Consider the following 284,568-nt stretch of genomic DNA (forward strand, 5'->3'; position numbering starts at 1 on the left):
GGCGTGTGTGTCATAAAGGACAATTTCACTTCTTCATTCCTTTTCTTTTTCATTTTTCTCCCCCTCACCCAAGACTTTGTTCCTCCTCCTCCTCCTCTTCCTCCTCTTGCCTGCTGTGTGTGTTGCCAAGGGTAAATCTCCAGGGCAGTGACTCTTCCCAGCTCCTTTGCCTGCAGAGGACACATCACCCATTTCAGGGTTGCTGAGCCAAGGCTGTGTCATCCAGAGCCAGGGAGATCCTGGCTTGCAATGGACAAAAAGTACAGGAATCTCCCCTTTATTTATTTATAATATTTATTTATAAATATTATTTATTTCATTTTATCCTCCCAGCTGTGTCATTTCTCCACCCTGCGTGATGATTTACTCCTTGACCTGTGCTTCAGGCTGCCTTTTCCACCCATGCAGGAAGCATCAGGCACCTTCATAAAACACTGAGCTAGGACAGGTCATCCAACTTCATCCACTGGCAGCTGCATGCAAAAGGCACCAAAAAACTGCATTTCTAAGCCTACATTTTTATTTACATATTTATCGAACTGTTTCTACTGAGGAGAAAATTGTGAGCACTCAGCAGCTCCCACAGCTTTGAACTGCACTGAATTATAGACATTCACATGGCTTCATGTAGGTGTTCTACAGATCCAGGAATACTTTGCATGAAAATACCTAAAATTAAATTGAAAAGGTTACAAGCTGATTAGTATTAAAAGCTTGCACCAATTAGTATGGTACAGCTCTTTCTTTCAAACATGAACTGTGCAGGCTAACTCAGAGTGTTTACTACTTTCAATGCTGAGATTAAGTCCATTATTTCCAGTGCAACAACCTTGTGACACCTCTGAATTTATCTCCAGGACAAAGGTCTTTTCTCATCCCAGTCGTTAACATTTAACTAGGGAGACAATAATCACTCTGGAAGGCACATTGTACATGGACAGGGGTTCCATGGCGTGACTTGCAGGAGGAACTCAGAGTTTGCAGAGTGAGAATGGTGTTTGCAGACTGTAAAAGTGAATAACAACCTTTATTCACATTGACATTCTTTCAGAAAAGAACTGAGTCCTCTGCTTTGCTTCATGGATGGATTTATTACTCCATACCGTGGGGTCAAAATCAAAGCCTGTTTGCCAGATGGGGTTTGCCTGAGGTTTTTAAATTTCATTTTTGAGCCCTGTCTTTTTCAGAGCTCAGCAAAAAGTTCATTTCACCTCCCTGAGTCGTATCAAAATGTGCTCTCTGAATGTGCATTTACCCAGGGCAGTCCTCCTGAAGCTGCAGGCTGGTGCCTCCAAGAGCTGCCTGGAAAATGAGCTTGTCTGTAAACACAGCAGGGCAGATGGAAGTGCCTGGATCAGCTCTGGGTGTGTGGCACACGCTGCCCTTGCTGCCCAGGGCACAGCCACGGATGCTCTGTGATGTGCAACCCCCTTCCTTACTTCCTTGCCCAGAGGAGGAGGAGGAATCACTGCAGGCATTAAAGGAGATCTGCAGCCAAATCCTTTTGTCATTCCTCTTGGGGCATAGCAGGAGAATTTTGATCTGCAGGACAGGGAGCTCATGCTCCAGTCTGCGCTCCCAGCAAGGCCAGTCCCTTTAAAGAGTGACAGGACAAGGGGAAGTGGCTTCAAACCAGAAGAGAGTAGGTTTAGATTAGATATTAGGAAGAAATTCCTCCCTTTGAGGGTGGGCAGGCCCTGGCACAGGGTGCCCAGAGCAGCTGTGGCTGCCCCTGGATCCCTGGCAGTGCCCAAGGCCAGGTTGGACACTGGGGCTTGGAGCAGCCTGGCACAGTGGAACAAGATGATCTTGAAGGTCCCCTCCAACCCAAACCATTCTGGGATTCTGTTTTAGGCTCGGGAAAGGCACTGGGGTCCCTCCTGCTGCAGGGGGTCCATGCAAGGTGCAGCCCCCAGGGCAGGAGGGGCAGGAGCTGAGCCAGAGGGACACAGGACACTGACACCCCTCACCTGGACCTGTGTGTAAAGAATAAAACTGAGGGCTGGGCTGGCTTTAGCCAGGAGCAAAGTGCCAGGCACTGCTGCCAAGTACCAGAACAAGGTCACCTCGACACCAGTTAAATGTCTTCATGCTGATGGTGTGTCTCTCAAGTTGCAACACCACCTTTAACAAAGGTTTGGCAGTTCCATTTGCACACTAATTTGCAGACCAGGTGTGGTCTTTGTGAGGGTCCCCAGGAGAAGGAAAGAGATGAATCTGACTCCATGTTCTCAGAAGGCTGATTATTATATTATATTATATTATATTACACTAAAACTATACTAAACTATAGAGAAAGGATACATCAGGAGGCTTAACAAGAATGATAATGAAACCTCATGACTGATTCCTCTCCAGAGTCCGACACAGCTGGCTGTGATTGGTCATTAAGTAAAAACAATTCACATGCTGGATAAACAATCTCCATATTGCATTCCAAAGCAGCAAAACAAGGAGAAATGAGGATTCTTAGCTTCCCAGAAGAAAATTCTGGGCAAGGGGATTTTTCCAGAAAATATGACAGTGGCAACCAGGCTCATTAACCAAATTCCAGTTAGAGATTCATGGGTGCAGGAGGCCCAGCAGGTGGATTCCAGTGATGGCTGCAGTGTTTACACCAGGCAGACTTTACCTCCTCCTGCCCAAATACAGGTTCATCAGCTGGTATCAGCTCCAGCCATGTCCCTCACTGCCCAAAGCTGAAACCTTTCATCTTCTCCACTATCTCATTTTTCCAGCATTATAGTATTAGCTACTCCAGTCCATTAAGAGCCTCTTTTTAGCCCATCTAAGTGTATTCTCATATGAGGAAAAGCAGCATAATAACAAGGACATTTCTTTTCATGCTGGTACATACTGTTCACAGAGTCCCAGAAGAATATTAATGTCTGTCTTTACCCAGGTGAAAGGGACTAATCATTTGAAAGGACTCCCCATCTTTGAGGGCTGTTTCATTATCCCTTCACAAAACACATTGAAATCTTTCACATGACACCCACATCAGTCTCCCCACTCCCAGCTGCACAACCACTGTTCAAAGAATTGCCAAGGGAGGATCAAAGAAGAAAATTACACAAAATTTTTAGATTTTTTTTTTTATCCTCAAGGAGTTAGCGGGGTGGAGAGGATAATAACCACTTTTGTCAGTGATTACATGGTGCTGGCAGTAAATTTTGCAGCTATCAAAAGCTACTGATCACTTCCAACACCTCTGCCAGGAATATGAATCCATAAGAAATGTACATCAGCCACCCAGCCCTGAGTGGTCCCAGAGGCAGAGCCACCAGAAAGACAAAAATAGCCCCTAAAACCACAATAGCTGAAATGAGCCAGAGCTTACCCTCTCTACAATGAGTCTACCATGAAGTTTTTCCAGTATTTTCTTCCTCTATATCAAGCTGAGATTTACCAGCTGGCAATTTTACAATAATCACAGATGCTAGTGAGGGTCTCTGACGTGAGTCATCCCAAATGGGTTTGGCTCAAGCAGCAACTTTGACCTCAAATCTGAGACTAAATCTCTCAAATCTAAACACTGCTTCTTCAGCCTGGCCCTAACAGCACTTCCACAGTGCTTATCCACATGGGTCCATAAAACTGCCACACTGCACTGGGAGCCTCTCAGTTTAAAATTCATCCATCTTTCTCCAGGGACAGCCACATCCCAGCAGGAGACAGATATCTGCCAGGATAAGATGGGAATGGCTGTCTCCTTTTCCTAGGAGAAGTTAGAGCAGACGCCATTAATTTTATTTCCACTCCTAATCCTGCATGTTACTTCCTCTGGAAGGCCTCATACCGTGGCAGCCCCAAATTGCTGGGCAGGCTGCAGGTGGGAAGTGAAACACAGTTCCTGCCTCAAGGAGCTGACCACATAACCCCAAAAGGGACATTAATGAACTCCAGTGGTGCACTGCAAGCCCTAGGGAGGGTCAGCAGATGATCGCAGTGCTGGTGCTGAATGTTCTGCAGGGACAGCAAGCTTCTCCTCCCTCCTCAATCCTTCTGCAGGTCCTGCTCTGAACCTCTGTGTGAGCACAGTGCTGATCATCTGGGAGAGGAGTCAGGAAAGTCACCAGCATGCAGAACCCAATCAGCAAAACACTAATTATTCCTCCAGAAAGAAGCTGCCAGTGCAAAGCCCTTTGCACTTTTTTTTTGGTTTGGGTGGCTTTTTTTTGTTTGTTTTTGTTGTTGTTGGTTTCGTTTGCATTTTTGTTTGTTTGGGGTTTTTTTGGGTTTGTTTGTTTTTTGTTTGGGTGGGGTTTTGTGTTGTTTTTTGAGTGGGTTTTTTTTGTTTGTTTGGTTGGTTTTTTTGTTTTGTTTTGTTTGTTTGGGTTTGTTTGGGGGTTTTTTGGGGGTTTTTTTGGGTTTTTTTTGGTTTTGGGGTTTTTTTTTTTGCTGAAGTTTCTTGCTTGGCTTATGGCAGGGGCAGTGATGACCACAGCTTGTTTCTCCTGTTGTAGCTCAGGAATGATTTGCTGATTGCACAACTCCTACCCATGGCAGGGTGTGCAGGGACTGATGCAGCTCAGACAGACAGACAGAATCCTGCTTGGAAACTTTACAGAGGGATCTGCTCACTTCCCACAGGAGCTTGGCTGAAACCTCGGCTCCAGGAAGACTTTCCCTTCCTGCCCTAGATCCCTGTGTTCCCCTGAGCTTTCAGCTCCTCTGATGAATTTAAACCAGCATAATTTAGATACGATTTCCTCATGAATTAGTCATTTTATTGGAAGTGGACGAGCTGAGTTGGGAACACCGTGCTCGGCCCAGCTGACTGCAAAGAGCCAATTGAACTCATGGGCACAAAGCAAAGAACACCGGGGTGAGACCAGGCAGCCTCTGCCACCCCAGGAGAGGCTTTTCCTTTACATGGGGTGTACTTTACACACCACACCTGATTTCTCTGGAAATCAGTGCCCAGTGCTGCCAGGGGAGCAGGGCAGAATGTCACCACAGGTCGCTCTCACTTTACCCCCTCACAGGTGAGTACGGGCTGGGTAATTTCGTGCCACCACAGGGGTGGTGCAGGCCTGTCTGCTACAAGAGGAGCAAGGCTGAAAATGAGCAGCTGGTGCTCACGAGGGCTAAATTCCCTTTGTTTGGAGGTTTGGAAGGCCTGACTGAGGCAGAGCAGAGGGGTGTGTGTGGTGTGCTGGGTGTGTGTGAGGTGCTGGGTGTGTGTGAGGTGCTGCAGGCGGACAGGAGCTCTCTCTGTCCGCCGGAGCCCACCCGGAGTGAGGAGGCCGTGGGCAGTGGCTGGGCAGGGTCTGGCAGCTGAGTGCTGCAAACTGGGTGTTCCCCCAGCTCTGGAGCAAAGCCTGAGGGCAGCTTGGCTTCCCTGGCATCTGCTTCTGCAAATGTCCCCCATGGCTTAGAGCTGGCCAGGGTGGGGTCAGCTCCCAGTGACACCACCTGTCCCGCTGCCTCCTGCCCAGGGACAGGAAAACATCACAGAATCACAGTTTGAGTTGGAAAGGATCTTAAAACTCATTTTTTAGATCCCTGTCATGGACAGGGACAGCTTCAGGCTGCTCAGAGCCCCATCCAACCTGGCTTTGAACACTTCCAGGGATGGGGCAGCCACAGCTTCTCTGGGCACCCTGTGCCAGGGCCTCACCACCTCACAGTGCCTCACAGGAAAGAATTTCTTCAGAAAACCCAATCTAACCCCTCCCTCTTTCCCTTTAAACCCATTATCTATTGCCCTATCACTATATTCCCTTTTAGAAAGTCCTGTAAAGATATGGCTACAGTGAGCTAGGGACACAGCCCCACCTCCCCCAGCGAGTGTCCTCAGGCACAGGCAGCCCCCAGGCTGCCAGCTCTCCTGTCTCCCTGGGTTTCTCCCTGCCAGGCTCCCTCCACAGAGCTGCTGCTTCCAAGGGAAGCTGATCAGCAAGGGCACTGGGGAGGGAGATCTCTCACTGCCAGCCTGCTCCCCAGGGCAGCACAAAGGACTGGATGTCCAAGTGGTGAAACACCTTCTCATCCCTGATATCTCGCAGTCAGGAATAAAGGCAGCCACTCTTGCAGAGCTCTTTGCTTACCAGGCAGTGCCATTTCCTGACCCCTTCTTCATCTCATGCCACTTTGATGTGATCTGTATTAAAAAAATAATCCCAATTGATTTGGGTTGGAAGGGACCTTAAAGATCATCTCTTCCCAGCCCCCTGCCATGGGCAGGGACACCTCCCATTACCCCAGGTTGCTCCAAGCCCTGTCCAGCCTGGCCTTGAACACTTCCAGGGTTGAGGCATCCACAACTTCTCTGGGCAACTTGTTCCAGTGCCTCAGCACCTTCACCGGGAGGAATTTCCTCCCTCTATCTACCCATGCCCACAGGGCACATGGGCCTGCCCATGCCTGCAGAAAAAAGAGAAGGCATCTCTCAGGGAGTGATGAGGGATGAGTGTGGGAAAGGGGAGGCAGCTGTAGCTCCTGGAGAGCCCTGTCAGGAGAGCAGCTTCTCTGCTCCTCACCACCGAACCATTTGGTGCAGCCATGCCAGTGACACCTGAAAGCAGGGAGAGCCTCCACTTGTCACTTGTGCCAGTGTGACACGAGGTGCCAGGAGCCAGGCTGAGGCACGGTGTCAGAACATGGATGGTCTGGAAACCCAGGGCACCGGGAATATTTCTCTGCCTGCTCTGGGGTGCCCTGACCCCCAGGGGAGCTCTGACTTTGACCCTCATTCATGGAGAAAGTTTCCTGGACTTCAAGATAGACTAGAATCCACAAAAGTGTGAAACAGATTATAGAGAGTAGTGTAGGTGGAGGAATCGGTAACAGGTACCCTGGCAAGGTGGGATGCAGTGAGGGGAGCTGAGCAGAGAGGACACATCAGAGCAGAGGGGAGAGCTGGGTGAAGGCTTCTCATGGTTACACATCCCTCAGCAAGCTCTGCAGCCTCCTCTCCACCCCTGCCAGTGAAGAGAGCAGCTCTTGCCGTGCCTTGCCTCCCCAAAAAGGGGTGCAGCACAAACCCCAGCCACAGACAGCATCCCTCAGCCTCTGTGGGACAATCCAGATGTCAGGGCAGGGTGGCACGGGGCAGGCAAGGACTGGGACAGGGCATTGCCTCTGTGATGCCAGAAAAGCCACATGTGAGGCCACAGGGCAAGAAGTGTCCTGGGAACCTCCTAAGAACCCCGGCAGCTGTGATTAATTCACACATGGATTTATTTCCCTCCTGCTACCTCCACAACACTGCTGGGTTTCCCAGCAAGCACAACAAAAAGCTGACAGGGTGAAAAGAACCTCTTGCTTTTTGATTTTATCAACTTGTTTCCAGTGCCTTCCTGAATATACCCACTGCTTATTTACGGGAAATGAAAATGCAGCAGCAGCTTTTCTGTGCCTGACACATCCAAACAGGGCTGCTACACCTGAGTGCTCTGAGTGTTCAGGGGTCTCTGCAGCTGCAAAAGTGAAACAGTAGGATTTCCCTCTTTTTATTTTTTTTTTTTTTTTTTTTTTTTTATTGTAGATTGGTGAAACAGGAGGATTTCCCTCTTTTTATTTTTATTTTTTTTTTTTATTGTAGATTGTACCTGTGCTGAAACAAAACAAGGAGTGACTGAAACTTCCTCCTGGCTGCACCATGGAGAGGAGAGAGGGACAGAGCTTGATTTGATATGACTAATTCTGACCAAAAATTTGAAATCTTAATTAGGTGGCTTTACACTGAGCAGAGGGATCACTGTTTTTTTTTTTGGTCGCTTTGGGGTTTTGCTGGTATTTTTTGGCTTTTTAATGAGGGCAGTGGCAACAGAGGGAAAAGGCTTAAAATTCAATTTTATGATGCAATGACCAAAAACAAGCACGTAAAAGCTGCTCTTCTCCCTAAAGAAACTCTCATCGATTCCAGGGAAGCTGAGAAGTACCAGTTGATTTATATTGCTCTTAGTAGAAGTTGCATGACACAGAACAGTTCTGCCTTGTTTACAAAACAGAATTTCCCAGTAAAGTATTCCAGAAATGCAGTACATGCAAATCTTAGAGACAGAGACTAAATACTACAATCATTATTTCCTTGAAGATAAGCTTTCACTTTCAAATTGCTGGTTTATTTGCTGAATATTGTTGGCTTTATAGGCAATGATGAGTTATTACTTCAGGTAAAATTAAATGCATGTAGATAATAATATGAATTCTTCCACAGGCCAGGAAACAGGGAAAAAATCAGAGTAATTTTGCTTTTAATTTGATATAGCTGGTGTGTCACATTCTGCCCTTCTTGAGCTTTGAAATATTAGAAAGCAAAGGAAGCACTGCTATGTGAAATATTGCAGTGATAAAGGGGAAGTGTCAATAGAGACATCCAAGACATCCAGCACTGCAAAAAACTAACCAGAATTTATATGGGATGCTGCCATCTTGACAAGATGCTGATGAGAAAATACAGTAACACAGCTCTTATTTAAAAGCACAAAACACTGGTGGGCTGCAGCACAGCTGTAAAGGCAGTGAATCAAGCTGCAAGCCTGAAAACCTGCACAGATGGAATGCCAAAAATGGATGCTTTAATTGTGTTTTCACGTTGAATATTGTGTTTCATAACTGCCTCCCTCCTGTAGTCACTTTCAGAAAGGATTAACAGCACAGCTACTTGTTTATACTGTGTTTTCTTTAACACAAGGCGTGGAAAACTCAGAAGTGCCAACCTGTGCTGCTCCCTGGACATTTCACAGGACTGAGGTTGTCTCTTTCTCCCACGGAGGGTGAGAAGTGAGGGCCACGTGCTGTATAATTCCTTACCCAAGTACAAATGAAGTGTAAGCCAAAGGGTGATATAAGAGAAAGATACAACACATGGCGAGGATCTCCCTATTTTGTGTTAGAAGGAAGTTTGGGTCCATGAATAGTTGGGTTTTTTTTGTTTGGTGGGGGGTTTCTTACACATATATATATATATACACATATACATATACACACACACACATATATATATAAATAAAAAATACCTATATCCATGTGTATCCATATGTTTTTATCCATATATCCATATAGATATGCATATTTATCTCTCTCTCTATATATATATGGATATTTATCCATATATATTTTATACATATTTATTTTTATATATGTGTGTATATATTTCTATCTGTACATAGATATACATATACACATATATATGTATTATATATATGTTTATTATGTATCTATATGTATGTATTATATATATGTATATATACACATATATTTTAATATATACACACATATAATTTTTATATATATACACACATGTATATAGTAAATAAATAAATATATACACATTCACTATATATATATATATATATATATATATACACTCACATGTGTATTTTATATATATATATAGAGTAGGTCTGGCAGTCCAAAATCAGAATTTCTATGCCAGATAAGACTATTAAATTCTAATTATCCCTATGGCAACATGCAGAAATACTACATCCTGCCTGCAGGTGTAAATGTGATGAATCTCAGACAGGTGAGTAACTGCACAAAGCTTTCCATGGGGAGCTGGAGCCTGGCTGTTGACAGAAGCAGGGGAGGCTCCATGGCTGAGTTCAATTTGCTTCTACCTGTATTTGCTTCATGCCGATTCTCTGGAATTACAGCCTCCACCCAGCTATAAAAGAGTTGTTTGAATTCAATGTTGAATTAAGCAACCAACAGCACCCAACTCCCATTTCCAATGCACTGACTCTAGTAAGTTTTCCAGAAGCTGTTCACGGTCAGGGCTGTAAGTGCTGGTCAGGAAACGAGGGGCAGCCGCTCCTCTGGTTGTTCAGGTCATGCCCATGGGCACATCTACCTGTGCAAACCCATCCATGATCTCTATTAATAGAAAAGGAGAGGGGGAAATAGAATATTGAAAGAAGTATTGTGTGCAGGAGTGGGGGATAACCTGTGCAAATACATTTAAAATCAACATTTAATTATCTTTCCAGCCTCTGCATCCACAGCTATTGACAAATAGTCACATTGTGCTTTCCCTCACCACATTCCCAAGTCATCCTGGTCTGCTTTCACCAGGACTGATGGCAGCAGGGACAAGCAGTAAGTTAAACCCCCAGGGTGTTTCCTCCTCAGATCAGAGCAATCCACACAAAATAGTTCAGCAGAGAAAGCTGAAGCAGATTTTGGAGTACACTGAAATTGGCAGCAACTTTTTATTAGCCTGGAGATAAAGCAACTGCATTGTATTGGGGTTTTTCTTTTTAAATAAAGGAACAGCTTTGTTTACAGTCATTTTTGTTTATAGAACAAGCTTGTTTTCAAAGTTTTCTTAAAAATGTAAGGACTGTTCCAAAGCATAGCTCTGGGCTGCATTTGATTAGGGTTCCTTCCTGCTATGACAGATAAAAGGTCACTCTGCTCAGCTCTGTGCTGTTGAGGGGGGTTTTGGTGAAATCCCAGCAACAGGAGTGGGAAGGTTGTATTTTGGTTTGAAATACTGAGGAAAAGAAACACCTTTCCCCCTGCCTGAATTTTTAAAAGCTCCTTGAATTGTCAGTGCTCTGGAGTTGCACAATCACCACAAAAAGCTCCAGTGCAGTGTGGGGTGAACTTATGTGGCCTACAAATATTCTTGGAATGGTTTGAGGGTTCCCAGTCCTGCTATAAAACTACACCCTCATTGACCCACTCCCTTTTGCCAGGCACACAGACAAGCCTTGGTTCAAGTTCAGAAAATAAACACAAGCAAGTGACTTCAGGTTTAACCACTAGAAATAAATAGTTCAAATACCAGGGAAAGGAGTGTTGTCTTCCTCTCTGCAGCAGTGGTATCCACTCCCTTTTAATGATTTGTGTGTGTTTTCCAGCTAGACAAGGAAGATTGGAAAACATCTAAAAGATGGATTTAGACCATCCAGCAAAGCTTCCTTTCTCTAATCACTTTGCACAGAAACCTTCAAAGCAATGCACAGGCACACGTGGTCTCACAACTGAAGCTCAGGAGCTGCTGTGTGCAGAAAAGGAAACATGAAATGGAATAGGAAAGGAGAACTTGCAGGAAGAAGAACAAAAAGGCTTGAGCCATCTGCCAGATATCACATCTCATGTCACTCCCACACACTGCAATCTGTCATGAGTTCAAGTGTTGGAAGAAAATTTGGGTTTCTTCCAGAAGAGCAGCAGGGTGAGGATCACAGGAGTGCCTGCAGCCAGTGGAGATCATTGTCAAGGTCTATCCTGGGCTGAGGAAAAATATCCCTCAGGAACAGGAATTACCATGGCAGCCTCTGATCCTTTAGAAGTTTAACAATATTGACATGCAGGATCTGCAGCCAGCCACTGAAGGCAGTTACCTGTGTCCTCCTCAGGTTTTCCTCCAGTGAGAAAATGGGTTGGAAGCGACCCAATACAGGCTCCTGCTGCAGATTCAAATTTGTTAAGAAATGCTGGAGTTTGCATGGTGTCTGCAAGCTTCATCATGGGATCCTTCTTTTTCACAGCTAGCAAAAGATCAAGTCAGAACCTTTTCCTCCTGTCCAGTCTGGTTCACAGGCAGTGTGAATACAAGCCTGTTTCTGGTGGTATTTTACAGAATCTGCACACCAGCAAACTCTACTCCTAAATAAAAGCTACACTCTGAGGCTGAGCTCCTTAAGTGCTTCCCCAACTGCTTTCCCTAGACCCTCTCCTCAATTAAATGAACACAAGAACCACCAAGTTTTAAAAGCCAAGCCACCACTGCTACCCAATATCAAAACACTTCGGATGGCAGCTTCTCACCCTTTCCTGAGAACCAAGAAAAATCCTCATCCCAGTGCTGCACCACTGCACTGGCTGTTCCAGGTACAGCTCAAAAGATTTTCACCCCACACCTTCCTTCAGAAGACTGAAATTACAGGGTTTTTCATCCCAGCATGGCATTTATGTGAATGACCAAGAAATGTGCCTCCCTGTTGCTGAGCTCTATTACTGACATTCAGCATCTTCCATGGGAGAAAGGGAGAAGCTGTCAGCAAACCAAGCAGCTGGGCCCCACATCTGCATTTGAATGCAAAAATTCTACATGTCCAGACACTCCAGAGAGAACCACTCACAGTGCACAGGTTAATTCTGAGTACTTTTAATGGACTGTACAGATTTCCACACCTGGTTTTGTGAAGGACATTATATTCCACATGAACATGATACCATCTGGCAGATGAACACATCTTCTGCCCCCCTGATGAAGCAAAAAGTGGCCCCATAAGGCTCTCACTGATAGCTTCTCAAGAAGACGTATCTCTTGGATAATTAAAATGGAAAAGTTCTTGATGAAAAAAGCAGGATGCACTCCAAATTTTGCTCCCAGGCCTCTGGAATGATTTTCACAGACACCAGCAGGATCATATTGCAATGGAAGGAGCTTCCAATAACACAATGTTGACTGACACATTTTACTTTGCAGCATACAAAATTAACTTTTGCACTTCTTCCTACAGAGATGATTCCACAAGTAGGAAGTAATGGATTAGAAGCTCTGCAAAATCCCAACCATATGAACCGAAGTTAAAGGATAAAAACAGAGAAGGCAAAGTCTCAGCTAAAACCTCTCATACCCAGCAAGATTTTTTTCTATACTCCTTTTCCCATACCCAGGTACACTGAGTTAGTTACATTAACTAACAGACTTTTTAAAAAAAGTTTAAAAAAATACCCCAAAACAACCCAAACCAAAAGTAATAAAAACAAAGTTGCATCCACTTTAATCAGTGTGTTTCCACCTGAAAAAGAAAGCCTGAACACAGTAGGCAAAAAGAACATCCTGTTTCAAGGAAAAGACCATCTCCAATATTCATAAAACATGCATCAGAGAGTCACAGGACTGAGCCACTACACTGTATTCTGCTAGAAAGTTTAGCTATGTTGTAAATGCATTATTTGCTGCAAACAGGATATTGTCATATCAGCCTGCCTGAAAACCTGAATACAATTATAAACCAGTCCTTTTGCATAATTCACTTTTCATATAAAAACAGTCCTCAGTTGGATCACTTCCTTTCCTCAAGGCAGAGGTCACAAACTCACAGCAGTCATAGTGATGGCTCTTCAGTCTTCATCTTTTTTTTTGCCTGTCCACTGGAACCATGCTGCAGACCCTGCTTTTTCTTCTTCTGCTGCTGTAACCTTTCCTCCTTCCTCTGCAGGTACTCATCCATGTTGTCAAAGGAGGCCTTGTACAGGTGGCTGTAGTAGCTCCCTGCACCAACAAAACCTGGAGTTGGGCAAAGCAAGAACACAGGTGTTAATTCCCTCAGCGGTCTCATCGATGACTTCCTGGACTGTAATTTTAGATAGTGGCATTCCAATTAATTTACTGTGGCCCTATCCACTTTATCACCCTTCCAATACCTCAAGGGGCTTCAGGAGAGCTGGAGAAGGATTTTCACAAAGGCGTGTAGGGACAGGACAAAGGGGGAATGGCCTTAAGCTGAAGGTGGGCAGATTTAGATTAAATATTGGGAAGAAATTCTTGAATGTGAGGGTGGTGAGGCCCTGGCACAGGGTGCCCAGAGCAGCTGTGGTTGCCCCTGGATCCAAAGAAGTGTCCAAGGCCAGGCTGGACAGGGCTGGCAGCAACCTGGGAAAGTGGAAGGTATCCCTGCCCATGGCAGGGGGATGGAATGAGATCATCTTTAATGTCCCTTCCAACCCAAACCACTCTGTGATTTAATATCAACACTTACACTGTGTAAGCCTGATTTGTGTTGGCAAGCACCTGTTCAGCATTCACCAGCCAGGCACAGCCTCCACTTTTAGGCTAAAAAATTCATACAGAGTCAAGCAGCTCACAGTGAAGCAAAGAGAGGCCACAGCCCTCCTCACACACTGGAAACTTCAGGGCTTCTGTTTTTCACCTGCTGAAGTTGTTCCCTGAGACCTGAGCACTACAAAGGGAGTTGCCACCTAACTGTGCTTAGCTGGATTTTCTCCTGGAGTATTAACTTCAAAGAAGGACAAAGGAGCAGACTTCAAACAGCCGTGTTCTATAGCACACGGATTCCCAAGCATTTGTTCAAATGTTACACCTTCTGTGAATTCAGGGTATTATTCCTCACAGCATCCCCAAGAGTGTAGGTTTAGATGAGTTTAGCAGGGAACTAACTGCTATCCAAAAATCCCTCATCAGATTGTTTCTGTAGAGAACACAGAATGAGACCAGCTGGCTTGGTCCATATTTCTAAAAAAATGTTGGAATGGCACTTGACAAAGCCAGTTATCTCCAGTTCTCATCTTTTCCCACTTATCAAAATCTTTAAAGGACAAATAAAGAGAAATCCAGTAGCTGCTAAGGTCTGGTCCTGAAGCTAAGTGTACTACTCCACAGAAACCCACATACAGCATCCCCCTGTTTCTTGGCAGACAAACAAAGCAAGTTTCCCTTTGTGGCACCCAGCAAAGCTCAAGCTTTCACTTTTGGGGTGTTGCACTCATACAGGCTTTACTGGCCTTTGGCCCTGGAAGAAATTGCATGTTGCCAGTTTGAATAGCCATGCTGCCCTCCACTTGATCAGTCTGCACTAAATCCTTTTCTGGGATCAGTTACAACATAATGCCGAACTGTTTATTGTGTACAAGGGGGAATGGCTTCAAACTGAGAATGGGTTTAGATTCAACATTAGGAAGAAATTCTCCCCTGTGAGGGTAGTGAGGCACTTTGAACAGGTTGCCCAGAGAAGCTGTGGATGCCACATCCCTTGAAATGTTGAAGGCCAGGCTGGATGAGGCTCTGAGCAGCCTGGACTAGTGGAAGGTGTCCCTGCCCACAGCAGGGAGCTGAATTGGGCTGTCTTTAAGGTTCCTTTCAACCCAAACCATCCTAGGATTCTGTGGTACTTCCTGATTGACCATTGCATCCTAAATCCTACAGAAACCTCAGACAGGTGAGAAAAGTTTATAAAAAGGACAATATGCAGGGATTGGGACTGAATACAAACAATGTAATGATCACTTGTTTCAGAAGACATAACTCCCTTTAAAGCACTAATTATGCACTGGAATAAGTGCTCATCAAGTGAGCCTCCCCTTACTAATTAACAATAATGAACCCTGTCATGTGAGCCGTGCTCCTTTCCCAGCTGCAGATGAGCTGGTGACTGAGTTTCCACATGCTAATTATGCCCAGAACCTCTCCCCCTGCCTGCTCTCTCTACTTCTCTGTGCTCATTTCCACTCAGACCTCATCCTCCTAATTATCTGCCTGGCTGTAACTATCAAGTCTGCAATATCTCCATGCAAACATCTCCCTTCCAAAGGAGCACCTGACTTACAAAGACTGCACAACCTTAATTACAATTTAATGACCAACTTAATGACAGCTACCTGCTAAACCATCCAGTACCAGATATTAAGGAGACTTTACACCAAACTGAACATTTCTGCAGCTCTTCCATCTTTATATATGGCCACCATGAACAGACCATAAGAGTGGTGTGAACTGTACCGTGTTTTTTAAGGAAGATTCCAGTCTCCCAACAACACGCAGGATAGAAATTTCTCTGAATTAAGTTTCAATACATAATTGAGATTTTAGCACATGCCACAGCCCTTCTCTACCCTGCAGCCACAACCACTGCTGAAGTTTCAGCTGGGTGTTTTTTATAATACAAAAAATCCTGGAAGCATAGGGTGCTTCTGAATGAGGAAACCAGGAATCATTATTTTTCTGACAGAGTAGGGCAGGAAGCAAAAACAAAATGAGTCAGCCAGACACTAAGCAATGTCATCCGCTGTCCTATCCAGGATCACACCTTCCAGTCACATCAGGCTCCACATCCTGCCCTGCCAAGGTGGACCCAACAGCCCATCTTTACAGCAGAGCTGTTCCATTCCTGACTGTCTCCACTGTACCTGTGATAAAGTCTCACACCAGGCAGGAGACAAGACAACAAACACCAGTCTTTGCTACCACAGCAGTAAGACAGCAGCTCTGCCAGAGGCTGTTTGGATGCATCCCTGTGATAACATGTCTATGGAAAAGTTATAAGGCTGCAATTCACCTCTAAATACCTCCATGATTCTGTGATAACAGAGCCCTCAACACACTTCATTATCTGCACTGACCTCCACACCAGACAGAGTGATGAAACTGAGAAAAGACTGAGTGACTTCAAGAGCCAGCTGAACTGACCTGAACTCCAATCTTGTTCTAAATCTTATGCTTCAGCTGTAAAAACTGCATTTCCTAAACCTTTAGGTCAAATTTCTCACCTTCAAACACTGTCCAGTTGTCTTGAATGTATTTTGACATCTTCTGTAATCCCTTGTCATCAGTTACAGCCTGGGAAAAGAAGGAAGGCTGCATGTTATTTTGGGATTAATAGACAATTTCATGTTCCACAGCATGCTGAAAATGCAGCAGCTCTCAGAAGTGTGAAGTGAAACAAAGCAAGTATAAAACCTCCATGATCTCTTCCAGGCTCCTTTTTCTAGGACTGTTGTTGAAACCTGGCCTGAGATCTCAAATTCTGCTAGGAAAGCTTTGCCATTTGAACAAAGAAATTGATTCCCACTTACTAATCTGTGAGGAAAAGAAATATCTCAGGGAACACATTAGGGTCAAAGAACACACTCAGAAGTTTCATTAAAACCTCTTTACAACCAGACCATAATTAGCTGGGGACTTACAAGGATAACAAATGAGTTTCCAGTTTTTTAATAGGCAATAGAACTTGATAGCACGTAACCCAAATCTGATTCCCTGTTCTCACTGAAAATAAAAGTAATTCCCTTACTGCTCCCAGGATGCCTTGTCCTGCAAAGGATCCCTCAGAGGCAGGCACAAGGAAGGCTGTGTGGGAAGAATTCCTAAGCAAATCCAAAGGGATTTTGTTGGTTTGTGGGTTTTTTTGTTTTTTTTTTTTTTAATCATCAAGTGTAGCCCCCAGAAAGCTGTAGCAATGGTTTAAAGTAGTTAGTGCTGACAAGCACTCTGATCCTGCTGTGCCAGATGGCAGCTTTAGCTAAGAACAGACACACTGGTGTTCACAAGAAGCTCTTGACACCTTTGCATCACACACAGGTGAGAAGAAGAATGAGATATGTATGGCTTTTACTCCATCTCAAGACAGAGAGAAAGGTGCCTTTTTAGTTTTTATGGAACACCAAACTCCACTTCTGTTGTGGCCTCAAGACATTACCAAACACTCAGGATTTTCAGCATTAAGAAAGTACCTTCCACTGTCCATCACATGCTCTGTATGAAAGAAGAGGAGCTTCCTTGTCTTCCTGCAAAATCCACAGGTCTCCCATTTCCTCAAATGCAATGTCCCAGCCTTTGTGTTTCAGAGAGATTTGCTGTTTGTAAAGCAGCTGCTGGGCAGTGGCATCGAGCTGAAAGATGTAGACTGTGGGAATACTTTTGAGAGGAAAAACTTAATTACCATTATTACCAAATCCACCTACAGCCATCACTTGTACAGCAAGCTACAGACACCCACTCTAATTCCAAACAGAGCCAAAGCCAAGTGGTTAGAATGAGCACTTCAAATGCTGTTTGCTTACATGATCTGAGTCAGAAGCTGTAAATACCCAAAGTGCTAAACAGCTTTTCAAGCGTTATGTGAAAGAAAAAGCAGACAGTGCTGCCTCCTCTTTAAAAGAAAGGGTAGTAAATGGAATTTCATAAGGATTACTAAGGACTTTTATGAGGAGTGTTGCACTGTGACACACTGGCCTACAGGGCTGCACTTGATGGTAAATATACAGCTGAGCACCAGCCAAAATAAAACATCCCCTAGCTCTTGTATACATCCCATCCTTGTGTCTCCTCCACAAGGGAAAGGCATCACAAACTCTGAATCATTTGTTTGAATCATGTTTGAATCACAAAAATTAACTGAGCCAGGTAACCCTTGCACTCCCCACTGCACTCAGAGCAAGTCCAGGACACGAAGGCTCCCTGAGAGGCCACAGGCATTCCTGGACATCTGGAGATCCACAGTACCAAGAACTCCAGGCTCAGGGAAAGCCAGGACAGCCAGCAGGGAAAGCTGTTCATGCCTTTGCAGTAGCTGTTATGATTTTAGGCATTATTCCATCAATTCTTACCTGTCACACAGAATGGCAACATAACTACCTTGACAGCAGTAGGTTATTCTTGACACAGTGTATTTCTATTAGGAGTAGAAAAAAAAAACCAACTTGTAAGTTAAGGCCATTTATGGGCAAAAAATTCACATTCCATTTCACTATGAGCCTTTAAAATTTAGCAGATATCTTAATTTACAGCAAGTTAAGCAACATAATTACCTTCTAACTGCAGTCAAGGTTATTTTTGTACCAGTGTTTGCTGTTTTATAAAGTTTTCCACACTTCTCCCTTCCACACTGTCCAGAGATCAAATGTAAGGATTTGAATGAACTACTCTTAGCAAACAAACCAACAGATGAAGGAAAATACACCACCTTCAAACATTCTCTCCTGCAATGCTAATGGCAAAAACATTGACATTAAGCCTGCTCAGGCAGAATATCACCCCAGCAGCTCAGACATTACAAACACAAGCTATTAGCTGCTGTTCTGTTTGTTAAAAAATGAAGATAGTGATGCATAGCTAATATCCCTAATATCCCTGCTGTGCTGCCTCTGTTCCAACCTGAATCTGGGTGAAGCCATCCTGCTCCACAGAAAATTGTTCTGAACAACAAGGAAGGCCTGCCTGAGGCCATTTTCCTCATTAAAAAAAATCTCCAACAAAACAAACACAAAACCAAAAAAACGCCACATCACTTTCTTAATTTAGAAAGTGTTTATCACAGTTTTATCTGGGAGAGAAGCAGCACCTTTGCTGCACAAACCATTCTACTTGAAATATAAAACAACTGATTTGAGGTTTTTGGAGTGGGAAGAACTTGGGAGGAGCAGGGAAACTGTAAAATGATGTCCTGGGGTGCTTTTTCAAAAGTATCTATTATATAATGTGAACAGCAAAACTGCAACAGCAAAAGGCTGGTTCTCAAGTGTATTTTTTTATAAGCAGTGACAACACCAACACTGCTGATGACTAAAACCTTCCAAGTAGAGAAGCAGAGAGTTATTTCCTTTAGGGCAGGCAAAATACATCTTTCTGACACTCTGCTGGCAGAATTCTGATGTATCCTCAAGTATTCATTTTTTAACTTCCACCTTCTTCCCTAACATGCCACAGGTGACTGGACAGAACCTCTGGTTCACTAAGGGTAAATTTGGGAGTTTCCACAGGATTTCACCCTTGCAGCTACCAGCTGATGTATAGGCATTGTCATGGTGCTTGTTTCACAGTTTTGCAATCCATGTAGGAAAGCAAAACAAGCTGTACGTACAGCTTCCAAAAATTCAAGTCTCTAAGTTTAACACCAGCAGCTAACAATTTTGTCAACAGCACATGATGCAACCACTAAGAGAAAAACCAACTGTGGGAAAGAAAATTAATTCATGGTATAACAGAGCTGAAAACATTTTTTTTTTCTCCAGCACATGAGAAAAATTGTGTGATACAGTTTCACAGGGGGAAGCAAGAACAGCATGCACACACTTCTCACCCATCTCAACCACCTGTTTAGACAGAAGAGGAGCACTTAATAAAAAACATAATCAAAAGGACTGGTATGGTTCAGAGCTCCTGGGAACAGACAGGATTGATCTCCTGATACTTTGCAGAAATGTGAAGTTATTAGTCCATATTCAGCACTGGGACCCAGGAGCCCTGCTTCACACAGACATAAAAACATAAAACATGGTTCCAAGTACCAGGCAGGAGGAGTGGGCTGAACCAGAAAGGTTCTCTGCAGCTAATGTGGCTAAATGCTGTTTCTGCAGGATGGAGCCACTTACACCACAGCTTTGGAGCAGAACTGACAGCTCCTATTTACTGTAAGCCATGAGTGGGTTCTTCAGACACTTAAGGGAACAAGCCAAAATAGCTATATATATGTATATGTATATAAAAGCTGAAACCTGTGCTATTTATTTCTAATAACAAAGCTCTGCCTCTCTGCCTGTTGCCTGACAAACATGCAGGGAAGTGCCCACCTACACAGCCAAGAGCTTTGTTAGAGAGACAAAGGGCTCTGTGAACTTGACTTAGGCAGCAGCTCTCTCCTAACCCCACTGGAGGAGGGAAGAGGAGGCTGTTTTGATTCAAAACAGGTTTTATTCACAGCTGGAAAGAGACAAGAAAATGCATCTTCTTTCCAAGTTCTTTCCATGTGTGGGTAAGTTAAAAAAATCAGCAAAATCAATGCAAGACCCAGAGCAGTATCGTGGTCAAGGACAGGGCTATGAAATCAGTTAAGGAAGGGCTACAAGAACATTCTGTGACAAACAGATGTTCACTTAATACTCTCTGAACTCAAGGCAGTATTTATATGACACTGTTATCAGCCTGCCAACACCTTAAAATTAACTTTTGATGTCATCTGTTAGAAGAGGTGACCCTATAAAAAATTAATGTACTGGTGCATTGGGGTAGAATTGTGCAATTCATGTTCTGGACTTTAAACAAGCTTCTGCTGTCAAGAGGATCAGATGAGGTGAAAGCTCTGAAGCAGGAAAATATTTATATAGCACTATGGAATTAAGAGAATTACTCCCATTCTAGTGGGAAAATGAACTGAGGATCTGTAAGCCATCAGCTGAAACCAATGCTACACTGCTCACAGCACTCCTACATTCCCCAAACAGACACATATTCATCATCTGCCAAGCAAAATAAGCCCACATTTTTGTGCTCACATGACCCACCATTACTGATGATTCCATCCTCAATGAGCTGCAAGCTGTGTTTAAAGACTGTGTCCTTAAATTCAGACCATGAATGTCATTCTAGGTTGTGGAGATGATCTGTGACATACCTGGATGCACAGCATGACTAAACACTGTCACCAGATGTCACCTCTGGCATTTCTGGCACTATGATGCCAGCAGAACACAATTCCTTTCACTGCAGAACACCTGTGAGAGTGAGCAGTGTCCAGGATTTCACAGAGACAAGCCACAGGCCACCATGTGGCTTCCAAGAGCACCACCACACGTGGCAGTGGATGGAAAAACTGCAAAGCACTGCAGGAATAATGTTTATTAGTTAATTACTGTGTTCTATTTATTAACCCACAGTTTATGGGCTTTCCCTTTCTGTCTTTGCTTACTCACACTGGCGTAAAGAAGCTAAATGGAGACTCCTCAAGCAAAGGGCACCTCCAATTTCTCCTGAGGCTGTATCAGCATGAAGAATATCTCATGGAAGGGATTTTATGAGGAGACAAGCAAGTATTACTAAATTACGTTTAAAAACATTCTAAGAGAGTTGGAGGGGTTTTCTTAGATCAGTTCCTACCTGCAGCAACAAGTTTTTTGACATTTGTTTATCCAATGCTACATTCAAGGTTTATTATACAGTTCAATATTATTTTTTGATTAACTTGTTTGGAATCAGTGGAATGAGGGTTCAGTGTCAGATCTAGCACTGCTAATTTACTCACAAGCCATCTTAATAATGCTAGGCCAGTCTAAAGAACAAATAGTATTTTTAATATTAATCACAGAATTCCCCACTTCAATTAGTTGCTTACTTGTCCTCAGTGATCCTACAAATCCAGAAAGCAAACTGTTTTAAAATAAACTCATTATTCCCTCTAATCCAAATGCTCAAATCCTACTGCACCCAGAGTATCAGTGGATACCAGTTAGATGGGCTTGTCACCCAATCTTGTACATTTTCCACTTGTCAAAAACCCCAAGAACAGTTTTTTCAAAGATTTCAAGCACTGCTATTGAGCTGAAATGAGGCAAAGACCTTGTGAATGTGTGTGAAAGGTGTGTGGCTCAGGTGTGTTTTCAAGAAGACTCCCAAGTCCAAGGAGCAGGTTAGATTGTCCATATGGATACACCTGAATTCCTGCTAACAGGAACCCAAGAGCCCAACCCTTGGCCAAACCCAAGATATCCAGTATGTAAATGGGACAGCTGTTTGAAAGTGGCTTCCCAGCTGCTGGGAGGTGAAGCACAACACACTTCCACCACCAAAACCACAACACAAAGGAGGGAAGGCAGAATTTTCAATTCAGTTTCTGCCTGGATATGGATTCCACAGTGGATTTGCCTCAAGAGCCCTGCATGGCTTCCCAGTCACCTGACAACTGGGAGGCAGCTGTGGTCTGCAGGGAAAGAAGTGTTTTTAGAGATTCACATGAAAAATCACACACAGCAGGATGGGTGGTGAGATGAACTCAAATAACCCAGCAGATGAGTAGGTGGTTAATTCCATGCATGCAGCAGAGACAAGGAAAATGCTATTTCACTGCTAATTGGTCTTATGGCACATTAAATGACAAGAAAAAAACAAAACTACATTTCAAGCACTACCAGAACAACTGCTCACATCAGGTGAGCATCTCAAATCACAGCAGCACCCCAAACTTCTATGAGACTGCTGGTGTACAGGCTGGAAGCTCAGGAGAGCTCCTGGGGTGCTCAGTTTTTGTGTAGGACTCACACATTTAAATTCTGGACACTGTCCAGCTGCAAGAGAACCTAAAATAAAAAGCCCAGCATTTTGACTCCACAGGGCACTACTGCAGGTCACTGGTTAAAAATATTACAAAGCTCCTTTTTGCTCAGGAAAATTGCAACTTTAACACTTGAAATTCTAAGCATTTCAAAAAAAATGGGTAAATGTTTAGACCTCCCCAGTATCACAGGATGTTTTCTGCCTAGGAGACTACAAAACCTGTGGTTTTGGGAAAAAAAAAATTCAAGTGAAGGCTTTGTCCACTGTGCAGAACTTAAATTTGGGAAGAATTAAAAGCAGCTTCTTTTGATCACTGTTTGGCACAGTTTAGAAATTCACACAAAACACAGGAATGGATTTCAGGGACCGTCTTCCCAAAATCCCAGACTACTGCAACAGTTTTTGTAAGTTCTAAACCCAGTGACAGAAGGGAAAATGCAACCAACACCTTTGGCAGTGCCAAGGATCAGGAGCATGGAAAAGCACTGGCACTCATGGACATACCTGGTCTGGTTTGGTTGCCTGAGGCCCACAGATGGTACTCAGCTGACAGCAGTGCACTTCTTCTCCACTTTTATACTCCCAAAGTCTCAGAGTGGAGTCCTGGACAGATGGAAGTGGACACAAGTCTGTTACTACCAGAACTCAGGCAAAGAGAGGCCACTCCTGGCCTTCAGCTAAACCCTGTTTCCCTGAAGAGCTCCCCACAGAAGCTGCTAAATAGTCACTTACTTAAGACCTCAAATTGCAGATAAAGCATTTTAATTAACATAATTTCCCCCTGCATTCTAAATTATTCAATCATGCTAATTTTAATTCTCCTTTTGAAGTGGAAATTGGGTAGCTGGAGGAGGGCATTTCAAGCCTGTCTCAAACAGCACAGCCATGCATGTGCTCAGCATTTTAATGACAATTCTTCCAGGCTGCCCTTCTCTGCCCCATGCTCTTGTTATCAACCAAATTCTCATTTGATTTAGCAACCTCCTGAAGAGAGACTAAACACCCCTCTGGAACAACAAAGCCAAGGGCATTTGCTAAGAGTGAAATACAGCCATGTGCAGCACTAGCACTAGAGCTGCTTCAATAATTAAGAGGGACAAGAGCCTTAGGGAAGCAAGAACAGCAGCTGAAACCAAATGCTAGGAGTTACTGTGATCTTCACATCTTCACAGGAAACATTATTTGTTTTCTGTGCAGTTTTGGTAGTCCAGGGAACAAAGAATATTGTTTCCCTTCTTTTAGGCCAACTCCATCTCTGTACAGATGTGGCATGGCAGCAGGATGCCATCAGTTCAGGAAAAGGCCTGGGGAGGGAAGGGAGGAACATTCATTTCTACAGTTCTCATTCAAGAAGACAAGGTCTGTGCTCCAGAGCAAGAGTTAATGGCAATTCCACCATCCCAAAGATGCATTTTACTATAAGCACAATAAAAGGTTCTAATGTGATCCAGCAACAGAATGGCTGAACACTGAAGAGAGCCAAGAAAAAGGGGGCAGGAAGAGGAGGGAGGCCATGCTGCAAACCATGAGAGATTATTCCAAGCATCCCAATGAATTTGGCCAAAACACAAGTATAAATAATAATTGAGAAACATAAAACATATAAAAAACGAACACTTTTTGGAAGAAATTGCAATACATACCCCAGAAGCTGACAACAGCAGGTCAGGACAGCTGGGTATTACAAGTATTTTGCTTACAAACCTAAAGGAAAAGCAGTCAAAAGTTGAACTCTCTTGCTTGACATCCTGTTTTTTTTAACAAAGACAGTAAGAGAAAACAGCAGTTTTAAAGAGAACCTTGAAACAAATTGTAAGACTCTCCACATCAAGATAATGAAGAGGAAGAAGAAAATGTCATCAGTAAATATGTACTACACAAACTACTGACTTTCTATTTAATAAAGAACTCCATTTCCCCCTTTGTACTCAGTGAATTCTACTGACTCCCCCCCAGCTGAGAACATTGTAATTTAGATAAAAAAATGCCAATGGAGACAGATTTACTCAGGTAGCACATTCCCCTTTCTCAGATCATGATGCACATTAAAAACATGAATCAACAGATCATTTGAAACACAGCAGTGATGGCTCAGCCTCCAGAGTGCCACATCTCTCCAGACACATTTGGGAGATGATTTAAAAGCAATCTTTAGAGAATTTTAATGTGGCAGTTTACCAGTGCCTACTCTCAGCCAGAAGTTCTGTTTTTCAAAAGTTGGTGATCCTGTTTTGTCTTTGGTGAGCAGTGATGACCTGAACTTTTTGGGATCATTATTATCTCAGAGCTCACCAACCTCAAATACAGTGAGCTGAGCAGAACATGACCTGAATGGGACAGTCTTGCCTTTGAAAACAGGCATAGCTTTAAAGCCATAGAGTGAAAAAATAAAAGGAAGAGATTTGGTCACTGTAATACAAACTTCCAGGACAAAGCAGGCACAACAGATCCAGCAATAATCACCCTGAGTCCCACTGACAGAAGAAAATCCAGGACTGTGAAATGAGACATTATTGTATTTATGTAACACTTTTTTATTAATTTCTAAATTAAATATTGAATTTTTAAATACATTTCAATTAATTTACACTGCTTTTCACTCTGCAACCACTAATGAACACCTTGGACACTTCCAGGGGTGAGGCATTCACAACCTCCCTGGGCAACGTGTGCCAGTGCCTCACCACCCTCAGAGTAAAGAATTTTTTCCTAATATCTAATTTAAACCTAATCTCTGTCAGTTCAAAGCCATTCCCCCTTGTCCTGTCACTCCAAGCTCTTATAGACTCTCTTCACCTTCCTTAAATGTATTTCATACTGCAGTCTCCAGCTGCAGTCTGGTGTCCAGGCAGGCATGTTCTATCCACCCTGGTGACACAGCCAGGTTCTTTTCTATTACCACAGAACCTAACAAGTCTGAGTTCTGCATTGAGATGATATTAATTTAATTAGCATATGTTCAAACCTTGAAAGACCGTTCCTAAGACTTCCCTTCCTAAGACTCAGATAGGCTCCATCCTGAACTAACCATTTCTGGAGCCTCTTGTGACCAGCATGTGGAGGGAGATGATTCTGCTCCTCTGCTCTGCTGAGGCCCCAGAGGAGGCTGTGTCCAGCTCTGGAGTCCTGGCTACAAGGAGGACATGGAGCAGGGCCAGAGGAGGCCACAAAAACAAGCAGAGGGCAGGAGCACCTCTGCTGTGAGGAAAGGCTGAGAGAAGTGGGGGTTGTTCAGCCTGGAGAAGAGAAGGCTCTGGGCAGACCTCACTGCAGCCTTCCAGTTCCTAAAGGGGCTTTATAAAAGAGATGGGGACAGACATTTTTAGAAGGACCTGTTGCAATAGGAGGAGAGATAACAGGTTTAAACTTATTGTAGACTCAGACTAGATATAAGGAAGAAATTTTTTACAATGAGGCTGGTGAAACACAGATTGTCCAGAGAAGTGGTAGAGCCCAATCCCTGGAAACACTCAAGGCCAGCTGGGACAGGGCTCTGAGCAACCTGAATCTTGCTGAATATGTCCCTGCTCATGGCAGGGGGTTGGACTGGATGGCTTTTAAAGGTCTCTTTCCACCCAGGCCATCCCATGATTCTACCACAGACCAAGCTGCTGTTTAATGTGATTTGAGGAGAAGACTTCACCCACTGAGAGTGGATGAAGGTGGCTGTGCAGGGAATGGCTGCACACAGGGGCTCTGGCACACAAGGCACTCACTCTCTGTGTCCCATGCAGTAGGACACAATACTGTAGGGAGCCTTTGTCAAGCTGACTCTGATCTTCTCATCTCTGTCTGCAGTTAGGATATACTGGTCATCAGCACTCAGGGCCTGTTGGCAAAGGGAGAGCTTTAGTGTCCAGCAGTTCAAGGCTTGAAATTCTCCTTAGCTAAGAAAAAAAATTATCTCCTCACCCCAAAAGGCAGATACAAACATGAAGTCACTTTTTTCCACCAACAATGGAAGCATAAATCTTTGTGACAGTAACATTCTCACTCACTAAGACAAGCAATACTGACTTCCAGGTCCAGTGAAAGCCACTGAGTCTCAACAGCTGGAAGTACAGCTGGAAGACTCCATCCTAAAAAGAAACTTAGCACATCAAAGAGCTCAGCTGACATGGCAGAGTGGATGAACTCCCATAGATACTCTGTCACCAAGACTTCTGTGACTGTAACATGAAGACTTTTTCAACACTCATAAGCTTTTTTCCTTACCGAACTCTGCCAACACAAATTCAGTAGGATGAAATCTGGACCAAATTTCATTTATATAATTAAAAAAAAAAATAAAAAGCAAACCACAAATCTGGGACAAGAGCAACAATGAGAGACCCAAGCACAAGCAGGAATGCAGGTTTGTAAATACACACACTTACCACATCCAACAGCAAAGAGACATGACCCAGCTCAAGTTTTCCATCTGCTTTCGGTTCTGTTATTGAGTAAGAATAGACATCACCAGACTTATCTGCAACAAAAATCTTATCCTCTGCAGCTGTGATAACCAGGGATGTGCATCTCCTGTTCACAAACCTGAAAGACAAATGGCACAGCTTGAAGAGCTCTGGATGGCAGCTTCAGCAAGTCTGAAGTTAAACAGACCAAGAGGCTGGGCAAAAAGTTCTCAGATGCAACATTACTGAAATGGCAGCGACGAGAGTAACACTAAGGGGCTGAAATGGCACTTTTGAGTCTAGTAAATGAGTGACTTATGTCCTAGCAAACACCTGGGGTGGGGAGAGGAACAGGAGACCATTAAAAGCTGCATGACTGCATTTTGCTTTGCTATTTTCTCAACTGAGCACCTCACCCAGGCAGCAAGCCAGGATTCTAATGAAGGCTGGTAGACTTCCTAGCACTCTACATCATAAAAACATGAGTTAAACACGTAGAAAAGACAAGGTAGGATTTGTTCTATTACGAGTCCTTTGCAGCAACACTTTTAAAAACTGTGTAGGAACTACTCCAGTTACCACTCTGTACTGCAAATCTCCTTGATGGAGAGCCTTGGAACTCTTTTTCTCCTCATATCCCAAGTCACAGAGCCACAGGCTCCATGTTCCTTGTCCAGACAAAGCTCTGAACTTGAACTCTGAGTTTCCCTCATCATCTGCCACCATCTCATAGTTCCAGCTGCCAGTGTGGCAGGCACCAGCTTTCTCACATCTACCCAGATAAACATAAGGACCACAGATGCCAGAAAACACATCCTGTGTGTTAGCACAGGACTGTGGGCACCAATGATCATAGAAATGGATATTTATATTCACCTACTCTGAAACTGAGTGGCCATATGGAGGTAAGAGGACAATACACCATGCCTCAGGTAAGAAGAGAGAAATTCCCAGACTTTTTAGTGGCTGTTTGAAGGAACACCACAACAACAGGATCACAGGCATCACAGTTCCAAAAAATGTTACTTTGCCAACCGGAAAGTCTTGCTCTAAGTTCACTGTACCACCTGTGATCTCAAGCACAAAGATTCAAAAGTTCCCCTCTGTCTGACACAAGCTGACTACAAAGGCCAGCACTGGCCTCCAGGTGTGAGACCTTTATACAGCTTGCCACAAAACACCAACACAAGTCACATAGCTCAAACTTTGGCATTGTTATCCATGCAGAAAGCCTTCTGCCTGTATTCCCAGTTTCCCAATATGAGGTAATGACATTCCAAAGAATTCCAACTGTGGTCCTAGTTAAACTTTCAGCAGAAACTAAAACACCAAACCATTATCCAGTGGCATGTTACAGGCAAGACACACAAGGCAGGGCAGCAGGGAAGGCAGGACAGAGAATGAACAGAATTGGGCATTTCTGGTTTTATCACAGAACATCCTGAGTTGAAGGGACACATAAGGATCATTGAGTCCAACTCCTGACCCTGCAAAGGACACCCCAACAATGCCACCACATGCCTGAGTGTTGTCCAAACCCTTCTTGAGCTGTGTAAGCCTTGGTGCTGTGACCACTTCCCTGAGGAGCTGTTCCAGTGCTCAACCACTCTGGGTGAAAAACCCTTTCCTAATATCCAAGCTAAATGTCCCCTGGCACAGCTTCATGCCATGACCACTTCCTCACGACAACACTGTTTAACCCCAAGGGTCCATCCTGTATTCTACACACAGAGGCAAGCTACAGAGACCTGAATGAAATGTGAGCCAGGGTCTCACATTTGTCAGAGACCAACAGAAGCAGAGATGTCACAGGCTCAGGTACTTTCTCAGGAAGCCCTTCACAATCCTGGTTTTTCTACAGAGAATTGTCACAAACAGCAGCAGAAAACTTGGAACTGGAGGACCTCTGGTGGACAGCTACAGGCTGTTTCCTCAAGAGGAATGTACTGAAGAAAAGCAGCTGCAGCATCTCTAAAGATGTGCTTTTTGAAAAGATGACAGCTTTTTCAGAGGCTCACAAACTCCCCAAAACTCCTCAAAATCAGAAGGAACAGAGAATGCACTCACTGAACTGCTGGGCATCAGTCTTACAGGTCCAGCCCCAGTGTACCAAGAGTGGGTGGAGTTTAATTCTTAAAGATAAAAAACACTGGGTTTGGGGTAAGGAAATATATTATCCTTCCCTGGACAGTGGAATTAAACATCTGTACTCCCATTCTCGGTGAGGGGAAGACCACACATCAATTCTTGACAAATACTCTGAATTTCCAAAAACATTAAATTTGTTTGAGGGAATGTAAAAAAAAAAAAAAAAAAAAAAAAAAATTGGTAAATTTAGAGACCAGGAGAAAATGGACCAGGATTTAAACATCTGTACTCCCATTCTCGGTGAGGGGAAGACCACACATCAATTCTTGACAAATACTCTGAATTCCCAAAAACATTAAATTTGTTTGAGCGAGGGAATGTAAAAAAAAAAAAAAAAAGGAAGGTAAGTAACAACAAATATCAACATCCCAAATACTCCCATTTTAGAACTCTATATCCATCAGCCATAACTCCATAGCAGCATGCACCTCCAGTTCCTTACCTGACACTAACACATTCCCAGGAAGGCCTCGTGCGGAACAGAATCAGGCGTTTGTTGTCATCTGTCAAGGCAAAATAACCTCCTGATGGGGAGAAGGCAAAAGCCAGGATGTCATCACTTCCTTTATCTGTCCCTTTTCCATCCTGCCTAATAGAGAGAAGGGCACCAACAGTTCACAACCTGATAGATACTAAATTCCCTGAGGAGGTTGTTCCCAAACCACCAGGAGCGTGAGGAACAAAGTAAACCTTTAAATGCTTTTATTTCTCCTTAAAACGTTGAACCAACATGGACATTCATGCAAAGAAACAAACCAAGACAAAGGAAAGTGGCAGGTCTAAGCCTGTATCAAAGCCTGATTAGAAAACAGAAGTTTGTGCCAGCACATCTTGATATAAATTATGAGGAAAACAGTCAAATGTTTCTTGTTTGGCTACAAGTAAAACAATGTCCAGTGGCTAAATCTAAGCTATGAAAAATATTTTTTTTTGTGTGTGTGTGTGTGTGTTTTGAACTCTTATGAGTTACAGAACAGACCTGGAGGAGAGCTTATGTACATGCTTTGTGAGTTTTTTTGGTCCTAGATGTCTAACAAAAAATGCAAGACTTTTCCACAAATGTCTTGACTGACAAGACACAGAATTATTGATTTTGATTTTGCCACTGCTTGTTTTTTTTAGAAAAAAAGAGAAAAAAGGTACACAGTGGAATGAAACTCTGGATGAAACAGAAACAAAAAAATAGATCCATATATATCCACCAGGGTTAGCAAAACCAACCCTTCACCTGCTCAAGGAGTTATTCTGTGGCTTCCTTCTAGTGCCTTCACAGCCACACAAGCTCAGAGATGCACCCTCCAGGAAAAGAGCAGATTTTCTCACCCTTTCTCTCCTAAGGGCTGCTTCTCTGCACTGCTGCAATCGTACACGAAGAGACTCTCATCACTGCAAGGGAAAAACAAACCTAAAATTACTGGCACTACAACAACCAGGAGCTTAACTATGGAGAGTGGCAACTCTTTTCTAAGATTCTCTTATTTTAGTTATTGGGCACAACTGCCCCCCATCTTGAGAACCACCTCTACCCAAGTGGGCCCCCAGAGTGCTACAGATGTAGCAGAAGCTTAAAATTTTGGACTGTGTACATGTGTCAAAAAGGAAATCCTGACCTGCTGGTGAAGTAACCCTGTATTTTGCATAAACTTTATTTCTTTCAGACTCAGCACATCTGTCAGTCACAGAATCACAGGATGGGTCAGGCTGGAAGGGACCACCGTGGGTCCAACCTCCCTGCTCCAGCAGGGTCACCCCAGAGCACAGGGCACAGGATTGTGTCCAGATGGTTCTGGAATATCTCTAGAGAGGGAGACTCCACAGCCTCTCTGGACAATCTGATCCAGTGCTCGGTCACTTAACAATAAAGTTCTTCCTCATACTCAGGTGGAGCTTCCTGGGCATCAGTTTCTGCCCCTTGCCTCTTGTCCCATTGCTGGGCACCATGGAGCAGAGCCTGGCCCACCCCCTGACACCTCCCTTCAGATACTACACAGAACCTCAGAACCACCTGGGTAGGAAAGGACCTCTGGAGATCACCCAGTGACCTCTGGAGATCACCCAGTCCAGGCCCCTGCCCAGGCAAGGTCACCTGGAACAGTGACACAGGAACGTGCCCAGATGGCTCTGGAATGTCACCAGAAAGGGAGACTCCACACCTTCCCTGGCCAGTTGTTCCAGAGCTCTGCCACCTCCATAGGAAGAAATTCTTCCTTCTGCTGAGGTGGAACTTCTTGTGTTTTACTTTATGGCCACTGCTCCTCATCCTGTCACTGGGCAACAGGAGCTGGAAAGAGTCTGGCACCATCCTTTAGGCACCTACCTTGAAGATATTTATGTGCACCTTCCTTAAGGACATAAAATAGACCATATTACACATGCATATATGTGTATGTATAAATATATATATAAAATAATACTGTATACATTCTAGACATTTATACTTTTATGTATAATGTATGTTTTAGGTATAATAATGTGGTTTATGTATAATAATGTAAGTTTTATGTATAATAATGTGGTTTTATGTATAATAATGTATGCTTTCTATAAGTTATTACACATATATACTATGTTATATATATATAACAAATATGTATATATATGTGTGTGTCTATATATATACACATACACACGCAGCGCCAGCGCCGGGCGGGCCCCGGGGCTGCGCCCGCCGCCATCGCCGCCCGCCATGCGCCCGCGCCGCCACGTGCGGGATTGCGTCACCGCGTCCCGCGCTGACGTCACCCCGCACCAGCCCCACCCACCGGGAGGCCGCGGGGGCGCCGTGAGGGCTGCGGGCAAGATGGCGGCGGCCGCGGCGCTGAGGGGCGGCGGGAGGGCGGTGACCCGCGAGGTAAAGGGGCGCCTCCGGGAGATTCCCGCACCCCCTCAGCTGTCGGGATTCCCTCCCGCTCTGTTAACTCTTGTTGTGTTGTGCCGTGCAGGTGTTGCAGCTGGAGGCGCGGGGGCTTTGCACGAAGCCGGTGGGCACCGGGACGGCGCCGCCGCCGCCAAAGAGTAAGAGGGTGGTTTGGCTGTGAGAGGTATCGGGGTGTCAGTAAAGGAATGGGTGAGGAGAGATGGGGAGGGGTCACGCCTCGGAAGAGGCGCTGCATAAGCTGGGAAAAAACAAGGACTGAAAGGTCACCGCCATGTAAAGCGAGGGTGTCTGATAAAATGTACTGCGTAGTAATAAAAGTAAAAGTAAAGGTCTGGTTGCGTGGAATAAATTTATATATATATATATACACACACACATATATACATATATATGAATATAGTTTTATTTGTCACTTCTTTTCTGTTTACCTTCACCTTAATAACATTCAAGGCCAGGCCAGATAGGGCAGTGTCAGACTGTTCAGTGTGTACGAGGGTGAATGGCTTCAAACTGAAAGAAATTAGAGTTAGATCATATATCAGGAAAAAATCTTTACTGCGAGGGTGGTGAGGCCCTGGCACAGGCTGCCCAGAGAAGCTGTGGATGTCCCATCCCTGGAAGTGTTTTTAATGAGGTGTAAAATCTAGTTTTTAACTTAAGATGTTTGCCCTTGTCCTTTGAAATGTTTGGTTTATCAGGGTTAAGAAATAAAAGGACTAGAGAAGGTCTTCTGAGATCCAAATATCCCAAATAGCAGCTGCAGGCAGTGGAGTAAGAAGCTGCCATGGCCCTGTGTGTTAAATTTGGTTATAACGCTTCTTGCCCCATGGATCTGCAAGCCTGAACCTTGGTTTGGATGCTGCCCGGCATCCTGCATTGAGGATATTTAAACCCTTTTACCCCTGACCAAAGTCAAAACAAATTTCAGAGACTGATGTCTTGTTTGTATAAATGGAGGCTCAGTGGTTCAGTGAGGTTTCCTGTCCCAAATTAGAGATCCAGGTGCTGAAACAGGAAAGCTCCATGGAACCATATGTAGGAGCCATCAGACTTGTTGACTGCTGTTGAAAAGATCACTGAAAGAGCAGCTGAGGGCAGACTTCTGCCACCTTCTTAAATGCCAAAGCAAATAAAAACCTGGCTGTTCCATTAAGAAAGCCCTCACTGCATAGATTGAACAGCAAATTGCTTTTTATTATGATTTATCTTTTTGCATGAAGTGTATTTGAGATGCACTTTATTATCAGTTTCTGGATTCACTGTCCTGCAGCTCTGATTTGTGTCAGGAGCCCTCTTAGGCCAGCTGCTCCCCCTGCAAACACTCAGGTTAATTAAGACGTAGAGGATGCAGCTGCCTGTACCAGATTCTGGCTGGAACAGGATGTGCAAATTTTCCTTGCTTTGATAAAATGGTTGTGTTTACATACAGAGTCAGTGATGGGAAATAGACCTGTAATTTCTGCCTGTCACCTCTCTGAGTGTGATCAGCCTTTAAATAAATGCTGGGAATGATGCTGATGTTCCAAGCATCAGGAGGAACACATCTGGGAATGGTGTTTCTGTGACTGATTTGGAGGTGTTGTTCTTTGGGCAAAGTGATGCAGGTACAGATTAGCTGGTGCAAAGTTTGAAATACCATAATTAAAGTGGATCAGTTGTGTTGGATGTTTCAGCTTTTAATCATAAAATCTATCTTTTTCACTTATCCAAACTTAACTGTTTTAAGTATTATTCCAGTAACTAATGGTCAAGTTGAATTTTCCCTGCCTTCTTGATTTCTTAGGATGTTTTAACATTAATACTTCTTCAGGTTTTGCTCCGCTTTCCCTTGTCTATCCTCTCTTTGGCCATTCCTGTGTTAGTTTAACTCTTCTGTGCCTCTCTGAAGAACTCTTCCATCCTGAGTGACGCTTCCTCACGTGTTAGTTTCTCCAGGCTGCTGTTTGGCTGGGTCAGTCTGTGCAGGGAGTCAGACCTCTTCCAAAGGTGGCTGCCCATCCTCCTGCCTCCCCCTGCCCTTCCTTCCCATCCTGCACCTTCCGTCTGGCAGAGAGAAGTATGTGCTTGAAATTATCCAAAATACTACCTGTAAACTTGAAATCTTCTTTTATTGTATTTTGCTATGATAAATCTTTGCATTTCTATCTTAAATACTTTGCTTTTATTTTCATGTGCTTGTCTCTTCTGTGATGTTTTCATTTAGACATTGCTAAAGACTTGCTTCTGTTCAGAACTAATGGTAATAACTCCTTGAATCATACAAGGTATTACCAGACAATACCAGCGAGGGGAAAGTTGTATCTTGTTTATGGGCATATAAAGTAGATCTGGATTTCCAAACTCTGCAGAAAAATCTGCATAATGGGCTGGAAGTCTGTTCAGTTTTGCTGCTGGTTGGAAGTGGTGCAGCTTGTAATGGAGTTGGCTTTGCTACAGCCAGTTTCAGCCTTGGTGAATCTTAATGTGCTCCCAGTCCTCCTTCACCTCCTGTTTTCTGTAACCACAACGGTATTTGCTGTTGCTCAGCCTCCTGAGGATGATGATAAGCATCCAAGGGATATTATGTATTTCCTGAAAGGACCTGAAAATTGCTGCCTTCCCCTTCGACTGTTGGTTCCATGTCTGGAGAGTTTAGCTTAATGCAGGTATCCACAAGGGAGAAGAAGCTGAGACAGAAGCAAAGATGAAGCATCAGGAGATCTTCTAAGGCCTCTTTAACAAAGAGGTCTCAAAGCAGAAATAGGAAGTGAAGCCTGGAGGAGATGAGGTCTTGGGGAAATAGTGTTGAGCTGTGGGGGCACACCTCAGGGGGCAGCTCACAGGGCAGTGAACAAGTAACACTTTCATGGATGGACTCAGGTATCTCTTACTCTGCTGCTTTTCCTTTTGGGAGTCATCCCTCCCCTCTGCTCCCAGGATAACTCTTGCAAGCAGCTGTGGCTTTGTCTCTTTACTGTGTCTCTGCTTGGCTGGCTTGTTCACAGATCAGTGTTGTCTCTGCAGCATTGCTTGAAGAGCTTGGCTGATGAGCCATCCTAATGCCCACCTGAGATAGGGAAGTGTCTGCAGACCTTTTCCAGTGCTGCAGAGTTGAAGCACAGGGAAAACCAGCTCTTGGAGGGGTCTGGCAAAGCGAGGAACATAAGGGGTTATCTCTTGAGTTTTGGCATCGCAGCAGCAAAAACTGTTACGTGCTAGTAGAACTCCAGTTCCTTTGACTTAAAAAAGTCTAAAAACTTTCTGCTTCGCAGTGCCTGTATTTAGCATTATAACTACTTTCAGTTTATTTTTGTAGCAGATTATCTCTGAAAGTTAAAACTGTGTGATTAAGATCAGTAATAGTGATGTTAGATACAATGATGATAATCCTCTTTATGCCGTTTCCTAGATGTAGTGGCACCACAGGGAAGCACCAAGCTGCTTGCCGTGAAGGCACCAGTTGAATTTCGTAAAATGTTGTCTTCTAGCTCTCTCCTGCTGTCTGCAGACAAAGGGGAGAGCATTTCTAGTACCACCCTCAAGGAAGCTGCAAAACCTGCTGAAGACAAGAGGATGCCCACGTCAAGAAAAACTGAGGTTGCATTTCCTCAGCGAGGAGTTGCTTCCTCCCGTGAGGAGGAAAACCTCACCACACCTGCAAGAGGAGGAGGCCTGAGGAAAAAGTTAGCTGAGGAACAGACTTCATCCAGCTCAGAGTCAGATTCTAGCTCAGATTCTGAGGATGAGAATGTTGATGATTCAGAAGTTGTCATTAAAACTAAAGTTGAGTTTCCCAGACGATATCCCATCATTTCTGAGAATATAGCAGTAAAGGCATCACTGCTGACAAAAGAGAAATTGTCCCAGAAATCCCTCAAAGAATATGGAATTAAGAAGCTGCCACGCAAACCAGAAATTGACGTGTCTCCTGTAAAGCAGGTCAAATTTTCTAAAACATCAGTCAGCCAGGAAACATCAAAATCCAAAGCAAGAGACCCCAAAGTAAAATCCCCTCCAAAAGAACAGAAGTTGGTCTTAGAACCACATGTGAAAAGTCTGGACCTCACCAATATCACTCGTAAATCTGATCACGTGGAGGAAAAGTCCACTGGGCCCCAGGTAGCAGCTCTGCAGCTGAAAACCTCAGCAGTGACTCAGGAAGACAAAAAGCAAGATCTGCTATCCGGAGGAGAGAAGGAAAAGATGAAGGAGGCACAGGAGTTGCAAGCAAAAGAAGCAACTGCTCCTAAAGTGGAAGAGACTTCTGGAAGCACAACGTTGGTGATGGGCACCACAGCAAAGGAGAAGACCACGCAGGAAGCAGGAGTCCAGGCTGGAGAAAGCAGCACAATAGAGGGTACAGCTTTAAATTGTTTGAACTGTATTGATTCATGTAGGGTTTGACTTTTTTAAAGGATTTCTACATCTTCTCTGATCTTTGTACTGAGGCTGGCAGAGTGGCAGTGACTTTCTGGAAGATAAATTGTTCACTGCTAATTGTTATAAGCTGTCAGTAATACTCAGTCTCCAGCTATGCTGGGAAAGGAAGTGGTTTCATTTCTCTGTATTTATAGTTTCATAAAACAGTTACTTATAAAATGGAAACAAGATTGTTTCCACTGTGAGTGAAATCATGGGTTTTATATGACAACACTTGTTTTCATTCTTCTCTTTCCTTGGAAGGATTTGGTAGCTGCCATTCTCATGAGTCAAATTTGGTGCCATCTCATTGTTGCTTAATCCCTGCCATCTTTCTGGTTTTGTTTTGGGTTTTTTTTTGGGTTGTTTCGATGCTTTGTTTTTCAAGCTGTCAATGTTTCAGATTTCAGAAGGCTTCGAGAAATCATAGTGTAATGCCAGAAACAGGCCTTGCTGGTTCTGAGACTGGAAGGTTGCAAGCAACTTGTGTGGAAGTAGTGAGTCAGTTTTGTAGAGAGCTGGGGAGGAGACAGTGGTGTGTTTTCAGGAAAGACCATTGTGCATCACGTAATCATCTCCTCAGCTGTGCTTCCCTATCTGACTTACCCTTCTCATTTACTGCCATCCTGTTAATTGATGGTCCTGCTGATCTCATTTTGTGTATCTCAGTAGCAGATGTCTCTCTGTCCTGATCTGTTGAGATTCTGCTTTGCATCTTAGGCAATATAAATCTGCCTTTCTTCAGACCCCTCTTCTCATTGCCACTTTGAATTAAAGAATTTGCCTGCTTGGAAGTCAAAGCAGCATTAATTGTAAGGTTGCTTGAGTATCATTCTTCAGGAAAGACCCTGGGGGCCAAGGGAACAGCAAATTGAACGTGAGCCAGGAATGTGCCCTTGCAGCAAAGGCCACCAAGGGTGACCTGGGAGGAGCAGGCTGAGGGAGCTGCAGCTCCTCCCCTGCTGAGGTGCACAGGGGTGCAGTATTCATTTTGGGGCTCCCCAGTGCAAGGGAGGTATGGTGCTGCTGGACAGAGACCACCAAAGTGCCACTGAAATGATGGAGGGACTAGAGTAACTCTCCTGTGGGAGCTGGGACTGTCCAGCCCAGAAAAGAGAAGGTTTAGACAGGACATTATCCAGGTGTGGAAATAACAGAAGGAGAGTGCAAAGAAGACAGAGGTAAGGCTTTTCAGTGGTGCACAGTGATGGGACAAGAAGCAGTGGGTACAAACTGAAACACAGGGTTTTGCCTGACCATCAGTAAACACTTTTTTTACTGTGAGTGATAGAGCACTGCACAAGTTGCACAGAGAGGTGGTGGGGTCTCCAACCCAACTTGGAGACATTTAAAAGCTGTCTGGACAGGGCCCTGAGCCTCCTGCTCTAGCTGACCCTGCATTTGGCTTTGGACCAGCTGACATACAGAGGTGTCTTCCAAGCTCAGCCATTCTGTGGCTCTGAAGTGCCTGACCAGGTTAAGAGACAAAATAATTGCAATTGTACATCAGCTTCTGGGAGATGGTGCTGAGTAAAAGGTCTGCCTTCTGTTTGAGGGGTTAGTTGGCTCATCATTTCTTCTGTTTCTTTACCTTCTTCCTTGATGGCAGCTCAGATGACTGGAAGTGGCACTCTGTGCTGGACTCAGTCTTGGAGGTCTTTTCCAACCTAAATAATTCTACAATTTACAAACCAAAATGCTGCAGTGTTTGCAAGCGATATTTTGATTTGCTTGGTCCTTCTTGCAGTCAACAGCATAAGCTTTCTTTTAAAAGTAACAAAAATTTCGGGGCTCTTTGTTTTTATCTACAGATGATGCTTTTCTCACCATTCATCCACAGTGGAGTTCTAGATGCTCAAACGTTTTTCTTTCCTGGTGTCTCCATTTGTATCTTGTTCTCTCTTCCTTCTTTGAGAGCAGCCACTGCTTTTCCTTGTTCAGCATTCCCAGCTGACTGTACCACCTGTAACTCCTGTCCTGCCCCTGTGTCCTTATGTCTGCAAACTCTGCAGCAGCCACACAAAAGATGTAAAAAGAATTTTTCTCAATGCAAACCTGGATGTTCAGGTGATGTCATCCCTTTGTAGAGCAGTCAGCAAAAACTGCTGCCTTGAACTGCTGAGTGAGGAGCAAAGTTGTAGCTGGGAACTCAGAAATAGGCCTGTGATTCATTTCATCAGAGCATCCTGAGAAGTGCTTGCTCTTTAGGAGACAAAGCAGAGATGAAGGATGAAGTGTGGGGAGGATGAACTCAGGAATAAATTTTTCCTTTGAGAAGTCAAGTGCAGTGTATTTGGGCAGGAAGAACAAGGCTCCATCTGCTTTCCTTCCTACACATCTGTCTCTGAATTTGGAACAACTGGCTCTTGCAGGTTGAGCTACTCTTGCCTCCCCTTGCCTGTTCCTGGGGCTCTTTGCAGCAAAGAGCATCATCTGCCTTTTCTCGCTGGATCTCATCTCCTGTGAGCTCTGTCAGGAGAACTGAGCAGCAGGCACAGGGATATTTCCTGTCATGTTTTGCTGAAATCATGACTTAGTACCTTGAGTTTTATGAGCAAGCCTTGCTAAATGCTACAGATATTTCTCTTAATCTGATAGCTTCACACTGCAGTAATTATTTCATAAGTAAAGGGAAATCCTGGTCTTCAAGTTCTTGTGTTTTTATTACAGATGGACCTGTTAAAATAAGGGCTTAGTACAGTCTAACCTGAACCACCACATACAAATTTATACAGCAAAGCTTTTCAGTACACTGTCTGTTGTTAAAACTCTGAGTATGCAAGAATAAATTAATACTGGGAGTAAAGTTTTATTTCTTGCAATTTTCTCGGTTGTAAAATCAGCCTGTGTAAGAACCTTTTATGTAAATGATACTGCCTAGATTTGCATAATATTCTAAAAGCATAAGAATTAATGTTGGCTTTAACAGGAAGTAAGGAGTTCTAAATAACTTTATTGGGTTATTCTTTTTTGAAGGATAGCTAATACAAAGGTTAGAAGGTTATATTTAAAAGAAATTTACATCACAGGCTCTTGATAGATTACTGTTTGATATAACCTCATTTGAAATTAAATGGTGGAGATCTTGCTAATTCCATCGCTTCTCCCCATGGCAAAAATTCAATGTGTAAAGCAGCTCTAAGAGCTGTATCTCGTGGTCTGACGGGATGATACATCATTTGTACTGCTCCTTTGCCCCTCCTGGTTTGCTAGGAATGTCACCTACTGTTCTGGCTGGAATGAAAACCAAGGCAAATATGAGAAAGCCAGGAAATGCAGACATATGTCTTCCAGAGATAAATGGAATGTTCTGCCCTGTCCACCCCCAGCATTAGGTGGTGGTTTGGGTTTAAAACCTGTGCTGTACAAGATGCCTTGTGCTGATCCCTGTTCCCCACTGCATGTGCTGCTTTAGGGCCAGACAAGGCACCAGCTGGACTTACTAAACTTCTCCTTTTGTTAAAGTTGCTGACCTTTTTTTCTTTCAAATGTTGACTGGATGAGGGATCTGACAATTTATGAAGGTTGATTCAGTGCTTAAAAACACTGTCCTCTGGTGTGGCATCCTCATAGTCACCAGTTCCTGTTTGTTTTCACAGAGACAGCTCAGCCTGCTCCAGAGGAGTTTGATAATTCCACCTACAAGAACCTGCAGCACCACGAATATCACACGTTCACCTTTCATGATTATGTCGCTGTCCTCGCAAAGTACAGGCAGCCTCAGCCCTCCTCTGGAAGACCATCACCCAGGCACTGAGAGAGCCACACTTACAGCAAACACCCAGGCAGGATGGTGAATTGTTCTGTTTAGCACTGCTGCTTCATCTGTGTAATTGAAATCAGATAATAAATAATAAAGGCATAATAACTTGGGCTTCCTTGCTGTTGGAGTCCCTCACTTCTTGACTTCAATGAGTGAACTGCAAATGAATTATCACTGAATAAAAGTATCTTTTCTACCTCTCTATATATATTATTTGGTGATAGTGTAAAAAAGTCTTTTTGACTTTTCAGTGTCTCCAAACTTTGGATACTGACCATTCTTACAGGACCATGTCAAAGATTCCCATGGGATTCAACTCCTGTGGAGTATGTGCCATGTTTAATTTGGTGTCACTGTACTGCAGCGGGCTGTGCTCCTTGCACACAAACGTGTTCCCAGCTCTGAAGAGGTAATGTTTACTCTGGATTTGGGAGTTAAAATCATTGGCTGGGAGCAGCACAAGAAGTGTTTGTCTCCTGTGGCTAGAGTGAATGTTTTGTGTTAGTGGAGGAATGCAAGTTTATGTAATGTGATTGAAACATCTCAAAACCTCTGCTCTTGTAAAGGGAGAACAGAACATACAACTTTATTTAATCATCTGTTGGGGCTCCAGCAGTAATTGAAATAATTTTAAATGTTAGAGAATCTCAGTGGGCAGTTCCTAATAGACTTTTACTGTGTTGATTAAACTTTCAGGAAAAAATCTATTTCTATGAATAGAAACACTCGAACCATTATTTTTAAATGTGATGAAAATACCATAAGGGTGAAAACAGCTCCTGGTACTAATTGTTGGGAGCTTGTTTAATTTCCCACTTCTTTTTTTCCCCCACACTAAAAGTTAAAATTGCTGTCCAGCCTCAGTCTTGCTCTGCAGAAAATGTGAGCCATGAGGCACTTCTCAATACACGTTATCAGCAGTTACAGTTGGTCTCAGTAAATTTTGTATTTCCATCCTATTAGTAACAGTCTTCTGCCTTCTGGGAAAATCGCCTTGATGGCCGCCAGCTGTTGTGGCTTTAGTTCCATTTTGGCTTCTTGTTCATTTTGGGCTTTTTTGGAGTTAATTGGCCTTTAAGCAGTTCTTGCAATAACTCCAGCATTTTCCATCACCTGTCTGTATTCTTTCAAGCAACAGACCAGGCAAGATCAAAGGGAAAACAGAGTCAGCTTTAGGAGTCTATCTGGATATTGGATGTGAATCCCTGGGTGCAATTAGTAGAGCAGATATTTTATACTGGAACTTGGCAAAAATGTGGTAAGAAGGATCAAGAGGCCTACATCAATTTGCTGTGTAGAATTTTAAGTCAGAAACCCCTGGCAAGCAATTTTATTGTCCTGTAAAAAATAAAGAGCATGTTAGTGACTCCAACTGAAATTTAGAAATCTGTTAATGTATAAATCCACGTGCTGAGGAATAAAGAGCAGAAAGTCACTTGGAGATACCAATGGTCCCATGCACTCTGTACTTGTAAAAGGGAGAGAAATTTGCTAGCATTAAAAACATGAAAGAATCGGGGTCTTCCTTTGAGAGGGGCCCACAGGAGGCCCCAGTAATGCTGCTGTGATTTGTTATTACCTGAGACTCCACGAGGTAACCTGAGCCTCAGAGCTGCACTGGTGCTGAACTGTGCTCTGAGCTGCTCTGGGACTGCAGAAGGAGGCTGCAGATTGTCAGACTCTACACAGTAAAAGTGAAATGTGTATTTACTCAGCCTGCCCACAGTAGCTGTCACTGCTGGCTGTTGGGAGTCAGACTTGCTCACCTCGTGCCCTTTTTATTTCTCAGGAGGGTTGGTGTTCTAAACAGGGACTGGATCAGCCCAGGAGGAGTGAGTTGAGGTCGAAGTGTATCTTGCTTTCGGTCAACTCCCACCCTCTGCTCAGCTACCTTTCTAACTAAGGAGATTCTAATCTGGTTTGGGGATGGGCATTTTGCTACCCTTGTTTCAAGATCACAGCAAAAATTAATGGTGGATGCCTTTTCTATCCATGTAACCCTGCCTTGTTGTCTTCTGGTGATCTTCCTGCATCTCTAAAATGAAGCTGGAAGTCAAATAACCTTGTAACTTTTGTGATGCACATCTTAGGTTTGCCCTGCTCATGAACCAGTCTGCCCTGGGAAGGCAGATTATGCAAGAAAGGCACCAAGAATTTTTCCCACTGTTGTGTTTTCCTGGATTTCAATGAAACAGCCTTCATGTTTTTGTCCCTGGCTATTATCAGATGTTGCTGTGCTTGAGTCATATGCTAACATTTAAATTTAAGCAGGATGTGACACAATATGCTCAAATTCTGTAACGTTAGTAACTTTGTCTTGCTGTGCTAGGCACTTGTCAGATAAGTCAGGGATCTTGTTTGGAAGAATGTGTAATCCAGGATACTAATATAATTCCTGGAAAACCTCAAATGTGAAAGAAATTAAGTCTCAGCTTAGTTACTGTGAAAACCAGCTGTTCAGGCCCAGCACAGACTGCAGAAGTGGGGTTTTCAATGTAAATTGCATTACTGGGAGAGTACAAGAAAATCTGGAAAGTGGAATTCACTTTCCTCATTGAAAGGATGAAGCAACCACTTTCCTTGTCAAAGGGGATGGTTTTTAAACTTTGTCTTGTTTGTTTGTTTGTTTATTTGGTTGGGGTTTTTTTGTTTTTTTTTTTTTTGTTTTTTTGTTTTTTTTTTTGTTTTTGTTTTGTTTTTGTTTTTTAAGTGCAGCTTTGCACAAAATTGCTTTTCATCATTTTCCCACGCTTGGATCTTTCAAAGTAGCTTGGAACCCATCAGGTTCTTGGAACCCATCTGGTTTCAGCCTTTGACAACGCCTAATCCAAGGTCCAGAAGTGGTACTGCAAACACAGCCTGTGGTATTACAGCTTTAGGTATGACAAGTTCAAGACGTTTTTGCTCCTTCTGGGGTTTCCTCCAACGGGAGGATGAGAAAGGGGCAAGGCTGGCTCTAGGTATGACAGGAAAATGGAGGTTCTGAAAGCTTCCATTTTTCCATGTTTAACTGCCTTGGTAGTGGTCTACCACTCCAGTCATGATGAGAACTGAAATCTATAAGGATCTCTTCAAGTAAGAAAACTTTTCACTGAGTGCACTGACAGATCTTCCACAGAACATCCCCAGTGTTCTACAACAGAACACATCCACTGAGCCCTAAAAACCTGCCCCAGTCTTTTCTCTCACCACAAGAGATGCCACTGCTTGTCTGTTCCAAACAGTTGGAATTGCTGGTGGGTCCAGTCAGTGGCTGATGTGCAGTGAGTGAGCAGAAAGCACAGTCCCAGTATCCTGTGTAGCATCATAACATCAGAATTGTGCAGACTGAGCTTGGAAGTCCTGAGATGATCAGTCCTCTGCTCTGCAGCAGCTGCAATTAGATCAGCTTGTCCTGGACCTTGTCCAGTTGAGTTCTGAATATACTCAAGGATGGAGATCCTGCAGGCTCTCTGGTCACCTTCTCCAGCATTTGGACACTCTTGTGATTTAAAAGACAAACAAAAAGCCTTCACCTGTTGTCTAATTGGATTTTTATTTTTTTGTCTCCTGATGCTGATCCTTACTCCACATTTCTGACAAGCCTGGCTTTGTTTTTTCTGCCCTCTCCAAGGAGGTGATTGAAGGTAGAAATCCCCCTTACTGTCCTCTTCAGATCAGGCTACTTCTGTAACACCTGAGTGATAGACTCCATAACCAGAGATCCTCTCAACTCTGAGTAACATTAATTAAACTCTTAGGATTTTAAACAAAATATCCCACCAAGTTTCCAGACCATCCTTCTCCTCTCATGTGGCTCTTTTTAGTGGAATTTTAAATACTTTTTTCTATGATTCTATGATTCTATGATTTCAGAATTTAGATACTATCCTCAGTGTTCAGTTCAGGATCACCCCTAATACAATCTACAAATATTTCTGAGCTCCCCTTTTTTTAATTTTTGCCTACAAACATTCAATTACACTTAGAAATTCATACCCACCTCTGGAAGTCTTGGGTATGTGGCAGTTTTGGGGTAGAATGTATCAATGCATAGTTAGAGACACATGTTTAAGTACATGTATTTATAATGAAATATCCCAAAAACTTTGGCTCGGTGGGTGGAGTCAGTCTCAAAATTTCTCCTGGCCTCTTTACAAACTTCTAACTGCAAAATAGATTGACAGGAACATGTTTCTGTAAATCCATAGCATCACGGAATACAGCCTATATGCATTTTAATTTCTAACACTCACAGAGCCCATGCCACATGTCTTTGTTAAAATCAACACCTAAAATTCTTAGTGGGCTTGTTTTTGTTATTCCAGTCTGAAATGTGGTTCACATGGCAGTGCCCGTTCCCAAACACACACTTCCTAAAAAATAAGCTAATATAGATTATTTATGCTTGCTTTTTTTGGTGTTTGGTTGTGATTTTGCTTCATTTTCTGTTTCTGGTCTGTCCATGATAGTGAGGTGCTCTTGCTATTCCATTTGGCCGTGGGGGTACAACTGGTTTCTAAAATGTGTGACAGCATCTCTCTGGCAGGGGAGAGGGAACGTGCAAGCCATGACATACCTTGTGCTGCACAAATGCTCATGTTGTGCCTCAAAGAAGGGAGCAAGAGTTACTCTTCCCTGGAGGCTTGGAAAGGGACTTGAGAGCACCACCCCTCCACGCTTCCATTGCTCATTTCCAGGTGCTCCTTTTCCAAAAAGCAGCTTCCATGCTTTTTTTTTAATTTAGCTTAAAATCATGCCAGACAAGGCCATTCTGAACTGCATGAATGTTTCCCAAACTCTCCTGGGGTATTTCTAAAAGTGAGCTGCATCCTATAGTTTGAGGACTGGGAGAAATATGAGGGGAGCTGGAAAGAAACTCAGAATATAGAAGGAAAGTGCAGGAACTGAGAGCAAGGATGGTCCTTGTGACTCAGGTGTTGGACTGGATCATTTGTGAGACCTCTGGCTGCCTGGCAAGTTGCATAATTCCTTAGGTTCTCATCCTTACTTTATAGATGAGGAGTTAGTGGTCCCAACTTTCTCTTTGTACATCACATCTATTAAGCAAGTAACCCAGAATAAAAATGAGCAAAACATGGGAAACATTTTTTCATTATAACTTCTGTCTTGGGGGCACACATTGTTTAAGAGCTCTGAGCTAGCTGAGGTTCTCCCAGGAGATGCAGTGCTTATTAACAGCGTGACAAAAATACACTTCAGATAGGCTGGGCAGAAATGCCAGAGATTTTGAAACTGCATTCAGGCAATGGCAAGGCCGTTGAGATACAAAAAAAGCTTTACAACTGTTCCAAATACTTACTAGTGGAAGACTGTTAACAGACAGGAAAAAATGGGGAGGTGTCCAAAACCAGCAATCCACCCTGGTGAGAAATCCAGCTGCTGGGAAGTGGAATGGTGCTGGAATTCATACCAGGTTGTTGTCTCTGGACACCAGTCAATGGACTCCATCTTTTATATCACCCTCCCGTTAGCCATAAGAAATCGGTGTTTTTCAACTCCTTTTCTCTTGGCGGCTGGATGTGGAGAAGGAGCTTTTTCTCTCAAGTCCTTGCTGAAGAACCATTTCAAAGCTGTTGAATCTTGGAGTTAAGGGAACGAACTTCACTACTCTGCCCCACTCCTGCCTCTTGAAGGTCACCATTGGACTGAGAAAAATCAACCATTCTACCCTTCCTGCAACTGCTCAGCTCCTGCTGTTTGGGTTTTACTGCTGGGCCCAGAGCTGCTTATCTTCAGTCTTCCTCCCCTCTGAATAACTTCGGTATTTATCTCTAGAATCAATGGCTGCTTTCTTCTGCACAGTCTTGGAAAACCAGCATCTTTAAAGATCTCCAAAAGGACACTCCATTCCTCCCCGCTCTGCTTCCATCGCTGCAAATTTGAGATGACTATAAAAAAAGAGAACCAAAGAAATAAATAATTGGGGGTTCTTTTCCTTGGTGTTGGCTGCACCTTTACAATTGTGTTTTTTGAGATTTTCCACGTAGCCTCAAGGAATGGGGAAGCTGTTTATTCGGACGTTAGGATTCCAGGTAACAGCTACAAGATTCCAGCTGCTGCTCGGGCCTCAGGCTCCGTGATCCTCACCGATTTATGTGCGCTGATGTTTAGAGATTTGGCAGCACTTCAAGCGAGCGGGTGAAAACAACGTGTTTATTCTAAGCTTTGCTCTTGCCCTTTGACTTGACAGCGGCTGTGCAAGTGGCCTGCCTGCTCCAGGAGCATGGGAAAAGCAGGAGCAGCAGCAGGGAGACAGCTGGCTGGCTGCTGACTTAGAAAGGCATCATTGCGTCACGTCACGCTGGGTAAGTTATCTTTGCCATCAGAAGGGCCAGGATTTTTTTTGTCTTTTTTTTTTTTCCTTTTTAAAAATTTTTGTGGGAGGTAGGTGCTCCACAAATTGATGGTGGGGATTTGGTCGCATCAAGTAAAATGTCCCATCTGCCAGAGGTAAAGTGGGTTTTCATCCTTGAAATGTAATGCTTTTCTAATCCTTAAAAAAAAGAACTTTGCTGGACTCCCTTTGAATCCACTTTAAATGAATGATTTGTAAGCTTATTAGGATTTTAGGATATTAGGGCTTTTCTCATATTTAATGTGTGGATTGTCTGAATGGAAACATTAAAGCCAGCACAAGCAATAAAGATGGATTGCCAGTAAAATAAACAGTTTGGCCTCTGACTGCACAGAGGAAGCAGATCAAGTCAAGAAAACATTTCCTAAAAGTCACTTTTCTAATTGTAAGGCAACCCTAATGTCTGATTCTTACTTAAATCTACACTGTTCTCCGGTTTATTAATCCACACATTTAACTTGGTGTGAAAGTGGAAGTTAATTGACCTTCTGCTTCCAAAGCAATCCAGTGATGGGCACCAAACTGCCACGTGCAATACAGATTAAAAGTGAGTGGAAACAGTAGGGGTGCATTTCTGAGAATCCAAAGAGTTTGCAAATGATACAAATGAACAAACATGAAAGCATATTCTCGTGCATACGGATTGCTGGGAAAATTCTGGCTCTGGATGAACCTCATGGAGAATTTATGGTAACTTCTGCCATGCCAGACTTTTGCCTTGTCTCTTTAAAACTCTTATGGTGAAACTCAGGGAGAGGTACGTCTTGCCCAGTTTGCATTTAGTGTTGTAAAGTGTACATATGCAGAGGACTCAGTGGTAGGAATCACACATGGGGCTGCACTCCTGAAGTCACCCAGCCGGTGAGTGTATTTTACACCTCTTTATGTGGAGCAGGCTCAGCAGGTTGCATGAGGAATGCAATGTCCTGGAGGGCTGACTTCATAATTTGTGGCTGTGGATATATTTCCTTCATGAAACCACATTTATGTTTCTTTATTGTCGTTATTATTTTAAAGGATTTTAACTACTCGCAACTCTAGTGTTTTTATCCATAAGCCTTGCTCCTCTATCTTTGGTATTCTGATTTTTTAGATTTTTTGGATTTCAAGTGACTTGGCTGCGGTGTCGAGGATCAGGTTGCTGGCTGGAGACATCTGGATGGCTCTGAGATCTGTGCATATCATAATCAGATCTCTTCACTATACATTTTGAGTCCATGTTCTCATTCTTCCTCAGCATTTCTCATTGTTTTGTATCCTCTCCGTTTGTATGCGGTCTCATGCAATTATATAAAAATGGTTTCCTTATGCATGGTATGAGTTTTTATAGCTTTGCATTCACTTTCTTTCTTTCTTTCCATCATTTCATGGTTAAATAGGTAGAAAAGTTAGGTAATATGTACACAGGGACTGCTCCACCAGACTGGAGCTCTGAGTATCTCTGTTACCATGTGCTGCAGCCAAAGAAGTTTACAGCATGCAGAGGGAAAAGGTTATTGTTAGTGTAACTGAATAAGTATTAGGGTTAATATATAATGTATAGGTCTATGTAATGGATAGTTTTTATTCATCATAAAATGTTCAAATGACTTGCAGATGTCTGACTGCTGCAGCTGTTGCAGACCTTGTAATGGCATTAGGCTCTGACTCAGAGAGCAGCTCCTTTGCCAAGAGATTCTGGCAGTGGCTGCAGCTGTGATATTCCCATTGAAAAAAGGACTGTCAGCAGTGGAGGTGGTGATACAAAACGGAACAGGAGGATGAGAAAGGGGCAAGGCTGGCTCTAGGTATGACAGGAAAATGGAGGCTCTGAAAGTTTCCATTTTTCCATGTTCAACTGCCTCAGTAGCGTCCTACCACTGCACTGACCAGGGGAGCAGCTGGAATTTATAGTCAACACAGATTCTGGCTGCATGCAGCTTGCGTTACAGTAACTGGAGGGGGAAAAACACAAAACAACAAACCTTTGATAATACAAAACTTTGTTCCCAAGTTTTCAAAAAGAAAGAATGTCCCTAAAAGCAGACAGGATTGAATCTCACTGTGCAAAGGCAGTATTTTGCACAAACTGTGCATCACAGGAGCTCAGCTGCTTGCTGCCTGTGGAGACTGTGGAGTCAGGGAGTATCTTCCTTGGCAGCCAAAGGAATGCCAGCATCCTGAAAAAGCACTGAGGAAGAAAAAAAATCCACTGTTTCATGATTGTTTCCCTGTATCTGTAAAGAAAATAATGAAGACTGACATGCAAAGTAGGCACACGTTTTATATGTGGGATGTTGTACTGGGACAAACACGCTGAGTTTGAAACAGCTTTTTGATTCCTGTGTGACTGGAAAAGCAAAAGCATGACCATTTTTAGAAGAGAATTGGAGAAGGCAGTGCAAAACAAAAGCACAATTTTGACTGGGTTTGGTGATAGTTGTCAGAAAGTAGAACTGAGGGAAGCAAACCCTGGAGGCAGTTGAACTGTAAATCCCTGAAATGGGGAGGGGGCAGAGCCTCTCAATGAAGGATGGATTTCATTGCTGTCTTTTCTGTTAATTTAAACTACTTATGGAGAGCAGGTTTTAGTCATGAAGTGGCCTGCAGTGCTGGCCCTGCTCTATGAACCTGCAAAGCCAGAAGCAGTATTGTTTCTGGCACCTTTTGAAGGGTCTCTGCTGATTCCAGTGTAGTCTCTCTGCCCATGATCAATGCTGTATTTATGACACTAAAGCTATCAAAATATGCTGGGTGACCTAATTGTGGCTTTCCAATAGCTGAAGGGAGCCTGCAAGAGATCTGGAGAGGGACTTTTCACAAGGGTCTGGAGTGACAGGACAAGGGGGAATGGCTTCACACTGACAGACAGGAGGTTTAGACTGGATATTGGGAAGAAATTCTCCCCTGTGAGGGTGCTGAGGCCCTGGCACAGCTGTGGCTGCCCCACCTCTGGAAGTGTTCAAGACCAGATTCAATGGAGCTCTGAGCAACCTGGTCTAGTGGAAGGTGTCCCGGTCCATGGCAGGGGAGTGAAACAAGAGGATCTTTGAGGTCCCTTCCAGCCCACACCATTCTGGGATTCTTTATTTCTTTGAAAATACACAGATTATGAGAAAAGAGATGCAGTCTTCATGAACTTCACTTACTAGATTTAAAAAAGAAAAATCCTACTGATATTACTCCTTACATGAGTAAAAGGGAATGAGTTGCTAACAGCTGCATTGGCTGTTGCCTGGAGCTGTGATCTGGGACCCCAAGAATCCCACCATGTCCCTGAGGGCACTGTCCAAAGGCTTCTTGAGCTCTCTCAGGCTTGGGGCTGCCAAGAGGAGCTCCTTCCAGTGCCCAGCCACTCTCTGGGTGAAAAGCTTTTTCCTGATATCCAATCTAAACCTCCTCCTAAAGAGCATTTTTCTGTTGTTTTCTGTGCTGGTCAATGAATAAATGTTGTGTGTGATGAGGAAGAATCCCAGTGCTGGATGGGCACAGGCCCTGTCCCAGAAGGCCCTACCCGATCCAACCTAAACCTCCCCCTAAAGAGCATTGTTCTGTTGTTTTTTTCTGTGCTGGTCAATGAATAAATGTTGTGTGTGATGAGGAAGAATCCCAGTGCTGGATGGGCACAGGCCCTGTCCCAGAAGGCCCTACCCCTTCTATGGAAGGAGGATTAAGTCTCTCTGCACCTGCTCTGGGAAATAAACAGGAGGCTGCAAACTGAAAAGGGCTGAAAAGTCACTGCCCAGTTTGGTGGTTCACGGGGGAGCTGGGTCTGTAGCTGCAGGCTTTGCAGAGCTTTGGGAGAAGGCCATGCACAAAGCATCTCTGTGCTGCCCATCCCCAGCCCAGGAATGGGCCAGCCTTCCTCAGAAGAAGAAGCAGAGCTTGGCAGGGATTCAAGCCTGGATCCCAGAAGCAGCACTGCCTTGCTGGCAGAGCATTCATTCTCAAGCCCATTTGCCTCCCAGCCCACCAGCTAACCAGGGCACAGTGTGAGGCTGGTATTTCCTTTGCTGCTTCCAGATCCAAAGCTATTTCATGCAGAGCCAGTATGGGGATCTCTGTACCTTACTGCTCTGCAAGGTGTTGACACAGCCTTTCTTTCCTAGAATGCCTTCTTATCAATAAATCTTAGAAAAACTGCCTAGAAAGTCTCTTGTATCTCCTCTTTCTTGAGAGGAAAAGCTGACTTGGGTAATCTGATTCCAGGAGAGACTTATTGGCAGGCAAAAGGACATTGTAGAATTGTAATCTGTTCAAAAATGGGAATAAAGGAATTAATGGAGGAGAAGTCTGCCAGTGGCCATTGAATATGATGGTCTGATTGCAACTTCTGATTCAGAAAGGTGCAAGCTGTGCTGGGGGAGGTTCAGGTTGGACATCAGGAAGAATTTCTTCATGGAAAGGGCTGCCAAGCATTGCAAGGGGCTGCCAGGGAGGTGTTGGAGTCCCCATCCTTGCAGGTGTTCAAGAAACATCTGGATGTTGCACTCAGTGCTTTGCTCTGGCTGACAAGAGCGAGATCCATAAAGGTGGAACTTGATGATCTTGGAGGTCTTTTCCAACCTAAATGCCTGTGTTGTCCTTGTACCCAGATGACAGCAGCCCCTTGTGTTGAGGAAGAGCCTGAAAGCATTAATGGGAATGCTGCCCCAAATGTAACCCACCAGCTGATCCAGAGCCCGGTCCAGAGGCCTGGCTGCTCCAAAGCTCTGGGCTTCAGCCAGATGTGGTGATAGGAATGTGTGTCAGTGTGGATGTGGGCCTGGAGATGTGCAAGTGCTGCAGTGTGAACCATCAGAGATGGGCTTGGCTGCCTCCACCCCAGGGATGGGGGTGCAGGGTAGTTTCCACAAATCCCACCTTGGCAGAGAGGAGAAGGGGAATGTTTGTGGAAGGCTTCTGCCCTTGGCATTTCCTATTTGCTTTTAGCTCCATGCAGACGTCTGTGTGGGGCTCAGCTTTGCTTCTGCTTTGTGCTGGGAGCTCAGTGCCTGGCTAGACAGTTGCACAAGGCAGCAAAGCACCTAATTCTCACTGAAGCCACCTAAACCTCTCAGCCTAATGGCCTTCTGCTCCTTCAGATAGCCCCTTCTTTATTCCTTCCCTATTTGCTCAGCAATCAGATTCTTTCCTCTTCCATCTCCAAAAGCACCAGCTCTGCTGCCCGGCCATCCTCATTCCTGACTACCAACACCTCTCAGTCCTTCAGAGCTCCAAAATGCAGAAACCCATAAAAGCAGCTGGAAGTAAATGAGTAATGGAGAGGGAAGTCACGTCTCTGTGGACTGAAGAAAGTGTTCTGTAGAGCAGTGTTTGAGAACCTTTCATTAGTGCTTCCTGGTCATTTTTTCTGCACTTCACTTTGCTGAATCCAAATCCTGCTCAAGCCGGTGGGAATTGTTCCACCGACTTCTGCAAGAGTTGGATCTAACCCCTGGTCTGAAAAGTAAAACTAGTCTCGCTGGTTTTCTTTTATTTCAGTTGGTTTCACTTTCTGCTGCTCAACTCCCAGAATAACATGAATGCATTCATAGTCCTCCATGGTTACATTCATACAAAATATTCTCTTTTTATGTTTTTTGTAAAATAAAATGTGTATCAGCAGTTCCACCTCTGTCCTTCTGACTCTGTTTTTCAACCCTGTTTTTTTGGCCCCTTCCACCCTCCTGACCTTCTACACAGAGGTAAATAATTTTTTTTTTTTTTTACGTATAGCACATTTTGGAAGAAACTTGGAACAGTAAAATACCCTCAGCTTTCAGCATCATTAAAAACAGACAGTTTGCCCTCAGAAAATAACCTGTTTGTAGTATCTCAAGTGGAAAAAAAATATGCTGGATTGTGAAAGATGTTTGTTCCATCACCATGAAACTCCTTGCACAGTTCCCAGGGCAAGACATGGCACACAGGGAGGTGACAGTGGACTTCTACATCACAGCTCGATCTTCAGCTTTTAAGTGGAAGCTGTGCTTTTATTCCTAAAATAGCCATTTGTTCCAATTAACATCTTTCTGGTAGCAGAAAGGGAGCATTGAGTAGAGTATGGTGCTACAGAATCCAGAGAAGGGAACATTATCTTGCAGAGCTCTGGGGGGTTGTCCTCCAGATCGCCCAAAATTCTTTCCAAGTAACGTGTTAAAATATTGGTAATGCAGTGACTCAACCATATAAACAGATGGAGTGAGTAGTGTGCAGCCAGTGATTCAGCTAATGTACAGCTCTGGAAAATTCAAATTTGATTTAACATGAGAAGAAATATTGAATAAGACATTTCTAATTTTTCCTTTTGTTTGAAGAGGCTTTAAATAGGTTGGTTTTTCTACTGAACAGAGTAGAAAAACATAAGCCCATAGCAGCTGATTGAAAGGATGGCATCCCTGATCCCTGCACAGAAACTCCTTGCAGCAGTGCTGCACTGCAGTGCCAGCTCTTGGTCTGAGCCCAAGTCCTGCTGTGGGACACGAGCTCCTAATTTCTCCAGAGGGAGTGTTCCCAGCCGAGTTACGCAGATCTCCGTGATCTAGTTCAAGCAATGGCATTTATTTAGACTGAGTTAACTCATTAATTTCAGCTTTAAGATCTTAAAAGCTGTATCCACTATAAAGTAAATCACACGTTTTTTCCAGGCTCCTCCTATAGCACGTAAAGTTGTGGCTGCAGATGTGAATGTGCTGTGCCTGCAAACAGGGCACACCAAGACTACTCTTGGGAATGCTCTCCAAACAGCCAGAGGACATCTAAGCTGTTGACATGTCTTACTACATCCTTTTATTTCCTTGGAATGACGAAAGGAGAAACTGGTTTTCTGCAGAGGCCTCCCATCGTCAGGAGATCAACACTTAAAAACTCACCTGGTTTTTATGGAAATCTGGAGGGAAACCCTGTTCTCTTTAGATTATTCCAGTCTTATCACTGCAATTACAGGCTTTATTCCACAAGTTATGAGTACAGATTAGTGCCACCTGCATGGAAGCAGCCTTCACCTCTATGTAAATGTTGCCTTTGAAAGCTTAATTAAGAAAGAGTTGCCACGTACACAGTCAAGAGGCACGAGAAGCGATCTGAACAGGTTAAATGCAGGTGAACGTTATGTTTTGCACACAGTTGTAATATTCATAACTTGGTAATTGCTAAAGGATGTCAGAGTAAGCTTAATTCCTCTAGCAGTTGTATGTAGGATAGAGTTTTGTCCCCCCAACACATTTACACAATCCTACTGTGCCTAAATAGATACTGAAAGTGTATTTAAAAGAAGAGATCTGGGAAAGTGCTTGTCTCATTTGATGAGGCAGGACCTCAATAGTTCAGTGTGTGCAATTATTTGTGCCAGCTGTGAGGAGTGCTCTTATATACTGGGAACTGTTCTGAGTAGTCAGGTAAGGTCCTGACCCCACAAACCTATCTGGGCATGCTTTAAATGATGAGCTATATAATTTCATTTAATATGTACAGTGTGAAGAAGGTAACAGAAGTTAAAGAACCTGAGTGTTATTTGCTTGAATATTATCCAACCCCATTTTTATGTATTTGTAATTTGCTATTACAAAGTATTAAAGTGACATTTCATTCACCCTGGCACGTGGCTTTTGCTTTTTTAGAAAGAAAAGCAGCCCTCTCACCACTGCATTGAAGTGAGTGCACCCATACCAATGGGAGCTCTGAGCACAAAACCTCATCAGCTGTGTAATAATCCTTATAAGATTTGTAGCATGGAGAATTTCCTCAGGAGTGCTGTCTTCCATCCCATGGATTGGATCGTTGTTCTTTTGTAGCACTGATAAGGGACAACACTGTTTGTTTGGACAATCAGAAACAGAAAGAAAAGGCACCTGTACTTTCTGTTTCGTTTTGTTGGGATTTTTTGTTGTTTGCCTTTGGATCACTCATCTCAATTACTTCTTCATTCTTTTTCCCGTGCTGCTCCTTTTCTCCAAGTTTTCAGCTTCTCTCAAGGGTCTTGTAAATTTTAGAGCTTTTCTTAAATCTTCATCTCCTGGAGCCATTTCAGCTGTGATATTTTAAAAATTTAGGTTAAGCTTTAAAAATTAAACCTGCAGAAGCTGTATCAGAGATGACTGAAGACAAATTGAAAAGCAGGGACCTCTTGACAGTGAGTGGGATCAGAGCTTTCAGTGAGCTGGAAGTCACAAGTTTGATCAGGAATGATTTTTAGGTTATTTTCTTGTGGGAATGAGGTTTATGTGGTCATGTCACGTAGGCAGAGGTATATCTGCGGGTGTATCCCTGTTATTTAATAATGTTTGAATCTACTGGCTTACTCCAGACAGAATTAAAGTTGACAGAATAATTTAGTTCCTGTGACTTTCATGAAAATAAGTTGTGGAGCAGGGAGGATGTATCATGTTCTCCCTGAATCATGGAAAATCTGCACAAGAACTTTTGGGCAACAGCATGCACTGGCTAAAGAGAAATCTTAAATAAAACTTTGGAAGAGATTTCAGTTAAAACTTGCATCTTACACCCTGAGGTTAACAAACCACGAGGTACAGATGTGTGGGGAACCAGACTTTCTTCATTCTGATAACAAGCTTTAATTTCAAGGGAGTTAAAACATCTACTGAAATTGCAAAAAGAGTAAGAGGCTGAGGAGAGTAATGGATGGAGTAACTTTAACTACAAAGGCAACCAAAATATGGGATTACTGGGGTGATGGGGAAACAGCAGATGAGGATTTTCCACACCTGTTGTGCATGAGGGGGGAGCTCAGGAATAGAAAGTGGCAGCCAGGAAGGGAAGGAAAAGCAAAGGGAAGCAGGAGGAGAAAGGAAAATTCAAGTTGGGAAAGGCATCAAGAAAGGCTTTGAAGATCACTGGGAGGAGAGCTTAAACAGAAACTAAATTAGTTTTAATTTAATCTGTTCGTTCTCAGAAGAAATCAGTGAACTCCCATCCAAAGAAGTGCAGGCGAGGCAGAAGGAGAACAAAGGGGTTGCAGGGAGAATCAAATTTGAAGAAGAGGCAGGTCTGGACATGGGAAGCAGTTAATTTTAAGCACTGTTTAGTGAATGTGTCACTAATGAATGTGTCAGGGATAATGAGAGCTGAAACTCGTGGAAGAAGCAGCCAACCTGGCCACAGGAACTGCATGAGAGGTGTTGTTACACAGCACAAGAGCGGAAGCCGAGATTCTCTTGTGAATGAGAGAAACTAAGATTTGGTTGGGTTTTGGGGTTTTTTTCCTAATCTTGTTTAAATAAATCATTCCCATTAACAGTGAGCCATGATTTACCCATCTGAGCGCCCTGGATTAGCACAGCTCAGTTCCACCCTCTCTGCTTGCTGTAGAAGTTCCCTCTCTGCTCACAAGGCCGATGTCCATGTGGCTCTGAATGTACAGAGGAAAATGGCAATGGGAAAGGAACCCCTGAGAAGGCTCCAGGCGGTCTGGCAAGGGGATGGAGCAACTGTTTTGTCAGTGGACAAATGGTGGCAGTGTGGACAGGGTGACAAGATTCCTGAAGCAACTGTGTTGGCAGAGCAGGGTCTTGACACAGCAGTGACGCGCAGAGGACTGAGGGCAGACCTGGCTCGCAGGAACATTTAAGTAGCTGTTTCTATTGCCAAAGTATTAGCCAGATCTTTAAAAAGTGGCCTGGCCCACGAAAGTGGTATGTAAAACCAAAAAAAAAAAACCAAAAAAAACCCACCAAAAAAACCCCAAACAACAACAACAACAAAAAAATAGTTGACTTGCTACTGTTAAACCAGGGAGAGAGACATGGACCATGAAAAAATGGAGGGTATTCCCAGTTTAATGGGAACAGGATAATCAAGTAGATTCCCAGTGGTGGCTTTGCAGAGGGACCTGAAAGAAAACTGCTTTGGGTTTAAACTGAGCTTCCTAAAATGAGATTTGCTTTTTATGTGTCACTTTCTTCGTCCCCTTGCAAACCTCTGCTCGCAAAGCCAGCGAGGTGATGTGGGGATGATCTTTCAGAAGCCTTGAGAATGAGGAACAAGGTGGAGATGACAGATCCATCACCTGTGACACGCATGACTCAAAGGCATTCCAGCCCTTTTGCACAGCAGTCACTTTTTAAATATCCCAACAGCAAAACGGCCAAGCCATAGGGCACCCGCCTGAAACCGCGTTCCTGACACTTATATAGGAATGGTTGTGGAAAAGGGGGAATATTTAACAGCGGTAACTCATGGGGGAAGAAGCTGTGACAGCACTGCTTCCTCCCAAGCGGAGTTTCGGTAGGAAAAAACCCGTGTGTGGTCAGCATCTTTACTTCTGGGCACGGCAGGAGCCGAGCAGTGGGCAGGACCCTGAGGGACAGCGCAGGTCCGCCCTCACTCCGGTCCCGCTCTTCGGGGCTTTGGGGAGAACGAGGGTGCGCAGCTTTGGGGCTGGAAGGGTGACAAGGCTCAGCCGGGCAGTTTCACCCCACGCAGGCCGGAGGAGAAGCTCCTGGCACAGCCTGTGAGGAGCCTCCAGCGCGGCTTCTGCACTCGGGACTCCCAGGGGCGACCCCCGCCCGCCCCGGGCGGCTCCCGGGGGCACCCCACAAGGCGCGGGGGCTCGCAGCTCCAACAGCCGAGGCAAGGGACTCCCCCAAGCCCGGGAGCAGCGCCCTGAGGTGACCCCAGGGCGAGCATCCAGCGCTGCCCGAGGGAACGCGGCACGAACCCGCCACAGCGGCCGCCGCCTCTCCCCTCACGGCGGAGCCACTTGGTACCGCCCTCCTCCCCCCACCCCCAGCAGTGGTTTCCCCCCCCCCGCCTCACACACGGCAGGGGCGTGGCCTCACCCTCACGGCTTTCCCCGCCCTTCATCCATATTCATGAGGAAGAGACGGGCGGCCCCAATGCGGAGGGGCGGTGCACCCAAGCCCCGCCCCCGGGCGATGAATATTGATGAGGCGCGCCGTGGCGTCGGGGGCGGCGCGGGCGGTGATTGGCCGGGCGCGGCGGCGCGCGGTGACGCGCGCGGCGGCGGTGCGGGTCCCGATTGCTGCAGCCGCTTGTCAGTGTGACGAAGATTGGCACCCGAGGTAAGCGCTGTCACTCAAACCCCGCTCCAGCCCCGCCGTCCATCACGGCGCGCCCGCCGCCCGGGCACGGCCGCACCGGGGAAGCGGCAGAGCGGCTGGGGAAGGGGCGAGCGGGGCGGCGGCGGCGGCGAGGGGAGAAAGGGGCACCCGCTCTCCGCCGCCGCTCGCACGGACCGGGGGGTTTAAGGGGCGGTGGCGGGCGCGGGGAGGGGAAGGAGGGGAAAAGCGGGGAGGGGTGGGGGGGGGAGCGAAGCGAGGAAGGTTCTGGAACGGCCGCCGTGCGCCCGTTGTGTCCCGGCGGGGGCGCGCGCGGGGAGGGGACGCGGGAGCGCGCGCGGGTCCGCGCGGAGGAGGAGGAAGAGGAGGAGGAGGAAGGAGATGGGGGCGATGGGATGGGGGGGGGAAAGGAGGGAGGGAGGGAAGGAGAGGAGGCGACGCGATGCTTAAAGGGGCAGCGCCGTGCTGGCCGCTCCTCGGAGGCGGCGGGGGGGAAACGGGGGGCGCTCCGGGGGCCGCAGGGCGGGCTGGCACCGCCGCGGCAGCTGCTCCCCGCTTTCCTTCTCTCCCTGCCGTGATCCCGCTCCCCCTGCACACCTGCCCTGGCCCGGGGGGGAGCGCGGGAAGGGCAGGCGGGGATGTGCCCCGCTTTTGCGGGATATTCCCCGTTTTGGGGGATGCTCCCCGCTTTTAGGGGTTGCGCCCCGCTTTGGGGGATGCGCCCCGCTTTGGGGGATGTGCCCCGTTTTGGGGGATATTCCCCGTTTTGGGGGATGTGCCCCGCTTTGGGGATGCTCCCCCCGCCTGCCGCGTTCATAGAAAGCGGAGCCCGGCCGGCGCGGTGTGCGCGGAGCCCGTTTGGGTTTCTCCCTCGTTTCTGTCTCCTTTTCGCCGTGACCCCGCGCTCTCGCGGCTGCCTTGGGAGCGGACACCTTCCCGACAGCCAGGCCGAGGGTTGCCGGGTGTTTACGCGGCCGCAATTAGGAGCTGAGACTTGACACTGCCCAGAGGCCCTGCTGGGGATGTGTGTAAACAATAATAAATCAAGAGCTGGTTTTATCCCCAAGTATTGCCTCAGTGAGCCACATGTCCCAGGTGTCATGGAGCAGCCCATGGCTTTCCTTCGCTCCCACCACGCCGGAGTTGGTCGATTAACAATATGACAATATGAGAAGTTAACACGTTTGTGTGATAATTCTCTGTGTAGCTAATTGCTATTTTTAAAATTATAGTTTATTAAATATTTTCTTTAGTCTTAAATAGTGATATATAGTGTAATTTTAGAGACGGGTCACAGTATTTACTTATTTTTTAATCTACTGCTGCTGAAGTTTTTAGTCCCTTCTTGCAGTTTTGTCTTGAGTAAATGACTGGTGTGGATTAGGGAGAGAGAATCCCAGAATGGTTTGGGTTGGAAGAGACCTAAAAGCTCATCTTGTTCCACCCCTCTGCCATGGGCAGGGACACCTTTCACTGTCCCAGGTTGCTCCAAGCCCCAGTGTCCAACCTGACTTTGGACACTTCCAGGGATGGGGCAGTAAATAATTTATTCCTAATGCAAGACACTATATCTGGTATGAAACCCTTAAAAGTGAATGAATTGGTGGTTTGTTGGCTTTTTTTTTTTTTTTAAAAACATGCACTTAAGAGCTGCCCAGGCAAGATTGATTTTTTTTGTTTTTGCCCCTCTTTGGAATAGGTTGTGTGCATTCCATTTAGTCCCTTCTTGCAGTTTTGTCTTGAGTAAATGACTGGTGTGGATTAGGGAGAGAGAATCCCAGAATGGTTTGGGTTGGAAGAGACCTAAAAGCTCATCTTGTTCCACTCCTCTGCCATGGGCAGGGACACCTTTCACTGTCCCAGGTTGCTCCAAGCCCCAGTGTCCAACCTGACTTTGGACACTTCCAGGGATGGGGCAGTAAATAATTTATTCCTAATGCAAGACACTATATCTGGTATGAAACCCTTAAAAGTGAATGAATTGGTGGTTTGTTGGCTTTTTTTTTTTTTTTAACACTTGCACTTAAGAGCTGCCCAGGCAAGATTGATTTTTTTTGTTTTTGCCCCTCTTTGGAATAGGTTGTGTGCATTCCATTAAGCAGATCCCAGGAGCAGGGAACATGGGCATTATGTTCTGGATGTTGGAAAACACTTGGGCCAAAATCCTGTGGAGGAAAGCAAGATGCTGTAGGTCACTCTCAAAGTACGCTAATATCCAGTTTAATTTTTTAAACTAAAAAAAAAAAAAAAAAAAAAAAAAAGAAGAGGATTTAATTTTTTAAACTAAAAAAAAAAAGTACTTTCTTAGTTTTTACAAAAAAGTGCACACTAATTAGTTCCTAATTTTATTCTTGAGCGTGCTCTTGCACAAAATTTCATTAGTATAGATTGTTTAATGAGGAGAATTGTAACAAGTGTGGCTTAGGATAGCCACATGTCCTGCTGTTCCCCATACTGTGCACACACTCAGGGGTTGTTCCCTGTCCTCTGTGGGGTGTAATCAGTTCGTGGGCTGCCTGTGCTGTGGGGTTACATCCCTGTGGCTCTGTCTGTGTGTCTGTGTGGTTGGAGTGAGATGGCTTCTGCAGCTGGATGGAGCCCTGGTCAGCCCCTGTTAGCTGCATGTGTGAGTTTTATGGATTACACTGAACCAGGAAACAAGGTGTTGTGATTGTATCAGAAATCCATCCTGACGTGTATTTCCAGACTGTGTCATTGCTGCAGTATCAAGCAACAGCAAATGCATTCTGAGTACATTTTCTGTCAAGTAAAATTGCAGATTTATCCCTTTCTGAGTCTGTGTATAATCACACAATAATTACGTTCAAATTTTCAAAAATTTTTGAAGGGAAAAAATCCCCCAAACATTTCACATAATCTATTCAAAATAATTCTCATTATTTTTCTCATGTATGTTCTGTCTTCAGTTTATGAACTGTACAGTATATTTATTTTGACTGTCACCACTTGACATATTTTCTTGTCATCTCATAATTAAAGTGTCCACAGGAAAACTTCAGTGTAGGTTTTACTGTGTTTTCTTTACATAATCTCCAGTTCAGTGGTGAAAGGCAGAGCTCAGGGTGCTGCAGTCACAGGTAAAGTGGGAGCTGTTGTGCTGCACTGAGATTTTGGAGGCTCAGATGATTTCTCATTGATCTCCCCAGTGGATTTTGGCCGTGCTTTTTTTTTTTTTTTAAATCTATGTTTATGTGTTTTACTGGGCTGAAATTTTTTCTTGTTACTGTTTCCCATGTGCTGATAGAAAACCCAAGAATTCTTCACATTTTGATACACTGTTGTTAGGGTAGGTGGGATTTTGTTTTATATTCGGAAATTTCACTTTGGCATGTAGAAAGTCAAGCTGGTATTAAGTACTTACAGCTTTGATTTGTATTCTTAATACAATTTGTAATATTTGGGTTAAATAAAAATAATATTTTAAAGCTAAATCCTTGCAATCTTCCATTATAGGACTGAAAGGAGTTTAGAATGAATGAAATATAAATTTAATTTATTTTAAATGCTTTAGTCTTCTGGAAGCTGTAATTTCTTCTTTCTAAAAGAATTTTGCTTTCCAACTGTATTTTTCTGTGCTGTAAGTGCAGCGCTCTAATAAAGCCCTGATAATTCTGCTTGCTACCACAGCAAGTTTGGGAATGTTCAGGAGCAGTTCAGTTCCCTGGAGAAGAGTGACTCTTTGGTGCAGTGAAACCCTGGGTTAGTGGCCGAGGGTGAATGATCACAGAGCCACCACTGTGGCAGTGGAACTGCCTGTTCTAATGGCCCTGTTAATGTCCTGAGTGGAGCAGTCCAAATTGTATTTCAGAATATTATGTCGTGGTCTGGCAGCCAAATGTTGCCTCTGCAAAACTGGCACATATGTGAAAGCTTACAGTAAAGCAGATTAATATTTTTATTTTGGTCTAAGTAAGACCAAATGCAGGTTTTTTTGTGTGAAATTAAAAATGTTGCAAATGTTACTTCTCTCTCTCTCTTGCAACAGCTGGTTACTTCACTTCTCACTTGTTCAAAGAGTCTGTAAGTTTAAAAATGAGAATTCTCAGAGGGGTTTATTTTGCTGCAGCTCAGTGCTGTACAAAATGTAAAACAACTTACTGCTCTTCTAAGCAAGAGGATTCCAAGAGCAAGGAGAAAAAGTTGCTGATGGAGTTCTTTCATTTGCTTACTTGATGCCAGATGTTGCCAAAATCTTTTACCCAGACCATTTTAGATCTCCCCAAGGGAGTTGAACGGTGAAATATTCACACTTAAGCAGGTTCTTCACTTTGTTCACTGAGGTGGTTTCATGCCAGAACTGTGGAACATGGGATTCATCAGGTAGATCAGGGGTGGGGTGGAAAATAATAAATAAAAACTATGGATTTGGAAATGTCAGTTTTGTTGTTACAGAGCTGTGGCACATTTTTGTGAAGCTGCTGAAGGGCAGTAACTTGGTTCCCCTGCCAGCAAGGAGGGGATCCCACATCATGTATGGCACTGGGAGGCAAACGTTGGTGCTAGAAAGGGAAATAAAATTCAGATCTTGTTCTGGCATGGTTGGTTCTCATCCTTCACAGGAACACATTGTTTGGGGTTTGATGTGGCAGCTGCTCCAGGCCGTGGTGTTCTCATTTTTTAATATCTAAATGTACAAAAGAGGTATTTGCTGTTAAACCTGAGGGCTGTTTAAGTACACAGAGAGTCAAAAGGTGATTTTTGAAAATGGGAGCTGAGTGTGATGATCACAGACTGTCCCTCACCTGCTGTGCCCAGGGATCTGCAGCTCTCTTCTGCAGCTGATGGGAAATTCAAGCAAAAAGTAGAATATGACAGCTTACTTCTGGTATACTGAAAAAGGGATCCATTTCTTTTAAACCTCCAAATTTCAATTTTCATTTTAATAGCGAGGTTTTGGAATTGCCTGTGTTTTTTCTTGATGGCAGAAGAAGCTAGGAAGTGTGGCTATACTTCACATCCTGCTTGGCTTTTTATGAGTTACACAGCAAACAAAGCAAAGGGAAAAGGATATTATCATACTTGCTGAAAAATAAAGTCCAAGCCTTTTATATTCCAAGGAAACGGAGGCAATTAGAGAACAGAAATTGGATCTTTATACGTTTTTGACATGCCTAGAGAACAGAGGAATGAAAATGTGTGTGCTGTGTTGTATGATTTTGTAACTAAAGAACTTCTGGGTCAGTCTGTGATCACTTAATTTATGTTTTCTACCCAATTTTTATGTGGTCTAGGCTATGATAGTAGCAATACCAGAAGGAAGATTACCTGGTTATCTTTATTATTATTATTATTTTGGGGTGTTAATTTCAGTAGCTTAATTCTTAGTCCAACTGAAATTTGCCATGATGAATATGTTTGAGCAGGGTTATTCTGCCAACTTAAAAATGACTCAGCATCTTGAGAATGACTCTAAGTAAATATGTTAATTTATGAGAAAGGCAGGATTCTTCTTACTTAAGAGCATATCAGCAGTTGAGTTGTGGATTTTAGTGTTGTAGAGGGGAAAGGATCATAAGAATTCACATGGAGCATGTTCTTTGAGAACCTTCAACAGACCAAAACCTCTTGGAAAAACTGCTTTATATAGTACTGGGCAAATATTTATTACCTAAATTACCTGAATATTCTGTGAGTGTCTTCCTGTCTGTTGGTCCTTGCATGTCACCTGCCTGGGCAGGCATCACCTGGACCAAGCAGTTCAGCCTGATGCTGCTCACAGCAGTAGGTGATGGGTAAGTTTAATCCTAAATAGTCTTTTTTACCCCAGAACACTTAGGCAGCAGTCATAACTCTTGGGATGATGGAGACTTGTGTTTGGGAGAGGTGGGAAGCAAGAGTGGAGCAGGAAAGGAAGAGTTTTTATTTCATCCTCATTAAAAAAAAAATAAATAACAGTTCATTTTAAGACCTAAACTTAGTAGCAAAACAAAGTTAGTTGTTATTTTACCAAATGTTGGAGTCAGAACATTCTGGGAAGATTCTGGAAAAGTTAGTGATGGATTGGAATTGGATTTCACAGAGGGTTGCAGGACCTGGATTTTCTGTCACTTACAGTTTTTTGTGTGTCACTTTCAGGTCCAGGTTAATGCTTGATTCATTAATGGCGTTGTTATTCCAGAAATCATTAAAGATATAAAAATTAAATAATTGGTAAGGGAACATCCTGATCTTGATGAGTTGTTTAAATGCCAAAAATGTGTAGAAGACATTTTCTTATCCATTCAACATCCAAAGTCCATTTTAAATGCATTTATTATTTAAATAAAAACAACTATTCACCCTTCAACTGTACTTCAGTAGCATCAGGAATTCACCCCTTCATAGAATAATTGGAAACTTTTATGGTTTTATAATAAGAAGGTTGAAAAACATAACATATGCTTACACAAACTGCTCACATTGTAAAGTATTCAATGGCAATAAAGGCAGAGAGACTGGTGGTTATTCTGTGTCTTCCTTATGAAACCACAAAGTATAAACACAAAACAAGATTCATTTCAGTCATAGTTTATTGGGTGCTGATGCAAATCATGATTAAAATTGGATTTCCTGTTGCTTTTGTTTAATTTGCCTGGAAGGAGATGGTTGCATGAGTATCTCCAAAATGAAGACATTTGAGATGTACTCGTGTGTATATTCCAAAGGCTTCAGTGGCAGAGGGATGGATTTGTGTCTGGGACATCAGCAATCCTGTTTATCCATGTGGGGAATGCCAGAGAAATGGTGAGAGTGGTGGAGTTCTCACTTTTTTTTTCCCTTTTCTGTTTATTGAGGGTTTTTTGGTTTTTTTTTTTGTCTTTTTTTTTTTTAATGAAATTTGATTTGAAAAAGTAATTAAATATCAAGTGAGCAGGAGTTGTACAGGATCAGTTCCAGCTGTGGAAGTGCTGATACACATCCTCTGGGATGTAAGGAGTGCTTGGAGTCTTTCCAATGCCACCCTCTTGCCACAGCAGCAAGGCAGATGTGACAGCATCTTCCTGATTTTTGAGTCCAACATGTTATGAAAGCACATTGGGTAAAAACTGAGGGCAAAAACTCCTTCTCTGCCCTGTAACAATAAATATGTGTGAGGATTCTTGATGTGTGTGTGAGGATTCTCATGCTCGACCCATCAAGTCCTTCTGTTTGTGGTCTTAAGAATACAGAAAAAAAGAGGAATCTTCATTTATTATGTGAATATTGGTGGTGGATGAGAGAGTGATGGGAAATATTTTTGCTCCCTCATACCCTAATCCCTCAAGAGTTTTGGAACAATTAAAGAGGGAGGTTTCCTTTCCCCCAGGTTTTTGTTCTTGCCAAAATTGCTGTTTAGTCCCCTAAATTCTTTACTATTACTTTATGGGGCTAATAAAGCAGGGTCAAATTACAGTGTAAATTGGGTAAGGAGAAATGAGATGCTGCAGGAAGTTCCTTGAATTTGAGGATCTTTCCATAGTCAGAAGAATGAGGATTATTTTTCAGAAGATAGGAGAACAACCTGAGGATTCCCTTCCAGAATTCCAAGAGCTACCTGGGGGCAGGATACCTGGCATACATCATTTTATGACAGGATTGGCTAGAATTCCTCATTTTTCTCATCCTTGTTAAGAAGGACTGTGGTAAATTGGGATGACATGGAATCAGGAATGTGGCCCATGATTTTGCACCTTTCCCTAGAAATATGCTGGTGTACACACCAAGGATGTGTGCAGAATCAGGAGCTGGAGTTCTTCATAAGACCAAGATCCCCTCAGTTTTATTTCTGTTGTTGTGCCTGGAGAAATTCCTATGATCTATGCATCCTTAATATTCATTTTATCAGTTAACAGCATATGCAGTTTTAGCTTATAAAGTGGCACATTTTTAATTTTTTTTAATTTGGTACTTGCAAGTAGGAGAATTTATAGAATTAAATGTACCAAAAGCAGAGTTTAAACAAAGAGTGAGTTGCTAAAGGAACACAAACCTTGTAATGAGATGGTTTGGTGTTGGTCATGCTCTGTGACAGTGTGTGGTGGTGCTTGGGAGGTGGCCTGAGGTATGAATGCTTTGGATGAATTGTTAAGGTCTGAGATGGAGGGATATGAAAAGGGGATGCTAGGAAAGATTATCGGGACAACAAAGCAGTAGATACACTGTTGGAGAGGCCTTGCTGAATAAAGTCACTATTACATAGCATCTCTGTTCAAAATCTTACATGTAAAGAAAGGTTGATGGTAGCTTGGAGTGTAGCCTGTGTTTCTGCAGAAATTCAACTTTAGTTGTGGATTTTAATTTATTTTTAATTTTCCATTTCTTAAAGTATAATTTGCATTCATTTTTTTAATGTAATTTCATATTCATCAAGATTAACATATAAATAACTCTATTGCACCACCAAACAATAAAGGGAACAAAGTGACACAAAATAAATCTCATTTTACTGCAACCCAAAATTGGTTTTGTGGCTTTTTAGGGCTTGACTCCCAGGGCAATTGGCAGCATAGCTGTTGGAGAGTAACTGAGTGGCTGCATCTGTGTGATGGAACTCCCTGAGGCTGGTATTATGGTCCTGAGCAGGAACATTGTCTTTCTTAAAAGTATAATATTCTAAATAATGACTGTACTTTTTTAGTACATGAGACAGAGGAAATGGAAACCACCTTGGTGCTTAATGAGGAGAACAGTTTTAATAAACTTGTCTGCATCAACTTCATATTGATTTGTTTGTCTTAATTTCTGTGAATGACTCTACGTGGGCAGGTGAGTGAAGATGGAAGTGAGCTGCAGCAAAGGTGGAATGAATCCTGGATGTTGGCATGTGTGCTCTACTTACTGCTTCATTATTTGAATCAATTATTACTATCATTATTTGAATCTATAAAAACACATGGATCTTAATGTCTGCTCGTATTTGTGCATGTGAATGTCACAGGTCTTTGCTTCCTGTGCTGTGAAATGCAGAATGAGAGGATGACTCAAACGAGGGCTCCTCAGTGCTTGAATGAACAAGTTCCTATTTTACTTTGTAGTTAAAACCTCGGTGCTGATTCACTTTCTGAGAGACAAAGCAAGTTGCCCTTTGTTTTGGTTTCATAGTTAGGTATTTTTATAATGATGGCGTTACTTTCAAGCTTGTCTGCCAGAGGAATTAAAGGAAACAAAAACTGGCAATAGCAAGTCCAGGTTAAGACTCCACAGTGCCTGGGTGTTGTCTCCACCCTGTGACAGGTGTATCTGCTCCCTCTTCCTTCTCCCACTGAAATGTGCAAGAAGACATCGTCATCTGGAAGCTCAGATCTCTCTTGCCTGTTGTGTTTTAGGGTTCAGCAGTATTAGGTGTTGTCCAGTGTCTCTTTGAAGAGAGCAATATCACTGCAACATGCTCTGGCTCCTTCTCAGCCACATCCTTCCCTCTGCAGCATCTTTCACCCAGGCCTGCATTTCTTTAGCACCTCTTTGTTCCTGCTCTGGATATCTCATAAGCTGCCTAGAAATTTGCTTTTTCCAGAGTTTCAGCTGAGGGCTTTGCAGGCAAGCGCTACTTCTTCATACAGTGAATATTTGACTGACCAGATCTGGCAGCAGTGGCCCCATCAGTTCTTGGCTGCAGTTATTTCTGAATGCAGGAGCAGGATTTTCAAGTTTGCAATAGTCCTCCTTATGTCTGAGCAGAGACACAGAATGGATAATTCATCTATTTATCTATCCTGATTTATCTGTCAGTGACCTCTGTTCTGAAGATGCCATGAATAGTGAGAAGTCTTGTATTTGAAAGTAGCCCAGTAAATTGAAGTGAGAATGAGTACCAAAATGCATGGCATTTGAAGAAGGGAGCAAGAGGGTTACACTGTCCTCAGAACAGAATTAAGAAGCTGCAAAAATGAGAGAATCCCATTTTCTGAAGATATAAATCTTTGACAGTTTAAGGAGAAGTGGTAAGAACTTTTAATGTGCCATCTGCTTCTTGAACCTTCAAGACCAGGTGTATCACTTTGGGCTGAAACTCTTTCTTGCTCAGTGTTCAGTCTCTAACCAATGGCTGAAATTTAAACTGCCTTAAAACTCCTCAAGTACCTTCCCTTCCCTGTTTAGAACCAGGTTTCATGAGCCAGAGATGGCATCTAGATTGAGTGGCTCTTGACTTTTTTTTTTCTGTGAACTTGTCTGAAAACCATCACTTCGTGGAAAACAATACGTGCATAAATTTTAATTGATTTAAAGATCAATTCAAACACCAATTTCATCTTGCTTTCAAAAATGTTGGAGTTACTTTCTCTCTAGTTCTTATTGTGAACTTTATCTGTGTGAGAAACAGAGATAATCAGATTCAAGATCTCAGCTGTGTTTTAGCCATCATTTAATTTCTGGTGGCCTCTGTGCAACCTTAGTGTCTGGAACGTCTCCTGAGATGGTTTCTTAATGCTTTTCAGCAGTTGTGTTTTCTGAGTATGTTTTCAGGATCTTTGCTACTGTGCTTTCACAATCCTTACCGCTTTTTAAAAGTAGCTTCACTGTATCAAATGGGTGCTATTAAATGCAATTAAAGTAATTTTAAGTGGTAATTTTTGGAAAGCTTTTTAAAATGGCCAAATAATCCTGTAGCAGAACCTGTCTTCACAGAAGACAGGATCCTAACAATGGCCCATTTCTAGCATCATGCTTTGATTTTACCATGGATTGTATTCAAATTATTATGAAGGAGATTTAAATGGGGGAAAAAATATCTCTCACCTTTCTTGATTTCATGCTTAATTTTCACAGCAGGGGTGAGTTACTTCTATTTGCATTTCAAGGTTCTATTTTTGGGATGTGTCTTGTCTACTCTTGGCAGACAAACACTGAGCCAAGGAGTAAAATATGAAGGTTTAACAGGGAGGGAGTTATTATCCAAATGGAGCCTTCTGCTAGAGGTGTCAACAGAGACAAAGGTGAATGTAGAGAATGAATGGAATAAGATGAGAGAAAGATCAAATAATGTGATAAGAAGTTCAAGCGTGGGATAATGGGTGTGATTAGAGATTATTAACAATGCAAAAATTTGCAAAACGTGCAAAAAAATTCCTGTCTGTTCATTAACACTTGATGAGGGAACCACATAATAAAACAAATTTTTAAAAATTATATTGAGTCTTAGAATGTTTGTTCTAAGGTGTTATTTTCTTCTGACTGTTTCTCTTTTGGTTTTTAGGTTTCTGTCTTCCCCCTTGTACATAAGTGAGATCTCTGTGCTGGAACAAGATAATGTCTTCAACTCATTGAAGGAAAGGGGTGAGCAGCTTTCTCATGGCCAATATTTTATCTTCTTTAGAAAACAGCATGCCCTGGAAATAAATATCATCCTGTATTGTTTTGAAAAGAAAGCCTGTTCTAGTTGCTTTTCATGTGTCAAAGAGAATTGATTTTTGTTTCTTTTTAACTGGCTGTGTGAATGTAAGGATCTAATGTTACATAGCAAGTGCCAGGACTAAAGTTAAATGAGCATGAACAAAGAGCCATGCTGAATCTGCCAGTCATGCATTTCTCTCTGAAGGACTTCAAAGAAACATGTATGAGGGAAAATTAGAAGGAATGATTACTTGTTAACAAGTCTGTTGGGTAGTTCCTTCACAACCCTAAGAGAGTTGGTGGTTCGGTCGTAGCCTGAAGCGTAACTATTTATATCTCTTACAAACATCTGTTGTAGCTTGTATATGTTAAAAATGATACCACTGATCTCCAGCAGCTCACTTGTACCTTCTGTTAACGTTACTGGGTGGTCCCTGTGCCCTTAATTATGAAGGAGTAAGTGGAACAAGCAAGGAGTGGAGTGATGAATGTTAAGTGATCACTTTGTGTGTATGTTTCAGCTCACATTTAATCTCTTCTCTTACATACTCAACTTGCACAAGCTCTCCACATTCTAATTATGATTGCCCCTCTTCATTTAGCTTTCTTTCTGCTTTACATTTTCCTTCGTTCCTCATTTTATAAAAAGCTTCTTTTTTTTTTTTTTTTTTTTTTTCCCTTTGCTTTGTAGACCATGCTCTTTTATGAACTCCCTTTCGCCACAGGTATCAGTGGAGTTTCTGATTGCAGGTCATGCATCAGCTTCCAGTTACATGACCTTAAGTTTTTCCTTGGGTTTTCTACACACTTTACTTTCAAAATAAATAGAATGAGAGTTAGTTCTGTTCTGTGTGAAGCAGACCAGCAGACTCACCCTCAGGTTATTTCTGTTGTTTGTAAGTCTTTGAATATAAAACAAAAACACACTTTTCCCTCTGCTCTCAATTTCTTTCACAGAGAATAATTGGCATTTGGAAAGCTAAGATGTCCAGAAGTCATATATTCTTGGGTTCACCTCAGATACCCAAACACTGTGTCCTGAGGTAGAGTGTGCTGGTTGGGGATGGTCTGTGAGCTGAGAATGGACACCCACGAGTAGGTCAGCCAAGAGCAGGGCTTGTTTGAGTGCACCACAACCGCTTCAGACCACGTCAGCTGCTTTCCATCACAGCCACCTTCAGCAGGGAGAGGCCTGAACCAGCCTGGCTGACTCGGTGTAAAAAGGATCAGAAACCATCCACGTGTTGTGTGAGCTCGGTGGAGGAGCTGTGGAAGTAATTAGCTGTGGCAGTGATGAACATCTGGGAGCCATAGCAGCCCCATCGCTGTCTGCAGCCTGAGCATCTGCTGGGGCTGTGCCTGCTAACCAGCCTGCCTCCCAAATGAGGGCCTGAAACCCAAATCTGTAAATACCTTCTCAGTTACTTTTCTTAAAGTTTAACACAGTTTGTTTCTTGTCTCTGCTGAGCAATGAGGAAATGTTTCTTTTTAGTGAACAGAAGTAATTCCGCAGTTAATTGACTCAGTTTAAGAGTGTGATTAGCTCAATTTGTTCTTCTTGATTTGCAGTGGTTGTCTTCACTAAATCTCATCAGTTCCTATCTTGCCTAATAGCTTAATCTTTTTCTACAGTAATTATAAGTCAGAGGGGAAGCTCTTGTGAGAAATAAAGGAAATACCCATGTAGAATTCTTTCCAGTCATTCCCCTGGGAGAAAATGTGGCAAAAGTCCTTCTAGATGCAATAATCTATGGATCTAGCTCAAAGCTGAGCACCTCCTTTCTTCTTTTGTGTGGCCTGAGGGCCTTCCAGATGTGGAACATCTCTTCATTATGGAAATCTCGAAGGAGGGGTTAGTCCAGCTTGTCTTGTTCTCCAAAAATTCTTGCCATGTCCTACTGTCTTTACCAATTTACATGTATTATCTTTGTGGCCTCCCTCTCCAGGTTTTTCTTCATGCCACAAATATGATCTTACATCCCTCTGAACTCTTAAGACTTTCTTCCTCTTCTACAACTGGTACTTTTATTTTCTCATTTTTGCCTAAGAATTTCATCTTTCTCCCACAGTTAAACAATTTCTTTAGCAGTGTTTTCTGTGGGATTTAGCTTTAAAATAATCATTAAATAGTGTTTGCTCTTTCTTTGTTGATCGTTTCAACTGTTCTGCTTTTATTTTGAGGGTAGTCTGGTCCATGCTTTGGATGTCACAGTCATAAATTAAATGTATGTCTTTTGAGGAGGAAGAAAAGCAGCATTTTCTATGTGCCTGTTCACTCTGTCAATAAAGACAGGCACTTGCATTGGCTGTCAGCTGCCATTTATGAAAGAAAATAAATGTTTAAACATCAGACAAATGCTTACAGGGCTGATGCTTCAGAATGTGTTCCCTTAAAGTATTTTGAGAGGTGTCTCACTGTGGCAAATGCTGATTTAGCTTTTAACATTAAATTATTTGTAACTGCAAAAAAAAATTTAAATCTGAAGTACTTCTATCAGTGAGTGCACTTAGGTTGTTCCCTTTGTATTTTTAATTTTGGTGGAAAAATCAATAGTGTTTTTGGAGTTTCAAAGAAAGAATACTGATGTTCTGTAAAAACAGATATAACCTGGTTTTTAGAGGAAACCGAGCTTACATCATCTTAGTGAACTTCTCTGGTCTTTGAAGCTGTTTAAAAAAAGATTATAAAAATTGCACTCATACTTAGGAATTACACTGAGTGAATTTGATGAAGAGTAAGGCTTGAGGTTTCTCCCAAGGAGTTCAGTTTGTCTCTGTGCCTGAAACTGTTGTCAAAGAAGGGAACCTTGAAATTTGTCCTGTGTTTGCAAAATGAAATACTCACTTGAGACTGTTATAATCTGCAGGGGAAAATATCCAGAAATGTAAAAATTGCTTTTAAAAATGGTCATATGCAGTAGCAATATGCAATAAGGGAAGGACTTAAAATAGTTGAAAAACTTGCAGTGATTGAACACATTGAAAAAAAAAAAATATTCTGTTTCAGATCTTAAAGTGGTGAAAATTTTAAAACTTAGTTCTTCAATACTGACATAAGTGAAAACGAGCAGAAAGCCTGGAATTATTACCTGGATATAATGTTTTTCAAGACATGAGCTCTGACTTCTTTTTTAATATGGATTTTTTTTAACAGTAGCTAAACATTAGAACTCCGATGTGTCAAGGAAAATTGACTTCTGTGTTAATAGTTACTGGGAAGAGCTTAATGAGTTACGTGATTTCAGTTGTAATGGCTGCAGATCTGACAAGAAAATGAAATGTGAAGTAATAATTTGTTGGCTACACTCTATCTGGTGGTGGTGCTTTGCTAATTTATTTTTTTTTTAATTATGGTATGTCTTAATTTAAAAACATTTAACTCATCTGGGCACCAAACTCCAGCTAATGCCTAGAGGGAATAACATGATGCATTTACTTGTGTTTAAATCCTGTTGTAATTAATACTTTACAAAGTATCAAATGTCTCTGAAATTGAGAGTTCTGAATTCCTAGGTCCCTTTTGAAACTTTATAATCACGTGGGCCCAATTGTTTAAAAATTGTTTGATATTGTTCCATTCTTTGTTGAACCTTAAATGACTTGGATGGCAAATTCCTGATGTCGGAAGTGATTTGAGGCTTGGTCTCTCAAAGTAATTTCAGCCCTTTAGAATCTGGGATTCACACCCAAAAGTGAACAGAATATTCCTTAGCATTTTGCATTTGCTTCATCATTTTAAACTATTATTATTTCAGTTACAGTGATGCTCAGTGGGTTGGGAGCCTTTTCAAAACACAGAAACACAAAACTGCCTGTTTCTAGATTTCATTAGAAATCTAGGTAGTATTAGTTCTATTAGGATTAGAATTCTAGTGTAGTATTACCTTAGAATTTCAGCTAACTAGTGCAGAAATGCTAAAGTTCACTTGAGCTTGTGAGTATAAAAAACCTCAGCCTCTTACTAAAAGTTTTACTTTAAAATATAAAGAGACAATGAACTTTTTGCTTATAAAACCTGTTATATTTCCAAACTGAATTTATTTGTTGTTTGAATTGGCATGTGACCATTGTTGTCAATAAACTCTCTGAGAGGTGTGCATAAATCTGAATTTCTGCCTTTTTTCTTCACCCTTTAGAACTGAATTCTAAGTGGCCACGTTTTTAACTGACTATTTTGTTTTTCTTTAAAGACTATTTGTTCACACTTATGATGATTTGACACAATTAATGTCTTAATAACCATGATGGCAACACAGACATTAAGTATAGACAACTATCAAGATGGACAACAGGTAGGTGTGTTTTCATTTCTCTAGGAGCTAAATACACTTAGGAAGAGGGAAAAAAAAATAGTGACTTTGTCCTTAGTGCCTGCTTTGACATTGTTTAAGCTGGAATAATGAAACAGTCAGGTATATATGGTCATGTTTCTTTGTTGTAAAACAGGCTGTGTAGTTTTACACTTCAAGTTGCTAAATTAAAATGCTGTTAATTGGAGGCAATTTGTGAGGTGGCCTCTCCTCTCAAGACCCATTTTTCTGTTACTCTGTGTTAGCCCTAAGCTTTAGCTGCAAGTACTTCTGTCAGCAGATGGCAACAATGGGGAACAGTCAGAAAAAAACCAGCAACTTTCCACATCTCCTATAAAATGGTCATCTGAATGCAGTCAGGTTTTTGATTTTTAGTTTTATTGTTTGTTTCTTTTATTGCAATTCTAATTTCTCTCTCTCCTCTCACCTACTTTACATATTTGACTTTATTCCCCCAGCAAATACCTACCGTCCTGTGGCAGTGAAAGTAAAATATGTTTTTTTCTAAAGAACAGATTGGGGGAGAACTTTTTCTTCCTATTTGTTGTGTATTTCAAGTTCTCAGTGTCCAAGGTAGACAGGTAATTCGGGTGCCTGCTGTTTTTCTAGTTTGGAAATGGCCCACAGGAAAAAACTTACAGTTTTAAGTGAGCTGTTTCCTCCTCCTAGGGCAATAGAACCCTAAATGAACACACTCCCTCCCTTCAAACTCTGCAGATATATGGCCAACATTTATAATCACTTGTCTGAGTCATCCCCTTCTAATTTGCTCCTCCTTCCTGTCATTAGCCAAGAAATTAGTCCATTAGTTACCTTTTTTTTTAAGCATTCTGGCTTGAAAATCATCTCTGCTTGCTGGGGGAGCTCTCTACAAGGCAGGGTGCTCTGTTGGGTGAGAGATGCTGAATTTTCTCAGTTTCTGATTTTTCTAGGAGATGGCTTGGCCCCATTAGGAAATAAATCACAAACCTTTTGGTTCTCCTAGATTGTAAAGAATAGTATACATTTTTCTGCTGGTGTTATGTGGAAATAAATTAAACTCTGTTAAAGTCAGGCTCTCTGATAGTTTCTGGAGCTGTCAGTTCTGGGTGCCTGGAGATCCCTGGAGCAGTGTCTGTCCTCTACCTGAGATAAAAGAGAATTAAGAGAAAATATTGCAGTGGTTTCATGTCTTTGTGGAGATGCTCAAATGGGAGAAGACCAAAGAGTTTGGGCTGAGTGGAGGAAACTGTGACTTTCACAGTTCAGGTTCCTGGAAGACCTTTTAGTCCAAAAGATATTTAGCTGGAGGTGATGGAAAAAACACCTGTAACACCTTCAAAGCACCCTAAAGGTGTGCCCAGCCTCCTAATGCAATTTAGGAGGTGCTCAGGTGAAGCTGTGGCTCTGTGGTGCTTTTCCATGGTATAAATGTGGGTTAAATGGATGTGTAGGAGGAGTTGCTGCTGTTCTCATGTAGTTTGATAGCCCTAAAATACTTGCTTCTTGCAATATGTAAAATGGAGCGCGGAAGGTCATGGGAGGTTATGCTTCTATAATTGAAGGACTGGAGGGACACAGAATATTTCAGATTTTTTAAAGCAAATGTGCATTTTAGTGGACAAAAAAACCTTAGAAGATCCTTTTCTTCAATACCCTTATACAATGCACAGTAAAAAATAAAAAAGAAATATTACGTGCATAAACTTTTCTTTACATTGATTTCATCCTAAAGGATTTTTATGCAGACATTCCCATGAACTTTTTGGAGCAATGTACTGTAGGCTATTCCAAAAACAGCCGCTTCAGAGACAAAATGCTTCAACAATTTACTAATATCTATCATTCCCATTTTAAAGCCAAATGCAAAAACTTGGAAATGACCTTTATCCATCAAAAAGTGTCAGGGATTAAAAGAGGGGTTTTGTTGCTGCTGCAACTTCTTGTGTCACTGCCAAGTCACACCAACCTTCTGGCAATCTAGGAGCCCTTTGCACTGCTCTTTCCTTAGAACACAGCACCCTTATTTTACGTCAGGGCTACAAATTTAACTTTTTTTTTTCCTACAGATGCAAGTGGTAACAGAGTTAAAAACTGAACAAGATCCCAGCTGCTCTGAAACTGATGCCGAAGGGGTGAGTCCTGCCCCCGTGGAATCTCAGACTCCAATGGATGCAGACAAGCAGGCCATTTACAGGTAGTGATGGACTCCTGTTCTGTCTTTTGAAGGGTGAAGGATAGGGTAGAGGATTTGGGGTTTTTAATAAATAAATGATAACTAGCTTAAAGTCAGGTGATCTCTTGGCTCTCTCCATCGTTTATAGGGAAAGAGTGAGACCAACTAGGCTTCACTGTCAGTCATCAGCCAAGGAAAAACCTCCTGAGCTTGTGGGATTTTTCAATTTCAGCAGTTTTAAAGGGTGTTCTAAGGGTGGTTGCCAAATTTAGAAAGCTGCTTTAGCCTTTAAACTGTGGTCACTATTTGTCATATTGTTCTTTTTATTTTTGATACAAGTTTTTACTTTTATTGTAATTAGGTCAATCTTTATTCCTTTTCCTTTAGGGATAACAATCTGTTCCCCAGTAAATAGCTCAAAATGGATTAAATGTTGATGTATGAGCACGCTAATTTGAAATTTTTCAGTGAAAAGTGCTGTGCTAAGCAGTTTGCTCAGTTTTCATGGGGTTAAGTGTTCTTTCACCTTAACTGCTTTATAAAGACAGAATTATTACTGGTTTTCAGGTTAAAAAAAAAAAAAAAAAACCAAAACAACCACCAAAACAGGAAAAAGCCAAACAAAACACCAAAAAAAACCTCAACCTGAGGCAGAAAGATGTATCCATTCATTTATAGACTTGTGCTAACAAAATCTTCTCCTTAGAGCATGATTTCACAGAGGCCTCTGAGCACAGCCTGAATATTCTTCTCAATTTTTTAGAGTTATTTCATGATGTTTAAGTGTGGCCCACATTGAAGAACAAATTAATTTTATCAGGCTTCATTTAAATCTGCATTCATCCTCTTTGTAAATCCTAAATCTCATTTCCAGTGCACTGTATTAATCTGTCTCAGTGCCACTCAATTACAGTGAATTAAACAGTCAGAGCTTTTTTGCTTGCAATTGTTCTCTTTAATTAAATATATACATATTTTACTGCTATATTGGCCTCTGGAGTGGGGTAAATCAAAATGAAAATAAGCATTTATCTTATTTTGCTCTAGCCAATGCTGTTATATGCAGTCTGTTCCAGAACTTGTCACACTCCCATGAGTGACTGTGAGCTTTTCTGAGCTAGATGTCTTAATTTTCACATAAATGAAAATACTTATTCATGTATGTAAACTGTTTTTTATTTTTCTAGGCACCCACTATTTCCCTTGTTAGCACTATTATTTGAAAAATGTGAACAATCTACACAAGGCTCAGAAGGCACAACTTCTGCCAGTTTTGATGTAGATATTGAAAACTTCGTAAGGAAGCAGGAGAAAGAAGGAAAACCCTTTTTCTGTGAAGATTCAGAAACTGATAATTTAGTAAGTATTAGCTGTTCCTTTCATTTCTGAGACAACCATCACATTTGCAGCTTCTTCCTAATTCCTGATCTCAAGTGGTCCTTGTAGTTTCTCCTCACATTTTTCTGCCTGTGAGAGATTCTTCTTTATGTTGATGATTAAAAATATTTTTTTTAAATTTCTTCTGACCTCCTTTTCCCTTTTATCTGTAAATTTACATTGGGCTCTTCACAGTTGTTTCCTATTCTCAGCTGACGTGAGTGTAATAGAGACAAACAGAAACAAATCCTTTCCATAGACAGACTGACTCTGGAAATTAATTTTAGAATGTTGGGTGTTTAACATATTTATCAAAAACATGTAATTGATGTAAATTTTTTTCCAATTTTATTTAAATCATGCCTCAACTAGTTAATGTGAGAGAAGAGCTATTATAAGATGGTCTTAGAAAGTCTTTACCATATATAATTTTTTCTTTCACGTCATTAACTCCTTTAGGCTTTCTAAAAGTCATTCCTGTGATGAAGCTGTGATTTCCCTATTTTGAATATACCTGCCTTCAATATTTTACTCAAAAATGAGAGTTAGCTCTGTTCAGCATGAAGCAGGTCTACTGACTTGTTAAGCCTCAGGTTATTTTCTTCATTTGTAACTCTCTGAATCCAACACAAAATCACTGTTTTCCCATATTTCTCTAATCCATGTTTCTCTAATTTCAGAAGCACATCTGGGGTCTGATAGCTGGAATGTAGGAGCTGTGGCTCAGTGAATGAGGAAAGAGCAGTGCTTGTGGTTTGTCTTGACTTTTGAGCTCTCTTACAATGTCCTCATAGACAAACTGACAAGACAGGGATGAGATAAATGAGCAGTGAGGTGGCTTCAAAAATGGGTGAACCCCTGGGCTCAAGGGGTTCTGGTCAGCAGCATGAAGTCCAGTTGAGGGCTACCCATAAGTGCTGTTCTCCAAGGACTGATTGTGAAACCAGAGCTGTTCAACATTTCCATTGCTGACTGGGGTGATGGGGCAGGCTGAGCCCTCAGCAGGGCTGCAGGTGTTGCAAAACTGGGAGGAGGGGCTGATGCACACATGGCTCTGCCACCATTCAGAGGTACTTCATTTCTTTTGGAGAAGCAGAAAAATGGAAACCTCATGGAATTCAGCAAAGGGAAATACCAAGTCCTTGTCATGGTTTGACGCTGGCGCAATGGCAGTGCCCCCATGAAAATATATTCTCTCTTGTGGCTGCTGTAAGATGTGACCAGAAATAGAGCAAAGCAGGCTCCAGCTTAGGAATAAAGGAAAAAACTTACAATATGTAAAAAGGAACAGACACAGAACTCAGAACGAAAACCTTCCAAAACATTCCTCCTCCTCCCCCCAAATTCCTCCACAGCACAATGAGATAAAACCTTGGATTCTTAATGCAGTTACCACCCCTCAGACTGTCAAATCATAACAGTCCTAATGGGCAAAAAGACAGACTGACTCCTCAGGGCAAGAGGAAATGGGCATGAACTTACTCAGGAAAGGGTGTGAAACACAGGAGGTTCCATTAAACCTTTTTACTGTGAGGGTGATTAAATACTGCAGGCTGCCCAGAGAGTTGTGGAGTCTCCATCCTTGGAGGCAGTCAAACTCAGCTGGACATGACCCTGAGGAACCTGCCCTACCTGACCTTGCTTTGAGCAGGGGGGTTGGATTAAGCCATCTCCAGAGGTCCCTTCCAGCCTCAGCTACTCTGTGGCTTCTGTGAGCCTCCAGAGATTGGTTTCCCAAAGATCCTGCTTGCCTTGGCCTGTTCCCTGTGCTTTTTGGTCATACATAAACACTCTTTCAGATCCAGCTTGCTTTGGTTGTAGCTGGGTCTGGTGTGTTCAAATAGTCCTTCCCATCATTGACCTGTTTATGGTTTCAGTTTGTGGTTCTAGTGACAAAGTCTCTTGGATTATGTGGTGTTCTCCTTTGCTGATGGGCTGCACAAACCTGGCTGGTTTTGCTTGAGGTGGGTGAGGAATTATTTATGTCCTGGATTCCATGGCTGCTGAGGTCAGTAGTGGCTTAAACTGGAACCACATTACAAAATCAAAAATCCTTGGCATTGAACATTGAATCCTGTAGTCATATTGTGAGCTGTGACTTTCTGTTACTGGATACCAAATGAAACCTGAGTGCAGCTTGTCCTCTGCCTGTCCTGGAGGCTGGGAGCTCTGAACAGCTGACGTTTTGACAGCTCTTCATTTGATGTGGGGCAGTCAGCACAAGCTTCTCTTAAGTTGTGAACTGGCTAGCATGGCTTTCAGTCTCTTTTCAGCTTGAAATATTGGTGCTTGCCACAGGGAAGGCTGTAGACAGGCAGTTTTTTTCTGCCTCGTGTCACACATATATATTTATTTTATAAAGAGTCTCTCTTTAGTAGCAAGAAACACTATTGTGCACCTTGGTTTCATCTGCTCATGCTGTCCTTCCCTTTTTAACTCCAATGTTAATTCAACCATTCATCTGAAAGGAGAAGCTGTTAAGACTGATAATTAGACTGGGCTAGAAGGGTGAGCAGTCAAACAAATAAGGTGTAAGTGTTTGCTCAGTAGGATCAACTCGGGCCAGAACTAAACTGAGATGAACTGAGCATCACAACACTAAAGAGCCAAATTCAAATCCTATCTGAGAGTCACAGGCCCATTACAGTAAGGAAATTGGTCAGCTGTTTCATTTTTTTTTCCTTTTACCTCTTTGAGATGTGGCATGTAGAACTCAGTCAGACTGCAGTTTCTGTGACAGGGCTTCAACTGACAGCTCCAAAGCAGCAGAATATAATGCCATGCTCCATGCTCCCTGTGGGCTAATTAAGTAGATAACAGAAATTAGGAAGGGTCACAGATAGTGATTGTAGGGTCACTTACAGTCCTGGCAATGTTCCACATTGTGCACTCACTTGAAGTGCCTTGAATACCCCACAAGAGGAGTTTGGAGTTCATCCAGAGGACCACAGAATGTTAATCTGGGTGGCACAGGCATTAGATCAGTTTGACCAGAAAGGAAGTTCATTAAGAGCAGTGGGTGCTTGTTCCAATTTGAGTAGCTCTTAGTAAGCTATGGTCTAGATTATCTTGTTACTTTGGTATTATAATTCCCATTCTAAATTAATTGGTGGCTTCCTGCTTTAGTATTAAAAAGGATTTCAGCAAGGATTTCTCCAACATCAGCTGGTGATCTTGAATCAGCAGGACAAAGGACCATAGTCAATCCAGGAGAATTGTTACCAGGCCTTTTTTACTTCTGCAGGGTCTTTCCCAGGTTTGGGTGCAATCCAGGGCCACGTGCTCTGGGATGACCCTGTGGTTCTGTACTGCAGATCTCCTGTTTTCAAATCCTGTGTGAAGGAGGTAGAAGCTGAAGTTTGTGCTTGTGTTCTTACAGACTGGAAATGTGCTTTCCTAGAGCTTCAACTTCCTCTGTGTCTTCTTGGAATGTTATTTGCATCCCTTTAGTCCTCTTACCAAGTATCAGTGTCAGATGTGTGTTTGCTGTCAATGACCAGATTTTGGTGGTCTCTGTTGCTGCTTTCTGGAAGTGTGCTCAGCTTATCTACATAACTGGGAGTATCACCTGTAGGAGCTCCACATCCTTTTCCCCTCACCCTTTGCTATCCCTGCCTCATTTTCACAGATAAAACAGATCCTGGAATGAACCAACTGCTCTTTGTTTCCATCAGTCTCCTTTTGTGCACAGGACATCCACAGACTCCTCCATGTCTAAGAAGTTGTTCAGCATGGGTGCTTGCAGAGAGTTTTTTTAGACCTTTCTCAGATTATTTTATGTTTGAAGACATTCAATGCTTAACACTTTTTTGTTGCTCACTGCTAACCCAGGCACTGCAGAAATACCACATTGCCTCAGGGTGGTTCCTGCCTCTCTGTTCAGAGTAAACTCTTCCCACACATGGGTGGATTTTTTAATTTCTCCACATTCATAGGACCATAGGATGGTTTGGGTTGCCCTACAAGCTCAGGTGTCCAACCTCCTGCACAGAGTAGGGTCAGCTGTGAAGTCAGAGCAGGTTACTTATGGCTTTGTCAAGTCTAGACACAATACAAAAGAAGGGGTGTTAAATCTACTCTCCCTTTTGTATTTGAACAGGACACTGCCTTTTTTGAAGACCCCCGAGTTTTTTGTTTCGTTTGGGGTAAGGATTTTTGGTTCAGTACCCTCTTCTCAATTCTCTTGAATTCTTAGTTGTGTCTGGAGCCTGAGTTGTAGAGGTGAAGCCAGCTGATGTCATTTGAATATTGACTGACCAAGCCTTTCTGAAAAGTGTTTTTGCTGTTTTAATGTGCAGAACTGTCCCATAAACCTCTAGTTACTCCTTTTCTAGCTATGTCTCATAGCTGAGGACTCAAAATAGAGGAGTGAGGTTATCAAATCAAAACAAATGAAAACAAAATAGCCTTTCTCCCAGAGTTTGTGTTCTTCCACTGAAAATCTGAATCGCTGCAGGAGGATTTGGGTCAGGGAGGTAGGTAAACTGTGTATGTATATATTTTAATTGGTATCTTTGCAAATGAAGAGTCATTTGAGTGAAATTACTTGTCAGTATATGGAGATTCTTTCATGTATGTTGCCCACATGTGCAGTTGATGTGCTCTGAAATCCTTAAGGAGCCGTGGCTGTGTGTTTTACATCAGCACAGGTGAGCTGGGGATCATGACTGAGGCAGTTTGTGCTGTGTCTGTGCCTTTGCACCTTGAGGCACTGAAGGCAGGACACAGGTACAATGTAGAGCATATTTAGGCTAAAGATAGCCTAAATTTATTAAATTTGGAGACATATTTATATATGAATAGGCTCCTGATCGCAAGAACTGGAAGTTTTTCAATAACTTTTCTTTCTGTAATAGTTTACCTTTACTTACAGCAATTTCAGCAATAGTGCAATGTGTCCCTGCTCATGGCAGGGGTTGGAATGGGATGATCTTTAAGGTCCCTTCCAACCAAAACCATTCTAGGATTGTGTGAATATACACAAATCTCATGGTTACTTCATCTTCGTGCACTTCTCTGAAGAGATACTCCAGTTTTATTGCTACAGCTGAAAAGACTGAATCAGTTATAAAATGTCATTTTTCTGTGGCATATTCTATGCAGTAGCACTGTATGAAATATTACTGCTGCTGTGACCTGTCTAAAAACAATTCTTTGTATTACCTTTGTCCAACTTGAGTTATTTTATCTGGAGTTCTTGATTTTTGTAGTTTTAAGGGAAAAGTGAACTTCTGCTGACATTGAGTTTGGTCCACCTGTGCTGCAAGAGAGTAGGAGCCATATGGCCACAATTAATGTAGCTGTAAATGAATTAATAAGTCCTGGTGACAGGCATGGCATATTTACAAAGTTTTGTTTTCCTCCTAAGCACAGCAGCACAGCTTCCTGCAGGAGCAGTGTGATGGAGAGGGGCCCTGCAGAGACCTGGGTAGTGTTACTGAGTCTGGGTTTGTGGTTAATTTTGACTTAATTCAATTTCCACCTCAAGTATCAACTATCAATTTTAAACTAAGTCTAGGTTGAAGAAAGGACTTTCATTTTTCCTCCAAGCACATGCTGATAAATAAATAGTACAAATTTGGCTAATGTTTAAAAAAACCCAACTCTCTTGACTGAGCAAAAATAAACTACTCTATTATGGTCAAATATTATGTGTCCAAAAGCATATTTTGTTACCTCAGTTCTAGCTGAATGTTTCCAGCACTCAATAATGTGATGTGCAATTTGCTGATTAGTCGCACATGAAGAATTTTCTATTTTAAGCTTTTTGTCTCTGAAACAGAGACAGAACTTCTTGAAACACAAATGACCTTTGTTTTGTGTTAAAATTTAGTTACATTTGCATGCTTTAACTTTGTTATGTTTAAAGGTGCTTAAGCACAGTTTAAAAAGCAACCTGGGCTGGATTAGAAAATCACTGGTTTGTGTCTCAGTGCTGGGTCACTGCACTCAGTGTTTCAAAGGCTTTCAGTGTCATAGGTCAAAAGAGTTACCAGATATTCATTTGGGTCAACTCCCTCAAAAAACAGCTCAGGTGTTTCTGCAGCTCTTTTTTGAAAGATGTAATTTTTTTTTCTTTTTATCCTTGAGAAGAAATTTTTTTAAATTACTTCATTTCTTAATTTTTTTTCATCTTGTTTATTTTAACACACAGTTGTCTACACCGAGTGAGTGTCCTAGAACCTTTTGCTGAAAAAACAGGGAAAATATCTGTCTCAATGAAAGCTAAAATGTCATGATGGAGATGGGAGCACACTCAAAAGTTTTCTTGCCTTGATGTCCTTTGGATGCCTTGAGCAAAGGCATCTTCAGCTGCCAGTTGGCTTCTTGAGTTGGAACTAATAAATAAGTTAGTTTGGAGGGTCTAATTTCTGTTCACTGGATTCAATGCCCTGCCCAGGTAAATAACCCCTCATATAGGACAGATTTTTCCAAATAATTGTAAAGTCAAGCTCTGCACTATGCTTTAAAACTACAGCTGTTCAGTTTCATGAAACTGAAGGATATTTGTCTCAGAGATCCAGCTCAGCACAGAAATGTTGGAGATGGCATGTGGTATTAAAAATAATTACTTTGCTGGTGTGTTGTGTACGTATTTGAATGTCCTGGATTTCCTGCTGCTGTTAGACCATCTGGATTTGGTTTTAGCTTCTGATCTTCTGCCATGACCCTTACAATCACCTAAGCTATTTTCATGCAGTATGTAATACCATTGGTTATCCAGGCTTACAGTGTTTTTCTCACAGTGAGCATGATAAGTATTCTCCTCACATACATATCTCCTGTACTTGGATTTTAGCTTAAACATGGATTATTTTTTAAATTTGGTTTAGTGCTTTGTATTTAATGTTTTGTATTTCAGAATCAGTCTCCTCACGTGAAAGTTCTTACAAGATTTTACCTGAGAGCTGTTCATCTTTGACATACAATCACAGAGGAACTTAAAAGCTGTAGCACTGAAGAACTGTTTGATTACTTTAAGCTTTGTTCTACTGTGTGACTAAATTTGGGACCTCCTTATTCTAATTTTATTGAAAAATAAAAGCTTTCATCCTCCCTAGCAATCTGTGGAACAAATTGATGCTTAATCACAGGAGCATCTTCTTTCTCACTGTATCTCAAACCCTTCTGGTTTCCTTGTGTCAGGGTGGAGCTGAACCTGCTGTTTCTGATTTATAGAGCTCCAGAGAACTGCTGCTGGCCAAGCCTGTCCCAGCCCTGCCTTCCAGACCTTTTCTGGGGATGGGATTGCTTTCCATCACTTCCACTCTTGTGTGGTCTGTGCCCCAGAGGTGTAGGAGGGGTTAAAGACCACATGGACATCCAGGCTCATCCTGTGCCCTGTGACGCCTGAGCTGCTCTGTCTTCCTGAAGTGCACACATGACAAAGATCACTTTGGTGTCCTGTTCTGTTTCTCCTGTGTGCCAGTTTCCTTGTGTTCCTTTCACATTCCAGGATTTAGCAATTAGTACCTCTGCTTTAATTGGGTGATCTTTGTTACTGGAAAGCAGTGTTTGCTTAAATCTTGGGTGATCTTTGTTACTGGAAAGCAATGTTTGCTTAAATCTCACATTAAATATTTTTTTTTTTTTTTACAAACAGTTATTTTGTTTCTGATTTTTTTTTTTCCAATTCTCTCCCTCAGATGGTAAAAGCAATCCAAGTTCTGCGTATCCATCTGCTGGAGCTGGAAAAGGTTAATGAACTCTGCAAGGATTTCTGTAGTCGTTACATTGCCTGCCTGAAGACAAAAATGAATAGTGAAACTCTATTAAGTGGAGAGCCTGGAAGTCCTTATTCACCTGTGCAATCTCAGGTGTGTTTCAAATGCTGTTCAGTGGATTTTTGCTCAGATTGCCTTAGGAAGTTACAGCTATGCTTCTTTTGCTATCAGTTTGCAAACAGAGTTTCTGCAGTTTCCTGTATTCTCTCAAATCAGTTATTAAGAGTAGAAAAAGCTTTTTTTTTTGTTTTTTGGTGCCACTGCCTGACGGACAAATTTGTTGAAATGTGCCAGAGCACAGAGTCAATTTTTTATTATCTGTCTTCCTTTTATGATTTTCTCAGTTCAGCAAGTGGAGATATTCAGAATAGCCTGGATTTGCTATTTAGTTGGAAGGAGGTTAGAAAAAAAGAATAAACAAAGAAAAAAATTTTGCTTGTTAAGGCTTCCTTAGTCTGCCTCCTTCATTAAAACATCGAGATGACTAATATATATTATACACAACCTCTATTCTGGAATAAATAGACAATATCTGATGGATTAAAGTTACAATATTGCATTTTCTGTATTAAATGGATCACAATTAATAGGTTATGGTTGATGTTTTTGCTGTCAGATGCTGCAGTGAGCCCTGCCACCCCAGTACCCACTTGATCCTGAGTCTTAGGGCATGGCCTTTCTCTGAATTACTCATGTATCTGATCCTCTGTATTAAAAAAAGCCACAATGACTTTTTAACTTCACTTTCTGGACTCTTTACATAGGTTTTGATGTCTGGAAGTGTGGAAAGGAGATTATAAAATCAGGCAACAAAAAAGCTTTTAAAAGGTTTTTTTCTGTACATCTCTTACAGTTTGCTGTAGATACATGAGGGACCCATTTTGCATTTGCTATCAAAAGAGATTATTCATACATACTAAGTAAATGTGTAAGAGTTTGCATGTTCAGGGTTGAGTAGAAGCTATCTTGAGCAGAATAAAACATATTGAATATTTAATACATTATGTTCAAATTGAAGGAATTGAAGTAATAACTAAAATTCTAAAGCTTTGATGCTTGTAATAAGAGCATCAAGGATCATTTCATTTGTCCTTTTTCCAAAACTCTTGCCTTTGGAAACTGTTTCTTATTCTTTACATATCTAGAACTAAAATTTCTCAAAATTGTTTCACATCTTTTCTAGCAGTTGCTTTTATGAGGGTTTTCAAAGGTAATGGTTGGTGATAATGAGGAAGTTAATGCAGGTAATGATAAACCCCTAATGAAGTACCTTTCTCTTTGAAGGTAATCCTGTGATTAAACTCCAAAAGTATCTTAGAGCCAAAAATACCCAAAACAAATCACAAAAATACACAAGCATGCCTGATCTCCTTACATGAGAAAAAAAAAAAAAAAGTTGAAAAATAGTAAGTAACTAATTGTTTTATTTAGCATTTCCAAGTATAGGTATGAAGAAAATCCTAACACAAGCATGCCTGATCGCCTTACATGAAAAAAAAAAAAAAAAAAAAAAAAAAAAGTTAAAAAATTGTAAGTAACTAATTGTTTTCTTTTTCTAGCAAATTCCAAGTGCCATTGCAGGCACACTCAGTCCCCAAGGGATCGTGGTGCCAGCATCAGCATTGCAGCAGGGAAATGTAACTATGGCAACAGTAGCAGGTATGACACACAAAAAACAACTGGCACCTTGCTCTTCATCTTGGTTTCCTTTATGGCTGTTGCAAAAACTACACAAATACTCGAAAAAGTGTGTTTTAATACCTGAAAAGTTGTTGTAGTACAGTCAAGTGCTTTACTGGTTTATGAATGTTTGTTTCATTTATATGTTTTCCAAAGATGTCTGTGGGAGTGGCAGTTACATAAATAATATTAAGAGATCTTAATGTGCAACACTACATTTTTAAATTTTCATAGACTGTGGTGTTTGACTTTTTTTTTTTTTTTCCTTTAAAAAGAATTATATTTGACAAAAACATGTATTACCTAAACCATTGCACTTGTTGGTTGCCTCATGCTCCTTGGAGTTTGGAACCACACCTACAAGTCTGTAAAATCCTTGACATCCTTTTTATATGGAAATTACATTTGAGATGAAGTGTTTAGTCTTGCCTCTCAGCAAGGTTTTAAATTAAACCCAGCTGCCCTAAGAACTGGCCACACTGAGGTGTGATTTTGGTGTTGTCACCCTTGTTGGTTGAAGACTTAGCTCAGTTAAAACAACATGAAGAACTGTTTTATAGTCTGATAATCATGGCATTTTCCTTTGAAAATAGATTTAGAATGCCTAAAATACAGGGAAATACAATCAAATTTTGTACAGTTTTTTTGTGAATGGATGAAAATTTCAGTGTGGCAAAGAGCACATCTTGCACGCTGACTAGAAAAGAGTAATTGATATATTATTAAAAGTCTTGTGTGGTGTGCAGTGCTGATGTGTTTAAAGAGAATAATACTTGAAGGGAATTTTCTTCCCCATAATCTGTGTTTCTGTTTTGCTTCCAGGGGGGACAGTGTATCAGCCAGTCACTGTGGTCACTCCACAAGGACAAGTGGTGACACAGGCACTGTCACCTGGGACTATTCGGATCCAGAATTCTCAGGTTTGTTCCATCAGCTCCACAGAATGATGTTCTGTCTGGAAATACATCTCAGTGGGTTTAGGAGTTTTGATTTAAATTTGACACACTGGCAGAAGGAGCTCTGTGTACACACAGAGTAATTAATTGTAAATCGGTGCAGCCACTGCTGTGGGAAGTACAGGTTGTAGGATATGTCATAAGGTCCCCCTTGCCACAATAGCTCATCAGAGTTCCTACCTTTTAATTGTGTTCCTTTACTGATGTCAGAAGAGTTATAGGTACATGAAATCAATTAAAAAAAAAAAAAAAACCCTTAAAAAAAAAAACCAAAAACAAAAAAACGACAAACTAAAATTTTAAAAAAATACCTCTAAACCCAATTAACAACAACAAAAAAAACCGAAACAACACAAAAAACCCCCCCAAAAAAAAACAACAAAAAAAAACCCCAAACACCAATGCTTCCACAACATTTAGCAGCAAAACAGCTAAGTCATAGTAGAATTAAAAAAAAAAAAAAAAAACCTTAAAAAAAAAAAAACAAAAACAAAAAAACTACAAACTAAAATTTTAAAAAAATACCTCTAAACCCAATTAACAACAACAAAAAAACCCGAATCAACACAAAAAAAAACAACCAAAAAAAACCCCAAACACCAATGCAAACCAAAAACCCTTCTGAATTAAATGATTATAACTTTTCTAATCATTGAACTTTGTTTATGGCTGGATAGATAGATTTGAGGTATTGAACTAAGGTGCCACACTGTTTTTGTGGGAAATTTGACTTTTTATTACAATGGCAACCAATAGAACTGTGAAACTATGTATTTCAGAGTTTATCTATTCTGAGAAGCATTTTTCTATAAAACCTTCAAAATATTTAGTTGAGATTCTGGGAGCTCCTCAATTTTGTCTCCTTATACCCTAAAATATAAGGGCCAGCACTCTTTTGTGGGAGGCTCTTAAGAGTTGGATCTGAAGAGTTCAAAGAAACAACTAAAGAAAAAGAAACATGAAAACTAGACCATCTTCTGGTGCAGAAAACCTTGCTAGTTTTCTCTGGAAGTGGTAAACCAAATCTTCCTGGAATCTGGATTTAATTAGAAATGTGAATGAGGAGCTCCCATCTCCACAGCATAAAATCTGTTGGTAATCACTGACTCACTGGTTTCTTTTCCCCCTTATTCTGGCCTTCCACCCAAAAAAGTGTGCACAGAGTGTTCTTTGAATTGGCAGGAGCATATCTGTACTCAGCCATGTCCCCCACTGGAACACAGACAGCTCTGTCCTCACACACCTCTCAGAAAGAAATGTGTAAAATTACTCTCCTGGACTGAAGGGGTTTGGAAAAATTGGGGTTTTTTTACATTTTATGAAAAAAAAAATACTGAGAGAAAATAATGCCTCTGGCCTATAAATAAAAAAGGACTTGACCTTCTGTATACATCTGTCACTACTCTTGATGTTAGCTGGAGTCTCCAAACCCAGCTATGCAAAGGTCACTAATTGAAAATCCTTCTCCAGTGTCTTCTTTTTCAGTGTTTCAGAATGCTGTGGAGGTAGGGAAAAGCACTGTAGAAAAGCTATTGAAAGTTCATTATAAAGCCTCCTTATGCAAGCAGGTTATTTAGAATGTTAGACATTACTTTGGAAATTAAAATGTGCTCCAGATATATATTTGTAGTAATTTGATAGCCTAAACCTTGTTTAAAACTAATTTCCTACATATTGATTGGCTTAAGAAATTGCTCCAATTTGTCTGGAAAACCTGATTTAGAATTATTTTGGTTACAACTGTCTGAAATAGAATCTTATATGACAGCACATAAATTGTGCTGTTTCTTTCTATTTCTGCATAAGCATTTAAGAATGTATTCCCAAACGTTCAGATAACCAACGTGCAAATGATTTGATGAAACCATAGGAAGTGAAAAGCAAAAAGAAAGAAATAGGAATATTTATGAAGCAGTATGAATGTTGTAAAGTGAATTATAGGTTCTGCTGTATGGATCTTAATGCTCTTTGAGAATTTAATGCATTTATTTGGCAGGACCTTTAGCATCTCTTTTTGCAACTGAAACATAATAATTAATTTTTATCCTTCATTTAAGTCTTAAATCAGTAATATTTTACAGCTTCCATAGTTGTTTATGTTTGCACACAGTGAGTATATTCCAGATATTCAAGCCTAATTTCCTTTCATTCCTGCTATAAATGAGTTGTTCATTTATTGATACAGAACTGCCATTACTATGTTAACTGCCTTATTTCTCCTAAAATTAAATGTGCAGCTCCAGTTGCAATTAAACCAAGATCTAGGCATCTTGCATCAAGATGATGGCTCATCAAAAAATAAGAGAGGAGTTCTTCCCAAGCACGCTACAAATGTGATGAGATCTTGGCTTTTTCAGCACATAGGGGTAAGGACTGAGCATGATCAGTTTTTGATGTAGCTCTTTCATGTGGTCTCTTACAATTTCTTTTCATAAATGAGGTGAATTTATTCTGTTGTCAGTTATGGAATCTCAGTTCAACTTTCCCTGGAGTCATTTGGAGTAGTTCCATAGGTCTAATGTTGGTTGACTTTTATTAATATTTTAATAAATATGTTACATTTGTACTGCAGAGTCTCAATAAATGTTGTTACAAGGAGCCTTTCTTCATTTCACTGTGTCGAGAACTTAATGCTCTCTACACCCTGGTTCATGGCACAAGGAAAAGTAATTCCACCTGTATTTTGCAGTGAGAAAAATCTCAAATTTTCTGTCTTTATCTTCTTTCCAATCCTCCTGATGTGTACCAAGCATGTCACTATCTGCTTGTGCTTTCAAATGTCTTCCCTTTGCATGAGTACTTTGAAAGGATAAATGGCTCCCAAGCTATTTCAATGTTGAGTTGATTGATATTTTGCCTTTTACAACTGGTTTGCAGCAGAGAGCTGATCCAGGGAAGCTGTGTGTGCACTTCTTGTGTTACGTGCCCTGTCCTCATCTGCTTAGAGCAGCTTTATTTAACTCAGTGCTCCTTTATTTAACTGAGTGCTCCTCACTTCTCTCATATGACACTGCCCTGGCCAGCAGAACTAATCAGAGCTGCTCACATGCTGTGCTGCCCAGGGATCATGCTCTTTAATAAAGACTGTCAGCCATGAGAAGCTTTTTCTTCTGAATTACACAGCAGCAGCTTCATGGTGCCACAGACACTCTCAAGGATAAAATCAGGTTTTGTGTACTAAAGCACTCTTTGTTGAATTATTTTCATCTATAAAAGTTTGTGATGTTTCTAAGGTTTGTGTTTTAATGAGTCAGGTGGCCTTAATCCACCCTCTTTAATCAGATGTAATAAAGGAGTTCTTATTTTTGATGAAGAGATGGAAAACAAGCTTATGCCTTTTTTGTTTGCTTGTCTGGCCTCTGTAGCATCCATATCCAACAGAGGATGAGAAGAAGCAGATTGCAGCACAAACAAATCTGACACTACTCCAGGTTAACAATTGGTAAGAGCAAAGCCCTTAACTTAATATCTGTCCTTGTCTCCACAAGCTCACAGCTCAGAAATAGTGAGGAGGATAACTTGGACATCTGGAGTTGAACTTAAATATTCTACATATGGTACAAAACATGTATAGAAATACAAGAGCTATGCACTGGCACACAAGCATGTTATTTTTATAAGGTATAATAATACTTATGCCATTTAAATTATATAAGGACTCCAGAAAACATTGCAGCAGTAGGAATTGGGTTCTGTTCCAGTGCTGAGAGAGATGGAAGTACTGTGATCTCTCTTCTGCAAGTGAAGAAATTGAAGTCTAAAGGCATTTAGTGGCCTGGTGGCTGCAGATGTTTAAGAAGTTACTGTTAACAGATTCTGTTCCTGTATCAAAGGGTGCTCTCCTGAGCAGTGATGTCTGAATGGAGAGGCAGTTCCTCAGCTACACCAGTTCATGGTTCAGCAGGTTTTGTCATGTCTTATCTTTCCTGGAGGTGTAAGATAAGACACCTGCCCTGCAGAAGAGAGGAGGGAAGGTGCTGACACGTGTCCTACCCGCCTTGTGGCATCAGTTCCTAAAATTGCTGCAGCAAAGTCCCACTGGGATCTGCCTCAGATTTCAAAGATGACACTGGCTGTGAGGCTGTGGAGGGGTCCAGCGGGGAAATAGCCAAGATAGTGACAGAGCACTGGTTCCAAAAGTGGAACAGGGTGGCTGTGCCTGTGTGACATGTGGCATGGAGCTCTGTGCTGGGATCTGACTGCTGTCTTTGCAGAGCATTCTATTACAACTTAGGAACCTGTCAGCTGCACCTGATTTCCTCCCATTGCAGGTAAATTTGGGACCTGGATGTATTTTGTGGTATTTAGGGACGATGTCTTCAGTCACAACTCCCTGCCATGGCTCACTATGTTGAAGCTGATTCAGTTTCAGTATTTTCTTGTTCACTAGCAGAAAGTGGAAGGGCAGCAATTAGCATGCTAAAGTAAGCAAGTGAAAATCAGAGAACTAAAAGGAACCAGGACAGATGTGACAAATGTGTTTGCTGTCATCCCCTGGATCAGGAGCCAGCCCTTGAAAGCCAGGGAGCCTGTAAAATAAGTAATGCAGAAGCTTAAGGGAGTAAATGAAACCAGACCAAACAAAGCAGGTTAGGCAGGGGCTAGACTTTAGGTGAACCCTAATGAGAGGAGTATCAGCTTTCTGAGCTGGGCTGTCAGCAGGTTTTCTGGTGCTTAGTCTTTAATAAGATCCTGAAGTGTACATCTGTTGTGCTGTCTGGAGAATTTTTCCTTCTGAGGTGGGGGAAAAATGCTGTTAGCTGCAAAATGATAGAAGTGCTTTCTTAGCTAGTTTGCCAAAATTGAAGGGTGCTGGTGTTCTAGGAGTGGTTCTACACTTTAAAAAGAATGTGAAGTTCAGCTGATAGAAGATTTCATGTTCCTAATTTTTTTTCCTGCTGCATACTTTGTGAATGTGAGAGAGAGAGATGGAATTTACAGCCAACTGGTCCTAAGTTCACCTTGCCCTCAATTGTATTTAGGTTTATCAATGCTAGAAGGCGAATTCTTCAGCCAATGCTGGATTCCAGTTGTTCTGAAACTCCAAAAACAAAGAAGAAAACAGCCCAGAACCGACCAGTCCAGAGGTTCTGGCCTGACTCCATTGCCTCAGGAGTTGCTCAGCAGCAATCGAACGAGCTCACGATGTCAGATGGTGAGGAGAGCTGCCTGAACATGGATCATAAAGTTAATTCCTCTCTGACAGGGAAAGGGAGGGTTTGATGACTGTGGTGGGAAGGAAACTTCTGGATATTTCAGTATAGACGTGGTTTTAATCTGGGAAAGTATAACAGAGAAGTGTCACTTTTTCCTCTCTTTAAGTTTCTGTGGTTTAAGCAAGGGTGTTGTATTGGAATTCATGTTGAGAAACTTGCTTTTGTTTCCAAAGTTATGAAATGACAGAATAAAAGATGTAAAACTGAGATGTACAGCTGAGTTCTCTCTGTGTGCACGTCAGGAGTGTCCTGTTGGATGAGCAGCACTGGGCTGCAGCTTCAGCCTCATGGCTGAGCAGCTGCAGTTCCACATCTGCCTCACGTGCTTCCAGCTGAACAATGAGAGGCAGGAAGATGTCATAGAGCCTCCACAGACTTTGACTGAAGTAACTTCCTCGGTGTCAGATCAAACAAAAAGATGTCATTTAAGAAAGATAAACAACTGCTCTAATGCCAGGATCATCCTTTCTGTCCTGCTGCTTGGTGCTTTATTCTTTCCAGTTCGTAACAAATTTTCCTTCAGCCTCTGCTGGATCTGACAACAGCTTTATCCATTGAAGTTACCTTGAATCTGATCACTCCCCTTTTTCTGCAAGGAATTAAGTTGGAACACTTTGCAGAAATGGCCTTGTGGTGACTTGATTGGAGAATTGCTGTAGTGGGTGTCCATAAAACAAATTTAAGATTCACAACACAAAGTTTAAGATTCCTGACCAACCTAATTCTGGCATTTCCTGACATTTAAGTATTTGACAATCTATATATCTTCTATTTTAATGTAGTTCCTTAAATTTCTGTGGTGGGCAACTGTTGATTAGAAACGAATGATTAGAAGCTGTTGATTAGAGACAAGCTCCGTTACACATAAGCAGCAGGCCAGAACGGTGCTGAAGTGCTGTGGTTGTGCTCCTGCAGGTGCTGTCGTGACCATCACAGCCCCAGTGAACATGAATGTAGACAGTCTGCAGTCCTTGTCCTCGGATGGTGCCACCCTGGCTGTGCAGCAGGTGATGATGGCAGGGCAGAGCGAGGACGAGTCCGTGGACAGCGGTGAGGACGACGGCGGAGACCTCTCGACAGCAAACATCAGTGGGCTGGTCCTGGATAACAGCGACTCTCTGCAGTAGGAAGCCAGAGAGCCTGCAGAAAAAACACTTAGGAAAAAGAATGGACTGACTGACTGACTTTTTATAGTTTGCACAGCAAACATTTTACACAAGTTTTATTTCTAATATGTTTTATATGTAGATATAGAAGGGTGCACTTTTTTGTATTTCATAGTAAGCTTAAAGAGTGTTTTTGCAGGTGCAGCAACTTCTTTCAAATGTGTTTTGGTTTGGTTTTTTTTTTGGTTTTTTTTTTTTTTCTTTGTTTATTTTCCTTTCCTTATTTCAGAAAATTATATCTAGTAATATAAAGAACCACGTAAGCACCCCTTTGTTCTCTTAATTGGAAGTGCTGCAGTTTCTGATGAATTATGCAGTTTCAATTAGTGCTGTTATTTAACACAGCTTTTGATGGGCAGGTGATGTAAATTTAAAGCATGTGACACTAGTGTGTGAAACTTGATTATTGAGTTAGATTCATATATTTGAAAGATGCTTCTGCACCTTAAAAACTGCTAGTCTGAGGTGGACAGCAACACACATAAAAAGGAACTGTTGATGTGTGATTCAGTAGAGAATGTATGGCAATTTAAATAAGTTTAGTTTCTCTCATAGTCCGTGAGCCTGTTTATCATTTGCTATAAAAACTCCTATTTTTACCTTGCTGGGGTTATTGGATAAAAAAAAATATTTTTATAAATTCACTAAAAATTGGGATGACAACTGTATTAAGCAGGAGGAAAAAAAAAAAATAATTTCCAGAGGGGAAAAATAAATGTTTAGTATTCCTATTTGGAAGGTCTGAAAATTGACCCAATTTAATAAACAAGCCTACAGTAGCATTCTATGATTCTCAGCTATCCCACAGTGATATACTATATTTGATAATAGCATAAGAAGGGCCCACTGTTTGATGGGATTTTGATATTGTCAAACATTGATTTATATTATGTGTAAACTAATATTCAAATTGCATAACTCTGTATCTAGACTTGTATCTGAAAATATTTGCTAAATGAGTATTCAGGTAAGTAAGTTCAAATACCCACAAGTTTTCCAATTATTAGAGAAATTTAACAGTTTATAGTTTGTACAACTGAATCTAAAAAAATGAAAAGTTGCCTACTATACAGTCATGAATTCTGCTATTTTATTGCATTTGAAATATTTTCCCCTAATACAAAAAGAAAAATATAACATGGATTTATGTAAAATTTCTTCAGATCTGAAGTTTACTACCAGAATATACAGCAGGCTTTGTTAGAGTAGGAAATCCTTGTGTGTCATTTAAAAAACAAAGAGCTGGTGATAAAAACAGCTGGGTTTTGGTTTGGTTTTGTTTTGGGATTTTTTTTTTTTTTGTTGTGGTAACAGTTCATTTCTTTCATTTTCCCAAAGTTTGAAGTCTGTGATTGTCTATTCATGAACACTTGCTTTTGGAACTTTGTATTTCCCTTTGTTGAGTACAAATAAGAGACTCAAGAGCCTCATGCTACGATCAACACCCTCTTTTGTCCCTGTCCATTTGTCACAGTGTTGGCTTAGATCAAAGCCAGAATTTCCTTCTGATTCTGACCAAACCTGGGTGTGTTTCTAACATGACAGGGAGAAAGGTGGTCACCTTTAGAACCTTCAGACACTGTATTTGAACAAAGCCCTTTGGCAGATGCAAATATTTAATTGAATACTTAATTTCTGCTTCTCAGAGCACTCAGGCACATGCTGAGGTCCCCTTGATTTCAGGAGGATGAAGGAATGTGCTGCTGGACATGCTGAAGTGGCTGGAAGCTGGCCATGGCAGATTGTCTTCCAAGGCAAGGTTGAGTTGGTAGGAAGAAAAGCTTCAGGAAGAAATATCAGTGGCATTGCCATACACACATGGAGAATAACAGGAGTTTTCGGTGACTGGGAGTTATTTTTTTGTAAATGGTTTTTACTCAACACAAGAGGTGTTTCTGCTCTGGCTCTCACTGCGTCCTGGCTGAGGATCTTCCTCAGTTCTGGTGCTGTCATGATCTGCTCCACTGGACTGGTGATTTCTAAAGAATTTGTTTTCTTCTGACTTCTCTGCTTTGCCACTAATGTGCCACGTTTGTTAAACAGCACAGTAAATGAATGATGGAAGATGAATTAGGAAGGCTTTGACATATCATGGCTGTCTCAAAGGCTGCTGTCAAATCCAGTTTGACTTTCAAAGACAAACCATGTACAAATCCTGCTCCTTTGGAAGCATTCAGCCTACTGCCCCTACAAAAAATAGCTTCGATTACTGGAACTCAGATTCTGTATTTTTGTTCTTAATTGTTTTTAACTCCAAGAGTGCTGCATTACCCCCACCACTTCCATTAAATAACAGGTTATGTTTGTTGGTTTGTTTGGGGTTTTTATTGGAAACAACCAGGCCTCAGGGTTTGCAAACTTCTGAATGTTTAATTTTCAGAAAAGAAGCCATTTTCTAGGGTTTATTTTATTTTAAATTATGATTTCCCCCACCTTACATGCAGCAGAAGTTCTGTTCTTCCAAAACATGACCTTGTCTTCAGCTACTTTATCAATTCCTGGAGACTGAAGTTGACAGAGTTTACTGTCAAAGGGGAATATGGAATAGTTTCACTGTCAGATTAGAAACATTAAAAAAATATAGGGACTTGAATTCTTAAAACTGAAAAAGCTTCACCAGTGTAAAAGTGCTTAACATGTGAAACTCGAATATTTTCTTTCAGTTCAGTGAGAATTCTGTAATGGGTGTGAACTGCAGGGAAGTGCTTGTTCTTTTCATTATTTAAAAGAAGAAAAAACAAGTAGAGTAGTTTGGGGGTGGTTTTTTTGTTTTTTGGGGTTTTTTTTGGTTTTTTTTTTTTTTTTTTGCGATGTAGGAAAGATTGCTGGTTTCAGCAAAGCTTCACCATTCAGGAAAGGTACACGTTTACATTAGTCAAAAAGTCTTTACAGGGGACCTGACTTTGAGTCTGTGTATAATTCCCCCTGCCCCCAATTAAAGTCATATTCATATGCAATAGAACCAATTTGGTTTTTGAATCAATGTGATTCTTCTGCAAACACAATTATTGAAACTTCTAATTTATTTTTTTTTTCAATCTAACCCAAAACAGGGTTCTCAGTTGAATTTCTTCAATATTCCTGGAACAGGCAAGGCAATTTTCTGGGTTTTTTGTTTTTTTGTTTTTTTGTTTTTTTTTAACTTTGGAAGCATTTCAGCTCAGCAAATCAATTCCAAAAGGATCAGGATAAGTTTCTGAATGACTGTTACAAAGAAATAATCACGTTGGAAAATACTCAGCATCAACTCTGGCTCTGCAGAAGGTTTTCTCCATCTGGATTTTGTGTCTCAGTGGAGTCCTGCTGATCTCAGGGAAGCTCCACACGGATCCATGTCAGGCTGCATTTGCCTTCTCCTGGTACCTGCTCTCTGTCAGGAATCTTTTGGAGATCCAGCTCTACCTTGCCTGCACACCTGAATCTTCTTCCAGTGGAAACCTGGGTGTGGATGAAGGGCTTGGCAGGGCAGGATTTCATGGCAGACTGGGGTGCAACAAATAAATTTATTTTGATGTTCAAGATGCAGCCAGGAGCCAGACCTGAGCGAGGAATTGCAGTTCCCAGTTCCTGTGCTTCCAGAGTAGCTTTAGGTTGATGGATGTTGTTTAGGAATGGGAGCACACGTGGCTCAAACCCAGCTCCTGGCCTGAGGTTGGCTCTGTGGGTCAGGACACAGCTCTGATCCCCACGTGGGCCATTCCCTGGGGAGTTGGACTCGTTGTGGGTCCCTTCCACCTCAGAGTGTTCTGTGAAATAACCCATGGATTTGTTTCTGGAAGAATCACAAGTCCACCTTCCTGACTTTAGGAACTTGGCAGCCCATGGGATAAAACAAAGCCTTTCCACTGATGATAGTTGCACTTAAACAAACAAAAATCTGGAACACCCTGGTGTTTTGAAAAACTGGAACACATGCATTTCATTGTAATTAAAGTTGATTTAACATTTTATTTTCTGAAGCTGAGTCATCTTGGGAGGAAAAAAATGAATAAGTATTTGTCTATGCAAGACACAAATGTCAAAAATGTGTGAATTACCCATTTTTAGGTACTGTATTGTTATTGTCTTTCTGACTTCTGTTCCTTTGAGTAGTCTCTTCAACCCTTCAGCCTTACATTTGGCTTGGAGTTGAACAAGCAAAATGTAGTTTTGAAATCCTGTTGGAAATGTAACTAAACTTCGTTCCCTCATGAAAATCTCGCATGTTAAACAACTAAGTGAAATGTTTTGGTTTCCTAATAATAAATTCAAACTCTCAGCACCTCCTGAACACAGCAGATCCGTGACCATGTGGCTGTGGTGTGCAAACCACCCCACCAGCAGCTGGGTGCCCTTTGCTCCTCACTCTGCAGCAGAGCTGAGGACAAAAGCAGCTTCATTTTGCCAAACTCAAACTCAGAGTGGATTCCTTCCCCCCCCTCCCCTGCCCTTGGCATGCTCAACTCCTTCAAAGACCTTCTGGGTTGTTTAATTTTCTAGTCCTGCAGTGACCTGATGGTCCAGTGCAAAGTGCAGCGAAATTGGCGCTGATGTGCTTTTTGGTGATTGCCCAAATCAGGTAATTTGTTCATTCCCGTCACCTGGAAATACAAAATCCGTTCCTTTTCTGTGACTTAGTTCTTTAGGACCTGCTGAGTGATCACAGTTGGTTTTGCCAGAGAAAAGCAAGGTGTGAGAAGGCAGGGAAATGCCTTTCCAGCCTTGCAGACACCCATAAAGACTCTTGGTTGGTGTTAATAGAACCCAGTGTTTCAGGGGGTGGCAGAAGCCCCCATAACCTGCCCAAGGATTAGCAGCACTGGCTCTGCACAATCGACAATCTTTCAAATATGAACCCTGCAACTTTTCTTTCTTTGGTTGTTAAGGGATTTTGAAGCAACTGATCTATCAAAGGATGAAATTAAAAATGAGAATATGCTTCATGGGTGATTTATTTTTACACTGCTGCTCTCTGTGAACAGAAAAAGCACATTTTGGAAGCAAAGCATTTACATTGCTTTAACAGTATTGTTTGGCTGAAAGACAAATACGTTTTCAGGAAATCTTGAGCATAGTTTCAAACTATTTAACCAGTTCTTGGCCAGGGAAAGTCCTTGGCCCTTGTATTTGTTTGGGGTTTCTTGTTTATGCAAATGAAGAAATGTTTACTAGTTCTTACCAGTGTGGGGATTTTTATTACACTTTTGTAATGCAGGAGCAGCTTGGATGAAAGAAAGAATTAGCAGGTAAATAGACCACAATGTTTGTGACTTTGGGTGGGGTTTTCTTTTTGTTGTTGTTTCAAAATTATTAATTAAAATGGCATGGACATCAAACTTCAAGAAATGGTTCCAAGCATATATGGTAGTGACTTATTTGAAAACACAAATCCCATGTGTTAACTTGTTTAGCCAGATTGTGACACATTTCTAAAATTACCATGTTCTACAAAATCAGAAATCTTGAGGAAATGAGCAGCTCCTTTATTACAAGATTCTTCTCAACTGAGAATCTCAAACTCATTTCATATCCAGCGAGTCCTGCTCAGCAGAGATTCAACCAGACGTGGGTACTCTTGGATTTACTTCTGCTGAGTGCTGGAGCATTATTTATTCCTGATGTCTCTTCCCCAGCATCTGGCATGGTGACACCCACGAGTGCCTCCAGAAGGGAAGAGAGCAGATTTTGGATGATGTTTTGTGATTAGAGGGTTAATCTGTGGATAGATGAGTAGTTTTTGTTCTAGACAAAGAAGTATTTATCATTTCCTTGTCTGGCATTAGAAGGGTGTCTGAGAGTAGTGCCAATAACTCCTGGTGATATAACTGGAAATAATTTTAACTCCACTGCTGCCAGGGAGCAATTTTTTCCTTCATCTGAAATGAATAAACAACCTAACATACAAAAAATCCCCCACCTGTAAAGTTACAAAGGGGAACAGGTTCAGACTGACAGGGAGTAGGGTTAGATTAGATACTAGAAAAGATTCTTCCCTGGGAGGGTGGGCAGGCCCTGGCACAGGGTGCCAGAGCAGCTGTGGCTGCCCCTGGATCCCTGGCAGTGCCCAAGGCCAGGCTGGATGGAGCTCTGAGGAGCCTGGGACAGTGGAAGGTGTCCCTGCCATGGCAGGGAAGTTGGAATTGGATTATCTTTAAGGTCCGTTCCAACCCAAACCATTCTGTGGTTATATTATTATATCAACTAAAATAGGTCCCATACTGAGTATTTTTAGTTGGATGGTTTCAAATTCCCCTGAGAGATAAATCCCCTCTTCAAGAAGCCATTACAGGAATCAGAGGTAAATAGTTGTAAATAACTGGTGAGCTGGTTTGTTTTTGTGGAGCATCAGTTTACAAAGTCCTTTAGTCTGCAGCTTAGGGCTGTTCCTAAATAACTCTCTTTGTAAAACCAGAGTAATATCCTCAAAGCTAAAACAAGGGAAAATAAACTACACACAGTGTGAAAAGAGGATTCTGCAAAATCAACCCAACAACATAGCTGGGACACATTAGGTATTTATTTATTTATCCATATATAAATTCATGCAAGTTCAGAGTGTGTGTGATGTATGTGGGATTACATCTGTCACGTATTTAAAACACAAAATTAAAAATCACCATTTTGATACCCTCCTAAAATCTGAAAGCAATGTGACCTGTGCACGTGAAGTTTGGTTTTTCTCCCTGATGCAACTGAGCTGTGATCTAGGGCTTGTGAAGTAGTCAGGGGAAATCTGTGGGTATTTACCTTCTCTGTTGGATTTTGGTGTCACCACTGGCACAAAGAGGAGCTGAGGCCCTTGGACCTACTCCTGAAAATTAATTTTCATAAACTTGATCCTGAATCCTAAATACAAACTGACGCATACACTAAATATGACTGTGGTGATAAAAATTAATTTAGATAATTTTTTGCTAAGATCCAAGAATTTTTCAAGTTAGATTTTTAGAAGTCTTGAAGAAATATGCAGATCATATGGGCTGGGGACAAGGTGGGGACCAGGCTCAGAGGATTTTTCCAGCCTTAATGGTTTTGTGGTTAAATAACCAGTGCCTGACTTTTCATCTTGAGGATTGTGTGTGTCCCTCCTCCTGCAACATCTCACTGTGAGCTACAAACTATGGACACTTCCCTTAATTTGTTAACATTCATCAAGTTCTGTTTCCTCACGTTTCTGCACAGCTCAGTTCATGGCCCTCTTTGGTCTTTAAGGTTTAGACTCCTTGCTCTCAGCAGAGACTGGCACACAGAAGAGACAAGGGGACTTATTGATATGTGCAATTACAATAATTACAAATTCAATTACTGTGCAGATACTGATTTTTCTAAGATACTTAGAATACACATGGTTCCATGGGCAGGATCCCAATTAAGACCAGGAAGGACAGAGAATATTTCTGTTGTCTTTTTTCTTTAAATACACAAAAGGACTATTTTGCACAGCTGATTCTGATTAAGTTTCTTAACTCAGTACTGTAGCTGGATTGAGACCTGAAAGCTCTTGAAAATTTTATGCATCATCATCAAATGAAACTCAGAATGGAAAAATGCCAAAGGTTTTGAGGAACTGGGTTGGCATTTATTAGGTAATGCCTGTGCTGCTCTCCCAGCTTTCCAGATGCTGCCTGCAAACAATGTTCCTGACTCACTCGTACACACAGGGACACTTTCAGCAGCTCCAGAAACAATAATTTTCCTCTAAGATCCTCCATTCTGCTTTCAAACAACTGGTTTTGCATTCTTATACTTTTTCTGTGTGTGTTTTTTTTTTCCTCCTTCCTTTCTTTGGAAACTGGCAACAATTAATCTTTGATTACATACCCTGGACTTTTTTTTTTTTGTGTCTCTTGAACTTCTGAACTGTGAATAGCCATGAATAATGACTCTGCAAATCACTCCAGGATTCAAAGCCAGCTGCTGGAAAAAGCCCAGCAGCCTTGGAGAACTGAGCTGTGGGTGCTGCTATGGATGCAGTATTGGAATTAAAAAAAAAAAAAAAAAAAGAAGCTGGTTTTAGTGTAGATGCACAATGTTGAAGCTAAATCATAGAATCAATTAAGTTGAAAAGACCTCCAAGACCATGGAGCTCAACCTTTCACCAGTCCCCACTTTGTCCCCAGCCCAGAGCACTCCCTATTAAATCACAAAAACCCAAATACACTTGTGTGTGTGTCTCCCATCCTCGTGCCATTTGCTGTTAATAAATGCACTGCACCTTTGGCCTGTCAGGGCAGCTTAAAATTTCCTATAATGAACACATTCAAAAGTGTCAAATGCTACCTCTCTCCCTTGCCCCAAATTTCAAAGAGAAATTATTTCTAGGGGGATGTGCTCAGTCCCTTACCAACGGGGAGTGACTATGTTCTAATTTAATCGGGGGTCCTCCAGGAAACCTCTGTTCCCATCCTGATCAGAAATCACCAGTGCAGAACCTGCCATGGATCAAGATTTCTGATCACTTAAGTGCATAATAACTAGGAGAAAAACCAAAGGGCAAGCAGCCAGCCCCCCACTCCTGGGCTCTGCAAATGGAGTCTGGGGTGCTAAAGCTCTTTGGTGAACCACACCTGAGGAATTCACTTCTGGCAGGCTGCTGGAAAAGGTAGAAGGACTTGGGCAAACACTTCAATTTCTTGTAATAGTTGGGCTTTCATTCATGGATATTTTAATGTTTTACAGCCCCATGAGGCAGGAACCGAGAGGGCTCGTAAAAGGACTGAGGGCTCAAGCATGGATCTACTTAAATCAATCATTTTATTATTAACACCATGAAGAAAGGCCCAGTTCCTTCCACAACTAACTAAACATCAGTAATGATCCTTTACAAAAAAAACCCAAAACCTGATTGCTCCATGTGCAAAATGCGCTCCTTTTAGGAGCTGCAAATTTCAGCTTTGGCTTCAGTTCTCAGGGCTCACTTAGGGATGCACAGGAGTTTGTGTGTTGCTTTGCTCTTGAGAAACATTTACAGTCCTTCCCTGCAAACACCTGCCTGGCTGTGATGCAAAGTGACAGTGACCGTGTGAAGGAGTAGCCACAAAACTGCATCCCTGCCCAGACTGGGGAAAATCTGACCTGGAAAAATACAAATAACACCAGCAATAGGGTGTCCAAATTGCAGAGAAGCACATGGGTGATTAATACTGGAGAATCCAGGAGAACACCCATTCAAACAAAGCATGCCAAACCCCAGGACGTTCAATTTAAGTGAATAAATTCTGACAACTGATCATGGCGAGTTTTCCATTTTCTCCCTGTGCTGCCCATGGTAAAAGTAAAATAATGCAGCTACTGCTTTCCATGTGATGAAATGCAGAGATCCTGGAGACAGAAGGTATTTCACATCAGAGGTGGGGGCAGAGCAGAGAAGCTCTGCAGCACCTCCAAGGAGCAGCTTGCAGAGGAGCCGACAGGGACCTTTTTTGCAGAGATATTTGGACAATAACTCCTTCATTGTTCCCGTGCTGAGGCTGGCTGCAGCAGACAATCCCAATATTATGCAGGGGCTGCCCATCTGTCGGTCATTCCCCGCTGCTCCAAGGTTATCAGTCACACAAAGCAGGGAACCCTGAGACAGATAAGATGTGTGACAAAGGATAAACAGCCCCAGCAGCCCACCACCCTCCCCAGGCAGTGAGGAGCCTTTCCAAATCCCTCATGACTCCCTCTGGATAATCCCTGTGCTTGCAAAACCCATGGCTGCCCTTGCAAACTCCTCCTGATCTCCTTAAATTCTTGGCAGACACAAAAGGGAGCCAACCCCATGGACTCAAACACCCTCAGCTCACAAGGGCATACAGGATGTGGGTTCCTTCAGCAATTTGTAAATACCTGCACAGAAGGTAAGTAGAAAACTGTCATGGGAAGAATTTCTTGTGCTGCTGGCAAACACGGTGGCATGGGATGTCTGGGGTCTGTCTGGAAGGTGAACAATGAGCTTTAACCTCACTAAAAACTAAGATTTTTACACTGAATGGGGAAGAGCAGAAGGTGCTGTCAGGTCAATCCCCCTTCCCTGAAACAGAAGTATGGAGCAGCTGTCCTGTGAGGAAAGGCTGAGACAATTGGGATTTTTCAGCCCAGAGAAGGTGGTGACCTCCTTGTGGCCTTCCAGTACCTGAAGGGACCTACAAAAAACATGGAGAGAGAGAATTTCCAAGGGTCTGGCATGGCAGGACAAGGGGGAATGGCTTCAAACTGAAAGAAGGGAAATTTAGGTTAGATACAGGGGGAAAAAAAACTTCACTATGAGGGTGGTGAACTGGCACAGGTTGCCCAGAGAAGCTGTGGCTGCTCCACCCCTGGAAGTGCCCAAGGCCAGGCTGGATGGAGCTCTGAGGAACCTGGGACAATGAAAGGGGAGTTGGAACTGGATAATCCTTAAGGTCCCTTCCCCAATGGATGGAGACTCCTGCTGCATCCCAAAAACCAAATTCACCTGCTTCCTCCAACCCCTTCCTCACCCTCCACTTGAATAGGCCAGGCTCACTGGGTTTTTTTTTTGGTTTGTTTTTTTTTTTGTTTTGTTTTGTTTTTTGGGTTTTTTTTTGTTTGTTTGGTTGGGTTTTTTTTTTTTTTTTTTTGGTTGTTTTTTTTTGAGTCAAACAGCATCAGACAGAGCAGAAAAGAAGCAAAAATAATCTGGGGGACCCACTTAATGTGTCCAGGTGCACCTGGAGCCAAGGTGGTTGGAGAGAGCCTTGTGAGGCCCAAGTACCACTAGACAATACAAGAAGAAAGTATATGTGTCCTTATCAGTAAAAGTTCAAAAGTTCATTGGTAACAATGCTTTTATTCAATCCTTAAACAATTAACATGTGTTAATAACACAGCCTGATGAAGCTGTGGGGTTTATATATAGATATATATAGATACAGATGTGTGTGTGTGTATTTATATATGTCAAAGCATTCAGAAGATGCAGTATTCTGTATCCTGTGTCTGTAGCCAGAGGACACAGTCACTGAGACACATTTTGGGGCATTCCTGCAGGACTGGGACTGACAGTGGGGTCAGCCCTGGGTAGGATCCAGGTGGCTGTGAAGGACAGAGCCTTGAGTGCCACCATCCCCACGTGAGCCAAGGCTTTGCTCCAGAGGGTGGAGACAGGAGGGGCTTTGCCTCCTGAGAACACAGAGCTCTGCTAACCCACCAACTCCTCAAAAGACTGGAGAGAAGGTGTCAGCCAGCCTTCTGATCTTGGTCCCACCGCTTGGAACCCAATGGAATTACAGGAATAAAAAGCCTGGCACCTGGGAGAAAGTTCATCCAGCGAGTTTAATATAAACAGCCTATATAAACACAAACACACACAAAAGCAGAATCACCTTCCAAATAAATAAATAGCTGTGTTTGCTCCAGTTACATGCTAGCAGCAGTTGTACCTGTGGCACAAACCTCACAAGCAAGCAAGCTCACCCCCTGCAGACACTTTGCCCTGGCCCACCAATGATGGAGAACGTGGCATCCCCCCTCTCCAGAGGGGAGCAACCCCCAAGTCCTCAGGGACCCTCTGAAGCTGTTCAAAGGGTACAAAAAGCAGACAGAGGAGTCCTTTTACTTTATTTGAATAAAGGGAGAGGCCATGGGGCATTCCCCTGGCGTCTCTCACATTCTTGGAGGATGCAGCCTCCCTTTTTATCCCAATTTCCCAGCCACATTTCCCTTCTCTCTTTCCCCATTGGCTGAGGTACTTGAGAGGCACAGACTTCCCAAAACACCTGATACCAGAGATTCCCCTCTAATGCATAACCCTCCCTTTTAATGTTTAATTCTTACGGAACTTAGAGTTTCCGCCCATTGTTTCTTTCACCTTTCAACATCCAATTTAATTTATCAGCCCACCTAAAGCTTATTAGTAAAAGCAAAATATCTTTTTCCATTCAGGAATCCAAACAAGTGGAATCCTTCCCGTTCTTTATCTCTCAGTGCTAGTTTTACCCACCAGAAGACCCACAGCTTGTAAAGACAGAATCCATCATTCCTCTCAAAGCCTCTCAGGGGGATGCCCCGAAGCCCAGGACGCTTTCTGCAGCCGGAGAGGAGCCAGCAGCCAGCAGAGCATCACTGCTCGGTGCCCGGCTCTCCGCACTCCATCTCCCCTCCCAGGGCCGGGCAGCGGCACAGGCGGGACCCGCGCCGGGCGGCGCTGCCCGCGGGCACTGCCATTCCCTCCTGGTCGTAGCAGACACACTGGGGACATCCGTCGGCCACCGGGCTGCCCAGGGCTCGGCAGGCGGGCGGGGGCCGCGGGCAGAGCGGGGCGCAGGCGATGGCCCCGCCGGGCCCGCAGCGGCACAGCGTGCGGGCGAAGTCGATGTGGAAGGAGCGGCCGGCGGGGACGCGGCCGCCGGCGAAGCCTTGCATCTCGCAGTCGCTCTCCAGGTAGGGCGGGCAGGCGCAGGAAAGGGGGCACGGGGGACAGCAGGAGGAGGCAGAGGGGGTGGCTGTCCCCTGCGGGTCACCCTCGGGGCACGGCGGGCAGGCGCGGGGGTCGCAGCTGGGTTTGGGGGATGCGCTGCGGAGCAGGAGGCAGGCGAGCCACAGGCGGAGGGCGCCGGGGAGGGCCATGATTCTGGGGGGAAAAAGGGGGAAATGGGAGCAGATGTCATGAACGTGGTTTCTGCGGGGCTGTTGGGGTCCGCTCCGGCTAGCTATGGACCCCTGCCCACAGGATAATTCAGAGATGAAGGGAAAAGATTGAGAAGCGCTCGTCTCCACGTGGGAAACGTTCCCCTTTATTCCAAGGGACACACCAGGTGGGCAAACCCATGGGAGAAAGAGAATGTTCCCTGGCGACAGGGAGCTTTTATACCCTGGGGATGGGGACAGAGAGAGAGGTCCACAGCCAAAGGGATACCAGTGAGGGGTGGCGAGGGGAGGGGTAACCCAGGGGAGAGACCACCAGGGGGTACTGGGGTGGGTGAGGGAAAGGCCATGAGATGGGGGAAAAGGGTAACAAACCCCGTGATAGAACATAAGCTGTACAGTGCAATAGAAAAACTACTCTGTGCAAATTCCCAATCACCCAGTGCAAAGCAACGACTAATTAATCTGTTTAGTGCAACACAACAGTGTCACCCGCAGGGTGTGTCACACGCAGGGTGTGTCACACTGAAGGTCCCAGCTCTGGGCTGGCCCCTCTGCGGTTTAAAGCCAAGGGGATGCAGCCCCATCTCCCTGAGGAGCCCGTGGCTGAGGCTGGCTCACCCACAGCTGCCTGGTGCCTGTGGGGATTCTCTGTTCAGCCAAAGAAAGAACAGAGAGAATTTACCCCAGGCCGAGCCTGGGAATCTCAGAGGAAAGAATTAAAACAATTATTATCTCTCTTTCTGTAACTATTGTTTACAGTTCTGGTTCTTCACAGTGTGCTATTCACAGGCACCAACAGTGTGAGGTGCTTCTACTTTGAGGCCAATCAAGTCTCAGCTTAGTGAGTCACATTATAGAAGACCTGCTACTTTCATTAAAGTTCGCCTTCTGATCCGCCTGAAGACCGGAGCCTTTCTTTCTGTCCCTGACTCAACAGCATCAGGTGCCAGGGGAGTTTGTTCTAAACAGAATCTCATCCCCAAAAGCCCATCCTGGCTCGAGCACAGTGCCCTCCATCCCCAGGGGTTCAGGCAGGTGGGCCCTGCTGAGCAAAGCCCACACTGCAGCACTCACTGACCTTGCCATGGCTGCCCTGACCAGCAAATGGGACTTGTTCACCCTCATGTTGGTGCTAATAATTTACATTTAAATGCCTAATTAATTGTTCCTGGAAGGCATGCAGGCCTGGACAGAAGAAGGGTTTAAAGAAGCGCTGTCTGCTTTGGTGGCTTGTCCTGTGGCTACTCCAGGCTGCTCCAGCTCCCAGCCTGTCCTGCTGTGCCACTCACTGTCTGCCTTTTCCAGCCACCTCTCCTTCAGAGGAAGCCAGGGGGGTCACTCCCTCTCTATTTCAACTGGAAAAACCTTTTTTCCTTAAGGAAGATGTTTCCAATGGTGGGCATTCCTGTGGGACTCACCTCTTTGTCTTCTCCATTTCTTTGGCCAGCCTTTTTTCAGAGTCAGTCCTGGCATGAAATTCCTTCCCTGTGCCTGCTCCCTCCTCCTTCTCCTCTCACACCTTGGATGCACAGCACCTGGCAGCCCATGTTGAACCCTATTCCTGTTCAAAGGCTGAGGACTCTTTTTTTTTTTTTTTCCTCCCCAGCTTTTCAAGACCCAGTGTTTCCTTTAAGTGCATTTTTTTGATCCCTTCCCTCTGTCTCAGTGCCCTTATGTCCTGGTGTATTAAATACACCTTCCTCGTTCCTGCACTGGGTCCTTCCAGCTCTGGTCTCTTCTCCCATTGCCACATTTGATTACTTTTATATCATCACCCTTTGATAACCCAAATTTCCTACTCTTGCAGGCATGCAACTACTCACAGTTATTTCTTAACATTTCCTTAAACAAAAACATTTGCAAGTTGCATAACCATAAAGAAAAAGCTTGAAAGCACAGACCCTGTGCGTTATCAATTTGGAAAAAAAACAAACTTTGAAGCTTTTCTGGTTTTAAAACCAGCTTTTGCTAGTTTAAGTTACTTAGACCTGCTTTATCTTTGCTGGAGTTGTTCTGCCCCTTCCTTTCATTCACACATTTTAATCTAGTGGTTGTTTTACTGCCGTTCCCAGAGGACTGGCACAGAACCCAGACATGCTCCCCATGGAAAAGCTGCTGCTGGAAAGGAATTTCCTTCCCCAAGCCAAGAGCTCCCTCCTGGCTGCCCCAGCTTCAACCACCCCACACCTCCACCAAACATCAATAGATCAAAGGTTTCTCACACCCCAACCTCACCAATCCCATCCATTGCCAAAACACCTGACCCCACCCAGCAGTGAAATTGGGCACCTTCAACAGAGCCAATTTCCAGCAAAACCACGCCACGGGAGCAGCACCACCATCCTCCCGCTATTCCCTGTGGAAATGTTCATCCTCCCCCGCCCTTCTGGGATGCCTGTGGCTCCCGGGTTACCTGCAGGGCGGGCCGGGCTCCGGGATGCGCTGCGATTCCCTGGGAATCGGCCCCGCTCCTGCCCCGCTCCTCTATTTATGTGGCTGCACGGTGCAACCCTGCCGGGGCCAAAGGGGAGGCGGGGAAGCCTCCAAGGTGCTGGGCAGGGCCAGCGAGATGCTTATCTGGCTCCTGGTGTTGGTTTTGTCTGAGCTCAGGCTAATCTGGCGTGTCCAGCTCTGTCCTGGCTGCCCACGCCCCTCTGGGCAAACTCCACCAGGGTTTCTGCAGCATCAGCAGCCCCCTGTGCTTCACAGACTGCTGGGGACAGGGACATCGGGCTCCACAGGGAGAGCAAAACGAGTTAAAAGCTCTAGGGAGGCAGCACAGCTGAAATGCAGCCAGCTCTGGGTGATGCACCCCAAAATGCAGGAGCCAGCGGAGGGCATGGACCTTCTCAGGGCACACACCTTCCCCAGACAGGGCAGCCCTCCTGTGCCACGGGCTTGACAGGCAGCCTTTAAAGCCTTTGGGGTTTGTTTTCCTCTGGATTGAGCTGCAGGGAGCCAAGGCTGTGGATCTCAGCAGAGAAGGGGATCTCAGCAGAGAATTTCATGTGCCCTGACCAGCACGGGCAGCCTGAGTTTCTTCCCCCCTGGGCCATTTGGTCCCTGCTGTGGAAATGCACTGATGTACCCGTGAGCTCACTGGAAATGTGCTCCCCAGCCTTGCAGAGCAGAGGGATGCAGAGCAGAGGCATCTTGGGGCAGATGGTGCTGGAAAGCAGTGAGGGTTTGGGAGCACACACCCGCTCACCCTTTGGAGCAGGAGGTGCTGGGAGAAGAGCACGGGGGGACCTGCAGGCTGAGGGAGCACTGGAGCTGAACACTGCACTCAGGACAGTGGGCTGGGATGCTGCCTGACCTTCACCCACCTCCTGCTTCCCTCTCATGGCTCCTGAAGCCTGGAAACCCCATCCCTCTGGTCAGAACCCCCATGCCCCACAGAGCTCAAGAGCACAAAGCTGTGCCAAGCTGGGCAGCTGCCTCTCACTGGAGACATAAATACTGACAGGGTCTCAAGGGTAGGGGAAGGAAAAGGAACTCCAAGGACTGTTTATCCAGAGGGGGTCATCACTGTCAGAGGACAGGCCCAGGGATGTGTGTAGAGGGGACAGAGGGTGGTGGGAGGGACACTCGGACATGCTGCTCCTGCCCCGATGTTGCATGGGCACGTGTTTATAGGTCCTGCAGGGATTTCTGCAGACAACTCAAATGAAAACTCCTCCCTTGCCTCCTGAGGCCTTTTCCATGCCCGAGACACGGTGGGCAGGATGGCACAGCCAGTCCCTCTCACTCCTAACCCAGCACTCCGGGGTGGTGCTGGGACACGCTCAGGGTCACAGCCTGGCAAACATCAGGAGACACAGCACCAACATCCCTGGCAGGGCAATGCCACTGCTGGATGTGCCTGCAAAGGGCAGCCCCAGGGACAGGGGAAGGGGGCCCCAGGAGTGCCTTGGTGAGCCTGGCTCCAGCCCAGGTGGAGCAATCCTGGAATATCTGGAGGTCACACCCACCTTTATTAGCTCCCACACTCATTGTTTACACAGAGAAGTTGTAAATATTCGAGGTTAATACTCAGCGGTTCCTTCACCTTGGCTGGAGTGAATCTGCCTGTCCTGGAGCCTGTCTGCAGCTGGCAGCACTGCCCTGCAGCCCTGCAGCCCTGCAGCTGCTGCTGCTGGAAGCACTGGGCTTTGGGTTAATCCATAACAGCCAGGCTGGTCCAGATTCAGATTCAGTTCTGGGCTTCATGGAGTTACAGGGCACTTTCAGACTTACTCATGTGAGTTTGGAGTGCATGCATGGACTAACATGCTTCACCTTGCAACAGAATTGAATTGCTAAAATAAATATGATACAATGAGGGCTGAGCTAATCAGTTTTTGTTTTTCTGGACAAATATGGTCATTGCTCAAGCAAAAACTCTCAGAAAATCTGATAATTGCCCATGTCACTCAGGAAACAATGGGCAGCAGAGACACTTTTCCTAAATGTAAATACTTCAGCATTCTGTAACTTCATAAAAGTCTCCTACAAACTAGATTAGATTGAGAATATGGAGTAGCCACTTAGCAGCAAGCTGAAACTGAAATTGGTTGTTGCCACCTTGGAGCAGCTCCAGAAACTTATACAAAGATTGTGAACCTCTCTGGGTCTTTTGAGAACAACTCCCCCAAACCCAATCCGGGTTTCAATGGCATTTCAGGTTGCTCCCACAGCCCAATTTTGACATTTGCTTTAATTTAAGTTCTTTGGTAGCCGTGGCAAATAGCTCTGCTGACCTTCATTATCAGTCCCCAGAACACAATGGCCTGACAGCAAAATTAGGACCAAACCTTGCCCTCCTCCGCAGCCCTTGATAAGGAGCTCTCAGGATGCATATTCAGGGGTGAAGGCATGGCCCCTCTCCCTGTTCTGTGGCTGAGTTTGTGTCTTGTTTGGGTTCCCTTCACTGTCCCCTCAGGTGGGACCATGCAGGAGGCACCCAGTGCCACCATCTCCCCCAGAGGTGAGGAAGGTGCTCCCCAAAGCCCAGCTGCCCCCACAGGGGTGACCATCCACCACCAGCCCAGCACCTCATCCCCTCTGCTCACCACAGCCCTCAGCTTTCCCTTCCCACCCCTCCTGCTGACACCTTTCACCTCCCTGGGACTCTGTGTCCTCCCTCCTTGTCACACCTCTCCGACTGTAACAGAGACAAGAACTGATAAACATCTGAGTCAGAACAAGCAATACCATCTCACACATTTAATCTCGAGCCTGGCAAAAAGAAATTAAGACTCCACACTCTCCTGCTGCCTTCTTGGAGGCAAACGCCCCCATGGGTGAGGAGGAATGGCTCCTGGGTGTGTCTGCAGCCCTGGGTGGGCAGAAAGGGGCAGGAGGGTGCAGCAGTGCCCTGACTTGCCCCAGCCCTGCAGCTCTTGTGGCAGAAATGGGCTCTGGAGGGAGCAGGGTAACTCAGCAGTGCACCAGGGGCAGTGCACAGGTACCTGCAGCTGGCAAACACCAAAGCTTCTCCTGCTCAACTCTGGGCAGGAACAACCATACCCTTCCCATCCTGACCTTCCCACATTCCCTGCCCAGCCCTGGGAAGCTCCATGTGAGCACACATGGCTGTTAAACACAATTTCTTTAGTTACCTCCTCTTTAGTGATACTGGGGGTGGCATTTGGCAGACAAATAGAACACATCACAATTTTCTCCTAGGCATTTTGAGAAACTGTTGGCTGCATTGGGCCAGAGGCTGCCTTGGCCAGGTGGTTTGGGCTCGGGGGCACACCTGGGCCTGCTGGAGGAGGGGGAACAGCCGAGCTGCTCTGCTACTTGTCGTTCCTGCTGACAAAGGTGAGGAGATCCATGGCTGTGACCAAACCAAACACCGTCTGCTTCGTGGAGGAGCTGCCATTCCCACTGACTGGAAGCACAGAAAATTCCAGCTTAGTGGCAAAACAGTAAAAAGGAACACCACCACCACCCCCACCAGCCCCCTCATCACCTTCCAGCTGTGCAGAGGCTGCTGTGCATTTATTAAAGGAAAGCCCCAACAGGGACGGTGTCTGCCTGAGCTCTGCCTCCACAGAAATGATGATGGAGCCTCAGTCAGGTTACTGTGATCACACCAGAGAGGTTTTTGCTGCAAATAACCCACCTTTCCCAGAGCAGGAAACTTAATTTCCCAGTTGTTTTTAGCCAACCTCTGTTCCAGTCCTGCTCCTATCACCACAGAACTTTTCAGAGCAAACTAATGAGACTCTCTAAAAGCAGCAGTCAGGCACTTTTCTACTCTGTTCTCATAACATCCTACACCACCATTAATGAAACAGCACTTCAGGAATTGTTTTAACTCTCTGATAAGTGTTTTCTTAAATAAAAATAAAACTAGCCACCAGAGCCCAAACACAAGATAAAATGCAAGCTCCAAAGGTGTGGGAAGAAAGTAATAAATAAGGGGGTAACTGTGACAGCATTAAAACAGCAGCTCTGGAAAAAGTGGGTGTTGTTTGAAAATCAGAGCAAGAGCTGCTGCAGACAGCTGGCTGATATGTTTTGATGGGTGCCATTTAATTTGCTGATACCATTTAATTTATATCAAAACATGATACAAAAGAGATATTCCTTATTTTATGACAACATAGCTGGGAAAGGAAACTGCCTGGCATTAATTTTGGTGAATTGGAAATGTATATCAAAGGCAGTTTTGAGTGTCAGATTTTTGTTTGCAACCTGTTGTGGGAACATGGATGAACCTGCAAGCTTCAGAGCTGATGGGGCCCTGGGGGAGCAGGCCCTGGAGAGGGAAGGTTTGGGATGTTTGGGTTTTGGAGGCAGGCAGCCCCTTGCTGGAGCCACCCACTGCTCACCTGAGGGATGCTGTGCATGCTCACTGTGCAATCCCATCAAATCAGCATAATTACAGCCTTCAGCTCTAATTCACAAGGCCTAAACATGGCTCTTCTGACTGCTTTTTGTGCTGCTCACTTTTCCCAGCCAAGGTCAAACCTGTACTCCTTTTTGGTGTAATTGTTCTGGAAAGGTGTGCCAGGTCAGATGTGTTAAGCAGCACCTGCCACCACGCCTTTTTTGGGTCAGAGGAGGCACAAGGGGTGATCCCTGCTGCCACTGATGTGTCAGCAATCCTGATGCTGCTGTGGTGACTCTGCAGGGCTGGCTTGTACACCAAGGGGAAGGTGGTTGTGCAGTGGATTGAGAATGAAACCAATAAAAGCTGCTTTAATGGTGCTCCCAGACTGGCACAGCATCCCTACAGTCCAGGGAAGGCTCACACACAGCTGCCCCAGGCTACAACCAGTGCCCCTGATGACCTGTGCCACAGGGCTTGCTCATGGCCCACCCCAGTTCTGCTCAGCTTTCTCATCTTAGGTGCCTGAATTCCACCCAGGCTTTACCTGATGTGGCCAAATGTTCCTTCTGACCTTGCCCCTGGGCTACAGAAGCCTAGAGAGATCCCTATTTTCCCCCTTGCTAGCTTTGCCCCTCTCCCCTCACCCCTGTGGTGTCAGACATGGGTGAGGAGTGGGCAGTCCCAGGGCTGTGCAGAGCAGAATCCCCTCGTGGGGCAGAGACTCAGGGGCTGCACAGGTGCAGCAGCTGCACTGGCACCTGCCACAGTCAGCTTGAGAATTTCCCTCTCCCCTCTCAAACACTTGTGCCAAGCCCCTGGGGAGTTTCTGCAGATACCTACACTGCGTCTGCTCGTGTACAACGATAGCAAAGTGGTCGTTCTCCAGGATGCAGGAAAGCTTCCCAAGGCTGTCCTCCAGGCTGATCTAAACAGGGCAAAATGTAACTTTTAACGTTTTACTTCACCTTGCAATGGCTGAGCTCTGATTTTGGAGGGTGCTGATTCCCCAGCTGGATGAAATCCTCTGTCAGTTCTTGGCTCCTGGTGTGAAAAGCTCCCATATCTGAGCCCTGCTGGCTCTGCAGGGCTTGTAGAGGTGCTTATCCTTACTCTCATCTCCAAGATGTCACCATGGCCCTCCCCACTCCTCTCTGCCTTCTCACCAGCCTCTTCTCCCAGCTCCTCTCACAACCCAGGGTGCTGCTGGTGCACCTCTCCCTGTCTCCCTGTGCCCAGACAGGCTGACACAGCCCAGCCCCTGTGGTACCTTGGAGAACTGGTCGTAGGTGACCTTGGTGACAGGGTCTGAGGACTCCACGTTTCCATCCAGCATGGAGCTCAGGGTGTTGCTGAGGGTCACCATTCCCAAAATAAGCCTGTAAGGGAACAGGGAGTTTTCCAGAAGGTCAGACCTGAGGTAGAACACACATTTTATGTAGGGGCTGAGCTGCTCTGGTTGAAGTCAGTGACTAAATTGTTGCTGCAGTCAGTGGGAGGCACCAGGTTTCTCCTCACTTGAGCAGCACAAGGAGTCTTTGTCCTCACCAAGCTGTTGGTTTCACAGCAGTTAAAATCTGCTGTTGCAGTCCAGGACTTAGCAGCTGGGAGAAGGAAAATCCATGGGCTCTCCAGCTGCTTATTTGTGAGGGTTTCCCCCCAGCTCTCACTCCCCTGGGCTCCCCTTGCCTGTGCACTGATCCAGCATCTTCTGGTTTGGTGGGCACTGGATTGGGCTTTAATTGGATCTTTTACAGGAGTTTTATTGATGAATCTTCACTAGGAGGCAGATGATCTTTTTAAAATTATGCATCAGAGTCCAACACAAGAGCCCCAGCTCTGAATGAGTAAATGGGACTTTAGCTTCATCACGACTGATTTTTCTGTACGAATGCCTGTCTGTGCAGTGAGCAGAAATAGTTACCCTGACTCAGCAACAACAGGAGCTTGGTCATATCCCTTCTCCTGGAGGATCTCAATTGCCTTTTGACAGCTGACTTCGGGGAGGAGGATGAGAGGGGCCGAGACATTCAGTTTCTGCACCTTGATGTTCCACCACCTGTTGGAAGACAAATGGCAGCGCCGAGCTGTGGCTGCTGCACAGCTGTGGCCTTCAGCAGGGGGCAAGGCCAGAGGAGATGAGGGATTTATTTCTGCCTGAAAAGCCAGCCCCACTCCTACAGCCAAAGCAGAAATGCCACCACGGCCAGGTCTTGTTGAAGCCAAGCTTTCATGCAGCTCCAGAGGCAGGGATGAGACCAGCAGCTGGCAAGGTGCTGAGCTGTCCTGAATCCAAGGAAGCTATTGAGGGCTTCACTTCAAGCTCATAAATGGGTGACCTACCAGTTTTACTCCTTTGTTCTGTATCCTTGGTCCTCACAAGGTAGCATTTGCAGCTCCTGCAGGAGAGAGCCTCGCAGAGATGCTCGTGTGACTTATGAGGGACAAGCTGAGCTTGTTTGTGGGGGAACACGAGCAGCTCCCAAACATCTCAGCCCTGAGTCCTTGCAGAAAAGGCAGGGCAATGCTGGAGCCTGGAAGGGCCAAGAGCAACTCTAACCAGACACAAGAGGCCTTGGAAATGTGTTAAGTTTTTAGGAAATATTTTACAATAATTTTTGGTAAAAGAGAAGGCGACATCAGTAATACCTGCTGTCTTTAGGGTGAGACCAAGAGCTTTTCTAAACAACTGGCATTTGCCCAGCCACACATCAGCTGGCATCAGCAGTTTGCCTGTGACTCCCTGAGGGGACTCTTTCCTCATGGTGTCCAAGGGACAGCAGAGTTGGCCAGCTTTTCTGGCCAGCAGCTCTGGAAGGTGAAAATTTCCTGTTTTATGCCTGAAAAGAGCTGCAGAGCTGTTTGAAAGGGGGCTTGCTACAACAGGGACCCACCTCCCCAGCAGCCTGATGGTCCTTTGAACATCAGATGTGGAATGGAGAGAGGTTTTCAGAGGGTTTAGGTGGCCTGGGCTGCCACGTGGGAGTGGATCAGCTACTTTGGGACAGAAATGGCTCCTTTATAGACTTTGATTGGAGGGCTGAGAGATAACAACTCAAAAGAGAGGAGCTGACATTACAGCCTCCCCAGAGAGGTCGGGACTTTACTGTGTTTTTGCTAAACACTAAAAGGGAACATTTTCCTTTGAAGATAATGATTTCCAGACTCAGAAAGCTGATTCCCTTAGCACAGTTTATTCCAGCAGAAGTTGTCTTACCAAGGCTTGTGCTCCTGGGCGTCATTTAGGAACCCATTTTTTATCATCCATGTATCATTCACAAATTTGGACCTAGAAATCACCAACAAAGAGCAAGTCTGTGAGGCTCCCAGAAGAAGTCATGCTTTGTTTCGTGCATCAGACCACAGCACTGCCCCTGGGGCTCTCATGATTTTTGCAGCTGGCTGCTCTCAGCCCCTTTTAAGGTCAGCAGGAGCATCGGGTGCTCAGTAACTCTTCGAAGCACGCCAGCTATTTGCCTTCCTAACTTTAGGCATGCACGCTCAGAAAGCACAGCTTGGCTGAGTCCTGCTCCGTGCAGTGAGTCAGAGATGAGAGGAAATAAACCCCAAGTGTCCCAACACCCATCCTCTGGTGACTGCCACGCTGCTGTGCTGTTCCTCCCTGTTGTTTATTTTGCTTTTTCCCCGTGATCTGCCCAAGTGAGACTTCCAGCTCTGGGCTCACTCCTTGTGCCTTGCTGTCAGATTTATTGGGGTGGCTCTCCAGAACCCCAAGCACCTGGCTCATCTCCTGTCACAGGAGGCCATGGGAGCTGCCGTCCTGGTGCTGGGAAGCGGGGCAGGAAGCAGGACACTCACATGTAGTTGCGGACGGAGTCGGGCAGGATGACAACGCAGCGCTGGCCTTCCTGCAAGTCCTTGGCAGCTCTCACAGCCACAGACATGGCACTGCCTGAGCTGCCACCTGTGTGGGCACCAAGGAGAGGGAGACAAGGGTCAGGGCTGCCCAGAGCCACTGTCCTGCAGTGGGAAGCACAGGCTGCCCCAGATAAGGGTGCAGAGGTGGCACCTCGTGGGAGGGACACTGGGATGGGCGGACAATCAATCCCAAAGCCTTGTAGGCTTTAGGGCCAGGCAGAGGTGGGGACTGATGGGATGTGTTCATGTGGTGGCTCTTGGGCTTTGGAGGCAGCATGAAAGTCGCCTCAAGGACTTCATGAACCATTTCTTGTGGGCAGACCAAGGTCTGAGTGGTCCCATGCAGGGACATTCAGAACACGCTGCCCACACCACACCCTCCCTTCCCACCAGCAGAACACCACGCCAGTTCTAGAGCTTCTGGCTGACATACTTGGCAGCCAAAGACTGGCTTTAAATGCACTGTAAAGACTGAAAAAAAACCCCATAAACATTTCATTCATGCTTGGAATACCAGGCCAACATGATGGGAAGGCTTGAATGCTCCCCGTGTCTGTGTGCACGCATGTGGTTTGCTGCACGTAGGGCAAGCAGGTCCCTGCTTTACAGAGGCAATTCTTCCACCACCAGTCTGAGTACTGGAAGTCAAACACATTCCACTATCTGTGTGCCAATTACACACTGCATTCAAGGCAGCACGTATTTTACAGCAGGTTAATTATCCCTGGGTCACATTTTTCAAACAAGCGAGGAACGGCCCTGAGAAATGCAGTTCAGGGAACACGAAGCTGTTCACAAATTATGGCTGAGTTCAAACAAGTGGTTTCTGTTGAAACACAGTGACTCCGTGCCTGCTAGGTTAAATCAACATTTAAGTGTTTCATTACATATATATAGCCTGATCTTTTGCAAAACTCCCTGGATATGAGTGCTCAGGGCTTTTATCAGCTGTAGCTACGAACCTACGTAGTGTCTGCTCCTGGATGCAAACCTGTGTCTGTTTGCTTGGTGTCAGGGAAGGCTGGAAACAAGGCTGATGCTCTGTGGAGGCTCTGAGGGTACAGGCAGGGTCTGTGTGAGGGCACCTGTTCATTTTGGGAAGCCAGTGGGATCACTTACAGCTTGTTGGCACGGGGAGAAATACTCAGTAAGAACATCTCACACTTTCTTTGATTTCAGACCTTCCTGGTCCAGAGCTGGCACCTCTGGTGTGGCAGTGACACTGAGCACGGCCTCACAGAGCTGTTGGACAGCCCACCTGTCCTGCCCCGAGCCCCACTAATCCTCCCTTCAGCCTGTGTAACTCTACACTGCCTGAAGATCCAGTTCCACTGCAAAAGCACTCCAGTAAGGAGAGAATTATTACTTCTATAATTACTGTGGCTGATGAGTCAGAGCCCAGACCAGACGCAGGGACACACCTCTGGAGCCTGCAGTGACCTCTGCCCAGCCCGAGGCTCAGCCTTTCAGCCCTGCTGACCCAGCAGACACAAAATGCAGAGGGCACCTACTCTGGAGAGTTTTGGTCCCAAAAGGATGAGGTTCAGAAGGTTTGTTAAGGGAACAAACTGCTGTGGCTGCACTGTGCTTACCACACAACAACCCCTCCTCTCTGATCAGCCTGCGGGACATGAGGAACGAGTCTCTGTCGTTGCTTTTGTACCACTGATCCACCACCTGGAAGGGAAGCAAGGAGGATGAGTCTTGGCAATGTCATTTCAGGCTGCCCTGACCCTCTGAGGCACACCATGGTGCTGATGCCCACAACATCTGGCAGCTCTGAGCTGCCTTCCACACTTGTTGAAAGCATTTGTCAGAACATCCATGGTCTGGAGTTCTTGCTTGCAGACACCCACACCTTTCCAGGCAGCACCCTTTCCTCAGAGAGTTAGGGATGCCTAACAGGTCCAGAGTTTGGATGTGGAGGAATATTTACGATGTCCCAGGCCACGCTACATTAATGGTTGAGATTTTGCCAAAATGAGATCCAGCTACAAGGATCAGTCAAGATTATTAAGGTGACAGCTCTACAGCCAGGTGCTGACAGCAGGGATGTAGTTAACACCTGGAAGCAGAAAGAATCTGGGGTGTGAGGCTGTGAGGGACCTTTCTAGAAGGAGGCCAGGGCAACACAAGCAGCCTGTGTTAGGGATTTAAAGCTCTGTGGCAGCTGATACTGAGAGGGAACTTGACAAGAAGAGCTGCAAGGTTCATGATCTGCTGTCTTACTTGGATCTTGTTGTCCAGCCTGTGCATGATGCAGGATTTCTGCTCTCTGTGTGTGCTGCCTGAGGCAGAGGAGGCTCAGGAAAGAGCAGTGTGATGAGGAGCAGCCTCAGCACAGACATCTGTGTGATCAGAGCCAAAGGGACACATCTGAACCATGGTGAGGCTGAGCAGAGGACACTCACACTTGTTAAATGCCTGCTTTTCACCTCTATTTGCCTTCTCCTTGTGGGTCAGTGTCGTAGTTTGACATGGGAGGAATTTAGGGAAGTGAGACAAAAGCTTTTTGTGTAACTGAGTTTGTTGAGCCACTGAGAAGCTGGACACTCTTCTGTGAAAGACACAGTGTCTTTTTCCTCTTGTGGAGAAGTCTCCATAACCTTAACAAGAGGGACTTCTCTCCCTAAGTGAACTGAAGAAAGACAATTTTAAAGGTAGAAACTGACTGGCAATTTTAGGTTTTGTTTCTTTACGTTATCAGTGAGAAAGAAAAGGTTGGGGGGGAGAAGAAGTGTTCTGAAGGGTTTGTTTTGATTCTTACTACTTTTTTCTTTCTTTTAATTACTTTTAATAAAATTTTCTTTATACCCTTTTAAAGTTTTGAGCCTGCTTTTCCTTTCTCCTAATCCTATCTCACTGCAGGAAGTGAATGCATTAGTGATTGATCAGCACCAAAACCTACCACACTCTTTGGTGCATTAGCCGGGAAATTTTAAAATTGAGGAAATCTTAAATTAACAAACCAAAACCACTACAGTCAGTTATAATCAGAGTTACTCAGAAAGTAACTGGGTGTCCCAATCCCCCCACAACAGCTTGTTCTGCACTGGGAAGATACATCAGGGCCACCACACCTCTGGCCTTGGGAGCAGGCTGGATGTTGTAGTGCACTAAATAATTTATTTAGCTGTTTTTTTGCACTGGGTGGTTGGAAATTTGCACTGAGTAGTCTTGACAGCTGTATGCCAAGGCAGAGAGCAGGCAGGGGCCCCTTCTCACAGGGTTACTCACGGATCTGTCGAGGACAGTGGGGATGAAGTCGTGCCCAATGCCCTCCACCTCGATGGTTGTGGTGTTGCTCTTGTTCATCTCACTGGGCAGAGCGACGATGGAGCCGTCGGGGTCCACGCCAATGATCTTGGAGGGAAAGGCATTTTGTCAAACCAAAATGGGAATTCAGAAACAGCCAAACTCAAAACTCAAAGGAAAAGTTACCCACACCCTCAGCAGCAGTGTTTCCTCCCCCTGGTATTCATTAATATTCCTAATGACTGGCAGCATGGAGAGCTTCCAGGATAAAAGGGTGCTGTTTTTCACTGTCTTAAATAGATCCTAGGTAGTCTTCAGCTGTTGCAGAAGTGACTGGTGGCTTAAAATGTTATCACTCTCAAGGTGTTTGTCATCACCCCCTTGGCAGAGCCTGCCCCTTCCAAAGCCCAACCCTGAGGACAGTGCCAGAGCTCCTTAATCTGCTCTAGGTGAAGCCAGCCAGTGAGCTCCAACCTGTGGAGACCTGTGGATACAGACATCCTTTCTGGATCTAGCTGTGCTGGCTGATGGTGCCCTGGTTATTCACAGCCTTGTGTCTGGGCTGAGGTGTCTCCTCAGCACGCAGCTTAAGGAGGGATGGTGACACTGCACACGCAGCTGCACGCTGCCAGCGAGGCAGCCTCACGTCCCAGACCTCCAGTGGTGGGTCCACACCTCTCTGGGGATCTGGGATCACTCACACACTGACCAGACCAGTCTGTGCACACCTCCAGTCTGCCTTGAAGCACGAGCTCTGCAGGATGAGCATCGTGAGTGATGCTACCCCTAAAGCACAGAGGGTTTTGCAGTGGCAGAGGAGAAGCATTTGCTGTCTGTGCCTCACCAGAGTGTCCTGCACAGGGCAAGGCACCAGGCAGGGGTAGATTTTAGTGGGGCTGTGGAAACTTTGGTCTCTAAGGCACTTGGATGGGTCTAGATCAGCCTAAACATCACCAAATTTCTTCCCACAGAAGCCACATTGCTGTGAACAAACAAATTAGTGCAGACAGCAACTACTTCCTCAGGTGAGCCTGGGGTTAGGCAGGAAATGACATGCAGAGACGGGACAAGGGGGAATGGCTTTGAGCTGAAGGAGGGTAGATTTATACTGGGTAATAGGAAGAAATCTCTTATTGTAAGGGTGGTGAGGCCCTGGCACAGGTTGCCCAGGGAAGTTGTGGGTGCCCCATCCCTGGAATTGTTCAAGGCCAGCTCTGAGCAACCTGGTATGGTGGAAGGTGTCCCTGCTGATGGTAGGAGGGTGGAATGGGATGATCCCTAATGTCCTTTCCAGCCCAAACCCCTCTGTGATTCCATGAAAACCCCAGCAGTCCTGCCTCCAGCCTTACCTTGCACTCCGGGCACTTCTCCTTCAGCTTCCTGGCGACACCAGTGATGGTTCCTCCTGTGCCAGACCCAATCACCACCATGTGCACCTTGCCTGCAGATCAGGGGGCAGAGAGGTTTGCAAGGGCTCAGCACAGCCCCCAGCACGATCTCTCCTTTAGGCAGAGCCCTGTGCAGATGCAGAGCCTGTGTCCAGCAGAACCCCTGTGAGCAAAGGTCAGGCAGAGGCCATGCTGGTGGCCAAAGCCTGGTCCTGTGCAGGAGCTCAGATGAGCTTGCAGGACCTGAGCACAGCTGGTCCTGCCTCACTGCAGGGAGCTGAAGGTGACCTCCAGATCTCCCTCTGCAGCTCTCCATGATTTCTGCATCTTTGGCTTCTACTGAGCTGAGGGAACGGCATGAAGATGTGTCAGGGCAGGTTTAAGTTGGGTATTAGGGAAAGGTTCTTCCATAGAGGGTGGCTGGGCACTGAACAGGCTCCCCAGAGCAGTGGTCACAGCACCAGCCTGGCAGAGCTCAAGGAGTGTTTGGACAATGCTCTCAGGCACATGGTGTGACTTTTTAGGTGTCCTGTGCAGGACCACAAGTTGGACTTTGATGATCCTTGTGGGTCCTCTCCAACTCAGGATATTCTGTGATTCTGTGGCTTAAGGAGGAGGGAATATCTCAGCACACCCACCCTTTTCAAACCACAGCATATCAAAGCAGGTCACACATGTGAATATCACTAACAGGCACAACCTTTCAGCCTGTGTTGGCATCCACAGTGGAGGGAGGGCTGAGCTCTGCCCTGGCACCTCTGTGAGATGCAATCCCACTGGCATGACTGAAATTATACAGATTTAGGACTGGAAGGAGCAGAATTGGAGTCTGACCTTCAAAACCTGACGCTGCAGCTGCACTGGGAAAGGGGGACCTGCAACCCACAGCTGGCAGCCAGCTGGAGCAAACCCTGACACTGCAGAGGAGGCAAGGCTGGGACTCTCTTGCTGCCATTGATAGCTGACTCTTTACTGCTCTGATAACTGCTGTCCAGTTAAAACCCTCAAGTCCTGGTCACGCTTCACAGTGCTCCCAGAACTGGCAATAAATTTCACTTCTATCTGCACAAACATGGACTGGGACAGCCCTTTATCCTCCCCCAGCCCTCACTTCCAGTGGCACTCGTTTGTGAGGTCTTGATTTGAAAATGAGAGTGCTGGATTAGATGCAGCCTTGCCATGCCCTGGTGGATTTATATTCCCCTCCAAGGCCTCGTGGGACCTCTTGTGTTCCCGGCTGGCAGGTCACAGAGCTGGTGTGGCCACCAAGAGACATGTTCTTTCTCCTTTAGGTACAACCTCAGTTTCCTAAGCCTATGGTCTCCCCCCAGGCTTTTGCAATGGGAGGGGAGAGCCGGGAAGCCCTGCAGGCTGAGGTGGATCTGGAGTGGATTAGGAGAGGTTGCTACACCCTGTGTGTCAGTGTTATTAAGATAATACTGTCGGCCCCTCCAGAGGCCCTTTGGGCTGTTTCTAGACATTCGGGTCAATAAATGATGTAAATGAAGCCTCTCAGAGAGGGTTACAGCCCCCTGCACGTCGAGGCAGCAGCACAGACAGTACCTTCACACTGCTCCAGGATCTCCTCGGCCGTGGTGTCGTAATGAGCCAGGGGGTTGCTCGGGTTTCGGTACTGTTTATTCCAGCAGAGAACAGCAGCAGTTACCGTGTGAAGAGCAGGGCAAATACCAAACCAGACACAGCTCCTGACAGAGCTGTACCCAGAGCATGCAGCTTCCCCCTCCTCTCCCTGCCGAGGGGGACACTGCCACCCCACCAGGACAGGTCACGGGTGTTCCTCCTGTTTGTCCCTTTGGCACAGATTTCCAGGCCCACCTGGGGTTTTTCCACACTGGGAGGTTAAATGTGCCCACAAACACTCCCTCTCCAGCACTTGGTGCCCCTTAGGTGTGGGGATGGTTCAGAGGCTGGGGACTGTGAGCTGGAGAAGCTTCCTGATCATCAATCAGCTCTCGTGCACAAGAGGGATTTTGCAGCACTGATATTTGTGCACCCCACGTTCACACCCGTGGACCAAAAATGAGCTGAAAAGCTCATCCAGTCTTTGAGCTACTTTTTTTCTCAGAAGGAAGGAGCTCGCCTGACTTTCTGCACTCCAGGGCCTCCTCACTCAGGGCTCAGACCAAGTGTCCTCCTGTCCAAGACCCAGCACTGCAGGAACCTCTGGCATGAGTCACCAGGGTTTGCCCTTTACAGCATGAGGTTTATTTTTGAGGCAGAACAGAGGCTGCTAGCTAGGCTTAAAAAGTGGGGTTTTTTTTCAGGTCTAAGTTAAATCTGAACCAATTTGAGTTGTCTTTGAACTGTGCAAGAAAACCCAGCCTCACCCACACCCAGGCTTTGGCAGAAGTGTTGCAGGTTTGGAAGTGCCCCTTATTTTGTTTCTGTCCCCCTGTGCTTTGCAGAGTGATTAAGTTTCAAATGCCATAAAACACTGACGAAATCTGCCTCTGGTGCCAGTTCTAATGGAGCCCCCAAACAGAGGCACTCTTGGAGAACACCCTATAAACTCTCTTGGGAAAGGGAGCCAGTGGAGGGACGGCCTTTACCTGGTCCAGGATGTAAGCGTTTGGGATTTCACTTTTCAGCTTCCAGGCCACACGGATGTTGGACTCGGGGGCATCAAAGCGAGTGCACGGCGTCCTCACGATTTCAGCACCCAGTGCCTTCAGAATATTGACCTTTGGGAGGGACAAGAGGAGCTGCAGCACAGCTGATCCCACACAGGGATGGTAACCCGAACCTGCGGGCTCAGGGCAGCGCCAGATGCCAGAGCAGCTTTGCATGTGGGAGACATTTATCCTGTGGAGATACAATGTCCAGCTCTGGACTCTGCTATCTCTGACATGCTCCAGCAGCCCAGGGCTCCTGCCTGAAGCTGGCACATGGATTTGAGCCTGGCTTCTTGCCCTGTCCCACTTGGAGGGCAGGCTGGGGACAGGGTGGAGGGAGGTGACAGTGTGCTGCTCCTTGGTGCCAGAGGAAAAGGGCAGAGGGAACTGGACAGGGAACAGTGTCTCCTGTGCTGGGACTGGAGCCCCAGCATGCAAAGGGGAGATCAAAAGCTGATTTTGCCCTAAGTCCCTTCTCTTCTCTCACCAAAATCAGGGAAGGAGCAATCAGCCCTAGGGTGTCTCCTCTGGGAGATGGGTCTGTCAGTGGGAAAGGGGAGTGTTGGGACACGTGGAGATGAAGCCCATGGCAGCTGGAGGTGGCATCTGACCCAGACTGAGCTTGGGTGAGATTTAGGTTGAATTGAGGATGACACTTTGGAGAAGGGCTCATTCTTGAGCCAGCTCAGGGTGCGTGTCTGGCTTCACTGGCATGAGTTCAGCTGTCTGTGAGGCTCTTGGCTCAGCAGTGAGGGATTTCTGCCATCTCCAGGACGGTGTGTTCACCAGACCATCAGCTCTCATGCAAGTGACTTGAGACACCACCCTGAGAAACAGCTCAGGCAACTCTAAGTGTCCCCAGGTGAAAGAAAGCCATAAATGCACAGTGAGGCCAAGTGACCTGTCAGATGTCAGGGGGGAAGTGAGCAGGACTGGCAGGACAGCCCTGGCACCTGCCTGCCTCTCCTGCTGTGCTCCACATGCAGCAGATGCTGCTCTGTTTCTCTGCACCCACACACTGTGTTTGGCTATCCCAGCTGCACTTCTGACACCAGACAGCCACCAGGCCATCACAGGCTGCCTTTATTCCCCTCAAGAGGCAACTTTCTGAACAGCAGCTGGTGGCAGTGGGTGTGCAAGGCTCATTGGCTTTTAAAGTGCTCCAGGGAGGGAGAAGCAGAGAGAGAGAGAGAGGAAGGAGATGTTCCCCAGCTGTGGGGTAAAACCATACAGAGCTCTGACCTTCTCCATGCTCATTTTCTCTGGTAGGACGATGATGCAGCGGTAACCCTTCAATGCAGCCACCAGTGCCAGCCCAATCCCTGCATGGGAGCAGAGGGAATTGGTTGGCACCAGAATTTGGCAAGAGCGACGGATGGGCGCCGCTGCCCGCGCTCCTCTCTGGATGGAACCAAGGAGTGGCCACTGACCAGCCACGGGTGAGGGCATCCCCCACGAGCCTCCTGGGATGTGCTGGGAGCACCAGGGAGTGTGGGAGGATGGGCTGACGGGCAAGTGGAGGTGCAGCATCGCTCCTGCTCCCAGGGGTGGCACGGAGAGAATGGCAGGGCTGGGGAGAGCTTTTCTCCCCTCACCGAGGCTCAGCCTCCTTCCTGTGGTTTTGGAAACACAGGAGAGAGCTGATTGTGCTTCAGGAGTGCCTTCCCCTCCCCTTCAGTTGTGGGGGGACAGACACACAGGACGCAGCATGTCACTCCATGGCTGGCAGGCCAAGGGCACCTCTGCTCCAGTTTCAGCAGGGTGATGGATGGAGCCAGCTGCTCCCTGCTAGAGCAGGAAGGTGAGGCAGCAGGAAGGAGCAGCGTGTCCCTGCCTGGGGCTGCAGGGAGTCTGGTGCCATTCTAGCTGCCCCCAGACAGGCAGGGAGCCAGTGTGACCCACGTGGGACACAGCTCTGGGGGAGCACAGATCCCCTTGGCTCCGTGGCTGGGGGCGGCTGGGGTGACTCAGTGTGGTGGGGTGACAAGTGACAGTGACAAGGGCAAAAATCACAGGAATTCTCTTCCAACCCAGCAGGGGAATGGTCTCTGGGAACCTCTGAGAATTCAAAAGCTTCCCAGCCTGAAAACACCCAGGGTTGCCCCAGCCCCTGATGCTGTCTGCCTTGCCACAAGGAGACCTTCCAGGCACACCTGGAAGGTGTGGGACCCTCACAGAACCCTCAGGAATTTCAGCAAGGAGGCACCTCAGCATCCCAGGAAGCCCATGGCCACCAGGAGGGGAGCTGAGGGGAGGATGGAGCCAGAGCCCACCTCGTAACTCCAAATGCAAATCCCTGCTCCTCAGAAATTCCACCCTGCCCAGTTCCCAGGCAGAGGAAGCATCACTGCCCTTCCCACCTGTGTTTCCTGAAGTGGGTTCAATCAAGGTGTCTCCTGGTTTGATAATCCCAGCTCTCTCTGCATCCTCCACCATCCTGAGGCTGATGCGGTCCTTCACGCTGCCCCCTGCATTGAAGTACTCACACTTGGCCACTGGAAAGGGAAACAAAGGGGACACTCCATCAGGCACCTGCTCCTTTCTCCCCCTGGCCTCACTGCAGTGTTAGGACACCTCTTCCTCCTCTGCAGGACTGTCCTTTGCTGAGGGGAATGCATCCCCCATTTGCATTTTTGGGATTTTCCATCAGAGTCCTTCTTTCCCCCATGTTTCCTCCACCCTGGATGGGTTTGAAGCCAACCTGGACAGCCCAGGATGGGTTAAAAATCAGCTGGACATGGTCATTGCAGGGTGGGAGGTCCCACACTGGTGCAACACTCCTTGAGGACTCTTCTGTGGGCCAGGGATAGCAGCAAGGTCTCACTGTCTATCCTGGGGCACTGAGGTTTTTAATAGATATCTAAAAAGCTCCCCTTTTGCAGGGATGATCCATAGTCCTGACTGAGGTGCCGTAAAAAAAACCCAAACAATAGAAAGAACATTTTCAGGTGCCAGGCCAAATGACAGTTTCTTTCACTGAGCTAGCAATAAGCCAAGTCACTTTCCAAGGCACATCTCAGTCCTCACTGGGGCCTCCACACCACAGGATTCTTCTTACCAAGGCTTTGATGAACATCTGCAACTGAACTGGTGCCACTGAGCTCTGTTTTATGAACAACATGGAGAAATGGGGATTTCCAGGGGGTCTTTCCTTTCACCCTGGCAGAGACAGCGACCTGAGGCTGAGAAATCAGCCCTGTACCCGAGCAGCCTGAACGGGAAAGGAAATCTCGTGCTCATCATTACATTTTATAACGCAAAGTGCCACAACTCCAGCTGCACAAGGGTCCCTGGGGGCACAGAAGACACCAGGCACTCCTGTCCAGCTGTAGCTGCTTCCTTTTATTCCTGTGTTTGCCTGGGAAGGGGCTCTGTGCTGACACAGACAGGACTGTGCAGCTGCTCTGCCTGTTCTGCTTTCCTTCCCCTCCTGTGCCAGGGGAGGGAGACACCATCCCAGAAAATGGGATCTGCCCGGCTTTCCCAGCACCTGAAGCACCAGCCAGACATCCTGCAAGGGACAGGCTGCTCCAGAGCTGCTCCAGGCACTGCACATCTGTCCTCCCACCTCCAGCAGCTCCTTCCATGGTCTCCTGTGTCCCTCAGCTCTCATTGTGAGCAGGGTGAGGCAGTGCAGTGTGGAGGTTGCAGGGCTGGTGGCCCAAGGATCCCAGATCCTAAGAAGGGATCAGGTGGGAAAGCCCAGGGTGCTCCCTGTGTCCATGTGCTCAGTGGGGTCTGGCTGCCCCGAGGGTTCCCAGGTGCCACACAGCACTGCAGGGCTCTGCTGTGCCATTGCAGTAAGGATGGGTGCTCAGAAGGTCTCTCCTTACCCAGCTGTGTGACACTCGTGGCACTTTCTGCCTCTCAGAATCTGCCTTTCTGCCCAGTTTGGATTATTAGGATTAGGAGTTATAGGAAAGGAGACTGAAAATTCCACATGCACAGATCTGAGCTTATCACCCTTGTGACTGTAGGGTGACAGCCTAAAGCCAAGCCTGACATGACACAGCACCAGCTAAAATCTCCTTAGGGAGAGGACTTAGATCCATCCCCAGATTTAGGCCAGCTCTGCTCGGAGCTCATGCTGCTGTTACCTGGCAGGAGAAATGCCTCACTACCACTGCCCCCCTGCTCACTGCTGCTTGAAATCACCTGTTTGGCCCAAGAAATTACTGCCTAATAAGCAGGAGAGCCCAACATGAGCCACACCTGCCCCTCCCCATCTCTGTTCCTCTCTGAAGCCCCTCCAGCACCACCCCTCACCCTCACCTCGTGGCATGCAAAAACCTGGTGGGAAGGGGACACTCACAGAGCTCACACTTGAGCCCATAGGACTTCCCAATCTTGTTGATTTGGACCATTGGGGTGCAGCCAATTTTCTTGAGGATATTGGGCAAGATCTTCTTTTCTTCTCTCCTGAAATAATGCAGGAAAAAATAAAGTCAAATAAAAGCTATTGTTGTGCAACATGAATCAAGAGAAAATCTGAGTGAGGTTTCAGCAACTTTATCAAGGCCACCAAAAGACACCCCAACTCCAAGAGAAAAAGAATTAGTGGCACCAGGAGTTAGTTACAGTTCTCCATCATGAGTTATTAGGTCTTTTACATAAAAAGTAAGCTAATTAATTTTCAGGATTGCTCAGAAATGCCTTGTCACTATAGGACACGAAATAACATGACGCAGACACGCAGCTCTCCCAAGGTAAAAAGAGTACTTTTAATTTCTGACTCCAATATTTATAGATTTCCAAAAGTGACAATGGATTTGAGGGTGACAGTGCCACCTCTCCAATGACACTGGACAAACCAACAGCCTATCAAATTTCTCTTTTTCCATAAAAGAATGCAAAACAATAAGTTATTTACATAAAGTGTGTGCGAAAGTTCGTTACAAGAATGTAAACATCAGAAGGCTTAGAAAAACTTAAAAAATCAGGGTGACAATGCCTTGCTCTGCAAAACCCTAGGCCAGATCTGTAATGAGTGAAAAGATGCTTACAAGCCTTTGGATTTTACGCTGTAGGTGAGAAAAGCAGGAGACACAGCACGAGGCTCCCCATCTTTTCCCCATCCTGCCCAGCCCCATCTCTGCTCCCCACATTTCCAGCTGCCTCTGGGCCAAGTGTTGCTGGCCAGGACTGCCAAACTTGCAAGGATGTCTCCAAGCCATGAGAGAAGCCCAAACCTCAGAGGGTTCTGGGGGGTGTTTTGCAAACAGTTGAACCCAGCTGCCCAGTGAAATCCAGCTGCCCAGACTGGCCAGTCGCTCTCAGACTCCAGCAGAAGCCAAAACCCACAGCAACAGCAACAGAAACAGACCTGTTTGCCCAAGCCATCTTGCCAAGGAACTCACACCCTCGAGCTCTCCACAGATTGATGAGGGCTGTGTTTGTTTGGGCCACCTCCTGGTCACAAGCCAAGGACATCTCCTTGCCATGGGGTGCCAACGCCCCGTTCCCTCAGTGCTCAGCTCTGCTGTGCACATCCCTCGCCTCCCACCATCCCTGCAGCCCTGAACTGGAGCTGTGCTGTCCCTGTCACGGCCAGGCAGTGGCTGTGTGCTGGCAGGAAGCCTGAGTGGCGCAGAGGTGACTCAGGGACCTCACACCCCTCCCTCCAGGTTCTGCAAGTGTGATATAAACACCTCCTGCCCTGCAGGAGTACAGGGCTTCTGTGAAGGTCTGTACTACCAAGAGGTTCCAGCCTCCCTGCATTCCTAGCCCAGAAATGATGGGATGTGCTGTTACCTCTCCCTCTGGGGGAAGTGTCTGCAGAGACACCTCAGGCTCCTTTGAGTGCTGCCAAATGTGAGGCAATACCACAATAAATGAGCTTCCCTCACAGCTGCAGCCATTGCCCATCTGCTCCAAAAGCCACTGAAATGCTCAGGGATTTCAGTGGGGCTCCTTCAGGTAAGATTTAACTGGAGCCTGGCTCTCTTGAGTTACTGCATTGCACATCTGGAATGCATCCTGCAGGTGCTGATGTCAATTCAGGACAGCAGACAAGGATGGTTTTCCCCTAAGATTCCAGTTTTTAGTCATGGCTTGCTATTCCTTGAGATGTCCAGGGGAAAACCAGTCCTGGCAAAGCAAAGGATTCCTGTTGAGGTTATGTTGGGTCAGAACCAGCTCGAGGGACGTCAGAACTGGTCTACCTCTGTATCTTTCAAAAAAAAAATTAAATATTTAATATTAATTAAAATAACATCCTGTCTCCTCCCTCTGCTTCTACCCCCAAAACTCAATCAGATTTCACCTGGGAATCTCAGAAAGTCCAGAGATTTTTGCTCCATTGGTTGCCATCTGTGGCTTACCCAGAGCAGGGAAACCAAACCACCTCTCCCTCCATGCCCTGCTGCAGAGGTGTGACGTGTCCCAGTGAATTTTTTTCCCTGCTACACAGTGGGTTATGTTTCAGCTCCTGCCCCAGCAGTGCTGTGTGGGCCCCCATAGCCAGACTCCATTCCCAGAGCAGTGTTTGATGCCCAGGGCTGGGGAATGTCTCTCCATCTCCTGTCTGGGGGTGGGATGGGCCCAGTCACTGGCACCACCAGGGCACCCTGAAGATAAATTGTTAAAAAAAAAAAAAAAATTATCCTGCTCAGAATGATAATTGAGGAAAAAAAAAATCATTTTGACTGAAAAGAGCTGATTCTCTCCTCAGGCACCAGCTGCAGGGGTTGCACTGAGAGATGCACAGCTTGCTGGATCAGCTCCAGGGCTCTGCATTCCATTTTTCCCTCCTGCATGGGCCAGACTCAGAGGCTGCCCTGTGCTGCCCACATGCTGGTGGCTGTGCCCTGGCCTTGTCCTGCCTGGCACATGGTCAGGCATGACCATGCAGAGCAGTTCCTGGAGCTGGATTCCTGCTTTACTCCACTGGCTGGAGCTGGGTCCCAGTTTCACATCTCTGCACTGCAGGGACGTGTCTGCAGTTCCTGTGACATTTATGGGACAGCCTTATCTTTAGTAGCTTGTCTGTGTCTGGTTTGCAGAGTCATTAAAGCACTTCTTGTCAGGACTAGTCTGGGCCCTCACGTCACCCTGGGAGGGAACCTGCTGCTGTGAGGGCAAGAACAGCTCACAGTAAGCACTTTTCTCTGCTCTGGGGCCATTTGCTACTGATACAAAAGCCCAGGCCCTGGTAATCCATTTTTGTGAAGGCCTCTCAGCCATCTAAAATAAGATGCCCCAAACAAGGAGATGCTCTGGAAAACACAGAGCTGTGAGTCGAGCCAGCCACATCCTTCTGCAAAATAAAAGGGAGTGAAAAAAGTCTTCTGGGAGAGGAGCTACTAAGCTGCTTTTGCCATGTGGAAAATAAACCATCATTAACACAACAGCTGGCTTTTGGCCATGACCATCCTGGTGTAACAACAACCTTCAGGAAAAGGTGCTGAGCTGCACCCTGAAGAAAGCAGCACGGAGGAATTACTTACAAGGGAACACAGGAGTGTGGAGACTTGCTGGCAGGCGTTGTGGCTGTCCATGTGCACTTACTGGGCAAGTTGGGAAGGGTCCAGGCACTGTCCTGACTGCCTGCAGCCCTGCCATTCACCAGGGGGCACTTCTGACTCAGCTCCTGTGGGGTGGAAATAGAGGTCACATAGACAGCTGGGAGAAAAAAAGCTGCAGAAGGGGGAAAAAATGGCATTTGGGTCGCCAGACTGCTTGCAGCATCCTGCTGGCATTTTAACCACATGGATCTAGGTGGGTAAGGAGGTGGAAGGAGGTGTAGGGGTGGAAGGAGGTTGGAAGGAGATGAACAGATGAAAGGATGTTTTAGTGAGGTGAGTGTCAGTCCCTTCTCCCAGGGAACAAGTGGTGTGACAAGAGGAAATGGACTCAAGTTGCCCCAGGGGAGACTGTACATCTGTACATTAGGAAAAAAAAAATAGATTATACATTAAGAAAAAAATTTCATGAAAGGGTTGTAAAGCATTTGGATGGAATTCCCAGTGAAATGGTGTAGTCACCATCCCTGGAAGTGTTCAAAACTCCTGTGGAGATGCCACTTGAGGACACAGACTCATGGTGAATGTGGTGGTGTGGGTTCATGGTTGGACCTGATGATCATAACAGCCTTTTCCAACCTTAGCAATTGCATGGTTCCATGATTCCATGACAAAATTGCTCTTTTGGAGTGGTGTGCTATTCCCCATATATCATCTGAGCATCCTCTCCAGTATATCTTCTTCCCCATCTCAAAACCATCACTTCCACTAGGAAATTTTATGCTCCTTATTTAATTATTTGGTCAAGAACAGCTTTTTTCACCCTAGCAGAGAAGAACCTGCAGGTAAGTCCATCCTTAAAAAAAAAGTAATAATTGCAGAATGCTTTTATGGTGATGGTGGGACTTAGAGGTCACCTCTGCTCTGGTTCCAATTGTATTAAAATTGAGAAAAAAGAACCAACAAAAATAAAACAGCAAAGAGCAGAAAAGGTGCTCAGGGTACTGAGCAACTCCCACAGTAAAGCAGCTTAAAGAGAGGAGGATTCATCAGGCTGGAAATGAGACAAGAGGCTGGTGCTGAGAGCAGGCTCTAAATCCTGGGGGAGTTGGAGAAGGTGCATTAAATAATGAGCAATAAATAATAAAGCAGAATGGAATTATCAGGAACAACTACAGAGGCAGAGCAGATAAAAAATGGAATGAGAAAAGGTTTAAACAAGTTAGAAAAAGTTGAGTTCAGTAGCAGATTTTAAGCACACAAGCCCTGATGGCATCAGTGCTCTGTTGGAAGGCAATTTTCTGTGCTGTTGTCTCTGTGTTGCTGGTGCATATACAGACAAAAGGAGGAGTCTGGGCTTAAAGTTTCTTTTCAGCATCTGCTACTGAACAATAGCAGAAACTAATAATCCCAGAAAAGGGTTACATGCAGGTTTGGTGTGACCTCTCTGCTCTGATCCTCTCTGCAATCCATCCACCACTCGTCTGTGCTAAAGAAGAGAACCACATGGAGAAAAACCACATGAGTTTTGGTATCTGTAAGCTCCTTTTCTGGCGTGTTCACAGAATGAATTTACCTTGATTCAACCATTAGTGAATAAAGAGACCTTGAAACTCCACAGGGTCATGGATGGAGACTTGTGTCTCACATAGGCTGATGATGGAAGCTGCTTAGTCTGCCCTGTCTCCCTACGCCTCTGTGGTGGTGCATTTTGCAATTAGAGCAAGTCTAACCCTTTCTTTACCTTCGCTGCAGCAGAAATGGCCAAAGACATGATGCTGGACATTTCTTCTGCATTTAACTTCAGACTGAGAACAGAGACATCATTTTGCCATCTGGCAGAACCAAATCAGTGGCTCAAAGAAGAAACATCCCATTTCTAAACACAGAGAACTGCCTGCAGCACGGCCAGACCTCCTGCCATGTGGAGGGGCCATGGGAAATGCAGTTTGGTTGGGGAGCTTCATCTCCCCCCAGGCCATAAAGCCACAGCCCTGTCCCCCCTCATCCCCTGGGCTCCCAGTGGCCAGCACGCTGTTGTGGCTAAGTCCTGACGATCTGAATTCTTTGTGGCTTAACTTATGAGCCCATGGGCAGCCTTAATTACCATTTCTGCCATCCTCCTCCTGCTTCCCTGTTCCTTTCACCCTCCTGGTGGGAGTTTCTCTGCAGCAGCGTGGCAGCACAGCCCGAGGTCCACGCTGTGATTCCCTGGTGGCTTCCACGGTGAATGGGGCTGGGGTTTGGTCCCTGAGGGCTGGGCTGTCCCTGGAACACAGAAACACACCACACTGTTACTCCAGCAACACCAGAGGGGTGGAACATCCCCGTGCTGTGTGGCTGAACCTCCCCCTTATCCAGAGGCCCCAGAACATCTCCAGAGATGGAGGTCAACAACCTCCTGCTGCAACCTGGCTCCACAGCTAAAGTAGACAGAGAACTCTGGTCCAGCCCCACACCAGGCCTTCAGAAACCCTTTGCTCTCTAGACACAGCACCCCCAGCCTCAGAAAGCAGCAGGAAACCATGAGGGTGCCGGGCAGTCACCCCAAAGTGCCTTGGATTCTGCAGCAGCAAAAGCTTCCCCAGCAAACTTTGCCTCCCAGTGCTCTTCCCCACCACTGCTGCTCATTGGCAGGGATTAAAGGGGAAAAAATGGTTCATTTCCTTGCAAGCCAGGATTTGTGTCGGCCTTGAGTATATCTCCCAAGCAAATCTGTATTTACCTATCTAATTAGCTGGGAAGGAGCAAAAGTCACCTGTGGGTTAAGAAGAGATAATCCACAGTGTATCAGAAATGGTCAGCATGCTTTCACAACTGAGCTCAACAGTTACCACCCAAAATGCTGGCTGTTAGAATTCTAGATATTGAGAATTTTAGATTTTTCTGTGTTGAAAGACACAGACTCTCAAGAGAACACAATATTTAACCTGAAGCCATAGAGAAAACTTCCAAAACTGAATAATAGCATTAAGATTATGAGTGTGTAGTTTGAATAAAAGTGTGTAATATCACATAGTAGAAATCTTGGAGTTTAAAGTTTTAGAATGTAGAGTTTATAGAATATAGTTTTAGAATATAAAGTTTTATAATATATATAAAACTATAGAAGATAGTTTTTTAGAGAGATAGAAGTTTTAGAACAGTATCTAATCCTTCTTCTTCACCTTCTTCATGTTTAAGTAGGATTTTGTAATTAGACAAAAAAGTCTGCATTGCAAAACAAAAGTAATTAGTTATTAGATTAAAAGTAAAAATAATTTAAGTGTCATTTCTTAATTAGATAGTTTTTCTTTAAAAGGCCTTTTAGAGATAGATACAGAATCATTTTGTAACTTGTTGGTGAAATACTGTAGTTAACTCACAGATTATAAGACTATAATACAAATAAAAAATAGTAAACATCTAAGTCCAAACATAGAATACCATCTCAAGCACTTTCAATCCCAGCCCTAGCAAAAAAAAAAAAAAAAAAAAATTAAAAAAAAAATCAACAGCTGCCAAAATAGATTTTATTAGTATATTTGGTATATTTTTTTTCCTCCCTTTTCCTGGTGATGCCCATCTCTACCATAATTGCAGTGGGGTGGAAAGGGACAAGGCAGGAGGGTGAAATTATTTGGGCTGCAGGGCCCCACCCCCCAAGCCCTCTCCCCTCCAGCCCTGGATCAGGAGGGCTTCATTGAAGGAAGAGCATTACTGGCTCCCACCTTCTAAAATAAGGTTACATTCTCCTCACTGTGTTCAGTCTCCCTGACATCTGATGCAAAACTAAGTCAAGAATGGGGTTTTCATTTGTTCTCTCACCCAAAGTGAATGCAGACATATTTTCTAGACCCCCAGGGAACAAAGAAGGCAGGGCTGGCCTTTGACTAGTCAACATCTACACTCTGCTGGAGAATGCCTCGTGTGTCTCCTCAAGAGCTGGGTAATTCCTGGTGCTGCAGGAATGGCATGAATGTCCTCCTTCCATTACAAAACACTCTCAAATCACTGCATTTCTGTGCTCAGAGTCTGGATTAATATTTACATTAATAAAAGTCAAAAACCCCACAGTGGCTCTGAAGATAACTTTGAAAACTGCCTGAAGTGCAGAACCTCCAAAATGAGACAGCAGATGGCCTGAAATGGCACCAAAGGATGGGAAGAATCCGGGACATTTGGAGGCCTTGACACAGCACAGGCTGAGCTGGTCCCTTGCTGCCAGCCTCAGTGACATCCATCAGCACAGGCTGGGTGGGGTGTGAGGAGAAAGGACAGCCATGGCCTGCAGCCAGGGGTGGCTGAGAGGAGCAATGTCCAGTGCAAACATCTCCCACCCTGCCTCCAGTGCATTTTTAGATCACAAAGCGAAAACACATCCTCTCTGAATTACCAAAACTCTTACCTGTGTCCCAGATCTCCTCCCAGCCCCTGGCTGAAGGCTCAGGTGTGATCTGGTCAGCCACCAAACCCACCTGAGCCACTGCAGGTGTCCTGCCACAGCCCCGTTACTTGCTGCTGAATGGAGAGTCTTGGGAGGGCACAAGACTGGGCAAAGGATAAATGGAAATCTCCACTGGAACTGGGAAGCAGGCCAAGAGACCAGGAATGATAACACCCAGCTGCTGCCACTCAGTGAAAATATATGACAAGGAACACAGGCTGACGTTTACAGAGCACTCTGCAGATAGGAGATTGCAGTTATCAGGTTATCAGACTGCTCTGATAACTTCAAGGGGGAGAAAATCAAGATGCTCATTAAGTAAAGTGAGGGAAAACTTAGATGAACTCAGCAAGACAGAAAGAGGGACAAGCAAGCTCGCCCCATTAGAACCAAAATGCCTTTTTCTTGCCTTATTCTGAAGAAATAGCATTGCTGCCATTGAGCAAGACAAATGCAGCATCAGTTTGACAGAATGATGGAGTGACCCAGGCTGGCAGGGACCTCGGGAGGTCCCAGTCCAGCCTCCTGCTCAAACTGGGTCACCCTAAATTCAGCCCAGAGCTTTGCCCTCCTTAGATCTAGAAAACCTCCAAGGATGAAGCTATACAAGAAGACCCTCTGCACCACCCCACTGACCTTGCAGTGTGAAGCCAAATCCTCCCTGCTTGCCTGATTCATTCAGGACTTACTGAAAGCGCAGCTGCCCCCCAGGTGAGAATCAGCCTTTGCACAGCATGGGGAGCCAAATTCCAAGTCTCCCCACGACACTGAGGGTCCCCATTTCTCAGGGAGGGAACAGATGAGCCACTACTCACCCCTGCAGCCCGTCAGGCAAGTGTCTGAGCTGAGCCTCAGCCCCAGTTAATATGTGCTGGTGGCAGGGGACACCTGCGAGCTGCGGGAGGGACGCGATTGGGTCCTGCCCCACACCTCACTGTGCCCAGCACCTGATTGCTCTGCAAGGGGAGGTGACTGGGGTAAGAGGAGATAAGCAATTTATTGTTTGTTTTAATATGTACTTATCTTCAGGAGTGCTCTGAACCCTTCCCCCAGCAGTTTGGTGCTGGTTGTAGAAATTTCGTTGCTGTTTTGGTTTCGTGTCTTGCGCTGGAAGTTAAACCCAGCTCATCTGTGTCAGCCTGGGCCTTGCTGAATCAGGCAGAAGTGGTGACAGAAATGACATATTGTGTTAGGCGCTGTCTGGTGGGGACTCTCTGTGTCCCCTGGGATCCCAGGGTTAGTCTCTGCACCACCTCCAACCCTAAATCTCTGTCTCCTGCCTCTCACGCAACTGCTTTACTATTAAATCAGCTGAGAGCACTGAACAGCTTCTGCTCCTTGGTGATTCCCAAACACCAGCTCCTGGGGATCAGGAAATTGCATGGATGCAGATTTTTCTTGAAGAGGTAGAGCCCCTGAGAATTTCAGTCCCTCTTTTCCCCACTCCTTCCCAGAGCCAGGGTAGCACACAGAGCTGCCAGGTCTGTGCTGGGGCTGTGCTCCTCCAGAACACAGTGGTGAAGGAAATTTCCCCACTGCTGACGTGATCAGGCAAGAATAAGGCTTGTCAGAATGCTTATTTTGGAATTAAACTTTTGAAGACAAGACTGGTGTAGGTATTAGCACAGGGATGACTTTACCTTTGGTCTTCTTGCAATAAATGAACTCTCTGGAAAACATTGCCAGAGATAATCCATCACAGAAAACTCTTGAGGGCTATCTGATGTGACAGAGAACATGCAGCTCTCCTGTGAAGAGTCTGCAAATAACCCCAACCCTAGCAAGAATTATGTTTTCTGGGCATTGTAGTTACAGAATAACCCAGCCATCCCTTCCTGGTTGTCTCCTGCAGCAGTGTGTGCTCAAAAATAAAATTCTTCCCTTAAGTGACCAAACTGCACGAAATGGGGATCTTTACAACCTGAAAGGAAAAAAGATTTAGATGGGTATTGGAGGGACAGAAGGCAATTTTGAAATAAAATGCTTCCTTTAGAGAAATACATTTTAAAATTAAATATTTTCTTAAAAGAAAATAATAAAAGGGAAAAAATGGTCTAAATGGTAAGTTTGGGGACTTTAAAAGAAAAAAGTCCCCTTTTTTGGGGGGCAAGGTTAAAGCTGTTCGCTGCATCTAGCCAGAATTCTCAGGCTTAGTTCCTGGCTGGGTTTAAACCACAATATTTTCCCACCACCACCATCCCCAGAGCTGCTTTGCACTTGGGCTCTTCAGCATCACCAGCCCTATGGTCACATATACAATTGGGTTTTTTTGAGGTCAGCAGGTATTTTGGTTGGGTTTTCCTGCTTTGCCTGGGTTAGAGCAGAGGAGGAGCTGGGCTGGGGTCTGCACTAGAATCTTTGCCATGCTCCTACCCACACAAGAACACCAGGTATTTCACAGCCTGCACACATCAGAAAATCTAATTTTACCCTGCTGTTCTGCAGTGCTGGTGTCACTAAGTTCAAAAACCACAAGTCAGCACAGGGCACAGATGCTCATTCCCCACCAGGCTTGCACTGCCACATCCCCTACCTGAAGAGCTGCCTTGCAGAGGCTCTGGCCTCTCATGAGAGGTTGTGACACAAATCTCCATGCCCAGGGAGAGGGACTCTGCTGTTAAAACACCATCCAAAAGTCTCCTTGCAGAGGGAGTTTTAAAATTCTCACCTCATCTTTGTAAAGGTGGGGAGAACCTGGCAGAGCCCAGAGCAGCTGTGGCTGCCCCTGGATCCCTGGCAGTGCCCAAGGCCAGGTTGGACAGGATTTGGAGCAGCCTGGGACAGTGGAAGGTGTCCCTGCCATGGCAGAGGGTTGGAATGAAATGAGCTTTAAGGTCCCTTCCAACCCAAACCATCCCACCTGTGGGGATGCAGCACCCAGGTTTTACTTTTGGACACTTGGGAGGAAAGACCTGTAGTGACCACAGTCACTCCCCACCACTGATTTTTTTTTCCTGGAAGAGGAAAACAACCTGGTTTTAAAATGTTCCTGATTCTGCTGTACCAAGTGGGAAGAAATCCATGTTTTCCCTCCCATGCAATTTAATATTCAAAATGGCTTTATCAAAGCAGTTGAAACTCCACACCAGGGCTTGAGAAGATGACAGGAGAAGGATTAGCAATGTTTTGGGAGGGCCTAGCAAGTAATTCAGGGCAGAACAGGCTTTCCTTGGTTCTTGGCCAGCAGAGAAGAAACATCTTGCTGTGAGGGCATGAGGTTTGAACTGCTTCTGGTTGAGCAGAATTGGCCTGTGAGTTGGAGTACTGGTGATGGTACCTGCCATCTGAATAATGAGGGTAAACTGGGAAAAAGGAAGGCTGTCATTTGCTCTTAAAAATACTTTTTTTACCTGTTCAACACACTTGTGTAGAAGTCTTACTGCAGTACAAAATGATGGCAGCTGAAATGATTCCAGCTGTCCCAGGCCAAGGCTGGAATAGGTTAGAAAAGTTACATTTTTGTTACTGCCTTGGAGCAGCCAATCACACCCTCCTGTTTCAGGAGAGGTCACCATTTGCTTGTACTGATGTAGTAGGATTTTAGCTTTTGCATTTTCATATGTTTGTAATCCTGCAATTCTTCAGTGTATCGGTCTAAACTCCATAGAGTGTTAGCTGCTGCTTTCCCATTTTGGTCAGACACAATTCCTCTCCAGGCCAGGGAATCAAAGACACCTCACTGCCTCAGGCCCCAAAAAGTGTGAACAAAAGTGATTCGGGGGGTGTAAAGTTGGGGTCAATGACTTAATTACCTGAAGCTGTAATTGGAAGATTAACCCCCAATATGCAAATGGACCAAACTTATAAAAGTGTGAAAATCCATGACCATTGTCCATTTTGGGTGTAGCCCCTGGGGGGGCTTTGTCTGCCCTAAATGTACCTGAAGGCCCTTCAATAAATATAACTGCTTTTTATTCCCTTAATTTTGTCTGGCCTGTTTTTAGGCAGCCCAAAAAAAGGCATCAGTACAACCCATGGAGTGTTCAGCACATCTGAGGAGCTTCCTTGGATGCTGCTGGAGGCTCCAGAGCCGAGCAGGGAGGAGCAGAAGGCACGAGCAGCTCCCGGCCCAGCGTGTGTCCCACCCTGCACTGCCAGACCTGCTCTGCTTGTCCCACGGGCCACATCGGCTCCTTCCCGCGTCCTGCTGCATCCAGAAGGGTCTCACTGTGAATCCCTGCCCGCTCTCCAGCTTCCCCAGGGACCTGCGGTGTCTGTGGCAGGGAATGCAGGCCCGGTGGTGCCCACAGAGGCCTTGCCCTGTTTGTTTGGGCTCACAAACCCAGCAGGGCCTGTGACCAGGCAGGGACCTCCCCAAGGCTGGGTGTGAGAGAAGCCATGACACGTTTTTAGCTCCTGAAAGAGCAGCGAAACCTGCAGTGTGAACAGCACCTGGCTTTCCCCCTAACCAGAAGTGGATTTTTCCACAGGCCAGGGTGGTGGCAGGTGAGTTGGCTGCTCCCAGTGCCCTGGAGTCAGGCCCTGTGGGCTCTGCCCTCACCCGCCATCCTCCAGCACGTGACAAAAGCCAGCAGCACTTCCATCAGCAACACGAGCCTGCCGTGGTGTTTGTGCTTTATTTTTTTCTTCCCCCAAAGGGAATTTATTGCTTTCATAAGGCACCTTCCTGGACTGAAGTCCTCCCTTTATCTGCAGAGCCAGCACAGCTGATTGTACCCAGTAATTTTCCTGCTGGTGACCCACGAGGAGGGGCAGCTCCCAGCTGGGGACAGCTGGGTCCCAGGGTTGTCATTAGGCTGCGACTCAGCTGTCCCAAAAACAGGGTTTGAGCAGTGCCCTGCTCCCAGCTGCAGCCTGGGGGCTGCTGAGGAGCCCTGAGCCCTCAGTGGCTGCTCTGGCTGGAAGCAGAGCCTGGTGTAGAGCCTGCTCTACCTCACCGGGGATTTCTGAACCTGCTGCAAGGTGGAACTTGATCCCTCACACTTCCTGCAGCTCTCTGTGCTTGGGCAGCCTTTGGCCTTTGGCTGAAATGGGCTTTCCACACACGGGAGTGATGCTGGCCTGCTGCCCTCGGGCTGGGACATCAGGATCCCTTTTCCCCCTCTGAGGGGGCTGCCAAGAGGGAAAGGGAAGGCAGGGATCTGCCAGCATAGCAGCGTTTCAGGTATCACATGAGGAGGATGTGCAGGATGAAGTCAGCCCATGCTGCTGGATGGGGGAAAGAAGATGAAGCTGAGGGCAGAGCACTGTGTTGGGGGGGAGGCACCTGAACACCCAGCAAGAGAGCAAGGAGCTCATGCTGGAGACACAGAAAGAACTGCAGAGCCTCACACTGACAGCCAGGGGTCTTCTGCACAAATTTCTTACAGTCTAACACACTTACGAGCTTGAACCGGCATTAAAAACCCCAATCTTACAGTCTTAACACACCTACAAGCTCAAACTAGCATTAAAAAAACCCAATCTTACAGTCTTAACACACTTACAAGCTTGAACTGGAATTAAAAAAACAACCCAGAGCCATTCTGCAATCAAACAGCTTTTACTGAACTCTTTGTATGGTACATTTGTGAACATCTGTGCAATAAATACAGCTCACAGTGGTGGTTTTTCCCAGCTCCTTGAAGCATAAGAAGTCTTCCCTTTCCCTCAGTTGACACTACACAGTAAGAAAAACTGTTTTGTGAGATTTGTAACAAACAGAAGTTTTCAGAAATGAGCTTGGTGGGCAGATGAGGTTGGTCTGGCTGCTTAGAGGAACCCCTGCTAGCCAGAGTTCTGGAGTCAGCCACAGCTTGCACAAGAAATGGGAAATAACATTGGACATGACAACATGAAAATGAACCTTAAGTCATTGCCTGGTAACTGCTTGCAAAACGTTGTACATATTTTACTGAACAGCTGTCTTCAGGTGAGAAAATAAGAAGTATTTTTGCAGAGCCAACATTAGGACTGATAATCTCTTACAGTGACAAACAAATACAGCATAAATTGTTGATAAAAATAGTTTTCATGTACAAAATAGTTTTCAGGTTTAGTCAGTGCTTGCAAAAGCAGCAAAGGTAAACAGGAGACGCAGGCACTCACTTCAGAAAAAATAATACAGTTCTGTTCAGGCTCTGGCCTTTAATTTCAGGTAAAAGACTGAACAAACTGCAGTGTCTGTCTTGGTCTTCAGAGCACTTGAAACAAAGATAAGCCCAGTTTTAATCAGCCCTACCACAACTAACCAGGACCACGCCAGCAATGAGGTTCTGAGACATGCAAAAAAGCATCACATTCACAAGCTTTTGCAGAGGAACTTCAGCCCTGCTGCATTCCCTGTCCCCTTCTCTTTGCTGCCTTCATCCCTGCCATGGGAAAGAGCTCTGGAAAGTTTTTCAGTTGTGCAGCAACTCCATTTATTTACCCAGTTCCTCTGGTCTCACCATGTGGGTAAGAAAGGCCTTCTCCTCCCTGTGCCAGTGCAGAGCAGGAGACAGCTCCTGTTCCTAGCAAACCCCAGGGAGCAGATGAATTTCTTTGGATCCTCTGGCTTACTTGGGATGCTTTAGACTCCCATGCCCTGTCCCCCACTATTTCTAACCACCCCCTATGCCTCAGTCCACAACACTGCCAGTTTTCATGGCACTACAGGGATTAATGTATGAATAGTGAACCAGAAAAACAGATTCAAATCTTTACACTTCTTCATAACTGACTAATTTGCTGCCCCACCTTTGACTCCCTTCTTGTGCTGCTCTGAAAAGCAGCTTTGGGAACCTCCTTCTACCATTTTCATATTTCTTGCTGAATTCAGTCAGGTCAGGTTTGACAAGGGAAAAGGACAAACCTCAGCTACTCAAACACCTCCCTCCCTGCTGCTGTCAGCAAAGGTCAGATGGAAAATGGAGGGAAAAAATCAGATAAAAGCCAGTAAAGTAAATATTCCAAGTAATGCCAAAATCTAGCAGCAGTGACAACTACAATGGCAGAAAAACATTAACCACCTTTTAGAACCTTTCAGTTGCTATTGAAGTTGTACATTTTTAGATTTATAGTATTTTTTTGGGTTTTTTTTCCCCAGAGCCTTGGGAAAGACTGTCTTAAATCTTAAAGAAGTGTATGAATTAAATGGCAAACCAGAGTTTAAGGTAAGGATGGGTCACTTGCCCTCAGCAATAGCCCTGATCTGAAGGGGTGGCCAATGCAGGGCTTTTCTCCTGGAATAAGGCACTAGAGGGAAGGAGCAACTGAACAAGACTGGGAAGAGTTCACAGCTCCTGACAGATTATCTTTGGCTCTCCTGAAAAAGGCACAAAAAAAGCACTCTGGGATAAATGGGGAGGGAAGAGGAAGGTAACAGATGAAACAGCATGAATTTTAAAAAATCTTCAGGCAAGATGCTTGATCTTACCTTTTTAAATCTTTCTACTTGTGCTTACTTATCAAGATACCACTGGGGAAAAAAAAATAGGTCTGTCATGGCAGGGAAAGCTGGTACACTGTGTGAAGCAGTGTCACTGGCTGAAGTTTGTCACTTCACTGCCAAGCTTCCACTCAAACCAGCTTCTCCTCAGAGCAGAGCAAGTCTCAGCTTCAGCCCTGAGGATTTTTTCTTGTTTTACAATGATGCTATAAAAAAGGGAAACCGTCCCTTCTTCTCCCCATGCCCCAGTCCCAATTTTGTCTCCAACAGGTAATATATAACTTAACATCCTTAAACAGGGGGGAGAAAAAATCCCCAGAACTTTCCAGAGCTCTCTTGGGTCTCTTCTTCAGTAACTCTTTATTTCAACACATTTTAAAATCCTGAAACCACATTTTGGAAAGCCAGCCTTTAGACATAACAAGTGAGGAAAAAAAAACCCAGTTAATTTAGGCAGCATTTTTTACACATACATACATGTATATATATAGGTAAAAAAAAAAATTGTCTTGATAAGAAATATTGCTTAGCCTGATTAAGAAACAAGGTCCCAGAAACTGGGCAATACAGCAAGACACCTTGGCTGGATAGCTGACACGAGGATGCTTCTTTTCAGTATTAAAAAAAAAGGAAAAAAAAAAAAACCACAACCAAAAAAAAACCAACAAAAAAAAAGAAAAAAAAAAACATTTTACTTAAGACATGAACCTGATTGTTTGTTTGAGACTGCAGAATGCTGAGGAGGCTCCAGGCTGCTGCTTGGCTTTAGTTGGATTTCCTCTCCCGCTCGCGTGCGGTCACGAAGTTGAGGAGGTCGATGGCTGTCACGATGCCAAACACCATCTGCCGCTTGCTGGAGGAGCCATCCGTGTGATCTGCATGGAAAAAAAGGCAGTTCTGGCTCCAGGAGGCACAAACACACCCCCCCCACCCCGCTTGGTTTTAGTGTTTGTAAAATGGGGGGCTGAGCCATCCCAGCTCCACCAGCCTGGAGATGTTGGGTGATCCTGGCACATAGAGGGGAACACAAAGGCAACTTTGGCCAAGAGTCACAGAGCAATGGCAAGGATTTTCAGCTCAGAAAGGCTCCTCATCAAAAGGGACACTGAAACTTTATGGAAGGAAGGATAAGGATCCAGTGGATTTATTTTTCTTGACACAAAAATTCCAACCAAGGGCCCTGTTATAAAGTGTATTTTCCTCAAACATTAATTACATGAAACAGCTGCAAGTGGCATTACCCCACTGGAACCAGGGGCCACTTGAATGGCCCAATGGAACTACATTTTGAGGAGGAAATGGGACACAACCATCTTCCTGCAGCCCTGTCAGTCACACAATCAGTATAAAAATCACAATACCCCATTTATAGCCAAATAATGTACTAACCTTTTAATCTTTGCTGCATTGACAGCACAGGTTCAAGTGATTTTCTCTTTGTGAGCCACATGACCTCTGGCCCTTTATCAGTTGTCTAAATTCCAGTTCCTAAAGTCTGTCTGAGATCAAAAGTCTGTACTGAGATGTTTAATCTACTTCTATACTCAGTTTTTTCAGCCAGCTGGACTGTCCTGGGCTTTTTGTTCACTCAATCTCTGTTTCACTGCAAGCTTCCAGTGAGACTCCAGGTTTATAAAAGGCCAGCTCAGAGCCAAGAACACATCCTTATGGAGATTATCAAGAACAACCCCAAATTGGATGGCTTTTCTTTTTGCAGTTACAGTTGAGAAGCTAAATTTATCTGGCATGACTTAATATTGTTTTCAGTCTCATTTCTCAGTGTTTCTAACTTTGCAAAGTTGTCTGCTATTAGGAAGATTAAACAGGACAAAATATTATTCACATATAAGAGTGATATACCTGAGATTTGAAGATTTATTTAGTCTTACTAATCCTAGAAAGGTTTGGGTTGGAAGGGACCTTAAAATCATCTTGTTCCACCCCTGCCACAAGCAGGGGCACCTTCCACTAGACCAGGTTGCTCCAAGCCCCATCCAGCCTGGCCTTGAACACCTCCAGGGATGGAAATTAGGCTTAGTAGCAAAAATTTAGACACAGAATGAGGATTTTGCTTCTTCAGAGCTCACTTTACACATTCACACTCTCACTTGCTGCTTGCCAGCACTCAAAGATTTGCTCTCACAAGGTGCAGCACTTTGTACTCACATTGGATTTGTTCATGAACCACCAGAGCAAAGTGGTCTATTTCCAGGATGTGAGAGAGTTTCCCCAAGTTGTCTTTCAGGTTAATCTGAGGAGAGAGTTGCAGAACCTGAATAAAACAGTCCTTTCTGTGTTTAGCAGTCAATAATCCCCATGTACTTCATACAGAACTAAAATCAATACATCAGCATTTGTGTTCTGCTCCCACCTGAAGCACTGGAAAACACCAACAAATCAAGGCCAACTTAAAGGATCAGTTTTCTTTGTTACAAATTTCAAAAAAAAATCAGTAAGCACTACATGAAGTTATTCCTTCTGGTTCTGTAAACATAATGAATTTAATGAAGAACTGAAAAGTGCTAATAATCAAAGAAGGTCAAGTGTTCCATGTGTCTCAACAAAAGAAGTGATCATAAAAGTCTTTATATTTGGTGATTTTAGTCTAAAAAGACTGAAAAAGTGAATGAATCAGTTGCAAATAATTGTGGAAGTGAATATGATCTGCAAAGGCAGAAAAGCCAAAAGAAGCCAAAAACAAAACCTTTTTTTAAGTTCAACTGGTATTAATAAAAGAAAAAAAGAGTGAAAGATTGCTCAGCTAACACAGGATTTGGGTGCAAACCAAGGAACTGAGATTTAATAATTCATTTCCTTTGTGAAGTTCAACTTTGCTAAGACTCAAGAAGAAACCACCCTGTGTCAACTCTGAAAAAATACAGATATTTCCAAAACACTTCAGCAATCACCTGCTGCAATCATTTAAAAAAATGCCTAAAACTGTTCAAACAGGAGTTAACAGATGAAGCAGCAGCTCCATTAACCAGGTGACTCTCCCCAGCACACACCACCTGACATCCTTTTATTAAAGGAATTCACAGCAAAGAAGAGTCTTGCACTGCAGGTTCAAAAGACCTCTGTGTGAGAAATAAATGCCACAGCATGAACAGTTAGGCTGCAATGGAGCACAGAGCTCTGTCTCCATGCTGGGAGTCAGAGGATTCCCAGCAGCCCATGCTTAAAGAGACCTGCTATAGGAACCAATCCTCAAACTTGGGGGCCAGGAAAGGAAGGAGGTGGGAAATCTGCCACATGGAGTCACCCATCAGTCCCAAATCTGTCTTCAGGGACTGGGGCAGGCTACAGATAACCAGGACAAGCAGCCCCTTGGCAGCACTGGGACAACCATGAAGGCACAAACATGCCTGGAGATGCTCAGTGGAAATTTAACAGAACCCACACAGAGTTTTCACCTGTTCATTCAAGGTTCTTAAACATTTTGCCCACATGTTTTCCCACATTTAGGCTTTGTTTTTAAGTTTACTAAGTCTCTAGGCAGTGAGCACTACACTACACATGACTGGGAAGCCAAACCACTGGAACTAACATCTGGCTCCACAAGGACACTCCTCCCTCCACTAGCACTTCTTTGGGTTGTTAAATTATCCTGTGAGTGGTGTTTCACATCCACAGAGCACAACTGTACCAGGGACTTCCAAAAAAAGCTCTAACCATTCTGCTTCCATTCTAAGAGATTATCATAAAATAATTGAGGTGATCCTACCAAAGCAGGCTGCTCATGTTATAAAATCACAGAATGGTGTGGGGTGGAAGGGACCTTTAGGATCATCCAGCTCCTCTGCCATAGACAGGGACACCTCCCACTATCCCAGGTTGCTCAGAGCCCCATCCAGCCTGGCCTTGAACACTTCCAGGGATGGGAAATCCACAACCTCTCTGAGCAACCTAAAAAAGCCAAAACACCCATCTTTCCAAAATGTACCTTTGCTCTGGCTTGCAGGCTAGGCCTCTTATTTGATGCAGCCATGTAGGATATCAGAAGTGATTTTGGTGACACAGGTGATTCATTGTCCCAGTTTCACTCATAAACAAGCCAAATCAGCTTGACTAAAGTGGCAAGAGAAGCAAAATCCACAACACTTCTGAGGTTATGTGCATTCCACCATGTTTCTCCACTCACCCATCAATTCAAATGGAAAATAACCATTTTTTGTTAACATGTCAGCAGTACCACAGCTTGTATCACTCCCCTTCCAACCTCCACCAAGAAAACACCAGAGATAAAGGGAAAACAAATGGTTAAGCTGTTCTTTACTAAAGAAGCCATCAAGCTGCCCATGGCAGGAGCCACAACCTCAGAAGTGCAGAGAATTGGCTGAGGCAGCCAACACCAGAGCAGCCCCAGAAAAGCATCCAGAAAACCATCCCACACCACCAGCCCCAGAAAGTCTCAAAGTGTGCAAGGGAGGGATAACATGAACTAGGCAGTTGTGTTACGCACCACATTTCCCCATGATGCTGGATTATCTGTCTGGGGAGGAAAAAATAAATTCACATTTGTCCATAAAGAACCAGCACCCTCGGGTGGCTCACGGGTTGAACAGAAGCATTAAACACACTTCCAGAACACAGCACTCAATCCACTTTGGGACAGTGCTGGAACTTAAATCCTGGTGGAAACTAAGTCAAACATTCCATGTTTTCAAAAGGAAATTCTGTGCTCAGTAAAAGCTGCTGGCATGGCCCCAGGTGAACCTCACCCAGCCTGTGCAGTGTTAGCACACCTACTTGAGTACTTGCAACCAGGAGCTGCAGAATACACCTGCCTACCTGTTGAAATTGCTTGTAGATTACTTTTCTAACCTCATCAGAAGGCTTAACTTTTCCAGCAAGCAGTGAGGAAAGCATGTTACCCAGGGTAACCATGCCCAGAATCACCCTGAGGAAGGAGAGACAAGACAGGGATAAACAACACAAAAGCCTCAGGTGTTCCTGTAGAAAAAAAGCATCCACTCCCAGCCAGCCTGGAGGAGTGAGTTCAGCTACTTCATGGTAATAATGCAGGATTATTGATGGTACACTTGGATTCTGTGTGTCTGCAGGAGACAGAGCACAGCTCTCAGAGGTGCTGGAGACTCACACACAAGGCAGCAAAGTGCTGCAGGTCCTTCTGAGCACCAGGACCTTTTCATCTCTGCTCCTTGCAGCTGGAGAGAGCTACCTGCAACCTCAGAGAGCTTTTGGAAAGCACAAACTGCTTCACTTTTTCACACTCTCCTCTGTCCTTTTGAAAGGTGTGACAGCCAGAGACAAGCTCACCCCAGCTGGGGTCATTTCCCTTCTCCCTGTGAGGATCTACAAGAATTCATCCTTCAGGTCAGCACAATTGAGCAACTCCTCAATACTCAGCCTGTCTGCAGGAGGGCTGAAGGGTGATAAGGAACATTCCATGGTTTATGGGGGTCACTGCAGCACTGCACAGTAACACAGTGCGCCGAAGAAAGCTCTGACAGACATGGGCACCTTTGGGGTTGGTTGTTTTAAACAGGAATTTTTGCTTTTTTAAGTTCAACTGGTATTATTAAAAGAAAATATATTATCCTGCAGAGACACAATGAGTAATTATATCATAATAATCATTAGAATCATGTGAAGGGCAGGACAATCCTGGCATGAAAACACAAAGCCCAGCACTGGCGTGTTCAAGGCAACACTTCTGAACTGTGTTAATAAATGAAAAAGGATGGGTGAGAAGACATTGTATTTCCAGCAAGCATTTAAAAGAATCCCTGAGGACCTGGTGAGGGGAGTGATACAAATGGATGAAGAGTGATATATGTGGACATACCCAGATTCATCAACAACTGGTACCTGGTCGAATCCCTTCTCCCGGAGAATTTCCACAGTCTTTGCACAGGTAACAGTTGGAAGCACAGTCAGGGGGGCACAGAGGCTCAGCTCCTGAATGCTGATGTTCCACCACCTGGGGAGGGAGTGAAAAACAAACCCAAGTTTAATGGAGAACACAGAAGCAGCCCTTGATGCACAGTGGCCTCCAGCAGCACAGGAATGACAAAAGGCTGCAAGGGAGAGTCAGGATTCAGCCAGAGTCAATAAAGCTTCAGGGCTCTCAGGTGTTATTCCCAACATCACAGAGTCTCTGAAGTGTGAGAAGGCTTGAAAATCAAAACACTTTTCCTCATTTCATCTGCTTTCTATAATTACAGATAGTCAGTGGAGAGCACTGATCTCCCACTGATTTCTTTATTTATCCCTCATACAGAAAATTTTGCACTCCTACTCAAAGACCTATCTGTGTTTACAGTCATTATAGGCAACAATTTAGGAAGATTCCCTTCTAGCTGTGTGGACCTGCAGTGCTTTGCACTCAAGAACTCTGATTTTGGAAAGATTCTTTGCATGTTTTCTTTGCTTTTTTAAATTCCAGATGTAACACTTTTCATTTAAAAAACCAATCATTAAATACCACATTTTTTTCTGCTGCCATACAGCTCAAGGAAGGACGTCAACTAATTAAAGCAGATTTGATTAATAGCTGCAATTGTACACCAAGACAATAGCATGGAAGATCAGCTAAATCAAAGGAGAAGTGTAATTTGAAATGAACTTTAAATTAGCAGCTGCCATGAGCTCGATTGAATAGACTGATGGAAATCCAAACGGATCTGACTGGCTTACCAGGGTTTGTTGCCAAGGTCTTCTTCTTTCATGAACCCTTTCTGAATCATCCATTTGTCACTCAAGAATTTGGACCTGCAGAGCACCAGGAAGTGAAAAGCTCATTAGCAGGGGTTGAACATCTGACAGCAAACAGAGACAACTGTTCACACCTCCCTGCCACCAACAGATAAAGTGAAATTGGAAATAGGACCTCATTGGCCATCCAAGCTTAGCAGCCAGGGACATGGAGAAGAAATACTCATGGGGACAAAAAGGAATCCCACAGGAAACAAAGCTCCAACTGCATCAGCCCCTTGCAATATTATAGAGACACGGCCTGGAATGGGGATGTGTCTTGTCTGCAGCTTCTGTCTGTCTAATATTGAGCTGGAAGCAACATGGGTGAGGAAACTCAGCTAAAAATACCATGTTTTGGGGTATGTTTCAATGTGATTGGAGAAAAAGTTCTCAGCACAGCTCAAAGCCCTGACGTTTCCACCTGCAAACTCACCCTGAGTGTGGCTGCTGCTGCTGCAGGACTGGATCCTGCTGTGGGCACAGGAACCCTTCCAGGAATGGGATAACCACAGTGATCCCCACAAACAACACAGTGAAAGCAAGGCCTTTGCTGTGAGAAATGCTAACCAGTGGTGATTATCTACTGAAATCAGAGATTTAAAGGGGAAAAGATCCTCCCTGCTCCATGCCAGACCCCTTTTAGACATCTCAGAACTTGTGCCCCGAATACATTCCTTGCTGGGATAACTGGGTGTTCCAAGGTCTGAGGGACTCCCTCACCCCTCTCCCAGAGAAGAAAAGCAGCAGGTCCTTACATGTAGTTCCTGATGGAGTCAGGGCAGATGACAACACAGCGCTGACCCTCCTTCAGCTCCTTGGCTGCCTTCACAGCCACAGACATGGCACTGCCCGAGCTGCCCCCTGCCAGAACACACAGCAGGGCCAAAACCATCAAAACACCACATCAGAGCCATCAGAAGGGAGGAGCAGACAGAACAGAGGAGCCCAGAGCGAGGAAGACAAGATCTGAAGTGGAAGGAGGTCTCTGATGTGCTTCAGCCTCCCACAGGCTGCTCAGAGGAAGGCAGAGGGCTCCTGCCTGCTCTTACCACACAGCAGCCCCTCCTCGCGGATCATCATCCGTGCCAAGGCAAAGGACTCCTCATCATTGCTCTTGTACCACTGGTCCACTGCCTGGGGAGGGGCAGGAGACAGAAACAAGGCTCTGTTTAGCTGGGGAGGGACAGGGGAACTGCACAACCAGTGTGGATTCAGCCCTGGCTCTTTGAGGGAACAGCTGCCCTACTGAGCCCGGGGTTTCCATCCTCCTCCAACTGCCAAGTGGGGTTTTTTGCCAAGGTAAGATGATCACATCAGCACAAAAGGCTCCTTACTGGAACCCTTCTGTGAGAGCAGGCTGCTGTGAGTCAGCCTCAGACAGCATCAGCTTCCTCCCCTCCTGGAAGGCAAACCAGGGACACAGGCTCTGCTCAGGACAGCCTTAACCACTTTGTCCAGGAGGGGCTGGGATGCTCTGCTGGAAGGTTTGGTTTTGTTGTTTTGTGGGTTTTTTGTGATTGGTAAGTTGGTGTTCTTTGCTGTGTGTCTGTTTTATTTTTATTGTGTGTGTTTCATGACTGGTTTTTTTGGGTGTGTTTTGGGTTTTTTTTAAGCATAACAGTAAGTGTGTGTTGTAGGAAAATCTTATCTACTCACAGCATTTTGACCTGGCATTGTAAAACTAATGTGGCCAGTTCAGAAGGCTTTCAAGGGCTTTTTATGCTGATGCAAAGATCAGGAATAGTTCTGTCTGCTTCCATTTCAGCTCAAAGAAATCCTTCCCCAAGTTTTCCTCTGCCTTTAACCTCAGTCCTGCATCCCAGCAGAGGGCAAAGGGCAGTAAACCCAGCAATGTGACTTACAGATCTATCCAACACTGTGGGGACAAAATCATATCCAATTCCTTCCACTTCATACATTGTCTTGTCAGTCTTGTTCAGTTCTTCTGGTTCAGCAAGGATGGAGCCTTCAGGATCCACACCTATAATCTGGAGAGGCAGTTTCCACTCAGGCCACCAAGACACACAGCTTTGGAGAGCACAGCCCCTGTGAGCACTGGCCTTGTCACAGCTGCTGGTGGCACACAGCCAGCCTGCTCTGCTGTTCATTTCCTCCTGGCACCATTCACCTCCCCTGGGAGCAAAAGGCTTTGCTGCTTCTGGCCTTTGGAAACCCAGCCCACCTCCTCAGGCTGATGGCACCACTTGTTCTACACATGGGTTTTGCTTGGTTTAACCAGAAAACACGGTTTCCCTGAGACAAGGTTGTCCTCATTCACATGCCAGGCATTGTTACAGGCAACTCCTTTTGTGCCAAGTGCAAGCAGATCAGTTTTATTTTCTTTACCACTCCCTGCCTGTGTAGGAAAATTCTCGTGACTGAAGCAGGAATCCTGAGTTCTGTGAGGAAATCTCACACATCACACAGGAAAACACACAGGTTGGTGTGTGCAGAGACAATTCCATGGGGCAAACCCTCAGCAGCTCCAGAGCAGCTGGGGAAGGCACAGCCAGGGAGGAAACCCAAGGCTGCAGAGCACAGCAGCAGAAGAAGAAACTTCCAGAGAAGGAAAATTCCCAGGCACCCCATGGAGGGATCTGAGGGTCAGTGTTCATCTGCTGAGCCAAACCTGAGCTCTGGTCACCTGTGGGACCAGAGCACGATGATTCCAGACACTCTGAAACCCTCTCTGCAGCCAGAACCACCTTGTAACTGAGAACACCCAAGAGCTTCCCCAGGGCAGCTTACAGGAGTGGGATGTGCCAAGGGGAGCAGTTTGAGGAGACACTAGAGACAAAAGCAGTGGGGTTCTCACTCACTTTGCAGCCTGGACACTTCTCCTTCAGCTTCCTGGAGATGCCAGTGATGGTCCCTCCTGTGCCAGCCGTGGCCACCACCATGTCCACCTTTCCTGTTTAAGGGTGTGGGAGAGAAGTGTGAACTCTCCAGCAGAAGGATGGATTGAAAGCTCACTCCTAAGGATGGACTTTCCTCAGCAAAAAATGCACAAAGTGGCTGAAAAGGGCAGGGTAGGACTCTCTGTGGTGAGACCTGCCTTGAAAGTGCATTGCTCAAGCATCATTTTCTCCAGCAAGGGTTTTGAAATGTCCACCAGAGGCCTGGCAAGGCACCAATCTGTGGCACTTTGGACACAGCTGGATGTGGCCCACAGAGCTGACAGCTGCAGTTTTCCTGTGGCTCTATCTGCTGATACAGATAACTCATTCTCTGAGTTAAACTGAGCAGCCCATTATGTTTGTTAATTAACTGAGTGCCAAGAGCATGGGATAGGCATCCCTGGAGAGAAGTGTTAACACAACTACTCCCACATTTTCATATGAAAAAGGCTGTTTTGGTCACTAGCACTCAGAGTGAGTGTGGATATGATAGTGCATGCCTGTGTCACCACCTACAGCTTCTCTGGTGCATCCACATGACATGTTTGTTAATTAAAAAAAAAAAAAAAAAATTTTAAAAGGTCACCAATTCACACACAAAATCAATTGCTTAGCAGCCAAGAGAATAACACCTCACCAAGCAGAGGTAACTGAACAGTGCCTGGGCTGTAAGGGGAAGTAAACAGAAACAGGAAGCCTAAATGTGGAACTCATCTGGACTCTCAGTTTGTGGGATGGCAGCTTGTAAAAGTGCACTCAGTTTAACTCCAAGTTTGTCACAAAAAGACAAGGCAAATCCTGTGAACAGCCAGAGTTTTAGGAAGGAGGAGAACCTTCCACGTGGTCTTCACCTTTATGTGAATGAATTTAATTGCTGATTTTCTTATCAGAAGGTCCAGTCAGAAACTGCACTGTTTAATAAGGCAGGTCTGGAGCCTTCTTAGGACTCCCTTCTGTGCCCTATGGAAATGCCCACGTGGCTGCAGCATCACAGGGAATGTCTCCAACAGCTCCCAAACCAGCTCCTGAGCTGAGGAACAAGCCCAGCTGAAGCTCTGCTGCCCCAGCTCAGCCCCTCCTGGGGCTCAGCTGCCCAGAGCCAGCACTGCAGAGAGCCGTGCAGAGCCACAGGCTCCTGCTGGTGACAGCTGTGACACAGAGCAGCTCGTGCTCCTGAGGAGCACACCAAGGAGCACACGTCTTCACTCCTAAGTGAAGATGCTTCCAGTGTATTGGAGTATTTGCTCTGGGAATGTTAAAACACCTATTTCTCTATTTGTGATCAAAGAATGACCCTATTCCATACCAGTCTACCTATGGAGGTTTTTTTTTTTTTAAGGTAACTTAAACACCACTGCTTTCTCTTCCAGTTCACAGGCAGAGAAGTCTAAAAAACAAAGAAGTCTTCTTTAATGAAAAAATATCATTACTATGACTACTGAAATAAAGTAACTCTCTAATGACACACAGCACGTGTATGGGGTTTGCTTTATCAAAATCCATGCTTTTCTCATCTGAGGGCTCCTTCTCCAAGCACATAAGAACAGGGCACTACCAGGGGCTTCTGGAAGGGGTTTAGCAGTAGAGCAGACCTACCATCACACTGCTGCAGGATCTCCTCAGCTGTGGTGTCGTAGTGGGTCAGGGGGTTGCTGGCATTGCGGTACTAAATTGAAAGGCACATCAGCCATAAAACAGATCAGAAGTACAAAAATCACATTTTGAGCGAGTTCAAAAACATTTCAAACAATCCCCAAACTCCATCACACCTAAACATGCTCTCTGCAGAACGTTGCAGTGTGTATTATCTGGAGCTAGGCCTCCTAAGTGACCTAATTTAAGTGCAGTCCGAAGGTGCCAGCATCCTCCCATGCCAAAATCAGTCTTGTCTGTAGGACAGCACTCCTAGCAACATGACCCCTGGGTCCATTCTTCCTCAGAGGATTGCCAGCTCACTGGAAATAGACACAGTAAGTGGTGTACTTCTGACAAACGCCAGCTCATTGCTGCTCTCTAGTGACTGTAAAAACTTCCTTTCCTACAACGTGGTGACTGCTCAGCCCCAGTCCAGATTTGGGGCATCTTCTCCTCCACACACACATGGAGAGTGTTGAACAGACAACCCAGAACACCCCAGAGCCTCCTCCATGCTACACCTGCACCTCTGCCAGCTTGGCTCTCACCTGGTCCAGAATGTGTGCATTGGGGATTTCATTCTTCAACCTCCAGGCCACTCCCACGTGAGATTCAGGAGAATCAAATCTGGCTGTAGTTGGGGTCCTCACAATCTCAGCACCCAGAGCTCTCAGGACATCCACCTGCAGCAAATAAAGGTGGTGACAAAACCCCAAAACACCCTCGACAGGCTCCCTTCACACTCAGCCCCAAGGCCAGAATATTTGCAGGATATTGAAATCTTCAGCACTGTCTTCCTTCACCCTCTGCTCAGCGAGGGACAGCTCACCTGGGGCACAGGTAACCACTTCAATGTTCCAGGCAAACCTCAGGTTGTCTGTATTTAAAGCAATTATGGGAGTTTTCAAAGTGGCAGTGCTGTGGGGATGGGTCTTAAAGACATTTTCTATCCACGGCCAGCCAGCCTGGATTGCCCTGGGCACTGGCAACAGCGCCTCAGCAGAGTTTGCCCTGGCCAGGAGCCTGCACCTTTGTTACTGAAGCCCCAGCAGCAGGAGCTCTACGAGTGCAAACATGTTTATCTTTAAATTCTTGCAGACAGAGGCAGCTCTGACCTTCTCCATGCTCATTTTCTCTGGCATGACGATGATGCAGCGGTAACCCTTCACTGCCGCCGCCAGGGCCAGCCCGATCCCTGCAAGCAAGCAAAGGCAAGCAGAGCACTCAGTGAGCAGCAGCAGAGCACAAAACCCACAGTGCCAGCTTTGGCACGCCCTGCCTTTCATCACATTTCCACCAGAGTGTCTCCAGAGGGGTGGCAAAGTGAATGCTTCTGCCTGTTGTGTTCACAGATGCTGATGCTTGTTTGAGGTTCACAGCCCAGAGAAAGTTTAGGCAAGGGTGGGGGAACTTGGCTTGTGCAAACTGCTGGCTTTACCACATGCACATCACCTTCCTCCTGTCCCACCCACTTCATTTTTCCAGAAGTAATTTGGGAAAGGAATGTGCTTTAAGCTGGAGGAAACAAGACGAATCACTTTGATTCTCCAAAAGGTCCGGAGAGCCTCTCTTGACTCACTGCTGCATAAATCCCCATTTGCAATGTGCTGAAACTAAGTCCTGTCTAAAAATACACTATTTAGATGCTGTTGGTGATGGAGGTTCTAATACACTGTGTCAGCTTGCTACCACAGTGAAGCACCCTGGCTGCTGGAGACAGACATCTAATTTCTGCTCTGAATGTCTCTGCCTCCAGCCTGACTCCTGCCTGCTCACCTGAGGGCTGGGCTCAGAAGTGCTGTCCCTGTGGAAGAGAGGCTTACACCTGCTCTCAGATCACCTCTGCTGGACAGGCTGAGCTGATCAGGTTGGCTGAGAGGTGTGAGAGGTCAGGCTGCACTCCCCTGCTCCTCTGGGCACCAGCACATGCAGCTCACCCTACACAGAGACTTGCTTGTTCAAAGCTGCCTCTGCTTTTGTGTGGGAGAAAAAACCCCCACCCTAATAATCTTTAATTGTTCCTGTAAGAGAAGCATAACTCACACCTCAAACAACTCAAGTAGTGTTTAATATATTGGGAAGGGAAAGTTTTCTCAGTATATTATAGATAAATATGGATGCCCAAATACACAAATAAATAAGACAGCAGCAGCTTCATTAAAGCCAAAGGCTGAAGTCATCCAGATCTTCCTTATGGTCTGTGATGAAGAAAGGATTTTGAGACCTGAACTCTAGTACTTTGTACTTTCTGCTACTGACCTGGAAATGCAGCAAACATCAAAACAGGACTTTGGCTGAGGGAGAACTGGGATGCAGAGAGGATAAAAATACAACACATTAGCTCTCATGTTCAACACACCCAGTAGCTCTGAGCAGTAGAGAGCAAAAAACAATTCTCTCAGGTTACTGTGTGCCCTGGTCTTTGCTCTTATGTGGCAAAAAAAAATCAGCTTTCTGAAGTAATTGCCCTGCATCTCCTTCAGTTCTGCCCTTTTGGATTCTGTGGAAAGTAGACTCATTTATCAGGTACTGACCCAGAGAGAGGGGTGTCATGGTAAGACCTTGAAGACCTTGGATACTGGAGGAATGCAACACACAAGGATATTTTCCACTCCAGGCCACGGTTCAGGCAGGAGCTACAGCCACACTCACAAAGGCTTCAGCTGCCCTGAATGTCCCCAGAATCCCCTGATCCCCCCCAGAGCTGCTGAGCCAACAGCAACAGATGTGACTTCCCAGTTTTCTGCTGCAGCCTGGGGAGCTGCTCACAGATCAGACAGAACAAAACCTGCCTGCTCTGTGTCTGTCAGAAAGCAGCAGTGGGGGGAAGTCCAGGGAGGAGTTTAGAAGCAGGACCAGAACCTCTCCTGAGCACATCAGGCAGGAGGGCAGCTCGTAGCTCACCCCATGAACTCCTCAGAGGAGGCAATACATTAGATATTTAACTATTTCTATTTAACTATATTATGCATTTTATATTTGACTCCAGGGAGAATATTCCAGGTGTGTTTGACTCTCCATGAGTAGACCAGCTTAACACAATTACAACAACTTTGACACAGGAGCCCAGAGTTAACTCCAGACTGCTCAGATCATCAATGCTCTGCCCTGGCCCCTGCCCCAAGGGTATTGTTCCTTCCTCCAGCCCTCCAAGGAGGAAATGTGGACCCAGGTGGAATCTGCTGACAATCCAGGCATGCAGGGGCTCTGTCAGGCAGTGCTGTAAGGATGCAGCTCATCTCCCATCTCACCTGCACCAGCATGGAAAGGGCTGTTCCTCAAACCTGGCAGAGGAACCATGGGACTTCCCCAACTGAAAGAACAGGAAGATCCAGATTCACTCTCTGTCCAGCCTCTGCTCTGGGGCAGCCTGCACAAGGCATGAACACCAGTTTTAGGAGTGCTTTTTTCCACAATAATTTCAGTCAGACTTGAATTCCTTAAGACTCTTATGAGTCTGGCCTAGCACTTCCTTTCCTTAAATCAAAGAGGCTCTGCAGTTTAGCAGAACTCCTTCCCATCTGCTCTGGCCAGCAGAGGACAGCTCAGAACTGCTCCTGGTGTGAGGTGGAAGAGGCACTGCTCCCTGCACCAGGCAGGCAGGAAGAGATTCCCTTTCCTCCCTGCACAGGCTGCGATCTCAAACCTGCCTCTTCCAGGAAAACCACCACAGCATTTCCCCCACACTTTCCTCAGTCTCTCCATGCCCCACCTGTGTTCCCAGAGGTTGGCTCTATGATGGTGTCCCCAGGTTTCAGGATCCCAGCCTTCTCAGCATCCTCCACCATCCTGAGGCTGATGCGGTCCTTCACGCTGCCGCCGGCGTTGAAGAACTCACACTTGGCCACTGCAAACACACAACCAGCAGGGCTGCAAGGCATTCCAGAGCCCAGCCAGCTCCAGCCCCTGCCCTGGGCAGGGACACCTTCCACCAGAACAGGTTGCTCCAAGCCCCATCCAGCCTGGCCTTAAAGCCTGGTCTTGCCCCTTCCCCCTTGCCTTCTTTGCCCCTTCCTCTTTCCTGGTAAGTTCCCCAGCCAAAAAAGTTCTGATCAAACTGAAGTTTCTCCCCGTGCTCAGCCTGCACTTTCACTCCAGAACTCCCAGCATTAATTCCTTCACCACCTTTCTCTGATCAGAGTCAGTATCTACAGTATGGCTGGGTTAAAAATCCCAACCAAACAAAAAAAATCCATCCACTGACAGTGTCACCCCTTTAATCATTTTCAGTGACCTTTACTGATAACTGCAGAGCTGCCTTTTGCACACACTGATGAATACTCTGAATAGGAGAAGCAGTCAAAAACTTCACACAACTTCTTTAAATTTAAAAAATTATTTTCTACTAAGAACATGTAGCATTTTCTACAGAAATGGAAAAGCTGCAGGACTCGTTCTCATGAGGTACAAACTGAAAGATGTTTTAGATGACCAAATCCTAAAACCCAGAAAATTTGCCAAGGAAAACCAGGAATTTTTCCGCACCATTACCTCCACTCCTGTGGCTAGGTTATATGACACTACTATCCCCAACGACCCACCCAAGTTTCTGGAACAATGTTTGTTAGTTTGTTCTCTGCCTGCAGCGACTCACAGAGTTCACACTTGAGCCCAAAGTGCTTCCCAATCTTGTTGATCCGCACCAAAGGTGTATTGCCAACTTTATTCAGGATGCTTGGCAGGATCTTCGGAGGCTCTGGCCTGGTACAAACACAAACAAAGTCAGTGTATTCACAGCAGGGTCCCACAGCAACCACACAGCATTTATTGCTTTTTATGTCTCCTTTATCACACTGGTTATTCCAACTATTTTAGTTCAAAGGAATATCCATTGCATACAAATTCACAACATCAAGTCCTTGATCCAAAACATGGATTAATCAGAGCTGGGTTTGTGCTGAAAATCAGCAAATAAGGCAACACTTACAGGGTGGCATGATGATGGGGGGAGGCAGAGAGGGGCTTCCCAAGCTTCCAGGTGCATTTGCTGGGTGTATCAGGGCGGATCCACTGCCTCTCCTTCTCATTGGCCTTGCAGTTCCCAGTGTCCACCCCACCAGAGATCAAATATTTGGCAGGTGCATGAGGGCATGAGTTTGTATCTGGCTTCTTCTGGGAAGGAAGAGTAGGGATTTCATTCTTGGAGGATGGAGAAGGAAGAGAAAAGGAAAAAAATAATAAAAAAAGGAGTTGATGTTTCCATAGTGCTGTGAGGATGGGGAAGTGTTTCAGCTTCATCTTGATTTGCCAAATCCTTATCACCAACACCAGAACCTGCACTGCAAGTTTGGGAGCAAAGGTTCACCACAGTGATAATTTAAACACCACAAAGATAATTTAAACACCCATGGCTCACTGTAACCAGCCTGCACAGACACAAAAAACCAGGACTACTCTCATGTACACCCACACCTAAACTCTCTGAAATAAAACCTCCCCATTCCAAGCAGACTGGAACACAGTGAGACTGCTTGGTGACTAATTAGAAAACTCTGCACGGCTGATTAGTCACCAAGTGGTCACAGAGAACTCTTCCAGAAAGGTTTCACCAGCACCTTCCTCCAGCTCAGAGCCTGGTGTGTGTGTGGAAATGCAGAACTTTCCAGAGCTCTCTTGGGCTTCTGCTTCAAAAACTCTTTATTTCAAGATTTTATGATCTGAAACACTTCCAGAAAGGTTTCACCAGCACCTTCCTCCAGCTCAGAGCCCCATCCAACCTGGCCTTGAAACCTCTTGGGCTTGGCCCTTCCCTGGAAAGTTCTCCAGCCAAAGAGCTTCTGGTAAAAATGGAAATTTCTGCCCTTGTTCAGCCTGCACTTTCCCTCCAGTACTCCCAGCATTATTCCCGGCTTCTGCTTCAAAAACTCTTTATTTCAACAGATTTTATGATCTGAAACAACATTTTGGAAAGCCAGCCTTTAGACATAACAAGTAAGGAACAAACCAGTTAATTTAGGCAGTATTTTTTATACCTATATATATATATATATATAAAAATAAATAAATTGTCTTGATAAGAAATATTGCTTAGCCTGATTAAGAAATAAGTCCCAGAAGCTGGACAATACAACAAGACACACTGGACACATTGGCTGGATCTCTGACTGTTCTCCCAAACCCTGGTGATGGAAAGATGGACAAAGAGTATTCCCCAAAGACCTGTGAGTACCTTAGAGACAGGAACAGGCCTTTCTGATACAAACTTCTCCATGGTTTTTGGTGGGGGTGGTGGCACAGGAAACTGGATTTTCTTCAGAAGAACGACTGCTGTGGGTCACAAGACTGGAATCCTCTTCAAAGCTGCAGATCATACAAGTTAGAAGAAAAAAAAAAAAAGACCAAACTATCAGGAAACTCTCACAGGGGCAAAACACACATCTTTTTCATAGGGGAAAAAAAAAAAAGAAGAAGCTGCAAAACAAATTGAAGGTGACTTCTACAAACAGGATTAAAAATAAATCATGCAGCAGAGGTGTTGTGCAGGATTGATGGAGGGTGCCCTGACCCTGTCCCTCCTGCATTACTCAATCTTCCCTCTGCCCTTGTCCTCCACAGTAAGCACAAAACATCTTTTATCAGACCTTCTGCAACTCCAGGAGCTTGAAAGCCACAAAAAGTAATAGGAAATACTTCAGTTCACAGGAAATACAGTCCTAGAGACACAAAGGGTGAAAGGGCTTCATGGTGCTGTCCCCAGAAGACCCTGTACATAACTTTGGAAAAAACTTTACCCAGGAACAGAGACCTTTCCACCCTCAAGCAGAGCAAAATCTCACAAGTTCCTACTCAAAATTAATTAGTGTTGCATGCACAGCTTCAGTGATGCTGCATAAACACACACAGCAAACACCTCATGCTTCTAGCAGCTTTTAGCTCCAGAAATTAGTAAATACAAAATAGTAACTTCATTTCTCCTACCAGTTGTTCACACAGCCTGGCTGCTTCCTATCAACTAAGGACAAAAATCTGGCTGAAATCCTGGAAAGCATGAGGCTTTTTTCCCTTAATATTTGTTTTCTTCATCACTGTTTTACAGCAAGGTTCAGCTCTTTCCATTACTGAATTTTGCTGGAAAGGGTCCCTGGCCTCATCCTCCTGGCAGATGCACACAATATTTAAGATCTCACAGTGTTGATTGTCTGGTGAGAAAAATGGAAAAAAATCTGGATCACAGCATCAGTGACCTTTGGTATTTGATCCTGGAAGTTAACACAGGCCACTAACCACTGCTGCCTTGGGCACTCCAATGCCTAAAGCATTTAAACTGCTCTCCTCTAGGGAAAAAAAAATTAAAAAATCAGCTTTCCAGACTAAGACTTGAAATAATTTTCCTTCAAGACAGAAAGATTTCCGTGCCACCAAAATGATACAATTCTATTTAATCAGTTAATGCATGCCCAAGAGCCAAGATGGATTGTAACCTGCCACAGATGGATTGTAACCTGCCACAGATGGATTGTAACCTGCCACAGACTACTGACCAGGGTTAGAATGAGAGACACCAGTCTAAAAAAGCAAAGTTCCCACAAACACACAAAATACAGCACCAACCTGTCTTTGCTACCAGAAATCAGCTTACTCCCAGTTCCAGAGTGAAACCCAGCCCCCATTTCTCTTTCTAGGATACTCAGGTTCACAGTTCACAGTATCAGTGGGGGTTTTTTTGGGAAAGGAAAAATACAGGAGGAATTTCAAGGTCTCCTATGAGGCACATGGTCCCTCAGAGAGCTGGCACGAAACCCTGGACACAGACAGTGGCTGCCTGTGCCACAGGTAACACTGACAATGTTGACAAAGTCCAGCTAAAAAGGGGCCTTGCTGCCAAAGGGTCAAATCATTTCAAAATGCAGGTGAAAAGCAGCAAGGGTTTAGAAACAGGAAAGTGAAAATTTTGTTCTGTTTCCAAGTTACCATAAAATAAGAGCAGAAGACCTTTGAAAGCCTTGAAACACCAGCTCTCAGTGTCTTTCAAGAGTGTCCAAAAACTGAGATGAAAGAAGAAGAAACTCATTGCAGTAAAAAAAAAAAAAAAAAATTAAGAGGTTTACAGTATTTGTTCTTTGTATTGACTGCAGGAAAGAAATTAATGTGGCTCTCAAAAAGCTGCCTTTTGGACTGGGCAAAGCAATAGCATCTAATTTCCTTTACTGTAAGGCAAAAAAATTAATAATTTACTAACAGCAACTCCCATTGTTTACTGAACAGCAGAAACTGAGAAAAAGCTGTATTTAATGCACTCAAGCTGTGAGATTCTTTCATATTTTCATAATGGCAATTCTTGATGTTTGATCAAAGCTTCAATAATGGGGCTTCAATTCAGAACAAAAATGAGGAGAGAGACAAAAAGCTAAAAATCCTCTCAACAACACTAACCTTAAGCAACAAAATTAATTTCTTACAGCCCTAGGTGACACAACTTCAGCAAAATGGGGTCAGACATGGTCTGGGATATCCAAATCCCCACCCTGATCCTCCCTACAGGCCCAAAATAACATTTGTTTTCTGGGGAAGCAGGACAGGAGGATGGCAACTCTGCTTCTGTAGCTGCAGCTGAACACTGCTCAGCAGAGGCCAAGGGGGATAAGCTGCAGGAAGAGCTGCTCATCTTTAGGGAAAAAAAAAATTCTGTCAGCCTGAATTTAATTTTCCTGTCAAGGGGAACACTCCCATAACCAGCTGGGGGTGTGGGTAGAAAAGCCTGACTAGCTCCTGCCATTATATCTGCAGAATATGGCACACATGGCAAAAAAAAAAAAAAAAATTAATCAGAAGGAGAATTTACAAAGCCACTTAAACCTAAGTCACAAAGGGGAGTGGGACAGAGGGATGAGATCCAGAAAGTCTCACGGGCAAGGCTCACACCCCTGGGTCCATCTCCACAGGGAAGCCAAGACCTGAACTGTTTCTCAGCTCCTGAAGAACAGGACTGAGAGCCAGTGTGAGTGAAATCCTGAGCAGCCTGAGCTGAACTCGGGGCACAGCTGAGTCAGGAGCTGCAGTTTCCAGGCTGTGCACAGTGTGTGATATCAGCACTAATGCACTGCACTGTTTAAACATCCCCTGTGCAGCAGCCAAGTGAGCCTGGCCTGGAGCACTGTGACAGGCAGCTGTGAGAGCTGAACCACAGGGATGGCCCAGGGGGACTGCTCAGGCAGGGATGAGAGACAGAATTCCACCCTGCTGCAGCCTGAGAAAGGGAAACTTGATGATGTGAAGCAGGTACAAATAAACCAGTGCAGAACAGTTGTTGTGCTCAGCCGGAGCACCACAGGGTATCTCTGTAGGTAACCAGATGCAGCAGCACCCACCCAGCCTGTGAAACACCAGAGCTGAGCAGAATTAGCAGAAAGTGAAACATTTGGGTTGTTTTGCTGCTGTGGTTTTTCTGTGAGTGTGTGTGTGCTCCTCAGGAGCGGCCATCCCTCCTGTGCCAGGAGATATCAAGTGCTCTGAAGTGACAGGGCAATGAATTAACATCTGGCTCTAGGAAGAGATCCTTCAAGAATCCCAAGTCCTGTTTTTATTTTCTCCTACAGAGCAGGTGAACACATGCACATCCTCTCAATGATCACTCTTCAAACGCCAGTCTGGCACACTCAGAACTTTCTGGAAGAGGCAGTTCTTTAATGCCCTCACCTCTGTAACACTGCAAAGATTAAACTCTGGCAGCAAAGCAACTTCCAGTGCTGTGACAATTGTTATTCTAGAAAGCAGGCAGGGAGAGGAGGGGAGTGTTCAGTTTGCTGCGCCCCCAGAGAGGGGAAGCTGTGCCTGCAGCCCTCCCACAGGTGTCTGACAGCTCCATTTCCTGAGTTCACCCTGCCTGGACTCATGTGACAAATCTTCTGAGCGAAGACTGATCTCTTCAGGAGCCCAGCAGCATCAGAGAGAACAGAATGCTTCATCTGTGTTTTTACCTGCTGCAGTCAGAAGCTTTCAGCATTTCTTTCCCTGCTTCTAGTTCCCCCTCCTGAGCACACAGAGATGGACCAACACTGCAGCAGTGCCCTTCATCTGCCCAGCTCACCAAGCACAGGGAGAGGAGCATTCCAGGCAGGGTGACAGATGCTCAGAGATTAAACAAGTAGCCCAGCAGGACAAAAGGAGGGAGCTGCTCTCAGTTTTTGACCAGCTCTGTAAGACAGGCAGAAGCACAGCACCCTTCCCCAGCATTATGCCGCCTCCTGCGCAAGTTTTGCCAGCCCCGGGAGCTCTGATAAAGGCTGGCAGAGAGCTGGGCAGGAAGGCAGCTTTTGGCGGATGCATCTTTTGTGGGAAAGACCAGCTGCCATCACTCTGGCTGCACCTGTGGAGCTTTTAGCAGGATCCCAGAGCAGCCAGGAGCACGGCAGTGCTGTGTGCCTGGTTCCCGTGGTCACTCAGGCCAGTAGCCAGGGGCCAGCCCATGCCAGCCACCCTGGCAGGCTGCCCTGCTGCCAGCGCCAGCTCGGTGAGTCCCTGAGCCTGCACTCTCCAGGACATGGGTCACTGCTGCCCCTGGATGCCACCGCCTCGTCAGAAGGTGGCTCTGGCTTCAGGGAGGCTGGGTGCTCACACAGAGGGCACGGCAGGGCACCCAGGGCCACCAGCTGGGCTGGAAAAGGATCCCAAGTGCAAACGCCCCAGTACTGGGCGTGCACTGGCACCCAGCACACTCCATCAGTGACGATCTGAGCAGAAGAGAAGCAGCAGGTTCTGAGCAGGTCCCAGCTTCCCAGGAAAAACCTTTCCTCTCCCACACAGGATCCCCACGTCCCCCTGCCTCCACGCTCGGTGTTTTTCCGCCTTTCCACAGCGCAAGCGTTGGGAGCTCTCCGCCTCAAATCAGCAAACAAACTCCTGGCAAGGGTGAACAGAGTGAGCAACTCTGCTGGAACGGGGCCCTGCGCTCCAAAACCTCTGTGGTCAAAGGCTTTGGGAGTGCAGGGATACAGACGGGACGGGACACTCAACCAGGAACAGAGGAATCACTCACTCCCCTCTCAAGTTACGGCTGCCCCAAGACACCGGGAGCATTATTATAATAACACGGCTACTGAACAGCTCCCTCAGTCCTACTCAAGTTCAGATCCCCCGCAACTGGGGAGGGGTGATATACGAAATGAAATGTAAAAAATAAGCTCCACGGTCCAGTGCATCAGCCAGACTCGCCAAAGACACCTTGCAGGAGAACCTCATGGCACCGGGAACAATGGGCAGCGAGCCAAGGGCCGCTGGAGAGCCGCCGCCAAACCCCGAGAGAGACCCAAAAGGCACAAAGTCATCTTGTGAACTCAGGAAAAGCAGAGAGCCCATCTCTGCTGCGGGCTCGGAGGAGGCGCTCGCAGGCACCCTCGGGCCCGTCCGGGCACCGCAGCGGAGCCAGCAGCGCCCGGGGCGGCTCCGGGCCGCCCCTGCCCCAGCCGCCTCCTCCCTGCACTGCAAAACACAGAGAGAAGCCCAGCACAGAACCTCAGAACGGGTCAGGCTGGAAGGCACCACAGGGCGGCAGCTGGTCCGGGCTCCCTGCGCCAGCACAGCCATCCCGGAGCACATGGCACGGGAGCGCACGCAGACGGTTCTGGAACATCCTCACCCGGCGGGACCCCACAGCCTCTGCGGGCAGCCCGCAGCCCTCCATCCATCCCCCATGCCCTCTGGGATGCGGGGCACGGCCCCCCCAGCTCTCACCCCCGCACCCCGCTCCCGCGGATGATGCAACCTGCGGCCAGCGGGATGCGCGCCCCCGCCCTGCCCTCCGCTGCGGGCGCCACCTCACCCGCGCGATCCGGACGCTGCCGAGGACACCGCCGCTGTGGGGACGGTGGGATGGTGCCTGTGAGGAGGGTGAGGGTGAGGATGAGGAAGATGAGGAAGATGATGATGATGATGATGCTGAGGAGGGAGATGAAGGCGCGGACGATGCGCGGGGTTTAAGAGGAGCCCGCGAGCCGCGGCCCCGCCCCCCGCGCGCCCCGGCCCCGCCCCGGCCGCTCCCCGGAGGGGCGGGAGAGGCGCGGCGAGCGCTGATTGGTTAGCGCGGGGGCGTTGGCGACTCCGAGCCAGCCAATGGGAACGCGGTGCGCGGGGCCGGAGCGCTCGGGGATGTTCGGCGATGTCCAGGGATGTCCGGGGATGTCCAGGGATGTCCGGGGATATCCAATGATGTCCGGCAATGTCCAGGGATGTCCGGCAATGTCCGGGAATGTCCAGGGATGTCCGGGGATGTCCAGGGATGTCCAGTGATGTCCGGCAATGTCCAGGGATGTCCGGCAATGTCCGGGAATGTCCAGGGATGTCCAGCCGGATCGCTGAGGGAAACCCGGCGGGAACACCCAGGGTTTCCCACAGGCCCTCCAGAGGCTGTGTCCAGTTCTGGTCGCCTCAATTCAGGGAGGACAGCGGGTGACAGAGCGTGTCCAGACAAGGGTAAGGGATGTGGTGAAGAGTCTGGAGCAGGAGTCCTTCGAGGAGTGGCTGAGGGAGATGGGGGTGTTTAGCCTGGAGAAAAGGAGGCTCAGGGATGATCTTGTCACTCTCTACAGCTCCCTGACAGGCTGTAGCCAGGTGGGAGTCAGCCCCTTCTCCCAGGAAAACAGCAACAGGACAAGAGAAAATGGCCTCGAGCTGTACCAGGGGAGATTTAGGCTGGACATTAGGAAGAGGTTCTTCACAGAACAGGGGATTAGACATTGGAATGGGCTGCTGAGGGGGTGGTGGAGTCACTGTCCCTGAAGAGACTGGATGTGTCACTCAGCACCATGGTCTAGTTGACATGGTGGAGATCAGTCAAAGGCTGGACTTGGTCTCAGAGGTGTTTTCCAACCTAATTGATCCTGTGACCAGAGAAAGGGCTCTGCCAGGGCACCTTTGAAGATGTTTTACTCATGTCCCCAAGGGCAGTGGCCTAGAGGAGACACAGATGTGGCTGCCAGTGGCTCCCCAGCACAGCCTGTGGAAGTGGCTGCTTGTCTGGTTTGGGGGGAATTCTCACTGCATCTGAGGGGTCTGTGAGGGGCTTCATGCTGGGGAAGCAGTCAGGTGCTCCCCCAGAAAGGCCTGGGGGTTGTGCAGGCATTGCCCAGGTCAGCAAAGGGGAGAGAGGTGCAGGCAGCCCTAGAAATGCCCCTCTCAGGGCAGGGAGCCTGGTGAGTCATGGAATGGTTTGGGTTGGAAGGAACCTTAATGACAATCATGTTCCAACCCCCTGTCATGGGCAGGGACACCTTCCACTGGACCAGGATGATCAGAGCCACACCCAGCCTGGTCTTACCCACTTGCAGAAATCCAGGGGCAGCCACACCTTCAGGAAACCTGTGACAGATCCTCACCACCCTCACAGTAAAGAATTTCTTCCTAATATGTGTTGAAACCTTTCCTTCCTTCAGCCTAAGGCCGTTCTGAGAATGTGACAATGAGTTATTCACCTGGGAAACAGCTCAGTGTCACAACAGCTGCATCCTCACTGTTGTGAACAGGGCTGGATGATGTAGAACACAGGTGCAGGTGAATTTAATACACTCCATGCAAATTATCTCACAGTAATTCTTAAAAACTTGCTCTAGATTATGCAGAAAGTTAAACAAAAAAACCAAAAAAACACAGAAATCCTTGTATGAAAGCAGAAGATACTGAAAGGCCTTGCCAGAGAGAAGGTCCTCAAGAACACAGCCTGTGGCTTTGGAAAGTCCAAGCAGCAATTTCTTCTGTACCTATAAAAAGTACCAATACAGAGAAAAGCAGTTCAAGGTAGTTTATTTTGGGACATGAGATTCACCCTGAAGTGTTCCATGTGTTTCAGGCCATTGAAGGAGTTGAGACAGCTGTATGTCTCCATCTGCACATGGTATATATTATATAGAGCCATTTGGAGAACATTGCATGCTGTAGAAATGGAGAAAATAAGAAATAGGATGTTTTAATCAAGTGGTAAAAGTGACAGAAAAGACTTTCCATCTGGATGTGACTGGTCTAAAGCTGAGGGACCAGTTTCAGCATTAAAAAGTCAAGGGTTTGTCTCTCTGGTAAGAAAATAGACCATGATTAGAATGTGGGGTGACATTTATGAAAAAAAAATGCAGGAAAAACACTGAGCAATTAAAAACAAATCAAGAGAAGAGCCAGATATTTTATATTTGCCATAAATAGAGACACTGAAGCAGCTGTCTCATTACATTGTTAAAAATTCACAACTTACAGAGAAACATCCAAATCAATGACAAGTAACAGAATGACAGGGTCATTCTGAGTTTAAGGGACCCACAAGGATCATCAAAATACAATTTATGATTGAAATGACAGTTTTTTCCCTACCCTCCATATTCTAATTTTACTACAGAAGAGTTTACTAGAAAATAGTGTTCTTAAACAGAACAATTATTTACTCTAAATCATAGTTAACTACATCTGAAGTGTGCTGTAAAATGGCATTTGCACAAGTAACCATTAGCCCCACTGGTAAAACATCAGTTGGAACAACATGTGGAGTAAGATTGTAGCTTGCATCTGGTGCAGATAAGTTATGGGATGGCACAGAGTGTGAAAATGGTGATGTTAAGAAGGCCTGGCCCTTGATTTGGGTCTCAGAGAATGCCAGGGCACACACGAGGTGAAGCAATGCAAAAATCCATCAATATTTGGAACAGAAGGGGTGCAAGCACTGACAAACTGCAGCTGTAGCTGTGGTGGTTTTGGTTTGTTAATTGAAGATTTTCTGGTTAAGGATGTCTTAGCATCCTCTAAGACTGATTCTTCTATTCTTTTAACTACATTAGCTACATAAGCAGAATCTGTTATCAGATTGAAAGGCTCCTGAAATAGCTGGAGTGCTCTAACTGCTGCTGCTAATTTGACAATTTGATGGGAACCTTTGACTGTTTGAATGTCTGATTCCCATGTTTTAGTTGTTTGGTCATGTCTTGTTATTACTGAATTTGTGTGTTTTCCTGGAGCCATCAGTAAATACTGTTATGGCATTTAAAGGCACTTCACTTTACATGGGTTTTTCTCTGAAGCTCAGTTTTGCTTGCAACAGCAAGAGGTGTTACCTCTTTGCTGGCTGGAAGGGGAAAAAAAGAGTTTTTGGGTTTCTTTTGTCTTTAACGTGTTTTTCACAGAGGCATGTACAGCTTTCTAGTGGTTTAAACAGATTGTTAATTACACAGAAGCTTTGTATCACTTCTGTGACTTTGTATCACTTCTTGTGACTTTTATTATGCAAAACTACTCGAGTAGCCAAGGAGGGATATCCATACCTTTCCTGCCTTTCAGGAGGGACTGGAGAAGAGGCCCTGAGTCAGCTGTTGTGCCTGAAGAAATGCCAGCCTTGCAGCAACCACTGCAGCTTCAGGCAGATGGGTGTCGAGGTAGGGAATTGCCAGCACAGATGGATGTGCCAGATCCTCAGAGATGTGAGACAGACAGCTCAGAGGAAACTTGTAAGACCAAGTGACAGCACCAAGTGTGCTGGAAACTATCTGAGCAGAATGCGTGAGGAAAATTAGAGGGATTTGTAATTGCAGCACAGCTCTGCACTCAAGATTCAATTTCCTTCACCAAGGCAGCAGCCAGGTGAAGAATGGTTTGGGTTGGAAGGGACCTTAAAGAAAGTCTTAGTTCCAGCCTCCCTTCCACGTGCAGGGACACCTTCCACTATCCCAGGTTGCTCAGAGCCCCAAACAGCCTGACCTTGAACGCTTCCAGTGATGGGGCAGCCACAGCTTCTGTGGGCAACCTCTGCCAGGGCCTCACCACCTCACAGGGAACAATTTCTTCCTAATATTCAATCTAATCTTATCCTCTTCCAGTTTAAGGCCATTCCCTGTTGACCTGTCACTACATGCTCTTCTGGAAAGGGAGTTTTGGTGTGCATAATAAATTGATTTAAAAGATCTCCACAGCAACACCAACCCACACTGTGCCATTGGCATAAAAGCCATTAAAATCAATCATGGTGTCTGGGAATGTATATACACCAGTAATTTGCACCATTAGGGCTTAGCCCAATCAGTGGGACACGGATTACTCCTCATCCCAGCCTTGAGAATAATTCCCATAAATCAGCACCAATTTCATAAGGAGAGCCACTTCATTTCCTGAGATCTGGCAGTGATTGGGTTTTTTTCTCTTGGAAGGGACAAGAGGAGCTGCAGTGAGGGTTGGTACAAAAGCAAAATTATGATCTGATCAGCCTAGCAGTGAAGTGACAGCAGCTGGAATATTAATATGGAAATAAACAGCTTCTTTAGGAATGGCAAGCAGAGAATGATGTTTCTTCTATCAGTGACAAGTAGACATACTGAAGACTGAAAGGTCAAGAAGAGGAACCCCTTGGAGAAGCACAGTAAGTGATCAAAGAGGGGGAGAAAAAGGTAAATGCTGTTGTGGTAAGGTCACTGAAGGAGCAGATCAAGTGGAGGAGGCTCTTTGTGAGCAGCAACTAAGTCACCAAAAGAACCAATGGAGTTTGGTGGTACCCAGAGCCCTTTTGGGAAGGGAGAGCATAGATCTAGTGCACAAAACATGGAAATGTTTTTATGCAAAGGGAGGAAAACACAGCCCAAAAAGAATCACTCCTTATTTTAACTGCATGGGATAAGCCACAATTTGGACAGAATCGTATTTAAAAATTATCTTTGGCAGACAGGAGAAATCAGAAGAGAAAGTAAAACAGGAAGGTGGCTGATAAGGGCAAGTGCTAAATTTTGCAGCCAGGCAGGAGGAATAATCTGCTTGAGTGGCCATTACCTGGACAGGAATTGCGTGGAGTGGAAGGAATGACTACAGTGCCAGGCAGGCTCAATGTGAGTCAACAAGGCCCTGCTGTTGTGTAAAAAGCAAACATCATACAGGGTTAAGCAAACAGGGATCCAGCCTGCAGGACCCATGTGCTGTGGGAGGTACCTTGTCCCTCCTGGAATGACGTGGCCCGTGTGTGACGTGGCCTGGGGAACACGAGAAGTTGCAGACGGAAATACAGGCCAGGAGCAAAGAGTGAAAGAAGTGAAGTTGCCAGAGAAGAGAAAACAGACTGTCAGTAGCCTTGCTCAAATCAGCTACTACAAGGAGAAATAATATAATTTACAGCTTGCTCTGCACTGCAGGTCTATTCCCTTTGCTGAAGATGTTTTTTTTGGTGAGTGTAACAGCTGCCACCACACGTGTGCTTGAGAATCCCAGGGCTGTCCAAAAGACCAAAGGCTGGCCTACTTGGAGACTGAGCAAGGAAGGCAATTAAATGTCTCTTTGTTGTAGTCATGAAAGGGTAAAATATAACAAGTTAAACCCTTGCAGAATGAAAAAATGGCCCAGACATTAACGAGACTCTTACTTGGTGAGATTTTGGTGAGACTTTGGAACTTCCCTCACCCATCTCCAGTCCAGCACTGCAATAATTAATGTTGCATGCAATCCCCAAGGCAGTAAGGGCTGGCTGCTCACTCTCCACTGGTGCTTTGTCCAGAAATCAGTTCTTCATGTCCTGCCTAGAGTTCCTTTATCAACTCTTCTCTCGAGGACTTTTTTTTCTACAACACAAGAGCAAACATTTTGCATATTCACTGAAGAGGAAGGAAAAAGGATGATGGAGGATGCAGAACTGTTTTGACCCGTGAGGTTCTCTCTCGTTTCTCTCGAGGACAAGTATTAGCTCTCAAGGAAATGGGTGGCAGAGAAGGGAGGAGCAATCACTCCCCTTGGCTCTTCCCACAGCTCCCAGGCCCAGGAGCAGGCTGGTGCAGAGCCTGCAGTGGGAGCAGCTCCCTCAATCCCTCCCTCTGCCTGGCCAGAATCCCAGACAGCTCCAGGAAGACATGAGAAGGATCTGAAACCCATCCAATATTCTGAATAGGTAGCAAGACTTGAAATGAAGCCAGGTGCTGGCAAAAGCACAGCAGGCCTCAGCCTGGCAGACTAAAGACTTTTCCCTGAAAAACAAGGAGGCAGGGAGACTCTATTGCTGCCTGCTGCCTTTCTCCCCACTTTGTCTCGCTGCTCAACCAGAGCAGAAAGTTTTTTTTCCCTTCAGACTTAACTACACATGCAGTCATGGAAGTGCAGAGCTAGAAGAGCCCTACAGTGCTTGGGAAGAATGTTCTGCAGACCTTTGTCATTAACACACGGGTTTGTCCCATAGGAACACCTGGATCACATTAATTATCTCTTCCTAGGGAAAACAGCTCCAAGAATGCTGTTAGGGCACTTGGAGCAAAGGGGCAGCCACACACACAAGCTGCTGCCCACCCCTCACTCACATCCCACCCCTTCATCAGCTGTCCTGTAAACACAATCTTTTTGGAAAGCAAACACCCAAACAACACAAATTATGCAAAAGTACTGGACCGATGCTTATCAGAGCACCAAGAAGTCGGTGCTTGCATCTGAAGAGTCAGAGATAATCAGAGATAAGCACACCCTGCCCCCTCCAGCGTTTGATACCTCAAAGGAGCCGCTGGCTACCGGAGCCAGGCTGCTGGCAGCAAACCTGGGCTCTTGGCTGCCACCCTTCCACCCCAACCCACACATCCAATTTACAGTAGAAACTTGAGATCAATTGAATTAACACCACTCCTGGCAGAAACCATCAGCAGGGAAACAGGGACCTTCTAAAGCAGGTTATCAGAGCACCAAGAAGTCGGTGCTTGCATCTGAAGAGTCAGAGATAATCAGAGATAAGCACACCCTGCCCCCTCCAGCCTTTGATACCTCAAAGGAGCCAGGCTGCTGGCAGCAAACCTGGGCTCTTGGCTGCCACCCTTCCACCCCAACCCACACATCCAATTTACAGTAGAAACTTGAGATCAATTGAATTAACACCACTCCTGGCAGAAACCATCAGCAGGGAAACAGGGACCTTCTAAAGCAGGTGTGCTGCTGAAGAACCACAGCACTGCAGAGTGGGACTGTGCTGGCCTCTTGCTCGTGGCTCTTCTTGCTAAGGTTATAATTTTGTAAAAAATGCAATGTGAAAAGTTAATGGGACCAGAAGATTTTGGCTGATGAGCACATTGCTGACAAGGAGGGACTGTCTACATAGCTGAGGAGATATGCTGAATTTTTTATACAAGTTCATTTAACACAATGGAAATCACAAAAAATTAAAAACAATTTGGAGACACACTGACCACTGACAGTGCAACACGGGTTGCCCAGAAAAGTTGTGCACTCCCTGCCCCTGGAAGTGTTCAGGACCAGGCTGGAAAGGGCTCGGGAGCAAACTGGTCTAGTGCAAAGTTCCTCCCATGGCTGGGGGGTGGAACATGATGGTCATTGAGGTCCCTTCCGACTCAAATTATTCTATGCTTCATTAAAAAACAGTTAATTGGATGAATTCTGAAATGCTTGTGGATGGCTTCAGAAAGCACCAGGTATCAATTCAACGTGAAGACACATTAATTTTTTCCTACAGACATCTGGATGTAATTTTGGTATTTTTTTAAAAATTGAAATCCGTTTGCTCCAGGGTAAAACTGTACAGGAACACAGCTCAGCTTCAGCCTTGCAGTAAGTGATAAATGCAGCTACAAATATTCTCTCCTGTGACAGCCTTGCCACTCAGCCATTACTTCCTTACCAGCTAAAAACAATACACCAACTCAGTTCTGCTTTTCAGCTGGAACTTTTCCTGACCAGGACTATTTTTAGGGAATCTTCAGTACAGCAGTGTCTGGAGAATGAAATTATTTACCCACAGCCTCCCCAGCTGCCATGAAAGCAGTTTCACTTCTAATATATCAAAGAACAGATGCAGTTTAAGGTGCTGATGTACAATTGTTAACACCCAAAATTTTGCAGCCTGGATGGTGCAACGCCAGGAGGAATCATCTTTAAAAAGCCACGACCCCCTTTGATTACCTGTTTTTTCAATTGAACACATTCCTTCTGTAAAAATGAGCTTTCTTGTCCTCTGCAGACCACCACAACAGAAATTTGCAGGCTCTTCCTAACCTTAACAAGCTAACCAAAAGCTTTATCAATTGAAAGAACCCAAACCAACTCCCCCCAACTCCTAACCCCAAGCTGCACTCTTAAAAATCCAATTTGATTATGTAAATATGGAGGCTGGGGTTACTTCAGCTGAAGACATGCTTCACCAGCTCTGCAAATAATTGCTCAAAACATAGGTTAAGATATAAGAATTTGAAACTTTAGTTTATGTCCTCGCTAGATATTTAGAGAGCAGCATCCAATCTAAAGGAAAGGGATAATTTTTGTCAGATTCTTATAAAAAAAGGCTTTATTTTGAACAAGTTTTCTCCATTTGGTTTTACAGTCTCAACATACATCATATTCATGGACAAGCAGCATTTTCACAGAATAAGAGCCAAATACAAAGAGAAAGCCACTTGGGATTAACAGTTTCAACCTAATTGACTCAGACTTCAGAAAATCCTGTATGCTGTCACTTATTTGAGGTAAAGGAATTCCATAAATTAAGATCCACTGTTCAACAGAAGAGTCAACATTGAAATATTTGAGAATTAAGAACCTTGGGGAGGAGGGGGGAAAAAGCAAATCTTAAACACATTGTGGGCAACAAGCAAAGGGGGAGGTAGGATTTCCACTTGGTTTGTATTGGTGAACGAACACTTGGGTCTGTCAGGTGTAAATGTTTAACCAAATTGGTGCAGTTTAAATTTCAAATTTGATGAATTTTACTGGTAGTACAGTCTCAAAAGGAGAACTTAACAAGATATGTCATGTTCATATGCTGAATGCTGTCACACTAGGCACCCATTAGAGCATCCAGTAAAATCCACTGCTTTCAGTGCCCATTCCAACATATTCCAGTTACTTGGGGAATTTTTGGGCAGCTGTTCAATCAGATCACAAAATTATACATTTGGTAGAATTGCAGAATGCTTTCTTCAGTAAAACTGTATTGGGGAGACAAAAAAATCCACCTTCCACTATCTGTTCATGCAAAAATATACCTGCAGTGAAACAGGATTTAGATAAACAGATTAAAGCCATTACAGGGACACATTTGTACTTGTTTTAAACTAACTTTAAAGAACAACTAACTTTTAAACTAACTTTATAGAGCAAATCTTAAACCTTTTAAATACTATCCACATTGTATTAGGTACTGTTTAAAAACCAAAAACTATCCTCACCTTTTATATCTTGAGATTTAAATTAGCTCACCAATAATCCTGAATCTCACCTAAGAGAAATATGGAACTGGATTAATATCCTGTAAACTCTAAGAACTAAATTATCAATGTGAAATTCCTAATGCCCAGCAGAAATACATTTCATCTCAGTCATTTCATGCCAGGCACTTATCAATTTCTTCCAGTAAAGCATCATTTGATTTATGTACTTACAACAAAACATCATGTGGAGATGGGCTTCACTGCTTGAGTGATATTTCATCAAAAAGGGTCCTGGCACACCAAGTTCTAAAGTCTGGTTAGCCAAACCATCCAGTGGGAACAAAAAAAAATTCATATTGAACTGGTGCAAGAATTTAGTTTAAGAAGCAAAGCAGATTAATTTAGAAAAGCTCATTTTTTTATAGTTTTGTTTTCCAAGTTCCAGTTACAAAAATTGTTTTATACTTAAGAGGCAGAAAGAAGTTGGTTTTTAATCATCCGACTATGTGATGCATCCGTATCCTATTTCCATTTTCCTAAAAAGAATCACCAAGGAGCAGATTTATCATTTAGCAAGTAATCTGGCTCAGAACTAAGGAAGCTCTAGCAAATTCTCTCCCCCACAGGAAAGCTGTGTTTTATTGCGTAGTTTTGTGTACATACAGTTCTATTTTGCAGAAATATGATCAATGACCAAAACTTCTTGCTACGTTACACTTTGAGTAAAAGCAGACATGAAGGAGGTGAAACTGCAAGTCAACCATTGTACAAACTGTCTCTCAGAAAGCCAACATTTCCACTGGAGCTTGAATGCTTTGGGACACAACCTACAATGGTCAGCGACTGAGCAATTCAAGCTCAAATTAAAAAACAAAAAAAAAAAAAGTATTTGTGAAGGAACTGCTATCTGTCCATTAGCTTTCATCACTCCAGACCATCAGAAAGGTGGAAATAAGATTTATTTTCCACTAGCATCCAATTAGTTTTCTATGACCTTGAATGCTAACAAAATGCTTTTTATTAAATGACAGGTGAGAGAGAGCATAGATTAAAAAAAAAGGCTGTTACGAAATTTGATCCTTGCATTCACAACCTTGCATTTCCTTCAACAGCACTTCTCTATTATGTTGCATGGAGCATAATTTTGGTGTTTTTTCTTTTTTTTTTCCAAAACCCTCACCTGCCTATTATGAATCATTGCATTAAAAATATCTTTTTCCACACTGCACTAGGCAACTTTCTTTCCAGCTAAAGAAAGGAATTTAGTCAAGAATTATAAAAACCTGAACTATGAACTCTGGCACAGCCAGGAGCAGCCACTCAACTACGCCAGAGTGCTTAGAAAATAGGCAGCCAGGAGTAGCAACTCAACTACTCCAGAGTGCTTAGAAAATAGGCTTTAGATTTTACACCAAGAAATTGGATTTATTGTAAATGCCACAGTCACATTGATAGACAGAGCACAGACTTCTGGTAACAAACAAACATACATTTTTGTAACTAAGCGTTTCTACTCAGTAAATAAATGCACTTCGCACAGCCTTCCTCTTAAATGTGCCTAAACTAACCTAAATAAGCAGACAGCATAGCAGAAAAGGGAAACTTATGTGAGTAACTGTTTCTTAAGCAGTATATTATTTTTACTATGTATATAATATTTTATATTATATACACACACATTTTCATCAACAGTTCAAATTATACCCGAATAAAATTAAAAAAAACCCAAACCAGAACTGGCGCTCCTCCAATACATTTACCACCTTTCCCTCAGGCAGACTTATCCAGGTATTTGTCAAGATAGAGGAATGACAGTTAAAAAGACTCCCCCCAACAAGAAACAAGTTACACAAAGAATACTGTATCACTACAAATTTTTTATTCAGAAGCCCATCTTTAAAAAAAATGTCATTATGAACTTGTTTGGTCAAACTACAACACTTTCTAGCAGACATACAGTAAAAATGGCATGGCTCAGAATCGACCGGATCGCTCACGATCCCTTGACCGCCTCCTGTCGCGCTCGCGGCCGCCGCCTCCTCCTCCACCTCCGCGACCGCGATCTCTGGATCTAGACCGGCGTTCACGGGACCTCGACCTGGATCGATGCCTTCAAAGAAAGTTTGGACATTTTATTGTTTCATCCCAAGCAGTGATTTACTTGCAGTACCACACAGTGGAACACGGAATTAAGAATGGGAGTGATGAGGGAGGAGAAAGGCAGCGTGTCATTAGAAGGATTGGTTAATTGGCACTTGGGCTGCAAAGCACAATGTATTTACAAACTGCCTAAATTTCATGCTGGGGAGTCAGCACAAACAGGTACAAGAACTGGCTGCTCCCTGCAGTCACCTCTTACAATGGATGTGCCAACCCTAAGGAGAGGCACGGTTACACTGCTGTTATTTAAAGCAGGAGAAGGGGACACCTGCTTTGGCAGACAGGAATAGCTCTTAGCAACACACACCAAAAGCCTACAGCTGCTTCTAAGTCCACTCGTATTAAATCAATTGCACTAATTAGCAATTACAATCCAGTTCTCTGTTGTTGCTCCCTCTACATGATTTCTACCCCTCCAGGACACAAGCACTGGCAAATTATCTTCCCTGCCTCTTAGGTTGATAAATTCAGGAAGGGAGCTAAAACCACCCAGCACATACTGCTATCACAGCCACCACCAATCAGCATTACTGAATCTGAGAGTTCCAGATTTGTAACAGTGGCCAAAAGGTTAATATACAAACACACCTGGTCTTTTTCATAAAGCATTAAAATATCTGAAAAATTTACTTAGCCACAAATATATACAGCTAAGCAACACAATCTATGCTTTTCAAAGTTAAATTCACCCTCACGTATTCTGAAACACTGCCAATTAGAGATGTTTACAGGAAAAACACATTCACAATCCCAGGCTCCTTCTGTGATTGTCAGAAATCTACAAAAATCGTACTCTATATAAAAGCAAGATGAAAAATTTTATATGCCTATCCCAAATACCAAGGTCTTAAATGCAGGCAGATTGAATCCAGTTCCAAGTGAACCATCACAGTAACAACAGTGGTAAAAGCTTTTCTGCAAGGTACCTCACTAAATTAATAATTTAATACATAATAAAATGTCTTTATCTTTTTTTCTTTACCATTAAGTGAAATTACTTCTCCTTTCTCCTACTGGGAATTCCTATCAAGGGACACACTGTGAAGCTACAAGTGAGCTCCATACAGTGACTGGCTGATATTAACAGTAAGAAGTGAATACAGGCTACAACATTTCACCATTAACAGTTAAAGGCAAATAAGGCTGGGTCCTGATACAATCTATAGATATGCTTGACTGCACATAATGCTGAAAGCTGCTACCAAAAATGCCCATTGGCCAAGCAGCCAGCATCTAACAAAGGCCATGAGCAAACACGTTTAGAAGAGAATAAAACAGAAGAAGCATAAAGCAACTGCTACCAAGTGATGTCCATCTGCACCCGAACAGGGAGGGCCTATGTCCTCAGTAACTCAGTGAGTCTTCTCCTTGAACCCTGCCTTCAGCACCAACCTTCAGAATCCATAGCATTGCAGAGCCAAGAAGCACCTTAATTTCAGAGCCCTACTTCCTCGTTGGAAACTGGCCACTTGCCAGCTTGACTTGATGCCCTCTGGCATGTGCAAGAAATGCGTCAGAAAAAACAAGAGGACTTGGCGCAAGTTTAAAGATTTGCCTTCAGATTTTTCAGCAACTGATCCTTAAATTACTCGTTTTAGCAGTGTTTAAAAACAAACTTACTTTTTACGACGCCGCCCATACAACTCGCGCCTTAACTCTCGAGAAATGGGCTTCAAATGCATAAAGTTGCAGAAACCTCCTCGTGTACACTCTCTGAAACACAATTCAAGAGGCACAGTTAGAATTCCCAACTCTACACTATCTGCTGCCTCAACACCTCTAATATTAAACACAGTAAATTACAAGCATCATTTACTGACACTGCCACACTTCTAGGAGAAAATCCCCAAAAGATGGCAGAAGTCAAGAGGTTCACTGCAGGCCCTCCACACTACTGGTACCTGAAGTGGTTTCCTTCCTGCACTCAGCTACATGAAATCCACACCCAAGCACCCTCCCTGCTGCCAAAGGCAAGAGGAAGGCCCTGCTTTACCCCATCTCGTATTGACGGCAGCAGGCCTCTCTGAAGTCAGTCACAGGTGAGAGCTCGGCATGGATGGGCTGCCCGTTGAACCAGCGATTGTTCAGGTCGATCACAGCCTTCTCTGCATCTTCTTCACGGCGGAACTGAAAGCAAAATCAGCCTTTTCAGAGCAGCAACAGGAGGAGATAGAAGATTCCTATCAAATCAGTTGTGTGGTATCTGAGGCTCAGGGTTCTAGTAATGAAATTGGAAGCTACTTCAGGTTTCTTGGACAGTCCATCAAATCAAGGGTAAATATGCCAGCTTTTCATTAGCTGGGACTCAAGGGCTAATCAAATAATTGATTTTCCTCTTCATTATGCCCTGTTTGATCTTTCAAGTGGGAAAATTAGTCAATAGAAGATACTGTGTTTTCTTAGTACAGCTTTAAACCAAGAGAATGCTTATAAATACTTTCTGGAGCACCACAGTCCTGATGTAATGCATTTTTTCAAACATTTAAGATTAATTTATAAAATAACTGGAGCTCACATTCATTTAAATGAGAATTTACAAAAATCAGATCCTGTTTTACCATGACTGTAAAATTTAAATTTGAAATGCCTTTTCACAGCTAATTTTTTTAAAACAACTTTTTTTTTCTGATTATGACCTACACAGTCCAGAATTCCAGGTGTGAAAATACTTTCCAGCTGAGGGAATGTACAGCCAAAATAGTCAAAGGAATTCTCTCACACCTCCCCCACACTGTGAACACACAGTAAAATTTCTGCAGGTGACAGCTTTGTACTCGTTATTCAAGAGATACCAATGACTTTTTCAAGTTAAACCTAAGTGCTCCAGTTTGCACCTTGAACCACCCAGCTAGTGCCAAATCTAACTTGGTCACAGATATTGTGATAACTGGGAAGTTAGAAAATTAATGCACCTGTGGCATGTAAAACCTCTCTCACACTGATGTGCTTAAAGGGCAGCATGATGCTAAGCCAGATCCCAAATTAACCCTGCCAAACTAAACAGTCTAGTAGTGGTGACTGTTTATAACTATGTAAAAGAAAAAAAAGTTGATCTGTCTGAAAATTACATGGATTTTGACTACCAAAAAAAGCTTCACAAAATTCATTAAAATTTCTTTTGGATTCCTTTAACATTTTTACTCTACTTTAAATTGTGAAGTTGAAGAGTAGCTTATATACTGAAGAGCCTTCCTATCAAAATAAAATCTACAATCACACAGTAGCTTTTAAAATTCTAAACCAATAAACACCACCCCTCGTGATTGCATTAACATCCCTTCATCCTACCTTTACGTATACATTTCCAACTAGATGATCTCCAAGGTTATCACAAACGTTCATCTCCTCAACTTCGCCGTATTTCTCCTCCATTTCTGTGAAGACCTCCTAAGCACAAAGCAACCCAGCAGAAGTTTGAAGCACATTACTTTTAGGTATAGAAATATTGCATCTACCTCTAAGTAAGTATAAGAAAGACCTTCCTTGGAAAAAAGCAAGACCACTTGATTTATTTTTTTACATTTTGGGATTTGAAATAAATACTTTCTTGGCCATCTATAAGCACAGCACTACCAAGATACAAGAAAAACCTATGGAAAACAGACACAGCATTTACAGAATACAGAGGATGCACTGAAAACACAACACAGAAACTCTGATGCTAGCTTCAGGTAATTTGTTTTTATACAAATAATTAAGAATACTTAAAATTTATAAAAAATGAGACTATGCAATCAAAATGGTACGTCCCTTAAGCTGCTCATGTTAAACAAAGACTATTTCATGTTAAACAAAGACTATTTCAAACAGTCAAATTAAGGTCAAACTAACTAATGGTTACACCAGGAAATATTTAATACAAAGTTGTATGTTTTATAGGAACACACAAGGAAATAAGTGGTTTTTCCCTGAATCTGTCTAATTGTGCTATCCACTACATCCAATTAACTTATCTGTGGTGACAAATCCAGAGATACAGTAATGCTCCTTTACATACCTCAAAGAACTCATCGTAATGTTCCTGCATCTCCACATCGCTCACAGCACCTGCAAAAGTCAAAGAGTCAGATCGATTAGAGCCTGCCAATAAGGAAGGGGAGATTTGATCAAACTACAAAACAATCTAGAGAGGCCATCTGGAGCATGAGAGACACCATATAGCATGGAGCTAACTAATAGGAATATTGCAAAATAAGGATGTGTGAAGAGCTTTGAGTCCCCAAAGTATCTGTCAAAATATTACATTGGTATGATCAAATCAAAGCAAGTTTTAATCAGAGCCAAAGTTGTATGCCACAAATTTAAAGGGGAAAAGAATTACTCTGAAATATCACTTAGAATTTAATGTATAGTCCCACTCTCTAACTAGCAACAATTTTACCTAAACAGAAGGCAAGTGCTTTGTTACAATTCCATACTTTAAAATATTACTAAAATTTAGTATTCCTCTTCCTAAAAGGCAGAAATTTATACCTACTTCTCCAGCATATCCACTAGAATTTGAGAGCTCACAATGCAATTTAGCCTAAAATTTTTTTTTTATTTCGCTGAAAATAGTCATTGAAATGACACACTTTTCTCAGTGCCCTCAATGCTTTGCAACAGAGAGCCATTTTTCTAGTTTAAGTTTGAGTGTCACTTCATTTTTCTGCAGTCCTGCAGAACACCTTTCAGCGCAAGACAAGCCAGCCTTATATTCCAGTTGAGATTATTTTCATGCTACAAGCTGGACTTCAAAAACGACTGCTGCTTGCCTGCTGCTACCAAACCCAACATAAGTGTGGCTTATTTTTCAAAGCATTAAATGTATAAAAAGGAGTTTATTTCTTGCTGTAGTCCAGTCTACAGCACTTTAAACAAGCTGTATACATTAAAGCCATCAGATTAGCTCTTCAGCAGTTAAGTGGTTTATTAAGATCAAGCGGAGCAGTTTTACAACAAACCCTGCATTTTATGCTAGAAAAATATGCTAGTGTTTAAAATTACAAACCAGACTGGTTTAGTTAACAGAATGTGAAAGACAAGAAACTGAGCCAATAAAGCAGAGTTTATTCATTTTCAGGTTAGCATGAAAAAATTTCTGGCTATTGTTACCACTTGGACAAACTTTTATGTTTTTTTTCAAAGGCTCTAATATTAATCAGCCACACTCTCTGGAACTGCAGTTCCTGCTTTTCCGCCCAGCTCACCTCCACAAGAGGCAATGGGGATTTGGTTTATAGCTTAGGCTCGACAGTGTTTCTGCATTTGAGACATGTTTGCTTTTAAGAAATTTCTTCTCCCTCATGGTTATAGCAAATTAAGGAATATCAAACATTAAACTAGTAATTCTAGGTAGTTTAATACTTAACTATATTCCCAAGGTTCTGCCAACATCACAGATAACAGCTCACTAACACCTAAACATTTTTTTGTTTTGTTTCTAAAGGTATCATGGGGGCTCTTGGAGCCTCAGTGGGAATAACTACTTTTTACTAGATGGACAAGTGCTAATTTTTTTTTTTTTTGTCAAATTAGGGTATCACAGGCAACAACAGTTAGTTAATGACTACTTCAATGACCTTCTAAAGTGGGAAGTATACATACGCACAGGCTTTACAAACATCCATATTCCAGGGCTAATGGTATCTGAACCATGAGAAGCCCAATTACTAATTAAAATACTCAGGAAAACTACTGCTGTTCCAAACTAAGGTTAATCCTCTACGACGGCAATAGAAAGGAAGACAGTTAAGCAACAATGACACGGCATTAAACAGCTACCCAAGTTATCCATTTAAAATACATGCAATACTTAAGTAGGGACAAATATCAAAAACCAAGGAGCCAGGAGTTTCAGCAAACCTACTGCTTGCAGAGCTCCAGCTCTACCCCAGGAGGTACAGTCAGGCTCTGGCACACAGCTACTCGCTTGTCACAACAAACTAGAGTTGGATACCAGCATTTACAGCACTGGAGGATCTGTGCAGGACTCTTGCAGCTGTAAATCTAAACAGCTCCACAGACCAAACTGCTGTAACTCTGTGCAAATTAGTTACCAGCGCATTGAGAGCTCAGGGAAACAGTGGAAACACCCAACCAGAAATGTTTCGGTCTACTGAAACAGCATTAACTACTAAGCATCTGCAAGGAGAGAGCCTACAAACCAACGGAACTGGTCAAGCATCTAGACAAAATGACACAGCTCATTTACATGTCCAGCTTGATTGTGTGACAAAAACACAAATTACATAATAGAGCCATTATTCCTTTTAGAAGCAAGAGAGACAGTGTTGACTTTTAAGTTAGTGGCTGATTCACAGAGCACTTCTAATCAAATGCTGGTAACTAATCTGAACTAGTCTATAAACCAACAGTCAAAAAAAAAAAAAAAAAAAAAAAAAAAAAAAAAAAAAAGGAATAGCCAAACAAAGCTTTATTACCACACAGTAAATACTCACTTCAACAAGAAAGATTAGTTAGAAAAGAACACCGACCCTTTTTTTGGTTCTAAAACTTTTTGGTTTTTAATCTTATTTTAATATCGATGATTCAATTACAATGAAAAATCAGTTAATCGCCGATCAACAATCCTGGGCATTAATTGCTGCCAGTCTCACAGGAGGTGTGTTTGCTTATGCCCATTTGTATCTCAGGAGGAGTCATTAAATGACTTCATGACCATACCCAAATGCCTTCCCCTCCTCAAAAGTACTTTAAAAAAATACTTGTCTTAGGTAAATATGCCAAATGGCATAAGAATTTGAATTTTCAAAGTATGGCAAGAATTTTAAGCATGCACCCATCCAAAAAGGACAGCTGCCAGAAGGGGTTAGTCAGTCATGGTGTGTTCTTCCAAAGTGCACTCCCTAAATGGAAGCTGCATTAACCTAGGACAAATTTATGCATGCAGTCTGAAAGTTTCAGTTCAAGTTCTCTTAACGTTTACAGAGCAGGACATTTGTTCTGAATGAAGTCAATGTGTCACTGTCCTGCTCTTTGTGACAGTGGAACCTAATGGATAGCACAAAACATACAGAAAACCATTCCTAGGATGCAGGCAACTGGCAGGGAGAGAGGTGACAGGAAGAAAGCAGTGCAACCAACACTGCTTCACAGGGGAAGTAAAATTTTAACCCTTTTTGGTTTAATAGTTGGTATTCAGATTCCCCAATAGTTTTGCGAGTAGGGAGAAAGGTAGTGGGACAAAAAAGTTGGGATTTTTGTTGGTTTTTGGGTTGTTTTTGTGTTTGAACACATGTAATGAAACGTGGTCAGTTTGATCTGTTAAACTAAAATGGCAGACCAGTTTAAGTCGACACTGAGCTCTGACAATCAAGCCCAGGGAACCAGTGAAGGAACTTGTATGAACTTACAGCGCAAACCGTCAGCAGACTGGGAAGAGTTTTGAGGGTTACGGTAAATGTTCAAGAGGGCAATGGTCTGAAATACAAAACGCAACAACTTTATATTATGGAAAATAATTTTAACAAGAAACTGGTTTCCTTTAGGGTCGCTTTAGTCGAGTCTGTGCTGAAAGAGAGGTGGTTATTGTCTCCCAAGCAGGAGAACTTGCACTTAGCTGGTGACCTTTCTACATCAACCTAACACTGTAAAGTAATAGAGATCTCATGATACTCCATTATTGTATTCTTAATTTCACTCCATTCACCAATATTACTATAGAGGGGTTTTGCATGATTTCAGACAGCAAAATAGGTGGTATCCAAATGCAGCAGTCACGTCACAAGCATAATAATTTGAATTTGGTATTGCCGAATGGCTTCTTAGCAGCAAAATCCCAGGAAAGGAAGTAATACAATAATTAGAGCATAACATGAAATCTCCATTTTCCTAAAAAAGTTAAGATGAAAGAAAACCCAGTTTTGGGACTTACCGTACATATGTACCTATTTTTTTTTTTTTTGGGTGTTAAATCAAGAATTTGAGAAATGTCTGCACTTAACCCTTTCAAAAGAATGCAGTGTTACCAAGTAACCAAGTTTCACTTTGCAACACAAAAGGGAATCTGCATCAAGTCCAATTTGTGCAGCCCTTTCTGCACTCAGAATTGCATACATTCCACAAATTCTTGATCTGTGCGCAAGAAGAGTTCCGTCACTTGTCCTGTTTGCAACAGCTTTATGTCAGCAGCTCAGAAGCCAACATTATTTTATCATAATTAGGAGTGGGCTCTTTAACACCATTCTTTAAAAAAATTTCTCCAACTGTGGGACTTACAGTGTGAGCCGTCAGCCGTCTGTGCACTGTTTTGGGGGTTACGATAGATGTTTTGAATCAAGATGGTCTGCGGGGAAAAAAAATAAAAAGGGGAATTCTACTGGCTGCTGTGCATATAATAGACAATTGCAAAGAGACAACTTGTTTGCAAACAGCTAAAAGTAATATTTTATCCTTAAGACTTCCTTTTGTATTTGTAGAGTATCTTCCAAAATTGCATCCAGACCATCATATTATGAAAACAGTTTTAATTAACCACCAAGAAAGAGCTGCGTTTGTCTCAACAGCTATCCTCAAAATGGGAGGTGTGAGGCCCAGTAACCTAGAATGTCACACGAGGTATTCTGGAGATGCCTAAACTTTTGAGACCAGATTCACTACTGCAAGTGTAGGGGGGAAAAAAATAGGTGTTATGTGCACAGCATGTAATACATAATGCCACAGTGTCCAAAATGCTACACCAGACCATAAGGCCTTCAGGCAACTGCTACATCTCGTTTTGTGCATCAGGGTTTTCTTGGTGGAATTTCTGTTTAAATAATATAATAGCATCATAGGTTCACATGTTTCCGATCCTTCAAATAAGGACAATATCCTTTTAGCCCTTCTGCTTTTTACTTGAAGAATTAGCCCAGGCAGACTTGAAACCTTACATTTGTACCGTTCTTCTTAAAATCAAGTTGTCTGAAAAAACAAACCATGTTTAAGTTAGTAAACTAATATTACAAAAAAATTCCAAATGTCCATATCACTGTAAGCAGCTCAAAAATTGAGATTTGATTACTTAAAATACAAGCTCAATGTTAGTCAGTATGAATGGCAATCCCCAAGTAACTTTAGCTTAGACATTATTATTATTAGTCACATTAAGAATTCAGAGCTTAAAGAAGTCACAGGACCAGCAATGTCACACCTACATACGCCACCCGTTTAACATGTAAAAAAAATACAACTGTACCATCATATTTAAAGTCACACACTTGTTTTATTACAGGTCCAGCCATACCAACCAAAGCTTTGTGCTTCTGTGGCCCAGGTTTGAACTACCTATGATTTAGCCTACAACTGGAGAGTGCCAGAAACAGGCATCTCGTTAGGGTGTTTCTGCTGATGGGGGGTAATTTGATCACCCTGGATTGTGTGACCTTTCCTAACACAGCTCTTCTGTAAAGTAGCTGCACCAGCAAGAGCTGCACAAGGTTAAAATATTGTGCTGGTAACTTCCCATTAGCAGGATCTCTGTTCTATTTTCTATCACAGCTGATTGTCAACCTGCACACAAATAAAGATTTCTGCAGACCCCACAGAGTGCCAGGGACCTGGGAGATGTCACAGCACAGCTGCCAGTATGAGGCTGTGCAGTCCCAGACATCCCTGGAAGAATGGGATGTGCCCTGCTGACCCACTTCAGCTGGCATTGCTAACCAGAGTCTAAAGCAAAGCTCAAGGCTGCTCTGACAGAAAGCTGTAGTTGCACACTTTTACTGGCAAAAAACCAAAAAGATGTAAGGGTCGTGGCTGCTTTTTGTAGGTTGTTTTTTTTTTTTTTTTTCTTAACTTAAAGACAATTACTGTATAAACTCTCTGCTTTAGGAATTTTTTTCATAGTCAATGACCTAAATTCAGGTCTCTAAATAACCAACTGCACTTCAACTTGTGCTCCATGCAGGTCAGCAACATGGGATAGTTTTGAAAACGGACAATACTAATTTCAAACAATGTCTGCACTACAAAATTTTAAAATCCCAGAAGCAAAGAGGTGGTTTTGTTGCTTAAGCACCAGAAGTTCCTATCCACCAGTAAGCTTGACATTCTCCCCTAGAAGTCCCCCTGCCCACTCCCAGTTTACCTTGATGATCCTAGATCTGAACCTGTCACATGGATAGTACTCCCCTCCCTAATTCTGCCCCAACCCAGCATCAGTTCACATTTCTCATCAACTCTGCTCCTAAGCAGATTAAACGAACTTGCAGAAGACTCTGCTGTTAAGTGAACTTTTTCTCTGTACTTTTAAAACTACTGCAGTTGAAATTGCTGTAGTTAAAAATGCAGTAACTTTCAAAGGCACTACTGCTCATGTACCAAATTCCCAAAGAAATTAATCTGTGTACCTTGACAATCAGCATTGATAGAAAGAGGAAAAAATACATTTCTCCAGGAGTGTAATTTGTGAATATTGTACAGCTCATAATAATAACAATAATGAAAACCCTGTCACTCCCTGCACCTTTTCAAATTTATTTTTATTTCTGTCAGACATGCAGTCACACATCATGTCTCTGAACAATATTCACTGAGCCAAAGATTAAACAATCTGTCATGCCAATTGACAATCCACCCTCAGCAACCAGGCAAGTTGTTTTCAATAAAACATCTCTTCCACATTCAAAGGAAGTATGCAAGTCACTCTTGAAACTTAAGAGCCTGGGTCAGAGAGCAAATGCAATGACAGATGAGTCACTTTTATTCATTAATTAATTTTCTTCTATTATATGCATAAAAGATTGAAGTTCCCACCTTTGGGACAGGTGGAATGAGCTGCCTTTGTCTGTGATTTAAGAACTCTGGGATGGTTTAAGTGCCTGAACACCACTGAGAAGGCACACTCACCTGAAAGTTAGCACTGGTTGGTCTCTACTACAGGCAAGCTTACAACAGCATCGCTTCCTGCAGCCATTAAGGGTGACAGGAGATAATTAGAAATGCTGGGAGAAGTAAATGGAATACCCCCAAAAAAAAGCAAAGACCCAGATAAACTGGGGCTAAAACTGAACTAATTAATCTGGAGCTTGGTAATTATTCACTTGTATCTGAGAATCTATGTTTTAAAGAAGCCAGAATATATTTCCACAAGAAAGAGAAAAAAGGGGAAACAAACCTGGCTAAATGTTGGTTTGTTGTGCAACCGAGAACATCTGTCTCCATGGCGACAAGCTCCAATTTTGAAATAAAATGAGCAGTTGACTCTGCAAGAAAAAAATGAATAAGGTAGTTACACACTGGCACAGAAACCATTAATCTGTAAAAAAGCCTATGCCCTAAATGCCTTTATCTTGATGTGGATAAGTAACACAGAAAAAAGCCCACATCAAAACTGTACAGGAAAGCATTCCAACAAACCTGTCCATATTCATTCCTTTCCCTCCTAATTTACAGCCAGTATCTGACCAATTTCCCCCAAAGTGGTTTCATGATTCACCACACACAAGTGATCTCTGTTTTACTCTTCTGCTTCTCCAGTCTTGTCTTTACATCAGTTTCAGTGGGTGATGGGATGGAAAGTAACGAGAAAAACGGTCTGAAAATTGACACTGGGAGCTCTGTGGCTGAGTTGATGCAGCCCCGGGTCCAGGCAGTAAAATCTGCTTTAAAACTGATACAGTTGCACCTCGCTCATGTTTTATAAAGCACCTGTTTAAGTTGTACTCTAAGGGTAACTCACTCAGGCTGCTACCAACACAGATCCAAAATAATTCAGGGAAGAGAAAATCATGTTACAGAAAGAATACACATCAGCAAAATAAATCCATTTAATTAAGCCATTTCCATGAACATAATTAATGATTTTAAGAGCAAGCTGCTTTTTGTCTTAAACCACAAGCTTTTCTTGAATGATCCATCTCAGGACACCTTGATAATGATCTGGGTTTAGAAATGCTCCTGAAACTCCCACAAAAAGGTGTAATTCACATAGAATGATGAAAGAAAACCACAAGGAGTTTAGTTACCTTGACAGGGAAATGCAAAATTCTGAAGGGCAAGAAAACTATTATGGGCTATATATGGGTAAATGAAATATTAGAATTCTCCTGGAAGAAAAATTATTATACCCATAATTAACACCAATTATTTTCCACAATCCTGCGTAACCAACATCAACTCATGGAGGGGAGAATTATTAAAGTACTAAAGCACATCTGATCTCTAGCAAAGCATTCTACTGTAAAATTGCAACATGCTCACTCTTCATTATGTTTTTGAAAACAAACACTTAGCATGATAAATACTTACTGTCTTTTCTGAACTCTAACCTGAAACAAAAAGAAATACCTAACTACAAAATTTCCAATAGTGCCTCCAACTTCAGCACCTTCTGGAAGGTTCCGTTTGCTTTTTTTAACAGAAAACAAGAGCTGCACAGGAATTTCGTGCCTGATTAAAACTCTGAAACTGTAAAGCATTAAATTCCTATGTATCTCCTTTGTGTGAAAGGATGCTACAGTAACAGAGCTCAAAAGAGAGGCTGCCGACACTGCTTTCCTGGAATGGCAGCGCTACAGAGCAGAGCAGAAGCCCCACGGCCAGGGGCTGACAAGAGTAATTTAGTCCAGCAGCACATCGATGCCCCCTTTTCATTTTTACGAGTGGAAAAACACGCCGGTTTGGTCAGGCCGATGGTGACCAAATTTTCGTTAGGAGGGTTTTGTGTGTGTGCTTCCAACAACCAGAGAAACTAGAGGCGTTCCCGGACGCGTGGAAGGCTGCAGGCAGAAGCCTGTAGGATCAGGATGCAGCAGTCGGGGAAATCCTCCGCACCCTGGGGAGGGGGGAGAAATAACCAGTCGCTGTCCTTGCAGCAGAGCGGGAGCTCTCAGGCTGCTGCGAGGCTCAGGGACACGAACAAAAGGGGAACAGGAGGAGGAGGAGGCGCTTTCTGGCAGGAGGCGGCGGGAAGCTCCGGCACCCAGCGGCCCCGACAGGAAGGCGCAGCCGCGGGGGGAAGGGGGGAGGGAGGACGGGGGAAGGCGGCAGCGCGCCACGAGGCGCGGCACACCCTCATGGCGGCCAGGGGAGGGGAGGCGCCGGGCGCGCGCGCGGGAACGCGCGAGACCCACGCGCCGCCGGGCGCGCGCCTGGGAGGGGGAGGGGAGGGGAAGGGCCTGAGGGAGGCGATGGCGGGGAGTGGGGGGGGGGAACGGGGAGCGCGGCCGCCTCTCGCTTCCCTCTTCCCGCCGCGTTCCAGCGGGATGGGAAAGGCGGGGGACGTGGCGGCGCCCCCGAGGTGGGAGTGAAAGAAATGGGCGAAACGGGCCGGGGGTCCCCCCGCAGGGAAGGAGGAGCAGGGAGAAGGGAAGCAGGGCTGACCGCCGCGATCGGAACAGGCCGCGTCCCCGCGCAACCCGCTACGGGCCTCCGGTCTCCCCTCGAGCTTCCCCCCTCCCTCCCGGGGGCGCCGCAGCCGCGGGAGCGGCGCGGGGAGCGGGGGAATGGGGCCACTCACTTGTCCTTCTCGGTGCCGAAGATGGAGGCCAGGTACTCCGCCATCTCCCACCGCCCGCCCGCCCGCCGGACCGCCCCGGCGCCGCCGCCGCGTCACAGCGACCGCGCCGGAAACGCTGCGCTGAGGGAAAGGGGGGGGGGACGGGGACAGGAGGCGGGGTCCGCACTACACGCGGGGTCGACGCGGCGCGCGCGCAGGGGCGGCGGGGCCGGGCCGGGCCGGGCGCGGAATCACCAGGCTGCGGGTTCGAGTCCCGCCCCCGGCAGAGTCTGAGGGGACGGGGCTGCTCGGGGGTCGTGGGTTCCAAAAAAAACCAAAAAAACCAAAACCTTGCTTTTGAATTAAAAGCAGAGCGGAGAGTAGAACCAAATTCTTTCTGATCTTTTTTTTTTTGGGAGGTTTCATGGAATTACAGGCCAAAAGCTGCAAGGCTGAGCCCAGTGAACCGAAATCTTTGTGATGGAGCAGCAAGTGTACGTGGAACGTTATGAACAAGTTCATAAGTTAATACAATTAGAGCTGTTAATGGAGAGTAGAACCAGATTCTCTCTGAATGTTGTTTTGGGAGGTTTCATGGAATTACAGGCCAAAAGCTGCAAGGCTGAGCCCAGTGAACCGAAATCTTTGTGATGGAGCAGCAGTGCACGTGGAACAGTCCAATACTGAAAACCGCATCAGGAAATAAACTTACTGGTTCTGCTGATTCAGAAAACAAGACTGAGCGCTCAGTGTGAGACAAGGAAAATCAATCTCAGATGTTTTGCTGTTACCTGAAGTAGTAGCAAATCCACTCCATAGAGCTCACAGCTGCAGCTGGACTGTTCACAGAATCATGGAATGGTTTGGGGTGGAAGGGACCTTAAAGCTCATCTCGTTCCAAGCCCCTGCCATGGGCAGGGACACCTGCCACTATCCCAGGTTCCACTCCAAGTCCCATCCAGCCTGATATCTCCTGCAATTCCTGATTTGGTTTGAGCTGTGGGCTGTCTCAGGACAGGGACAGACACCGCTCCATGTCCTGCCCTGTTCTTTCTGTGCTCTTTAGGGATGTAAAGCTCACCTGCTCCCTGCTGCTCCCTGCTCCTTCCAGCAAATTTGCACTGATTTTTGCTCCAATATTGTTGTTAAAGCCTTCAGCTGAAATGTGTCGAAATACATTTTTCCTGGGGAATCAAGACACGTTTTCAATATTTGAAACGCGCTGGGCTGTTTGCTGGTGAGAGTCAGGGGAAGGGATTTCTGCCTGGCATGGTAACAGCAGCCAGTCTTTTTCCATGTTTCTTTTTTTTATAGCTATCTGTAAATCTCAGGTTAATGATTTATCGAAGGTTACTCCCTGCCCCAAATTGCTCAGATCTATTGGGTTAAATGCTGCCACAGCCCCTCCTCTGTTTTGCTCTGCCTCCTTAAGGCCCACTGTCATCAACCCAGGACAAAATGGTGACACCCAGATCTGGTTTGGAGATAAAAGGGCAGAGAGGGAAAATGAAAAGATTAAAACAAACACAGAAACTCAGTACATGAAGTACTTAAAACATTCACTGGAAAAGAGCACTTTCTTGTTGCCAGTGCCCAGAACTATGTGCTAAAGAATTACCTGGAGTTCCAGGCCAGTGCACAGGACTTGTTTTCTCAGGTTAAAGGGGCTTTGCTAACAGTGCATGTGCAGGGATAATTACTGGCCCACAGCCAGCAAGCCCTTTGAACAATTTTGCCAGCTCTCTGCTTGACACCTATTGGAACAAGGCACAACTGTGAGGAAAGAGAACCAGTTTAAGATGTAATGTCAAAAAAAAAAAAAAAAGAAAAATCTGAGAAGGCAGCCCATGTAACCAGTTTAAGATGTAATGTCAAAAAAAAAAAAAATCTGAGAAGGCAGCCCATGTCCATTACAGCAGAGCTGTAGCTGGTAACCTCATCTAATCTCCTTGCATGCCTATCCTTCACTAATCACCATGGTTATATAAGCAGATCTTTGATAATATCCTCAATTATAGCAACCCCAGGAGAGGCTGCACAGCGCAGCAGAGGGAACGGGGAGGTTTTGGAGCTGTGCCTTCCACATGGGTCTGGGGGAGGACTGGCTGTGGCTTTGTTTCATCCCTTGGGGCAGCACAGGACTCTGCCAGCAGGCACATGGGGACAGAGCCTGTGTGAGGTGCCCAGGGGAGCCCTGGCCCTGTCAGATGCTGCTCTGCTGCTGGGGCTGGGGTTCATTGGGACAGCCTGGCACCAGGAGCAGTCCCTGGGGCTGGGACAGTGGCAGGGAAGAGGAGATGCTGAGTCAGAGCCTTGGAGAGGCAGCAGTGCAGACACTGCAGAGCGTGGCTGAGGGATTTGTGTGTCTTAGGGAAGCTTTTCCTTGGAGAGGCTTTGAGATCCAGCCCCTGATTAGGAGCACTGCTGATTTATTATCTGTTAGGGAGAGCTTTGCAATTGTAAACAGGAAAATTTATAAAGTTGCAGGGCTTTTTAAGTTCAACACAATAATTGGTGTGATTAGAACTTTCGTCCAGCAAGCTGCTGTGCAGTCTGGGGTCAAGGCCATTGGGAAAAACGCCAGTCACTTGTTTTTAAAATTTTAAAAGTTTAATAGTAATAAAATGGTTATAAAAATAGCAATATAATTAGAGTAACAAAAATTTCTAATATTCATTTTAATATTTGCGAAAAGTCAATCATAAAATAGGCATTTTTCACAGCCATCATTATGGCAGTTGCTGTTTGTGAAAAGCCCTCTCTCCATATAAGCTAGACAAAAATGCCATCCTCTCCCCTTTACAGAGGAGACAGAGAGAGCAGGTGATTTTCCTAACATCAAGGTGGACAGGAGATGCACAGAACCAGGGTAAGAATTTAGGGATAGCCTCGTTGGCTCAGCTGGAGGGTTCACCAGGCTGCAGTCTCCTTGCTCACACACGACCTCTTAGCTGGCTGTGAAGGGGTGCAGTGCCTTGGCAGGGGACAGAAAGAGGAATATTCTGCACTCTGTGGAGAGCACTGCTGTGTTTGTGGTCTCCTCTGCTTCGTAACTCAGTGCACAAGTAACATCTGGTGCCCACAGCTGCAGTTTCACTGCTGGCTCCTCCAGAACCACTTCTTGATTTTAAAAAAAAAAAAATTTAACCCCATTTTTAACACTCTCCTTATCTGGGTGCAAATCCCTTGTTTTCTCCCTGTTCTGCCCTCCCATAGCCCTCCATCCCCCCTTGCTAGGCAGGAATTCCAAGTTTTGTTCAGGATATGTGCTAGCCAGGCCCAGAAGAGAAGATGTCAGTAGAGACTGCAGTGATAGCAGCCTGGCAGGAGAGCTCTAAAACCATGTAGGAGTTTTGTCAAGGTGAACCCCATCCCTTGGCCTCTCTGTGTGCTGATCTCTGTGCTTTCCCCAAATGTGGGCAATTGGGCAGCACCACTGTGCTGTGGCCATGGGGGATGGCATCCCTATTCTCTAAGAAAAAAAGAAAACCCCCTTTTTTCTGCTTTCAGTGTGAGTGTAATCCTGGCTCTCCTTCCTCAGACCTCCTCTCCCAGCCTTCTGATGCACTGCCCAGGGCTGTCCCTCATCCACCTCCACACTCCCAAGGGCCAAAAGGAGTCACGGGAAAATAAGCAAAGTCCATCCCATAAGCAAACCCAGCTGCTCCTTTGAGGGAAATTCCTCTCTGGACTGTCCTGGGCAGTTTGGATGAAGCATTTTGAGGGAGCAGCTGATGTCTGTTGACCTTTCTGAGGACTCTTTGAAGAATTCTCCAGGTATTGCTTGCTTGATGCCCTCTGGTACTTTGAGGACCAAGAGGATGCCAAGGCAGTGAAAGGAGAGAATTTGGTGGAAATGTCTTTTTTCCTCTCTCCTGCAATGACTTGTCCAGTGCCCCTGAGCCCATAGAAGCTCTTTGCACAGTGTGGTAGTTTGAAATAGCTTTTTTTTTTGGTGAAAAGGAAAAAGGGTCAGAGTAGATGACTTTAGTGAGTGTTGTGGCATTTGGCCAGCAGTCAGCTCACTACACACAGGAAAGCAGCCTGCAGATCTGCTGTGCCCATCCCATAATTTTGTTTGTTTTCAGCCTGTCTTCATTTGGTTGTGGTTTCCTGGTACAGCAGGACCTTGGCTCACATGGGCTCAGCCCAGGTTCAAGGGGCACGTTTCCCTCCACCCCTCCCAGGTCTTATTTTGTTCCATCTCCCACACCCGCCAGGCCACATTGTGAGAGCCTTGAACTGGCTCAAATGGCCAAGGTAATGAACTGAGTTATTTTATCTTGCAGTCAGGATGGGGAAGTGAAGATGCACTGCACAGATGGGAGCAGACTGCAGGAGGAGAGAGCGAAATCATGAAGGATGGGGTAGAAGGAAAAGAAAAAAGAAAAGAAAAGAAAAGAAAAGAAAAGAAAAGAAAAGAAAAGAAAAGAAAAGAAAAGGGAGGGAGAGAGAGAGAGAGAGAAAGAAAGAAAGAAAGAAAGAAAAAGAGAAAAAGAAAGAAGGCTTCTCCCTTTCTGTAGCAGCCAAGTTGTTCAGCTCAAGCCTGTCATGGGACTGTACCCTCATGATGGAGCTTTTTTATCAGCAAATATTAAATCTAAAAATAGCAGGTGTTTCTGCCAGGGAACCAGAGCAGAGGTATCAGAGAAAGTTGTTGTAGGAGGGGCAAAAATCTCCTGCACATTCCCTTTGCTGTCTGCAGTTGAACTCTGCTCATAGCTCCACATTCACTAAAAAAGGGATTGTGCCAGACTTATCCTGAAATATATTTACAGAAAATTCTTTGTTTAGAGCTGTGATAGACGAGTAATGCAATGATTGACTCTCACAATTAACAGACAAATATCACGCATATAGGTCAAGAAAAGTTTTATAGATTTATAGTTGTGTTTTGCCCCCTCGCGTTGTTATCAAGGACAGCCGGGGTTGGGATATTTGGGAGGGCTGGCTTGTCACTATGGCGACATCTGAACTCCAGTCGGGATTTGAGGAAGAGATCTCCACCACCGGACAGCAAAGAAGGAGTCAATGGACAGAATTTTGGGAGGGGTTAAAGGGTTAAAAAGTGAAACCTCTATTGTGTGGGTGAGCACATGGTGAGGAAAATCCTTTGCTCCCTGCGCCAAAACATTTTCTCTATCCAGTCTTCCATTGTATTTTTGATAATGTTTAATAAACCTTTCTAAAATTATAAAAAGTGAGTGAGTATTTCTCACAGAGCCCAGCTGTAGCACAAAGCCTGCAGAAAGGCGAGGCACCGTACACCACAGCAGGCTCACTGCTGCTTGCTGGGTCACACAAAGCCTCCCCAAATCCACTGGGAGCTGTCCTGGCCAGGCGAGGGGAAGAAGAGGCTGTGGTACCCAGGCACTCCCTGCGGGCTCTAAATCTTTTCTGCAGCGCTCTGCCTGTGCTTTAGTCAGGAAGCAGCCTGAGGTGTGTGCCGGACCCCTGCTGACGGCAGAGGTGCTGCTTTCCGCGCACCAAATAATCGAAATAATCTCCGGCTCGGGAGGCGCGGGGGATGCTCGAGGCGAGCCGCAGTTCCAGAGGGATGCAGGAGCTTCCCATTGGCTTTGCTGGGGCTCCCTCCGCTGGCATCGGCTGGAAAGGCTCCGAGCCCGCAGCGCTGCCAGTCCTTGGCAGGGGCATCATCCAGGGCAGGTTTCCCACCGGGAGCCTGCTGAGCGCATGGAGTGCTGCTGATGGGCAAGGATGGGACAGCAGAGCCCAGAGCAGGGCTGCGAGTCACCCTGCGCTCCAGAAACAGGAGATTTGCTTCAGCGGGATGGTTTCTGCAGCAGCTGCTGCCCTGTCCCCACCAGGAGCCCTCTGAGCAGCAGGGGCACACGGAATGTACGTCCCACAAGGAATTTTATGCCTCCATCTCTCTTGCTGGCGTGTGAAACAAGGTGCCAAGGGTTGTGCTGCCCGAATGCACCTCAGTACAGAGGTGCTGAGTGGTGCCAGGGGGGTCTGCTGTGTCATCTTGGAGCTCTGGGGGTCCTGGGGGAACAGAAGATGCTTGTGAGGGGATCCAGGTGTGGGGTTCACTTAGGGGCAGGAGGGAGGGATAACTTGGGAAAAGCTGCTGGCATGGCAGCACTTAGGAAAGTGTTACCAGACCAGCCTGAGTTCACAGAATTCCAGAATCATTGGGTTGGAAGAGACCTTCATGACCATCGAGTCCAACCCAGCCCCAAGAGCTCAACTAAACCCTGGCCCCCAGTGCCACGTCCAGGCTTTGTTAAACACACCCAGGGATGGTGACTGCACCACCTCCCCGGGCAGCCATTCCAGAACTTTATCACCCTTTCTGGAAAAAAACTTTTTCCTGCTATCCAGCCTGTATTTCCCTTGGTGCAGCTGGAGGCTGTGTGCTCTGGTTGTGTCAATTGTGAGGTGACATCTCCTGGTGCAGAGAGAGAAGCAGGATGGTCACAGCCAGGCCCTGAGAGGGGATGGGAATCCCCTTAGGAGCTCACAGGGTGAAAACAGGATCCCCTTGCTTTGTGTGGAGTGCCTAAGAAAGGCTGTGGTGTGTGAGCTCTGCTCTCCTGGCTCCCAGCAGCCCCTCTGGAAGCTAGAGAGCTCCATGGAGGCTGCTTGGAGTCCCTCCTGCTTCCCCAGGCAGCCAGAGCTGGACAAGGAGCCTGCAGCTTTGCCATGGGGTTTTGTTCAGCTCCCAGGGCTTCCCTCTGCCCTGCACAGCTGCACTGCCCAGCTGTCCCTGCTGTGGTGTGCTCATCCTGCCCTCACACAAATCACTCCCAACGTGAGCAGGAGGTGGGGGCCAGTCCTGCTCAGACTGTGTGTGTGATGTGAGCACACAGACGTACAGCAGACAAACCTGTACCTGAGGCTGTTTGTGGCCATAGTTACCACAGGTGAGGAGTTACACCTGCAAAAGCCATGACAATGGAAACCTGCCAGCAAACAGGCTCAGAGGAGCAGCCTGAGGTGAAGCCTGAGCCCAAACTCTCATTTCTCCACTGCCAGCATCACCCCTCAGAGCCAGGTAAGCTGCTGATGACCTGAGCTGAAGCAAGGCTCTGCTCTCTGCACCTCACAGGTGCCTTGCAAAATTTTACCAGAAGTCAAGCTGCTAATTTTCAAAGCAAGGAGCCCTAATCCTGTGAAAATATTATTTCCAATTATGCCTTGCAGGATGGCTGATGCAGATCTAATCGATCTGTTTAGTCAGCCCTGTGAAAGCACAGGCATCAAAGCTGCTGGCTCTGACGCAGCTCCTGAGCTCTGGCGCCTCGTGTGAATTCTTCCCATTGTTGTTTTAGCTCTTAATTTCAGGGCAGTCACTGCAACAACAGACTTTGCTGCCACCTGACTAAGGAAGCAATGAAGTTCAGAGGAAAAAAAAATAAAAATGTTGGTGTTCTTGCTAAGCCATACGCTCTGAATGCATTTCCCAGGAGCTTAGCAAGAAGTAAATGTTCACAACGCCCAGCAGAACTGTGTTTTTGCAGAGCAGGGCCCAAGATCTATAGCATTTACAGCAGTGGTTTTAGCACTGTGAAGCAGCTCTAGCTGAAGAAACACCAGCTCAGGAAGTAACACTTGAGGTGTGAATCTGTTACAGGAAACCCACGCAGCACTGCGTGGCTGTTGAAATGTCCTTTGGGTGTTGCACCACCTGATCCTGGCAAGGATCTACTGTACTCTGGATTAGTAAAGACAAAGGGAGCTTCCCAGGAGCCCACTTGTGGGGTTAGATTTCAGAGCAGAGCAATACTGAATGCTGGAGTAACACTAGACTGCAGTTTCCCCACAAGATTAAAATCTGTTTAAAACAACCACAAGCAAGAGCACTGGTTCCTGTTAACTCTGTTGGTATGAGAGAGCTGGAAGGTGACAATGTCACAAAGAAGGAGCCTGAACTGTGCTAGAAGGCAGCTGAAGACACAGCTGGCACGAGGCTACTCAGCCGTTTAGCCCAAATTAAACAGTCTCCCTGTGCGTTCATTGATGCTGCTGCAAGGTTTTTTACCACTGCACCTGGAGCAGCTTTCCTGCAGCCCCTGGCACTCGCTGGGCTCAGGTGTGCACTGCTGATTTCAGTTCTCTGGCCCTCTTGTTGTGCTGAATGGCCAAAAGCCTCCCCATGGAGCCCAGGCAGGAGCCCAGGCAGCTGCTGGCTCTGCTGGCCCTGGGCTGGCAGCTGCCAGGGCACCGGGGCTCCCTCTCCTCAGCTGCCCACACCTCGCTGCCCCCAGCTCCCAGACAGCCTCCAGGCTGATCCCAGAGAGATTCCAAAGGGAGGCCGGGATCACTCAGGAGACTTTAAAGCCATTGTGAAAAATGCATATTTTATGACTGGCTTTTCGCAAATATTAAAATGAATATTATATGTGTTATGTTAGAAAGTTATGCTGTATTAATTTTTTTAAATAGCGTCTTAAATATAGTTTTAGGTTATAACATCATGTTAAAATAGAAACTATGTACGTGAGATATTTTTTTAAGAAAGGAATGAGGTACTCGCACCAGATAGCAGCCACAGGACACCTAAATCTTTCAGAGAAAGGGAATTTATTGCTCCATTATCAGAAGAAACTAACTTCTTCCCACCTCGCTCAGCCATGAAAATGCTGTCAGGATTCAAAGGAAGAAATTGACACTGACCAGAAAGAATCCTTTGCTGGAATGGAATTTATGCATCATATATGAGGTGTATGAATATGCAACAGGCTATTACTTTTAAGGGTTAATCCTCTGTTGATGTGTGTCCTTTTTTGGGCTTATTTTGCCCAGAAAGAGGCACCCAGACTGTTTGTAACTCTGTTTTTATTGTCTCATATTGTCCTAATGCTAATTGTCCAAATTTTTGTTACTCTAATTATATTGCTATTTTTATAACCAATTTTTTACTATTAAACTTTTAACATTTTAAAAACAAGTGATAGGCATTTTTCACAACCATGGTGCTGCAATCTCAGTGAGCTGATCTCACAGGTCCCAGTGAATTTTCCAGGTCTCATCTATCCAAAAAAGGGCCTGAATTTTATTTCATTACTGTCCTTAACAAAACAAGAGATGAAAGAGCTGAAGATGCAGATAGACTGGAGGGAGCCTGCAGCAAGGGGCTCCCAGGAGCCACCTGATTCCTTGCCTCTGCTTGGGATCTCTCCACGGACCTGACACACCTCTAGGGAAGAAGTTGTCAATCAGAGGCTGAAATTGGCTGGCTGCACCCTCACCTGACACCAAATATTAGACATTATTAAAAAAATTAATCAGTTTTTGGCCCAAGCAGTGTGTGTATTTACTACAGTTTTTGAAAACCCAGTGTAAAAGAAGTTCTTTTGAAGGAAATGGTATCTGTGGTGTGTAAGCAGGTTGCTCACCAGCTTGAAGAGGATCTTGACTGGACACAGCCAGGGAGTTGTGGGCAGTGGCTCCGTGTCCAGCTGCAGGTTTGGGATGAGGGCTGTCCCTCAGGGCTCTGCCTTGGCCCCAGGGCTCTTGCATGGCTTCCCAATGACACGGACAGCAGATCCAGCTCACCCTCAGCACGTTGGCAGGGGATGGGAAGCTGAGCAGGGCAGGGGCACCATGGAAGGACAAGGCCGTGCAGAGGGACCTGAGCAAGCTTGGGAAGTGAAACCACAAGAACCTCACGAGGTTCAACAAGGCCAAGGCCCGGCTGCTGCACCTGGGCCAGGGCAATTCCAGACACGAGCACAGACTGGAAGAAGAATTTACTGAGAGCAGCCCTGCAGAGAAAGACTTGGGGATGCTGCTGGACATGAGCTGGACACGTGCTCTGACAGCCCGGAGGTCCCCCATGTCCTGGGCTGCAAAACAAGGCTGGTGTCCAGCAGGCCAAGGAAGGTGATTCTCCCACGCTACTCTGCCCTCATGAGACCCCCCTGCAGTGCTGGATCTAAATTTGGGGTCCTCAGCAAAAGAAAGTCCCACTGAGCAGGTTCAGAGGAGGGCACAAAGACGATGCAGGGACAGGAGCGCCTTTGCTGTCGATTCAGCCTGGGAGAGCTGGGGTTGTTCAACCCGGAGAAGGTTTTGGGGAGACCTTATTGTGGCCTTTCAGTATTTAAAGTGAGTTCATAAAAAAGAGGGAGTCTTATTTTGTATATGAACAGACAGTGATAGGACAAGGAGGATTGGTTTTAAACTAAAAGAGGAGAGATTTAGATTAGATATTGGGAAGAAATTCTTTATGGGAGGGTGGTGAGGCCCTGGCACAGGTTACCCAGAGAAGCTGTGGCTGTCCCATCCTTGAAAGTGTTCAAGGCCAAGTGTTCAGGCTGGATGGGGCTTTGAACAAACTGGTCTAGTGGAAGGTATATCTGCCTACAGCAGGGAGCTGGAACAAGGTGATCTTTAAGTTCCCTTCCAAACCAAACCATTCTGTAATTCTGTGAATGTGGGAATCACCTCCACGAGGTGAAGAGGGATTGCTGGGCTACCTCTGTGGCAGTCATTAAACCAACCACTTCCACATCTGCAGTGGCAGAGCAGCAGCTCATGCCCATCCCAACCCTTTTCCACACAGGCTCTCTGTGCCCTTTGTCTCTCAACAGATGGGAGCTGCAGTGGGCACCCTAAGGCAAGATCCATGGCACTTTAATCACTATGCCAATGCCTACAAAACAGCCTGCTTTTTTTTCTCCCCCCATATAAACTGCTTTCCTAAGCAGCTGTCTTCACTGGAATGTCATGGGAATTTTGCTGTGTTTCTAGACCAGAAGTGATCCTAAAATCATGGCTGTAAAAAAATGTCCTGTTAGCAGTGCTTGGGTATTGAGCAGGGATATCAGTGCAGGCTCCCCTACAGGTGCTGTCTAATTACACATTCTATTAAACAGCTGGATTAACGAGGTCAAATCCTACAGGTTGTCATTCCTCACTCTGTTTTGATGTAGTAGATAGTGTGTGTCTGGTCCTGAGCACTCCTACATCCAGCTAAAGGTCAGGAAAGAAAAATTTGCTGCTTTATTCATTTTTCCTGGTGATTCCCCATCCCTAGTCTGTCCCTGTGGCCAGTGGAGCACAGAATGCCATCTGCAGCACAGATCCAGCTGGGAGAGGGCTGAGTGCCACTTTTGGGCTAGCTGAGCACTTGGTGGAAAGGTCAGAGCATGCCACATGTGGGAGGACAGGAGGCTCCCTGGCCATGGATGCAGCAGCCTGAGGAGGGCTCAGGCTGTACCTTTCAGCTCTGGATTCTGTACAGTGACATTTAGGCTGAGGGTCATATAACAAGGCTTTGCTCTGGAGCTGAACTTCCCATTGCAGTTGGAAGGGTTTAGGGAATGAGCTCAGGTTGAGAAATCATCCTGCATGGGCAGGTTAAAGCCACTGCTTACCTCCAAAGGGTGCCGCTCTGGGAGATGAGATAAAGAGCTGTGAAACAAGGCAGCAGGGCCTGTGAAACCTCAGCTCTTTCCTTTGCACCTCCTTTTGTTTGGTTGATAACGTGATTTCCCTGCCTCTTGCCTATTTGCTCCAGGTATTAGAAGAATATGGCCCATTTCCTGGGGGCTGCTTGGGAAAATCTAATTGCTTATGGACCATAATGAGCTGGGAGATGAACACTTTGAAAATCAGATGTGATTTAAGGGTAAGGATGAGGCGCCCACCTTTGTCCCTTACGTAGGGAATAACAGATAGCTAACAGAGCAAGTCGCTGGGATGGATGAGATTCCTGATTAAATCAGGTCTTCTTGGCAGTTTGGATGTTGGTGCTTTTCAGAGGTTTGGAAAAGCCTTTTACAGTGCCTGGGAATGGTGACAACGACCCTGCAGAACCCCTTCCAGAGCCGGGCAGATTTGCAGACCCTGGAACATATTTTGCCTGAGTGCTTTGTAAAGGAAAAGCCAACTCTGCAGTGTGGCAACCTCTGGGAATAGATGTTAAATGGATGTAGAGCATATTGTGATCTCAACTGAAGGCTGCACATTGCATCTGATGTGCTGTGAACACACTGGAAAAACTGCCAGCGCTACAGTTTCTGGGGATAAAAAGCCCTTGCCAGCCACTGTAAGCCATGGAGCAGCCACGTCCAAACCCTTGGAATAACATTCACTGGAGAAGGGCAACGTCCCTTCTGCTTGGTGTTAGGAAAATTAATCCACAAAGATCAGAGGTTTATGTCCAAAAAGGAGACAGAGGAGTCCTTTTACTTTATTAGAATAAAGGGAGAGGCCATGGGGCATTCCCCTGGGGTCTCTCAAATTTTTGGAGGATGCAGCCTCCTTTTTATCCCAATTTCCCTGCTGCATTTCTCTTCTCTCTTTCCCCACTGGCTGAGGTACTTGAGAGGTACAGACTTCCCAAAACACCTGATACCAGAGATTTCCCTCTAATGTATAACCCTCCCTTTTAATTTTTAATTCTTATGGAATTTAGGGGTTTCCCCCATTGTTTCCTTCATCTTTCAATATCCAATTGAATTTATCAGCAAACCTAAAATTTATTTGTAAAGGCAAATATCTTTTTCCATTCATCAATCAGTGGAATCCTTCCCATTGTTTCTTTTATCTCTCAGTGCTGGTTTTATCTACCAACAGACCCACAGCTTGTTTGTAAAGACAAAATCTGTCATTCCTCCCAGCGTGAAGACATTTATCACAGTCCTTACAAGGGCTGCACTTCTACTCACATGGCCTGGAATTCTCAGGTTCTGGAAATCCCAGAGGGACAGATGCAGTTTTTGGGAAGGCTGTCCACATTTTTTTAAAGATACATGCCAATATTTTTGATGATTTATTGATCACAGCAGGTATTCTCTTGGCTGATTGTTTATTTCTTCAACCAAAGTGGATCTTTGAAGGCCAAGATAACCCATCCTCCTGGATCAAGGCTTGCAAATAAATTGTTACAGCTGCAGTAGTGCACAGTGCCTGAAGGACTGGCTCATTCACAGTTGCAGCCTCTTGAAACTCTTGTCCTCAGGACAAAAAAATCAAACAAACCTACATTCCAGAAGAAGGTGGTGCATGAGAGGAGAAACAGAGTGCACATGGACTGCCTAGGTTTGGTGTGTGTGTGTAAGAGCAGGAGGAAGGGTGCTGTGTGTCAGCGTGAGTTGTGACACTCTCAGGAACAGGGAAAAGTCCCTTTGTCCTCTGTGGATGTTTTCTTTACACGCCTTTTGAGTAGGGTCAGTGTGGTCATGCCTGGATCCCCTTTTCCCCTTTCCAGGGTAATCAGCATCAAAGTGTGAATGTCTCCCTCCACCTGGGAAGCAGTGCCCACTCTCGAGAGGAGCAGAGCTGATGGAGCTCCCAGGACCACGTTTTGTTACCACAGGGATGATTTAATGTCTGCCCTCCTTCTCTTATCCCTCCTGGGGCAGGAGCCAGCTTCCAACACAGGCTGGGACAGGAAGAGGAAGGCGCAACAAGGACATAAAAGCAGTGAAATCTTCATGTCCTTCAGAGAATGGTGGCGTGCTTTTAACTGGATTGGGAAGAGCAGGCAGCTCTTTAGAAGCACCAACTCTTTTAGGAGCCCTGGGACAGCAACACAGACCCAGAGGAAGGCTGAACAGCACTGACAGTGAGGTTTTAATCACTCCACAGCACAGAAATACACAGATTTCCTGGTGAATATAAAACTAGAGTCAGAGTGAGAGCGGGACAAGGCTTTGGAGGTAAAAAGGAAGGTTGAACACACTCAATCAGTGGCAAAACAGTGGATATCACTGAAGAAGAATTACCTCTCAGATCTGTGTGGCTGCAGAACATTCCTCCTTTTGTGCTCTAGGTGGAGAAAGAACACCAAGCCTTGGGCAGCCGACTGCAGTTTCATTTGCTCATGTGCCTGAAAGCTACGAGAAGGCTTCAGCACCATTCTCCTCTATCCACAGCTGATCATAAAGTGCATTATTTAAACATTTGTAACTGAGAGCACCCTCTTTGGGTCACTGAAAAGCCCCTCTGTAATCTACAGGTCACTGTGTCAGCCTAGGGAGTGAGAAATGTTATTCAAATACCTTTATGTGTGCGTGCTGAGAGTTTAGATTTGGGACCTTGCATTTAAAAATGATTGTTCTGAATTTCCGTCTGTTATTGCACCCACAGCTGCAACTCCCCTCTACTGCACCACTTTTCCCAGAACTAACATACAAATTCTTTTATTTCTTTTACTCAGCAGCTGCAGCAGGGATTTTTCTGCTTGCTTGTTTTCCCTCACTATATTTGGTCCCCCAGCTATGACCTTTTGGCAAAATTCATACAACATCTGGGAAGGAAAAAAAGAAAGGAAGTGAAAAGAGGGGCTGTTTCAGACTGCAGATGCCGTGACAATCTTTATCATTTAACCTTAATTATACACAGCAGAGCCATGGCCATTGGTGCAGTGTCAGCAGCACCAGTGATCCCATCTGCTGTGCCTGAGCACGGCACTTTGCTGTGGGTTAAAGTCTGGGGAAAGTGATGCTCTCCAGTTTGATCATCCCTTAGTCTGCGAGCATGCTCCAGTCTGGCCCTGTGCTCTGTTTGCCTCACAAGCTCCTAAAGAGACGTCAGGGGGGATTTTGGCTCGTCGTGACTCCTTCCCGTGCTCTGGGGATGCAGAGCAGCCACGGAGCTGTGGTGAGCAGCAGCTGAGGAGCCCTGCTGGGGTCAGGCTGGGCGCAGTGACGCACGAGAGCCGCGCTCAGCGTTCTGCTGCCGCTCTGCCGCGCTAATCGTTCCTCCAGTCACCTCCAGCACCTCCTGCTCATGCTCATCCTCACATGAGTGCACACAAATCCAGCAAGAGGATTTGGGAGCAGCTTAGACAAATGGTTCATTAGGGTCTTTTCTCTGCCAAGGGATGGTTTTTTTTTTCCTGGGTTCCCATCATGAAGCTACTGTAAAAATAAATTCTCCAAGTCACCAGACAGCTGCCACCCTAACAGACTTGTCTGGCATCCAGGCATGGGGGACAGGGATCATGATCCCATCAAGAGATGGCTTTTTTTTGCTCTCAGTTAGGCTGCTGGATGGACAGAGTGGGTCCCTTTGAGCCAGACAAAAGCTGTGATTATTTTGTGTTTCTCCTCAGCATGGGGAGATTTGCAGATCCTGTGGTGCTGCTCAGGTGGAGGTTTAGCGAGATTCACTCCTGTGGAGAGTCCTGCTCCCTGGAGCAGTCTCTGGATGTGTGCTGTTCAATCACTGTGGGTTTTCTAGTTTGACTTTAAAGAACCTGATTATACAGGTAGCCTGTGTGCACACAGAAGCTGGTGGAGAATGGAGTTGGTTTCAGTGTCTGTGGTAGCAGCAGGTGTCTCAATACCTCCCACTCTCCAGCCCGAGCCAATAACCAGCCTTGCCTGTCCAAACCCCCTTCATCAGTGTCCCTGGTAGATCTGATACTGCCTTCTTGCCCTGTCCACCATCTCTGCAAGCCAGTCTGCACTGACAAACAGCTCAATTCCCAGTCCCCCCTTGCACCTGAGCACTAAACAACTGCTGCAGCATCACCTGCAATCAGGCAATTTTTGGAGCTTTCCTGGGTGGCTTAATGATTCATGCAGTGATGTCTGCATTCAATGTTTAGTGCTTCCCCTCCAAGCCCTGCTCAGACAGAGAGAGGCAGACTCAAACCAGGACTGGGTTGTTCACTGCACCAGCACCAGGTGGCTGCAGGGTTTGTAGAATGCCTTTTACAGAGCTGCTTGTCCTGATCAGACCACTCTCTTTCCATGGTATCTTCTCTTCCAGTCTTCTTTCCCCCAGACCTCCTCCTCCTCCTCCTCCTCCTCCTGCCTCTCCTTCCCCACTACATCACCACCACTTCCCCTGCACCAGCAAATAAAGCCACTTTTCCTCCTAGCTACTCACTCTTCTTCCTGGCTACCCACTCCTCCCTGTATTCCGTACTTTCCCAGTGCAAAGGCTGGCTATCAATCCTTTGGAGAAGAAAATTCTATATGATCACCCTGCAGTGGGCTCTATAGGATGATCTGCTCAGTGCAGGAATGCTCACGTGGACTGTGAGGAAATAACCCACATGTAAACAGTCAAGAACACTGGAAGAAAATTAAAATTACTCTATGGATTCAAAGTTATGGCAAGTTGTGATTTATTTTTGGGAGGTCTCTTTCTGAAGAGATTTTTTTTTTTTTTGAGGTTCACACCAAACCAAGAATGGACATAATTTCTCCTTTTTTCTGAAAAAATAGCCAGATTTTAATTCCTCAAGGTGTTGCTTCATTTGCCATAATTATTTGCTTTAGACAAGTAAACATCACATCACAAAACAACCCTATGCCCTCAAACTCTCTGGCCTGAAAATAAAAATGGGTCTAATTTCAGAGCCAAGGAAATATTTCATACAGCAGGACGAGGGGCCATGGAAAGCTCAGGGAGATGAGATCTGGTTGCAAGGCAGGGGAACCCTCAGCAGCAAGCTCTGTGGAGTTGCAAGCGAGACGGTTTTATTTAATGAAAGGACCAGGGGAGTGGAAAGGGCTGAAATTGTCCCTCTGCCAGGTCGTTTTACAGGATGATACTCACCTGAGATCTACAGATGGGGAGAAGCATCACTGCTAAGCAGCTGTAAACTTCCAGACCTGCTCCTGTCCCTGTTCTCCTCCTCTCTGGGTGTGTGTGAGATGCTCTCTCCACATCTCCCACTCCCTGGGAGCTGCTGCAGGCTGGGAAGCAAAGAGCATCCCTCATTCCCTATGCAAATCCATTGATGAAAACATAAAATGCATTGTGCTGCTAAAACTTGCTGAGCTTGTTTGACTAAGTGCCAAGGATTAGCAGCACGTAAATTCACCATTGATTTGACAACAATGATGTTATGTGCCCTAAACACTGATGGGATTTGTTCAGTGTTTAGGATGTGGGCTCTGATGTGGAAAAAAGGGATTGCTAGTAATTTTTTAAGCCTCTTTGGCTGCACCAAGGCAGACTGTTGATATTATATAAATTCTTTAGATAAAATAAATATCAGTCTTAGGATAAGTAGAGTGGATGTTTAACTTTTCCACTGTACAGCTGAATTGTAAAGCTGACTGTGGATTGCTGTAAACTGTAAAGTGAAAATTGCCCCATCCCTCTAAAATGGGCAAAAAGGAGTAGAAAAAAAAATCACAAATGGCAGCAATAAAACAGATGATTATGCCTTAAAAGTGGTGAGGTGAAGATCTTTGTCAGTAGAAAACAAAAAATGTCTCCTCCACGACTTGTCCCCACTGTGATTGTTCCCTCCCTGGCTCTGGTGTTCAGCAACCTTGCAGCCACAGTCCCTGTGGGACAAAAGCATTGTCAGCATGAGTGGGGACCACCTGGGACAAACCTGGGGGTACAGGGCTGACCATTCAATAGGCAGGACCTGCAGAGGCCAGGGAAGGGAGAGTTGTGGTGGTTTGCACCAGGACAAGCTTGGCCAAGAGTCTGGAGGGCAGGGGCTGCTCACCTGCTCCCAGCTGGGCAGCTCAGGGCTGTTTGAGAGGCATGGGAATTTGCAGGGTTCTCAGGGATATGCTGGTGTCTCTTTAAAAGGAAAGCAAGCCCAGTTTGGTGATGGTTTTTTGTTTGCTTTTCTGGTTTTTCAAAGGTGCTCAGCATGTAGTGACCTTCCCACTAACTGGCTTCTTTTTTGCTGTGAACTATCCACCAAGAGTTGTTTTCAATTGTTCTTTGCTTTTAATAAGAATCACTAATTAATCCTAATTAAAAAAAAAATAGCACCTGCCACTCCTCATGCCAGGCCTCCCATTGCACTGCCCTGCAGCCCCAGCCCCAGATAAGCATTGTGCAAACTGCACTGATAACGTGGCCTCCCTCCCTCCCATCTCTTATAAACTTCAGCAAGCTATCACCAGCATTCAGAACTCATCAGGATCACTGCTGTCCTGCTTTCCATGGTGGCTGGTGGGGAGAGAAATGAGTCTCACTGCTCTTATGGTCGCCTGCTCCTTCCTCCATCAGTATCCCAGGTCCACCATGGAAAGTTTTGAAGCTCCTGGCCATGAGGAACAGGAAATGAGTCTTGTAAAAAAAGGGCTCTTCCCTTAAAGAAAGAAACAAATGCTCTCTGATAATTTCTAGGAAAAGCTTTTAGTAAGTGCTTAGCAGCCAAAACTGATAACCAGGAGTGAGCCTGCCCTTTGTGCTTGACTGCTTGCATTCTGACTTCTATGACTTCATACTGACTTCTTGCATCCTTTCCAAAGCTTGATCTATGCAAGATTAAAAAAACACGGTCTTTTGTTTCTTTTCCCCACTTCTCAGCTTTCTTACACACGTTGAGTGGTATTTTCCACCACAGCAAGAGTGACAGGAAGAAAACTTGCAAAAAAAATCATATTATTATTTACTCTAGCTTTGTGTCCCTCTCGTGGTCTTGTTTTTGTAACTTGTAGATTTCTATGAAGTGGAAACAGTCTGACTGACATGCTGCAACAATTTTATCATTAAATATTGCCAGAGATTGCTCAATCCCTTATATCATCACTAAACAGCTGACGTCTAAACACAGAGGCCCCTTTAAATGAGTATAGTTGTATTTTGGGGGTAGATATGTGTATTTGGAAGAAAAAGCACTGGGAGGCATTCCTGTTTTCCATGAGAACTATCTGAAGAGACAGGGTACACTTGACTTGAGCAGAAATGCAGATCAGAGCAGAGTCTGCTTTCTTGGCTCTCCAGGGGCTGCAGCAAACCAGCAGGGAACAGGAACCCCTGTTCTGTCAACACTTCAGAATCTCCTACAAACTCTCCACAGTCACTGCTGACCAGTCACTACACCTGACCAGTGACTGCTCCACTTCAATATTTGCTTTTTTCTTCACCCTGGGCTTGCATAGAGCTTGGCAAGGGGTTTGGAGACAGCCCTGAGCTTGCCTGGGGAGGTGGGAGTCAGTCATGCAGACAAACTGAGAGCAGCTAAACTCAAGCAAGGGCTGTGATTGCTGATGGCAGCTTTACTCAAGAACATGGTCTGGGATTTCTTCAGTTTGTCCTGGGCAATATCCTTTACTAAATGTCTCACTCACATGCTGGCAACTACACATCATGGTTTAGGAAGGGATTATTTCAAAGGTAAGCTGGACAGCAGAACATTCTGGAGGAATTTCTCAGTTTAACTCATGTTCTAAACTTGCAATGAATCTTTGGGAAAAACTGCCTTTGATGCATTGCTCTTGGATGTGCTCATGACCAGATGCATTAATTTTCTTCCATTCAGTTTCTGCCAACAAATCTCACTGCTGTTGCTCAGCAGGTGATAACGATGCTCAAATGTTGTGTGTCTTGTGAGGTCTGGTCTGCTGAACTGATGCAAATGATCACTTTCTCTTCTCATACCGAATTCCCACTGGATGGGATTCATCTCACCAGCTTTGCCTGTCCAGAAGGAGATTAGAATTAGGATTGCCTCCTCAGCTCCCTGCTGAGACACAGACACTGCTGAAAGGGGTCTTGTTTCACCTTTCCTGCCCACCCACATGATGATGTGATCTGGAGGCATCTGCCCTTCCACTGACTGGACAGGCAGCATGGACAACTCATCTGAACAGGACACAGAAGTTTTAGAGCATTGGAAGTCACCTGTGATGCATCTCAGGAGATTGGTTTTTACTTCAGTGACATACAGGCTGTGTGAAGTCTGCATCAGATAAAAACCCTGTAAATGAAATTTGCATTTCAGTGAAATATTTTTGCCCACAAAAGCCAAAAAAGTGTGCCTAAGACATATGGATGTGATTAAGTCTAGGGAAAGCCGTGAAAATGTAGGTCCAGAAGAAAGTAAAGACATAAACACACAAAGTTGGCTGAGGCTTTTCAATTATTTGAGTGTGTGGTAATATACATAAATTCAGACAAAATTCAGTTGAATACATATTTCTAATTTTTCTCTAAAGAGCCAACTCCTTTCATCTCTCTGAACATACAGAGGGCTCTGTCCCTGTATGCTGCCCACTGGAACAGGTTGCCCAGAGAAGATGTGGCTGCCCCATCCCTGGAAGTGTTCAAGGCCTGGTTGGATTTGGCTTAAAGCAACTTGGGTTCCCTCCTTCCTCCTGGCCTCAATAATCCAAGGAATAATCTGGGGAGCACTCTGGAGGTCAGAGCTCAAGAGTTTGGCAGTTCTGTAAGAACTGAAGGATGCCCAGAGGGGATCCTGCCATGGTATGCCTTGCTCCCTGTGCTCCCACCATAGCCCCTGATTTGGGAAACACAAAGAGGATGTTCCCAACACACTTTAGGGATGGCATTCACCCCTCACCCCCTCACCTGGGGCCCAACTGGTCTGTCAGACCCCCAAATCCCTCTCATTTTCTGTGTAAGCACAGTTCCCACAGTTCCTCTACCAGCCAAATAAATAACTTGCTTTGTTGTTCCAGTGAGTTCTTTGGGATTTGAACTTGTTCTGTGTCTCTCCTCTCATTTTTCCTCTTATCCTGCACATCAGGTGATGCATTCTCCATCAGGTCACTGCTGCCACTTGGATAAACACAGGTTAGCAGGTCTCTGGAACTGGAACTGGCTGAGGAGAGATGTTTTTTCTCTGCCAGGACAAATCTCACAGAATTCTTGAAGAAAAAAATCTTGGTAGTGCTTTATGACTTGTTTGCTTTCCCTCAAACAAAATGACAGATTTGGTACAATGGGAATAAATGAGGGGTTAGGTCTCTCTCTCGTGGTTTTTCCCTCTATGGCTTGAGGAGTGATTGATCTCTTTTTGACACCTGATTTTAGAAAATCCTTCATGCCTGAGAGCCAAGGCCGGACCATGGGGCATTTTCATGCTGGAGCTCTCTATGGTGGAACCTAAGCTCTTGTCTGTCTTCTTAGCAGTCTTTACTGTGGTTTTGGGTGCTTTTCTGCTCAAGCTTTTGCTTTTCATGAAGGAAAGCCTCTGTAACAGGATCTTCTGGTTCCTACAATTCCTCCAAGGATTTTCCAAGACCCCACGGTGCCTGGATGCCAGGTGATTCCCAGCTGAATATCACTCAGTGATAGAAAAGCCTCAGTGCTTTTCTCAGCTCAGCTCCTCTGGCCTGCAATGATCTGGTTTCTCCCAAAGAAGAGGGCAGGATCTCAGCCACCCTTGGTTTCTTTAGTCCCTGACAATGTGAGAGGATGATTCAGCCCCTCATATCTGAAGTGTCTTTTGGAAGTGCCCTCTCCTCTTTTTCTTTTGTTCTCTGCTGACTGCAGAAGGTGCTGAGATGCACAAGACTCCCAGCTTCTGATGCTCAGAAGCTCCTGGAACCCTGGAATACAACCCCTGCATCTCTGGATGGGATGGAAGTGGGGTTTCAGCTGTGGCCACAGGCTGTGAGCCCTGCTGTGGAGCTGGGCAGCCTGGCTGCCCTTTCAGTGCCCAGCCACCTCAGCTCTCTGGCAGAGCCCGCGGCTCCGGCGGCGGGCACGCTGCCCATTGCCCGGCAGCCCAGGGTGCCAGCTGACCCCTTAAAGGAGGCTTTAAGTGGAACAGAAATGAAAAACAGCTGTAACCAGAAATGCATGTTAAGCAGGATCTGTGCTGTGACACCATGAGATAAATGGATCTCCCACATCACTCCTAAATCAAAACAAGGACACTCTCAAGAGCAGCTTTGGGACTGATGTTACAGTTGGAGACCAAGCTTATTTTTCTTTCTTTCTTTTGCAAAAGTATTTTTTGTTGAAAGTTTTTGTTTTGTCAGACAAAAATTGATGTTCTGCATCATTTGTTAGTCCTGCTTCCCTGCCAGTCCTGCCATGATCCCTGTGCCAGGGGCGTCAGGCCCCTCTCAAGTGGCAGAGGCACTTTGTAGTGTGTTACAAAAAACTTTCCCCTTCTTCAACCTGAATCTGACCATTTTTCCTTGCTTGGAAGAAAGCTGTTTCATTTATTTGGAAGAAATACTGAATTTCTGCTTCAAGGAGAGGCAGAAAAGAAGCAAATTAATGAAACCCAGGATCAGGTTATGAAGACCCATGGAGCACATCTCTTTCACAAGCGTCTTTGATATGCCCACCAGGGTGTCCTGCTCAGCCTACTTGATTCCACAGGGGACATGCCAGCACCCCTGGGCACCCTGTGCCTCACAGCCTGCTGCCTGGCATCATCCCTCCAGGACATCTGGCACCGATTCCAACCAGACTGTCATTTCCAGGTCAGTCTCCGCATTTCTGCTGACCACGTTGCCTCCATCATGAGATCATGTCTTTCCAGAGGAATCCTGCTAATGCCTTCATTCTGCCAGGCCAGTATATATAGGGGGAGCTTCCCTGGGGCTGCACTCCAGCCAAGGCATCGCCGTCTCCCCAGCAGCGGCACTGCCCCTTCTGCTCTCCCCTTGCAGCCACAGGTCTCAGCAGCAGCAGCAGCAGCAGCATGGACATTACCATCCAGCACCCCTGGTTCAAGCGTGCTCTGGGACCCTTCATTCCAAGCCGTTTGTTTGACCAGTTTTTTGGAGAGGGTCTCCTGGAGTATGACCTCCTGCCTTTGTTCTCGTCCACTATCAGCCCCTACTACAGGCAGTCCCTCTTCCGCAGCGTGCTGGAGTCGGGCATTTCAGAGGTAAGGGCCCTTTCATTTCCTCTCCTTTCCTTCCTCTCCCTCCTTACGCCTCCAGCTGCTCCTCTCCACCCACATCTCACACTGCTCTAGCCCCATGTGAGGGGACGAGGAAGACCCCAAAGCCACTGCCAGGCACAGCCACCCACCCCTTCTTGGGCACAAAGGGAAGTCCTCGCGAGGGACAAAGCTTCCCTTCGAGAAATAGGAACCATTTTGGCTCCTTTTGAGGGTTGTTTCCAACACAAGAAGGCTGATTTTGTTGCTCTGTGCCCACCACCTGTGTAGCAAAGAAGAGCAAGGCTGCTCCAGAGTAAGTGCCTGTGAGGGCAGCTTGCGGGAGTGCAAGTGGGAGCTTTCTCCACCTCCTCCTCCACCTTGGGAGCTTGGTGGTTTTTGCAATCCCTCACTGAAGGACCCCTGAGCAATTTTCTGAAGGGATCTGTAGGGGAATGTGTAGCTGTGGGGGCCATGATCCGAAATTCAGGTCCAGGTGCTTTCTGTAGCCCTCTCTTACTGCTTTCCTCCCAGAGCTACGACCACAAGGAAACCATAAATCACTGAAAGGACAAAACACGCACTACCAGAGAGTCCTACACTGGTTTCCATCCCCTCTCTCTGCCTGGTCCATCTGGCAGGTCACTGAGTGCTAAAGGGTCCCTGGCACAAGAACAGCAGCAAGGAGTAACACCTCTCCCCAGAGCAGTAGCCAAGGTGCAGACACCAGCCATGGCCTCCTGGTGGCACCTCCCACAGCCTCCCAGTGACCCTGTCACCTCCCACGGCCTCTCAGTGTCCCTGAGTCCCCACAATGAGAAGAAGACCCCCACTGAGGTTCACAGTCACAGAAGGAGAAAGTGCCAGACCAGCCGTTTTTGGCCTTTGATCTGTGGTGATGTTGGCAGTGCCCCACACCCGGAGCTGGGCCCTCACTGTGTGACAATGCTCGTTTCAGGTGAGGTCTGATCGGGACAAGTTCACAATCATGCTGGATGTAAAACACTTCTCTCCCGAAGACTTGAGTGTGAAGATTATTGATGACTTTGTGGAAATCCATGGCAAGCACAGTGAAAGGCAGGTAAGTGGAGGTGACGGTGATGGTGGAGCAGCTGGGGAGTCCAGCTCTGTTTTCCTTCTTTCCAACGGTTCTCAGCTGAAGGAAAAAAAAAAGAATATATCAGAAGAAGGAGTTAATTATGAATTGTCATTATTGGCATGGGCTGTTTCCATAGAGCCCCCACCTGATATCTGACAATAACAAGCTAATCCACCCCTCTTTTGTTTATTTTCAATCATCATCTTCCATAACCATCAGATGACCATGTCCATTGTTCACTAATAACACTGGGCCAGACACAGAACATCATCTGGCACTGCTGAAGCATGGCTGAGTTTTCATAAGCCAGAATCCTTAGTGAAAACAGAGTTTTTATATGCCAATCTGGGAGAGAAAAGCAAGAGCAAACAAAACAAAAGAAAACCAACCAAGTGCCTCAGGCTTGGAAACTTTTAACATGGATGTCATGGAAATATCTGTGGGGGTCGAAAAGTGAATTATACCAGCAGGGGTTTAATTCTTCTCATACACATTTTTGGCCAGACAAGGCTCTAGCCTGGAAACAGTATGTATTTTTAAATATAGTTATTATTCTCATGGCAAATTTAAAAAAAAAAAAAAAAAATTGCACTTCTCATTCTTTGGGCCAAAAAAAGAAGGGGGTCAAGATTGTGTACTTTGGCTGACTCAGCATTGCAGCCTGGTAAATAAATACATGGGTGCACACGTCTGCCTTGCCTTTACCTTCCCAGGCCCCCAGACTTTGTCTCCAACCATCCTTTGAAATCAGAAGCCCAAATCAGATCCCAGCCTGGCATCAAACTATGGCCAAAATCGCTCCCTGCTGCCGTGCTCAGCTCTCGCAGCTTCACACTTGTTGAGGGGACACCTGCCCTGACAAACCTGTGAAATTAAACCCAGCAGAGGTGTGCCCAGCGGCCTGGCAGTGCAGTGTCACACTCAGCCAGGGTGATTGTGGATCTCCTGCCCTGAGGGAGCTGGACAAAGGGAGTTTCTGACACGCCTTCCCCCCTTTCCCCACTGCCTCTCAGGATGACCACGGCTACATCTCCCGGGAATTCCACCGCCGGTACCGCCTGCCTGCCAACGTGGACCAGGCTGCCATCACCTGCTCGCTGTCCAACGATGGCATGCTGACCTTCTCGGGCCCCAAGGTCCCCTCCAACATGGACGCCAGCCACAGTGAGAGGCCCATCCCCGTGTCCCGCGAGGAGAAGCCCACCTCCGCACCCTCCTCCTGAGCCCGCTGGCCGCCGCGCTGGGCAGGCTGCCACCACCCGCGGGCCTCGCTCCCAGAGCCTTTGTGTAGATATCAGTGAATATCTAGAGGGGTTTCTTCTTCTGTTGGTTCCTCCCCCACTTTGTTTCCTCCTTTTTTTTGTTTTCCTTTTTTTTGTTTTTCCCCTCTTCCCTTGGGTGGAACGAGGGGCTGGGTGAGCGGCTGGTGGACTTGGAAGTTAAACCTCGTGGGGATGGCAGGGATGGCAGTGCTGCCATGCTGCTGTACTTGCTGAAAGGGTCTTCGTCCGGTGCTGCAGCCCCTATCCACCATCAGGTAGGAAGGAGTGCACGAGTAACGCTGGCTGCTGGTGCACCAAGCCTCGAGGCAAGGCTTGGGACAGGGGAAAAGCCCTGCAGAATTGCTGTACCCCACTCAGGGTTAAACTGGTTACTCTCAAACAGCAACAGAGCCAAGCCCCACACTCAAGACCCCGCATCCGTGTGGTGAACCTGCATGAGTTCCTTGCAACTGCAGGAGAAATAATAACAATTATAATAACTACCAATAACATCTCACCTTCGGGGGGGTTGCAATGTGTATTTTTTTTTTTCAGCAAAGTGTTTAAGTGTCTCTGTTCACACCTCTGCCCTGTCATTTCCCTTCGGGACAACTGACAGGAGGACAAGCACGTCTTTCCACTGTCTCTGTAGGCCCTCGGGGGGGAGAGAGGGGGGCTCACCACTGTGCAGAGGCTTCCCATCCCCAGCCAGCTCTCCCCAGCCTGTGTGTGACACACTGTCTCCCTTGCTCTCTCCTGTAACTCTAGGGTAGCTCCACCTCTTCTGCTGGTATCTGGCGCTCAACCTGAGAACGTGGTCAGTGGCGGTCAATAAAGTGAGATAGGAAACACGCAACCAGCCTTGAGGGTTTCATTTCTTCCTTTTTAAGGCTCTTGAAAGTTACTGTGGTGCCCAGCACCACTTGGAGGATGTGCTTTCCACCGCTGGAAGTACGTTTTGTGAGGATGGCTTGCTTTTCCTTTTGTGTTCCTGTTATCCCTCGTGCAAGCAAAACCAAAAGGGTCAGAGAAAAAACAAAACTCAGCAGCTTGACCACCACAGCATTCCTGCAGACCATTGGGTCAGTACAAACATCCACTTCAAACCTCATGCCCGTGGCACCACGTGACAGATTTAATCTGAAATTAATGATTAAGGTTGTTTGATGGCAGGGTGGGTGGGGTGGAGGTACGAGCTCTCCCTGCAGTTGCCACACGTGAAATCCACAGCTCCAGTGTAAGCGAGTACCCAAGAGTAAAGGTTTCAGCACCATGCTCTGCTCAAAAAGCTTTCCACACAGATGGATATCCAGGGTGTTCAGGAAAGGCCCCCACATCCCCATAATTTACCACACAGGTATAATAATCTCAGACAGTTTTTGCTGCGCCAAAAAGCTGAGCCCACCAACCTCCTCCTCTTTGATGCTGATTAGCTGTGAAAAACAGAGGAAATAAATGCAGTTGTTTGTTGGTTGGGGTTTTTTTTTCCCCTCATGGCGTGGGCTTAGATATTAATATGAGCCATAAACACAGAAGCTCTGAGACTATTTAAATTTAAAAGCCACTTGCTTCTGCCATATCTAGGCCAAAACTCAGGGAGGGCTGGGAGTTGAGGAGCAGAGGCATCTCCTCTTATCCAGACGAAGTGAGTGTGCTCCAGGACTCATCCCAGTCCCTGCCTGCATCCCCTGAGGGATCATTACTGGGACCAGCATCACGGCACTTGTGGCAGAGGTTGGGAGTGGGACAAGGCTGCAGGAGGGGGAAAGTGCTGCAGATGCAGGAGAAAGCAAAGGAGGGAGATTACTCTCTGGTAATTAGAAAGCAATAAATCCCCTCAGTGTCTGACACTCTTTTAAACCAATTTTTTACTGAGATTAATTACTGGGCAATCTCAGAGCTTTCTACCACAAATTGTGCAGCAGTTGTGTTTGCATCTCCGGGGAAAGGCATGAATGAGTGCACTTTGGGAAAGGGCAATTTCTTTCCAGGAGGGAGCTGTAGCTGCAGGCATGGAAAGGGCATTTTAACTGAAGCTGCCTCGTTTCTTTGCCTGGTGCTAACAGGTCCCCAGCCTCTGCTGCTTTCCCTTCAGATGCATCTTTTGCCAGAGCCTTGGTTCCTCCCTGCCATGTGCTGACATCTCTCCCCTTCCTGACAGAAACCCAGCAAAGCCAGGAGGAAAAAAAAAAAATCTAATCCCAGACATTTGACCCCCATTCAAACCTCTCAGAGGTGTCAAAATAGGGAAAGAGATTGTGAGCATGATCTGTGTGCAAATGTTACCTGCAGGTGCCTGAGCAGCCTGTGTGTCTGTCAGGGCCATCAAATGACACCTGAGCCATTTGTGGGCCACTTTTTATGCCTGGCTGGCAGAAAGTGAGGGTTTTGGTGGGAAATGATGACAGGAAATCAGGGCAGGTTTGAGACAAGCCAGGAGCCACACAGAGGGGGCAGCAGCTCAGGACCCATGCTGCCCCTCACTTTTGGGGACACCAGACCATGACTGCCTCCCTGCTCTGAGAAGGGATGATTTTAAAGCCTTTTGCAATCCATAAGCTAATTAAACCCATAAGCAGCTCTGAAAGCCTCTGTGCAAGGACATTGGGGTGTCTGGTGGTGTTTTGTGTGGGACAGGGAATGCGTCCCCAAACCCAGAGCCCCTCTGACCCCAAAAGGCTCATCCACTTGCACAACAGCTTGAGCACTGCCACTAATGCCTGTGTATCACTCAAAATATTTCAAATTTTCAAAATTTTCAAAATTTTCAAATTTAAACCCATAAGCAGCTCTGAAAGCCTCTGTGCAAGGACATTGGGGTGTCTGGTGGTGTTTTGTGTGGGACAGGGAATGTGTCCCCAAACCCAGAGCACCTCTGACCCCAAAAGGCTCATCCACTTGCACAACAGCTTGAGCACTGCCACTAATGCCTGTGTATCACTCAAAATATTTCAAATTTTTCATCCAGAAGTCTTCCCAGTCATATCTATCCAGGATACTCCTCCTCTTCTCTGCAAAAATTCTTGTTTCCCTTTGCTGAGGTTGTCATTTAAAGAAATTCTTGTTATTCATAACCTATGGTGGTTTCAGGAAGGAGCTCTTCACCACAACTTTCTTTGTAAATTCACCTAATAATAATGTGTTGATAACACTCTTTAAGGATTAATAAAATTTCTTGGAGGTTTTTTGGTTGTGAATTAGTTGATAGTTTTATGATGGAGGGAAAGGCAGCAAAGGGCCCTGCCCACAAGAACTTTCAAAGTGTCTGGGCAGTTTGTGAAGTGTGGCCTTTAGCCAGAGCCTTCTGCTCAGGGTGACTATTCATCTTTTTGCAGTGTGTTTTTGTTACCTATTGGTTTGTACCCAGACTGGTAATCTTGCTTCCCTACAGCAAAGCAGAAATTACTTTAGCTTCTCCTCCAGAGGAGTTATCAGAGGGCTCCCAGGAGGATGCAGCAGATGGTGCTCCAGGGACATGCAGCCTCCTCCAAGTAATTCCCCTTCTTCCCACAGGCCCCAGTGACTCAGTGGGGTGGCAGTGACGTGGGGGACAGCAGCAGCTTCTGGTGCTGCCCCCTCCCCTCCTTGGCACTGCCCTGTTTGGGCAGGGTACCTCTGCCAGGGTCCTGCTTCCTCCAAGAAAAACCCAGGAGCACGAACTGGCAGGATCCAACCCGCAGGCCACCAGCCAGGAAGCTGTCCCTGAGCATTTGGACCAGTGCCCCTGACTTGTCACCCTTCTTGGCAGGGGGATAAGGAGGTTTCTCCTCATCCTGCTCACCCAGAGCTCACCCAGCTCTCTCTGCAAGGGAGTGGGGCAGTTCAGGGATGCTGCATCCTCCCCATGCTGATCCTTTAGCTCTGGAATGTTGTCCCCTGGCTCCTGGCAGAAGGACAGCCCTGGAGACCAGGAGGGATTGCCTGGCAAAGCCGTGTCCCCACGGGGTGGCAGCCTTGCCTGTGCTCTGGCACTCCCAAGGGCTCTCTTCTCACCAGGTTTCAGCACCTCCCAGGGAGATGGGATCCAGGGCACAAGGCAAGCAGGCACAAGGACCCAACCAGAGTTGCACAACTCTGGCATTTCTTGGTTTCTGATTGATTTACAAGCTAGCCAGTGCTACATAAAAACTGGGAGTAGCCTGAAAGTTTACCAGCATTTTTCACCCAAAGCAAATTCTGCTGCATGCAATCTCTGTAACCCCTCATCTCCTTGGCATCATCATCAGGATTTGGGCTCTGCCACACAGGTCTCTAAACTGGAATTAAAATAGCAGTAGCTGCAGGGCTCCAAACACATTAAAAAAACCCCAATATTCTCTCAAAAGAACAGTGGGCACATCTCTGCAGTTTATTGCAGTGTTGGGCACATAAATCTGGGAGGTGCAGCCAGAGGAGACTGTAATGATGTGGGGTCTGCCCCCCTAACTTGGACTTTGTCCCTCTGGTGTGACCTCCTGTCAGGACAGGCTTGGAAAGGCACCAGCTCACACCAGTGGAGCAGGTGCCTGCTGTGTCCCTCATTCCCAGCTCCTGACCTGGCTGAGGGGCTTTTCCCAGGGGAAATGCAGTCAGGGCCCATCCAGAGCCCACAGAGCAGGGCCGGAGCCTGCTCACATGGCTGGTGCTTCACTTGCAATTAACTGGCCCTTTTAACGAAAAATGTCCGCTTGGGACAGGCACAGATGTCCGTGGCATTTCTGAGAGAGCAGCACAAGTGGAATAAAAATGAAATCCCAGTCCGAGAGGCTGAGGCAGGACGACGGAGTGACGCAAGCCGGCCAAAGCTCAGGAGACGTGTCTGTGCCTCAGAGTTCATCCTCCAGCTGACTTGCCGAGATCTACCACACATCAGGAGGGGCCTGAACTCCTCTGAGAGAGAAAACTGTCTGTCTGCTCGGGGAAGGCGAGACCCTGCTGCCCCGGGGTGTGGGCAGAGCTGATCCACAAGGCCCTGGAGCCCCCCTGAAGCGCTCCTTGCTCCCAGGGTGGGCTGTGGTGTCTCACTGGAGCAGTTTTGGGGGGCTGAGGTCACTCTGCAAGGGTCCAGAGGTGGGGAGGCTGTGCATGGGGTGGGTTCAGCACACGAGGGGCTCAGTGTGGCATTGCCTGGTGTGTCCCAGCTCAGCTGGCAGTCAGGAGAAAGGGAATTTCCATGATTTCCTTGTGGTGCTTTCTCTGTTAAAACTTCATAGCTGCTCGATCGTGTCATTACCCTCCGGTGAGGGGGAAAGGAGCAGTGCTTAATTCAGAGCCTGCTCTGCCTTCGGGCCACCAGTGAGATCTGCACACTTGTGTATTTCAGTGCACAGAAAAGTGTAACATCCAACGCGGCATTTGCGCACGAACAGTTTTATTTCCTTGGCGCCTCGAGCGCTGTGCTCAGAGATGCTGCACCCGAGGATTTTTACATCCTCATCCCAGTATTCCTGCGTTATTCCAAAGGCTCTGGTCTCCCTTCCCGATGTTTTCCTGCCCTGCCCGCCCGGCAGGACCCGGGAGGTGGCAGCAGCCCCTCGCCGGTGGGACCGAGCATCCTCCGCCTTGGAGGGGAGCACACGATGGGAAGGTCACACTCGGGGTTTGCCGAGCATCTCCTGTACGTTCCTCCACAGAATGTTGGGTTTTCCTTTTTTCCTTTCCTTTTTTCCCGATCCCCCACAATAATTATTTCGGTTTTCTTTTCTCTTTTGTCTCTGACAGGGCGCTCAGAGGGAGCAGAGCAGCACCATTGTCCGCGCTGTCTCCGTTTTCCACCCACTCAGGCTGATGTCAGCCCCTCGCTGCAGGATTTAATGCATTGCTCTCTGCCTTCCACACTGCTTATTTCAACAACTTTTTGTTTCTCATTTTTTCCATCTGCTGGGGAAATCTCAGAGCCAGAGCCTGGCTCCCACCTCTGATGCCCCTTTCCTCCTTGCTGAGCCGTGCTGGAGGATGGGACATGCAGGATCACCCTGCCACTGAGTCACCAGAGTGGAAATAAAAGGGAGCCCAGGGGAATAGGCCCCTCACAGTGTTTTGCAGGCCACTGAGGGTCAAAAAGATCCCTTTTATTCCCCCTTTGTCCCTTGCATGAGCCCAGGACACTCTGCTGAGTCTTGCAGGAACAACATTTGGCTCTGATGATGTTGATATTGAGATAACTCAGAGCTCAGAGCTGAGCTGTAAAGGCCTTTGGAAGTCTTCAGAGCTCTCAGTGCTGACTAAGGAAGGCCTGGGGTTTAATTTCCTGCTATGTTTTTGTTGTTATTGTTGTTTGTTTTTACTCAAAGGGAACTATTTGGAATGTCTAGCCTTGTCTCCACTGGTTTTGCTGGAAGGCTCCTTGGGCTTTTCGGAGGATTTGCATGTTGAACTCTCTCACACTGTAAACAAAGCGTGTCAAATCCCTCCCAAGGATGCTGATTTTCCAAAGCATTCTTTAAGATCCTGACCTTTCTTCTCCAGTAATTTATGAACTACTTCCAAACCCTCCACAAAAGAGTAATGCAAAAAATCCTGACTTATTTATGTGCTTCAGCAGGCCATAGGGGTAAGAAAAGCTATACATAGCTTTATTTCAGTCTCTGGATATGTCATTATTTCCCTCCCCTGTGAGGTTCATGACACCAGGATTATGACCCTGTCCATGGGGCTGTAACCAGGGAGCCCAAGAGGCTCCTTCAGCCCCCGTAGCAATTTGGCCTCCCCTGAGATGATTTCTGCTGCTCATTGATTTTCAACCTGTCAGCTCAAAGTCTCACCTGAATTTAATGCAAAACAAATACCCTGACACATCAACACAGGGAAAAAGGAATATGATGAACTTAATTAGAAGTGGCAGGGTGGTTCAGCAGAGTCTAGGAAAGGATTTTGTAGAGGAGAGCAACTGTTCACAATTTTTTGCTGGGCTGTATCTTCTCTAGCAGCACACACCAGAGCTGACTTGCAAGCTTGCCAGCCTTTTCTCTTCCAGGCACTACTAATTCCCTATCATTTTATCTCCCTATCATTTCAGCCTAATAAAAAAGGCAGCACAGAGTAAGAGAGGCATAGACTGGGTTGCATGGAAAGCTCAAATAAGAAATAGTATCAATGGGTGAGCTGGAGAAGTTGGCTATAACAATATTTCCATCTCCCTTGGAAAAAAGCAGCCCAGCCACACTCCACCTCTCCTGGGGGGCTGGCAGATAACTCAGAGATAAAGTCTCCAGCTAAAGTATTACAGACACATCAGCTCCTTTATGCTTCAGTAGCACAAAATTTTAAAAACTCCAAAGCAAAACACAGATTAGAGGCTATATATGAATTTTTCTCCTTTGATAAGATGAAGTGGCAGGAGCCACTGTAACACATTAAATGCTTGTAAATTCTCTCCAGAGGAGTGCAGCAGAATTCAGCTGTGGTCACTGTGCAGCTGGGCTGTCCTGCTCTCCCTCCCACCAACTGATAATCAGGGTCAGCCACTGAGGGGGACTGAACTGGAATTTGAGCTTCTCATTGACATTTTTTCACATTCAAATTGCAGGAGGTTGCCTCACTGTGTGATTTCCATGTTTGGGTCATTAACCAAGCAGCTGAAAATGCATTAATTAAACCAAGGCGTTAAAAATCCCCCTCCCCCCCCCCCCCAAAAAAAAAAAAAACCAAAAAACAAATGGAAAACAACCAATCAACCAAAAAAGTAATTAAAATAAGACAGAAGAGTCTGACAGAATTTTACAGACAAGTTTTGGAGTAAGACAGCATAAATGGAAGGAAAAACTCACACCCACAGCACTTGTGATTTCATTTTTTTCGCTGCCAGCCCTTGCAGGAGGGGTTTAAAGCAGGGGTAATGTGGTGACAGGAATCACTGAGGTGAGCAGTCACTGTGCCAGAAAAACCCCTCTGCCCGTGACCATCACAGCACTTGGGTCAGAGAGGGGTTCCTCACCACCTGCTAGCACCACAGAATGAATTCCCCCAATAAATCAGATGTGAACTCAAGTTTCTCAGGCCTCTGAGGTAAAGTGCTCTCCTTACCTTGGAACAGAAGCAGACACCGAGGTCTCTGGCAGATTTTGCTGCAGCTGCAGTGTCTCAGGACACAGCCAGGTCAACGGGTTGTAGACAGATGGAATATTTATCATTACATCCACTAGCACAGCTGGAAAAATTAGGGGAGATTTTGATCTCTGAAGCCAATCTGCAAGTCAGTGAGGACTTTGAGAGACGAGCCTTGACTGTGGTTGTTATGAGAGGTTTGACATCACCCCCTTCCACTGCTGTGGCTTGGTCTGCAGGGGAGGGCAGTGGCAGCAGCCACATTTCCCAGACTTTCTGCCAAAGTTTTCCTCCTTGGTGCCTGTGCAGCCCTTCTGTTGGAACTCTGATGGCTGAAAACTTCGAGCTTTCTGAACTTAAGGGTGCCAGCCCTCAAGTAAACACCTTGTTTGACCTGAGACCTTGGAAAAGGCTTCAAAAATTGAGTGACAGCACAGAAACAGTGTGTGTGCATAGTTTGGATGGCATTGTGTGATCTCACAGGGTGAAAAAACTTAGATTTGGGGTTTTAGTATATGGTGATATATGGGAGCCAAGATGGAGAAATTTGGGTGTGATTTAGATGTTTTTTTGCACCTTATTCTTCCTTCTTCTTCACAAATCTGTGTAGTTTTCTCCAACTGGATGAAAGATGCATTGTGGGTTTTTGGTGATCATAATTGGGTTAGAAGCATAAATAATATAGATGTCAACTGTTTATTGGGTAATTTGGACTTAAATAGCTTTGAACAGACACCATTTTAGCTCACTTTCTTGACTTGTTAGAGAGAGCTCACATCTTGTGAGTTTGTGATAGATAAGGGTAATAAACTTCAGAGTGAGACTTCAAAAACAATGTCTCCTGGGTTTTATTTGCCCTAACCTTGGAGTAAGAAAGAACTTGGTATTCCAACACCCTTCCATGGGTTCACAGATGCTGTCAGCACTCCTGTGTCTGCCAGTGAATGGCAGCAGAGCTGGGAGGCCATGCAACAGCAGCAGAAATCTGGTTTAACCTCTTGTCTGATAAGTTCACTTCTCTGATAAACCTTAAAGAAAGAGAAGATGGAAGTCTGGGTGTTACAGAGGGGTAAAGAGGTGGGTAGGATACAATTCAACTATTATTACTGCTTTTGGTATAATTCTTTATGTTAAAAAGTGCACTGTAGAGATACAGAATAAAAGAAACCTGGCAGAAAACTCTTCTAGACCATGGGACTGCTTTAAGGCTGGATGCTCTGGGTGCAAAAGCTGCTTGGGTGGCTCTGGGCAGGCAGATTGCATGAGCTCAGGTGTCTGCATGAGCCCTGCACAGGCAGGGGTGGGACGGGGAGAGGGAATTATTGAGCCCCTTGATAGTGGGGACCAAAGTTGAAGTGTGACAAGATTTAAGAAGAGAGAGGAGAGGCAGAAGAGGAGGTACAGGAGGAAGGAACATTTGCAAGAGCAAGGACAAAGGGAATGGCTTCAAACTGAAAGAGAATAGGTTTAGATCAGATATTAGGAAGAAATTCCTCCCTGTGATGATGGGCACCCCTCACAGGGTGTCCAGAGCAGCTGTTGTTGCCCCATCCCTGGATGTGTCCAGGGCCAGGCTGGACAGGGCTTGGAGCAGCCTGGAGCAGTGGAAGGTGTCCCTGCCCATGGCAGGGGGGTGGAATGAGATGTTCTTTAAGTTCCCTTCCAAACCATCCTAGGGTTCTGTGATAAGCAACCACGGGATATCAGCACCGACATCAGCTGGGAATACTCAAGGGCTGAGTGCCAGGATCTGTGCCTGGAGGAGGCTTTTGTGGTATTTTGGGCCTGGTGGGTGGGTGCCCTGGGAAAAAGTGTGGGTGCTCTTACTCTTGTTAGGACTCTTTGGCAGCATCTGCTCACAGAGGATGGACAAAATTCAGACATGTCCTGCTGTGGAGAAAAATCTCCTGGGGAAAGTCCCTGTAGCTAGAAAGCCAAAAACTCCTTGGGAAAGCCCCAGACTATCCTCAGCATGAGGTGGTGGAGAAGAGGCCTCAAGGGAGGAGATGAAGTTGTGCATAGGTGGAAACCCCCCTGCCCACCCCAGAGGGAGTGGCTTTGGGCTGGGGGCACAGTGACACTACCTGGGACATCTCCAGGGCATTAGCTGGGCTCCTGCAGGGAGAACACGAAGAGAGGGAGCAACAGCCACTTTTTTTGTTGGTTGTTTGGGTTTTGTTATAATTATGAGTTATGTGCTCCACAGTAAAGCACCAAGAGAAACTGCGAGGTTTTTTTACTGGGTTCCCTTTGAATTAATCTCTCTTCTGGGCAGTCCTCCTGCTAAAGCCACTGCCTTTTGATCCATCCACCAGTCCCTGGCACTGCCCCACATCCAAACTGACTCCAGCTCTCACTCTGTGTCACCTCCCTTCTGCAGCCAGCTCCCTCCAGCACTGCCTCCTGCTCACCCGTGGGATTCATCCCTGATGTTGCACCCCTGGGGCAGCTGCTCAGCCAGGTGAATTTGGCAGCAGTTCTTTCCAGAAGAGCCCTTTCTGAGCTGGGATGGCAGGCAGTGAGCAGACACGTCTGGTGTGTGCAAAGGAAGGTGCTGATCTCTGTGCTGTGCACATGCAGTGGGAATGCCAAAGAAGTAACAGAATCACAGACTCACAGAGGGGTTTGGGTTGGAAAGCACCCTAAAGATCATCTATTTCCAGCCAAGGGCCAGGCTGCTGACATTAATCAAACTGTCACCTCACCCTTGGTTGTATGGACACGGTGACACCACCATGCCAGGAGAACTGTGGGACCAGCAGGCACCAACAATTCTGCTGAGCCTTGCAAAATGCCAGCACCTCTATGCAGAGCTTCCCTTTCCATCTAAAATCACAGCTGAAAATAACCCTCCCTTCCAAAGGATGGCCCTGTTTGAGCCCACGGTGCATGACAAGGGGGTTATTTATTGCCAGCGTGCTGAGAATAGGATTTTACAAGGAGAGGGAGGGTGACAAAGCCTATTCCCAGCAAGCTGGGACATTTGGACACCTGTTCCTGAGTTAACCAGTGCACTATCATGCATCAGAGATGTATGGAGTTATCAAGTTATCTGCAACACTTCAGAGCCCACAAATTTTCCAGCTGCCACCACCACACTGGCTGTTGTCCGGGGCTCCCCGTGAACCCTGCCTGCACATTTATTTTGCTTGCAGTTGGATCTGGCTTGGCAACAGAATTCCCCCAGCAGTTATGTGAGTTTCCCTTCACTTTTTTAAGAATCAAAGCCCCAGGCAAAAACCAGAAGGCTGCACACTAGTGGGACAGGGAAGGTGGAGGCTGCAAGGCTGCTGAGCTGCCCTTCTCGTGCACTTGGGAATGTCAGAGGGGAAGGGTCACAGTCATATTTTCTGAAAAATCCCTTCGCCCAGGATTTTTCCCCTGGGAAGCTGAGAAGCCTCAGAGAAAAATGAAAACAATAATTATCTCATTTGCTTCTCCAGTGTTTTGCTGCTTTGGAATGTGTTTGGAGATTGCTTATCCAGCAGGTGATTGTTTCATTAGATTCTGGTGTGAATTGTTTTGACTCATTGGCCAATCAGTGCCAAGCTGTGCTGGGACTCTGGAAAGAGTCACGAGTTTTCATTATTATCTTTTTAGCATTGTCTAAGTATCCTTTCTGTATTCTTTAGTATAGTTTAGTATAGTGTTCTTTAATACAATATAGTATCATAAAATAATAAATTAGCCTTCTGAGAACATGAAGTCAGATTCACTGTTCCTTCCTTCCTCTGGGGGCCCTGCAAATACAACAGGGAAGGGACTGCCTGCTTCAGCCCATCCAGTCCCCTCCTGTCATGAACAGCAACTTGAAAGCCTGTCCTGCCCAGCACGGCTCACAGAACATTTTCTTCCCAAGCCTCAGTGCACTCTAGAATGCAAAGCACTTCCTGACCACACTTGAGCCAATTTAGATCAATGGGGTGAAAGATCAAAAGACCCAAACTCTGCTGCTCTAGGGGGGTGGGGAGGGCTGCAGGTCAGCTCAAGGGCTTTGCCAGCATCCCAGCAGGAGAGGGATGCTTGGAGACAAAAATGCAGGAATAATCCTGCTTTCAGCTTGCTCATGCTTTTAGGAAGTTTGTAGGAAGTGTGGGGAAGCTCAAACTGGCATGCAATGAGCAGGTAAGAAAGGATTTGGGATCAGGTTGTGAATGGCAAGCCCCACCATCCATGCATTTCCCACCCCTATTAATTACTCTTCTCCGGGCTGCAAGGATGGGATCCAGCTTTCCTAACTCTGGAGGCCTGGGGCAGACATCTCATCTGAGCTCACTGTCCTTTTCTCCCTGGGCAGGCAGGGAAAGCAGTAGCTGCTCCATGGACACCCTCCAGCTGACCCCCTCTCAGCCATCTCCACCAGGAAGGGAGGTGCTGCTCCCAGGCTGGGCTCTGCTTGGGCCAGGGAGCTCAGGAGGAGATAATTCATTTACATCTGAGAGGATAAATCTTATCCAAAGCACCCACCTGGTGCTCAGGAAGACCTGACTTCAGAAGACCTGCTGGATGACTTTGCTCCTCATCTGAGTGCCTTGAAGCCTTCCTTGTGGAATGAGTGAGTGCCAGACTCTCTCTCCCTCTTGGAAGCATCCTGGAGCTCAGATGAGAGGTGTGCACAAGCACAGACTCATGCAGAGCCTGTGGAAGTTGTGACAGAGGTGTGAGGATTGGTAAGAACAGCCTCTCTCTCCCTCTTGGAAGCATCCTGGAGCTCAGATGAGAGGTGTGCACAAGCACAGACTCATGCAGAGCCTGTGTGGTAGAGGAAGTTGTGACAGAAGTGTGAGGATTGGTAAGAAAGGAGAATAAATGGGAATATTGGTGTGCAAAACTCCCAAAGGAGTAACTGGCAGGAGGGGGACAGGAGGGATGGCAGCTGTTGGTGGCACCTGGACTGGCAGGTCCTAGAGAAGCACAGCCAGGGACAGCTCCTCAGAACACCCAGAGCAGGAGACAAAGGACTCAGGAGACAAAATGCTGATGTCTCACAGGGACGTGTGGCAGGATGGAGAGACTCCTCAGAGCCTGAAGAGTGAAAAACACCTCTGAACCTGGACAGTGTCACTCAGGAGACCTGGGGAGGACTGGCAGCCAGTGCTCCTGCTGTGCCAGCATGAGGAGCTGTGCAGATCAGGTGCATATGAACTCCTCAGTGCTTAGGTTTATGTGACTGTGACAGTAGGAGGGAGTGACTTTCATTTTGTTTAAAAATAAATCTCTCTTCTACTCTTATCAGGTCAGGTATTGAACTTATTGCATTTTTATTCATATTGCAGCAATGAAACAAGCCTTGACTTGGAAATGGGCTTGGACACAGTCTCTGGTCCTGGAAGGGTCTTAAGGCTTCCTGGTGGATTTGTACTTACAGTGCCTCTGTGGTGTTAAGCTCCATCAGAGTCTAAGGTTACCCCGAATTTCCAAGTGAAAATCATTGGCTCAGGTTTGCTTGAGGCTTGGCCTTGGCTTGTCTGACAGGTCTGTGAATCCCTGAAGCCCTTCAGCTTTGGCTCACTTTTACAGGCTCCTGACAAAGTACAAGAAATTCGCTGCTGCATTGATCACAAACTGCTCTGAGCTGCAAGGGACCCACAAGAATCATCACAGCCAGCTCCTGGCCATAAATGGGACAGCCCCAGGAATCCCCCCAGTGCCTGAGAGCGTTTTCCAAACATGTGCACAGCCAGCTAAGCCAGTGCAGTGTTGGCAAGGGTGGATCTGGAGCCCTTGGGCCCCTGTGCAGCCCCTTGGTCCGTGATTCCCATCTCTATGGACAGCCTGACTTTGGCTGCCACTTCTTTTTCTTGAATCTATTTTTCCTCGAAAGCTTAAAGCAGAGATTCCCATGGGAAAGATGTCTTCCCTCTGGTGTGAGGCTGGCTCAGCATTTTCTGAGTGATGACCTGGAGAAAAACTCCTGGGGAACCAGGGCAGAGCGAGGGGACAGTGTGGGTTGGATTGCCAGGGTCTTTGCACACTGGGATAAACAAAGCAATGGAATGTAAGCTCAGTGTGTATTCCAAGGCTGGAATTTCTGCTTCAGTGTCTGTTAAAATCTTGCCCTGTTCAGCTGCATACCTTCATCAGTGCTGCCATATTTCTGACATCCTTCTCCATGTGGGGTTATACAGGACCTCCAAATTTCTCGGTATCCCTCAAGAATTTCTTAATTTTTTAACACAAATTCACTTTAGAAATGGAGAAAAGGGTCAAACCCAGACCAGCTGAACCAACGAGGCATTCAGCTAAACACAGCCTTTCTGTGCAAAGGCCAGGCACAGGGGTGGTTTTGCAAGAAGCTCACCAAACATGAATTGAAAAGAGTGGAAGTAGTTTGCAGACTTTTGTTCTTGATTTTTCACTTCTTGTGGTTTAGCTCCAGCTGGCAAATAAGCCAAATGGAGCCCCACACCAGGCACTGTGATGAAAATTAACTCTACCCCAGCCAAAACCAGCACATCCCCTCCCCTGCCACATGGTGCAAGCATCAAAGACTTCTGACACATCCCAGCCATGCCTGGAGACAGGCTTGAAAGGAGATTAACCTTGGTTCTTCAAAGCCTGAAATCCAGAGGGATATTTGACCAGGGCTGTATTCTGCCAAGCTCCAGAGGGAGGCAGGTGGATGCTGTGGCTCTCTTGCAGATGTGGGGCAGCACTGTGGGTTTGCACTCCCCACAGAGGCCAGCCAGACCTCTGGAGATGCTGCTTTAATTCCCTCAGATGGCTTTGGCAGACTGATCAAATGGCTTAAAATGAGGGGCCACCCAGAAACGAGGCAGGAAACCATCCCTGGGGGCAGCCTGAATGTGGCAAAGAACCAAGAGATCAGTGGGAAAGAGAAATGTGGGTTGGACTGGCAGCTTCAGGGGAGACCAGAGGCACATCGTGGACTTTGCTGTGTTTGCACACACGGGGGAAGGATCTGTATCAGTATTAAACCAGGAATTGCTGCTCTGACAAGACATTACCACATCAGCTGTGGAGGAGTGAGCCTGCATTCTGTAACAGGCTTGGAAGGTTTATTCCAAGTCTTGCAGATGTGGGACTGTTGACACAAACCTAGAATTGGTACCTCTTTTGGAAAATTACCATTATGAGAAGACTCATTAGGGATAATACTCTCATTTCCTTTCTGGCAGCAAGTCTGCCAGCTAAAATAGACAGTAGGATGCTTTTCACTGATAGAGGAAGATAAAGGATAAAATATTTTTTTTTCTTGTTTTTAAAGCAACACAAGTAATTTATCTGCATTGTGGCTGTAGAGTAGGCAGGATTTTAATTATTAAGTTTCCACAGGGCAGCCTTAGGTCTTGGTGGGAGTCTCCCAGTGGACAGGCTGAAGGTTTTGTTTCTGCTTTGAGCTGTGCTCTGCAGGATTCCCAGGTTTTTCAGTCTAGTTACTAACCCTGAGGTGCCTTACAAAGGATTGTAAAGGTTCAGCAACCCTGAGGTGAGAATCTCATGAATCTAGGCTGAGTTTAAGAAGTCTCTCTGGTTCTTAGGAAGGTCCCTTGGGTCAAGCCAGGCTGAAGGTCCAGAGCTTTGTGACTGAGGCAGAGTGAAATGTGAGTGCTGTGCCAAGCCCCAGTGCCCACTGTCTGTGCTTTGTGCAGCTCTGGGTGCTGCAGCCTATCCAAAAATCAGGATGTTTCCTTCTCCACCGTGTAAGCCAGCTTTGCCAATGGGATTTTGGAGACTCTTTAGAGGACTAAAGCTTCTCCCTTGGCCAGCAATCCCTTGTGCCTGGCTTGGGCCCAGCACAACCCTTTTCTTGTCCCAGTTAGAAAATGGCCTTGCCCTGAGGGCAGAGATGTTTCCATCCCTCCTCACGCTGCTGCAGTGCCCTGAGAGCACACATAATGAGATAACATTGTGTTCACAGTAAAAAAAATGCCCCTAATTTCTGGTACTGCAAATCTGTGACAGCTCACCAGCCAGCCTGTGCTCTTGGGGAAGAAAATCAGCCCTGACCCTGGCTCGGGGCAGGAGCCCAGCTCCTGTCACTAGCCCAGCTCCTGTCACAAGCCTTTGGGAGCTGGCAGCAGATGCTGCTCTTGAACTGCACATTCACAGGGGGACCAGGGTGTTTCCATCCCTGGCCATCCAGGGCTGGCACTGCAAAGCCCTGCCAGAGCATCCACGGGTGGTTTTCCTGCTGAATGCTGCCTCCTTCTTTGGAAGGGCTCAGTACACGGCCACAGGTCAGTGCTGAACGAACCACGTGGCTGTGGCTTTGTGTTTGACACAGGTCACTTCGTCCAGGTGTTCATGGACACAAATATCACGTGGGAGAGCCTGGAGATTCCTCTGGCCCAGGGTCATGGGCAAGGTCAGCTCAGTGACAGTGACCCATGAAAGAAAGGCAGGCAGAGCTGACCAGAAGACAAGGTAATAAGCAAGGCAAAATGAGAAAGCTCTTTTGAAAACAAAGGATTCTCAGAGCAGAATCACCACTGTCTAACAGGTCACTAGGACTGAAGAATTTGAGTGCAGGGGGAGTAGGTAGCAATGCTTCAGCTCCATAGGGGGCTGCAATGTGTAGGGGGAATGCAGAGCCACTGGTGAAACAAACATCCATAGAATTGTGGACACAGCATTCCTTAGGAACTGCCTGGCACCTGTGGTGAAGCCCTGAAGAGAATTTGAGAGAAAGGGCTGCTGTGGTTACAGCTGGGGGCAGTGACTGTCCGGGTGTCAGCCTCCTGCTGGAAGCAGCTCAGTGAAGATCATTGAGTTTAGGCAGACTAAAATCAGGGCTTGTCTTTTCTCTGCAGAAGGGCAGAAGTTAGAGCCAGACAATTTTTGGAGAAGCCAGGCAGCCCCTGCTCTGTTTCCTCTTGCTCCCACTCTGCTGGGTGACAGCATCTGGCTGGGGCAACCTGGAAATAAATATTTCCAGTTTAGAAGCACCTGTGCTCAGAAATATTCAGCCAGCTTATTCCCCACCGAAATCAGGGCAGGCAAAAAAAGCGCATTTGGGGATTCTAAGTGGAATGCTGGACACCTCAACCCACCCTAAGCATGGGAATGACTTCAAGGGGAGGCTGGCAGCTCCGAGGACCAAGCCAAGGATGGGCCACGCTCTGCTGTGGCCGTGTGGCTGTGGAGTCTCAGTCAGGCTGGTGCTGATGTGCTGTGCAGAGGGGCCAGAATGCCAGGGCCCCTTGGGTTTCCTGCTGTTGGGATGACCCTGAGAGTCCCTTTTTCCAGCCCAATTGTTGAAGAAAGAGTCGGGATTCTTTGGTTCTGGTTCACAAGGTTGTTTATTGTCTCTTATCTAAAATATTTTCTCTCAGACCTGCAGGGGTCTGTTCAGCAGGTCTGTCAAGGGCACACTGCCCGCCCCATGGCTGGTGTCTACATTTTATACTATGAGTTACATGTACTTAATTTATCATTGTTTTCCAATCCCTATCACCTATGTTAGACTGTCTATTTCTACTCTAGACCAATCTAAATGTGCCAACATCACCAAGATGGAGGCTAGGAAGAAGGAAGGAGAAAAGGACAATGCCCAAGTCCCTCCATCTTGCCTCCTAGACCCCCTATAGTAAAAATCCCCAAAATTCCCCTTTTCACCCAGTGATTAATTCATTATTATTCTGCTTAAACTTCTGTGACTTGTGATTTTTCATACAAGGTTGGTAATTTGCTCCATGGGTTAAGATCAAAATCCCAAGTCTCTTTGGCTTCCTGCTAGGACTCCCCAGCCCCCTGCCAGGGGCTCGTGTCATCCAGGGCAGCCAGAGGGGTGTCCTGGGTTCCAGCAGGGGCCCAGCACTCTGGCACGGGTCCTGCCTGCCCTTGGCTGAGACAAAACTTTCCAGGTGACATTTGGGCAGATAGAGGTAAAAGTCTTTAGCATTTGAAAAGAGAGAGAGATTCCTTTATTCCTTTTAATTCTGTCCCTGCCTGTGATCCTCTTACTTGTTTGGAGAAGGTATTTGGAACAAATGAAGGTTCCTGCTTTGCTTCAACTGTCTGACACATCCCATCCTCTCTCCTCCTCCCCAGAGAGCCCTGCTGGCCCTCCTGCACTGGGCTGGGCTGTGGCCTCCTTCCCAGCTGCACTTTTGACTGGGGCCACAACTTGCTGGAAGACTTTCTAAGGATTCCCATGAAGAATAAATCAAAACAACGGAATCAGACCAAAAATTAATTGTTTTTCCATCTGTTGAAAGTAAAAAAACCTCCCCAGCACCCTCTTTCATTAATCAGTCTGTTTTCTATCTGATTTTGACCCTCACCTGCTTTATTTAACAATAAAATACAGGCAAGTGTTTTGATTATCTATTGTTGAGAAACTATTAATTCAAGGAAATGTTTGCAGTGGAAGGAAATTTAAGTCAAGGAGGATTTAACCTTGGAACAGTCCTGGGAGCAGTGGGAGTGTCTGCAGGGCTGTGACACCCTGGTCCAGCACACCCCAGGAGGCAGCAGGAAGGGAAGGAGTTGTCCATGAAATAACCAGTTTTCCCTGCTCTCCAGAGCCAGAAACCCCATGGGAAAATGGAGTTTTTTCCTAGCTGATTTGGGGTTGTTGCTCTGTCCCAAAAGAGAACAGAGTGAGAGTGATCCACTGCTCCACACCTTTATACAGGGTGGGAGCATTTTCTGATTTAGAAAAGAGATGTTTTTTTCCCAGAGGGTGTCTGAAAGCAGCCAGTTCCTCAGATTTTCACTGCTAATGCTGACATTTGCTGCAATCCATGTGCAGATCCTGATGGCAAACACTGCAGTGCAAGGTAGGATCCACATCCAGGGTTTGATCCACCTGGAATCACAGATTCCAGAATCTGGGCAGCTGAGTCAGATGTCCCCACCATCATCAATTGTCAGGAATACCTAAATCACACAAGAGGAGTAATTTTTGTGTCTTGAGATAGACCCTTTCCTCCCCAAACCCAGAGTCCTGCATCTGTAACTCCTGGGGTGACAAGAGGCAGACAGGAGATCTCCTCGAGCACTTTCTCAACTCATAGCCCAGCTTAAAATAATAAATGGAATAAAATAATAATAATAAAAAAAACCCCATGGAATTTAAATTTAAATTTAAATTAAATTTTAAATTAAAAAATAAATTAAAATTTAAAATTAAAATGGAATAAAATAACAATAGTAATAGTAATAGTAAAAAGCAATGGCAGTAGCAATAGTAATAGTAGCAGTATAAATAACTGTATAAACAACAACAAACCAAATGTAATAGATGGGGAAAACCAAATTCTTTGTCCTGAGAAATGCAGTTTCCACCTACAGCAATCTAAAGTCTTGCTTCTGGAAAACTTCTGCAGTGCCTCTCTCACTTCAAGCATTCCAGTGCCAGCAGGAGCCAAGTAGGAAAAGCCAGAAGGCAAAGCAGGAGCTGATGTGACAGCAAAGACTGCAGTGATTTTAATTTGCCCAGACAGCCCTGCATCCCTGCCTGCCCAAAGGACACTCCTGCTGATGGGATGGATGGCAGGTCCTGAACTGGGCCCTCAGCCAGGGAAGCTGCACATCCCTCCCCTGGGAAAGAACTCCACATCCCCCCCAGAGCATGGATCCCTCACCTGTGGGGCTGAACAGCTCAGAGGGGAGCAGCAATGAGGACAGGGGGCACAAGGAGGGACCAGGTGCTCCCAGGCTGGAGGAAGATGAGGAACAACCTTGTGCCATGGTGACCTGTGCAGGCTGAGCCTGGTGGAACCTGCCCACGCCGACTGCCAGAGCAGAGCAGGACGTGCTGGAGACTCCTGCCAGACCTCTGTGGTGCAGACCAGGGCTTTAAGGAGGTAAACAGCAATGTCTGTGGGGCCCAGAGAAACAGGGACTGCAGGTGCCAAAACTCCCAGGTTTCTTCTGGCCCTGTGCGCTTTGCTCAGCACCAAAGGCAGGAGGAGACAGGGACAGGGACAGGGACAGGGACAGGGACAGGGACAGGGACAGGGACCCTCCATTTCTCTGGAAACATCCCTCTTGAGCATGGCCATAGAGGAAAATCCCAGAATCAATGAGGCTGGAAAAGACCCCTGAGACAGAGTCCAGCCTTTGGCTGAACACCACCTTATCAACCAGACCGTGGCACTGAGTGCACTGAATCCAGGCATTCCTTGAGCACAGAGATGTGCAGGCTGAGTTGAGGGACAGGTAACCTCTGTTCAAAGGCTTTCAGAAAAAGCAAATGCCACAGCCTTCCTCCCAGCCCATATTACATGCTCAGGTTCCCTCCTTCCCCCCCTTCCAGCTATATTTAGTCCGAGCAGCAGACATGGAAAGACACTCCAGACAAATCCTTGTGCAATCCACAAATCTCTACCTGGGCTGATTGCTCAAGTTGTCTTATTAGCATCACACCTGCTTTAAGCACCAAGGCTACCAAATTAGATGGGAAAAACATGCAAATGCTGTGTAGCTCTCTGGCAAATTAGCATGCTTCCTGCACAGAGGTGGAGATGCTTGGAGGGGGGAAAAGTAGTAACTGTCGTGGTTTGGTTAATTATCAAAGCAATTATATCAAATTAGGAGAAGGAATGACTCAAAAAGAAAGGCACAAGTATCAATGCTGTCATATTGACTGGCTGCTGTAAGGGTGGCACAAAGAGCAGCTCCTCTGTACAGCCACAGGTGTCCATGAGGAGGCTTTGCCACCTAATCACCATTTTTAGGTTGTTATTTGATTGAAAGTTCCCAAGATTACTTGCCTTTTTTTTTTTTTTTTTTCTCTTTAAGATAAAGTCACAGTTTTTTAGAAGGAGCCCAAGGGGGAGAAAGGAAAGAACAACTTTTGGGCAGTTGCCATATCAGCAAAACCCACTTGCAGCAGTGGGGATCTCCTGCTCCTCTTTCCCAAACAAATGGCTCAGCCAGCCCCATTGCCTGTCCCACCCCTCTGGGAACAACAACCTTCATCTCTTCTGTTTCCTGCAGCATCTCTGCTGTCCTCAATGGCCCCTAAATCTACAGGTCCATTTTCTCCTCCTGTCTGCACCATCAAAGCACTGAAAGCTTCAATGCCTTTTTCCCAGGAAACCACAGCAGTTACCTCGAACCATCTGATATCTTTTTAAAATAAATGCATTTTATTGATATGTAGTTCTAGAAACCCAGAGCTGGAGGGTCCTGGCAGTGCCCTCTGTTATTTTTGGGTTATCTCAGAGGGCTGCTGCCTGGGAAGGGGCTGTGCTGCCTTGTCCTGTGTCCTCCCCACATGTCCTGCTGCAGTGCTGGGAATGATCCCTCCTGCCCAGTCCACCAGGAATGGGAGGGTGAGTTCATGCCTTGTGCAGGCTGCCCCAGAGCAGAGACTGGGCAGAGCTAAAGAATAAAGCAGGGATTTAAAAAAAAAAAAAAAAAAAAAAAAAAAAAAAAAAAAAAAAAAAGAAAAGAGGGGGTGGGGGGAGGGAGGGAGGGAGGGATGATGAGACAGGATAGAGAGAAAGCAGCAGATAAATTATTTTTAACTGGATCAAAATGATGACATTCCTTTTCCAACTCATCCCTGGCTGAGTCATGGAAATCATCCCTGAATGTGAGGATGTGCAGCAAGGACAGCAACAAACTCAGACAGAGCAGGGCTGGAGGGGCACCCAGGGATTTGCAGCATTCCTGGGGAGCTGCCCTGCCCTGCCCTGGCAGAGTCCTGCCATTCCCAAACCCTTCCTGTACACTGCATCACCTGACCCCAAAATATGAGATTTATATATATTCCCTCTAACTGAGGGCATTCAGTGGATGTACAAACTGTTGCACAGGGTCAATAAAATGTCCTTAATCTGGGCAAGTGGAGCATAAAAGCATCTCTTACAGCAGCCTTGCCAGGGAGGTGTAACAGCCCCACAACCTCACCCTTTTCTCAAATGGCTGTTTTTTTTTTTTTTTTTTAAATTATTTTTTTTTATAAAAGCTCTGATCAAGGGTCAGCAATTAGTTGTTGAATCTCTTGTATCCACCTAGCACATGCAGGGGTTTATTTCTCATAGGCCTGTTGTATCTGGGAAAAAAAAATCTGCTTTGGAAAAAAAAAAAAAAGGGTTCTTGAAAGCTCCCCAAAATCTGAGGAGTGTGAACATCACTGGTCACTTCCAGGAGCTTTTGTAACTCACTATTGTAACTCACATTGCCTGGCAGAGCTGAGCCCAGGATTTGTAGAAACTCCATAAAAGAGTCAAGGTCTTTTTTTCCACCCTCATTTTGTATGTCTGAGGCTGCAGCAATTCCATCACTCCCTCAGATTGTTATTCAACAACTGAAAAATTTCCCTGCCAGAGATATTCCCCAGTCCAACAACATATTTCACATCACTTTTTGTCTTATGCAGGATTTAAAAAGCAAGTTTATGAGCATGGAGACTGAGCCTAGCAGATCCCCTGCCACTCTCCCCTCTGTGATGCCACCCTTCAGGAACTCTCCTTTACCCTGCAGAAAGCAACCAATTTACTCTGGGTAGGGGAGGAGGGGCTGGTTTGATAAAAACTGCCAGGATATCACTGGAACACAGGACAAAAGGGCAACAGGATCTACATAACTCTGCCCAGAACAGCAAAAATGCTTTCATTCCTGTGGTCCAGGGCCAGGTGGGATGCCAGCAATTATTTGCTCCTGCTCTTAATGAAGCAGAGAGAGAGCATCAGGCACCTTTGGTTTGTTGACATTAAAGTCACTTTACTCAAAGCTGCCAATGGGTCTGTGTTTCTACTGGGCTGTGGGTTGGGAAGATAAGCTCAAGATTAGAAATTTAATGTTCTGGGTTTTTTTTTCCCTTCTTTTAATTTTAGTCTGCTATAGCTCAAGCATTGGTGGCTACCTAATTTCCTTGAGGACAGGGTGCTGGTCAAGGCAGGGTTATCCAGAGGAGAGTCTGGGATGAGAGTGGTGCATCAGGACTGTGAGAGACAACTGCTCACTTTGAAATTTAAAAAGGTTTATTAATCCTTAACAAAAATACAACAAAGGACTACATAAGGAAAAATCCACAGTGCTGGGAACTGCCCTCGTGGACACCACCTGGCCGGTTCATCCTCAGGATGGATGCTCAGACTTTTATACCCCTGGGGCTGCATCAGCCAGCCCTGGCCCTCCCAGAGTCTGTCAGTCGGCTCTTTGCCATTTATCAGTGGAAACTGCTTTCTTGTAACTGGATTGGAGGTCAGGTGTTGCCATGCCCCCCCCAAGCACCAAGCTTTTCCATTCCCCACTGCCCCATTCAAGGCACACATGTGCACACCTTCTTTTACCTGTCCTAGACAACCCAGGCTGTCTGATGGCAGCAATACAGGGGGGGAAGGGAACCATGGGGAGAACAGAGGACATCTAAACTGCAGCAACATAACTATACATCACTAAAGCTTTTCTTGATATTCACACAGTAGTCATCCCTTAATTGGGAAAGCCAATCATCTCATTGTCCATCTATAACAGGACCTGGGAGCATCCCAGGATCCCTGAGTCCTGCTGGACAGCAGCAGGAGTGGGGGGCCAGGTCACCTCTGGCTGGGTGAAGCCTTTGGAAGCTGTGGGACTCAGTCTGGGCTGGAATCCCTTTGCAGTTGCCATTTCAGAGGGCAGCAGTGCAGAAGTGTTTTCCTTTCCCCACCCCACAAACGCATCCATTTACATGCCTTACCTATCCTTCCTACCCAAAACTGTTTCCACTTATTTCCTTTACTCTGTTCAAATTGCTTTTACACCGTGTCTAATGCCCCACAGGTCCCTTCAATTCACAACTGCTGTTATTTAGTGAAATGTTTTCCCTAGGTCAACAGACTTTCATTTCAGGGTAGATAATCCTGGTATATCCCCTGCGGGAGGTCGGGCTCTGCTCTGCAGCTGAGAGACTCTTTGTCAGGGTAATAAACTGAAAGCAGGATTTAGAAGAAATTACCTAGAAATTGAGTCCTTTGCTGCAGCTTTTTATTCCTCCTTTGAGTCTTGTTTTCCTAAGGGCTTTTCAGAAAGAGGGATTAAGAATATGTATTATCTTTGCAGCAAGGCAGCAGACAGATTAGTCTGGCAGGGAAGGGCACACATGCAAAGGCCACTACAAAGACAAAAAGAAAAAAAAAAGGCTCTACCCTTAAGTAAAGATGAAAAAAAGTTGTGTTTGGAGTTTATTGTCTTTCATATGAAAGCATGCTATTAAAAGCATTGTTGGTTTTTCTGGATTTTAATTCCTACATGGCTTTCCTGAGAAAATAAAGTTACCTAACATAGCCTCCATAGCTAAATGTGATTAATTACACACAGGTGTGTTTTATATTTAAATACATTTAATGTGTGTAATGAATGTGATAAATATCAATTATATTAATACGCAAAATACTATTACCTTGCTTAGATTATGACACCAGTGGATCTGAATGTCTTTCCTAAGAGGCCCTTCTTGGATTGGTAGTACTGACCTCCAGTTTTCTTGGTGCTTTTTTGTTTCAAAGGCATTTTAAGCAATGGCAAAGTGCCTGATTTCCATCTTCCCCATTTGCACTCTTTAAATTTTCCTGGTTTCTCTTTCCCCTCTACACCATTCTGGTACTCTCTGGTAATTTCTTACAGAGAGAGCAAACCCAATTCTTAGGCAAAATATAGCCACTCATCAGTGCCATTTCAGTTTGTAAAAATCTCCATGAATCAAGGAGATTTCCCTGGCAGTCAATACAGGAATGCTGAGGCCCTGCAAAAACCAACAACTTTTGGCACTTGCAGGTCTGGCTGCCTCCTGTGGTCTGAGCCCAGGACACAACATCCTCCTGAAAACCCCAGCACTGCAAAGCTTTTAAGGCCCTGCATTGTGGACACTAAGCAGAATTTATTAATGGATTAACAGAAGCATTTTTACAAGCTCTGAGGGCCATCACAATTTTGTGTGTCAGAGGCACAGAGAAAGCACAGAGGTGAAGGGAACTCCTGGGTCACTGAACTTGTGCCCCTGCTGTGGCAGACAGCCAAATCCCATGAGCCCATACATAAATTTATCACACTGCAGCCCAGAGATGCTGGGAGAGGGGAAGAAGAGAAGAGGGAGGGTCTTGCTCCTTCTCTTGCATTTTGGAAAATGTTCCAAAACATCCTCAGTCTTCAAAACTAACTTCTAGCCTATGTGGTTTTCTGATTTTCTGAAGTGATTCACTTTTTTCCCTTATGTTTGGTGTGAAGGTGTAGAAAAAGTTCTCAGACTCTCAGGTCTTTCAGTGTTGTCCAGTAAGGACCAGAGAACCACAGAATCACAGAATGTTAAGGGGTTGGAGTGAACCTTAGAGATCATCTCATCCCAACCCCCTGCATGGGCAGGGACAGCTCCCACTGTCCCAGCTTGGCCAAGGCCCCATCCATCCTGGCCTTGAACACCTCCAGGGATGAGGAAACCTGTGACAGGGCCTCACCATGATCACAGTAAAGGATTTCTTCCTAATATCGAAGATAAAATCTTTCTCTTTCAAAAGTTTGTACCCATTTCGCCTGTCCTGTCACTGCAGCTCCTGACAAAGAGTCCTTCTGCAGCTTCCCTGTAGTCCCTGCAGATTCTGGAAGGTGCTCTGAGGTCTCCACACAACCTTCTTTTCTTCTGGCTGAACAGCCACAGCTTTCCCAGCCTGTCTTCAAAGGCGAGGTGCTCCAGTCCTCTTGTCAATGTTGTGTCCCTTCTCTGGACTTGTTCCAATGATTCCACATCCTTCTTACATTGGGGACACCAGACCTGTTCACAGCACTGCAGGTGGGGTCTCACCAGAGCAGGGCAGAGGTGGAGAATCAGAGTCAGCTCAGGGGAAGATTAGCAATGAGCCCTGCGAGTTCCTGCTGGAGCCTGGGAAGTGACTGGTACACCCACATCGACTGCTTCACCTTCCTCTAGCGGAAATTACCATTTTGGATAGGCCAAAAATTCTGAAGTAAGTTAATTCTGTGAAACACAGAGCTCAGCTTGATGACTTTCAGCCATGCATCTCCCTCCCTTACTACCACACTTGTAATTATTTTTTCCTGCAGCAATTACCTAGAGCCTATGTGCAACTTAGATCAGTTTAATTCACCTCTGATGTCCCCTTCCTTGTCCCTGCCTTTGATCTACAAATTCTCCAACCATCTGATGCTGTTTTTTGGGGTCTCACCTCACCTCAGGGTGCCAATGTGTCACTCTGATACAGAGTGGCAAATGTGACACGGTGCTCTTGACATGCCATCATTAACACACACACACCAGCAATTTTTAATGCTAAATATAATTTCCCAGAAGTCAGGGAACACGAGCTGAAATAACAAATTTATGGTTCGTGCCCACTGCCTGATTTGTCTTCCTGTCAGCACCATCTGAAGATAATTCTCCATTTTGGTGAGAATTAATCTGTGAAGAGAAAGGGAGGAGGGGACCAGGGTGGGAGCCTGTTGACAGAGGAGCTGCCTCAGTGACAGCACAGGCAGTGATTTGTTGTTACCTGTTATCACAACGAGAAAGTCAGTGCAAAGCAGGTGAAAGTCAAACATTGCAAGGTTGCCTGTGTGTTTCTCAGTCAAAGAGCCAAACTCTTCACCTCTGATATTTCCCCTGGGCTGTTTGGGTGCTGCTGCCCACTCTGAGCAGTGCCAAGGGGGGCCAAGATGTGGGTTTGGCCAGGGGGGAAGTGAGGGGGCAGGAGAGGGGTTGCACTCTGCACTCTGCTAATTATGTAAAAGGAACATTGCCATCCACTAAATAAGGAGATTATGCAAGGAAGAGATTGCTACTGAAACAAGTTGAATCAAATCCCCCCCAAAAATTAGCCAAGAAAACTGTGGCCTGAGCACAGACATCTTGCTGCCCTTGGCTGGCTAAAGCAGGGAGGGGAGCAGCAAATTGGCTGGAACTTCTTTAAACTTTGGTGTAGCCCATTCCAGCCTTGTGCCAGCCCTGCCACGAGCTCCACAAGCAGTGTCTGGAGCTGTGCTGGGATCACCTCCCTTCTTGCCAAGACATTGCCAAGGACCACCCCATGGCTTCCTCCCCAGCTCCCAGAGGGATTCCATGAGCAAAGAAAAACCCAGAAGGACCTTGGCCTCATCTGGATCAACCCTCCAGGAGCTTCCCTGCTCTGTTTGGGAAGCTGGACTGGCAGAGAGGGTAACAGCAGCTTCCACCAGCAGCTTTCACCAGCAGCTTTCACCTTTGGTGCTGGATGTTCCCATTGAACACACTCCCCTGCATGGTTTTGATTTCCTCTGAGCATTGTGCAGCTCCTCCCTGCCCTGCTCCTGAGGAGGATGAATGCTCCTTGCTCCTGCTTTTGAGAAGAGCATCTCCCTGTGTTTCTCTGGAGGCCACCTGCAGAGCAGTGAAAACGAACTGCAGGGAAGTTTTACTGTTTTAATATTTTTTTAATGGAGCAATTTTTCCAATCCTACCTCCTGCAAAGCCAGTTGACTTAGTCATCCTGGGCTCCAGATGTGCAGGGCTCACTGGGAGACAGCAGCTGTCATACAAGTGCTGGAAAATGAATTATCCTCTACAGCAGCCTCTGACATCTTTGGTCCTCCCAAGGCCAGGAGTGAGTCCCTGGTCCTTGTCCTGAGAATTCCCCTTTGAGCAGTGCAGAGCTCCCAGGCCACAGCTGCTGCTGCAGCACAGGGTGAAGCCATGCTGAAGGCAGTGATAGAATCCCCACAGATCATGGGGCAGGAGTTTCATTTATCCCTGCTGTTTATCTTATGAGCCTTGTCCTTTTGCATATGCATATGCACACATCCAGATACAGACACACACATGGCTTAAAATGGGATTCTTTTAATGCCCGTTGATTTTATAACAAAAAAGGCTCACTCCAGATCAATAATCTTTGATTTTGGGGTTCCCAGATAGTTTTGCTGGGGTGTGGCATTCCCTACCTTTCCCCTGAAATGCTGATACAGGAGTTATCACTAATAGTTCTGATAACAAATTGCAGGCAGAAATTTTCTCTTTGCTCTCAGCCTGATAAATGAGGGAGAAATTGTTTCCCCATGAGCAGAAAATGAACAGCAAAAATGAATTTTTGCTTCACTGGGGCATGCAGAAAGCTCACGTCTTCACTTCCTTCACCTCAAATGTGGCTCTTAAGAAACGTGGTGCACATGGTGAGCAGGGTGCCAGTGGCCATGGTGGGCATGAGATACACAATTCCCTTGACTAAAAACACACAAGTAGGTGAAGTTTGGCCACAAAACACCTCCTGAGCCTCAGGCTCTGTGCACAGAGCATGCAGAGAGCTCTGGAGCAGCTGCCTGCAGGCAGCAGCCACGTGCACCAATGCCAGCAGCATCAATCCCAGGTTGCTGTCCTTGAGGTGACACGGGACAAGGGGGTGTTCATGCTGCAGCCAAGGTGTGTCAAGAGATAGTGTTACACGGGTTCCATACCTCCCTTTTGGCTTATCATCAAAAAAGCAGCACTTGTTTTGTGCCTGACTGCTGGAGTCCCCAGAGGATAAATGCAGTCCCACAGCCAGGCAGGGAAAAGCCTTGCCCAGCCCTGGGAGGAAAAAGTAAAACATTTTCCTAAACATTCCCCTGCAAGCCCAGGGGGTGGAGCAGCATCTCTGCCTCCTCTGGCCAGCTGTCCTAGGGGACACTAAGGAGTGACTTCAAGCTCAAGTGGAAGAGCTTGGAAATACTTCTTTCAGATGAGTTTTCTTTGGGGTAATGATTTCATGAAATAAATCAGGAGGGAGCATGTCATCCTTGAATCACTGTGGAGCCCACCTGTGACATGACTCATGGCCTTGGTGACTTGTTTAGGATGACTGAACCTCATGAGAGTCCTGTGATTAAGCAGCCACCAGCACTTGTGAAGTGCCTTGACTTGTCAGGGCCCCAAATATAGAAGGTTTTGGTCAGAGTGGAGGAATGTTTTGATGAATAAAGATTTCCAGGGGAGCCCACATTTGCCAGCAGCAGGAAGAACAGTGATTTTTTAAAGTGATGCTCCCGGCCCAAATTTGGCTAAGAAAGAAGATATAATCTAGAGACTTTGGGCATGAATGCTAATGCAAACGCCCTCACCATCTGCTTCACTTGCACAAACACACAAACACACTCGGTTTATAAAAACCCAATTCTCCCCTGTTGCTTTTTCAAGCCGCTCACCCCACTGCAACAGGAGCAATGAAGTGGAGCTGTCCCAAACACCTGGATCCCATCCCAGGAGTGCTGTGGTGGGCACACAGTGCCTTCTTCTCTCCACAAACAGAGCTGTGAGGTGACACACCTGTGTGCCCATCCCTGCCTGACCTCAGGCTCCCCAGCCCAGCTTTGAGCCTGGCCATCGGGGCTGATCCCAGGGGATCCAGCCCAGGCTCCAGGCATTCCTGCATGGCCAGGAGTCACGCTGGGATGGCTCAGCCCCCAGCCTTGCTCCAGCAGAGGGAAGGGCTGGGGCTGCCTCCTGCAGCCCACGCGCTGGGGAGGGAGATTGAGATGCGCTTCACACACACTCCAGCGTGACTGCAGAGAGCAGTGTCCTTTAGCAAATGTAAATAATTGACACTTTACTCTGCTGGCAGCCAGCACCCCCGTCGGCAGCTGGGTTTGTCATTTTGCATCCCCTCAGTGGCTCTAATTTCAAATTTACTGTAACATATGCCCACAGAGCTGCTGGCCTTCCCCCAGCATCACGGATGCTTATTCCCTGCTGCCCTGTGCTGTGACGGGTGAGGAGTGAGTGACATCTCTGCCTCTGCCACGGATCTTCTCTTGGCCTCCTGTGGTGGCAGAACAGAGCCTTTTTGTTCCTTCCCCTCTGGTTTGGCTGTTTGATGATAAGATTATTATTTAGACTGGGCAGCTGGGGACCAGGGTATTTCCAGTACGTTTATTTTGCTGCATGTCTCCCATTAGTGTAATGACAATTGCACGGCTAAAACTGACCAGATCCTGATGAAGATTTACCCCTCAGGTGAGTATTTTACAGAGATGAGATTTCCCCTCCCCCTTTCAGAGCCTTTGCTGCAGTCATTCTGTGGAGGGAAAATTGGAAGTCCCTGCGCAGGAGGAGGAGTGACTTGGTTAGGAAATGGAAATCTGCATCAGGGATGGGTTATGGAGGGACAGGCAGAGTGGGAAGAGTGGAGCCTGGACTTCCCCCTCCAGCCTCACTCTGCCTTGTCAAGGCATGGAACATCTGCTCACACCCAGAGATCCTTTTGCTGTGGCAGTGTTAAAACAAGACTGGCAGAAGAAGACTTTTTTCTTTTAAACCTCATTTGCTACATAAAATCTGCCTGAAATACAAGCAGAACATTTATCAGCCCTTTCCTTCTGACAAGTCACCATTTTAATGGAGGGTTTTGGGTGACCTGGGAGGGGAAGCCTGGGGAAGATGGGGGTTGTGTCCCCATGATGTTACATTGGTGGTGTTGCCACAGAGCTGCGCAGGACGGACAGGGCCACCTGGGCAGCATTTCTGCCACTCTCTCCTTGAAGATGGTCACGCCCTGGGAGCTCTCTGTCCTCCAGCAGGCTCTGCTGGAGGAGTTATTTGCCCCTCTGACACTGGCCATAAATTTCAAGGCCAGAAGGAGTCATTACGGTCGGCCAGCCTGACCCCTGATACAACGCGGAGCGTGATTTGTGCGTCAAGCCCGGGACTTGCTTTGGAGATCTCATAAATCACTGGCAAAGGCAGTCAGTCCTGATATTAAAGGCTGCAAGCCACTGTGCCGTGTCCCTGGGCAGGCTATTGAAGTGGTCAATTATCCCAGTGGAGTAAATGGCCGCCTTTATCCCCAGTCTGAGCTGCCCTGCCTGTGCACAGCCGTGGCATCGTGCCGTGCCTCCCCGACGGATCCACTGGGCACAGCTCTTCCCAGGGGCAGGGGCTGTCAGCCACGGTCACATCACCTCCTGAGTTTCCCTCTGACAAGCCAAACAAACCATGTTTCTTTAGCCTGATTAGCCAGCTCGCTTCAGAGAGGCTGCTACATGGATTTTTCCCCTCTTGTGTCAGGAGGTCGTGCAGGTCCAAGCCAAATGTAAGGTGGGAGAGGGGTCAGGAGCCCACGCTCTCAGGTGGGTGCCCAAGCCCACCTAGAATCACCTGTGGGTTGAAGGCACTTCCCAAGGATGGAAGAAAAACCAGCCCTGTGTTTAACTTTCTGGCCCAGGCAGAGCAGGCAGAGCAGAGATCAGTGTTTATCAAATCATGGCTGGGAGGGCAGGGAGTGAGTGTGAAAAGGATGAGAGACCCTCTGCCAGGTCACTCTTGCCCAATGCTTCATCAGCCAAGTGGCCCCAATCCTGTCAGGAGGGATGGGGTTCCTGCCCCAGGGGTGGGCTTGGGGCCCAGGAAGGGTTTGATGTACTCCAGGGTTTTCTGGAGTGTGTCCAGAGAAGGGCAAAGGAGCTGGGGAAGGGTCTGGAGCACAAGTCTGGTGAGGAGCAGCTGAGGGAGCTGGGGGTGTTCAGTCTGGAGAAAAGGAGACTCAAGGGGGACCTTCTCACTCTCCACAACTCCCTGAAAGGAGGTTTTGGGAAGGTGGGAGTCATCCTCTTCTCCAGGTAACAAGCAAAATGATGAAAGGAAACAGCCACAAGCTGCACTAGAGGAGGTTTAGTCCAGTATTAGGAAAAATTTCTTCACCAAAAAGATATTAAGAGCATTAAAAGCACAAAAACATTAAAAAGGGCTGCCCAGGGAAGGGGTGGAATCACCAGCCCTGTAAGTGTTCCAAACCAGTGTAGATGTGGCACTTAGGGACATGGTTTAGGGATGACCTTGGCAGTGCTGGGTTAACTTGAACTTGAGCATCTCAGGTCTTTTCCAACCTGTGGTGCGAGCAAGAGGCCCCGAGACCCAGATCCATCCCTCTGGACAGTCCAGGGCTTCACACCTGCCCAGCCCAGCCAGAGGAGAGCCTGACCCATCTCCCAGTCCAGCCCAGCCCACGTGGGCAAGTCCTTGTGCCAGGGGAAGAGAGGAGGCAGCTCCCAGGGCAGGTGCTGCTTCCTAAAGCTGGGCTTGCCAAGGCCAGGGCTTGGAAATGTGGAGCTCACCCAGAGCCTCCCTCATTTCCTGAGCTGGGATCAAGGCTCTGATTTTCCTTTGTTTGGCTGAGGATGAACCACTGAAGGGAGTTTTACTTCAGGCTGCCAGCTTGGTCTGCAAGGAGCCAGAGGAGGCTGCCCTGCCCTGGGGAGGCAGGAGGTTGTTGTTAAAAATCCATTCATAAAATATACAACAATTAAAAAATAGTATAACCAAACTTAAAAAAGAAAGCAAATCTTAATTAGATAATATATTCAATTGATTTAACCTTACACCAGCATAGAGTGAACTTTTAAAATTAAGTATATATATATACTAATTAGTATCATAATCCTTTTAATATTTGTACCATATCTACTTCAGTGGATCCAACAAAAAAAAAACCAATTTAAAAAGTGTTTTTAGTTCAAACAGGAGGGGGAGATATTGGAAGCCAGGGCGCAGGGAATATTTCTCTGCCTCTCCTGAGAAATGCTGATCCCTAGGAGAACACTGCTTTTAACCTTTGTCCATGGAGAAAGCTTCCAAGACTTTGGGATGAATTGAAATCTAAGAGTGTGTGAAATAAATAGCAGTATGGTTTATCACAGGGTGAAAAACTTGGAGTTTTGGGTTTTTAGTGTGGAGGTAGATAGAACACAAGAGGAGGGGAACTTAAGTGGAGGATTCTCACAGGACCAGTGCTTTAAAGCAATCCAGAGGCCAGAGCGAGCTGGCTGCTGGATTTTCAAACCCTCAAACCTTCCTCTCTTGAGGGAAAGAAACAATTTTCTCTAAAAGGGTCAGAGACAGTGGCATCAGTCTGCATCTTTTCACTGGAGGTCATTGCATCTTCCCAGCTGGCACAGGATGGAGTGCTGTGGGTACTTTGATGTCCAAATCTGATCCTTTGGCACCTGCATTTCAGGTTTCATGCTAGACAGAACTGTGAAGTTCTCCTGCTCAGTTTTCCTATATTCCAGCCTGACCTGACCTCTGCAGGAGTCAAAATGATTTCTGGGGTGGGTACATCTTACAGCACTGGGCTGTCTTCTCATCAAGCACCCCTCAAGGCATGAGACTTGGTAGGAAAAGGGAAGGATCAGTGAGGAATTTAAGCAGGTGCACGTGCTCCCATGCCACCAATCTGCTGCTAACTCCAGAGTACCTGAGATGGGAGAGAAATACAGGCCCCAGACAACAGGTGATCATCTCTTGCCCATTAATTTCTGCAATTATTCTCCAATTACTCTTTTCTTTCCGATGGTTCTGTTGTCACTGTCAGAACAAAAATAAAAACCACATGTTTGTGAAAGGACAGATAAAGCTCTCTGAGAGCCAGTCTGCAGCACAGAAGTCAAACTGCTATTTTGAGAGCAATCACAAGCACCAGAATTTCCCCTTTGCAAGTCCCAACGTCCCCTCATGCTGGTCTTCCTGATCTCCTGGACAGGTCAGAAGGCCATCAGAAGACCCTTGGGAAGGTGAAGTGCAGGAGGGAACAGAGAGAGCTGTGCTAACAGAGCAGTGAATGTGAAGGGCAGTGTCCTCCTTGGCCTGAGCCACCCTCCAGACAGTCACAGGTGAGGCTGAAGGATGCTGTGTCCCCTCCTGGTGGAGACACCTGCCAGAGGTGTCACCAACACCCTCTAGGGATGTCATTCCCTGTGCTGTGGGCACCCTGTGCCTCCACACAAACCTCTTTATGATCCTCTTGGCACACCAACCCTCTTTTCAGGTGGCTATTTTACTTTTCTGGACACATTTCCTTTTCTGTCATGCCAGATACACCAATGGCATAAAACACACAAATTTCTCTAACAGGTTTTCCATTTTCTTTACTGGAATTTATGTTTTTAAAGAGTGACTCCTTCAAGAACTGGGATCAGAGAATCCATGAACATGGTTCTGAAAAGTTCTTTTTTCCAGCCCTGTTAATCTACTGAGCCAGTGCAGCAATCAGGGGCAGAGTTTAACACAGCCTCAGAAAATGCCCTTGTTATTCTCTGATTTACCTTGAGCCCAGCATGCCCCAAAACCCCAACCCTGAGCAAAGCAAAGATGCACCAAGGCTGTTGAGATGCTCCCCTTGCTATGGATCTGCCTGGACCCTGCAGCCAGCACTGATCCTGAGAGGTCACCACCCTGTTGGCCTTTGCCTTGGCCCTCCAAACACATGCACATGCAATGATGGCTGGACACCGTCCCTCTGGTTATGAATTTTGGTCATTTTGATTTAAAAGGGTGTGATAGAAACATGTATGGTTCTGCAGAAGAAGCTGGTATCCAGGTAAATTCTTATTATGGCTTCATTTGTTGCCAGCATCTGTAAGTAATGAGTTGGATGAAAAGGACAGGCTGGTTTGGGGCTTTCCAGCCCTTTCTAGGGGTCCCTTCAAGCCTGTGGGACAGCTGGCACAGCTTAAGAGCTGTGTCTGTCCTGATATTGCCTCTTTAGGCAGAAATGGGCATTGTCCTTCAAAGGAGGCACTTGGATGCAGCGGCTTAGTCTGCCTTGGCTTCCTTCACTTGCCTTGCCCTGGGGACTCTAAATTCAGGTCATGAGTGGGGCTTTCCAAAGGCAAGTCTGAAATAAGCCATACCTTGTTTATTTGCCCCAAAGCAGTGGCCATGATTCATGTGCAGATTTCATACCACTGTCCAGCTGGATGCCCCTGTTCTGCTGATTTCTGCAGCTCTGCTTGCAGAGAACAAGTTTAAAATCATGGGACTGGACAGGATCTGCTGGGTTGTTGTGTCTCATCTTCCTCTGTCACCCACGTTATGCAACTGCTTTCATAGGCTTGCAAAGATGCAGCTTAAAGTTAGGCAGAGCTTTGCTCCCAGGGTTCCTTCAGGAAAGCCTTTCCAGAATTTCATTCCTCCAGCAGTCATTGATGCTGTCATTCCTTGTCTAAACATAGTCAGGAATGGTTTAGAGCATTTGCTCAGCGGCCAGCATTACCCTCCCGCTTAAATCACTCATCTCTCTTTTCAGTGGACATGCTGGAAAGAGAAGAGTGTTTATGGAGAGTGGCCACATCCCCACAGAGCCCCTCAAGCTGCAGGGAGCTGCCAGGGTCCATCTCAGGGAGCGGGGCCAAGGCCTGAGCTGGCACGAGGAGATGTCCCCAGCAGCTCAGGCACAGTCCCAAGGTCTCAGTGAGCCCTCACTGCTCTCTCCAGGCCCTTCTGGAAACGCTGATTCCCTTTGCATCCTCCTTCCCCCGTGGCTCACAGCCATCTCATGCCTGAGTGATCTATCTCTGCTCCTTTGTGGATAAGCTGCCAGCATGGAGCAGAAATCCTTGTTCGTGGCGTCCAAGCACATGGCGGTGCATTTTTTACTGCTAAATTACATCCCATTTGTCTCAGTCTCACCCTTAAGGGCACCCAGCTCCTCCTGCACAATATTCCAGCCCTTATCAGCACCAGCAGTGACTCCCAGCTCCATGTCATTCCTGCCTTCTCTGCTAGGGTCATTTAAAGAAAATAAGGATTAAGATAGCATCCAAGACAGCTCCTCGACAAATTCCACCAGGAGCTCATTGCCAAATTTCAATTCCCCTTTCAGCATGGCCTGTTTTCTATCCATTGGCTGGTTCTTGACCCAGACTAAATCTCTTTCAGGGCACCTCATCTTAATGAGCACATTCCTGCTTGGCAACAGGGAATCAGGCACACCTGGTCTCCCCTGTGTCCTGACTCCAGCAAGTCATGCACAGGCTGCAGCTGGCCAACCCATCCCTTCCTTTGCTCCATTTCTTCTGTTTCTCCATCCTCCCTGCAGAACTGCTCCCAGCTGCAGGAGCAATGGGGGGGATGGTTGGGATGGACGAAGATGAGAGATCTCTGCAGGCAGGTTTTGGAACTTGGGGTTTATTGCAAAGGGCCTGGGTGTAGGGGCCCTGCTGGGAGCTGCCAGCCACAGCTCGGAGCAGGCCCCAGAGAGGGACAGAGAGGTAAAGAGAGTGGTAAAGAGAAAGAAGGCAAGAGCGTGGTAAACAGGATGAGAGAGCGAGGAAGAGTAAAAGAGAGTGAAGTTCCCATTGCAATACCATAAATCTTTTCCTGTGCTGAATATTCTAATTCTCACTAACCAATCTAATACAAGATACAAATCCTATAGCATTTACATACAGCCTATAAGAATCATTACATTCCCATACTGTGTTACATTTTAAAAACTACTCTTTGGACCCCTTCTGCCAAGCTAGAAGGGTCTGCTCTGACCCTTGGACCTGTCTGCAAGCAGAGGGTATTGTTCCATCCAAAGGGGATTACCTTCAGCCAGCCATACCATTGTTTTCCAGTTGTTCAGTAACTAAGGTATCTCAAAGCTTGCTTTCATTTCAATCTTGCTTACAGTTTCCATATTCTCAAAATCTTTTGCCAGGCAATCATATTTACAAGGCTTTCCTGTTTCATCTTCCCCAACACCCAACACCTCTCTCTGGCAGAGGACATGGGTGCATGGCTACTCCGACTGCATTCCCCAACCCCTTTGCCTTCCCTGCTCCCAGCTACAACATCAGCTCTTCTCCCTTCCCTCCCACAGTCCCTGACTCCGTGGCTTCATCAGCAGCTGTCAGCCTTGCAGTTACAAATGATGGTCCTTCCTGCACACCAGGTTGGAGATATCCTTGTCCCCTAGACCTGATGTTCTCTTTATCTCATAAATCCCAGGCACTTGCTCCCATTTCCCTTTGCCCCCTGCTGTTGCCAGTAGCTGCTGCTGACAAAAAGTACCTGCTGGGGTGACAAAGTATTTCTTTCATGCTGGGCTGATGCACAGAGTACCAGAGCTAAGCCACATATTTCTGTGCATTTCTTCCTGCCAGGTTCTTCCTTTCTTTACTGCCCTCCCTTTTGCTCTCTGTTGGTCCCCTCTGCATTTTTAATATTACCACTGTTAAAGTTTTATAAGCTCAGGCTGGCATTTTTATGGGTGTAATATTCTTACAGTTCAGGATGTTTTTGAAATATTATATTTATTTTTTTCCCAGCACTCAAAACTCCTTCAGTTGGCACAACAGAGGTGATTTTAAAACTTTAAGCAATGTTAAAAATCTGCCTTTTTTCTCCTCCCTGCTTTAGAGCTCTGAAACTCTTTTATGGCAGAGTGTGGTTGTGTATCTGAGTGCAAAGAAGGCAGGGAAACAGAAAAGCAATAGGTAATTAATATTGCTGGGAAATGAACTCTGTGCCATCCATTTAATCTGTTTTGGCCCTCCTGAGCATCTTTGGGAGTTGCTCAGAGTCAGCTGCTCTTTCTGGTTATGCTGAGAGACCAGTTTTTTTCAAGCTCTGAGCTGGATAAGTCACCAAAGTGTCACCTGCAGCCTGGGAAAAATCAACCACACCACGTGTGGTGCACAAACTCTGCAGCAAAAGAGGTGGGTGCTGGCAGGGATGGGTGGATGTGGGGTCATAAAGGTTCAGGCTTCAGGCTCCATTTTCCCTCATAAAAAATGCCCCCCGGCAACCTGACTGAGAGAAAGATGGAGTGTGATCTCTCAAAAAACCCCATCTGCTGGGTTCTCATCACTTTGCCCCCAAGAGGAGTCTGATTTTATTAAAAAAAAAAAAAACAAACAAAAAAAAAAAAAAAAAAAAAAAAAAACCCCAAAAAAAAAAAAAACCCCAAAAAAAAAAAAAACCCCAAAAAAAAAAAAAACCCCAAAAAAACAGTGGTGAAGATTTTTGTTCTTATGGATTACATCTTCTAACATATATTTCCTTTGCAGAGTAGATCATAGATCAGCCATCTGCCATGCACCAGAGCCTGGGCATGGAGGGGAATTGTGGGCTGCATGGGAACACCCCTGAGGTGCACAAGGAGTGACATCAGAGACAGTAAATAAATGGCAATCTTTTTAAACCTGGTTTTGAAGGAAGCAGTTGCAGTGCCTTTTCAGCACACCTGTCTTCACTCACTGAATAAATCCTTTCTTCACTGTTGAGCCAACTTAAATCCTGAGCCCTAAAGGGCTCCCACGCATTGTGAAAGTCCATTTTTCCTGTCCTAAACCATTTCCAGCCTGCCTTAGGTGTTCAGCTTTGAAACAATTTCAATAGTGGTTTCTTTCTAGAACGCTAACACAGCTTCTTAAAGCACCTTACCAGTAATTACCAGGTTAGCTTGCAGCAAATCTGGGTGATGGGTGGTGCTGCTCCAGAAAATGAGACACAGGGAGCAGCACAAGGTCATGCAGAAGGACTGTAGCAGAGCAGCACTTCCCCCACCACTAATTCTGAGCCTTTTTCTAGTCAATATAACAAAGTGCAATCAGCCACTGCCTAACCATGTACCTCTGGGCACATTTAGGTACCCCTGAGGATTGGCTGACACTCCTGCAGAGCATCCGCTCTCCTCCTTGTGGTTCTGCACGCTCCTGGCAGCAGGTGAGTGGAAACTAAGGAAAAAAGATTATTCAGTTATAAAGAGGGGGAAGACAATTACTTTGACTTCCAGCTTTCAGTCGTGCCTGCTTCAGTTTCACCCCAGGGAGTCACCTCAGCAATTAAACCTTAACTCAGCCACCACATGGCAGCACGACACAAACTTCACAGAATCACAGAATCCCAGAATGACCAGGTTGGAAGAGACCTTCAAGACCATCGAGTCCAAGCCAGCCCCAAGAGCTCAACTAAACCCTGGCCCCCAGTGCCACATCCAGGCTTTGTTAAACACCCCCAGAGATGGTGACTGCACCAGCTCCGCAGGCAGCCATTCCAGAACTTTATCACCCTTTCTGGAATAAACTTTTTCCTGCTATCCAGCCTGTATTTCCCTTGGTGCAGCTGCAGGCTGTGTGCTCTGGTTGTGTCAGTGCTGCCTGGAGACAGAGCCCAGCCCCAGCTGAGCACAGGCACCTTTCAGGAGCTGTGCAGAGTGAGGAGGGCACCCCTGAGTCTCCTTTTCTCCAGGGACTTCCCTCACTGCCTTCATGTGAATACACCTTCAGAACCTCTTCCACAGCCCAAGCTGGTGCTGTTTGCTTCCATGCAACACCAGCAAAGATGCTTTTTAATTAGCATTGTTCTGTGACTTGATCTACCTCAGAGATGTTTGCTGCACGTACATCAGCAGGAGCCAGCTACTGTGGATGGGCAAGAGGCCTCATGTTGGCCAGGAATCCAACCAGCCCAGGGTTTGGCACATGGTTATGTGCTCTCTGAACAGGCAGAACATCTCTCTGGACTGGTTGTGGTGGGGCTGAGGGCAGGGCCATGACCCCACAGCCACATCTCCCCCCAGCTGTACCTCCATGCAGACAGGGAATGGCGCTGCCCTCAGGGGATTCTCCCTGTCCCCCTGCAGACTGCAGATTTACAGCAGTGCAGGGCAGAGATGCAAGAAGGAGTCTGTTTCCCCACAGCCACAGATCTGGTGAGGGCAGCTTGCTTCTGATTTGGTTGACCTGGAGAGCTCCGTGTCTCTCTGGGTGCTTTGACAGCCAAAATCACTCAGGACACGGAGAAGCCAGGGCTTCCCAGGGCCTGTTCATCCTTCAGCTTGTGACAGCCACCTCCAGGCTCCCCAGGACTCCTCTCAGACTCACAGCTGTGGTTTGAGCTATCATTGCTTTCCAGGGCTTTCCTCACCCTCCCAGAGCACCTCTTGATTTTGCCTGAGGGAAAAATGCACATTTCATCGGGAGAAACATTTGATGAGTAGCTCCATTCATTTTCAGGGAATTAGCACTGGTTAAACCAATCATCAGACAAGCAGGCATGGATTTAAAGCCTACAGGGATACATTTACAACAGCCAGCAGTCCATAAGCACAGCTACAGCTTCCCTGCATATGGTGATAGTAACGAGGTTTGTGCACGGGATTTGGTGGAAGGGGCTGCTTTTTACCCTGCACCACAGATAATGCTTGTGCAAAAGCTTTGTGCCTCCTAAGCAGCTGGAAAAATATGGTGAAATGTTTCCAGGCTGTCCTGGGCTGGCTGTCTAACCTGAGATCTGATTGCCAGAGGTACCCAGTGACCACATCCCACACGTGAGTGCAATCCAGAGCTGGCAGAGGAGATGCTCTGCCTGGGCCACGGGGTCACTTTTAGCACACATGTCCCACCCCAGACATCTGGGTGCCCCTTGGGTCCAGTCACTGGGTGGGTCAATGCAGCCTCTGTATCCCCACCAGTGACAGCAAGACCAGCACCCTTCTCACAGTAACCAGTGCCAGCAGGATCTGCTGCTCTCCTTATGTCCAGCCTCTTTCCTTTCCAGAGGAAACTGAAGCAGGAGGTTCTGCTCTGTGCCTGTAATTGCCTTCCAGCTTGGCAGAGGATGAGACACGATCTGATTTCCTCTTTATCTGACTCCAGATGGGTTTTTCAGCTGCACGGGCTCGGACAGGAACGTGCTGTGGCACATCTGCAGCCCAGAAGTGGCAAAGGGGGAGGGTCAGGAGTGGGGCTGGGGCCGTGGCAGGGATGCAGACCTTGGCACAGCCCCATGAGGACCAGGGGATGAAGTGTGCCTTGCTTCTGGCTGTGGGGGTGGCACAGAGTGGGGACACCCTTGCTTTGGAGCTTGGTGCTAGAGGAGCTCATGGCCAAGGACTCCCCCTCTGCTCAGGTCCCCCTGCCTGCTCCAAGAAGCACTGGGTGGCCCTCCTGACCCACCACCAAGTGTGAAGGACACAGGGCAAGGCTGGAAAAATAATTTTGCCCTCCTCCAGGCCTGAGCAGGTGAATGGGATTGTTGCTGGCTTACCCCAAGAGTCAAACCCTGAATTCCTGGCCCTGGATGTGCTCCCAGGGCTTTCACTGGGGATCTGCTCCAGTTCTCCTCACGCTTGAGATCTCGTGGCTTCCAGCCAGGTGCACAGCCTGAAGCAGCACTCAGCATCCCCCAAATCAAGCAGCCAGCTGCAGGCAAGAGATCTGTGCCTGATGGCTCTGGCTCCTTATGCAAGCTCCTGGCTAGAGAACTTTCCTCCTTTATGGAGCAGGATGGTGCTCTGAGGAACAGCTCTGCTTATCTAACACAGCACTGAGGCAGGACAGCCTGTGGTCTGGCCAGGTCTCAGCTGCCCTTGGGAGCCTCATGGGGATCCTGCCAGGGGCTGATAAATGCCAACAAAAGGATGTCAGTTGCTTCCAGGTTTGTTTATCCCTCCGATTCCTACAGAGGCGCACAAAGAGTTCACACGCAATCCGCACGGAACGCTCTTTATAAAAGCAAATAAAAGCACCCTTGCTGTTCACAATCAGCTTCCCTCCAGGTCTATTTTAGCCCTTTGCCTGAGCAGCAGCTCCTTCAGAATCGGGGGCTCTGCTGATGGGAGTTACTTCTGTCCCTCAGCAGGCGCCTCAGTAATTTTCCCCAGCTGGTTACGTCAGCGGAGCCCTGCACCAGCAGCTCCCCGATTATGCAAGCTCCCTTCCCAGAGACGCTCAGGGATGGTCTTTTCAACCTTTACTCACCACAGAGAGAGCTGCAATAAAAGCTTTGCTGATAAAGCCCAGCAATATATCGATAAAAGAAAAGCTGGAGATGGTATTTGTGGGAAACTGAAAGGAGAAACAAAGGAGTGGGCTGCAGCCTGTATGGGCACAGAGGAATCTGCAGCAGTGCTGCCTCTTGAAAAGACACACACACTTTTCTAGTCCATCCAGGCAAAAGCGGGGACAAAGATTTTTTTTCCCCTGGGGTTTCAGTTTATTAGTCAAATGCTTTGCAGTCGTGGGTTTTGCGTGACTGAGCTACCTCTGTGCTCCCACTGAGGCACCCTAGAGCTTGTTCACAGATGGTGCAGGAATCCCTGAGTTATAAGGCAGAAGCCGTCAACTTATTTTATTTAAATACCCATCCCCCACTCTTTTTTTTTTTTTTTTTTTTTTTTTTTTTCCCCCATGGCTGTGCAGTTTTATCTTTGTAGAAGGACTCTAGAAGGGGGAAGATGTTAGCAGTTTTCTTCATCAGAACCTTCTCAAAATGTTTTTATCCACTCAGCTCCAACATCTCCTTAGTTGTCCAAGTGTGTTCTTCATCCCATGGAATGGTTTGGGTTGGAAGGGACCTTCAAAGTTCAAGTCCAACTCCCCTGCCATGAGCAGGGACACCTTCCACTAGATGATGGGGAATCCACAGCTTCTCTGGGTAGCCTGTATCCAGGGGACAGAAAAGCAGGGGAATGGGGTAATGTCACTGCCTGGATCTCCAGAGACAAAATTCCTCCTTTGACTTTCCTGCCTTGCTGCCTGCCAAGTCTTCCCTCCTGCTCTTTGGGCAGCACTGGAAAAAGGCCTGTGCCTGACAGCAGGGATGCTCCTACAAACCCCTACAGCTTGTGGTGGGGTCAGAACCTGCCCTGTCACAGTGCTGTGGGGCAATGTGATGCCCTCTCCTCTTTCCTCCTCGTCCCATCAAGCCAAAGGCTGGCAATGGAGCAGGGGACTGATACTTAAAAATTTGTGCAGTGGGAGGATTTTTGCTGCAGCAAGACCAGGTCAGAGTGAATTGGCTCACACAGTGTGATTCTGTTGACTGTTCAACTCCGTATCAGGCACTAAATCTGACTATAAAGAGAAATAATTGACTGACTGCTTGGCTTTTCTTGGGACAGTAACTATAGAAACTCACTCCTGTCAGACACAGGTGCAGCAGAAACGTGTTTGTCTGACCAGAGCAGAATGTGTCAGTCAGCACAGCAAAGTTTACAAGAGGTGCTCAGTGCAAAATGCCACGTGCCAGTGTTTCCCCGTGCATAGCAGGATCACTGAGGTAATGCTGGGAAAAGGAAATAAAAAATCACTTATCATCTCTAGCCGTGAGCGTCAGAGAGGAATAAATGTCAATACCCCTATAATTGAGCTCAAGAGGTTCCTGTTAGCTATGGTGATCTTGTTGGAGGGATGTGGTGCTGAATCAGACAGATAAAACTGGTCCACATTTTTCAAATCATTTATGAAGCCCTGCAATATTGGGCTGAAAGGAACCAACAGCAGATTTGTGCTCCATTGGACAAATATTTCAGCCCAAGGAGAAATCCAAGCACCTTCTTTATGACATTTTAAAGAAAATCACTTACTGTTGGGACATTTAAAATTCCCCAACATCATTGAAAAGGATGAAGAAAAGAAAGATAAAGATAGAATCAAAGAACTGCAAAAGCATTTATTGGAAACAGAATTAATACTTGCAGTGACTCAAAGTGGTCAGGGTTTCTCATTTGCTAAACACAGAAGAGAGTCCTTTGCATCCATCTGCAATGATATTGTCTTTTCCTTCTTTGGCTCAGCAAGCAAAGTCCAGCAGAAACACAGCCTGGGAGTGTGTGCCCTGAGAGCAGAAGTTGGAATTAGCAGCACTCTGCCAGTATATGCTGGGAAATCTCAAAACTGGAATATTTTGAATGTGTTATCTGAGCCAGCACTCAGTGCATAGTGAGAGAAGAAGAAGAAAAAGAAGAAGAAGAAGAAGAAGAAGAAGGAGAAGGAGAAGAAGGAGAAGAAGAAGAAGAAGTGAGATGTGCTACAAAGTTTGAGAATTCCATGTGCATGTTCAAGCTGAACTAAATGCTTCCCTGAGGAGCTGTGCAGGTTAAGGCACAGAATCATGGAATCACAGAATGGGTCAGGCTGGAAGGGACCACAGTGGGTCATCCCTGTCCCAGGGAGCAGCATTCTCAGAAGACTGAGAGTGACCAGGTCCCATCCTGGCCCCAAGCAGTTCTCCTCTTCTGCCACACAATCCCACATTTTGAGCCCTCTCAACTACTCAGTGTCAAAAGCATCAAGCACTAAACAGCTTTTGAGGCAGCACATTCCCACGCAGCCCTGTGAAATATTTAATATTAGGATGCTGTATTTGGGACAGGCAGCATTTCTGACAAAGGGGACGTGGTGAAACAGCTCTTTTTTGTCTCACCAAGCAATCTGTCTGCAAGGAGGATGAGCAGGTACAAAGCAATGAAAGGGATCTTTATGTCCTTTGAACGTGTAAGAAACTCCTTGAATTAATAACCAGCACTTACATCTAGAGGCAGACCCATGTTATTAGGAAGATTAACAGTGGCCAAGCACTTTTCTTTAAATCTAGAGCTGCAAAGAGCTCCCTTGGCACGAGCCTTGTTACAGAGGGCATTTCAATCCATCAGGGGCAGAAGGGAACATAAATCAAACCTGAAAGTGTAAAATAAACCCTCCCAGCCCCTGATGACCCTTCCTTGGCTGTAGTGCCCCATGGCATTGCAGCACGTCATGGGTGCAGACATGAAAGGACTTTTGGGGACCTGCTGCATCCTGGTGCTGCTGACTGCTTCAATCCACCACAGCCCAATCCTGCTCACACTGGGACCTGCTGTATGTCTCAGCTGGAGCATTAAGGACTTTTGGGGACCTGCTGCATCCTGGTGCTGCTGACTGCTTCAATCCACCACAGCCCAATCCTCCTCACACTGGGACCTGCCTCAGCTGGAGCATTAAATACCAACTCCAATATAAATTTCCCCCATATACAGGCTTGACGCTGACTTGGGAGTCCCTTTTGGTCTCCTGTCTAATGAGGGCTCTGCTTAGCAATGCAATTAGCACACAGGCTCAGTGCTGAGCAAACCTGCTTACAGAGCTGCCAGCGAGTGCTGCCCGGGGGGGACACGCACAGCTGCCACCTCTGTGACGCCAAGGTCCCCCTGCTCGGGGCATTTCAGCTCTCCAAAGCCACCAGCTCCCTTCCCTCTCCCACGTGGAGTGTTCCCACAGCCTCAGCCCTGACGTGTGTGCTTCGCAGAGCAGCAGCAGGAGGATGATGATGAGGATGACGGCTGGGTTTGTCTCTCCCACCGTGGCTGGGTGCAGGCACAGGGGTGTCCCCCGTGTGCTGCAGCCGCCCGTGGGTGACACGGGGACCCGGAGTGTCACACGTGGCTGCTCGGCGCCGCTTCCAGCCGCCCTTCTAATCAGCGCTAATTCAATTTTCGGCTTTGCTCCCTGATCCTTTCATGCCGCCTCCTGAGCCGCTTTGTGCCGACGTCTGCTGATGTCAGCAGCTGCGGGATGGCAGGGAAGGGATGGGCTTGGGGGATGTCACAACCCAGGACATTCCTCTCACTGCCCTGGAGGACTCGAGACCCTGGCAGGGGGCTCAGAGACCTTGGCACGGAGTCAAAAACACCCGTGCCTGTGATTTTAGCCCATGGAACAAACTACCAACCTTGTATGAAGATGTACAAGCCACGAGAGTTTAAGTAGAATTTGTCACAAGGTGAAAAGTAGAATTTTGGGGTTTTAGAATGGAGGTTCAGGAGGCAAGATGGAGGAATTTGGGCATGTCCTGTCCTTCCTCCTTCTTCTTAGCCTCCATCTTCTGTCTGATGGTGGCACTTTTAGATCAGATGTCAGAACCCAGGACATTCCTCTCACTGCCCTGGAGGACTCGAGACCCTGGCAGAGGGCTCAGAGACCTTGGCACGGAGTCAAAAACACCCGTGCCTGTGATTTTAGCCCATGGAACAAACTACCAACCTTTATGAAGACATATAAGCCACGAGAGTTTAAGTAGAATGATCATGAATTTGTCACAGGGTGAAAAGTAGAATTTTGGGGTTTTAGAATGGGGGTTCAGGAGGCAAGATGGAGGGATTTGGGCGTGTCCTGTCCTTCCTCCTTCTTCTACTTAGCCTCCATCTTCTGTGTGATGGTGGCATCTTTTAGATTGGTTTAGAGTAGAGACAGACTGTCTAACATAGGTGACAGGTATTGGAAAATTATTGTAAATAAAGTACACGTAGATTTTAGTATAAAATGTTAACACCACCCCAAGGGCTGTCAGTGTGCCATGAACTGACCTGCCAGAGAGACTTCAGTGGGTCAAAAAAAGAATTTTATAGATAAGGAAAAATAAACAACCTTGAAAAGCAGAACTGACGCATCTCAGCTTCTTCGGTCGTGGGGCTGGGAAAAAGACTCTTTAACACCTCGGGAGCCATTTCAGTAACACAAAACCTGAGAGGGGGACACTGCGGGGTCACCTCCACCCTGGGGTTTGCTTGGTGGCGCTCTCTGGGATGCGCAGGCTCCCCAGGATCCTCTGGGATGACGAGAGGGGTGTTGTGAGTGGATTCTGCGCAGCCAGATCGAGGCAAGGGATTAAAATGTTGTGCCAGTGGTATGAGGAGCCGTCTACCGTGTTCCGAGGGGAAGATTAGTGAGCTCAAGCTCAGCATGAAATTCTGGATGAAAATCTTATCACACGCCAAGAAAATGTTTGCCTCGTGCCCTAATCCTCCTGGAGGGGGCTGAATAACAAACAGCACAGCCTGAAGGGGCCCTGCTTGGCTGCCTCCAGGTCGTGGAGAGCACAAACACGGCTAATCATCCCCTTCTCAGCCGTCACCACTGAGCTGCCCATGGCACTGAAAGCCTGATCCCAGTGGCTGCAGAGCTGGGCACTGACAGGCTGGGTGTCCTTGTCCCCACTCCCTGTCTGTAGGAATGTCCCCCATGTTGATGGAGTGACTGGATTATCCTTTGTCTCCTTAAAAAGGAAAAAAGCCCAGACGTTTCTCTCTTCAATTAGGTAAAAAGAAACTTCATAGGACCTTGGGGACTTCACCTCAGACATAAGGATAGCCAGTTGGACAGAAGCCAAAAAGTCCTGACTAAACAATTTACTAGAAAAAGAAGAGAACAAAGGAAGTAATCATTTTTGTGGGGTTTTTTTTACCAGGAACAAGAGCCTCTTGCCCCTGGCTTGAGTTTTCTCTGTAAAGAGCTTTGTTATTTTGCCTTTTATTAAAACTTTTCTGTTACCACCACTACCACAGAAGCTATCCTGCTGATTTTATGCCATCTGAGGTAGCTGAGCTGTCTTGGGTGTGATATAGATCTCCAAGAGCTCATAAGACCTGGCTTGAGGAGACCAAATATCACCCGTCCTCCTCCCAGGGGAGATCAGGTGGGAGGAAAGCTGGGCAAAGACAGAGGGGAGCAATGAACCCTTGGCAGCCTGGTGCTGAGCAGACTCAGGATCAAAGTGAGCGCTGGTGTCAGGAAAATTAATCCACGAACATCAGAGGTTTATGTCCAAAAAGGAGACAGAGGAGTCCTTTTTGCTTTATTCGAATAAAGGGAGAGGCCATGGGGCATTCCCCTGGCCTCTCTGAAATTTTTGGAGGATGCAACCTCCTTTTTATCCTAATTTCCCGGCTGCATTTCCCTTCTCTTGAAGGTACTTGAGAGGTACAGACTTCCCAGAATGCCTGATACCAAAGATTCCCCTCTAATGTATAACCCTCCTTTTTAATTTTTAATTCTTATGGAATTTAGGCTTTTCCCCCATTGTTTATTTTATCTTTCAATATCCAATTTCATTTTTCAGCCTACCTACAGTTTGTTTGTAAAGGCAAATATATTTTTCCATTCACCAATCAGTGGAATACTTCCCATTGTTTCTTTTATCTCTGAGTGCTAGTTTTATATACCAACAGACCCACAGCTTCTTTGTAAAGACAAATCCATCATTCCTCTCACCTGGAAGCCCAAGGATGCAGCTCGGTGCTGCTGAACCTTGGCATTCTCCTTGTCCTGGCTCACACCCCTGCCAGGGCTTGGCACTGCTCCTGCTCTGGGCACGGCTATTCTCCCCCACTCACCCTGCCCAAGGGAATTTCAGGGATCCCCAAGTCCTGGAGTCCCAGGTAAAACAGGAGCATGAATTTAAGTAATTAATTTGTGCCTTCAGACACAAAATGCCAAAGGCATGCAGCTGGAAACAAGCAGCCCTTCTGCTCTTACACGTGGCACGTGAATCCAGAGCCAGTGTCACACATGTTCAGGCCCCAGAGGTCGGGGGTTTCATGTGGCAGCAGGCAGAGGGTTTTCCAGTGGCTGCTGCAATGCTCTCAGACTCCCAGTGGCTTTGTCCCCCACTCCCAGTGGGACTTTTTGATGGCAAAGCCAGAATGTGCTGCCTCCCCCAGCCACAGTCACCTCCTCTTCCTCTCTCCGAGGGTCTGTTACTCACAGGTGAGCCCCTCCACCTCTCCACACAATGCCATCACCTCCCCTGCTGAGCCTTGACTCGTACAAACTGCTTTTTCTGCCAGCAGTCAGCAGAGGCCAGGTGTCAGGGCAGTGCAATAGGGCAGGGACAGGAGCTTTCTGTGCCCCACAAATGCACACAAATGCACTCCCATATCACGGCAGGTTCCAGCCGGGCTGAGCTCGGTGGGGTGCCATGGCCAAGATAACTCAGTGGCGGCTCAGACCACGTCCGATCTCCCAAGCCATTCCCAGCTGCAGGCAGCCAAGCAAGCTTAAGCGATTTCAGCTCTCAGTGATTATCAGCTCTGTGATTTCAGCTCTTTAGCTTGATTGGGCCTCAGCAGCAGACACAGGGAGAGAGAGGAGAAGCGCTGTATAGGTTCCGCGGGATTCTTTATGAGGGTGTCCCACGAAGGGTCTCAGTGACAGCTCTTCTGCCGAACCAGGCACAATTAGGGGTTTTTATACCCTACAGGGGTTTTGGAAACTGTCCAATAGCAAGGGTCAGGGAAAAGTGACCTGTAGGCTTACAGAGAGATAAGCAGGGTCCGAAAGGCGGAAGAGAGGGGCTTCTAAGGCCCAGTCATCGTGACTCGGCATTTCCTAGCTCAGGCTCCTGACCGCCAAGGAGGCCTTGCAGGCCCTGGGCCTGCTGCACTCCCAGGCCTCCCGTGCTGGCTCAGGACAGCAGCAGGCTGCAGGTCAGGCGTCACTGATTAATGCCACAGGCACACCGGGATCTTCACAAAGCTGCCTGCTCCCTGTGACGACAGCGCAAAGGCAACTGGCCTTAGAAATTATGTGAAAAAATTAGGAAAAAAAAATATGTTGGAACAATTCATAGAGAAAAGAGGTTGTGGGTAACCTCCCCAAAGCTGGGAAGAGGGGACACGGGTTGCTCTCACCTGTGAATTCGCCCTTCAGCCCTGCCCTGGTGCTGACACAGAGGCAGGAGTGACACTGTGACACCCAGCTTCGGGAGGGGAATGTGATCCCAGAGATGGCCCTGATTTTTTGTGTTGATCCTGGGATTTGTCAGAGGGCTACAGATGCTTTCCTCATCTCCATTGCCTCTCCTGCACGGAGGAGAGGGGCAGACCATGGCTTTTCACATTGGTGCCTAAGAAGCAACATTGCTTCTGTGTGCACTGAGAGCACACAGAATGCTAAAAGCATTTTCAATCAAGGGGTGTGAGGTAACACAGACAAAAAAAAAAATCTCTGTGAAAGAAATTTCATGGGCAGCACAGAAAGAGAAATTACCATCAGGATCCCTTTGAGTTGCCATGCACCCATAGGTGATGCTCAGCATTTACATCTGCATTGCTTAATTAGCACAGTGTCCATCGTCCTTCAGGCTGTGGGCAGTGGAATATGGAACAGAGATCCATGGAATGCTGATCCATCACTGGTCCTGTGCCACTGACAGACTGGGAACTGCCTTGCTGCTGCAGCTGCATGTTTTATTAAATCTGCATGTTTGGCAGAGCAGATTCAGGGGATGCTCCAAGCAAACAAACTTCTCACATCTATGGAGGATAACAATGTAAGGAAAAAAACCCCAAAAACTCATTTATTTTCAAGATTCATTTGGGGTATTAGGAAATTCTACTGAGAAAGTTCAGAGCCAAGAGGAAAAAAAATTCTGACAGCTGCCTTTCTGCAAACGTGCCAAAGACAGCAATAGCAATAGGCAAATGTTAGATCTATACCACCTTAACAGATTGGCTTTTCTGCCTCCAGCTTTTTGCCCTGATCCTGCTCCTACAGACATGCAGGGAAGCTTTTAAAGCAGGAAGACCCTTCAAGTCTGTCAGAAGTGTTTGTAAACCCCAGTTTAGGCTAAAACTCAGTGACAAAACACAGGATTCAGCAATTTTTCACAGCAACCAAACCTCAGTAGTCTTGCTGGACTCAATCTTTGCTTCATAAATTTAACAGGAATGCTCCAGTTGAATCTAGGGCCCATAGGCTAAACCTCAGCAATTAATGCTCACTGATTTATTCACATACATATTCACCACCAGGGTACAGAACCCTCTGCAGACACCATGCAAATAATGTATACTAATAAATGCAACTGCCTCACTCCAATTTACAGCATAATATTCATACTCTACCAATTAAGACTTTCTGTAGACTGTTAGCATATAGTGATTAATGGCCAGAAATAAAGGGCTGCAGCTGTATACAAACAAACATTTACCTTTGTATGAAACCAGCAGCAATAATCCACAAAAAAGTGTTGTTTCCTGAAAGAAAACTGAGCTCTGGAAAACCTGCAGGGAGCATATTTTGTGTGCCAGTACAGAACGTCTGATCTTGAAATGTGTAATTATCTGGGGAAACCACCTCATTATTATGATGATGATTATTTGGTTTTGCATGTCTGAACTTTTTATTTTTAGAGGAAACCTTTTTTCATGAGAAAATTGACCTGAAAGCCAATAGGGCTGTATCTCCTCTGAAATCCCAGCTTTTCTAGAGTGTCCAAGAGCTGCAGTCCCATGTGTCCACAACCAGGTGAGCACTCGTCCCCAGCAAGGTGAGGTGCTGCCCTGGATTTTTTGTCAAAGCTGTTGTTTCTCACTCTGTTAAGCCTCCTGGACAAATCAGATGGTGTCACTGCTCCCTGGAGACTGTGAAATCCCTTGGAAATGTACATTTATGGGACTGAGGTATGGACAATCCTCATAAAACAGCCCACTGACACTGCACTGCCAGACCCCTTCATCCACCAGCATCACCAAGGGACAAGGAAAGAAGAGCAGCAGTGGTTGGAAAGCATAATTTTCTCTAGGAGGGTTATGAAAATTCCTAAGGACTGAGGTGCACCAGTACTAGGACATGAGATCTGGCTGATTTCTGCTAAGTTTGTTTCCCTTCTCTCATTTGGCTCCAAACCAGAAAGCCAAAGGTTTTGCAGCATTATTTATTTGGGTTCTACTGTAAAATGCAGAATGGCAGGACACCTCCTGGACCAGATATTTTGCAGTTCAGCACCCCCAGGAACGTGTAGCCTGAGGAGCTGACTCCTCATTCACAGCTCCCTCTGGATTTTTAACCCAGTGGGCAGTCAGGTTGGTCCAACATGGTTTACCCTTCTTCAGTCCATGCTGGCTGTTCCCAGCTCCTCTCTTCTCCCTCCTCTGTCCACACACATGCTCCAAGGGAGCTCACTCCATGATTTTCCTATGGACTGACCTTAGACTGACTGAGCTGCAGTGTCCCAGATTGTTCTTGAGCCCTTTTCTGGAAAAGAGCAACGTTTGCTTTTCTCCAGGTGCAGGCGTATCCCCTGATCCCCACAACCTTTCAAGCATTATGAGAGCACCCCTGTGAGAAGCAGCCACCTCCCTGGGCACCCTTGGGTGCAGTGTGGTGGGTCTTATGTGCAGGATGTTCCCTCAAACAAACCCTGACCTGATCCTCACCTGTAGCCACGATATTTTATGAAAGATTCTTTGCTAGGATTTTTCTCCTACTCTAGCTGAGAAACCTCAGAAAAGAAATGAAAACAATTAGCTATCTGATGGCTGTGGAATGTGGTCTGGACATTGTTTACCAACAGGTGCATCTTGGATTGGTTCCTGTGAGTTGTTTCTACTTAATAACCAATCAAAGATGCAGCTGCCTTGGACTCTCTGGGAGTCACGAGCTTTTGTTATTCATTCCTCTCCTGTCCTTTCTAGCCTTCTGATGAAGATTTTCTCTCTATTCTTTTAGTATAGTTTTAGTATATAATTTTAATATAATATATATCATAATATAATAAATCAGCCTTCTGAAACATGGAGTCAAGATTCAGATATATTCCCTTGTCCCAGGAGCCCCCATCGGTTCAACCATACTCACCCACTGCTGATTGCTCCCCTTCCCCTTCAGCTGGTCCCTAAGAGGTCTGGGTGACCTTGTTGGTCAAGACTGAGGCAGACAAGGCCATGAATGCCTCTGCCTCACCTGTCACTAAATCATCTGATGCAACTGGATGTGCCCCAGTTTTCCTTATTCAGCCTTTTACTTCTGATGTTGGGGTAGAATCCCCTCATGTTGTGTTTGACAAGTGTCACCTTTAGATGGATTTTGCCTTTCCTAGCACTTTCCAACACACTTGGGCAGTGTTCCTAAATCCCTTCTTCATAGATTTGCTTTACAGCTCCAGTTACTGCCTTTTCTCTTCAGAGGCCAGTGGTGAGTTGCCAGCCCTTCAATTATCCACAGCCACAGTTCCACTGCACACAGGGTGGATCCAACAGCTGCCTTCTAATGGAAGAGAGGGAGAGATGCATAACTTGCATAAATTAGCTTCTAAATTAAATTGTAGCCTCATAAAGTATGACTCCAGCACACAGTTAACTTTTACAGCCTGGTGAAACCCTGCCAGGAAGCAAGCCAAGAATGGCATGTGAAAAGGGCACTTGGGGGAGATGCAGCAAGATTTTCATTCTGTGTGCTTGGTGCTGCTCCTCTGCCCACGGCTGAAGGCAGAGATCTCTGGCAGGGAGCAGTGCAAGATGAGATGTAAAGGTGCGTTCACAGCTGATTTACAGGAACAGGGAAAAAGCACATCACATCCAATCCAAGATGCTGACTCTGCCTGCCCTGCAGAGCCTCTTTAGCTGCATAATTACAGATCAAATATCATGTTCATTCAGACGCTGCTGGATCAGTAGCCTGCAGCCTCCCTCTGCAGCTTCACTGCTACACCTGAGCCTAAAACCAGCTGGTCAGTGCTTCTCCTGTGACCTGCAGAGCTGAAGGGTCCCAGAGGAGGATCAAAGAAAGGGCAGAACAACCAGGAGGCAAGAGGACCACCAGCATCCAGGGAGAAAAATCCATTTGCTAAAACGTTCTATTAAGAAAACACAATCTCAGACCCAAAACACCAAGGAAAAGCCAGCGCTGACCCTTTTCCCTCGCCCCTGAGCAGTGAACTTTCAGATCCTCCAGACTCTTCTCCAGCAGGCAGCTTCTCTGTCAGCACACACACAGCACAGCTTTTGTTACAGCGAGGAAAAACCTCCAGGGTGATTTTATAATGTAGAGGAGTCTGAGTTTAGGATCTTTTTTCTGTTGCCCTTTGCTCTGCAAGCAGGTTACTGCTGGGAATAAACCTGAGTGAGTGAAGGGGCAGGACCACCTGCTAAAGCAGCTCTGTGTGAATGGTGTTCCTGTGCTCGCTGGCTGGGAGGAAGTTTCTGCACCAAAGGTTTTTTTGGCCTCCAAGTAAAATGATGCAGCTTTGGAAAGGACATGTGGAACCTGACACAGTCTAGCAAGGAAGGTGAGCCCAGGTGTGCAGGGAGAGGCATCACTGATGGGGCTGGAGTAAGGTGAGAGGCCATGGGGAAAATCCCAGTCTGCCTTTCAAACCAGCATGTCAGGTGAACTACAATTTTTTAAATATCCAGGAGGGTTCCTCTAAGAGACAGTGAAGTCATTTCATGTGGAATTCCCAAAATCCCCACAGTGGAGCTGCTCCAGGCCTTGAGAAACAGGTGTAGGGCTGAAGGATCTGCATGGAATAGGCAGGGGAGGGAACTGGGGAAGAGCTCACTGCAAACTGAGGCATGCAAGACTTTCCCAGTTCAACAAATTTTGGTTCCAGCCCTCCATGGGGGCACATCAGCAGGTTTAGACAGGTATCCAAGCGTTCTCTCTGGACACAGCCCTAGTTTAGCAATGAGCCCCAGAGCAGCCTGGCACTGGGGAGGATTTGCCAAGCCCCTGTAGCTTGGCTTGGCACAGAGGCAAGGGCAGGTGAGGCTGACAAGCCCTGCCACTGGCACTGGTCTGATCACCACAGTGGTTTCACCACACATTCAACAAAAATCCCTGTTAATCCTCATGCAAACAGTCTCCAGGGTGCAGCCCATCCCCACACTGTAACACCCCACCCCAGTTTGTACCAGGATCACATTCAATAGAGTCATGTTATGGAAGGCCTGGAAGTCAAATCAACCAGACAAAAAAAACCCAAAACCAAAAAACAACAACAACAACAAAACCCCAAAACAACCTGTCCCCCCAAGAAAACAAACAAAAAAACCCCAAAAAACCCCAACAATCACAAAAACATAAACAAAAAAAACCCCAAACCAAACTAGATAAAAAACAAAAAAATCCTGGCAGAAGAAAGTGTTATCAGTCCTCTGATCTGGCTTGCAGTGTGCCCTGCCAGTGGGGTGTCCCCTCACAGAGCAGGAGGGAGCGCTGGGACACTTGGGGCTGGAGTGGTGAGTGTGCCTCTGACACCCCCACTGAATGCTTTGCCTTGCAGCTCTCCAGCCAGGGGGTTTAAAGTGGCCAGCTGCTCTTCCATTAGAGGTGATAAAGCAGGGGATGGAACGATCCCAGCTCGCCTGTCGGAGCCCAGGGCGCGTTTGCCAAGCTGGCAGTGAGAGCCAAGCCTCTCTTCCTTGCATGCTGCCTTCTCCTTTGGACAAGCTGAGCAGTTCTGGGAGCCAGGGAAACCACCAGAGCTTTGGGGGCTCTCTGCAGCCATGGTCCCCTCACTGGCACCATTTTGGCCACAGAAAACTGCGTGTTCGTGGTCACCATTTACAGCAACATAGCGTTTTAGAAATATCTTTTTTTTCACCTATGACTTGCAGAGTAGCATTCTGGTTTGGAGGGCAATGGGGCAGCATCCCTTTGGTGTCTGGTTCTTACTTTTCCTCCAGCAGTGTCACCCAATCCTGCTCACAACGTGGCTCGGGAGAGATTATGTGGCAGCGGACGTCATCGCTGCTCGCAAGTGCGCGCTCCGCTTTGTGCTCATTCCCCTCCTCTTTTCTTTTCCCTGCCAAGTTATCCTAAGAGAGGCAGTTTCTGACTGGCGATGTGAAATGTTACCTTTATCACTTCTCCACAGCACCAGCAGTATTATGGGCTGTCAGTCTAAAAAAAGCAGCTTTGTTTGACTGCGCAGAGCAGGCGCTGCACCAGCGGCGCAGAACCCGCCACATCAGCATCCAGAGGTGAAAGGGCCCCATTAGGTGCCACACGGAGGTGTCACAGCCTGCTCTTGACAGCTCCTGCACGTCTGAGCCCATTCAGATGTCAAATGTATAAATATAGATCCACGTAAAAGGCTCTGCTGCTCAGCAGAGACCCACATGCACACCTCCCTCCCCCCCCAAGGATGTGAGCAGAAGAGTGGAGGGAGATTGCTCAGTGCTGAAACATCGCCAGTGACGCAGATCTCTAAGTGGGTCAGATGGAAAAGTGATGTTAATGAGTTTACGTGTGAAGTTTGGGGGAAAAAACCATCCAGTGATGAAGGTGAAGACAAAGCCAAGGGTTTTTAGTGTGCTGGGTTAGTGAGTGAGCAAGAAGGTGCGGGCCTTCCTCCCCTCCCTCCAACAGGGCCTTTTTTAATTTCTTCACTACAGATATGAAACAGATGGGGGAAAGGGAGAACAGGCCCAGCTGGGGATTATTTAAAAGCAGCAACAAGTAAAAAGTTTCCATAATGAAATTTGACTCTTGCAGAGAGCATGTGTGCACTGGCTCTTGACTATCTCAGGGCAACCAGCCGAGCGCACGGTGCTCCTGAAATCTCCACACGAAGCTTCCCTTTGCTGAGATGCCATTGCAGAGAGGTGCACAATTCAAGGAGCACCACAGAAGGCGTATCTGGATTTATGGCTGCCATATTTCAGGGCTGTGTGAGAGGTTCTTGCAGTTTCAAATGGCTTCTCTGCAAAATGAAGCAAACCAAAGGCGCTGATGTTAATGTTCCCATCTGTCATCTTAAAAAGAAAGAGCTACTGCCCGCCCGTCTTCCTTTCAGCAAGAGGCCACACTGAGTATTGTCAAAAGCAATCATTTTCCCTGCTAAATCTTTCCTTTGGGCTACAATGTTTCTGTCTGGAGCATAAGGGAGAGGATAAAATAAACTGAGTAGCAATAAAGAGTCACAGAATCAGAACCATGGACATCATCTAGTCCACCCCCATTCTGCCCTGAAAACAGGGATATTGCCAGCGTCAGGTCAGCTCAGGAATGGTAACTGCAGTCTTTAAACCTTCAAGGAAGCTCTGCTGCTTCTGGGCAACTTGTTTTACTAAGTTGCCACATGCAGAGATGGGCCAACCTGTTTGCAGGACCAGAATGGTGCTCTTTTTCCTTTTTTTTTCTGGACTGAGGCAGAGGTGATGCCATGGGCAGTGAGGTGCTGTGGGAAGTGCCAGGCTTATCAGGTTCTGAGAGCTATGGAGCTTGGTTATGCCCAGGGTGAAGGGAAGCCTGATGCCTTCAGGGTCTGGTCAAGCAGCCTGGTCTCTGTCTCAGCTCTGTTCTCTGGCTGTTCCCCATCTCCACACCCTGAGCAGCTGGGCTGAGCTATGCACAGGTACCAAGACTGGTGTCCAGGGTCAGAAATTGCAAGACCCTGGACTGAGCTGACCCAGCCTTGAGGGAACAGCAGGCAGGACAAATGTACAGGGCTTGAGGTTACTGAGTGGGAATTCCCAGCTCTGCAGAGGGAGGAATGGGCAGCATCATTCCCAATGGACAGCCCTGACATTAATGGAAAGGGACAAAAAGGAGGAGGGCTGGAGGCAATGCTAACAGCAGCCTGACATCAACCCAAAATCCAGACCCTGCTCCCAAGGAGAACATCCCCTCAAGAAGAGGATTTCATCAGAGGAAGCCTGTACCAAAACCATCACTGCTGTGCTGCCTGTCCTCCCCAGCCAGGATGCAGCCCTCAAAGCACTGCCAAGTCCCAGATATGTCTCTGTGACTGCAGAGTTCCCCTGGGCTGTCCCAGGCATCTCCAAAGGCTTTGCTGCTGCACATTCCCACCTGGACACCCCTCAGGCTGTATTTAACCCCGCTCATGCACACCCACAGGTCACTGGGGTCGGTGTAGATGTAACCCATCTGTAACTGTGCTCCCAGAGGTTTTTGCCATGCTGTGGGTGTACACAAGCACTTCCTGGAGGTGGGCAAGAGCTGCTTAGGGAGCCTGAAATAAGCCTGCAGTTCTGTAAGCCCTGCAGTGCCATCAGAAAAGCAAATGAAATCAGCACCTTTCTGAAGGGGGGAATGCTGACTCACCTGCTGTCTGCTTCCCTGCAGACTACCTACAGCAGTTCCTTTCTGCTCTTTGTACGTGCTTTGGGTCCTCTTCACCTCTCTCTGCAGGTACCTGAGCACATCACTCCCCTTTTCACAGCACTCCTGCACAAGCCCTGTGCACTCCTCTGCTCCAGGGCTGGAGCTGCTTCTCCTGCCTGGTCTCTCTGCACCCCTGATAACTCACAGCAGGGCTTCTTGTGTCCCCAGTGCCATCATTTCGGGGGAGCCAAGGAGGAAGGGCACTCTTTATGCAAAGCTTGGACCACTGGAATCACAGACCTACATCAAAGGTCACTCTCCAATCTCAGAGTGAAACACTATGTGAGACTCTCAGAGAGCCATTTCCAGTGATGCCTCTGAGGGATAAAGTCATCAGTTGACTAGGAAAAAAACCCAAAACCACAGTTAAATTTCAAGAGGCCTTTGGGAACACACACTCTTAAGCAGCACTGGTGGCAGGTGCCCCAGTAAGAAGCTCATTATGTCCAATAAATTAGTCCCTGAAAAGCTCCCAGAGCTCTTATTATCTCTGGAGTGATACCCAGAAGTGGTCTAATCTCTTGCAGAGCTTACAGAGGGATTCAGCTCTTTGTTTCAGTTTAATTACCTTTCAGAAAAGAAAATTTCTATCAGAAACCCTGGAAAAAAATAGACGGTAAATACTCAATGCAAGTGCTGTAAAATTAGGGTGAAATCCTGTCACACCTCAGTTTGCAGTAGGAGATCTCTGGCCTTATGCTGTCTGAAATGAGGGGAAAATTCTCTATCTCACCTTCCAGGGAAAGACCCCCCTCCAGCAGACACCTCAGCTGGATTAAAATTGTAACTAAGAGCATTTTCTGAGGAAGGAGAATAATAGCTTTGTAAATGTATGTATCTTACACCTGAAATCTCATTGACTTTGAATTAGCCATGCATTTGCAGGCCCTTTCAGTCTGACACTCCTTGTGTGAGATTATTTATTTTATTTCTATTTCTAAGAGGCTTTGTGTAATAAGGTGTTAAGCTTAAGAGAGTTTAAACTAATATTTGATTGTGGAAATGAGTAGTATCCCTGAATAAGGTTAAAAGTGGGTGCTTATAACATTAAAAATTGTTCCTGTTCTGCTTTGTCAGATTAGACCTGTGAACTATAATAGGATTTACCCCTCTCTCTCTCTCTCTCTGTGTCTCCCTCAGGTTTGAGCTTTTCCCTCGGAGGAGCAGAGACAGGTGACAGACAGCACACTCAGCCCCAACACTGGAACTGCACGTAGGCTTTGGATCAAAAATCCTTCAGGGTGGGTTACTGCTTTGGCTGTGAGCAGTGAACAAGCAGGAGCTGCAGCACAGCCCACCAGCAGGATGGCAAATTAAAGCACTAAGGCCTGAGCATCACAGCAAGGAGCAGGGAGCTGTTGGGGCACCCCAGCCTGCCTGGATGCGCCTGCTGAAGGGGAATAACCATTTCCAGATGCTCAGGTGGAGGGTGGGCCATGATGTAAGTGAAAACTTGGGTGGGGTATTGAGAGACTGTATTTTTGAGAGCCAAAGCCCTGGCTGGGAGCAGAGGAATGATTTGTTCCTGTCTTAGGTTGGAAATGGGGGTGTGTATTCTATGTGCCACCTGTCAGAGCTGGGGCAGTTCTCTGCTGTTCTCCACCATGGGATGGGACTGTGCCACCACCCTGACACACAGGGTGACAGGGCATGTTCTGACTCAGTCAGTGTTTTTTTGTTGACATTTGTACTATTACATTTGTATTTTTAGTTTTCCTAGTAAAGAACTGTTATTCCCATATCTTTGCCTGAGAGCCTTTTAATTTCAAAATTACAATAATTTGGAGGGAGGGGGTTTACATTTTCCATTGCAAGGGAGGCTCCTGCCTTCCTCAGCAGACACCTGGCTTTTCAAACGAAGACAGTTCCCCTGAGCATAATTATCTGCTCTCCGCTCCCCTCCTCCTCGGGACTGGAAGCTGCCCAGTGAGTGCTGCTGCCAAAGAGAGCCCCTGCTCCTGGTCTGGAGTGAGTCCATGGAAGGCCAAAATGATCAGAAGGATGGAGCACACCTTTCCCAGGTGTGGAAAGGCTCTCCTGTGTGGAGAGATCTGTGACTGTTCAGCCTGGAAAAGAGAAGCCTTTGGGGTGACCTAATTGCAGCCTTCCAGCACCTGATGGAGCTGGTAAGAAAGATGGAGAGAGACTATTTAGAAGAGCCTGGAGGACATGAGGGAATGGCTTCAAATTGAAAGAGAGCAGGGTTAGATTAGATGTTGGGAAGAATTTTTTCCCTGTGAGCATGGTGAGGCCCTGGCACAGGCTGTGCAGAGAAGCTGTAGATCCCTACTTCAGCAAAGTATCAAGGCAAAGCAAGCCCTTTTCAGAGAAATGAGCTCAGATGTTTATTTTGTGAGATGACAGCGTTTAGAGTTCAAACTGAGTGGTGCAGAGCTTTGATAGACTCTTTCTACAGTGTTATTTGCTTGCCTAGGACTACTCAGTGGAAATAACCTCAGATTTTCAGCACTGCCTTGAACATGTTTTTTTTCCAAAGAGAATCAGTACAGCAAACGTGACTCCCCATTTCCAAAGCCCCCACAGTGGTGAGTGAGAGGGTTTGCAGACTGTCTTCTTGAAGCACCTTCCTCTCTAAAACACCTCCTGGTGCCTGCTGATGTCACTGTGCTCTCAGGGACAGCTTCCCGAGCAGGGTGGCAGGACACAAGCAGTGACACGGAGCCCAGAGCGAGCTCTGTGTGCCCCTGGGTGACTGCCCTGCTCTCAGCTCAGCTGGAGCTGGGGCTCAGAGCCCGTGCCAGGGACCACTGCAGAAGAACAGGAGAACAATTTGGCTATGCAAGTCCTGAGCAGCAGTGGAGCTTGTTTGTACAGCAGATTTTATCATTGTGCAATGCCTTTGAAGTCTGTAGAAAGGGACAGGTGATGCAATCTCTCCTAATTAGCACACTGCAGAGGGAATGACCAGCATTAAAGTCTCCAGGTAATGCTCTGGTTTCTGTTTCCTCCCCAGCTTTCTGATTATTGAGATTCAGTGGAAAGGCCTGGAAGGTATTGAAGAAACTGCAGCTCCTGGCTCCTTACCCTGCCAGGCAGAGTGAGGTCAGATATTTCCCTGGGTGCCAAGGGACAGGCAGGGATACCTGATGCACTCTGGGCACTGCCAGGCCTTGCCACAGCTCAGCTTTTGGTACATGCCACCCATGATAACCAACACCTCCTGAAGCTCAGGGAGGGTTAAAAGGAAGTCTGACCCCAAAAATTCTTCCTTCAGAGAGCAGTGACCTACAGTGAGTAACGCCAGTGGAAAGACGTGCAGGCAACGTCAAGAGAAATGTGATATAAAAAAATTATGACAGCTGAGAAAGGTCCAGAACAGGCAAGTGCTGAAGATATTAAAGCAAACAAGATCCTTTCAGGCACACAGGAAGCACGAAGCTTGGCAGAGGGTTGTTGTTGAACTACTGGTCTGTAAACGAGCTGTCTGGGCTATTTAAAAGGCTAAGGACACTGCAGAGGAGGATTGGAGAAGTATTTGCATGACAAGTATATGACTTTCAGATGAGAATGGCTGAAGCTTCATCAGGAATTGAGGTGCCAAAAGAAGGGAACTGGCCCAAACTAATATATTAAATAACAAGTTGCAAGTACCCAAACTTTTAAAAGTGTCCCAGAGGAATTGGATACACTATTATATCTATAAATTGTACCTATGAAAAACAATGGTTAAGTTTTTGCAAAGGGATAAGGAAATGTAATAGCTAAACTGAAAATATACAATCTTTCCTTAAATTGTGATATTTTATTAGAGAACCAAAAAAGAAAAAAAAAATCTTGCACTCATCTGTAGAAAGAATGCCAGTGTGACTGCACAGCATGAGGAATCTTACTGCAGGTTCAGGAAAACTGGGTGAAAGAGTAATTGAAATATAGTTATTAACAGCACATATTCATTCAGCATAAATCATAGAATCACAGGATGATTTAGGTTGGAAGGGACCTCAAAGATCATTTAGTTCCAACTTCTCCCCCATGGGCAGGGACACCTTCCACTAGACTAGGCTGTTCCAAGCCCTGTCCAACCTGGTCCTGAACACTCGCAGGGATGGGGCAGCCCCAGCTCCTCTGGACAATCTTTTCCAGTGCTTCACCACCTTCATGGTAAAGAATTTCTTCCTAATATCCAGCCCAAACCTATTCTGTTTCAGTTTGAAACCAGTCCCCCTTCTATTCCCCCTTGTCCTGTCACTCCATGCCCTGGATTCTTCCACCAGATGAACCACGAGTAGCTACAGCGGCAATGCCAAGCTGAATTTTAAATTTTAGGAGGCCTCTGACTGAGATCCCAAGGAGAAGACTTTGGTACACCAAGATTTTGGCAGGTGAAGAGCGTGACAACAACACAGACCAGAACCAGAGCGATGTGATGGCACGTGTGGCAAAGACAAAAATTTAATGGAATCAGCAGTGTGGAGGGGCACTGACATCTGAGAAGGAAGCAGAGGAAATCCACGGATCCAGATGGCCAGTATAAAAATATATCCATCCCAAAATATTAGAAAAGCTGGCACTTGACATTACCTGCCTGGCAGCCAGGCTTTCAGACCTGTCTGCACAAGAGAACAAGGGGCCATGAGGCTGGAAAACAGCTGAGGCTGCATTAATAGGGAAATTAATCCAGACAATAATTGATCTGTTGGCTTAACCTCAGGAGTATGACAGGCATTTCACTAATTTTGAAGGGAGGAATAATGCAAGACACGGAGTTTAATAGAAAATGGTATCAAATGCAACAAAAAGGTTACCAAAAATAAATCTGACCTAAGGCAAAATATTTATCGTAAAAATAGCTGAGGTTACAGACAAGAAGATGCCATGGATCTCATCTATCTGGCCCCCTCCCTACTAATAAGTGGAGGAGTGGATTGCTAGGAATTAAGAGGGCATAGAGTAGGTCAAGGATGAGATGCCTACAGATGGTTCTGAAAGTCCTCTCCATCCACAGTTGTAGCTTTTACACCAAACAAAGACCCAGACACACCCATATCCTCATTTTGGAGAAAACTGGATGTGCTGCTTTGCATCTGGCTGTGTGGCCACCCATCTCCTGTGGGCTGACATCCTGTCACATCCCCCCTGTGGCACTGGGGACCTCCCCAGACACGTGGTCCCATCTCACTCAGCCTTTGGCTTACACGAGGTTCTGCTCCAGGGACATCACATTATCCCTGGCAAAGAAAATATCCAATGCCTAATTAAAATTTCCTAGCAATGACTAAACCCACAACGACCCCTCTCCAGTTATTCCAATGGTTATTAATTAATCTCACCATTACCATGGCAGAGCTTCAACTGCTGCCTTTTCACCAGATGGTCACAAACCACAGCTTTTGCTCCACCAGGGAGGGGAAGGGTGAGCTTTTACCCTCCTGGAAAACCCACTCCATGCCAGTGGCTGGGCTTGGCAGGAGGATGCCAGGCTGAAGTCAGTGCTGCCAGCAGCCAGGCTGAGAAATCAGGTTGGCACCAAGCAGATCATCACTTCGTGCCTGGCCAGGCATTTCCTCTGACGTCCCCTCCTCTCCCTTCCCCTCCTGCAGGTTTCCCTGTGCCCACGAGCAGCCATTGCTCCACTCTGCCTTGGGATTGATTATTTCTTTCTCTCTCTCTGGCCCCATCAGTTAATGACGCACGTTGATTCAAATGCTGTTGCTTTTTACTTCTCACCCTCTCTTTTTTCCCCCCTACTTTTGTGACGCATGAAGTCAAGGTTGTCGTTATTCTATATTTGCATGGATTAAGCTGCCTTCATCATCTATTAGCTTCTAAGTGATAAGAGCCCACATGCAGGTTCCCTCGTTATGTCCCTGATTACTTCTGGCCCAAATTCCAGCTCCGGGAGCCAAATGTCTGTCTCAGGCAGAAATGCCTCAGAAATGATTCTTTTAAGACGTCCTTTTCAGAAAAGGAGATGTGTTTTCTTCCACGTTTCTCTGTCTTGGCTGTCTCTGCTGCATCTTTCTGTGCTACCCAACTATTCAAGGCTTCCTCTCAATTTTTCATGTTTTCCTTTCTGGGCCAGGAAAAATAGTTATATTTGAGGTGGAACAGCCTGGTCTACCTGCTGATCTCTTTATATTTGCATGCCTAACATGTCAAAGACCTTGGGCGGTTGCGGGGGGGTGGTTCTAAGGTCTTCAACAGTAATCAATATCCTAACTTTCCACTTAAAAATACTTCCTGTTATTTACTCTGCTTGTAGGTTTAAAATAAGATTTAAAAAATAAAAAAAAAAAAATACACACTGTCCTGGAATTGGAGTTAGAGAGATGGAGAAACCCAGGAAAACAGAGAGATGATTGGTGGAAGAGGTCTATTAGGCCTGTGTGTGGCTGGAGAAGGTTTGAAAGGTACAAATTCCCTGCCTCCTCACCAGCCCTGAGGTGGAGCTACCTGGTGTGCTGGAGCTCCAGCAGGGAGTTTGCAAGAGCTCAGTATCGAGCAGGGGTTGCAAGTGGTTTTCTCATCAAGCCCTGGTCTGCTGTTGCTTCCATTTATGGGTATTTCATGCAACTAAATGATGGCTTTGAGCTGATGATAAAACAGCTTTTTGCTGCCTGTGCAAGCCAGTTAACCAATTCCAGTGAGTTCCAGTCAATGCCATATGGATCTGGAGGAAAACAGCAAGTGCCGGGCAGCAAAAGGCCAAGGCCAGCCACAAAAAGGGGGGAAATATCTCCTTTATTCTCTCTGAGCTTGATGTCTGCACACAACCATGCCTTTCTTTTTTGTCCTGCTGTGCCCTGAGCTGTCTCAGACCCTTGGAGCAAAACTCACCAGGCAGGGAGGTCCAAGGAGCACAAAACAGCCCGAAGAGCCACAAACAGGGTGTGACAAGTGCTGCCTGAGGGGTTCCCTGCTGATCTCATTGGGGTGTAGGGCTGGGACTTCATTTTCCAGGCTGGGGATGGGTGGGAAGGAGGATAAAAACATGTTCACATGAAGTGCCTCACTTTGCTAAACCTGGAGGGGAGGGGTGGCTGGAGAGCGTGACCACGGTGTTCTGCCTGGATGTTGCCATGTGTTTTGTTTTCAGAATGAATGGATCACTCACTGAAAACAAAAACAAACAAACAAACAAAAAAAAAAAAAAAAGAAAAAAAGGGCATTTAAGGTCAAATGAAGAAACTCTTTTTCAAATTTGAACTGTAGAAGTGCAGAATTTCTCTGCTAAAACAATCCAGAGGAGAAAAACAAAATCAGAGCTAAAAAACCTCAGAGCATCGTTGGGTACTTTCAAAATTTTAAACATCTGACTTTTCATTCTCCAGCCATGTTTTATTGATCAAATGTGATTAAATCATGACTTAAAGGTTACTAAGACATAAATAAAAACCATAAAACAGCTTCTCCCACAGAAGTCTCTTTCTTTGCCTGAGAAAGTGGGAGGGCAGCTCAATCCCTGTCACAGCTGGTGACTTAGGTGAGAGCCAAAGAGGTTTTCTCTGCTTTTTGGGAAGTCAGGCAGGCACAGGTAGGCTCACCCTGCCAGCATCCTCAGCCTTCCTCTCTCTGTTTGTGCTTTGGGTGCTGTGCTGTTGTTGTAACCAGCTTTCTGACCAGCTCTGTGTGCACTGTCTGTGTGGACAGAGGCAGGAAGAAGGTGCTTCTTCCCCCAGTTCCCACAGCACTGCTTCTGTCATTTGTAAAAATATCTGTACCCCACAGGAATAAAATCCCCGAGGAAAGGGCAGATGGACTCAGGCAATGCAGGATAACGAGGTCTCTGTGTCAGGGGAAGCAGAATGGAAATGACTTTGGAGCATTTTGGGTTTGCTGCTGACATTGCAAACCAAGGGGCTGAAAGGGCACCGGGATTGACGGATGGTGAGGAAATAAAGATGGAGGGAAAGCATCCAAGGTTTCAACAGCAGAAAGCAGGAGGCTGTGCAGGATATTTGTGAAAAACGCCAATCATTTGTTTTTAAAATTTTAAAAGTTTTCATAGTAATAAGATGGTTACAAAAATAGCAATATACTTAAAGTAATAAAACTTAACAGTTGAGGTTAGGACAATACAAGACAATAAGAACAAAGAGTTACGGACGGTCTGGGTACCTTTTCTGGGCAAAACAAGCCTGGAAAGGGACACCCGTTAGCAAAGGATTAACCCTTAAAAATGATAGCCTGTTGCATATTCATATACTTCATACATGATGCATAAATTCCATTCAAACAAAGGATTCTGTCTGTTCATCATCAACTTCTCCTCTTAATCCTAACGGCATCTTTTTGACTGAACAAGGTGGGAAGAAGTTTGTTTCTCCTGAAAAAAGAGCAATAAATTCTCTTTCTCTGAAAGATTTAGGTGTCCTGCAGCCACCATCCAGTGGGAGCACCTCATTCCTTTCTAAAAAGAAAACATTCCACATACACAGTTCCTATTTTAACTACAAAAGTTACCTTTTAACTATGAAACTACATTTACCATACTGTTAAAATGTTATTACAGCACTACTAATCAATACAACGTAATATGTATAGTAAATATCTGCGTAGAGCCATATAATATGCGCTTTTCACAGTGTTTGTCACTGGGATCCCTGAAAAACACTTGTCCTTTGAAGCAGCTGCTTGTGTGAGGAGTGCCTGAGAGCTTTCCTCCACTCTGTTCCGTGTCCCCGTGCAGCCCTGTCCCTCCCTGCTCCCGCTGGGGGACAATCAGTGCCTGTCACTTCCAATGCCACTCGAGGAGCAACGAATGGAAATCTGCTTGGCACGGAGGGAGCTCTACAGGACCCAATCTCCATGTCTGGCCTGCTGCAGCAATGACATCTATATTGTCATACTGAAGTGGTGCAAATGGCTCAGAGCGTTGCTAGGAGTTTCTCCCGTGCAATTAATGACATCAAGCAGCCAAATCTCTGCATTCTGAGGGCAGGCAGCCACGTGGGAAGGAGAGAACTGCTGAGGCACCAGAGAAGCACAGCGTAGGTCTCCCTGATCCTCCTCATAACGTGCAAAAATACTGGAAACCCAGCCTCCAAAAACAGCAGTGGGTAACACCAAGCATCCTCCCAGCTCCTACATTTTCCGTGTGAGTTAATTCCTGTTATTTTCGCATCTCTGTCCTTGCCTGTGGTACCAAAGGACACAAACTCATTTCGTTTTTTCAGCATCTCCTTGAAAAGCCTCCCTCTCATTTGTCTCTCCACAAGATGGGGGTGAAAGGGAAGATATCTGTGACTGGATCCACAGCTTTGAATCAAAATAATTTGTCAGATGTCCAGGACAACAGCAGAGAGCTGGCTGGACAGGTTAAAACTGGCAGGAACTAACAACAGTTAAACATACACTCAAATTCAGTGTATAAATTCTCTTCTAAAACTCTAGAAAAACAGCTTGAAATATGTTTGACATATTTTTGGAAACCCCTTATATCTGCAGAGAAACAAATGCCTGAAAAGCATTTGCTAATTGCACATACTGACTTGCATTCTGGGGCCTGAACGTTTCCTGGAAGTTAAAAAAAGTAGATGGCAAATAAACCCAGAATGTACTAGCCAGACTCCTATCAGTTCCTTGTATGTTGAGTTCAGTGACACCAAGAACTTTGCCTCTTACTTTAAAACTGTCTTCTGCTTCTAAAGCCTAGAAATGGGTGCCCTGTGCAGGCAGGAGGGTAAAATACTGACAGCCTGTGATACTGCCTCAGTTCCTTTCCAGCTGAGCTTGGTCCAGGTGGGAAGGAGAGAGAGAGGAATGGGGGAGAGGGGCTGCAAGGACTCCTTGCCATCTCTGCTGCATCCAATGCCAGGTTCAAATGCTGGGGATTAGCAAGTGCAGGAGAGCTTTTGCATATTGGGCAGCTGCCTTGGGGAAGCAGGGAATCGACTCTGCACTTCTGCAGAGGATGAGGACAGGGGGCAATTAGATCATGGCTTATCAGAAGTAAAAGTCAGTTTCCAGATAAGCAGAGTGTAAAATGTGGATTAAAGTTGTCAGTTAATTAAAGAGGCTGGGTTTAAGCCACAGATAGGACTGCATTTAGTGAAGTAATGCTAAAAGAGTGCTGCTCTGTGGAGTTAGAGAAGGATGGTATAGTGCAGGGTGTAGAGATGCTGGGTTAATACCAAAATTAATTAAAAACACAATGTCTGAAAGACTTCAGGCCAGGCTTCAAGCCTGTGCAGTGTGGAGCAGACGCTGAGGAGCAGACCTCTAATTCAAGGGCAGATCTTCTTCCCATTCAGGTGCTGATCCACAAGCTATGGGTGTCCCATCCCTGGAGGTGTTCAAGGCCAGGCTGGATGGGGCTTTGAACACATGGAAGATGCCCCTGCCCATGGCAGAGGACTGGAACTGGGTGATCTCTATGTTTCTCTTCCAACACAAACCATCCTCTGGATCTCTGAACTAACACAAACCTGAGAGCTTGGCATGGCACCTTCTCAAAGCCCAGAGAAAGTGGTGGCCTGGTGGATTGGCAGGCCTTCCAAGTGGAGATAACATGTTTTACTCACAATCTAATTGTCATTTATCTCTTTTTAACAAGCAGGAAATGTCTGCCTTGTCAGGTATCTCTGGGGCGGAGCTGGCAGCACTCCTGGCTGGTGGGAGCAGCAAACGTCCAGGGTGGGCAGCCACCAGGTGCCCCATCTCCATTCTCCAAGAAAGACAGACAGCAGTATTTCATCCAGCTGGGGCAGAAAGAAACCCCTGGGGAGCCCTGCTTTGCAGCCTCAGTTCACACACCAGAGCCGTTCAGCCTTTCATTATGATTTTGCATTTTTTAAAAGAGAGGCCTGTGAGAGGCTCACCAAAAAAGACAGATGCCACTTTGAAGAGCTCCCATTTGAAGCCAGGATCTCCTGACTCATCCTCCACATTGTACCTAGGAGCACTTTAATCCTTGCAGCACTTGCACAAAAGCAGCATCTTCCTCAGATGTACCCCATGTTTCCATGGGCAGGCAGCACAATTCACTTTAAAGTGAATAAATAAAAATGGATTCCCAACTCTCACTGCTCCTAGATGGCAGTGGACAATCCAAAATGAGGTTAAGTTTGTTTCCAGCTTTCTCTTATGGCAGATTTCTCACAGCAGGGCCTCAGCTCAGGCAAAGCACCAGGCACAGCAGTGCCCTCCAGGATGAGTCACGCCAGCCCTGGCTCCAAAGGAGGTGGAACTCTGCTGGAAGTAAAAGAAGAGGTTGTAAACTTCAGAGCATGAGAGTGGAGGATTTAAATCAGGCTCAAGTCAGAGAAAATTCACCTTCCTTTCAATTAGATCATGAAAGCCTCAAGCACCCTGCCAAGTCTCCCTCAGCTTGCTGCCCTTATTCTTCTCCAGGAATGAGAGCTCCTCCAAGCTGTCCTACAGCCCTTGGATTGCCTCTGGGGAGGGATGATAGGGAAAAGCCAAGGCAGAATAGCTAATGTCAAAAATTGTTTACTTTGAGCTAAGTATCACAGACTAACTTAAATTGGAAGGGATCTCTGAAGGGCATCTGCTCCATCCCCAGCTCAGAGCAAGGACAACTTCTCAGTTAGATTGGGTTGCTCAGGGCATTGTGCTCTTTGTCTGGGGCTGTCTCCAAGGATGGAGATTTCCCAGACTTTTTGGACAGCCTCTCTCTGTGC

At 45.8% G+C, this 284,568-nt stretch overlaps 8 protein-coding genes and 1 long non-coding RNA gene across 21 annotated transcripts; 4 read left to right on the forward strand and 5 right to left on the reverse strand.

Annotated features, from left to right (window-relative positions):
* Window positions 1–12,054: 12,054 nt before the first annotated feature.
* On the reverse strand, window positions 12,055–31,691 carry WDR4 (WD repeat domain 4). The gene is made up of 11 exons (XM_041487820.1): window positions 31,643–31,691; window positions 30,340–30,457; window positions 29,459–29,605; window positions 26,851–27,007; window positions 26,191–26,303; window positions 24,118–24,178; window positions 22,979–23,077; window positions 18,037–18,101; window positions 17,161–17,344; window positions 16,198–16,267; window positions 12,055–13,201 (listed from the first exon to the last, which is right to left on the reverse strand). The coding sequence occupies exons 1-11, from the start codon at window positions 31,689–31,691 to the stop codon at window positions 13,020–13,022; spliced, it is 1,245 nt and encodes a 414-aa protein (XP_041343754.1). The 3' UTR covers window positions 12,055–13,019.
* A 41-nt stretch (window positions 31,692–31,732) lies between these two features.
* NDUFV3 (NADH:ubiquinone oxidoreductase subunit V3) lies at window positions 31,733–40,165 on the forward strand. 5 transcript variants are annotated; one of them, XM_041487840.1, is made up of 5 exons: window positions 31,733–31,867; window positions 31,959–32,031; window positions 33,821–33,950; window positions 35,362–36,230; window positions 39,892–40,165. In XM_041487840.1, the coding sequence occupies exons 1-5, from the start codon at window positions 31,817–31,819 to the stop codon at window positions 40,047–40,049; spliced, it is 1,281 nt and encodes a 426-aa protein (XP_041343774.1). In that variant the 5' UTR covers window positions 31,733–31,816; the 3' UTR covers window positions 40,050–40,165. The 5 variants fall into 5 exon arrangements, with proteins under 5 accessions (XP_041343774.1, XP_041343776.1, XP_041343775.1 ...); XM_041487842.1 differs by lacking the exon at window positions 33,821–33,950 and having other exon boundaries at window positions 35,283–36,230; XM_041487841.1 differs by lacking the exons at window positions 31,733–31,867; window positions 31,959–32,031 and adding an exon at window positions 33,478–33,498 and having other exon boundaries at window positions 35,283–36,230.
* Window positions 40,166–57,282: 17,117 nt separating this feature from the next.
* Window positions 57,283–96,054, forward strand: PKNOX1 (PBX/knotted 1 homeobox 1). Of its 3 annotated transcripts, none has more exons than XM_041487872.1 (12): window positions 57,283–57,413; window positions 68,584–68,663; window positions 72,911–73,012; window positions 75,079–75,206; window positions 76,373–76,544; window positions 84,209–84,379; window positions 85,846–85,945; window positions 86,789–86,886; window positions 89,160–89,288; window positions 90,288–90,364; window positions 91,905–92,077; window positions 93,054–96,053. In XM_041487872.1, the coding sequence occupies exons 3-12, from the start codon at window positions 72,962–72,964 to the stop codon at window positions 93,263–93,265; spliced, it is 1,311 nt and encodes a 436-aa protein (XP_041343806.1). In that variant the 5' UTR covers window positions 57,283–57,413; window positions 68,584–68,663; window positions 72,911–72,961; the 3' UTR covers window positions 93,266–96,053. The 3 variants fall into 3 exon arrangements, with proteins under 3 accessions (XP_041343806.1, XP_041343808.1, XP_041343807.1); XM_041487873.1 differs by lacking the exon at window positions 57,283–57,413 and adding an exon at window positions 59,258–59,613; XM_041487874.1 differs by lacking the exon at window positions 72,911–73,012 and having other exon boundaries at window positions 93,054–96,054.
* An 8,590-nt stretch (window positions 96,055–104,644) lies between these two features.
* LOC121364558 (fibulin-2-like) lies at window positions 104,645–107,356 on the reverse strand. Its single transcript, XM_041487940.1, has 2 exons — window positions 107,293–107,356; window positions 104,645–105,857 (listed from the first exon to the last, which is right to left on the reverse strand). The coding sequence occupies exons 1-2, from the start codon at window positions 107,307–107,309 to the stop codon at window positions 105,347–105,349; spliced, it is 528 nt and encodes a 175-aa protein (XP_041343874.1). The 5' UTR covers window positions 107,310–107,356; the 3' UTR covers window positions 104,645–105,346.
* Window positions 107,357–111,092: 3,736 nt separating this feature from the next.
* LOC121364565 (cystathionine beta-synthase-like) lies at window positions 111,093–124,211 on the reverse strand. The gene is made up of 11 exons (XM_041487946.1): window positions 123,787–124,211; window positions 122,780–122,849; window positions 121,178–121,269; window positions 119,811–119,936; window positions 118,166–118,250; window positions 116,514–116,619; window positions 115,912–115,983; window positions 114,619–114,753; window positions 113,965–114,073; window positions 113,538–113,622; window positions 111,093–111,749 (listed from the first exon to the last, which is right to left on the reverse strand). Exons 1-11 carry the CDS (start codon window positions 124,021–124,023, stop codon window positions 111,655–111,657), a joined length of 1,212 nt encoding a protein of 403 aa, XP_041343880.1. The 5' UTR covers window positions 124,024–124,211; the 3' UTR covers window positions 111,093–111,654.
* LOC121364566 lies at window positions 123,717–128,680 on the forward strand. Of its 2 annotated transcripts, none has more exons than XR_005956881.1 (3): window positions 123,717–123,798; window positions 125,119–125,288; window positions 125,884–128,680. It is a non-coding gene; the product is annotated as an uncharacterized LOC121364566 (long non-coding RNA). The 2 variants fall into 2 exon arrangements; XR_005956880.1 differs by lacking the exon at window positions 123,717–123,798 and adding an exon at window positions 123,841–123,969.
* A 15,103-nt stretch (window positions 128,681–143,783) lies between these two features.
* On the reverse strand, window positions 143,784–166,253 carry LOC121364531 (cystathionine beta-synthase-like protein). The gene is made up of 17 exons (XM_041487892.1): window positions 166,115–166,253; window positions 160,526–160,656; window positions 159,284–159,495; window positions 158,951–159,057; window positions 158,069–158,203; window positions 155,472–155,551; window positions 154,905–155,039; window positions 154,318–154,387; window positions 152,644–152,735; window positions 151,687–151,812; window positions 150,874–150,958; window positions 150,580–150,685; window positions 149,765–149,839; window positions 148,914–149,048; window positions 147,896–148,004; window positions 145,271–145,355; window positions 143,784–143,979 (listed from the first exon to the last, which is right to left on the reverse strand). Exons 2-17 carry the CDS (start codon window positions 160,565–160,567, stop codon window positions 143,870–143,872), a joined length of 1,704 nt encoding a protein of 567 aa, XP_041343826.1. The 5' UTR covers window positions 160,568–160,656; window positions 166,115–166,253; the 3' UTR covers window positions 143,784–143,869.
* Window positions 166,254–177,287: 11,034 nt separating this feature from the next.
* Window positions 177,288–191,164, reverse strand: U2AF1 (U2 small nuclear RNA auxiliary factor 1). Of its 6 annotated transcripts, none has more exons than XM_041487821.1 (9): window positions 191,032–191,139; window positions 189,822–190,347; window positions 188,689–188,776; window positions 184,946–185,012; window positions 181,588–181,637; window positions 180,879–180,977; window positions 179,584–179,717; window positions 179,211–179,303; window positions 177,288–177,540 (listed from the first exon to the last, which is right to left on the reverse strand). In XM_041487821.1, the coding sequence occupies exons 2-9, from the start codon at window positions 189,989–189,991 to the stop codon at window positions 177,405–177,407; spliced, it is 837 nt and encodes a 278-aa protein (XP_041343755.1). In that variant the 5' UTR covers window positions 189,992–190,347; window positions 191,032–191,139; the 3' UTR covers window positions 177,288–177,404. The 6 variants fall into 6 exon arrangements, with proteins under 6 accessions (XP_041343755.1, XP_041343756.1, XP_041343757.1 ...); XM_041487822.1 differs by lacking the exon at window positions 184,946–185,012 and adding an exon at window positions 185,811–185,877; XM_041487823.1 differs by lacking the exon at window positions 189,822–190,347 and having other exon boundaries at window positions 191,032–191,164.
* A 21,841-nt stretch (window positions 191,165–213,005) lies between these two features.
* CRYAA (crystallin alpha A) lies at window positions 213,006–216,562 on the forward strand. Its single transcript, XM_041487875.1, is given in 4 exon segments — window positions 213,006–213,311; window positions 213,314–213,514; window positions 214,467–214,589; window positions 215,621–216,562. Coding segments are annotated over 4 exon segments (840 nt in total). The 3' UTR covers window positions 215,831–216,562.
* Window positions 216,563–284,568: the final 68,006 nt, after the last annotated feature.

The sequence above is a fragment of the Pyrgilauda ruficollis genome, unplaced genomic scaffold (genome assembly GCF_017590135.1).
Source record: "Pyrgilauda ruficollis isolate IOZ18807 unplaced genomic scaffold, ASM1759013v1 scaffold85, whole genome shotgun sequence".
NCBI lineage: Eukaryota > Metazoa > Chordata > Aves > Passeriformes > Passeridae > Pyrgilauda > Pyrgilauda ruficollis.

Coding starts and splice junctions, on each gene's coding strand:
- NDUFV3 (XM_041487840.1), top strand. CDS start 31,817: ATGGCGGCGGCCGCGGCGCTGAGGGGCGGCGGGAGGGCGGTGACCCGC. Junction 32,032..33,820: donor GGCGCCGCCGCCGCCAAAGA/GTAAGAGGGTGG, acceptor CTCACGTGTTAG/TTTCTCCAGGCTGCTGTTTG. Junction 33,951..35,361: donor CTTCCGTCTGGCAGAGAGAA/GTATGTGCTTGA, acceptor GTTGTCTTCTAG/CTCTCTCCTGCTGTCTGCAG.
- WDR4 (XM_041487820.1), bottom strand. CDS start 31,691: ATGGCGGCGGGCGCAGCCCCGGGGCCCGCCCGGCGCTGGCGCTGCGTG. Junction 30,458..31,642: donor CCGGCGCTGGCGCTGCGTGT/GTATGTGTATAT, acceptor CACTCTCCATAG/TTAAGCTCCTGGTTGTTGTA. Junction 13,202..16,197: donor CAACTGGACAGTGTTTGAAG/GTGAGAAATTTG, acceptor GCCCAACTCCAG/GTTTTGTTGGTGCAGGGAGC.
- LOC121364565 (XM_041487946.1), bottom strand. CDS start 124,023: ATGCAAAGCTGCTCTGGCATCTGGCGCTGCCCTGAGCCCGCAGGTTCG. Junction 122,850..123,786: donor ACGCTTACATCCTGGACCAG/GTAAAGGCCGTC, acceptor TGGAATAAACAG/TACCGAAACCCGAGCAACCC. Junction 119,937..121,177: donor AGAAGTGCCCGGAGTGCAAG/GTAAGGCTGGAG, acceptor TTTCCCTCCAAG/ATCATTGGCGTGGACCCCGA.
- PKNOX1 (XM_041487872.1), top strand. CDS start 72,962: ATGATGGCAACACAGACATTAAGTATAGACAACTATCAAGATGGACAA. Junction 84,380..85,845: donor ATTCACCTGTGCAATCTCAG/GTGTGTTTCAAA, acceptor TTCTTTTTCTAG/CAAATTCCAAGTGCCATTGC. Junction 92,078..93,053: donor CGAGCTCACGATGTCAGATG/GTGAGGAGAGCT, acceptor GTGCTCCTGCAG/GTGCTGTCGTGACCATCACA.
- U2AF1 (XM_041487821.1), bottom strand. CDS start 189,991: ATGCTTTACAGTTTCAGAGTTTTAATCAGGCACGAAATTCCTGTGCAG. Junction 181,638..184,945: donor GTCTGCTGACGGTTTGCGCT/GTAAGTTCATAC, acceptor TGACTTTTGCAG/GTGCTGTGAGCGATGTGGAG. Junction 180,978..181,587: donor ATTACGATGAGTTCTTTGAG/GTATGTAAAGGA, acceptor CTTTGTGCTTAG/GAGGTCTTCACAGAAATGGA.
- LOC121364531 (XM_041487892.1), bottom strand. CDS start 160,567: ATGGAGAAGTTTGTATCAGAAAGGCCTGTTCCTGTCTCTAAG. Junction 155,552..158,068: donor GCCAACCTCTGGGAACACAG/GTGGGGCATGGA, acceptor GCTTGCTTGCAG/GGATCGGGCTGGCCCTGGCG. Junction 155,040..155,471: donor AGAAAATGAGCATGGAGAAG/GTCAGAGCTGCC, acceptor TATTTGCTGCAG/GTGGATGTCCTGAGAGCTCT.